The sequence below is a fragment of the Cyanistes caeruleus genome, chromosome Z (assembly GCF_971803275.1).
Source record: "Cyanistes caeruleus chromosome Z, bCyaCae1.hap1.1, whole genome shotgun sequence".
NCBI lineage: Eukaryota > Metazoa > Chordata > Aves > Passeriformes > Paridae > Cyanistes > Cyanistes caeruleus.
The window spans coordinates 13595729-13884086 of NC_141732.1; the positions used below are offsets into that span (position 1 = coordinate 13595729).

The 288358-nt window shown below is 43.6% G+C and overlaps 5 protein-coding genes, 3 long non-coding RNA genes and 1 pseudogene across 13 annotated transcripts; 6 read left to right on the forward strand and 3 right to left on the reverse strand.

Annotated features, from left to right (window-relative positions):
* The first annotated feature begins 13366 nt into the window (after positions 1–13366).
* Positions 13367–32519, forward strand: LOC111941267 (E3 ubiquitin-protein ligase BRE1A). Of its 6 annotated transcripts, none has more exons than XR_015280782.1 (22): positions 13766–13904; positions 16658–16710; positions 17251–17421; positions 17547–17714; positions 17829–17976; positions 18142–18324; positions 19557–19675; positions 20495–20641; positions 20832–20909; positions 21226–21345; positions 22420–22599; positions 22795–22930; positions 23588–23709; positions 24020–24411; positions 24992–25109; positions 26392–26541; positions 27488–27700; positions 29000–29125; positions 30002–30142; positions 30476–30577; positions 30790–32177; positions 32248–32519. XR_015280782.1 is itself a non-coding variant. In XM_086868706.1 (22 exons), the coding sequence occupies exons 4-22, from the start codon at positions 17293–17295 to the stop codon at positions 30964–30966; spliced, it is 2949 nt and encodes a 982-aa protein (XP_086724832.1). In that variant the 5' UTR covers positions 13810–13904; positions 15960–16009; positions 16658–16710; positions 17251–17292; the 3' UTR covers positions 30967–32519. The 6 variants fall into 6 exon arrangements, 5 of the variants coding, with proteins under 5 accessions (XP_086724833.1, XP_086724830.1, XP_086724832.1 ...); XM_086868706.1 differs by adding an exon at positions 15960–16009 and having other exon boundaries at positions 13810–13904; positions 30790–32519; XM_086868708.1 differs by lacking the exon at positions 13766–13904 and adding exons at positions 14122–14240; positions 15960–16009 and having other exon boundaries at positions 30790–32519.
* Positions 32520–95007: 62488 nt separating this feature from the next.
* On the reverse strand, positions 95008–101615 carry LOC147648123 (syncytin-A-like; annotated as a pseudogene).
* A 111-nt stretch (positions 101616–101726) lies between these two features.
* LOC147648124 (uncharacterized) lies at positions 101727–122391 on the forward strand. The gene is made up of 9 exons (XM_086869778.1): positions 101727–102088; positions 102163–102628; positions 113581–113676; positions 114613–114791; positions 115699–115762; positions 115967–116837; positions 117227–117439; positions 117715–117962; positions 120468–122391. The coding sequence occupies exons 1-9, from the start codon at positions 101727–101729 to the stop codon at positions 121905–121907; spliced, it is 3939 nt and encodes a 1312-aa protein (XP_086725904.1). The 3' UTR covers positions 121908–122391.
* Positions 122392–125156: 2765 nt separating this feature from the next.
* On the forward strand, positions 125157–127854 carry LOC111943583 (E3 ubiquitin-protein ligase BRE1A-like). Its single transcript, XM_023946529.2, has 2 exons — positions 125157–125562; positions 127484–127854. The coding sequence occupies exons 1-2, from the start codon at positions 125374–125376 to the stop codon at positions 127718–127720; spliced, it is 426 nt and encodes a 141-aa protein (XP_023802297.2). The 5' UTR covers positions 125157–125373; the 3' UTR covers positions 127721–127854.
* Positions 127855–128938: 1084 nt separating this feature from the next.
* On the forward strand, positions 128939–130784 carry LOC147648125 (uncharacterized). Its single transcript, XR_015280785.1, has 3 exons — positions 128939–129083; positions 129428–129542; positions 129912–130784. It is a non-coding gene; the product is annotated as an uncharacterized LOC147648125 (long non-coding RNA).
* An 8857-nt stretch (positions 130785–139641) lies between these two features.
* Positions 139642–141958, forward strand: LOC147648126 (uncharacterized). Its single transcript, XR_015280786.1, has 2 exons — positions 139642–140567; positions 140938–141958. It is a non-coding gene; the product is annotated as an uncharacterized LOC147648126 (long non-coding RNA).
* Positions 141959–158884: 16926 nt separating this feature from the next.
* LOC111944026 (uncharacterized) lies at positions 158885–217864 on the reverse strand. Its single transcript, XM_086868710.1, has 53 exons — positions 217693–217864; positions 216292–216370; positions 213329–213467; positions 211904–212078; positions 209576–209757; positions 207614–207760; positions 206406–206498; positions 204990–205114; positions 203561–203690; positions 200694–200861; positions 198945–199133; positions 197247–197751; positions 196375–196491; positions 195309–195535; positions 194482–194661; positions 193062–193238; positions 192427–192572; positions 190056–190110; positions 188744–188869; positions 186274–186409; positions 184805–184975; positions 180098–180172; positions 179150–179212; positions 178846–178908; positions 178220–178288; positions 176208–176270; positions 174904–175086; positions 173028–173090; positions 171039–171251; positions 170844–170906; positions 169941–170306; positions 169741–169803; positions 168889–169203; positions 168689–168751; positions 167885–168151; positions 167739–167801; positions 166989–167201; positions 166789–166851; positions 166142–166252; positions 165942–166004; positions 165141–165404; positions 164941–165003; positions 164242–164403; positions 164042–164104; positions 163241–163504; positions 163041–163103; positions 162237–162503; positions 162091–162153; positions 161343–161555; positions 161143–161205; positions 160290–160604; positions 160090–160152; positions 158885–159552 (listed from the first exon to the last, which is right to left on the reverse strand). Exons 2-53 carry the CDS (start codon positions 216336–216338, stop codon positions 159080–159082), a joined length of 8013 nt encoding a protein of 2670 aa, XP_086724836.1. The 5' UTR covers positions 216339–216370; positions 217693–217864; the 3' UTR covers positions 158885–159079.
* An 8139-nt stretch (positions 217865–226003) lies between these two features.
* Positions 226004–228621, forward strand: LOC147648127 (uncharacterized). The gene is made up of 2 exons (XM_086869779.1): positions 226004–226436; positions 226477–228621. Exon 2 carries the CDS (start codon positions 227581–227583, stop codon positions 228619–228621), a length of 1041 nt encoding a protein of 346 aa, XP_086725905.1. The 5' UTR covers positions 226004–226436; positions 226477–227580.
* A 40921-nt stretch (positions 228622–269542) lies between these two features.
* On the reverse strand, positions 269543–273846 carry LOC147648128 (uncharacterized). The gene is made up of 3 exons (XR_015280680.1): positions 270803–273846; positions 270382–270544; positions 269543–270029 (listed from the first exon to the last, which is right to left on the reverse strand). It is a non-coding gene; the product is annotated as an uncharacterized LOC147648128 (long non-coding RNA).
* Between the last annotated feature and the right edge of the window lie 14512 nt (positions 273847–288358).

A 288358-nucleotide genomic window follows, 5' to 3' on the forward strand; every position in this document is an offset into this window, starting at 1 on the left:
CTTTTTTTGTTATCCCCACAATGATGAATTCTGTTAAAAATTCACCTGTGCCTACAGAGTTGTGAACGTATGAATGGGGGGAGAGAGAAGGAAACAGATGCAGTGATGGCATCTAACACTGCAAATGTTATGGCTTGTTGTTCTTTTACGACTGTGAAGAATAAAGTACAGGTGTGGTGGTGCGTTTTTATTGTTCACTGTTTGTTTATGCCAATGGTTGCCCCCGAATATGTTTCCCCCCTGAAACAGAGTGGTTTCTTCTTAAGTTCTCCCCACCTTTTTCCTGTGTCACTCACCCCAAGACCCTTCCCTAATTTCCAGAAGGATCCATGTCAATCCCTCTCTTGTCCAATCACCCCAAGTTCCTGGATGCCCGTCATTGCAAACCCTGCCTTTTGTTCTAGACCCTTCCCTGTCCATCTCCTTACCTTCGAGGCCCCATTGGCCTATATACTGACCCTCTCCATCCCCTCATCCCTGTTGGCCTCTGTGTTGTAACCCCCTCCCCTTGTCCCTCCCTCTTGGGCTCACTATTGGTTGATGATTTGTACCTCCCCTTGCTCCTCCCATGTATATAAGTTACTGTAGCTCTGTCTCTTTAGTCTTTTGGTCCCTGACTCCTCTGGAGAATAGGCAGTCTGGATTTCACACCAAAAATCCCACCTTTTGTTTTCCTCTGGTCTTTGGTACTAGCCTATCTCTGCAAAGCATGGAGCATTGTGCCCTAGCCCACGACTCCTGAGCAAGCTGCATTCCAGTATGCCTTGCTTTCTGGGGGCATCCCACTCTTGTTGCAGTGGCCAGAGCTGGCTGGACAGAAAGGTCAGGTGCTGTGACATACAGGAATAGGGAAATAAAAAATTAGTGAGCGAAGGCCTTTGATGGCAAAACTGTAAATTTCCAGTTAGGACAGTCTATATAACAAGCAAAACGTAAAAGTGCACAAAATAACAACCAAACGATTGTGATTCAAGCCTCTGAAAGAAAAATGTTTAGTCATATTGATAAAAAGCACTCCTCTTTGAAGACACTCTTTACTATTGTTAAACTGCTGATTGTTTTATATTCAGCACTTGTGCCTGAGGAATATACACCCTCTTCCTCCCCTCCCCCACAACATATGAACCAGATTGTTTATCCTGCTTTGGAAGGAGTGGTAAATGGAATGCCCTGGTTATGGGGGGTCCTGGTGATCTGCTTGAGCCCTACAGGGAGAAAATGAGGTAAGTGCAGGTGCTGAAAAATAATCTGTGTTATGATTTGTAATGCCCTTGTTGGACAGAAAAGAAAGCAAGCAGCAGATTTCACACGTGCAGGAGGGTGTCTCTCCTGGCTTTTGTGTTTGCAAATACTTGCTGAACCTCATGTGCCCTAGTGGTTGTACATAAATTACTTTCTCAGTGCGAGCAGGAGAGAAGCCAGCCCAGGAACCGGTAGTGTACATCAGCATAGTTTCATGTTTTGCTGCATCACAGCACAACTGCAGATTTCCTCAACAGCCTTTGATTCTAAATGTCAGCGACTTTGGCTATTGGGTTGCTTAGGTGCTCCTCATTCCCTTCAGGAGAGCTGCCAGGTAGCACAAGGTAACCCGTAAAGCACAGGATTAATAGCAGTTACCTCAGTGGTGATGGTCTAAGAGGAGAGGGCTTTAGACAAGAAAAGCTGATCCCACCTCCACTCTCTGCCGTCCTTGCAAGACAGCGGACACCGAGGGCATTTCAGTGTGCCCAGTCCTCATCTCCTTGCCCGGATTTCAGACCAGAGAGATTCTGGCCACGCTTCTACCTCGGGCGAGGGCTCCCCTGGGTGGCACCAAACACGGAGCAGAAGTTGGCTGGCTTTTCCTCGTTCCCTTAAGAATTCCACTTAACCCAAGGGAAGGGCCGTTTCTCTAGGTCCGGCCAGGCTCTGGCTATTTGTCCTCCTGCTCGTCACCATGTACAGGCACATGGCCGGAGCAAGCACAGAAACATCTCCTCTATCCCTGGAGAGCTTCCACTTCCCTGCTGGCTCGGGTGCCGCAGCCACAGCAGCCAAGCCCAGCCCTGATAAGCAGCTGCGGCCGCTCATCAGCCATAACTTCGTGGCTCCCCCGTTCCCTTGCTCCCGCAGCCTTCGTGCACCTCCCTTTTTTCCCCCGCATGGGAAGGGGAAGCATCCCCCCGGGACAGCCCGATCCCAGCGGGAGATTCACCCGATCCGTGTGGCAGATTTACCCGATCCGCTGGGCAGTTCCTGCCTCCCTCCCGCACGCAGCTCCTCTCCCACCGCGATCCCGCTCTCGGCGTGTGTCTTACTTCTCTTCCGCGAATTTCTCTCCTCCCTCTCGGCCGCTGAGGGTGGGATTAAAGGCACCAAAGACCAAGCATGTGACCCCGCCAGCACACGGCTGCTCAAGGAAGGAGAGGAAGGGGAGATGGCCGGAGCGGGTCACCGCACACCGTGAAGGGGGCGGTTCCTGAAAGCAGGTTCAGGAGTAAATCCCGAGCCCCAGGAGACCGCCTGGGGCCGGGGCGGCTGCGCAGCCGGAGCTTCTCATTCTTTTCTCCTTCGGAAGCGCCGGGACAGCCGCAGGAGCAGCGCAGCTCCCCCAGCCCTCTCCAGCCACCGTGTCACTTCTGCTCGGTGTCCCCTCTGCCCGATGTCACTTCTGCCGGGTGTCCCCGCCAGCTCCCGCGCCTCTGGGGCACTGCCCTCCCCCTCTGGGACCTGCTGGATGCTCCGGACCCCTCGCCTCGCTCCCGAGAGGGGAGGATCACCGGGGCCCCGCAAACGCGAGCAGAAAGTGTCAGAGTCACCAGCAGGTTCTTAATGTGCGTGTCACCCGTGACAGGTAGAAGCTTTCGCTGTCTCAGTCTGCAGCGAGGTCTTCACAGGTGTATTGGCTGACGTAGGCAGGCTCATCAGCTAAAAAAAAAAAATAAAAATTATCAGGCTGTTCAGGATTCAAACATTTTATCAGACTGCCCCAAGACTGCCTCTGGTCGGTTCATTCCCCCTTCCCCCCTCCCTTCTTCCAGAGCTTTTTCCTGTGTTTCCCTTCACTTCTCTTATACACATTTACCCTTCAGCCTTGTGACCATAATATTTAATTAACTGGTTCCCTGAAAGATGCTTCAGGGAAAATTTGCTGTCTGTCATTGTAGGAGCTACTTGTGTTTGTGCCTGCAGCTCCAGAAAATGCAAGTCAGTGTATTTGGACTTAACTATTTTTAGGCTTGGACCTTTCTTACATCTCAGAAGAATCTCAGGGAAAGAAAAAAAACCTACCGAGAAAAAAAAAAATCCCTTAGGCCCTTTAAGTAAAACACCATGTTCTGTTGAGCACAGCTAGAATTTTGCTAGTGTCCAGTCCTGTAGTCAAAAGCTTCTAGAATGATGTATCTTCATAATTTTAACATAGCAATTTCTATTATTCTCTCTTATATGCATGATGAACAAAGGAAATCAGCTTTGCATACTTGTGATCCTTATTCTTCCTCCACGCAAAAGCTGTCCCACACCTAGGACTTCTTATTGCAGAGACAACATGGAAGAAGGAGGGAAAGACAGAGGAACAGTAATGCTCAAAATAAACAACACAATCAAGCACCACAGTTGGGTTCCTGTATGACTTCCTAGAAACAGGTTAGGCATGATGGAAGGTCCACCAGTTTATACTAAGATGCATGTTACTCTCTCAATAAAGAAATCATAGTTTCATAATTTTTTCAGATTATTTGCTTTTCCAAATTTGCTGACAACCTCTGCCTCTTTTTTTTGTTTTTAATGATAGTGATTTCTATTCTATCTTCCACTTAAATACTCTCATGCCTTCAATAGTTGATGCACTGGAAACACAGCAGATCCGAGAACAGAGCAGAGAAAAAAGGGAGTACAGAAAGTAGAAAAAAGATTCTACGCTCCTAGGAGGTCCGTTATTATGGTTTTCACAGAATACGTGTTGCAAAATTTTTAAAAACAAAAACAAAAAAATTTTTTTCCACTTCTGTGTCAGTGTGTGCATGGGAAAGTGACTATTGAGCTGCATCAGCAGAAGCACTTAGCACTCTGCACCCAGGATTACATTTTGGATGATGTTTTAGCAAGCAGAATTTATCACAAGGGGCAATTAAAAGAACAAAACAAAACAAAAAAAATCACCAAAAAACCAAAGAATGAGCCTGAAGGCCTTTTGGAATAAATATTTAGGTCATTGTAATTTTGTGTGATTTCTATGCAGTCTTCCCAGCTCCCTCTTTGCCCACTTGCATGTTTTTCAGGGAACACTTGACTTTCATCCTTAAACAATCATTTCTTTAAAACAGATTCTGTTAGACCCAAAAGACTGCAGGAAAGGAATCTCAAGCAAGGGATTGTGATTTTGGGGCTGTGACACAGAATGACAGTGGAATCCTGTCATTCCTGACTACTCATCCAGTCCTATCATGATGCTGTCTCCTGCTGTGCATGACCATAAAGGACACTGATATAGCTGAAAAATAAACTCTTTTTTCTGGTGGGTTATGTCTTAGTTGGGTCACTTTATCTCTTCAGCTCCCCACACCAAATGGGGAGCTGTCAGCACAGTTGGGAGGGGTCTGGAAAGCAGAGATGAACATCTGGGGACTCAACTGCTCCTGCAGTAACCTAACTTCCACCTGAAATGCTCAGAAGAAATAGTTACTTATGAAATTATTCGGCCTGTACAACAACAGGATAGAATTTAAAAACTATGATCAGAAAAAATCTTGGGATAAGAATTTATCCAGGTAGTGAAGGTTCAGCCCAACCATTCAGATCCCAGTATTTTCCATCGCCAAAGCACCTTTCCCCTCTGCCATCCACTATAACAGCTCTGATGGCACCGAGCATTTGTGCAGGGGAATGGGAATAATATTTTCTTTTGCCTTGCCTGAGATCAGGGACAGCTTCTGCTTTTCATAAGCATGAGTGTCAGGGGCAGGACAAGCCAGGCAGGTGGTGATAAGATACTTATACAATATGCAGGCAGGGCAGAAATTCATGGTCTTGGGGGGGCTGAACTGAGAAACCTGGTGTCTTCTGAGTTGTGTTATTTGTGCCCTATGTATCACTGTCAAATTATCTTCACACCTGCTTCAAGTGCTTTGTCCCCTCCAGATTCCTTGGCTTTCCTCCTACTGCCTCATGTTTTTTTACCAGAGGAAGGGCATGAGGGTATGCACACTCCAGTTGATTTTGAGCTGCTTGTGCTGATTATTCAGCCAACATATCAAACAAACAGTTCAGGGTGTGCTGAAGGTTCTGCTCAGCAGGATGGACATGCTCAGCTCTGCTCTGCAAGACATTGCCTGAAGTACACAACAGCAAACATTTGGAGCTTACCTCTTTCAGCTGTTTGCAATGAAATTAGAGAAATGTGTTCAACACTTGCTTGGGACAAGGAGGAAGATGTGAAAATACACATCTTCCTCCTTGGAAGGAAAAAAAAAAGAAGAGACATAGGGTGTGGGAAATGGAAAAACAGAAACTTCCACAGATGCTGAAGTGAATCTGCAGCCTTAGAAAGAATTTGGGTTAATGTAATGATCAAAGTACACAAACATTAAGTAGAAAAATTATAAACTTATGTTCCTATAGTTATAAGTAAGAATATGTCTTGAGTAAGTAAAAAATTATATTAAGTAAAATAGCATGAGGTTTGAGCTGTAATAATGTGACTTATAAAGTAGGCTAGGGATCTAGAAGCTATAATAGAGGTGTTTGTGTGAGTACGTGACCTGTCAGCTTATTGGCTAAGAGACAGTTGCAGTGCAGCAAAATTAAGCAAAGGTAGTAGGTTATTAAGTAGAAACAAGTTTCATGTTAACTGTCTGTTGAACCAAAATGTTCTTATATTGCTGTGTGCAGAAGAAACCCGTGACTACCTTGAGCTATGGCTGACCTGTTGCTCCTCTCTAAATCTCATGCCATCAAGACTGATATCTTACCTAGCTTACTTGAGCAATAAATCATCTTAAATAGCATGGTAGTCCCATGCCTCATTTTTCATCTTGACAATAGGGGAAAAAAGTTTAATAAGGCTGGTCTCCTTAGGAAGAAATCCAAAGCCATTGCATTCCAGCAGGAGGAATGAATAATATGCTTAGCATAACATATTGTGCCAGTATGTATGCAACCTGCAAAGGCTGTACCTCTTTGAAAAACACTGAGAAGTTCTGTAGTGACAGCACTATTCCTATACATACCAGGTGATACCAATTGGCTGGTTGTTCCTGTACTGTCCACTGCACAATGGATATGTTCTCCTCCTTGTAGGTATCTGCTGTTCACTTCAAAGACTAACTTGTAAAATAATTTTCTTCCCATGCTAAATATTTATAGGGGGAAAACTCCCAATTAATATTTCCTGCTTACATTCTGCTTTTGTAAGAAGCAGCAGACATTTCTGATGGCTATTTTGAATAGAAATACAATATTGAGGATAACCAACTTACATAGATTGGCCATGGCTTTCTCTTTTTTTTTTCTTCCAGACTCTATATTGATCACTGGGGACAAAAAGCGTTCAAAGTCCTTTGTGTTACTGGAGACATAATGAGCTTATATGTCAGGGTCACTGTGTTTTAGATAGCAATAGTCAGAGGAAACAGCTCCAGCAAGGATGGATTCATGCTGGCTTGGTTGTCTGTGAAAAGGCTGAAATATTTTAATCGCATTTTCATCCTGGTCTGTGCATTTGGTTTTGGTTCTTTTCAGGACTAACCACCTTTCATATGTTTTCCAAGTCTTCCCTCTATAGAGTCTCCTATATACAACCACAGCCAGACTTTTCAGGCTCTTACCAATAGCTAATTCATCTTGCAGATGAATTATTAAATACTGTTTCAATAATCTCTTCTACCCAAGCTGCAGACATCTGAAGATGACAAAAACACACTCACAGTAGTCCATTTCACTCCCCATCAGACACCTTTTTTCTATGCTTCTTTAGCTTCTCTGCTCAAACCAATGGAAAAGGCTTTTCCTAGCTAAAAGAACACCAGAGTGAGCCAACACAGAAATGTGTTAGATGATGGTGGAACTGCAGACATACTGCAAGCCTTGTGATACTCAGGAATGAATGTACCTTGGCTAGTTTAGTGGCATCTGCTCTGGTGATCCAGCCTCCTGCCCATCTTGCTCCAGAGTTCTCACTCTTGCAGACCACAGAGTATTGAGTATATGAAAGGGACAAACATTTGAATTTAGACATAAAGTCTAGTGGCTCTTCAGAATATCTGTTAAAATACATTGACTCTCAGTTACTCGCTGTCTTGCAATATAGAAGAATGGCCCAGAACAGTATACTTTTTTGCTAAAAATATATGCTGATGCTAAAAAAAGAGAATGAGGTGAAAAGGCAAACCAGAGGATTTCCAGACTGGGAGTCAGGAGTAATTATCCCCCAGGGACTGCTGGAAAACTTTTACTTTCTCTTGGAAAATGGAGTAAAGTTATTTTGTACGGTCACTGGGCACTTTTCACTAACAAATTCTGCATCTGTGTGAGAAGCACAGAGTGTTAGTAATTTCTCTGCTCTCTTTCACTGTAAATTTTAGGTGAGCACTTCTGGAACTAAAGGTCAGATGCTAGCACGAGAGAGATGGCCTGTCTAGGTGGAAAGTCTGAGTACCACTCATACAAGGTTTTAACTACATAAAGGCTCTCAGGAAAATTGTATCAAATTATGATTATTTTAAAGCTGCTTCAAATCTCTAAGGGGCAGCACTATTTGAAATTTAGGAGGTTTTAATTCAATTTAGATGAACTGTGTTTTGTTAACCTTTTTTCATTCTGCCTAATAATGGATGTAACATGGAGATTCAAGTACTTCACTCTTAGTTTGTATTTTTAATTCATTCAGATAAATTTTGTTTCAAAGTCTTAAGGTTTCGCAGGTCATAAAAGTCTGTGACTAATCCATGATCTAGAAGTAGAACCTGCTATGACAAGAGCTACATTGGCAAATATAAAGGTACAAGAGTTGATTGGAGTTTCTAGAATTGATTTTGCAAATTCTGTAATTTTCACTGCTGACTAATTAATATTTTCAAACACAGTTTGTTTTCTTTCTCTGGTCTCTAAATGCACCAGTAAAAAGCTTATCAGGATGCTGAAGAGCCTGTCTTTAAAATTCAAATGCATCTACTGCAATTAAATAAGTATGGATAGTAGTCATAGCTCAGTTTTAGGAAACTGGAAATAGCACTATTTCCAGGACCATTTGCAAACAGTATTCCTTAGAGTGCAGACAGCCAATTAAGGTGGTGTGGTGCCAGGGGAAAAAAAAAAAAAAAAAAAAAAAAAAAAAAAAAAAAAAAAAAGAGAGTGAGAGGGAAGAAAACAGTAGAACATGTGTTCAGTTTCTTGGGCTTTTCATTTCTCCTGATCACTAGGGCAGCTGGACAGTGAGGCACCAAGGCAGTCATTAATAATCCCTGCTGAGACTTCCCATCCTGGGTCTCTCACTGACTGGAATCTTTCATCCTGTCTTTTTTAGATTGCCTGCCAGGATGTTCTGGGTGTTAGTGGAGTAAGAGGGCTTCTTCAATTCACCTATATATTCTCCTTTTAGCATCAAGTTTTTCTCTGCAGGAGGAAGACCTGGCAAAAGAAGGAATATGACAAGTAAGTGAGAATTTTTGTACAGCAACTGAAACATTTCCATCCAAGTCTATTCTGGTCAGGTGACAATGGAATTTCTTTCCTATACCTGGGTGAAATATGATCAGTGTCTCTTTTCCCAGATGTATGTAGTAAGTATCCTACTAGGCTACTTAGATAAGAACAACTATCCAATTTAAATAATAATAACAACAACAACAATAAAAAAGTAAAAAGTAGTACAGTTTCTTTCAATGGAAAAGCAAGAACTCAGTTCAAGTGCATTGACTACAGTTTTATGTGTGTTCATTTTCTTTAGTCAGCTTGTCTGTTGACAGAATTATAACATCCTAAATAACATAAATGGCAATTGTTGGCTAGATCAAGGATGCTCTGGAGTGATACATTTCTGTGTCATCTGATGTACACTGCACTGTGTGGATATCATTATTACCTAGGGATACTTGATTTTAGCACAGTTCCAGTGTTAATTAATATGTACCTAGCACAGCACCCTGCAGCATCACCTTTCATTCCATTTCATGCCTGCAGCAATAACACAGGCTACTTCACAATACTTAAAAGGAAAACCAAAATTATCCTACTTTTACAGCACATCCTTAACCACAATGAGGTAAGGATAAAGTCATGCCAAGAGGAGAGAACACCAGAACAAACCTAAAGAACAGGATTTTGAGCAAGGACTGAACTTTGTGCTTCAAAATCTTCTTACTGCTTATCACGCTTTGGTAACAAGAAAATGCCTCTTGCACAAATTAGTCATTATGAAAGGAGTCTTTTAAGATACGGGTGTTTCTATTTTTGCTTCAAAACCTCAATGATCAACATAGCAGAGCAAGATAAAATCACCTTGTCTGTAGCCAGTATATGAGGAAATTAAGGGGGTTAGAAGCTCAATACAAACCCTCCATCCTATTTATTTATCTATCGTAATTTTTTTTAGGAAGAGAGCTACATTTCCTTTGAAGTCAAAGACCAGTTGTCTTGGGGTGACTTTACCTTTAAGATAGCTTCGGGAGCTGGGGGTAAGTTGAAGCTGCGAGAGGCTGATGGGAGTTTTTCCTCTGTTATTGGTCATTTCTGAGAATTGGCGGCGGTTTTAACCATTGAAAAGTGAGATAAACTTGTGAACACTACCTTAAAATGTAAAGCGAGGGTCCTCTCGTTCTCTTTAGTTTTCCAGCTTCTGACGAGGTAACATGTGGATGAGGAGGAGCCCGCCGATCCCGAGATCCTGGCTCTCCCCTGGAGACAAGATACTTCTCTGTAAGAGAGACAAAATGTATCGCTCCCAGGGATCTTTGAGTTAGATATGTTAAACTGTTCTGTTTCATTGGTGTTCCCCCCTGCTGTCCCACCCCGATACATGTATCTCAGGCTCCCCCCGCCCCTCTCCTCCCCTATAAATATCCCGGGTTTTCTCCTGTTCCGTGGATTAGCTGTTGCTGGCTCCCTTCACCAAAGCTCTGCCTGAATAAAGGTTTGTGCTTAGCGGAACGCTGGACCAGCTTTCTCGTCCCTGCTTCCTGTGTCACCTGCCCGCCGCCGCTGAGCTGAGCTGGAATCACTCGCCTGCCTGAAACTGCTCACACACACTTCGGCCCAGCCCTTTTCAGGGCTGCTTCTCTAAAGAAATAGCGGTGCTCCGGCTTTTCTGTCGCCGTTTCTGCTACTGAACTGAAACCTGACACCATGAACATCTGCAGCTTTCCAAGACTTTTAACTCTTTTACTACCTGGATGAAACTTACAGATTACTCTTTTTTTCCCAGAGACAGAGAAGGAAAAGAGAGAGAGAGAGATAACATGAAGAAGACATAATAAAACCATCAAAGATAGTGAAGAAGACAGTTAAGTTTTAGCTGGAGAAGAGAGAATAAGGAGATGCTTTTTAAGCTGAAATATTTTTCTGTAAAAACTATAGACATGGAAAACAGTGTTCTGAAAAATAAAGCTTCTTTAATTCATGACAGATTATATTGGGGAATGGAGTGTTCAAAGTGTGGATTTTGAGCAAAAGGTGGAGTAATTGTGATACAGTGAGGTGCTGGAACAGAGTGGAAGAAGTAACAGTTGAAGATCTGGGGCCTTGAGAGGCAAAGAGAAAACTTCCCTTTCCAGGGAAGCTCACAGAGACAGATGAAGAGAACTTTTGCCTTTGAAGAACTCATCCTTAAAATGACACCCCTTGAATCATGACCCAAGAACACACCTCCGAGTGGTGTGAAATGGGAGAACTGATGACAGATTTTTTCTGGGCAGCTGGCATCAGAGAAATAGAAAGCTATAACAGAAATAGTTTTCTTGTAAGAAACCACATAGATTAGCAGAAGAAGACTTCTGTTTCTCTACAGAGACTGATGAAAATACTCTAGCAAGAACTGTGACTGTTTTAAACAGTAAAGTTCCAAAGTTTTTTGTCTCTATGTTGTCATGTGAACAAGGGAATGGTGGGTAGTGGGGGAAAGAGGAGTTTTCTGGAAGTTTTATTCTAGTGTTCTTACTCTTGTAGTTCTGTTAATAAACTTTCTTTATTCCTTTTAAGTTTTAAGCCTGTTTTGCTCTTGTTCTAATCCACATCTTACAGCAAGAAATAAGTAAGTTTTCTAGTAAATTTTTTAGCTACTGCTTTAAAACCACAACATTTATTTGGTGCATTGGCCGAGAAACAAAATTAGCAAATCTAAACCACTGCACCAGTACAAATATATGACAGATCTAGTACTTTTATTTGGAAGTATGTTCAACTAATACACATTTTCTATTTTTTCCCTTACTTTTTCTTTCTGAGACTTTTCCATCCTTTACTTTACCTCTGTGATCTGGTCTAGTAGGTACTGAACAGATTTGCCAGCTGCCACAGGACATATTTAGGGCTGTGTTTGATACCTGCTCTCCTGTGGTGCCTGGCACTGCGTTATGACAAAGTAACTGCTCTGGTTCCAGTAAACAATCTAGGACATGAAAGGCTGATTTGTGTGCTGACACAAAAATGCACCTTTACCACAGAATTATTAATGGACAAGGGTTTGCTCCATTGAATTTGGAATCTGGTTATCTTTTTTAGGGCAGTTAGTCTGCTGTGAATGCTTTGGGTACTATTTTGCTTTTCTGTGTTGCCTGAAGATGTCACTTTTCCACCTTATTAACTTAGGCTGGCTACTTCTTTTTCCCTTGGGTCCATTTGTCCAGCCTCTTTCCTTGAGTGTGCAACCTGCAATCTCTTTCTTCATCTTCCACTGACAGCACCTGGAGCTGATTGGCCAAAGCTGTTCTGCTCCCCCATTTGGGATGAATCTGTGCTCTGCTATTTCCTCAGCAGTCTCCAGGCACACACATCTTGTCACAAAAGAGAGGACTTCCCCCTGCCCTCCAGGGCAGAGCCTTCTGCTCACCACGATCTCAGGTTCACCAGCAGATGTGAGAGAGATCAGCTCCCATACCATCTCCCATGTACCTTTCCTCTTGGAAGCAGCACAGTTCTGCTGGGTCAAAGATCCCTTTTGGTACTGTCCTGGGTGTCCCAAAGCTCTAAATTTACCTACATATGTGCAGGCACATCTGGGTAATATGTGAATAGTTCACAGTGCTATGTCTCTACCTCCCACCTTACCAAAGAGGATGCATTTCACACCCATGTCTTTGGCTTTCATAGCAAATTGACGGATGCTACAACTCTTAGAGCTTGAGGGAGAGACAATATTGAGGTTTTGTAGGTCCTTTTTTTTTTGGAATAGAGGCCTGGAATAGGTAATGGGTGATGCTCAGCACAATCCTGGTCACAATGCTGTGCATTTCTTGTTTACAGAAGGAGAATCATTCCAAGTGTCCTTTTGTGGATGCACCCGAGGACACCAACACTGAAAGCTCAAAATTGTCTCCTCTCTAGTCTGTTCCTTGCACGTGAAACAGAGAAATTAAGAATTAGGAATCATTTGTAAAATTGGTTTGCATAAAAGAAGGGGCTACAAAACCTGTGTGAAATACTGACTGTTCCCATAATAGCAGAAAGAGAATAGACTGTAGGATGAGGTAAGGAGCTGGAATACGTAAACAGGATACAAGCCTAAATGCACCACAGGATGAGGGGTTTCCTTGGATTCTTTTGGACCCCTAAGCCAGAGGAAATGGAAAGAGGGGGGTCAAAAGAACTGAAAGGAGCATGCACAAAGAGACAAGGTAAAAAGTTCAGCCGAAGGAAAAATTCTGACTTCAGCCCCAAAGACCCCCAGAAGACCACCAGTGACCAACAAGGAGCAGTGCGCAGCTCCAAATAGGCGTGGAACGAATTTTAATACTAGCGGGGACAGGCGGGGTTAGCAAATGAATATGTATTAGGCGTACTGTGTAATCCTACTTTGTAGAGAATAAAAAGGGAGAAACAAGTCTCCAAGGTGTGCATGCCTTTGGAGGAGATGTCCCCATGCACCTCAGCGCTGAATAAATTCATACCTACTCTTATAACTACTCTACGAGTTATAACTCTACGAGTTATCCTTTCTATTCTGCATATCACACGTCTTTTATTCAGTTTATCTCTTGGTTTTTGGTGGTATTCTTCACACCAGACATCCCTCTGCTTATGCTAAAAACATCTGTACATTCTTTCAAAGAAACACTCTGTTTCAGTCACTCAAATTCATAACCAAATGTAATTTGGTTTAGGAAAAGGCAGCCCTTCTTGTCATACTCCCGGTAGACTCTACGTAATTGCAAATTGCTGCAGGACTTTCTCTGCAGTTCCTCTGCACTAGCATTGGATTGCTAGCCTCCCCCACTTTCTTCACAAAAGTATCTCAAGTATTCCTCACAAAAATATTTCAGCTGTTAATACAGATGCATTTTTCCCTCGTCTACTGTGTTGTCTCTGCACAGCAATTCACAGAATTAATCTACAAAAAGCACCGAGGAAAGCAAAACATTCTCGCTACTGGAGGGGAGCAAGGGTGTGGCCTCTCTAGTGCCGAAGGCCCCGGCCCTGCTGCCACAGCGTGGCTGGCACAGAACATTTCGCTCAGGTTCGGCAGCTCCAGCGCCCTTTCCGCCGGTCCGGCCGAGACCCGGCTCCTGAGGCGCGCAGGGAGGCGGCTGCTCCGCCGGGGCCGCTTGTGGGCGGGGGCGACTCCGCCCGCGCCGCCATCTTTGCTGTGGGCGCGAGGGCAAAGCGGCGCCTCCATGATGGGTGAGGGCGAAAGGGTGACCGGAAGGGGCGGCCGGCGGAGGCCATTGCCGGCGGGACGGGGCGCGACGGCGGCGGCGAGGCGGTCTCGGCGGGTCTGTGAGGGGGGCCGGGGCCGGGGCGAGCCGGGGTGGGGGCGTGCGGAGGAAGGAGGGGTCGCGGGGGGCTGGAGACAGTGCACACCCAGGAAGGGAGGGACGGGCCCACGGCGCTGTGGGAAGATGCCGGGGGAAGGGGCAGGAGCCCCGCGGGATGTGGGAGAGCGGAGGAGGTGTGGGAACGGCTGGCGTGGGAAGCTAAATCACAGAATAGTTTGATTCTGTTTGATTTGGGTTGAGATCACCCAGTGCAACCCCCGTGCCAAGGCGGAGTCATCTGGATCAGGTGACAGAGGAAAACATCCAGGTGGATTTGAGATGTTTCCAGAGGGGGTGAGTCCGTGACGTCCGTGGGCAGCGGTTCCAGTGCTCTGCCACCATAAATGAAAAGAACTTCTCCCTCATGTTTAGGTGGAACTTGTTGTGTTTTAGTTTATGGCCACCGCTCCTCATCCTGTTGCTGGGTAGCACTGAAAGAGTCTGGACCACCCTATTGGCACTCACCTTGGAGATACCTGTGTGTATTAATGAGATTCCCTCAGTCTTCTCTAGACTAACCAGGCCCAGATATCACAGTCTCTCCTTATAAGACAGATGCTCCAGAGCCCTCATCATCTTTGTGGCTGCCACTCGACCCTCTCCAGCAGCTCCTTTTCTTTGTACTGAGGAGTCCAGAACAGGACACAGCAACCCAGCCATGCCTTGCTAGGGCCAGGCAGAGCACGGATTGGCAGTTTTCCCCTGTCTCCTTCCATGCTTAAGATATTCTTGCTGAACCTGACCTGAAGGCATGGAAAAGTCCCCATTAGGCTTGTGGATGTAACGTTGCTTGACTGGAGTTCCTGCTGGGGAGTATGAACTCAAATAGCAGCTTTAAAATCTGCACAGTGCTTATATTTCTGTTGTTCTGTGTCTGTTCATAAATACAGGTTTATATGTGTGTAGTGTAGTTTATGTAGTGTAGAGTGAACATCTGGTGGTGGCAGATGTAGTAAAGATTCTGGATGTAGTTGTAAAATGGTAGTAAGTGAGAAAAAGTCAAATTTGAGTTTCAGTCTATAGGGCTTGTCATCTGAAATCCATCTTTTCTTTAAGCAAATTCAGGGTAAGTAAAATTTTGTTCGTTAGCAGAGTAGATGAGCTGTTCTGTGTCAAAAAGGAAATAAATCTGACATTCAGAGAAATGTACATTCATGCTTAGAGCTCTTTGCCTTTTCCATCTGTGAGCAGCAGAAAGGATTGTCAGCCACTAGAAGAGGCTGCCCAGGGAGGTGGTGGAGTCCCTGTCCCTGGCTGGATTTGTCATTCAGTGCCATGGAGTGGCTGACAAAACAGTGTTGGTTCATAGGCTGGACTCAATCTCAGAGGTTTTTCCCATTCTAAATGATTTTGTGAAAGAGAGGGTCTGTGGTCATAGAAAGTTAATGAGCTGGGGTCTGGTGTACAGTGTGTGAGGAGGTGGTGAGAGGGGAGCTGGGGCTGAGGAGGGTGGTGCCAGGAGGCAGTGGAAGGGGTATTTTGTCCGTGGACAAGAAGTGTGAAAAGCAGTGGACAGTGGTGGCTTGCTGGAGTGACATGGGACACATGAGATGTTTCTAGTGACAGCTGTTCCCTTCCAATGCTCCTGGAATTCCAGCTAAAGTCAGTGCTGCTGCTGAGAGAAGTAAAATGGTTCTGTGGCAGTTGTCTTTGTTTTTTAATTTGAGATGTAATTTAATGTTTTTCTTAAAAGATATCTCACGGGATCCCTGTATGTGCTGTTTCAGTAGCTCACTTAGAAATAATCTTTTTTCTATTTTGCATATGATGTAGGGGAATTCCAAGATGAGATGCTTGTGAAATGCTGAGGTTTGACAAAGCAGTGTACCAGCTTCATCTTCAAAATGCAATGGCATTGTTGCTTTCAGTAGAACTGCTCTATCAAAGCAGATAAGAAGGTTCAGTTTGTAACTCTTAGTTTGACTGTAAATGCCATTATAGGCTTAGATGGAACAAGTCAGGTTTTACTAGTGTGATCTGCACTTCATTCATTTCTGGTTTCATTCAGTCTAGAGGCTGGCACAGCATCAGTGACTGTGGCAGAAGAATGCAGCCCACGTCTGGTAAAGATCTGATTGGTTCCATTTTCCATCTCCAGCCAATCCATTTGTGTTTGAAACCCTTTGAGGATATACTTGTAATTTTGCTCTATATTATTTTAGGGAACTACAGGAAATTCTTTTCAGACATGAGAAAAGCCTGTCTTAATGTTGAGGGTGGTCAAGTACTGGAGAGGCTGCCCAGAGCCATGACTGAGTTTCTGTTCCTGGAGATGCTCAGGCTGCCTGGACAGGGCCCTTGGCAGCCTCCTTTGGTTTGCCTTGTGCAGGAGCACAGGGCAGGTGAACTCCAGTCCTCCCTTGCAGCCTCAGCTGGTCTGTGATTCTCTATTAGTCCAGAGCTTTTCAGACTGCATTGAGTTAGGAATGAGTTCTCTTCAAGCATGTCTGCATCTCTCCTGGTTCACAGGAAAACTCTTAGAATGGGTCTTTATGAGCCTTGGCTCCAAGTTGCTTTTCAGTTCCATAGGATTTGTGAGCTCTTTAAGCACAGGGCTCATTTATTCCCAGGTATTGCTGCCCTCAGCTTGGACTGGCTTTGTGTGTAGATTGAATAAGAACAGTTTGGTTGTTGCGCAGTGAACTGGTGCCACAAACACACCATCTCGGTTGTCTGCTAAAGTCTAACCTGGTTCATTTTTGTTAATGCAGAAAAGCAACGACTGAACCCTGGGTGAAGATTTCTTTGCAAAGAGCATGATAAGGTACAGTGCTTCCATTTTAACATTATAGAGCAGTAGATATTTTCCCCATTAACTTAGTGCTTGCAGTGCTGATCCTGTTGGTGTCTTTTACATATTAATGTTGGACCAGCATGTGTGAGTCAGCACAGGCTGGCACAAACTCCCAGTTAGAACACAAGGTGTAGATTTGTTTCCATTACCTTGCTACTTGTGGGATCCCCAAAGCAACACTTGGACAGAGGTGCAGTATGAGCATATATATGCAGTATATATGCCCTATGTGGGCACCCTTAAACTCAGCCCATGCCAGAGGATCACTGTCTTATCAAGGGTTATTCCCAGCTGCAATGTCACTTGAGTGATTTACAGTCCTCCTTACCAGTCTTCCACTTTTAATCCATTCCTCCCAAAAGATATTTTTCAAAATCTTTTGACTTCCATGATCTGCTCTGTTCTGGGCGTATTGTTACCTTGATGGGTCAGCATGTTAAAAACCCCAAACAAATTGACCACGTGGATGTGTATTTGGCATCTCTTTTAATAGTGTTCTTTAATGTTCAGGAAGAACTCGGAGAAGGTGAGAGTCTGTACACTTCAGCCACCATGTCTGGAATTGGTAATAAACGGGCAGCTGGAGAGCCTGGCCCTTCTGCACCTCCAGAGAAAAAGGCAGGGGTCGAAGATTCAGGCACCACTGTGGAGACCATTAAACTTGGTGGTGTTTCATCAACGGTATGTCTTCCTTGAATACCCCCACTGCATCTTTTGTTGTTTTTCATCTGGAGGCAAAAATGCCTCTGGGGTCAGGATGAGCCCTTCTGAGACCTGGCCTGTGTGTCCCGTGTGCCTGTGCCCAGGAGGAGCTGGACATCCGGACCCTGCAGACCAAGAACCGGAAGCTCGCAGAGATGCTCGACCAGCGCCAGGCCATCGAAGATGAGCTGCGGGAGCACATTGAGAAGCTGGAGTGTCGGCAAGCAACCGATGATGCCTCTCTGCTGATCATCAACCGATACTGGAATCAGGTTGGTAACAGCTTTTGTTACTTTATATACACTGTTGTCTTGTCTCTGCTGTACCACTGCACTTCCTTTGCTCACATCCATTCTTTCTCTTGCATTGCCTGTCCCATCATTCAGTTTGATGAAAATATCCGCATCATCCTTAAACGCTTCGACCTGGACCAAGGTCTTGGAGACTTTTTGTCTGAAAGAAAAGCACTGGTGGTGCCAGAACCTGAACCAGATTCTGACAGTAATCAGGAGCGCAAAGATGAGAGAGAACGAGGTGAGGCACCTGTCTGGGGACAGTGGGAAGGATGGATTTCTGCTATGGACAATGCTGAGGTCCGTTTCAAAAGGCAGATGAAGACTTTTATTGTGATTGTAAAGATTGATGATATATGTACCTTCGAGAACACATTTACTTCTTTTCACCTCTTTATGTTTCCAGGGGAAGGACTGGAGCCAGCATTCTCCTTCCTGGCCACTCTAGCCAGCAGTACCAGTGAAGAGATAGAATCTCAGCTGCAGGAGCGTGTGGAGTCCTCCCGCCGAGCTGTTGCCCAGATTGTGACAATGTATGACAAGCTGCAGGAGAAGGTGAACGTGCTGTCTCACAAGCTGAATAGTGGAGGTATGACCAGTGGCAGGTATTCAAGAATGCTTATCTGCAACCTCTCCCTCCTTAGACCTCATCCTGCATTGTAGACATTAAGGTCTAGTCCTTCTCATGTGCATTTGTTTTCCAAAATGAATTTGTTTGGCTTTCCAAACTCTCGTTACCAAAACCTCTACTAAAGGACCATGTGCCAGAAGTGTATTGTAGCTACCTCTGTACTTGAATGCTGAGCATGTTGGGCTCTGCTCAGCATGTTGGGCTAAGAAGCAGCTGTTTCTGCCAGTATTGTGTTCACGTGCCTGAGAAGTCAGAGAGCACAGTTGAACCTTATCAGCCAGCTGTCCTCAGCCACCACATAAAAGGCTTCATGCTTACAAGTAAAAGTGAAATCAGCATTGCGAACTGATGGTGGGCTCCTTCTCCTTTGCAGTTTAGTAGAAGGTGTAGGAATAACCAACGGCTCAGTTTTCCTGAGTCCTGAGCAACATCTACTGGCGTGCTGTGCTTAGCGTAGCTGTCAGTTTTGAACAAGCAGAGTTCTGCAGAGCGAGCCAAATGACCAGCTTCTAAAAATTAATGTAGCATATTCACTTTACACTCTGATGACTATTGAAAAAACTTGATTAGCTAAGGTTAGCATTTTAATCTTTTGAACGAAACTTTGGGTGGAATATCAACTCATGCTTGGTGTGCCTTCTGTGTGCTCTGACCAAGTCTGGCATTGCTGTAGGGAGGTGTTGCTGTGCATGGCTAGCAGTCATAAACTGTAGTAGTTTTGACACTGGTGCCATGTGAGCCTGTCCTCAGGTGCTCTAGTTTCCCCTGTCACCTCGGTGCTGTGGTTGGTGCCTGGTGTCATGGTGTGTTGGCCTGGTGTATCATCCCTGGCCACCTGTTGCAGCAGGTTTATGCATGAATTTGGGCAGCATTTGGGTGTCCCTGGGTTCCATGCTCTGGGTTGCTGGTACAGACAAAGCTGAAGTGATCTCCGGTGTGAGGGGATGGTCCCCATGCCAGGATTGTGCAGCACTGTTAAACTGCAGAGCCTTTTGCTTAGGGGTGCAAGTCAAAGCTCTCTGTGGATGGAGATCAGGCCTTCAGGAAAGCATCTGTGGGAGAGGTAGGGTAAACTGAAGTTAACCCAGTAATCTCCTTTTCGGTTTTCTTATTTGTTTCTTTGCTGTTCAGGAATTAAAATCAGTGCTCCTTGATTTCCATTAATTTCCTTTTATTTGTGTACCTTTCAGATATTTCACTGATGGAAGAAGCAGTAGTGGAGTTGAATTCCTACCTGTCACATGAGAATGGAAGGCTGCAGGAACTGGTTGATGTTCTTCAGGAGAAGCACAGAGTCATGTCTCAGGAGGTATAAAGAGGAGAAAGAAAGAAATCTGCTTTGGGATTCTGCTTAGCTAGATTTGATGTTACTATAGTTTGGAAAGCAGCTTACTTCCTTGGAGAGGCACAGGAGCAACATGGTTTGAAGGTTACGAAAAGGGTTGTTGTGGAGAGCTGGACATAGATTTTCTGTATAAATCAGATTGATTTGCTTCTTACATGACTGAAGGAAAGGAAATAAGTCAGTGAGTTGAATGGATTTAACTTCAAAAGAAAAGGGGAGAGCAGAGGATCTGGGGGAAAATGGTGCTGTGGTGGCTGTGTAGACACCTGGAACAGTCTAGCTGGCATCCCTGTCAGTCTGACAGTTGGTTTCTCCGTTTTTTGACAGTGGAATGATATCAGTTACAAGATGATCCCACTTACTAAGGGATTCACATTATTAGCAGGATTTGTTTGAGAGATTCCAGTTCATTTAAAAATTGTGTTAATGCTGGTCTTGCGCAGTGTTAGACCTCTGAACACTTAGGTACTCTGTAGAGTAAATGGACGTAGGGATTGAAAAGATTAAAATCTAAAAAGCTTTTGAATAAGCTGAGGTGGCTATCTCTGTATTCTGCCAGCTATTAGCACCTTCCTGCTCTTTCTCCATTTTCAGTTTTGTCTTATTTTTGTTGCCGTCTTGGGATTTGGCCAGTGTAAAATTAAGGACAGTTCATGGAATAGTCTGTCAACCACAGCAAAAGATGAAAAGTGCATGGTGGATAAGAGAAAAATGACTCCTGAGCAGCCTCAGGGAAAGCTGATTCTACGTAATATGTTGGCTGAAGCACTCCTTTGATTGCAGTTCTCCAAGCTGCAAGAGAGGGTGGAGACAGCAGAATCCCGGGTGTCTGTCCTAGAGACAATGATTGAGGACCTTCAGTGGGATATTGACAAGATCCGCAAGAGGGAGCAGAGGCTCAACCGCCACCTGGCCGACGTCCTGGAACGAGTAAGCTCTGCCTTGCTGGCCAGGAAACCTGGGAGGTGGGGCTGGTCTTGGATGGGTGTGTGACATCCTCTCTAGGACTTGGCTGGGAGAGCTGAGAATCTGCAGTGTATCTTCTTTGGTCTTGGATCTGCTGCATCACTCTTGTCAGTATTTCACTGGGTCATGAGGAAATCTCTTTCATTTTTTGCAGGTAAATTCCAAAGGCTACAAGGTGTATGGAGCTGGGAGCAGCCTCTATGGGGGAACAATCACCATTAATGCCCGCAAGGTAAGGTCAGCTTGACTGTGGGCAAAGGAAAGAATAAAGACAAGGAGAACAAGGGCCACAATTTGAGCAGAATTTAGATATTTAATTTAGATAATTTTAGATCCTGTGATGCAAAGCTGGGTGACTCTGGGCAAGCCATTTTGTCTGTGTACGAGTTTCCTGCTCATGAAACATCTGGTGTAAATAGACTCTGTTTCACTTGGTCACATTACCTGACTGCTCGTCTGTAATTGCTGTTACTGCATGAACAGATAATTCATTAGGACACTCAGGAGAAACATTAACAGTGGGATTTACAAGCTGTTTATCCCAACAGTTTGAGGAGATGAATGCAGAGCTGGAAGAGAATAAAGAGCTTGCTGGGAATCGCCTTAATGAATTGGAGGAACTACGTCAGGATCTTAAGGAAGTAACAACACAAAATGAAAAGCTCGAGGTGAGACATCTCTAGCTATGTGAGGATGAAGGTGTTCTGAATTGCCCTCAGCTTTGCAGTGCTGTATCTGCAGGAAAGCACATTAGCAGTACCTGTTCTGAACCTGTTCTTTAGCTGTGTTACACTTTGCTCCAGTGTACAATTCAGCAAGTCTGTCTGTGGCTCTACTTGCTGTTCAGTGTGTTACACTGTGTGGCCACCATTGGAAATTGTGATGGTTTCCTGCCTGTGTCCCAGTTTTTTAGTCCTTTTTGACCATATCTGGTTAAACCTGTTTTCACATCTTTACAAGTAATGATCGCTCTTCCACCTTGCCCATGCCCTGTGCAAGTGGAACCAGAGAACAGAAACTCTGGAAACTAAGATGTTTTCTTAGTAGTCAGTGCCAATTATAAGAAGTGTCTGTCTAGAGAACCTAAATTTCAGAGATCTGATGGTGGGAACTGTCTTGAGGTAGCTCTGAATTCTGTTTATCCACATGAATTTGTTTAGAGAGAAACAGTGTTTAGATTACAATTTTTTCCTTTTCCCCCTAATTACTTCTAAGCTGAATGCATGTATATATGTGTATGTTCTCTGCTGCTAGTCACAATCATTTGCTAACTTTTTTTTCTAGGAATTCAGTTCTGTACCTTTGGGGTTTTTTTTAATTTCTCTTTCTGTCAGTCATTATGTCTTACTGGAAGAAGGCTAACATAATGCCTACTTCCGTGTGCATTTTCATTGTTCTCTCATACTTTTCTATGGGTCCATCTTTATTGATCTGGGTGATTACAATTTTTTATGTTTTCCAAGTTCATATTTTTGAGAGAAGCCATTTTAGGACCCAAGAGTCAAAAACTTGCATGATGTGGTTGTGCAAGAGAAGCAGCCTAGTGCATGCAGAGACCACAGAGACTTTTTAAAATCGATACTGAAGCATATCACTTGGACCTACTTCACAGCAGTGCTGTTGAAGTTCTACTTTTGTCTTTGCTTGTGGCAGCGTGAGTCACTGTTCTCCTGTCTTGAGACAGAGACCAAAGGCAAGGGGATAATATTCCTTTTTGTGGCCTTTTCTTGTGTCACAACTAGGTTGAGCTGCGACGAGCAGTGGAAGAGGCTGTGAAGGAGACCCCGGAATATCGCTGCATGCAGTCCCAGTTTTCTGTTTTGTATAACGAGAGTCTCCAGCTGAAGGTGCACCTTGACGAGGCCCGCACACTGCTCCACAGCACCCGTGCCACACACCAGCGCCAGGTTGAACTGATTGAGGTAACACCTCTGCTTCGTCAGCCTGGGAACTTTGTCGTGCCACTGATCGTCACTGCTGGATCTGTGTGCCTCTGCGGGTGCTCAGGAAATTTATGTTTCTGGCAATAATTCAGGCTCATGAGGTACCTTATATTGATGAGGTGAGAGATACTCAAGGTTCAAAGCACCAAGTTCTGCTTCCTTTTTGTTCCTCAGAGGGATGAGGTCAGCCTTCACAAGAAGCTACGCACTGAGGTGATTCAGCTGGAGGACACCCTGGCACAAGTCCGCAAAGAATATGAAATGTTGAGGATAGAGTTTGAACAGACACTTGCTGCCAATGAGCAAGCAGGTATGTTGTTGTGCTGTGCCTAAAGACAAACACCACCTGCCCACCAATGCCCATTAGGGGCTGCAGTGCACTAGAACACCTGGCTTGATTCTTTGTTACTGTTAAATACTTTTTCTGGCAGATCTCTTCATCTCAAAAAACAAAGCGCTTCACCTGTTTTATTGGGAGGCCAGTTCCATGTTGTCTGACTACCTTCTTGATGCTGCATAATAGATAGACTTTGCTAACATTTTGGTTTATGACAGGATATTTTACATTATTAAAAATTACTTGTGGGGGGAGGATTCATTTCCAAGTAAGGATAAGCTAGATAGCAAAGCAGTAATTCTTAAGTTTTATCAGAGGAAATAAATTACTTCTGAAGTAGCATTTAAATCAGATTTCTATTGTAACATGACAGGTTTCCCATGGGATCATGGGTATAAAAATAATGTTAAGTGGGAACTTAGGACTGTGAATTTGCAAGGATTTACGGTTGCGTATAAAACTGGCGTGACTTTTTTTCTGCAGGTATTGTCTGCTGTTCTGTTGTGTTGCAGAATGATAACAATCTTATTTTGTCCTTTGCCATTGTCACCTTGTTTTCCATTTTCGTGAAAGTCTCCAAGAAGGTGGACAAAAGTGGGGTTTGTTACAGAGGTATTTCTGTTTTTGCAGGCCCAATTAATCGGGAGATGCGTCACCTCATCAGCAGCCTCCAGAATCACAACCACCAGCTGAAGGGAGAGGTGTTGAGATACAAGCGCAAACTGAGAGAGGCCCAATCTGACCTGAGCAAGGTAACACAGCAGGAATGCCAGAAAAGAGGGGAAAGTGCTTAGGAGAAGGGGGAGCGCTGTCACCCTTGCCAGCAATATCAGCCTTTCTGATACACTGTTCAGGATGCAGTGAAATTTTCTGTGGAGCTCTGCACTTCGCTGCTGCCTTTGACCAAATGAATGCTCTTCCTTCGTAGCTATGTTGTGTTCCATGAAAAGAGGCATGGAAGCATAGGTCTGGGAAGACAAAGGAGAAGGGGGTAAAGAAGACTCCTGGCTAAGAACTTTAACATTTGTTTTCTTGGTCATCTCTCTTGCTGTTTCATGCCAGATCCGCTCTCGCAGTGGCAGCGCTCTCCTCCAGACCCAGTCCAGCACTGAAGACACAAAGGAGGAACCTGCAGAGGTCAAGCAGGAGCCTGATGATCCTTCTGCCCAAGTGTCTGTTCCCAAGGCTGCTTCTGAAGATGTTCATGAAATGAAGGCCAGACGAGACGAAGAGGAACGGGAGCGGGAGAGACGAGAAAGGGAGAGGGAACGAGAGAAGGAGAAAGAGAGAGAACGAGAAAAAGAGAAAGAGAAGGAAAAGGAACGAGAGCGGGAAAAGCAGAAGCAGAAGGAATCAGAGAAGGAGAGAGAGTTGAAAGAGAAGGAGAAAGGGAAGCATGAAGAGGGAAGAAAGAAGGAGGCTGAAGTGATCAAGCAGCTGAAGGCTGAGCTCAAGTAAGAGTTGTTGTCTCTCCTTTTCCTGTGGGAGCAGTGCCCAAGCCTGGGGTGTTTGCATGTTCTTGTTGTTACGGGATCGGCATCATTGAAGTTTGGAGCCAAGAGAGTCTCTTGACACCCTCTGTATCTGATTGTGATGTGGTCAGTGTAGAAGTGTTTTTCCTACAATAGCCTAGAGCATGAGTTACCAAACCAGATACTTCACGGTATCAGATACTTCATGGTGTAGGACAATTAATGTTTATTTGTTGCTGTCATAACAATAGCATAGAAATTCACACAGGAGTGTTCCCACTCCTTGATGGTTCCCAAAGCAGAGGTGGATAGGTTGTAGCTTATTGTTAGGACACATATTTCATCTCCACCTCACTTAATGCCTTTCAACCTATGTGCCTGAATATGTTTCTTTTCCAGTCTGTACTCAACTGCTGTTTTATGTTACCAGCATAAGATGAGCAAAGGATGACTCCATATCCATGTGGGCGATGGAAAGAATATTGCCAGGCTCTCAGGCTGGCTGTGTAACAGTGTGGCTTTGCTGCTGTGTTCTCACAGTGGTCTGTCTCCCTTTCTCCAGGAAGGCCCAGGAGAGCCAGAAGGAGATGAAACTGTTGCTAGATATGTACCGATCAGCCCCCAAAGAGCAGAGAGACAAAGTGCAGCTGATGGCAGCTGAGAAGAAGGCAAAAGCTGAGGTATTTCTAGTTACTTTTCCTTTTTACTTTTTGCTTAAACTTTTTTTTCAGATACTCTGCAGCAGAACTGTGTTGTTTCTCTCCTCAGATCTGAAGATTGTTTTTCTTCTCAGCTTTGTCACTTAGAGATTGAAATGGTCTGGAATAAACGGACTGGTTGCTAGTGCAGGCACACACACACACAACAATCTCTAGGTTCATAAGTACTGACCCATTTGCAGATCCCTTAAGTACCAGCATGTCCCTCTGTTTGGGACCCCTGTGGTTCCAAGCCCCTCTTACCTTCTTCACAAGCAGGTCTCACCTGTAGGCAGCACTTACTCTGTGTAGCCCACATACATGGGGTAAAGAGTTAGGTTACGTGGGGATACTTAAGAAAATGTGTAATAAAAAGAAGATAGAACAGGACAGGCTGTGATGATCATGTGCAAGGCTGAGCCAGACAAATGTGTACTGACTGCCCATATTTTCCATGGGACTGGCCCCTTTTATACCCTTCTCTGTCTAACCCCAGTTTATTCATCCTTGATCTCCATTTCCCTGCATCTTCTGGATTTGAACAGCTCTTGATTTCCACAGCCCTCCCAGTTCAGGAACCATTCCTGTTTTACAGTGTCATCAGTTACAAAGTCCAGGCTGATCTTCCTGGAAGTGATTCCTGTGGTTTCTTGATAACCTATCAGCTGTTGTGACTGGAGTGGTTTTCTTCCTCTCTTTGTCTCTGTGTTTGTGTTGTCAGGTTTGTGTCTCTGTATATTTTGTTTCTGGTTTTCTCCTTCTCCCACCTCAGATAACCTTGATACATTTTCACACTCTGATGTGCTTTCATTATTTAGTGTGACTGACCAGGTTTCGTTCTCATCACTGCCTCCCTTTGCATTTGTCTGATAAGTCTATGTCTCTATATGTTTTATTTTACCACCTCCTTTTCTTATGATCTCCTTCTTGTATGGAAAAAGGTTCTTGACCAGATGCCCTTAAATGAGCAGTTGCTCTCTGACCACATATCCATTCATGTTCTATTGCAGGAGACTGATGTTCCTACTCTGATAAAAGATGCTGTGAAATTTTCAAAGGTGTGGAAGTCAAGGTCGTGGGCTTACAGCCCATCTCAGTGGCACATCTGCCTGTAATACTCTGTCAAAATGGCATGGTTTTTTTTTTTTTTGCCATGCTTTGAAGGCAGTCCTGAGTGTTTCAGAGAATTTTGAGGAAAACAGGCTCTTAACAATGCTCAGGGCACATCCTAATATTTTCTGCCATTTCTGCTTGGTTCTTGTAGCTTGAAGAACTGCGGCAGAAGGTGAAAGAATTGGAAGAAAAAGAACGAAAGGAGAGTAAAAAGATGGCTGATGAGGATGCCCTCCGCAAGATCCGAGCAGTGGAGGAACAGATTGAATATTTACAGAAGAAACTTGCTATGGCTAAGCAGGTGAGAAGTTTCTGATGAGTTCTCTTTTGTCTGGAAGAAGCTGCCTTCAGCTTCTTAACTGTGAAGAAGCTGCCTTCAGGTTACCTCCGGGAAGAGAGAAGGAATTTATATCTGGATGGGCCAGAGATGGGAGTTTGGTCCTTGTTTACCAAAACGAAAGAAAACAAGCAAAAGAACCACCAACAAATTAACCCACTCCACCCTCAGCTCTGGGGTATTACAGGCAGGCCATGGTGGGAAATGTTTAATAACAATTAACATGAAATAAACAATTAAAAATGTGGCCTTGTTGAAGCACACAGAGGAGAATTGGCTTTATCAGCCATTAGGGGAAGAGATTACAATTCCTTTTTAAGAGTTACTATCTCCTCAGTTCATCTAGTGAATATGTTTGCATAGAACTAATACATACCTTCTCCTAAAAAGGGCTTAATGCAATGAAAGAGCAGGACCACCTCAGCAGGGTAAGAGGGAAGCCAATGAATTGATGTGTATGTTTTTAGAATTCAGATTCTTACAGAACAGACCTGCTCTTGTCAATACCTTGTCAACGCTGAAGTGTCCAAAGTGAGTTTAAGGGGCTTGGCAGCCTGTTAGTTGGAAACTGTCAAGCTGTCCACATGTAGAGTTTTTGGCCTGCTGTATCTGACAGCTGTTCAGCTGCTGGGAATTGGGAGTTGGTTTCTTCCCAGCTCTGGCAATGACTGTGTCATAACTGATTCTGCCAGACAAGCAACAGGTTTCTTATCTCTGCACCTTCAAATCCAGAGTATCTCTGCTGTGGCACAGACTTGTAGGGAGTACGTGGTTGTTGGGATGATGGTGTTCCCTGACACCAAGAATCTTCCTTCATCTTCACTAGGTTTGGTGTCTCTGAATATAATGTTCAGGCTCACTGTAGGGGGTCCAGGGCACAGTTTGGCCAGAGCCTGTGATTCTTTTGCAGGAGGAGGAGGCCCTGCTGTCAGAAATGGATGTGACAGGCCAAGCCTTTGAAGACATGCAAGAACAGAACATCCGCCTGATGCAGCAGCTGAGGGAGAAGGATGATGCCAACTTTAAGCTGATGTCAGAACGTATCAAGTCCAACCAGATCCATAAGCTGCTGAAAGAGGAAAAGGAGGAGCTGGCTGACCAGGTTCTGACACTGAAAACACAGGTAGTAATGAAAAACAAGAGAGGACAAGAGAGCTGGTGGAGAAGGTGGAAGTGTTGTGGGTTATCTGTTTTAGGCAGCTGCACACAGGCGTTTGCTCACTCTGCCACTGAGGGAAAGGGGAAAGAATCAGAAAGGACAAAATGAGAAAACAGGTGAGATGAAATAAAAGCAGTTTAACAGTTAAAGCAAAGATGTCCATACAAGCAAAACAAAAAATTAATTAATTGATTACTTCCTGTGGCAGGCAGGAGTTGAGCCATCTCCAGGAAGGCAGGGCTTCATCATGCCTTATTATTATTTAGTAAACACTGCAGCTCTGAACATCCTCCCATTTCCTCCTTTCCCCCAGCTGTTACTGCTGAGCACAGCATTGTAGGGTACAGAACACCCCTTGGGTCAGCTGGATCAGCTGTCCTGGTTGTGTAGCATCCCAGCTTCTTGGGCACCCTCAGCCAACCTGCTGGTGAGCAGCGGGAGACACAGAAGGTCCTGGGGGCCTCAGCACAGGAAAGACACATGGACCTCTGGAGGGAGTCCAGAGGAGCCTGTAAAGATGATTAGAAGAAATGAGCACCTCTGTTACAAGAACACGCTGAGAGAGCTGGCCTTGTTCAGCATGGAGAAGACAAGTCTCAGGAGAGAATTCACTGCAACCTTCCAGTACCTGAAGGGGGCTTAGAAAAGGAGGGAGAGGAACTTTTTATATGAGCATATGATAGGAGAAAAAGCAGTGGTTTTAAACTGAAAGAGGGCAGGCTTAGATTAGATGCTAGGAAGAAATTCTTTCCTCAGAGGGTGGTGCTTCACTAGAAGCGCTGCTAGAGGTTGCCCAAAGATGTTGTGGATGTGGCATCCTTGGAAGTGTTCAAGGGCAGGCTTGAATGGGGCTTTGACAAATGTGGCCTAGTGGGAGTTATCCCAGGGAGGCTGGGACTAGGTGATCTTTAAGGTCCCTTCCAATCCAGGCCATTCTATGACTCTCTATTCTGTCATCCTTGGAACCACTCTGGAGCTGTTCACTGTCTTGCAGCAAGTCTTTAAGCCACTGTCCAAAAATTAAGACATCTTTGTTGCAAATATTTGACTGCTAAGTTTTAAAGTGTTGACCAGAGAGATCTGGCTAGGGCTCTTTGGATACAGGCACAGCTGTTCAGGGAGGAAAAGGCAAGCTGAAGGTGTGCTCCTTGGTGATGGGGAAGCAGGGGTGGTTTTAGGGTTGAGTAGCAGCTTGAGTGACAGCTCTGAAGACCCACAGAACATGCATTCATTCCCTCTGTTCCTTCTGTCTCCCTTTCCAAGGTGGATGCCCAGCTGCAGGTTGTACGGAAGCTGGAGGAGAAGGAACACTTACTGCAGAACAGTATTGGAACAGGAGAGAAGGAGTTGGGTCTGCGAACACAGGCCCTGGAAATGAATAAACGCAAGGTGAGCAATGCCTTTGTTTCCTCTTGGTTTGTGTGGTGGAGCTGCTGCCTTGTGGGAGTCATAGAAGGCTCTGAGCTCTCATTGGCATTACAGAACCTGGTATTCCCTGGTTTTGGATGAGTATATCAGAGGCTGAGGAGTCCTGCAGAGAACTATGATTTAAGTACTACAGACTGATATTTTCCTTTGGTAAGGAGAAGCAGGACATACGTGTTTCTGTGAAACCTATGGTGAAGAAAGAGACAGCAGCTAGATGAAGTTAACTGGGGTCAAAGCTTTTGTAGGAAAGACGGGATAAGCAAAAGGAGAATAGAGCTGGGAAATGGGAACACTTCTAACAAATGCCTAATGAAAAAAGTAGATGTGTTACCAGTAGAATAAGACTAAGTCTTATGGTTGATGCTGCCTTTGTTGTTAAGTTTTAGTAGAAATATAGAAATTACATTAAAATAGGGAGAAAGGAAAGCAGGAATATCACTGTGAAGAGAAGCTGGGGAGAATTCAGCAGTCACCTGTGCTTAATATGACAATTCATGGTATTAAGGGCATTTGGTTATCAAGTTAGCAGAGAACTAGTGAAGAGAGAAGATTGTTAGAAATCTCACAGTTCTGTCTAGTTCAGCTGTAGAACTGCCTCTAAACAATTTAATAGAGAAAATGTGGAAACTGGCAGACTGAAAATACATTAAGATTTGGATGATCATTAGTGTTTTTCCAAGTGATGTGCTTTGCAGTGTGCCAAGGTTGGGCTCTGCCCAAAGGAATCTTGAAGCTAAATGATTAGAACTTGTTAAGAGTAAAGTAATAACAAGGGTCTAGAAATCATGAGAGCTGTTTTTCTGTGTTTGGTCCTTCTATACTGGTTTTCTTTCTCAGGCTATGGATGCAGCACAGCTTGCAGATGATCTGAAGGCCCAGCTAGAGCTGGCTCAGAAGAAGTTACATGATTTTCAGGAGGAGATTGTGGAAAACAGAGTAACTAGAGAGAAAGAGATGTTCAACTTCAAAAGGGCTGAGGTATATATCCTATGCACAATCCTTCAAGGTCTGTCTGCTTTAGTGTCCTTCTCCTTGTACACTGAGCTTGCAGAGGGTTTCAGCTTAACTGCTCTTGGTGTCCAGTTTCACTTTATCTTTGGCTTCATCAGGTCTTGGCTCTTTCAGATTTTGTCTGCTGACAAGTCTGATAACTGGCAATACTTGTGGCATCAGATGATCATGTTGTCGCTTGGATTATAGGGGATGAAACTGTGGGTGGCATTACTTACCCAGGTGACATTCTCTTTGGTCCCTGAGAAGCTGTGATAGAAAATGTACTGCTCCTTCATTTGGTCTCCTGTTTTTATGCAGGAAGATATTTCTAGGTTGCGCAGGAAGCTGGAGACCACAAAGAAGCCTGACATGGTTCCCAATTGTGATGAGATCCTGATGGAGGAAATCAAGGATTACAAGGTGAGTATCTGTGTCTGTCAGGTTCCCTTTTCACTTTAGGCAGAAGGTGTGTAGGCACACTTTCAATATCTGATATCTCTTATCTGTACTTTGGCACTGAAGAAAAAACATTGTCCTTCTGAGAAATGGAAGCACCTTCACCTTGAGACATCTCTGAGCACAGCAGCTGGGCTGCAGGGCCCCTCACAGCTCTGTTTGTGTGTGTGTTTCAGGCCCGCCTGACGTGCCCGTGCTGCAACATGCGTAAGAAGGACGCGGTGCTCACCAAGTGCTTCCACGTCTTCTGCTTCGAGTGCGTGAAGACGCGCTATGACACCCGGCAGCGCAAGTGCCCCAAGTGCAACGCTGCCTTTGGGGCCAATGACTTCCACAGGATCTACATTGGCTGAGGCTCTCACAGAGCCTCTGCTTGTGTGAGCTGCCTCCCTCCCTCTGTCAGCTTCTGCCACCTGAGTTGTAGTGTCTTCTGGAGGTGCGTTCAGGGTCTCAAAAGAAATGCACTCTGGATCTTGCTTCCTTTCTTGGCCCTGTCCCTTTGGTCTTGCCCTCAGTTTTTGTGTGTTCTTTGTGCCTGGGAGGATATTTCCTATCTGTCACTTTCATACTGCCAGGGTGGGAATCTGCAACTGAGGTGCTGCCTTGGTGGGATGGAAGCTGAGCTGCAGCAGAGATTAGTGAGAGTTTTATGTGAGGGCTCTGCTTTGGATGCTAATTAAATCCTATCAAGGGATGGCTCTGCTCCTGGGAGGGAAGAGTTTCCCAAGTAGCAGACCAAATAGAAGCCAAGGAACTGAATCTGTAGACTGAGCAGAGCAGCTCCTTGTGTACCTGTGTATCTTCCTGAGTCAGGGCAAGAACTCCTGAGGGCTGGTGCACTAGGAAACATCCTCCCTAGCCTCTAACAAACACATCTAAATATGTAGAAGAGGAGAAAGGGAGAGATCTTGGAGACCCTTAGAAAACAGCATGTCACTGATGAGCTCTGGTTAATGTATTTAACCTTCCCCTAGGCTGAGGCATTGCTGCCATTGTCCTCAGAAAAGGACTTCTAGCAGCTCCTTTGCTTCAACTTTACCACAAATATTAATCTTGTTATGCACACATTCTTATTAAAGCTGTTGTTTGGCTTATTTTTCTGTTTCTCTTGCCTCTGGTACTATCTGTCTGTTCTCCCATCCCTTGTCCAGTTCTTGGAAACATTTCTCACAAGCTTGAAACTTCTAGAGTAGAGACAATTAATTCCTTCTTCCTCTGCTTTCAAAATATGCTCAACTAGAACAACTTTTGTCTCTTTGGCTCTATCCCCGGTACCTTATTCCTGACACAACAGGAGGGCCAGGATTCTGCATTATTTCTGCAGTCATTTTGCCATGGCTGCTGGAAATTTTGGTAGGGATGTGGTGTGGCTTAGAATCTCAGTGCTCCCTGTACTTGGAGGCTGCATTTGAAGTCTGCTCCTAAAATCAAAATGGGAAGTTGTTGCCTTTCCACATTTCTTCCTAGGGTGTAGTGTTTTCTCCATAAACTTAATGTGCATGGAAAGTGCACCTGTCAGAGGCTTGTCTCTTGGGTGTCCATCCCATGAAGCATGGAATCTCTGGCCTTCCTCCATCCCCTCCCTGCAGAACATAACAGATCTCAGATGTTAGATGTTATATGGTGGCTAACAGATGGCCTGGAGGCCTCGAATTTATAGATAACTAATTAGAACTCGATGGGTCTAGACTAGGAGAAAAACATCCTTAGTGGAAAAGCGTTGTAAAGCTTGGAGATTTAAATTCGATCAATGCCAGCCAATCCCCAGCAGGCATGGAGGTAGGCAGCTATGGGCCAGTGAGCTGGGTAGTAACCAAATTCAGCCAATTGGAATCACCCATACAGGTTTTTGAAAACCATATAAAAAGGAACTTCACTCAATAAAAATTTGCTGTTGCCACATGAACTATGGAGTGTTGTGTCATATCCATCTCAACTGCGACAAACACAAAGTGGCTCTTACACTATTCATTATTATCCTGGTGAAAACATTCAGAATATATGAATAAAGCCTTGTAAATTATGAGAAATCCTGAAAAGTGAGAAGGAACACAGCATCCTGCTTTCCAAGGGGAACTTGGGATGCTGAGGATTTCTGCAAGTGCTGTGACGAGGTGTAAGAGCTGTTAGAAGGAGTGAGAGTAGAAGCCTTTTGCCTTTCACTGAAAGTTGCTCCTGGTTCTGACAGCAAGTTGTCTAAAGAATGGTCTGTTAATGCTGCTGGTGGATTTTGGGGTACAAATGCTTGTTCATCACAACCAGGACTTGGTTTATGAACAAACTGTCTGCATCTTCAAACAGCTTTGCTACAGCAGCAAAAGTTCTTTTCCAGCAGTGAACAGCAATTTGAACTGAACAGCCCCAGCAGAGCTGCAAAGCCACTCTGTCCTTCCCCACTCGCTCTTGTATCACCTTTCTACTGAAGTTGAGCTTTGTGTGCACACTGCTCAGGTTGGCTTCCCTCAGGTCATGGCAGGAAATGGATACTTCAAACAATCTGCTTGAGTTTCACAAAGGAGTTTTGGAAACTCCTCTCTTATAAAGAAAAAAGTCTTGGTTTTGTTTTAAAATAATAGCTTATTTCAAGCTCATTTTGGAAGTGACTAAGTTTCTCTTGGTGGATAGAATTTAAACACTGAGAAACCGAAGATTTTAGATTATCTGTTTTCCAGAATGTACAGAAAGAATTCTACTTTATCAGGCTAGAAGTATTGGGTTAAAAGTAAGGGGTGACAACCTTTATCAAAAGGTTCTCTAAATTCAGTGTCTGATGTGCTGAGGCCTGAGCAGCAGGCCTGAGTGAGAGCTGACTTACAGGATGAATCTTGAACATTGTGTCCTTAATTCCATCAGTATCTAGTGAAAAATAGATTACAAAAAAGGTTATTCTAGCTCTGTATAACCTTTTACCCTGCAGCCTCCAGGGGCAAGGGCTTTGTGGGAGCAGGGGCCATCACAGCCTGTGATCTGGAAATAGACCCAGAAAAATGAGCAGATCCTGCTGGCTTCTGCTACTGCTGATCCTAGCAGCAACTCCTCTGGGGAGTTCTTCCAGGGAACTTCAAACAAAGGGCTTCCATCATTATAGTGGTTGTGAGAACTTGTTGATTCCCAGTTCTCCTGGATTTTGGACCATTTCAGCACCTGTGTCAGTGGCCCTTCCTTCACCCCCAGCCTGCAGCAGTTACAGTCACTGTTGCCTCCCCCTTATTCCAGCTCATTTGCCAAAGCACTGCCAAAGGCAGCAGAGTTGGCTCAGGATCCCTGTTGGCTTCTGGTCTCCAGGATGACATTTAGAGGGACACTTAGAGTGCTTCCTAAAGAGCTGCCCATGGGATGGGCGTGGATTTGTCCTCCCTGGATGGCTCCTACTTTGAGTTCTACACACAGCAGAGTCCCGGAGTGTTCTCAGCAGGCTTTTGCAGTTCTTAGCCAACATGTGGCTCTGCTGCCATCCCAAATCTGCGCTTTCCTTTCCCAGCCTGAGCAAAAGTGGGGCATATGCTGGGCATGGCTGGAGATTTTCATGACCAAAATCCTCCAGCATCATCGCATTTACATCTGCCCATTGCTTTGGATAGCACAAATCACAAACCACCCATCTCAGCTGATAAATGTCATTTCTTGCAGATTGCTGCAGCTGCACAGCTGATCTACAAATATACAAGAATCGATTTAATTTGAAAAATGTAATTTATTACAAATTGCTACACCCACACTGATAATACATAACTATACAAATCTCAGTTAAGGTTAAAAAATAGAATTTACTATATTAGTACAGCAATGCTATGTAAAAATATACAAATACCAACTTCAGTTAACAAAATGTAATTTAATTCCAACCTCTACGACAACTCACTACACACAAGCATCAATTAGGTGTTTAACAACCTAATTTATTACATATTACTACAAGCTTAACGCCTCAGAATACAAAAATATGCATTCCCTCTCTAAATAAGTGTACCAACACTACAGTTGATAGAATTATACAACTATACCACTCCATATATGTTCAAATAGAACTAAATACATATATATACATAAATATATAGACATGTATAACTATAACAATCTTCAGATGCAAGTATAGATTAAATAGTACATATTACATACAATATATACATAAACAGATATATAAAACAAACCTATCTATAAATATAAAAATACCACTGTGCCAAGCTAAATATCCATACAAATGCATCCATACAAATACACAGCTGTACATATGGATACATATGTAAATATAATTACATACAAAAATATGTCAATATACATATAAAGATAGACATACCTACCTATGTAAATGCCAATATACCTATTTGAAGAGCCAAATAACTATAATTGCATCAATAGAAATAGATATTTGCACAAATGTATACATATGAAATAGAATTCAATGCTGATATAACAACATACATGAATACTTAGATACCTATAGACACATATATGTAATCACAAATATATATGTATATATGCATACATATATACATAGAATACATCCATAAATATAACAACATACATACAGAAATATTACTATACAAATAGCAACATACGTATTTAATTATCACTCTCTATGTTCAAGTCCACGCATTTTTACACAGAACTCTAAGCAGAAGGATTCCAGCGCCCCATCTTCAGAGCCTCTCCCTCCCTCGGTCTCTTCTTCCCGTGCAGAGCAGCTCTCCTGGACAGGGACAGCAGATGCGAAGTCTGGTAATCAAAGGGAACACTGAGTCAGTATCGGGACCTTTCCCTTTGCAGCATCCACACTTCCAGCAGGGAAGCGAAAACCTCAGAGCCTCCCCAGGAGGGCTGAAAGAACAAGCAGGCCGAGCGGGCCAGCGTGTGGCGAGCGCAGGCACGGCAGGACTGTCCTGCATCCCCCGGCAGGCCGGCACAGCCCCGGGCCCTGCCGGCACAGCTGCCTTGCCCAAGGACAGCCCCTGTGCCGGCCGGGACAGCTGCACTGAGCAGCCCCAGCACGGGTAAGTCCCACTCCTGCCCAGCCGGGCAGTGCCCACGGCCAAAGCCCACACCACCCCCTGCGCCCACAGCTCCCACCCCGCCTCACCGGCTCTGGGTGGCTGCCCGCTGAGGAAGGCGGGCAGCGACCGGTCCGTGGGGAGCCGCTGGAAGCGACTGCGCTCTCCCGCCGCCGGCCGCTGCCTGTTGGCTGCAGTTCGGCGCTCGATGCGGAGCTCCTGCTCGGGGCGGTCGCGGCGAAATCTGCTGTTTCTGTAGTGCAGCCAGCCCCCAGCATCGCCCGGCACAGCCGCGCCGGCCCGGCCCGGCACCTTGCGGAAGCCGTAGCGATAGAGCTGGCGCACGAAGCTGAGGAACCGCGTGGCTCTGAAGGTGTGCGGGGCTGGCCCCTGGTCGCCGCCCGGGCTGAGCAGCTCCCGCTCGAAGAGGGAGCGGTCAATGAGCAGCCCCTGGGCCTGGCTGTCCCAGCGCACAGAGAGGATGCGGGGGCTGTTCACCAGGCGCCACAGCTTGGCGGGGAAGGTGCTGGCGTTGAGCCCGGCGGGGAGCGGCAGCTCCGCCATGGCGCCGATCGACGACTGTTTGCTACAACGCGCCCAGCACGGGCCGGGCTCGGAGGGGACGAGCGCGGCAGAATCGGAGCTGCGGGCACAGCGCGGCGGCTCCTGGGGCTGGCCTGGCATGGCACGGCAGGGCGCGGGGCAAAGCCTTTGTTTCTCTGGCTGCAGCCATCCTCCTGCCTTTGCTTTGCAGCACAACCCCAAACCGCCGTGGCAAGGAAAAGAAAAAAAAGCTGCTTCCCAGGCAGTCAGCCTCCAGCAGCTATTGATGCATGGGGTTATTCCTCCCCAGGTACAAGACTTCTCATTTCCTTTTGTTCAACTTCATCAGATTCACCTCAGGCCAATTCTTTCGCCTTCCAAGGTCCCTCTAAGTGGCACAAGCATTTGGTGTATCAGCTGCTCCTGCCAGGAAACTTGGTGAGGATAAAGTGCTCCAACCTGGCCAATAATGAAGACATGAGGGAGTATCTGCCCCAGTATCAGACCCTGGGGTCAGAGCACTAATGACTTGCCTCCAGTTCTACTTTGTGCCACTTAAGACAATCACCAACCACCCATCCATTTTTCCGTCTTCCTCCCTGGGCATTTTGACAGTTTCTATTTACGGATGTTGTAGGATATAGTCTCAGAGGCTTGGGTTGAGAGGGATGACGGGTTTGTCTTTACAAACAAGCAGTGGGTCTGCTAATAAGATGCAACTGTCACTGAGAGACAACAGAAACAATAGGATTCCATTGAAAGATGAAAGGCACTGAAAGAACAAAGAACACCATGAATTCCACAAGAGCTCAAAATTAAGAAAGGATTATGCGGGGGGGGGGAGGGGGGGGGGGGAGGGGGGGGGGGGGGGGAAGGTATTCCAGGTATCAGGCGTTCCAGGAAGTCTGTACCTCTCAAGTACCTCAGCCTATGGGGAAAGAGAGAAGGGACAAGTGGCCGGGAATTAGAATAAAAAGGAGACTACACCCTCCAAAATAGAGAGAGACTCCAGGGGAATGCCTCTCCCTTTATTTGAATACAGTAAAAGGACTCCTCTGTCTCCATTTTGGACATAAACCTCTGATGTTTGTGGATTAATTTTCCTGACAATTTTTGGGGGCTCGGTCCGGGATATTTCCACCGTCCGGGGTGGCGGGCAGCGAGCGGAGCTGAAGGCGCGCCTCACCCAGTTTCGGTGATCAGCTCCCCTTGGTGGCGGCCAGCACCGGGCGATCGATTGGGTTCCTGAGACTGTCCAGGAGACAGATGAGTGGCAGACCAGGGGAGTCTGTGAAGAGTCCACAGGGAAGGACCACTGAAAATCTTACCGGTGAGTAAAATGGGATCTTCAGGGAGCAAGCCTGGGAGGGCACCCATGGAGGGTTGCAAGGGTACAGCTGGGAAGGGGTCCCGGTGTTATAAATTTGTATTGTGATATTGGCTTTTGCAGATGAATATTATATGTTAAATACTTTTTAGCTATGTATGTACTTTTTTCTTGCTAACAAGTCTTAAGCTTAAAAGAATTTCCTAGGTACAGGGCAAGGAAACCCCAGAGGGCAAGGTCAGTGGGGCCCAAGCTACTTATCAGGAGAACAACAGAGCCCAAACTGTTATCAGCAGAAGATATGAAGCCCAGCTGCCCTCAAAGGAAGGATGAGAGGGCCAGACTGTTATCAACACTGACCATTTGCAAAAGAAAGGAAACCAAACTCCAAAATAATGCTGACCAGCTAGAATAATGATGACCAGCAAAAAAATGCTGAAAATAAAACTGTGCAAAAGCATGTTTTAAGAAGGTGGAACCAGGGAGGAGACATGCTTTGAATATGCTTTAAACCATCATAGCAGGAGGGAATAAAAAGAGTGTTCCCAAGATACCAGGTGTGTTCCTGGCAACCCACCAGGGCACCTGACCGTTTTAACCTTTTGCTTTATTTCTTTTGTCTCCTAATTGTCTTTTTGTTTATATTAAATTCTTTTTATAATTTATTATTAAGTGAATCTTGTTTTTAATACCGGCAAAAGGGATGACGATTCCACAATACCCCCGGAGAGTCCCTTGGGGAGAATGCTGAGATCTTGGGACTGATTATGCATTCACCCAGAAGTCACTATAGAGATAGTGGTAAAATATTGTTATTATGTATGGCCAGAGTATAAGTTGCCGAATGGACTTATATGGCCATCTTATGGAACAGATAGAATTCATTTGTGTCGAATTCTGTGGAGGTATCTTGGGGAGAATTGGAAAGGATGGATTTAAAGGGAATGTGGATTGATATGGTTTAAACAAGCAACAGGAGAAATATATGTGTTAAGAAAAAAAAGGAGAAGAGGAAAAAGGGGGTGAAGAGGAAAACGGTGAAGACTGGGATGTTTTTCAGCACCTTCCTCCGTCTTGTCCTCCGGTGTTACCAGCTGACCCAGGGCCAGCTGCAGATGCCCTGTATCCTCACCTTCCAGGGCAAATGGATCAGGGAAATGCTGTTCCTACAGCTCCACCTGAAAATAACAATGGGGTGGGGTGGGGGGGAAGCAGCATATCATATCACCCCCTAGGACTAGAAGAGGAACTCAGTTTAGAGCATCAGAAGCCCCCTGGACCCAAGAGAGAGGGATCCATCAAATGCCACTCCGCCAAGTCCCTTTGGGAGGTCAAGGGGGAGGATTTGGGTTTGTAGTTGTACCACTTACTACCCAGGATATAAGAGGATTGAAAAAAGAATTACCACCATACTTGGATGATCCCATAGGGGTGGGGGAAAAGATAGAAGAATATTTGGGAAATGCAGATTATACCTGGAAAGATTAGGATTTTCTTTAGGGTATTTTGTCTGGGCCATCAGAGAAACAAATGATTTTGCAAAAAGCTCGGCAGCTGTGGGAAGATGAACATCCACAGGCAGTGGGCGGGGCTGGACCTAATGTACCTACAGTGGATGATGCCATCCCACAGGTGGACCCCCAGTGGGATCCAAATAACCAGGCCAGCCTGGCTTGCCTCTGTGATTACCCTGCTTATTTGATTAGGGCAATCAAATCAGCAGCTCCTAGAACTAACAACATTGCTAAGGCTATGTCGTTAGAACAGGAGAAACATGAAAGCCCCTCTCATTGGTTAGAGAGGATTAGGGATGCCTTGCGGAAGCATGGGGGGATGGACCCTGAAGGACCAGCCTTTGACACATTGTTGAAAGTACAATTTGTTACTAAGGCTTAGCCTGACATAAAGAAAGGAGTACAAAAAGATCAAGAGTGGCAGAACAAGCCTCTAGAGGAATTGGTGAGAAAAACACAGCAAATATATGTAAGAAGGGATGAAGAAAAAGTAAAACCTAAGGCAAAGATGATGGCAGAGTTTTTGCAGCCCCAAAAGAATAAACCACAAGGTCCAAGAGGTCCCCCGGGGCAGAGGGGACGGGGTCGGCCACAAGGAGTTGTCCAGGGCATTCCCCTCTCGACAGGGGAGAACCAACCGGCTGGGGAGGAACCAGTGTGCCATCTGCAGGAAAGAAGGGCATTGGAAAAGGGAATGCCCACAGAAAGAGCTGGACCCACAAGAGGAAGAAGTCCAGAGAATAATGGAAATAGATTGTTTGGGATGTCAGGGGCTTCCATTATACCAGGGACCCACCACTCAGGAGACCTTGATAACTTTTAAGGTGGGTCCGGATCGAGAGGCGGTATGTTTTCTAGTAGACACAGGTGCCTCTCGATCCACCTTGAATTTTATACCAAAAGGGGGGAAACTGTCAAAAAGATCATTCAAGGAGTAAGCAGAAAAGATGAGCGAGTGCATTTTATTCAACCGCCGTTAATAGATGTGGGGGACAAGTCTGAAATGCATGAGTTCCTGTTTGTTTCTAATTGTGATTGTAATTTACTGGGGAGAGATTTGGCAAAGATGGCAAAAATGGGAATGCAAATCAGTATTATAAAAAATGACACTGAGTCCAGCACTGTAATATCTTTGTGTAAAATGTCTGAGAGAGCTTATGCTGAAATAGATCCGGAAGTGTGGGCAGCCCCGGGGAAATATGGAAAATTAGACATAGAGCCTCTCCAAATTACTTTGAAGCAACCAGGACAAGTTGTGTCAAAAAAACAAGACCCTCTTTCAAGGGAGGGAAGGAAGGGGTTACAGCCTATCATTGAGTCCCTGCTAAAGGCAGGTCTGTTGGAACCGTGCATGTCTCCTTATAACACCCCTATCCTGCCAGTTAAGAAACCAGATGGAACCTACAGAATGGTGCAAGATTTAAGAATAATAAATAAAATTGTCAAATCAAGGCATCCCACAGTTCCGGATCCCTATACAATCCTGAACCAGGTTCCCTCCTCACATCAGTGCTATTCAGTACTGGATTTAAAGGATGCTTTCTGGGGGTGTCCGATTACAGAAGAGAGTAAACAGTATTTTGCCTTTGAGTGGGAACAAGAGGAAGGAGGTAAAATGGTAAAACAGCAATTGACCTGGACAGTCCTCCCACAGGGTTATACAGAGTCACCTGTTTTGTTTAGACAAGCTTTGCAAAAAATACTAAGAGAGTTTACCCCACCCTCAGGGGTTAGGCTGTTGCAGTATGTAGATGATCTGCTGTTGTCAGGGGAACAGGAGGAGATGGTTGAAAGAGCTACTGTGAAACTGCTTAATTTTCTTGCTAAAAAAGGACTTAGAGTGTCTGAAAAGAAAGCACAGTTGGTAGAGAAACAGGTCAAATATTTGGGGCATATTTTAACTGGAGAGTTACGGTGTATTGATTCAGAGAGAATACAAGGAATTCTACAAGTACCATTACCCCAAACTAAAAGGGAATTACGGCAGTTTTTAGGGTTGGTGGTCTTAAAAACGAGATTCACTTAATAAATTATAAAAAGAATTTAATATAAACAAAAGACAATTAGGAGACAAAAGAAATAAAGCAAAGGGTTAAAATGGCTGGGTGCCCTGGTGGGTTACCAGGAACACACCTGGTATCTCAGGAGTGTCCTTTTTATCCCATCCTTGCTGTGAGAGGTTAATGCATATTCAAGCATGTCCCCTCCCTGGTTCCACCTTCTTGGATCTTGTTCTTTTCTGCTGGTCAGCATAATTTTTGCTGGTCATTATTATTCTAGCTGGTCAGTATTATTTTGGAGTTTTTGGTTTCCTTTCTGCTGCAGATGGTCACTTGTTGATAAGAGTCCAGGCCCCTTATACTTCCTCAGAGAGCAGATGGGCTTCATATCTTTCCCCCTTGACAACGTCCTGGTGCCGGCTTTTTGGTAACAGTTTGCTCTCCATTTCCTGCTGCTGATAACAGTTTGGGCCCCAGTGTCCTTCCCTCTGAGGTTTCCTTGCCTTGTACCTAGGAAATTCTTTTAAACTTAAGACTTGTTAGCATAGCTAAAAACTATTTATTATATAATATTCATCTGCGAAAGCCAATATCACAATACAAATTTATAACAAACCCCTCCTCTTCTTTTTTTTATAAATCATTTGGCTTGAGCAATAATTCTTGTTTTCTAGCTTCTAGCACTTGTTCATTTTTATTTTTTTTTTTTTAATTTTTTTTTTTTTTTTTTTGTACCATTTCAGATGTAGCCGATTTTGAGTCTGTAGGCATTACTACTATTTGCATGCCTTGCACTACTTTGGTGATTAGCCAAATTAAACAGGGGATTAAACAAGGAAGAAATATTAAACCAGCTGTAGCACTGCTACAAGGAGAAGAAACTTAGCTTCTTCTACTACTCTATCCCCAATGTATTATCCCACCAGTTAGTGGTCATTACGGATTTTCATTTTTGGACTGGCACATGGGCCATTTTTCTGATTTCTTTGGCGATATCTAGAACGGCATTTTTATTGTCATTGAAAACAACAATCTTATGTATTAATTTTCTCACAGAACACCCCTTCTTTTAGCCAATAAATAGTCTAAAGCCAGCTTATTTTGATATATTGCCGCTGTGGCTTTCATCACTGACTGGCTATTAATTCTATAGCTCCAGCTGTTTCACTGGTTATGATTTCTACAACAACTTGGAGTTTCATAATGCAAAAATTGGGGTTCGATATCTCCAACTTCCATCTTGTGCCCAAGAATGTTTCTAATATGTGTTCAGGGGCTATTTCTCATCTCCCCATTTTTGAGGTACTCAAACTATTCCCTTTTATTTCTTTTTACGACCTCAAAAACCAACACCCCCAACTAATTTCTGTCTCGTCCTGACAAAAAGAAAAATCCTAGCTGAATCATTCTCAGAGTACAATTCCCCTTCCATTGCGAAGGGAGCTTTGGGTATGCCCTTTTCTCACATATCCCAAAATAAGACATCTGGTGCTTTCTAATAGTCATTTTTCTGTTGATTTATATTTCCCCAAAATTTGGCTATTTCCAGAGTAAGGATTTTTCCCTGTACTATTACACTGGAAGAATCTGGTTCTATTACTATGTACACAATTTTTTCTTTTACTTTCCTTTGGGTCTAATACCGAGTTGGTTTCTCTGGAACTTGCTATGTACAAGTTTTATTACCAGCTTTATGCTTTTTACTAGGAGTATTTCTCACTTCATGAAGAAGTTTTCTCCATTTAATTGCTGTTTGAGCTTTGCTTACATGTCCTGACGTGAGGTTAATACAGGTCTAGGTTACTGTGTTGGCTTTATCTTTTCACTTACCATTTGCTCTCTTACCAAATCTTGGTGATTTCTCCTGGCAACAACTGTGAAGAAAATCCATCTTTTTCTCTTTTTTGGGCAGTTGTTTTCTAATCTGTTACTACTTGTTCCTAGATTTTCTGTGGTCTAATATTTTCCCTTTTATGCATACAGGTACTTAATTTGGATGGGTTATAACAGTGATTATTGATACTGGTGTGGGTAATAAGAAAGAAACCCCGGTGTCATTCCATGTAAAGCTTTTGATAGCATTTGTAACATGGCTTTGCTGGTGTCCCAAAAGGGAGAAGGATAAGTGACAGAAGAAGGAATAATAGGGGTCCAGTATGGCTTACACCCCCACCCATCCTGCCTATGAGGTTGCAGCTCACAGCAGGTGTTTTATATTCTTCTCGGTGGCAAGTTGTAGTGGTCAGTCTGGTCTTGCCCCCTATTTCCTTGTCACTTCCTCTTTTGTAATTTCCAAGCAAATTTCTTTTGACACCTTTTAACAGCAGTTTCCCACCGTTCCTCAGGTACTTCTCACTCAATATGCACTAGTAATTTCTCATCTGTAAAAAAGTTATCATTTAAGTTATTCTTAATAGATTTGACACCTAACACTTCCTGCAATGAGAGGCTTAACTTTGTGGACCACAATACCTATTATTCTCTAATTTAAACACTTATATTTAATCCAGATAGCATGTCCCGTATTGGGATGACTTAGACAAGGTATATGATGTGGCACTGATGGAAGCTGTGGTTCTCCCCTCTCCTTTATACAAATCACAGGCAAAAGTAAAAATATACGAGGATTTCCCAACCAAAACAGCCCCAGTCCTCCTGTTTGCAGTGGGAGTTTTCCTCCCCAAGGTGGATATCGAAAGTGTCCCAGAACTTGTCCGGGCAGGACTTGAAACTACTGATACAGGCTTGGTCTTACTTCCCAGTTAGGCTTGATTCTTAGCTCATTCCTTGGATCATTTGGATTGTTTCAGTTCATTACCGCCGGTCTCTGCTCAAGAGTACATTTGGTATCACTTGGTTTGGGTATTACAGTCCAGTCCTCAGCTCTTTTGATCTTACTGGTGTGAATCCAACTTCACTCTTTGGTCCAGATTGCAGCTTCTCTGCCTTAATTATCAGTAGTACCTGAAAACAATTCCTTAATAACACAGGGAGAATGAAAACATCACATCTAAGTTTTCCATCACCGAAATTTAACTGTTAACATAGGAGCCAATCTCTTTCTGCATGTTCAAATTAGTTAAACAAGAAAGGCTAGGTTAGTTTTGACTTCAAATAAATTACATTCATTACCTTTTTTACCTTTTGGTTACTATTTACTTGTTTAGCTTCACAAACTTCTTTTATCTGTTTCTTAGAACAAACCCCTTCCTTTTAACAACAAGAGTAAAAGAAAGAAAGAGAAGAAAAAAATAAGAAAGAAAAAAAAAAGGATCCTATTTCAAGAAATTAAACACCTTGATGAGGTTTTCAGAACCTAACGAGCAAGATTACTTTTGCTTTGGTCTATCATCCACCGGTCTGTTTCCCGGCCTTTGTTCCGTTCCTTTCCCATTGACAGCAGTTTTTCAGGCTACCTCTCTCCCCCACCCCTGCTGCCGCAGCTCTGGGCCAAGCAGGCTGTTTCAGCCGCTCGCTCTGCAGGGGCCCACTTGCGTCCTTGCCAGTCACTTGCGTGCTGACCCTGGGGCAAAGCTCGTGTCCCCTCTTTCCCTGCTGTGCCGTCCCTTCACACAAAGGACTGGCATGTTCAAACACACTCGGCTCCCACCACAGCCAGGGGGCAGAGCCCGGAGTCCACAGTGCTCTGGTCTGGGGCTCCTCTGCTGGGCCAGCTCGCTCTTCAGCAGCAAACCTCACCCAGCACCGCTGCCGGGCTGGCGAGCACTGCCGGCACCCCGCACCCCTGGAGACCCCGGCACAGACACGGCGGGTCCTGCTCCAGCAGCGCCACTCACGAACCACGCTCTGTACCCTTCACATCGGGTGGGAGAGGACCGGGAGCCGCCACATCGGGCCCTGCTGTTCGCCACTCACAGGAACCAGGTCCTGCTACAGCCGCTTTACATAAAAGCAATAAAACAACACCTAAACCTAGCAGCTCCTAACCCAGCGCTCCAGATGCTCCTAACATCTCCTATTTCGGGCACAATTCTCATCTCTAATTGCGCTTGAAAATTTTTCTCCCCACAAGCCAGTGCTCACTCTTCAGAGCCAACAAGACACTTCTCGCTCTCTTTCTAAAAATCTTTACAACTCTAATGAAAGGAAACGCAAACCTCTCTTTTTCTCTCTGCCACTATTATCTCGCCACTCTTTACACCACATCCCTCCAGAATCTCCACTGCACAAACTACTTTGCTTCAGAATCAACAACAAATTCTAACACCTCCTTTTGGGGACGCTCCCCAAAGCCATCAAAGGCGCCAGACACAGAGACCAGTCAGCTAGCTAGCTCCTTTTACCAACTAAAACAAACTTGCAATTTCTATTTCTTCTGCCTTGAACAGATCTTCAGTCAAGCTAGAAATGAAGACACAGACTTCATTCTTCTCTAAGTTTTCTTCTACAGGTACAAAGGAGTCTATCCTCACACAGCTGCTTAATGTGAATAATCTCTAGTGTAACTTTTCTCATGACAAGATATGATCAGGTCTTTTATTCTTACAGGCATTTAGATACACTGACAAGTTTCTGACAATACCTTTATGTTTCAACAGTACTTGCAGCTTATATACTATGAACCATCTTACAATTGTTTTCAAACTCTTCTTTCACAAAATAAGACTCATCTCTAAATTAACACATGTACTTATTAAAATAGACCAAGTTTAGAGTCTCCACAATTCTCTTCTTAATTCGAAACACCAACAATCTTAATTTTAATCTTTTAACTGGGTCCACTTCTGCTTTTGTAATAAGCACAGCTGCAAAACAACACAAGCACTCCTAGAGACGTGTGCACTCTCTTGGCAAATTCAAAAGAACAAGAAATCATGGCAGTTCTGAGCCTGATCTTCAGCTAAACACACCATCACAATAACTCCTTAGCAATCATCAGAGAGATGATCAGCATTTCATATTGTGAAAAGAGACAAAATAATTTTCAGCAGCAGTAAAAAGATTTACAACAATCCACAGGATTTTGCTTTTAGGCCGGCACCAGGTTCTGCTGTTAAGAATCATGGGCTGTGCCCATCAGCACGGGACACAAACAACATTAGGGTTAACAGCTCTAACACTTATTGACAACCTGATAAGTTTTCACCTCAAGAAGTGACTACTATGCAAATTACTGTAACTTGCCTTTAAAATTAAAATCAACCACAAAATTCTACAATATTCACTAAAGTAAAGAAATTGGAAGGCATACTAAGAAATGGGTTTGTTTCTCTACAAAATAAATATTGCAGTCACTCAAGAAAAAACAAACAGAGCTCACTTCTTTTTCCACTTTTCCCAGGATGCATGCTCTTCCTGAAATCTCAAATTTTAAGCACCGACACAGCTTACTGCTGCAGAAGCCCACAGCACCATCATACATGGAATTCTCTCAGAACTCGGTAAAAACAAAGGCTTGCAACTTGCAGCTCCCTTGGTTTGGAGCTGATACCATACGCCAGTACTGCTCCATATCTCACTCACACATCTGGCTAAGAAAAAGCTCTCTGAGACAGTTTGACACCAGTCCTTACTCCCGAAATCACAGAACTTAATGTGCGGGGTCTCATAAGACCCCGGAATAGAAAACCTGGGTCCCAGAGGGACTCACCCAGCTCTCTCACCATTGGGCATGTTCCCGGCCTGTTGCACAGCTTCAGGAGGTTCCAGGAGTCACTGAGAGCTCCTCTGATCCCCCTGTGCCTGGAGCAGGGAACCCGAACCAGCATCTGTGGTTCAATCCAGCCTGCCTGCAGCCGCCTAAACACAGCTCTGCGGCTTGAGAGCTCCAAATAAGTTTAAACAATCCAGGGGCACCAAGACATAGAAGGCCCCTGCCCTCACTTTACTCAAAAGGGATGGGCTGAACTCATCCCCTTAGGGCACCCTCCGTGCCCTGATCTTATCAGGGTCTGGCCGGACTCACAGTCGGTCGGAGCTCCGGGAGTTCCCTTGCACTCCTGAGGCTGACCCGCCCCTCCGCCCCAATAGCTCGGCAGGGAGTAGCCCTGGGAGCATGATCTCCCAGGAAAACCTTTCACCGCCATCACAGCGGGGCAAAGAAAACTTCTAAAAAAACCAAAAAAACCAAAAAACAAACAACTTCAAATGCTGAATCACATACCAGCTCACCAAAGCGACCCCTCCCCCGCAAGCAGCTCTTGTTGCCCAGGGGGGAGGAAAGGCACGGAGGGACCATCACCACTAAAGATAACCTTGGCTCTGCTCTGAGAGCAGAGCTGCTATCCCGCTGAGAACAGATTTGATACAACACCCCTGCAGCTCCTGTGCTACAAGCCCCAGTTCTGGTTTGCCCCCCCCGGGGCTCCAAGACAGGAGCTCGCAGGGAGGAAGCGAATCCCTCCATGTGTCCCCACCGTGATCCAGTCCCTGTGGAAGCATTGACCCTTGTTCACTCTTACTCCAGCACAGCACAGAAAACCTTTCCTCTTTAACAACACAATACAATTGCTCACCCTCACTCCAGCACAGCACAGAAAACCTTTCCTCTTTAACAACACAATTCAAAAAAAAAACCAAAAAACAAAAACCCACAAACTTCAATGCAACAATCACACCTATTTACGCATTCTCACATCTGTTCATTCAACTCCACCCAGTCACAGCAAGACAATAAGGTGCTCTTTATTTCCCTTGTTAATATCCGCCCACGGGCGCTGTAATATGTCAAATATCCCAAGTTTCTTGGATTATTCCTCAATTTGGCAGTTTTAAGTCCAAATTTCTTGAATTTAATCCTCAACTTGACAAAGTTTTAGAGAATCCACATTTTACTCTGTTTTCCCAGTGGATTGTGCCAGGAAAACCTTGGGCTCCCTTTCCCGAGGGGCTCACCCCTCCCCTGAAACCCAGTCCCAGTAACCCTGGGGGTATCTTGCAACCCCCGCTTCCCGCTCCCCCAAAGATTACTTACAATCCGTCTTCTTCTTTGGGCCTTCGTGCACAAGAATTATGGAGCAAAAATACCACGGTTTTATGGAGCCTTTTTCCCCTTTCCTTTGCTTTATTCCTCTCCTTCTTGTCCTCGGGTTTTTGACCTGCAGCCGCTGGTCCACGCTAGGAGAAACAGAATGGGATCTGCTGAACTCAGCAGGGGCGTGCCTGTTTCCCCGTTCTGGATCTCCGGTGGTCCTAGAGGTGAGGTGCTTATCCCGGACGAGCCCCCAAAAATTCTTAAAAACGAGATTCACTTAATAAATTATAAAAAGAATTTAATATAAACAAAAGACAATTAGGAGACAAAAGAAATAAAGCAAAGGGTTAAAACGGCCGGGTGCCCTGGTGGGTTACCAGGAACACACCTGGTATCTCAGGAGTGTCCTTTTTATCCCATCCTTGTTGTGAGAGGTTAATGCATATTCAAGCATGTCCCCTCCCTGGTTCCACCTTCTTGGATCATGTTCTTTTCTGCTAGTCAGCATAATTTTTGCTGGTCATTATTATTCTAGCTGGTCAGTATTATTTTGGAGTTTTTGGTTTCCTTTCTGCTGCAGATGGTCACTTGTTGATAAGAGTCCAGGCCCCTTATACTTCCTCAGAGAGCAGATGGGCTTCATATCTTTCCCCCTTGACAACGTCCTGGTGCCGGCTTTTTGGTAACAGTTTGCTCTCCATTTCCTGCTGCTGATAACAGTTTGGGCCCCAGTGTCCTTCCCTCTGAGGTTTCCTTGCCTTGTACCTAGGAAATTCTTTTAAACTTAAGACTTGTTAGCATAGCTAAAAACTATTTATTATATAATATTCATCTGCGAAAGCCAGTATCACAATACAAATTTATAACAGTGGGATACTGCCGAGTGTGGATAGAAGACTTTTCTGTTGTAGCCAGACCTTTATATGGCTTTTTAACACAAGACAGTCCTAATGTTGTGGTACGGACACCAGGAGAGCAAAGCTTTAAAAAGTTAAAAGACAAATTGATTAATGCCCTAGTCCTAGCTCTTCCAGATACAGAAAAGGAATTTGAATTATATATGAATGTTAAACAGGGTCATGCAAAAGGAATTTTAGTTCAGGAGCATGGGGGAACACAGAGACCTGTTGCCTATTTTTCAAAACTGTTAGATCCGGTGGCCAGAGGCTGGCCCCATTGTCTGCAGAACTGCGCAGCCACAGCTCTGATGGTGGCTGAGGCCCGAAAGCTGACAAGGGGGGGTTATCTGATTGTTAAAGTTTCACACCAGATTAAAGCGTTGTTAACTGAGAGAGCCTCTAAGTGGATGACCAGCTCTTGGCTGTTGCAATATGAGTATTGCTTATTAAAACAGGAGGATTTAGAATTTAAAAGTGAGGAAGGTTTTAACCCAGCCTCCTGTTTGAATGGCCCTGAGGAGGGGAGCCAAGGCAAATTCCATGATTGTATTCAAGTAATAGATCTACAGACTAGGGCAAAGAATGATTTGCGAGACATCGTATGGACTGAGGGGGAAAACGTGTTTATTGATGGGTCTTCAAGGGTGATAGAAGGAAGATGATTTACAAGATACTCTGTCATGAATGGAAAGCAATTAAAGGAAGGGGGGAGGTTACCAGCCACCTGGTCAGCTCAGATGGCCGAGCTGTATGCGCTTGTGAGAGCCTGCAAGTTATACAGAGACAAGACAGTAAATGTTTTTACTGATTCTAAATATACATATGGTGTGATACACACATTTGGGAAACTGTGGGAAGAGAGAGGTTTATTAACCTGCAGAGGAAAAACGTTGGCTCATAAGAACTTAATCTCCCACCTATTAGAAGTGGTGAATTTACCAAAAGAAGTAGCAATAACACACATCAAGGGACACCAGGCAGGTGATTTATGTGATAAACAGGCCAGGAGACCAGCTCCTTTTAAAAAGGCCTTTATTAAGCAGGACAGCTCTGGGGTGGGGGCCTGAGGGGTCGCGCACACCGCCACTGCTCCCACTGGACACCGCAGTAGAGGAGGATCCACGCAGCTTTGTCACTAGGGCAGAGCTGGGCCTTCCTTCCTCTCGGGAGTCCACGGGAAGACTCGTTCTTTAGGGCTTGTAGTCTAGGGTGTCATCCCAGTCGAGTCTCCTCGAGGTTATGTCGGCCTCTGGAAAGAAGTCAGGGGACTCCTCTGGGTCTTCCTTGTTAGATGGTGCTGGTTTTATTCCTTCCCTTTTGCGTGGCTCGTTGTTTCAGGTTTTTTTCCAGTCTGGGTGCGCCCCGTAAGTCTCTGGTCTCTCTCGTTTGCATAAAAGTCCTTATGTCATCCTCCTCCTCAGGACGGCACAGCAACCCGGGGCAGGGATACAATGTTGGCATGTGGGAGTCTAGGAGCAGTGGGGGCAGTGCCTGGCTGAACACAGAACAAGAAACACGGGGTACAGCAACTTGGGAGAGGGGGCAGGGCCTGGCTGAACAAGGAACAAGAAATGTAGGGTACAGCAATTTGCGACAGGGGTACAAGGGGAAGTAAACCTGGGACAGGGGTACAAGGTAAGTAAGGGGTTTACAAACAGCAACTGTAACATATTATTCTTAACAATTTAAATATCTTTTGGTAATAGTATGTCAGTAAACAGGGTGGCCAGAAGTGTTCCCAGCTGTTTCAGCAACTACAGGGTCAGTTATTAAAGTATTTTTGGAACAAATAATTCCGAGCTATGGGATGGTGGAAGCAATAGACTCAGATAGAGGAACTCATTTTACCAGAAAAATTCTTAAAGGAGTAATGACTGCTTTAGGGATACAATGGAACCTCCACACTCCCTGGCATCCCCAAAGCTCAGGCCGGGTTGAAAGGATGAATGGGGAAATAAAAAAACATCTTCTGAAGCTGTTGATAGAAACGAAAATGCCATTGCTGCGGCTCTTACCACTGGCTTTAGCAAGAATAAGGGCCAGACCCAGGGAAGATATTCAACTAATTCATTTTGAATTAATGTTTGGAATTCCTTATCCTTGTAATTCTCAGCCTGGGGCAGGGGCAGAGATAAGTGATGTATATCTAAAACAGTATGTGGCTAGGATAGTGTCTCTTGTGAAATCTCTTCGACAGGAAGCTCAGCTGACACAGACCCTGCCTTTGGACTTTGCTGTGCATAATATCCAACCAGGAGACTGGGTCCTAGTTAAAGAGTGGAAAGAAGCACCCCTGGTGGCTAAGTGGCGTGGACCTTTCCAGGTGTTGCTGACCACAGAAACAGCCGTCAAGACAGCTGAACACGGGTGGACAGATCACACTCGAGTCAAGGTCTCTAAAGCTCCAGAGGTTTGGACATCTCAGCTGGAGGAGAAGGATGGGAAGCTGCGACTGACACTCCGCAGGAGTGGACTGGAGCAGTAGCCGTGCGTCGACATCGGGGGAAGCCCTGAGTGCCTACCCACAGACTGCCTGCTGAAACAGTCTGCATGGACATCCCTACTCTCAAATCTCCAGACACTGGGAGCCAATCCATGCTGTCATTGCTTTCTTTGTGCTAAGCTGTTTCTGTGCCTTCACTTGCCACAGGTGGTGTAGAAGACAACGTGAAATTGAAAATTAGAAATTAGATTATAACACTGTTAGAATGTTTCTCTTAATAATTTTACCTTTATATTTTCAGTTAAGTTGGGGTCTAAAGTGGGAAAATAATTTTTTAACCTTAGGAGAAGAAGTAGCAAAGACCTTTAACCTTAGAAACTGTTGAGTCTGCGGAGGGCCAGGGGGATCTGAAAACTGGCCATGGGTGGCCAGCCCAGTCGAGCCTAAATGGTGGATTAGCACCCTGAGTGAAGTCCATAATGGAACAGGATTTTGGGACAAAGAAGGAAGTCCATGGCAGCTTCATTCTTCTGAAAGAGGCATATATTGCCTAAGCAGAACAGGAAGCACATATGTGGGAAAGAGCGTTTGTGACTGGACTTTAGGTTTAGATTGTTGGACCCCCAACTGCCCTCCTTATGACTGTTCCAGATATAGAGGCAGATGGAATCAAATGCATGTTAAGCTCACTAATGGTAGCTGGGTAAGGTGTTCCTTCCATAATTACCAAAAAGATTTTGAAGGCTGTAAAGCAGTGGGGAAGGATAAGTTTTTTTACCTTTTATTTTTAAGCTGCCCCCGGGATAATTCCACAAGTCAGACACATGTTGTCCGAGACTATCAGTGGAAATGGCAACACTGGAATGGAACTCGAAGCCTTTTCAGTAAGTTCTGGTCCAGATCTAATAAAATAGATCTGGGATGTGATTGCAAGTGGAAACCTCATGTAGGAGCTTGGAAATGTAAATATTGTGATTCTTATGGCGAGGCAACTATTGTGGGTGGACCCCTAGGCCCTGGAAGCAAGCTGTATTTTGACCCACCAGTTGATGATAAAAATTGGAAAGGTCCCTTTGCTAATGGGACCTGGGCTCTAAAGGGGCATTACTGAATTTGTGGCCAAAATGCTTACTGCAGGCTAACTCCAAACTGGTCAAGGATTTGTTATGTGGGGTATATTATACCATTCTTCTTCCTGCTACCACAAGTTCAGGAAAATCAGTTAGGAATCAAAGTATATGATGATCTAATTAGAGAGAAACGGTCAATTGATACATCCCTGGTTGGAAGGAGCATCCAAAAGTGAGGCAAAAATGAATGGCCACCTGAATGAATCATACAACACTATGGACCAGCTACCTGGAACCCAAATGAATTAATATCAGGTGCCAGAGAACCCATTTATAATTTAAATTGGATAATTAGGTTGCAAGCTGTCTTTGAAATAATCAACCAGACAGCTACAGCTCTTGACCTTCTTGCTGACCAGTCTACTCAGTCCTTTGTCCTTTGTCTTTCTCCTGAGTTTCTCCTCACAAAATAAACCTGCAAATTGCAAACCAGAAGAAAGACCTCCCCTGCTTCTTTGCTCGATCCATGGAATCGAGTTCAAAATAAGGCTGGAAACTCTAATCCTGGTCAAGACTCAACCAGAAGTTCTAGCCCAGACCCCTCCTGGCACTGAGACAGAGAGGAGAAGAAAAACTATCTGAGCTAGCCAAGAATCTCTAGCTTGGGTGTGGCCATAGAACTGGCTAGGTGAGCTTGTTTGAGAACAACACGGCAACTACCTCAAGTCTGCTCGGACCACTCACAGACACCAATGTGGTGGACGGCAAATGGTGTTTATTAAGGGGTGATTCAGCTTTTTATATTTTCCAGCTCGGCGTGTCATTTCCCCCTGCTTAGGTCACTGCCACCTGCAGCTGGCATTATAACTATCAGTATAACTGGCATAACCATAAACATGAACGGGGGGTGGGGAGGAAGGACCCTGCCTCCTCATACAGCGTGCCATCTTTCAGTTGGTCACTCTTAACTTTTTCCCTCTTCCCACACCTGGGTCAGTGGATAACTGACTTAAAAATAAAAATCAAAAGTATACACATGCCTTGTTTACTAGGACAAAGAGAACAAAAGAGAAATCTACTTCTTTGTTCCTGGACATTAATGAGATTTAATGGAAATACTGCACAGAATGAAATATAATTTGGACTAGATTTTAAACCAGCCCTGGAATTCTCATCCTTAATAGTTTTAGCAAAGTGTCTCTATACTACAGGTACTTTAGAAAATAATTTGAAATAAATTCTATGGAACAGTGCTGTTGTAAAAAAAACTACTACTCTCTTAAGCTTACCCTTTCTTCACACAGATGAATGTTCTTTGAATCTGCTAAAGCAAAATAATAATAATAATAATAATAATAATAATAATAATAATAATAATAACCACATAAATATAACAATATTGAATATAAATATTAAAGTATTGTTAATCTGTTATTTGTAGATATATAGTATATTTATATAGTTGTATTTATATGTCTATAAAGTTAAAGACCTGTGTCATTAAAATTACATATATGTCTTTAGATTTATACACTTATAATCATGTGCATAGTTATATTTATAGATATGAATAGTTTTATTTTTTATATGGATAGTTACATATATATGTATATTTATAAATGTGCATAGTTACATACTTAAAGCTATATAAATTAGTATCTGTATAGTATTAGTATACACTATTAGTATCTGTACAGATATAGACTACTTTTTAACCTCTTTCCCTCTCTCCCTCTCTCCCTTCTTGCTTTTCCCCCTGTGCCCCTTCTGTCCTCCTGTGCTGGGTCCAAGCTGGGGCCGGGCCAGGTGGAGCAGCAGTTCCAGCCCCGGCTGTCCCTGGAGCGGTGGGAGCTGCCGGTGGCCCCAGGCACTGTCCCCTGAGGAGCTGCTGAGGGACGGTGAGACTGAGGGGGCCGAGGAGGCGGTGACGCTGAAGGGACGGGCTGCTGGATGAGCTGCTGGGGCACTGAGGGCTGTGGGGGAGCAGAGGGCAATGGTGGCACTCAGGTGACAGGGTGACTCAAACCCCCAAGAGTGGCCCAGCTAGCTCAGTGATGAGGTTTCTCTTCACTCTGGTTTCGAGCCAGCATATGTTTGTTGGGTTCACTGATTTTCTTCAGGAATTCAAATCTATCAAGCGAGCAAAGAAATCAGGGGTGGACTCTCTCCCTGGGTTACATTCCACAGTTTATTTCTGTGAAGGGGAATCCAAAGGGCGAAAGACAAAGAATTTGGGGTTGGGGCGTTTCTTTTAACAGGGTTTTTCAGAGGGAGGGAACGTCAAAGAGAGAACCGATTATTTTTCTCAGCTAGTACATTTTATAAACTTTCTACAAATCAAGGTTACACATGCTAAGATAAGAAATAACAGACACCAACTTCTTCAAATGCCCACAAAGGTGCAGGAGTATACTCCACGGAGGGGCAGAGGGGGAGAGAGGGGGGAGTCATGGTTTGCTGGCAACACAGGAGGGAAAGAAAGGGAAGGTAAGAATACCCTCTCAACTTCCGTAGTTCAGAGGCCTTCTGGGACAGGAAAAACAGAGTTACAAGTTTCATGCTCTAGAGAGAAGGGTCTCTCTGCTATCACCTACTGACATAAACTAACTTAACAACATTCTAACAACTTTACAACAACATCTCCCCCTATTTTTTTCCCAATGAAGGAAGGGAACTCGGTTTTACTTCTTCAAACCAAAGGGAAGGGGTTTGGGGTGTGCTAGGATTTGGGAATTCCACAGCACTTATCTGAGGTGCAGGAGAAATTAACTTTGTGGTGGTGGTAACACACCAGCATTGCAAAACAGAAAACATAATCAGAACAACAACAACAATTGCAAAAAACCCTAAAACAGTCCAAAATCTAAAGACAGAAACAAGGAACAAAAAACTTTAACAGAATTCATCAATAAACAGACTCAACTGAGAAAAGTCAGGGTAGAATGGAGAATCTGGATTTCCTTCTCCACCCAAATACCTGTTTGTTCTTTGAACTTCTGCCACTGAAATATCGGGGTGTCTTGTGGGATGTTTTCCAATGTACGGTTTGACCCACGTCTGTGGGACCCACCACAAACCCAGGGGTGTTGATACACAGGCGTATCCTCTTCCTCATGTCACTAATTTGTAAGGACCTTCAATTCTTCCACTCTCAGGGTCTCTCATCAACACTGGTGGATGCTCCTTGTGATAAGCAGAGGCCCTTTTGTTCGTCTAAACATGTAGATACAATGCTTTGCAAAACTATGCTTTGTGGAATCAGGCTGAAGTTCAAGGTTGCTACTGACGCTTGCATAAATCACTAACGGCCTTACAAGCTTTCTTGAATTCCAGAAAGTCACCAAAGATAAGCCTTAACAGAAAACAGTGAAGAAAGGTCAAAAGGATAAGATTGAGAAAGACCTATGATCTTCATCCCGCGACCACCAGAAGGCAGAAAAAAGACCCCCTAGTAACTGGAGGCACATGCACAGAGACGCCCGAGAAAGGACAGGTAACCTGGAAGCCGGGTTAAAAGGGGGAGTACGGAAACCAGCGGTGCGGCAGTTTCCTGGAGCGGGATCTCTCCTGCTCCCCTGTTGCCCAGCGCTGATCTATTGCTTATTGCTTGCTTGCTGTAATTAATAAAACTTTTTTCTGATTGAACCATATCACTCTCTTGAGTGAATTCATAACACTCCTTGAGCCTGTGTTTGCCATGAGGGGAGAAATGCTTAACCACTGGGGGGATTTTGATCTTCCATAGAACAGTTTAAAAAACTGAGAGTGAACAGGGCTTTGCATAATCTTTCCTGTGGTGTTAACTTTACTTTGTCTTTCCATTGATTTTTCAACACTCTTTTGAGTGACTGGTGTACTCTCTCTAGTATTGCTTGACCTGTTGGACAGTGTGGGATTCCTGTCTTGTGTCTCACTCCCCATTCCTGCAAAAATTCCTTAAACACTTTGGAAATATATGCTGGTCCATTATCTGTTTTAATTTCTTTAGGGATTCCTAGCACAGAAAAAGCTTGCAACAGGTGCTTTGTGGCATGCACACCTTTTTCTCCTGCGTAGGCCGAGGCAAAAATTGCTCCAGAGAAGGTGTCAATAGATACATGTACATATTTTACCTGTCCAAATTCAGCAATGTGTGTTACATCAGTTTGCCATACTTCACAGCTTTCAAGTCCCCTTGGATTGACTCCAGCACCCAGGGATGGCAGAGCTGTGTGCTGACAGTGGGGACATGTGGCCACAATGGCTTTGGCTTGATCTCGTTTCAGATTAAACTGTTGAATCAAACCTGGTACATTCTGATGAAACATCTCATGGCTTAATTTTGCCTGTTGAAACAGGTCAGGGAGTCTGGCCAGCCCAACAGGGGCAGCAGCCAGGGAATCTGTCATTCAGATCATCATCAAGCTCGTCATTCCCTTCTGCTATGAAACCAGGTAATTCCATGTGCGACCGGGTATGCATAACAAAATATGGATGTTCTCGATGGGACACTGCATAAATCAATTTTGAGAGCAATTCAAACAAAGTTCTGTTTGAGATCTCCTTGAGGACTGCATTTTCTGCTCTGGAAACCATTCCTGCTACATAAGCTGCATCAGTGACCAAATTGAATGGTTCTGAAAACTTCTCATATGCTCTAACTACTGCTGCGTCTGAGGATCCTTCCAGGTCATTATTGATCTTCGGGATGCTCCAGAAGCATCAGTAAAAACAGTCAAAGCCTCAAGGGGCTCCTGACTCCTCTTACTTTTTGGTACCAAGTTAAATTTTGAATTAAACAATTTGTGAGCAAGGGCATGAACTGAAATCTGCCCAGTAAAATTTTCCAGAGCAATTTGCAGGGACTCTTGATACCTCAAGAGATGCTCAAACATTTCCCTGGTGTTCTTCACTGAGGAGGTATCTTCCTCAGAGAGGCTAAGGGGCAAATGTATACATGAAAAATTAAACCAGCAAGTTCTCTCAGTCTCAGCCTGGCCTTTCCAGCCAGCTGGGCCATCAGTTCCTGTGGCCTTGTAATATTTTTGGACCCATGGTGACTGAGAAAGACACACTCTATAATTATCAAATGGTCTTTCTGGTCCTTGTCCCGCTGAAAAATCAACCCCTGAAGGTGTGGCAATTTCCCCATTACAATAAATTTGAAAGGCAGCTCTGGATGGCATCTATGTGCCTGTCTCTTCTCCATCATGCTGCTTACCTTCTCTAAAGCATCCCTGGCTTCTGGAGTCAGAGTCCTTGGAGCACTCAGCTCATTTCCCCCTTTCAATAAATTGAAAAGGGGCTAGGTCATCAGTGGCAATGCCTAGCCAAGACCTAACCCAATTCAATGTTCTACACAGAGAGTGCAAATCTGCTCAGGTTTTGGGATTGCTGTTAAAAGCCAATTTTTGAGGAACAATTGTTTTTGCAGTGATTTCCAGACCTAGGTATTTACAAGGCGGCATCTTTTGTACCTTTTCCTCCTGAAGGGTGAGTCTTGCAGTTGTTAAAACTTCAGTCACCCAGTCCAGTGTGGACTGGAGCAATTTCTCTTGTGGGCCACACACTAGCACATCATCTGTATAATGTGGGATGATGACTTCCCCCACCTCAGCTTGTACAGAGGATAACAAGGTGCCAACATACCACTGACAAATCACAGGTGAATTTTTCATCCCTCGAGGGAGGGATTTCCAATGAAACTTTCTCACTGGGGTTTCTCTGTTGAGGGAAGGCACAGAAAAAGCAAACCTGGGGGCATCTATGGTGTCTAGAGGAATTTTGAAAACGCAGTCTTTGATGTCAATCACAGCCAATTCCCAATCTTGAGGAAGCATGGCAGGGGATGGCATCCCTGGTTGAAGAGGTCCCATGTCCACAATGACTTTGTTAATTTCTCTCAGATCATGAACCAATCTCCACTTGTCTTTCCCCGGCTTTTTAATGACAAACACAGGAGAGTTCCAAGGGCTGAAAATAGGTTCAATATTGCCTTGGTCCAATTGCTCATCCACTAACTCATTTAGCGCCTTTAATTTGTCTTTACTCAGCGGCCACTGGGGTATCAAAATTGGGGAATCTGTGGTCCATTCTAGTTTCTGGGTCTGGCGCTTCTCAGTGGCTGTAATCAAAAATCCCAAGGTGTTTTCGGAATTTCAGTGCGGACTCCCCATTGGGACATGACATTTCTTCCCCATAGGGGAACCTGGAAATCAGTGACAATGGGGCGAATAGATGCTATTTGCCCATCAGGTCCTCTAATCTGAATGGGTTCCTTCGATATCTTGGCCAATTGGGCTCCCCCTATACCTTGGATGTGGCTAACCATCTGTTGCAGTTCCCATTGTGGTGGCCATTTCCTTTCAAGGATAACAGTCACATCTGCTCCTGTGTCTATCATGCCTGTCATTCCCATGCCTTCACTACCTTTTTTCAAATGGCATGAGATGATGGGTTTTTTTTCTCCCACTGCTTGAGCCCAGTAGATCTGAGGTGCTACATCGTCTACTAGGATCCCTGATGGAATGGGAATAGCTTGAGCAATCACCTGCCCTTGTGCCAGGTAGAATGGTGGGTTGATGCACCGTGCCAGAAGGATGAGTGCATCTAAGTCAGCTGAAAGAGTGACAGGAGAAATTTCAATCTCTGGGGGTGTGTTTTTTGTGTCCCCAATAACAAGAAACTTACAATTCAGGTCGGGGGTCAGTTTTTCTCTCAGTGGGTCAATGGAAACAACTGTCCAGTGGCGAGACCTGAAAAAATGATCTTTCATAGTAAACAATTTGAGAGGTAATTTTGGCTTCCAAACCTCACAACCCTTGGTGTCATATTGGTGGCAGAAGTCGGTCCGATGAGAAATATCACATTTAAGAGTGTTATCACATTCAATTTTCCCTCCCCCTGTGACTTCTATTCCACTTGTGTCTCTGCGCGGAATAGACTCGCTCTGTGTACCTAGTTTTTTTGGTTCTGAGGACCCCCTCCCTTTTCCCAGTTTCCCTGCCCTTGCTTGTTAGGATATGGCACTTGGCAGAACTTTGCAAAATGTCCTGGCTGTCCACACCGATGACAGGTGAACGGTCCCTTCGGCTTGGCTGGCAATGGCAGAGTAGGTACAGTTGTGGCTGCAATCCTTCCCGGGGTTCTTTGGGAATCCTCAGTCTTTGGCATTGAAGTGCTGATTACATCTGTACACATCTCGATTAAAGTTGTCAAGGTCGGTGGTGGATCCTTTGGCAGCACCCGAATCAGTGCTTTACAGGCTTCATTTGCATTCACTCGAGCCATTTCCAACAGCAAGTCAGAGTGCAGGGTGGTATTCTGCACTTGTCTTTCAATCTGTACCTTTAACCTATTCACAAAATCTATGCATCTTTCATCAGAATGTTGTTTAACTTGAGCATAGGGAACAACAGATTCAGAAAGAGGAATATTGAAAAATGCTTTCTCTGCAGCCTTCTGTATTTTCTCTCTAACTCCTTTTGGCAAATTTTGGGCCTGGTCAATAGGTTCGCTCCAATCACCTTCGCCACATAAATGATTCATGGTAATTATTTTACCCCTTTCATCTAAAGCCTCAAAATCACTGCTCAGTAGTTCTCCCAAAAGGGTTTTCAACAATCTTTTCCAAGCCCCTTCCCAGAGCAAATATTCTCCTGGGGATAGAAGGCAGGAAAACAAATCCTTCAAATCATGTGGGACCAACTGATTGGAGGAGAGGGTTGCTTTTAAAAGACTTTTAAAAAATTGGCTTTCCTTTTCAAACTCCTTTGCTGCTTTGCATAATTCCATTTTCAATCAAAATGACATTGCATTCCATTCTGGTAATGTTCCTCCCCTCCCATAAGTTACAGGCGCTGCAAAGAACGGAGGCCTCTGCTCCTGGTTTCTCCCTTCACCCCCTCCATTCTCCACACTGGGCGGACCGGAGGGAGTGGCCTGGGAGCCAGCAGCAGAGAGAGGGCAGGCGGGGTTGCAGGGGGGTTAGGAGGGGTCAGGGGTGGGGTTACTTGGGAGGAAGACATCCCTGGGAGGTGGGGCTGAGGCAGAGGAGGGAGGGTCTGGAGGACCAGGAGTGGGGAGGTCTTTAGGGAGGAAAGGGTTGAAGTGGGACAAAGGGATTGTGGGAAGAAGGAGCGACAGGTGCTTTGACCATGTGCTCACCACCATTTTGGAACCCCTGGGCCCTTTGTGTAACACTTGGGGGGAGGCCCACCATGTGGTCTCCTCCATTTTATGCATCCAAAGGACTGCCAGGTACAAAAGGAGAGGGATATTGAATACGAAGAGGGGTAGGAGAGGGAGCTGGGATGGGTTTTAGGGAAAGGTCTCCAACAGCTTGGCCAGAGCTACTGGAACAGGGGTGCTGAGAGAACTCTCCCAGGTTAGGGTGATAAGGTTGAGGTAAAGAAACAGGGTTATCAGGGTTAGGACTGGGTAAGCTTTTCTCCTTTTCTTCTTTTTCAGTAAGGGTTAGTCTAATTAAAACAAACAAATGGATTACTTTCTCTGCTGAACTATCTCCAGCATTCACAGATTCAGTCAATTTTGTCCCCACTCTGTTCCAAAAGGAAACAGAAGTTACATCTGCAGGAGACACTTGAGGAAAGTTAAAAAAAAAACCCAATTCACTATTTTTTTCACTTTTTTCTTAGAAAACGGTTTATCTCCAATTTGCAAAATGCCAATCCCTTGATTAAAAATCCGCCTTTGTGCTACAGACAATCTTGCACCCATCTCTGTGATCTCACCTGTCCGTCGCAGCTATTTCACCAACGGCTCCAAACTGCTCTGCATCCAGAAGTTTCACCTGGGATGGGACTCTTCTCTCACCCACTCCCTCTTCACCACTTACCCCCTTTTGGGGAATTCAGTCTTCTGAATGCTTGTGCCTTTGTCTTGCTCTCGAAAGCAGCCTCCGGGTGCTTAAGGTGTGGTGAGTATATAAGGAGTTTGTTCATAAAAACAAGAAAATAAAGAGTTACGCAAGGTATTGGGAATTGAAAAGTTCCAAGCAGAACTGGCAGAAAACCCAAGGACATACTGTTGTTGAGCTTGTACAATCATTATCTTAGCCAAATATGGAGCTTGAAGCATAATTTGTGTATCCAATATTTTAGCCAAAAATGGAGCTTAGTTGCAGGTCAAGGGCGATGCTGTGAGGAAGAGGAGTATCTTCCTCCTCACGACCACCGAAGAGCAAAACACAACCACCTAGCAACAAGTCGTACAGAAGCAGAGGCAACCCGGATGATGCAGAAACCAGATCTGAAGAGACTATAAGGACTCTGAAGTTCGGGGAGGGAGCTGCGAGCCGTTGGTGGAGCGGTGACTCCCCCGGCCACCCAGCACTGTTTTGCTTGCTGCCGCTTGCTAAAATAAATTCAATTATTTTTATTCAACAAGGATTTTGATTTTTAATATAACCCATAACAAGGGGTTCTTGCTTTTCTCCCTGTAATAAATGGAATTGATTCATGCTAACTAAATTGTAACTGTTAGTAGAGTTACTATTAGAAATGATCAAGAATCAGTGTTACAAAGCAGATGTTTGAATGAGCATACCCCTTTGCAGATGTTACATGTCAAAATTAAGGTACAGGATGTAGTTTAGAAGATAAATGGCGTCTCAAGACCAAAACGGCCTTGAGATGGACAAAAATTAGAATGAATCTAGGCATTGGCCCTAAAGATTAGAAAATATAAGGCTAATTAGTAGACTAACATAATATAACGCTTCTTACGCACGCACAAACCTGTAAGGTTATCCAAAGGACAATGAGGAAGAGGAGAAGCCTTTGCAAAATGACCCCCAAAAAGAAGACTAAAGACCCCCTAACAACAAGTGAGGCATGCACTGTGAACAAAAGTGACATAAGGTCAGAAAAATCGGAAATAGGAGAAAACTTATGGCAAACATTAATGAATATGTATAACCATACCGTATATAAGTTTAGCTAGAAGTGCTTTGTTTTGTACATGAGGTGGGGTGAGAAGCTCCCCCCTTACCCTGGTCGGTTTTGCTTATGCCTTAACAATTTGTAACCACCGGACAATTATATCTACATATATATAGAAATATATATCTGAATATATTTACTGAATTGTATCTTTCTTACTAAATTGTATTCTTTTACTAATTTGTATTTTTTGTTATTTTGTTTCCAATTTATTTAAGTATTTTATCAATTAATTAGATTGATTGTTTGGAAATTTTTAAGTCATTTATAACAATTTGGTGCCGAAACCTGAGAACTCCAATCTAGGGGAAGAACGGCTAATAATGGGAAGGAGCTCCCCACCAATCTTTTAAGATGGTCCCATGCTCCCTTGGAAATAGGAGTTCCAATTAGGAACATTTATGCTTAAAGCATAAGCAAAAGAAGCTAGCTGTAGCAAGGGCGCAGAAGAGCTCCTGAAGGAGTGCCGGCCAGAGATAAAGGTGCCTGGAAAAATGTCTTGTGCAGAAGAACCACATGGGAAAACGGACTGTGTGAGTACCACAGGGTTGGGCAGGGGGGGCAGCTGTGCTCCTGTGTGTATGTGTGGAGTGTCTGAGATGGCGGCTGGGCAGTCTCGACCCCCGAAGCAAGTGGAGACCTCAGACATACTGAGTTTTTGGCTCTCTGTGAGGAGACTGGCCAGGAAGGGAGGGAAGTGAAAGAGTGAAAAGATCGAGTGAAAATCCTTGGGAAGGATGGGAGGGAGAGTCCCAGTCTTAAAACTTAAAGCAAAGTCTTTGGGGAGGAGGGAGCGATCTGATCTCTGAGTGAAGTAACTCAGGAGGAGAGTGATTGAGTCAGGTTCAGTTTTCTTTGGAAGAAAAAGAGAATAGTAGGAAATTTAAGTATGTAGTTAAGAGGGATTGTGAAGGGAAGTAGCCAGAAAGAGTCAAAGAGGGGAAAGAAGAACGAGAGAGAATTAAGTGGGAGGCAAATAGTTGGCAAAAAGAACAGAATGATATTAAAGGAGGGGAAGATTGAACCACAGAGTGCGTGAGGGTAATCAAGATTCTCTTGGTACTGGAGATTTCTTGGTTGGTTGCTGCCAGAAATGGGTTCAAGGGAGAGTAAGTCCTTGAACCCAGGGGCTGTGAATTATAAGGGGAATTCGCAAGAGCCCAGGATATCTGAGAACTGTGAGGGGGTTTTTCAGGGGGGGAGCATTCCTCAGGACAGTCCACTGGGGATGATGTTAAGATTTTGGGATACATGGGAATCCCAGAGAGGAAAATGTAAACAGAAAATGATTAATTACTGCATGGTTAAATGGACAAAAGAAATGATCCGAAAAGATAATTTATATTGGCCTAAGTGCAGATCATTTGAAGATTGGATTTGTCAAGCTTTAAATCAGTATGTAAATTCAAAAGAGCCTTTTAATCAGGAGTGATTATGCTGCCCTGTGGCTTCCCTGGGGGAAGGATGAAGTGATTACTAGGAAACAGGGAAGCGAGGATTCTTTGTTGTATCCTTTGCAAACTAAAGGGCAAGTAGCAAAAAAAGATAGACAGGAACCATGAGATCCGATAGATCATCTCCCACCCCCTGACAGGCAACCTGATCAGCCCATTCAGCCCCAAGCCCCCAAAATTCGTCCTGTAAATGCAAATGCACCCCCATTCAGGAAGAGCCAGTAGCACACAGAACTAGAAGTAGAGGGGAACGGGGGAGAAGAAAGGGACGAGGGAGACAGGGAGACAGAAAGGAAAGGTTGGTTATACCCCCTTAGGGAAGTTCCAATGGCAAATCCAGGGCTAGAGCAGGGACCTATTGGTTATGTGACTGTTCCTCTGAATACAGGGGATGTCAGAGAATTCAAGAAGGAGATGGGCAAGTTGTTAGAGGATCCTATTGGAGTGGCAGGGAGATTAGATCAGTTCTTGGGGCCAAACATATACACCTGGGTAGAACTGCAGTCTATCAGGAATCTTGTTTACCATGGAAGAAAGAGAGATGATTAGGCATTCTGGAATGTGAGTTTGGGATAGGGAGCATCAGGGGCCAGACCGGGGAGACCAGAAATGGCCTGTGCAAAATCCCAACTGGAATAATCAGGAGCCGAGAGATAGACAGAATATGAGTGATCTTTGGTGGATGATTATCAGAGGAATCCGAGAGGCAATGGCTAGGGGACATATAGGGAAAGCTTTGAATGAACATCAAAGAAAGGATGAATCCCTGGCAGACTGGTTGGAGAGACTGAGAAAAGACCTGCAATTATATCCAGGCATAGACCTTGATACCGCAGCAGGGCAGGTCCTTTTGAAGACTCAATTTGTAGCTAAGTCCTGGGGGGACATTAGGAAGAAGCTGGAGAAATTAGAAGATTGGCAAGAGAGGGGGCTTCAGGAATTGTTAAGGGAAGCACAGAAAGTGTATCTGAGAAGGGATGAGAAAAAGCAAAAGATGAAAGCACGGATTTTGATAGCAGCAGTTAAAGAAACACAGGCAACTATGGAAACAGGGAAGCTCACAGAAAAGTTTAAACAGAAAAAAGTGGGTTCCACCTCTGGAGATACAAGACCTGCATGTTTTTCTTGTCACCAAAAAGGACACTTGCAAAATTCCTGTCCTGCCTCAGGGGGTACAGGACCTACCTGTTTTTATTGTCACAAAAAGGGACATCTGAAGAAATCCTCCAAAAAGAGACAACAGGATGAAAAAAATGTTTCCAGAGGACTAGGGAAGTCAGGGGCTCCATCTCCATTTAGTGAGGACTGAAACATCAGAACAGCCCTTGGTAAAATTAAAAATTGTTCCTCATAGTGAAGAAATTACATTTTTAGTTGATACAGGAGCTTCTAGGTCTACAGTAAAAAAATTACCACAGGGATGTGAATTAATTCGTGAACACATCCCGATCATTGGTGTTAAAGGAGAAGCTTTTCAAATTCCTGTAATTAAGAATGTGCAAATAGAAACAGATAAAAAATTTGAGTTGAATGATTTGTTGTTGATACCTGAGGCTGATAATAATTTATTAGGAAGGGATCCAATAATAGCCTTAGGGATTAAAACAAAACCTCATGAAGGAAAACTTAGAGTTTATTCTTTAACTGAGGAAGATAAATTGGAGATTAGTGACACTGTGTGGTATCCTGGTGAAATACGAGAACTGGACATTCAGCCCATCAGAATTAAAGTACAGAACCAAATTCCAATTCAAGTAAAACAATACCCAATATAATTAGAAAGTCAGAAAGGATTGACACTGGTAATTGAGAATCTAGTTAATCAAGGGGTTTTAGAACCTTGTATGTCACCACATAATACCCCTATTCTGCCGGTAAAGAAGCCTGATGGTAGTTGCCGACTAGTTCAGGATCTCAGAACAGTAAATCAAAGAACCATCACACACTTGCTGGTAGTCACCAATCCATACACATTATTAAGTCAAATACCCCCTAATTACACCTGGTATAGTGTAGTAGACTTAAAGGATGCCTTTTGGACTTGTCCTTTGGACGAGGGCAGTAGGGATTATTTTGCTTTTGAATGGGAAGACCCTGACACAGGCAGGAGAGAGCAGTTAAGGTGGGCTGTATTACCCCAAGGTTATACTGAATCACCTAATCTTTTTGGGAGGGCATTAGAAAATATTTTAAAATCCTTTGAAATGCCCAAAGGAATTAAGTTATTACAGTATGTTGATGATTTGCTAGTAGCAGGAGAAACAGAAGAAGAAACCAGAAAGGGTACTATGGAAGCTTTTAAATTTTGGGGAAAAAATGAGCTGAAGATATCCAAGTCAAAATTGCAATTTGTGGAATCAGAAGTACGGTATTTAGGTCATTGGATTTGTAAGGGGAAGAAAAAACTAGACCCTGAAAGGGTTTCAGGGATACTAAACATGGGACCCCCAATGTCTAAAAGAGAAATAAGACAGTTCCTGGGTCTTTTGGGGTACTGTAGGCAGTGGATAGAAGGGTTTAGTGGAAAAGTGAAATTTCTATATGAAAAATTAACCACAAGTCACTTGAAATGGACTAAAAAAGACCAGGAAAGCTTTGAGCAAGTTAAAGAAGCACTATTGCAGGCCCCTGTACTAAGCCTTCCCAATTTAGATGAGCCTTTTCAATTATTTGTTAATACAGCCAATCAAACAGCTTATGGAGTATTGACCCAAGATTGGGCAGGAAGCCGAAAACCTGTGGGATATTACTCCAAGTTATTAGATCCAGTTAGTAAGGGCTGGCCAACATGCTTACAAGCTCTGGTAGCAACTGCTATGTTAGTGGAAGAAGCCCAAAAGGTAACCTTTGGAGCACCGCTAGAAGTATACACCCCCCAAGTATTAGGGAAATACTTGCTCAGAAAGCTGAAAAATGGTTGACTGATAGCCAAATATTAAAATATGAGGCTATTTTGATAACTTTCCCAGAACTGGAACTAAAAGTGACAAATGTACAAAGCCCTGCTCAGTTTCTATATGGAGACCCAGGGGAAGGATTAATACACAGCTGCGTAGAAGTTATAGAATTACAAACAAAAATATGCCCAGACTTAAGAGAACAAGAATTACAAACGGGATAAATTGTTTATAGACGGATCATCTTGAATAATAGACGGAAGAAGAAAATCTGGGTATGCCATAATTAGTGGAATAAAACTGGAGTAAAAGAATCCAGTCCTCTTAGCCTGTCCTGGTCAGCACAAGCCTGTGAGCTCTATGGACAATTACATGCATTGCAGTTATTAAGAGATTGGGAAGGGACTGTTTATTCAGACTCGAAATATACCTTTGGAGTAGTGCATACTTTTGGAAAAATCTGGAAAGAAAGAGGACTTATAAATACTCAGGGGAAGGAATTAATACATCAAGGATTAATAGTTCAGATACTCGAAACTTTGAAAGGTCCAAAAAAGATAGCAGTAGTTCATGTAAAAGGCCACCAGAGGGGGAGAGACATTAAGACACGGGGAAATAATTTAGTTGATGAAAAGGCAAAGAAAGCATCCCTAAAGGAGAACAAAAGTGTAATTATGACTTTTCAGGAAGTAGAAATACAAAATGAAACACCATGTTTTTCTGAGGCAGAAGTAGAAGCTATAAAGAGACTGGGAGCCACCCTTAAGGAAGGAAAATGGACTCTTCCTGATGGTAGGAATATGATAACAAAGTCTCTGGCCTGACAGATCTTTGACAACTTACATCGACAAACTCACTGGGGAACAAGACCACTTTGTGATCAATTCCTAAAATTTTATGGGTGTATTGGAATATTTGAGATTGGAAAACAAGTTACTCGGGAATGTATAACTTGCCAAAAGTGAATAAAAGGGTGTTAAAGAGTCCTTTTTCTGGAGGCTGTCAGACGGACTACAGGCCTTTTGGAAAGATTCAAGTGTATTTTACTGAACTACCTAGAGTGGGCTGATGGAAATATTTATTAGTTATAGTAGATCAATTAACTCAGTGGGTGGAAGCATATCCTGCAGCTTGAGCTACAGCTCAAACAGTAGCAAAAATTTTGTTGGAACATATTATCCCAAGATTTGGATTAGTACAAGTTGATTCAGATTGATTCAGATCAGGGTACTCACTTCACTTCAGGGGTAGTCAAAAGTTTAAGTCAGGTGTTAGGAATTATTTGTGAATATCATACCCCATGGCATCCTGAGAGCTCATGATGAGTTGAAAGGATGAATCCAACTATAAAACAGCAACTAACTAAATTAATGATAGAAACCAAATTGCTGTGAACCAAGTGTCTTCCTTTATCTCTGTTAAATATTAGAACCAAGCCCTGAAGTAATCTTCCCTTTGCCCCCCGAAGTAATCCTGGCTAGCTCTGTCGAGGGGGGGGGTCAGGGAGATTCCTCACGACCAAAAAAAAGACCAAAAAGGGCTGCTCCTCCCTCCGGGATAACGGAGGCTGGCTTCCAGGGGGAGAAGAGACCGAGGATCTCTTTCTTGGACTCTTTCAAACCTCGGGAGGGGGGCGGGGAGACATATAACACCAACCAATGGGATAACATTCCAGGGACAGGGAGGGGAGGGGAAAAACACGTCACAGCTGCAGGGAGGGTTTACGCAGAACTAAGTAACTCCCAGAAATATGCACTACCACAAAGCCCCACTCTGAAACAGGGATTTCACCGTATGAGATGTTATATGGATTGCCTTATCCTCAAGGCATGATGATGAATCCTTCACTAGTCAGGGACAAAACCATCCAGGGATATAGTACAACCATTGCCAGAAATTTGAGAGAGTTGAGAGAAAAAGGCATTTTAGCTCAGACAACTCCCCTCGACTTTCCAATACATTCTATTCAACTGGGACAATATGTGTTGATAAAATGCTGGGAAGGGGAAAGTCTAGAACCTCAGTGGGAAGGACCATTTCTTGTTCTTTTAACCACAGAAACCGCAGTTCAAACAGCAGAAAAAGACTGGACTCATGCTTCATGGGCAAAAGGACCTATAACAAATAAAAACTGGAAAATTATTTTGACACCAGGAGACCTAAAAGTAAAATTGAAAAAGAGTTAAAACAAATTTAATCATTTTACTAAAGTCTGAAAAGAAAACAGCCTAAAATGAACTTGTAACTGATCAACACATGGCTGAGGAGAGTTCTTGGTGCCCACAGGCCATAGGTCATATGAAAAATTGTTTTTGACTATGGATTTCACGTAATCCTGCAATACGCTCAGTATATTGCCATACACATGTAGAAAGAATAACACAACCCCAGGATATCCAAGATATCCTTAGTACAGAAAGATCCCACAGAGAGTGGTTTCTTTATTTCAACGGGGTCGTAGCAAACATGGTCATCTGTGTGCCCCTTATTGTATAGCAAAATGTGAGTGGTGTGAAGTGATAAGAATTAGAAGGATAAGACAACAACATCAGTATAGGACAGCTGTACCCTGGGATCAAGGAGATGTAGCTTTTGTAATCAATTGTATGCAATGTTTTAGCAGAGTGGAGAGGGACTTTAGACTGAGCAATTTGGCTTCAGCACAAGTTAGCATTAAAACTTGCAGCAATTTATAATAGAAGATCAAGCACAAAGAGCATTTTTTTATTTAGCTTACTACGCAGAACGAATAGTGGCTTTAAGGACACTACAAGAGCAACAAAGAGTAATAGAAGTGAGATGTGGATACAATAAGATTTCTTCTAATAATTAATCAGTAAAGAGTTTGTGCTTTATGATTGCAACTAACTTTAACCTATTAGACAAAATAGGCATTCTGGATTGGCTGCTGACAGGAGCTCCATTAAATCTTGAAGCAGAACAACGCAGGTGGGAAAGAATCTGATGCTTTTTGGATCTGTGGGAACAACTGAGATAGATTGAAAATCTTCTAAGACACCCTCAGAGAGTAACATTAATAGATTTTGTCAGTGAATTACAACTCCATAGAAAGAAACTCATAACATCTATTACCAAAAACATACAAGAACAAATAACACTATGGAGTTGTACTAAGCATGGTTTAGAGTGTCGCCCATGGATTCATGTTGTTTGTAATAATTGCCTTGATTCATGGTGGAGAGCAAATGAAATCAGAGCAAATGAAAGAGAAAGACAATTGATATGCTCAGCTTGTTTACATCGTGTGTATCATCAGTTAACTTTAGGAAAGTTTTTTAGTGATTTTCTAGGATTATCTTTGAGACACAAGGATGGATCTCTGGATGCAGCCCTTCGATTAATAGAGAATTTGGACCAATGAATCCTTGCTGTATTAGCTTTTGAATGGGTAAAAGAGAGAACAATTCATAATATTATAAACAAGAGCATCATAATTAACAGCTGCTGTGGAGAAGAGATTTGTGTACCGCACGACAGACACATTTCTGATAAAAACTGGCATCATGAGTGTGCCTATTGCTGGCAATGAAGGCGTAACAATCACCCCAGCATCCAGCAAAGAAGATAACCTGACCAATTGGGTTGTAAATTGAAGTTGTAGTTGGCACATCTCTAGCACTTTGATAATTTAGTAAATTTGGTTTATACAGGTAAGTTTTGGCTTTAAAAGGAAATTAATAAATAGCAGGCTAGCTCAAAGGAAGAGAAAAGTCAATGTTGCAAAATCTGTGCTATTCTTGAAACACACCATTAAAATGTCTCACATGAATACAATGAGACCAAAGGTCCTAGTGAAATGGAACATGTCAATGGCTAGATCCCAGGACTTAAACTTTGCTACCAAGAAGACTGGCACCTCGGCCCTTGGCTGCAACCCAAGGGGTCTTGAGGAAGGTAGAAAGTTAAGACTCCGGAGGATTACTTTCACTGTGTTTATTATGATACCTTTGGTGATGGGCCAAAGCTGTAAAACTGAATGGGAAGCAGCACAAGGGCCAGCCACAAGAAAGCAAACTATGCAAAAATGAAGTATCAGTAATTCCAACCCATGTGACAAATGCAATCACTCTAAGTGGATCAAAGATAAGATGGAGTCTGTGTTTGTAGCAGATCCATATGTTAATGTGGCCTGTTACAATCACAGGAATTTTCTGGACACCCATGTTAAGAACAGGAAAATGTACTGGGTAGGGAAAAATCTGGGATTTAATGGACAAGCTCCATATCCTCATAATGATCAAATTTGTCCTAAATATGAGAAATTATTTTGTTTTGAGAAAGATGAAAATGGGAATGAGCCAAATATAAATACAGCATTAAAAGAGAAAAAAGAAATAGAGAAAAGTGAAAAAGAAATGTGTAAAAGATTCCAGAGAAAGAATCAGAAGAATTAAATCAATTGTATAAACAATTAAAACAGCAATATAGCGACTGGGATTTGCCAACTACAGCTAAAATTCTTTCTGTAGATCTGATGCAAGAGACTGCTACAGAACTAGGAATATCCAAATGCTGGGTTTGTGGGGGGTCTCAGAATGGCTGAGAGGTGGCCATGGAGAGGCGAGAGTCTAGCTCCAGAGCAATTTTTAAAGTGGAATCATACTCAAGATATTAAAATGACCTGGAGGATGGATTTTGAGTCACCAAGTAATTGGGACAGTTTGTGTAACTCGAGAAGGAAAGAAATACAATGAAGTGGTAAGATATACCCCTTGTACATCTACCCTGGTAGCAAATTCAGATAACAATACAAAAACCTGGCAAACAAAAACTCCTGCTGGATACTGGGGAATAATAAAAGAAACTAATTGTGAGTGGGATAACAATATTGATTTGTGTTGGTATAAAAGTCCTGGAGCTAACCCTTACCGATCCATAAGTAACCTAAAATTTTATTTGGAACAACCAGGTACAACAAGTAACAAACGGAAAGCCCCTGATGGGATATATTGGATTTGTGGACAAAGAGCATAGAGTGAATTACCCCAAAAGTGGAAAGGAACTTGTACCTCAGGAATTATACAACCTTCCTTCTTTGTTATACCGAGGTCCAGGAGTAATATGTTAGGAACACCACTTTATGAAACACTAAAAAGGAATAAAAGGGACTTGAACTTCGACTTTCTAAAGGCAGGGGGAAACCAAAAATGGGGTGAAGATGAATGGCCTGCAGAGAGAATAATAGCATATTATGACCCAGCCTCTTGGGATGAAGATGGATCTTGAGGATACAGAACCCCAATCTATCTATTGAACCAGTTAATAAGGCTACAAGTCGTAGTTGAAGTAGTTTCAAACCATACCTCTGAAATTGCTGGCTAGGCAGCATTCGCAAATGCGAGCATTTGTATATCAAAATAGAATTGCTCAGGACTATCTGTTAGCTGAAGAAGGAGGAGTTTGTGGAAGGTTTAATGAATCTGAATGTTGTGTGGAAATAGATGATCATGGGGAAGCCGTTACTAAAATTGTTGAGGAAATTAAAAGAGTAGCACATGTACCAGTCCAGAAATGGAATTCCATTCTGAAGAATGACTGGTGGGATACCCTTTTTGGAGGCACTTGGTGGAAAAAGGTAGGATTTATGATATTGTGTTCTACACTAGGATTATTTGTTTTATCTTGTATCTGATTCCATACTTTATTAGACTTATTCATTCAGTAATCCAAGGAATGCAAGTTACAGCCATACCCACTCATCCAGAATCAGCAGAAAGAGGGAAACCAAACTCTTTGATGATATTAAAGGCAAATTCTACAGGCACTCAAAAGAAAGGTAAAAAAAGGTTAACTGAACAAAAAGAAACTATAATAGCTCAGGAGATGTTAACCAAATTTGAAAGAGAGAGTTAAAAGCTTGATGCAGCAAGACAAATGTTAGAAAAATTAGAAATGGAAATCAGAACAAACGGAACAGAATTAAGAATATAAAAAAGTACTAAAATTGAGAAGCATGAATCAATGTAATCAATAAGAGAAATGGGGGATTGTAATAAATGGAACTGATTCATGCTAACTAAGTTGTAACTGTTAGTAGAGTTATTATTAGAAACGATTAAGAATTAGTGTTATAAAGCAGATGTACTGAAGTAATCCTCCCTTTGCCCCCCGAAGTAATCCTGGCTACCTCTGTCGGGGGGGGGAGGGTCAGGGAGGTTCTTCACGACCAAGAAAAAGACCAAAAAGGGCTGCTCCTCCCTCCGGGGTAACGGAGGATGTTTATTTCTGGCTGGCTTCCAGGGGGGAGAAGAGGCCGGGTATCTCATTCCCAGACTCTTTCAAAGCTCGGGACAGGGGCAGGGCAACATATAACACCAACCAATGGGATAACATTCCAGGGACAGGGAGGGGAGGGGAAAAACACGTCACAGCTGCAGGGAGGGTTTACACAGAACTGAGTAATTCCCAGAAATCTGCATTACCACAATGTACCCCTTTTCAAATGTTACATGTCAAAATTAAGGTACAGGATGTAGTTTAGAAGATAAATGGTGTCTCAGGAACAAAAAGGCCTTGAGATGGACCAAAATTAGAATGAACCTAGGCATTGGGCCTAAAGACTAGAAAATATAAGGCTAATTAGTAGACTAACATAACACAATGCTTAGTATGCATGCACAAGCCTGAAAGGTTATCCAAAGGACAATGAGGAAGAGGAGAAGCCTTTGCCAAAAGACCACCAAAAGAAGACTGAAGACCCCCTAACAAGTGAGGCATGCACCGTGAAAAAACGTGATGTAAAGTCAGAAAAATCGGAAATAGGAGGAAACTTATGGCAAACATTAATGAATATGTATAAGTATACAAGTTTAGCTTAAAGTACTAACTTCAAGCTAAAGTATACAAGTTTACATGTATACAGTATACAAGTTTACAGTATACAAGTTTAGCTTGAAGTACTTTGTTTTGTATGTGAGGTGGGGTGAGAAGCCGCGCCCCCCCCCCCCCCCCCCCCCCGGTCGGTTTTGCTTATGCCTTAACCATTTGTAACCACAGGCCAATTATATTCACACACCCATACACATAGAAATTTATATCTGAATATATCTACTTAATTGTATCTTTCTTACTAAATTGTGTTCTTTTACTAAATTGTATTTTTTATTATTTTGTATCCAATTTATTAAAGTATTTTATCAATTAATTAGATTGATTGTTTGGAAATTTCAAAGTCATTTATAACAGGTAGTAGTAAGTGATTGGATAAAGAATGTTGCAGTGCAGCGTGCAGGTGTTGGGTCATTGGGTCACTAAGAAAAATAATTTACTTGGCATTTGTTAGTTGGGTAAATGGACATATAAGAAACCTTGAAGATCTTTGTTAGCCATTTTACACCTTTCTGTATCTTAGTGCACGTAGCTCCTTGTACCTTGTATGCATGTAATGCAGATAAAAGAATAAAGAACCAAGTCTGAACAAGAGAAAACTGACTCTCTCTCATCAATCTCAGTCCAAGGGGGGAAAAAGAACCCAACCACAAGTGTCCCATCAGGACAGAGGCTCAATCCGCAATAAAAGGGGACTTTGTTCCAGCTTTTCCCTTGGACCAGCGTGCAGCAAGCACACCTGGGCCTCATTCAGGTCTCTGTGTGGGCTGGCAGTCAGCTTCTGTTGCGAATTTAAAGCTTTTACTCTGCTTTCCACAGCAAATAACGGACCTCACCCAGCTGCACCAAACCCCAAATTTCACTCTAAAAATAACCATTTGCATTTTCCTCCATTCAAGCCCTGAAGAAAACAAACTCCACTTGCGTGAGCTGGCGGCATGGTGTCCTCCAAGACCGTTCATGAGTAGGACAATATTCCAGCGGAAGACCGGCAAACCCAAAGTTCACTGATGCTTAGGAAGCTTTGCAAAACCTTCCCACCTGTGGTGGTGTTGCACCCTCCTGAGCTCCTGGAGCCCTCACTCACCTCAGGCACAGTTTGGACAGGAAGGGGATGGCTCAGTTTGTGCAATGTGGGGACAGGAGGAGGGAAGACTTTGCACACACTGTCACGAGGGCAGGGCTGTTTTCATTTATGGTGCCATGCGGTAGTACATAATCTTTGATTTCATGTGAGTGAGGGAGGTGCTGAAGGGCAAAAATTCCCTGTGGTAAGGACATCTGTGTGTGCCCTTGTTTCTGATACTTAGTTACAAGATCTAGAAAAACATTGAATTTCATATAACATGAAATTCATGAACATGTTTTCATAGTGATACATGAAAACAAATGTTAAAGTTAGATGAAAAAAGCTAAAAGTGTAAGTGTGTAGATTAGAAAGTTTTTTAAATCACTGGGTGAAAAGGTTAGTTTAGAGAACAGGAGACAAGATGGAGGGTTTAGGGTGTTGTCCCTTCTTCTTTCTTCTTCATGTTCTTCTCCTAGAGGTTTTTGGGTAATAGTAAGTGATTGGATAGAAAATGCCACAGTGCATCACAGAGGTGATGGGTCATTGGATCATTAAGAAAAATAATATATGTGTCTACTGTTAATTGGGTAAAAATAGGTATAAAGATAAAAGAACTGCGTATTTCGGGGCCATTTTGTGCATCAGTCACGAAGTGTGCCACAAGGCCTTGTTTGTACCATCAGAAGAAAGAAATGTACCAAATTGCAAAGATTAACCTTGTAACCAGGCTGGAGAGATCTGTCAAGTTTTGTGATCACCTGTTAATAAACACGAGAAACAAGATTCTAGTGAGCTCGGGAGTTTTATTCGAATAATAAGGACTGAGATAAGTGGGACTCCTCACGAGGGAGGATCCCAGAAGAATTCAGCCCAAAGGAGGCTGAGAGACGAGAGAAAAGTTATATCCACAAAGAATTCAGCCTAAAGGAGGCAAGGAGAGAGAAATTACAGGAAAGTGCAATCTATCTTTCCTGGAAGGTGTTCAGCTTTTAACAGACTAGTTTTGCTGAAGATGAGCCTAGGCAGTGGTGAGTTAGAGCATTTTATCAAACTCCCAGAATATCTTCACATCTGTTTGGACACAAGTTCTCTTTTTTTTTTTTTTCACTGCAAATGATTTCTCCTGCCCTGCTGCCTCCCGCTTGGAGTTCTATGCACAGCAGAGTCCCAGAGTTTTCTCAGCAGGCCTCAGCAGCGAGCTCTTAGCCAACGTGTGGCTCTGCTGCCATCCCAAATCTGCGCTTTCCTTGCCCAGCCTGAGCGCAAGTGGGGCATGTGCTGGGCTTGGCTGGAGATTTTCATGGCCAAAATCCTCCAGCGTCATCGCATTTACATCTGCCCATTGCTTTGGATAGCACAAATCACAAACCACCCATCTCAGCTGATAAATGACATTTCTTGCAGATTGATGCAGCCGCACAGCTGATCCACAAATACACATGAATCAATTTCAGTTGAAAAATGTCATTTATTACAAATTGCTACACCTGCGCTGACAATACAGAACTATAAAAATCTCAATTAAGTTTAAAAAAGTAATTTATTATATTAGCACAACAATGCCACGTAAAAATATACAAATACCAACTTCAGTTAGCAAAAACTTAACTTATTGCTAACCTCTACAAGTCACTATAGACAAAGATCAATGAAGTGTTTATCAACTTAATTTATTACAGATTACTACAAGCTTACAGCCCATATAGAAATATGAAAATATCAGTATCTCCCTCTAAATAACCCTGTACTAAGAATTCAATAGATAGAATTATACAACTATACCACTTCATACATGTTTAAATAGAACTAAATACCTCTATATATTCATATATAACAATCTACAGATGGAAATACAGATTAAATATTACATATTTCATACAATATATATACATATAGATATATAAAACAAAACTATTTGAAAATATAGAAATGTCTCTGTCCCAACCTAAATATCCATACAACTGCATCAGTACAAATATACACCTATACATCTGGATACACATGTAAAAAGAATTATATTTAGAAATAGATCAATGTACATACAAAAATAGATGTATCTAACTATATAAATACAAATAAACTTATTTAAACAGCCATATACCTGTGGGAAGCTAGGGCCCAGTGCTCGGAAGATATCGGGATGAAACGGAAAGATGGTCACCCCCCTCCTCCACAATGTATGGTAATTGCCCCTTAATTAGCCAATAGCACCTAGCTGTGATGAAAGCAGATGGGAGTAACACTGTGAACCTAGGTTATAAAGTGTCAAATTCTTCAGCAATAAACGCTATTTCTGCCATCCATCACATTGGTGTTGTGTGCAGATGGACCAAGTGGCCTGAGCATGGTCACCGTGCTGCTCCTGAACCAGGGTGTCTGCCTCGCATAAGGCAGCATATACCTACAACCACATCAATAGAAATAGGTACCTACACAACTCTATACACAGGAAATAGAACTAACGAGAGTTATAACACCAAACTTGTATACTTAGGTGCATGTATGACCATATATGCAATTACAAACATATATGTACATATATACACACATATATACATGTCATACATCCATAAATATAACAACAGACATATAGAAATATTCCTATACAAATAGCAACACACATATGTAAATATTCACGTAATTATCACTGTCTATGTGCAAGGCCATACATCTCTAAACAGAGCTATAACCAGAGGGATCCCAGCTGCCCCATCTTCAAAGCCTCTCCCTCAGTCTTTTCCTCCCATGCAGAGCAGCTCTCCTGGACAGGGACAGCAGATGGGACATCTGAGAGGCAAAGGGAACACCGAGTCAGTACTGGGACCTTTCCCTTGGCAGCACCTGCCCTTCCAGCAGGGAAGGGAAAAATCTCAGAGCCTCCCCAGCAGGGCTGAAAGAACAAGCAGGCCGAGCGGGCCAGCGTGTGGCGAGCGCAGGCGCGGCGGGACTGTCCTGCATCCCCCGGCAGGCCGGCACAGCTCCCGGGCCCTGCCGGCACAGCTGCCTTGCCCAAGGACAGCCCCTGTGCCGGCCGGGGCAGCAGCGCTGAGCAGCCCCAGCACGGGCAGGGGCCGCTCCTGCCCAGCCGGGCAGCGTCCACGGCCAAAGCCCACACCACCCTCAGCCCTGCCCGGCCTCACCGGCCCTGTGGCCTCACCCAGGCTCTTGGGGTGGCAGCAGCAGTTCCCTGTTCACTGCTCTTGCTCCTGGCCTTCAGCTTCTCCCTGCTGGCTCCTGGCAGTGTCTGGCTGCCCTCAAGGTCTTCAGGTCAGCTGTGGCAAAAGTGGAGGCTCTGGAATTGGTTCTGAGAGGAATGATGAGCTTGTCTTTACAAACAAGCTGTGGGTCAGTTGATAAGATGTAGCTATCAGTGAGAGACGACAGAAACAATGGGATGGATTCCAGTAGAAGATCAAAGAGGCACTGAAAGAACACTATGAATTCCATAAAAGTTAAGAAGGGATTATGCATTGGCAGCAGCGTCCACGGCCAAAGCCCACACCACCCTCAGCCCTGCCCGGCCTCACCGGCCCTGTGGCCTCACCCAGGCTCTTGGGGTGGCAGCAGCAGTTCCCTGTTCACTGCTCTTGCTCCTGGCCTTCAGCTTCTCCCTGCTGGCTCCTGGCAGTGTCTGGCTGCCCTCAAGGTCTTCAGGTCAGCTGTGGCAAAAGTGGAGGCTCTGGAATTGGTTCTGAGAGGAATGATGAGCTTGTCTTTACAAACAAGCTGTGGGTCAGTTGATAAGATGTAGCTATCAGTGAGAGACGACAGAAACAATGGGATGGATTCCAGTAGAAGATCAAAGAGGCACTGAAAGAACACTATGAATTCCATAAAAGTTAAGAAGGGATTATGCATTGGGGGTGGGGGGGGAAGGTACCCCAGGTGTCAGGCGTTCTGGGAAGTACCTCTCAAGTACCTCAGCCTATGGGGAAAGAGAGAAGGGACAAGCGGCCGGGAATTAGGATAAAAAGGAGGCTGCGCCCTCCAAAAATTTGAGAGACCCCAGGGGAATGCCCCATGGCCTCTCCCTTTATTCGAATAAAGAAAAAGGACTCCTCTGTCTCCTTTTTGGACATAAACCTCTGGTGTTCGTGGATTAATTTTCCTGACAATTTTTGGGGGCTCGGTCCGGGATATTTCCACCGTCCGGGGCGGCAGGCAGTGAGCGGAGCTGAAGGCGCGCCTCACCCAGTTTCGGTGATCAGCTCCCCTTGGTGGCGGCCAGCACCGGGCGATCGATTGGGTTCCCGAGACTGTCCAGGAGACAGATGGGAGGCGGACCAGGGGGGTCCGTGAAGAGTCCACAGGGAAGGACCACTGAAAACCTCACCAGTGAGTAAAATGGGATCTTCGGGGAGCAAGCCTGGGAGGGCACCCAGGGAGGGTAGCACAGGCAAGCCTGGGAGGGCACCCAGGGAGGGTAGCACAGGCTAAACAGAGCACCCATGGAGGGTTGCAAGGATACAGCTGGGACGGGTCTCGGCAAAAGGGATGACGATCCCACAATACCCCCGGAGAGTCCCTTGGGGAGAATGCTGAGATCTTGGGACAGATTATGCATTCACACAGAGGTAACTATGGAGATGATGGTAAAATATTGTTATTATGTATGGCCAGAGTATAAGATGCCAAATGGACTTGTATGGCCACCTTAGAAAACAGAATTAATTTGTGTTGAGTCTGTGAAGGTATCTAGAGGAGAATTGAGAAAAAAAATGGATTAAAAGGGAATGTAGATTGATATGGTTTAAACAAGCAACAGGAGAAATCTATGTGTTAAAAAAAAAAAAAAAAAAAAAAAAAGGAGAAGAGGAAAAACGGGGGGTGGGGAAGAAGAAAACAGTGAAGATTAAAATGTTTTTCCGCACCTTCCCCCGTCTTGTCCTCCGGTGGTACCAGCTGACCTAAGGCCAGCTGCAGGTCCCTGTATCCTCACCTTCCAGGGCAAAGGGATCAGGGAAATGCTGTTCCTACAGCTCCACCTGAGAACAACAGTGGTGTAGGGGGAAGGGAGCAGCATATCATATCAATGCCTGGAACTAGAAGGGATCTCGAGAATCCACGCCCGGGGTGGGGGGGCAATAAAGGAAGTCAAGAAAGAGTCTTTGGCAGCAGGAGATGGATGGATTGTGTTTGTGTGCTGGAACAGAATTGGTTAATGAAGAGTGTGGAGAGACATGGTTGAAGCAGGGACCAGGAGTGGAGGTGCAGGACCAGGAGCACTGGCTGGGGGCCTGTGAGGCTGCTGGGACTCAGCACTGGGCAGTGCCTGACCCCACCGGCCCTGGACAGGGGCAGCAGCAGCTGCCGGCCCTTTGAGGCTGCGGGACACCCTGGCCGCCTGTGGTGCTGCCGGCCGTGCCCGCCGGGAGCACTGGAGCGGGGAGGAGCTGTTTGGACAATGTGGCAGAACAGGGACTGGCTCTGGTATTCAGTGTGTGATAAACAGAGTGAGCACAAGGAGGAAAGGCGAAGGTGATGGCCTTTTTCAGGCCAGAGAAAGAAAAACCGCAAGATCCAAGGGGTCCCCCGGGACAGAGGGGACGAGATCGGCCACAAGGAAGTGGCAGAGGCTTTTTCTCCCCAGCAAGGGAGACCCAAGCCAAACAGTGGCTGGGAAAGGATCAGTGTGCTGTCTGCAGGGCATAGGACACTGAGAACGGCAATGTCTGCAAAAAAAAAAAAAAAGCCAAGAACAGCTAGACTGCCGAGAAAGTCCAGAAGATAAGAGAAATGGATTGTTAAGAGTGTCAAAGGCTCTCATTATATCCACCAACCTAGAGCCGTTGTCAACTTTTAAAGTGGGTCTGGATCAAGGAGAGGTGTGTGTCTTAGTAAAAACAAAGACCTCTCGATTCACCTTAATTTTTATCCCCGAGGGGGAAAATTGTCTAAAGAATTTTTTAATCGTTCAAAGGAGTTGTGAGAATTGTAGTTTCTTCTGTGGGCTCAGAAGTTTAACCATCTTTCTTTGAAAGAATTGTAAAAATTGTAGTAAATTAATTTGGAGATTTAATTAATTTGTCTACATGAAGTTTTGTGCAGAATGGCTCCAGTTTGGAGGGGACCACACCCCTCTGCTTTTTGTATGTTTTGTTGTAAAAAGCCAGAATTGGCAAGTTTCAGTTATGAAGCCAATGCTGTAAGTCATACCTTGTGGGGAACATCCCCACCAGTCTGTGGTGTGTTGTAGCCCTAAAGCAAATTCTGTAACTGCAACCTTGTAAAAATAGTGTCCTATAGAAAGCCTGAGTATTTGTGATGCACTTCCTCTGTGGAAATTATGAGAAAACTTTAAAGGAAAGTATTTTGTTTCTTTCCTTAATAAAAGTTTTAAATGTTAAAAGTTATAAAATGTTATAAATATTAGAGTTTCCTTAATGGAAGTTAATTTGTTAGTCATCTCCCTAAGCCTAAGATGGACTTAATGCAAAAATTAAGATAAGAAGTGGTTAATTACTAAAAAGAAAAAAAGGAATAAATAAAGAAATGTAATGTAATTGGCTTGAAGCAGTGTCATTACTTGCTGCTGAACTAAATCATGTTTATACAAAGTCACGCAAAAGAAATTTTAATTCAAGAGCATGGGAGAACACAGAGACTTGTTGCCTATTTTTCTAAAATGTTAGACCCAGTAGCCAGAATCTGGCCCCATTGTCTGCAGAACTGCGCAGCCACAGCTCTGATGGTGGCTGAGGCCCGAAAGCTGACAAGGGGGGGTTATCTGATTGTTAAAGTTTCACACCAGATTAAAGCGTTGTTAACTGAGAGAGCCTCTAAGTGGATGACCAGCTCTCAGTTGCTAAGATATGAATCTTGTCTATTAGAACAAGAAAATTTAGAATTTAAAAACAAGGAAAGTTTTAACCCAGCCTCCTGTTTGAATGGCCCTGAAGAAGGGAGCCAAGGCAAATTCCATGATTGTATTCAAGTAATAGATCTACAAACTAGGGCAAGGAATAATCTGAGAGACATCCCGCGGCCTGAGGGGGAAAACGTGTTTATTGATGGGTCTTCAAAGGTGATAGAAAGAAGACGATTTACAGGATACTCTGTTGTGAGTGGAAAGCAATTAAAGGAAGGGGGGAGGTTACCAGCCACCTGGTCAGCTCAGACGGCCGAGCTGTATGCCCTCGTGAGAGCTTGTGAGTTATACCAAGACAAGACAGTAAATGTTTTTACTGATTCTAAATATGCATATGGTGTGATACATGCATTTGGGAAACTGTGGGAAGAGAGAGGTTTATTAACCTGCAGAGGAAAAACGTTGGCTCATGAGAACTTAATCTCCCACCTATTGGAGGTGGTGAATTTACCAAAAAAAAAAAAAAAGAGGTAGCAATAATACACATCAAGGGACACCAGGCAGGGTGCTCGGAAGAGGCAGTAAGAAATAGACTAGCTGATGAAGAAGCTCGGAAAGCTGCATTGTTGCCAGAAATCTCTAAGTTACTTCCCTTGCTCCCAGTAACTGCCCCCTTGCCAGAGAAGCTGTCTTTTCCACCAGAAAAACTTGACATAGTTAAAAAGAGTGGGGCAGAAGAAAGAGGGGGTAATTGGTTTACAAGAGATGATAAGCAGTGGATACCGAAAGCTTTAGCCTCCCAACTGCTAAAACAGCTACACGAAGGGAGTCATTGGGGCTCCCGAGGGATAGCAGAAGCCTTCCTCAAAATGTATGCTGCTGTGGGTCTTTTTGTTCTGGCAAAACGAGCTGTTGACGGTTGTTTGATTTGTGCTAAGACAAATAACAAAGTTATAAAGAAACTGGCCAGGGGCGGGAGGCCTTGGGCTGTACGTCCCTTCCAGAGGTGCCAAGTAGATTTTACTGAGATGCCCCGGGTGAAGAGATTTTTTGGTAATAGTATGTCTGTTATGAGTAGCCAGAAGTGTTCCCAGGTGTTTCCGTAACTACAGGGTCAATTATTAAAGTATTTTTTTTTAAAAACAAGATCAAGTCGAGTTGAAAAAAAAAAAATGAATGGAAAAATAAAGAAGCATCTTCTAAAGCTGGTGATAGAAACTGATATGCCATGGGTGTGGCTCTTGACACTAGCTTTAGCAAGAGTAAGGGCCAGACCGAAGAGAAATATTCAACTATCTCCCTTTGAACTGAAGTTTAGAATTCCTTATCTTTGTAATTCTCGGCCTGAGTCAGGAGTAGAGTTAAAGTGATGTATATTTAGAACAATTTGTGGCCTGGATACTGTGTCTTGTGAAATTTATTCGACGGGAAACTCTGCTGGCACAGACCCTGCCTTTGGACAAGTGAAAACCAGGAGACTGAGTCCTAATTAAAGAGTGGAAAGAAGCACCACTGGTGGCTAAGTGGCGTAGACCTTTCCAGCTGTTGCTGACCACAGAAACAGCCGTCAAGAGAGCTGAACACGAGTCAAGGTCTCTGAGGCCCCAGAGGTTTGGACATCTCAGCTGGAGGAGAAGGATGGGAAGCCGCGACTGACACTCTGCAGGAGTGGACTGGAGCAGTAGCCGTGTGTCGACATCGGGGGAAGCCCTGAGTGCCTACCCACAGACTGCCTGCTGAAATAGTCTGCATGGACATCCCTACTCTCAAATCCCCAGACACTGGGAGCCAATCCATGCTGTCATTGCTTTCTTTGTGCTAAGCTGTTTCTGTGCCTTCACTTGCCACAGGTGGTGTAGAAGACAATGTGAAATTGAAAATTAGAAATTAGATTATAACACTGTTAGAATGTTTCTCTTAATAATTTTACCTTTATATTTTCAGTTAAGTTGGACTCTAAAGTGAGAAAATAAGTTTTTTTACTTTAAGAGAACAAGTAGCAAAGACCTTTAACCTTAAAAACTGTTGGGTCTGTAGAGGGCCAGGGGGATCTGAAAGCTGGCCATGGGTGGCCAGCCCAGTCGAGCCTAAATGGTGGGTTAGCACCTTGAGTGAAGTCAATAATAGAACTGGATTTTGAGACAAAGAAAGAAGTCCATGGCAGCTTCATTCTTCTGAAAGAGGCATTTATTGCTTAGTACGCACGCACAAACCTGAAAGGTTATCCAAAGGACAACGAGGAAGAGGAGAAGTCTTCACCAAAAGACCATTAAAAGAAGACTGAGAACCCCCTAACAACACGTGAAGCATGTGCTGTGAAGAATGGTGACATAAAATCTGAAAAATCAGAAATAGGAGGAAACTTACAGGAAACATTAATGAATATGTATAAGCATACAGTGTATAAGTTTAGCTGGAAGTGCTTTGTTTTGTATGTGAGGCAGGGTGGGAAGCCTCCGTACCCCAGTCAGTTATGTATGTGAGGTGGGGTAACAAGCCCTCCCCATACCCTGGGTTATTTTTTGCTTATGCTTTAATCATACTTAATTACTGGAAAATTATATATATATAAATTGTAATTTTTTACTAAATTGTATTCTTTTACTGAACTGTGTTCTTTTATACCAAATTACTATTCAATTTACTAAATTGTATTAATTTTTAATTAAACTGTTATTAACTCAGGGGATCTAGTTGTCAAAATTCTAATTTCATTTATTACAATTTGATTAGTAAAAAAGAAGGAATTTATTCTATAATCAAATTACAATCATAAAAAGGAAACCAAAAGCAAAAATCAGTTCGGTGCTGTGCCAGGCGAACAGCACCAGGTGAGACAGGAGAAGGCTATCTGCAGCACTTCCCCACCATGCTTCACAAACTGCAACTGTCCCAAGGTGCTTTTTGTATGTTTTCAGGCTCTTCAGGGGTCCTTTGGAATACACTGCTTGCAGACAAATATTCATGCTGTTTTGGGCATATATGTTTGTTGAGGGTTAGGTGTCCTTTTTTTTTCGTTTTGTCCTTCTGGCCTGCCCAGGGAATTTTTACCCATTATGTGCTGGGACAACCTAACTACCGGTACTTAGGGGTGCTCACAACGGACAATGAGTGGCCGGGCCCAGGTGGGGAAAGGGGCAGAAAAGGAGGGTGGGGACAGTTTTTGGGCTGTTTTTTTCTTCGGTTTCGGGGAAGGACGTTGGTGTGCTGGGTCGCGGAGCTGCTGCGGTGGAGAGAAGGGAATTTTTGCTATCATCCAGATGGAGCTGCTGCTTCTTCTCCTTCTCCCCTCTTTGTTGGTGGCCTCGCACCCCCTGTCCTGCCGGGACATGTGGCAGTGCCAGCCACCGCCGCAGAGCTGCTGATACACCTCATCCACCGGCCCAGGATCTCAGCTCATCCCTGCTGTTTCCAGCTGACTGTTCCTCGGAGCCCTGCAGGAGCACCGGGACTGACTGCCCGAGGGGTTTGTGAAAACAAAGCCTGTCCTCCATCCCATGTCAGCTGAGAAGGCTGTCCCGGGGTCCCTGTTTCTGTTTTCTTGTTATTGCTGTAGTTATTGTTTGTTTGTTTGCCTGGTTATACTAGTAAAGAACTGTTATTCCTATCCCCAGATCTCTGCCTGAAAGCCCCTTGATTTCAAATTTATAATAATTTGGAGGGAGGGGGTCTACATTCTTTCATCCCAAGGGAGGCTCCTGCTCTCCCTAGCAGACACCTGTCTTCTAGAACCAAGACAGATTTTGGCGCCCAACGTGGGGCACTGAGAGAAAAGGGCATAAAAGGAATAACAGTTTCTAAATAACCTAACTTTTGTGTGCTGGATTTAGAAACCTTGTTAGGTAGAACCATGTTGTTTAGCTTACCCAGGTTCGGGGGGCATGTGGTCACAGCTATATTTCTCCCATTTGCTGCACCTTACTTAAATATGGGTCCTATAACTAAGGCTACTGTGGCTATTATCCAGCTTGTTTTGTGGATTGATAAGGTGAGGAATTCATGGATGTTTAACGTCCTCTGGACGGCGGGCTCATGGATTCAGAGCTGTCACACACTAACTGGATGGTTTTTGGGGTTACTTTAATAATGGTACCTACTGGGAGAAAAAGACAGCTGGGGAAATTTTCTCCCAACCTTTCACCCAGTTCCTTGGGCCTACCCCACCAGTTTTCAAAGGGTTATAATCTTCTCTGAATGCTAATGACATCACACAGTGGCTGGTGTTGCTGATAGGCCTGTTCTAGTTAGCCTTCAGAGACAAAGGGAAAGAGGCAGGGGATGCTGCTCCAGAGCCTGGCACAGCCCCAGAGACAGGGAGTGCTACCCCAGAGCCTGGCACAGCCCCAGAGACAGGGGGTGCTGCCCCAGAGCCTGGCACAGCCCCCGAGACAGGGGGTGCTGCACCAGAGCCTGCCCCTGCCCCACAGCCCACCTCAGGAATGAACCATCCAGAGTGGGTGGGGGTTCTGGTCAAGGAGATACGTGAGATGAGCCAGAAGATAGAGTGCATTTCCTCAGCTGCTGGGAAACCCTCCCCCTGCCTCGAAGAGGGAGAGTCTGATGGTGCTGCAGTGGAACCCACAGATGTTACAACCGTCCAGGTTCCAGCTGAACCACAAGGGCAGTCACATCCAGCAGCTGTTGCTCCTGTGGAAACGGGGAAGTCTAAGATGAAATCACAGCACCCTGTTTATGGATGCTAAATCTGAACCAGAGTGCCTGTAGTTATTACAGGCCACATAGCTCTCAGGCCTGACTGAGAGCTAGCCTGAGAAATTCATGGGAGGATTTCAAAACAATCCTCAGGGACACAAAACAGCCTTGCAGGTGCTGTTTGTCTGTCCTTTGTTTTCCTTGCAAGAGAAAGTCAGAGGGTGGTGAGCCCCACTGACCAATGATGGTGATGTAGCACTTTGTTAACTAATAAGAGTTTCTTTTCTGTACTTTCCATGTATCTGTCTATAAGACAGGGCTGAAGCAATAAACTAAGGAATTCTCGTGTTGTGACTCCCTTGAGAGTCCAGTGTCGTTCTTTCTAGCCGTTCCCAATCGGAACGACATCTGGTGACCCCGACGTGATGTGCAGCCGACCCCTGAGGTCTGGTAACCCGACGTGATGTGCAGCCGACCCTTCGAGGTCAGAAAGCAACCAACGTGACTTCTGCTAATCCCCTGAGGGTAAGCAGTGAGCGGGAAAAAGCCAGCCCTTCCCCCTAGAGGGGTAAGTGGAATTCTCCCGGGCTTTCCTAGGGGAAGCTGGTTCTGGAAACCAACAGGATAGTGGAGCCCTGCCGGTGAGCGGGCTTGGAACGGCCTATCTTGGTGAAGCAGAGCTCAAAATCCCAGGTCTGAGCCGATAGCGTGTGCATAATTGCATTCGTGGAGCCGCCAAGATCAAGTCCTCATAATGGGGAACTGTACTTCAGCTGATGAACAGCTTGCCTACCTTGCATGGCAGGATGCCCTGCCCCGCATGGGACTCAGTGTTTCTGAAGATGCCATGCGCGCTTTATTTCAGTGGGTGAAAGAGCAAGGTTTTGATATAACTATGGACAATGCCTTTGATCTCGAGATTTGGCTGTCGATAGAGAACCATTTATGGTCGGAATTCATTAACGGAGATATCAGCGTGTGTAGCCTAGCAGCCACCTGGGGAGTGCTTTTTAAAGCGCTGAAACGGAACCAGTCTGAGGACAGTGAAACCGGGATGAGAAACTTTACTGCCGAAAGTTCCTCCGTTGTACAAGATAAGAGACCGGGAGATGAAACCGTGAGTGAGCTACGTAGTACTATTTTAACTCTGCCCAGACCCTTGGAGGACTTTGGCGGCGAGCGAGAGCAATCTGCGGCCCAGAGATCTCCCTCTCCAGAGAGGTTTGAGCTGCCGCCATCCGCGGAGCTGGGCGCGCGGGTTTTGCCAGCAGAGGGGCCTCTCTTCAGCCCCCCCCGCGCCCGGCGCGCGGGGCGCCGCCGAGGAGTCCGAGCGCGGGTCCGGAATGCCGCGGGGAGCCGCCGAGGAGTCCGAGCGTGAGTCCAGAATGCCGCGGGCCGCCGCCACCGGGGGGCCCGGCCGGACAGACCCCCCCGTGTACCAACACGGCGGGGCGCACGGCTCCCCATGGCAGAGAAGCGGCGGGGGGAAGGAGAGCAACAACCTCGCTCCCCCTGCGCCTGCCCGCTGCCACCGGCCGCGAGAACCCCAAAAAAGCCGAGCTCAAGTCCAGATCTGGGGCCAGGGCCAGGCCCGTGGCTGGCATCGCCCCCCCCGTGTCCGGAGTATCAGCGAAAGAGCGGCAGGGGAGGGGCCGGCGAACCTCACTCGCCCCGCGCGTGCGCGAGACACGCTCGAGCGGAGAGAGGAGGGGGGCGAGCCTCGCTCCCCCCGCCCTTGCCGTGCTGCGCTCCCGATCACTAGCAGCGGCCCCCCCGCACCCATAAAGGTGGCGGGGGGGAGAGAAAGACAGCGGCAGGCCAATCCGCCAGGACCTTCCGCACCGACCCGAGGAGATGCCTCAATGAGTTCGTCAACTCCAGCGACCTGAGCCAAGCCAAAGTCCTGCAACCCCTGCGGGACCCAAATTTACTCACTTTGTACCTTTTAAGTCTTGTGTTTACAGAGCTGACAACCAGCCGCGAGGAGATGGTAACTTCAAATTCCCTGAACCTTCCTGAAATTCATGAACTACTGTTCAAACCCGGCGAACAACAACAGCAACCATATAAACTTTATAAATCCCTCAAAAATCCCTCAATTATATTTGAAGAAAAAATCCAATAAAAAAAAAAAAAAAAGAAAAAGCGGGATAAGAAGAGGGGATCAAAGCAGCATAAATTGCATTGTGCATTGTTTTTGTCACTTTGGTGTTCTTTCAAACTACTCTATTGACAAGTTAGACTGTCAGTTTGAACAGACTAACAATGTTTTGTATGGTGTGAAATAGTTGTACTGAGGTCAGCCATCAAGTCCTTGCAAAGAAAACAATTCTTAAACACCAAACACCAAAAACATAGACCAACATTCTAAATCAGCATCCATTCCAATTTCTAGTAAAAGAAACCTCTTGTGCTGTGTTTGTTCCTTTTCCTGCAGGGGCCCAACAGGAAATTACAAACACGGTGCATTTTTATTTTTTTTCCTAAGCGAAAAAGGTGAATTATGGATGCTAAATCTGAACCAGAGTGCCTGTAGTTATTACAGGCCACATAGCTCTCAGGCCTGACTGAAGGCTAGCCTGAGAAATTCATGGGAGGATTTCAAAACAATCCTCAGGGACACAAAACAGCCTTGCAGGTGCTGTTTGTCTGTCCCTTGTTTTCCTTGCAAGAGAAAGTCAGAGGGTGGTGAGCCCCACTGACCAATGATGGTGATGTAGCACTTTGTTAACCAATAAGAGTTTCTTTTCTGTACTTTCCACGTATCTGTCTATAAGACAGGGCTGAAGCAATAAACTAAGGAATTCTCGTGTTGTGACTCCCTTGAGAGTCCAGTGTCGTTCTTTCTAGCTGTTCCCAATCGGAACGACACCCTGTTGATAAGGATAAGAAAGGAGGGTCCTCACAACCCACAGGGGAGCCAGAAGTTGAAATCATTACTGAGTCTCTGACATATGACAGTCTCCGTAAATTACAAAAAGACATTGTGAGGCGGGGGATTGAGCCTTATACAACCTGGTTACTTCGGGTCTGGGACCTTATCGGTACAGGCGTGCAGCTGGATGGTGGTAAGGCAAGGAATATGGGACCCTTGACCCAGGACTCAGGTGTGAATCAGATATTCGTCAGGGAGCAAGGGCCCCTTTCCCTCTGGGAGCGGCTTTTAATGAGTGTAAGAGAGAGGTTTGTCCACAGAGAGAGAATGGAAGAGCACTATCATAGAAGGGAATGGAAAACCATTGAGGAAGGGATCCAACAGCTGAGAGAAGTGGCAATATTAGAGGTCCTTTTTGGGAGGGGTGGACAACATGATAATGACCCCGACAAAGTCAGGTGCACTGGGCAGATGTTGTGGAGTCTGGCAAATCTAGGGCCACGTGACTACACCACCTATATTGCAACGATTAATGCCGATAACAGCCGAGAGACGGTGGGTTCTGTCACCACCAGGCTTAGACATTTTGCCAGTATGGTCCATGGCCCACATCAGGCTAAGATTTCTGCTGTGATTAAGGAACTCAAAGAGGAGATGAGGGAAATGAGGGAAGAGATGAGGAAGAGCAGTTCCCATATGGCACCAGTGCGGGTCACAAGCCCAAAACTCCAAGCCCCATGTCCCCCGCTAGAGAGAGAGGGTACACCTCACGAGCTGAGCTGTGGTTCTTTCTACGTGACCATGGGGAAGACATGGGAAAGTGGGATGGGAAACCCACTTCTGCCCTGGCAGCTCGAGTGCATCAACTCAGGCAGGGAACCATTAACCAGAAAGGTTCCACTAAAGTGAAGGTAGCCTCAACCTCCCGTGACCAAACTGCCAGATATTACAGAAAAGAGGATGATCCCCTTGAAGGAACCTCTAGCATGTATGCCCAGGGAGGAGAGGATGACCAGTGCTAGAGGGGCCCTGCCTCTAGCCAGGAAGAGGCACGGGAAAACCGGGTCTTTTGGACGGTGTGGATCCGATGGCCTGGCACATCAGAGCCACAAAAATATGAAGCTTTAGTTGATACTGGTGCACAGTGTACCCTAATGCCATCAGGACATGTGAGGGCAGAACCTGTTTCCATTGCTGGGGCGACAGGTGGATCGCAGCAATTGACTCTGTTGGAAGCCGAGGTGAGCCTGACTGGGAAGGAGTGGCAGAAACATCCCATTGTGACTGGCCCAGAGGCCCCATGTATTCTGGGCATGGACTTCCTTAGAAATGGCTATTACAAAGACCCAAAGAGACTCAGATGGGCTTTTGGAATAGCTGCTGTGGAGGCAGAGGACATTAAGCAATTGAACATCTTGCCTGGACTATCAGAGAACCCAACTGCAGTAGGACTCCTGAAGGTGGAAGAACAGCAAGTACCAATTGCCACCTCGATGGTGCACCGCCGACAGTATAAGACAAATCGAGATGCTGTGATCCCCATCCACAAGATGATCAGAGAGCTGGAGAGCCAAGGGGTGGTCAGCAAAACCAACTCACCCTTCAACAGCCCCATCTGGCCTGTGCGCAAGTCTGACAGAGAATGGAGATTGACTGTGGACTATCGTGCATTAAATGAAGTGACTCCACTGCTGATCACTGCCATGCCAGACATGCTGGAGCTCCAGTATGAGCTGGAGTCCAAAGCAGTGAAGTGGTACGCCACAATTGACATTGCCAATGCATTTTTCTCCATTCCCCTGGCAGCAGAATGCAGGCCTCAGTTTGCCTTCACGTGGAGGGGAGTGCAGTACACCTGGAACCGACTGCCCCAGGGGTGGAAGCACAGACCCACCATCTGCCATAGACTGATCCAGGCTGCCCTGGAAAAGGGTGAGGCTCCAGAACATCTACAGTACATTGATGACATCATTGTGTGGGGGAACACAGCAGTGGAAGTATTTGAGAAAGGAGAAAAGATCATCCAGATTCTGCTACAAGTCGGCTTTGCCATCAAGAAGAACAAAGTCAAAGGGCCTGCTCGAGAGATCCAGTTCCTGGGAGTAAAGTGGCAAGACGGACGCGTCAGATTCCCACTGAGGTCATCAATAAGATCACTGCAATGTCTCCACCCAGCAGCAAGAAGGAAACGCAAGCTTTCCTAGGTGCCATAGATTTTTGGAGGATGCACATTCCTGAGTACAGCCAGATCGTGAGCCCTCTCTACCTGGTTACCTGAAAAAAGAATGATTTCCACTGGGGCCCTGAACAGCAGCAAGCCTCTGCTCAGATCAAACAGGAGATTGCTCATGCAGTAGCCCTTGGCCCAGTCAGAACCGGACCAGATGTGAAGAACATGCTCTACTCTGCAGCCAGGAACAATGGCTTGTCCTGGAGCCTTTGGCAGAAAGTGCCTGGGGAGACTCGAGGCTGACCACTGGGATTCTGGAGCCAAAGTTACAGTGGGTCCAAAGCCAACTAGACTCCCACAGAGAAGGAAATCTTAGCTGCCTATGAAGGAGTTCAAGCTGCCTCAGAAGTGATTGGCACAGAAGCACAACTCCTCCTGGCACCCTGACTACCAGTGCTGGGGTGGATGTTTAAAGCAAAGGTTCCTGCTACCCACCACGCCACCGACGCTACATGGAGCAAGTGAATCACCCTCATCACACAGCGCGCCCGTATTGGAAACCCAAATCGCCCTGAGATTTTGAAGATAATTACAAACTGGCCAGAAGGTGAAAACTTTGGTCTCACTGATGAAGAGGAGCAGGAACAAGTGACACGAGCTGAAGAAGCTCCACCGTACAACCAACTGCCAGCAAAAGAAACACACTATGCTCTGTTCACTGATGGTTCCTGTCGCATCGTAGGGATGAACCGGAAATGGAAAGCAGCCATATGGAGCCCCACACGACAGGTCGCAGAGGCCACTGTAGGAGAAGGTGGATCAAGCCAACTTGCTGAACTCAAAGCTGTTCAACTGGCCCTGGACATTGCTGAAAGAGAGAAGTGGCCAAAGCTCTACCTCTACACGGATTCATGGATGGTAGCCAATGCTCTGTGGGGATGGCTGGAAAGGTGGAAAAGGGCCAACTGGCAACGCAGAGGAAAGCCAATCTGGGCTGCTGATGAGTGGAAAGACGTCGCCACCAGGGTAGAGAAACTGTCTGTGAGGGTCCGTCATGTAGATGCCCATGTCTCCAAGAGCAGGGCTAATGAAGAGCACCAAAACAATGAGCAGGTGGATCAGGCTGCAAAGATAGAGGTGTCAAAGATAGAATTAGATTGGCAACACAAGGGAGAGTTGTTCCTAGCTCGATGGGCCCATGATGCCTCAGGTCATCAGGGGAGAGATGCCATCTATAAGTGGGCATGAGACCGAGGGGTGGATCTAACCATGGACAGTATTTCCCAGGTTATCTATGACTGTGAGACGTGTGCCATGATCAAGCAGGCCAAGCGGTTGAAGCTGCTATGGTACTGTGGGCGTTGGTCCAAATATAGGTATGGGGAAGCCTGGCAGATTGACTGCATTACACTGCCCCAAACCCGCTGTTATAAATGCAATGGCAAAATAAGGTCAATAAAAAGCAATTTATTACAAAACAATTTAAGCATCTGCAACGAAAGAGAAAAACCACAATAAATAGATCAGCGCAGTGCTGGGTGGACAGGGGTCTATACCCAAAGGTATAGGTGTTCCCAAATCCACGCTGTATGAGCTGCAGTCCGGGGTTCTTATAGGGGTTTTGTGCCCTGAGGCCAAAACTCCGAGCAGTCACTGTTCAACAAAGCATCTTGATAGTTGGTTGAATGGATTTCCTGGAACCGGCGAACTGAATCAATAGACAGTGGGGCAGAGTCTCCTCATATGTAAAAAGGTCTTGGGTGTTCCTTGATTTCATCCTGGTTTGGGCCATCAGGACGGAGTGGTTGGCTCCGGTGTTGGAGCCGAAGAATATCTTGGCTGGGCTTTTTTCTTTGTCTAGTTTGATTGCTCCCCAACTGTAGCTTGCAAGGCGGGGTGTTCAGGTCTGGTGATGAGTATCTTGTCCGGGCTTGTTTCTTTGTCCAGCCTGATGGCCCGTGTCCTGCTTATTCTTTTAGGTTGATGGGCGCCGGCTAGGATCGTTATCCCGGTGCCGGCTAGAATTGTTATCTCTAAAATGGATGTTTGCGGCTGGACCTAGGGAGGAATCCTTGGCCACACTATATTTTATATTCTCTCATGTTATTATAACTACAGATATATTTATTTAGGTCTTTACGAATTTTTATTCATAACTACATTTATTACACCGCCAAGGCAAGTGCTACGTGCTCACGATGGTAAAAGCCACCACTGGATGGTTGGAAACCTACCCTGTGCCTCATGCCACTGCCCAGAACACCATCCTGGGACTTGAAAAGCAGGTCCTTTGGAGGCACGGCACCCCTGAGAGGATTGAGTCAGACAATGGGACTCATTTCAAGAACAGCCTTATAAACACCTGGGCTAGGGAACATGGCATTGAGTGGGTGTACCATATCCCCTACCATGCACCTGCTGCTGGAAAAGTTGAACGGTGCAATGGCCTGCTTAAAACCAGCTTGAAGGCACCGGGTGGGGGAACTTTCAAGAACTGGGAAATTAATTTAGCAAAAGCCACATGGTTGGTGAACACCCGAGGTTCCACTAACCGAGCAGGCCCTGCCCAATCTGAGCCCTTTAGAATGATAGATGGAAATAAGGTTCCAGTGGTACATATGAGAGGTATGCTGGGAAAAACTGTTTGGGTTAATTCTGCCTCCAGCAAAGACAGTCCAATCCGTGGGGTTGTCTTTGCTCAAGGACCAGGTTGCACTTGGTGGGTGATGCAAAAAGATGGAGAGACCCGGTGTATACCCCAAGGGTACCTGGTTTTAGGGTGAACTACCCATGACACTGTGCTTGTATCTGTATCTGCATGTACATATGTATATAGTTAAAGTAGTGTGTGTTTGTGTATAATTTAAAGGTTTAATATTTGATGTAACATTTTGGTATGGGAAAAAATTCGGGGTGGATAGTGTTGAGGGGTAGGTGTCCTTTTTTTTTTTGTTTTGTCCTTCTGGCCTGCCCGGGGAATTTTTACCCATTATGTGCTGGGACAACCTAACTACCGGTACTTAGGGGTGCTCACAACGGACAATGAGTGGCCGGGCCCAGGTGGGGAAAGGGGACAGAAAAGGAGGGTGGGGACAGTTTTTGGGCTGGTTTTTTCTTCGGTTTCGGGGAAGGACGTTGGTGTGCTGGGTCGCGGAGCTGCTGCGGTAGAGAGAAGGGAATTTCGCCATCACCCAGACGGAGCGGCTGATTCTTCTCCTTCTCCCCTCTTTGTTGGTGGCCTCGCACCCCCTGTCCTGCCGGGACGTGTGGCAGTGCCAGCCACCGCCGCAGAGCTGCTGATACACCTCATCCACCGGCCCAGGATCTCAGCTCATCCCTGCTGTTTCCAGCTGACTGTTCCTCGGAGCCCTGCAGGAGCACCGGGACTGACTGCCCGAGGGGTTTGTGAAAACAAAGCCTGTCCTCCATCCCATGTCAGCTGAGAAGGCTGTCCCGGGGTCCCTGTTTCTGTTTTCTTGTTATTGCTGTAGTTATTGTTTGTTTGTTTGCCTGGTTATACTAGTAAAGAACTGTTATTCCTATCCCCAGATCTCTGCCTGAAAGCCCCCTTGATTTCAAATTTATAATAATTTGGAGGGAGGGGATCTACATTCTTTCATCCCAAGGGAGGCTCCTGCTCTCCCTAGCAGACACCTGTCTTCTAGAACCAAGACAATGTTGTAATTTTGACAAATTCGGCACGAGAAAATGCAGCACTCAATATGAATGATCAGCAAGTCTCATTTATTGGTAACTCTAAAACCACTTATATAGCATCAATAATTAGGCTCATACATAGTGCAAAAGCAAGCTCATTATTGGATATTTCATTTAAGGTCAACTCCACCTAATTCTACATTCCTATGATCGCTCATCTATGCTGAATTCACATTCTTCTGATCACAGCATCCTGTTCTCAGTTAACAGTTATCATTAAGGCCTTCCTGACTTTGAAACATCTCACACCAACTGTACTCTATTGTCTAATTCTCTCCCAGCTAACTGCTGCATGGGAATATGACCTTTGCTCTCTAGCCATTCCTCTATAATTCCCCTGTTTTCTTTTTGTACTAACAAAACTGTAGAAGTAGCCTTCTTTACCATGTTTTGCAAGCATTGCAGTATGCAAGGAATAAACAGTAACACAATCACAATGATCATATAACAACAATTGCCATTTGTGCCAAATTTTTTAACCATCCTGTGAGACCTAGGGATTGAAACCATTCCTCTAATGGATTTGTTTCCATGGTTAATTTTTTCATATTGCTCTGTAGTTGTTGAAGACGAGCATGAATAGACATTGAATGTTCAGAAAGATTCATGCAACAAATCCCATCAAAGTCTTCACAGCCATGGCCCTGTGCTAATAGCAAAAAATCAATAGCAGCTCTATTCTGCAATACAGCATGCCTAACACTGTCCATATCCAAAAGCAAATAAGACAAAACCTTTGATGTAATATTAAACTGCTTTCCTGTCCAGCATGCCAGTCGTCGTAACTGTGTTAAGGCTTGAGCACTAGATACTCCAGGTGTAAAAATAGATGACACAATCACTGTAGGACGTTCCCAAAGCTCAACCTGATCAACCTGATCTTTGCATTCAGGCCCTAATTGGAACACACTTCTTTTTGTTCGTAACCTGGTTCTATTGACTCCTAATAGTTGCTGTATAGTGAGTGTAAACAATCTCAATTTTCCAAAATAACAAGGCCCTCCGTAAATGTTTGCTGGCAGTCCTTGCCATGCACAATCTCCACAAATTAGAAAAATACCAGGTGGTAATTGTAAAGTTGTACTGCTTGAATTTACTTTGTGAGACCAATTGCCACAGTATGCATCATTATTTTGCAAATATAGCAAATTCTGTGGAGAAACATTTGTACCATTTGGCCCATGAGACTTCTTTGCATAATTGCTACTAGCCCAATTGAGAAAAGTTAAACAATAATTGCTAGGGGCTGAACCTAACGGTCTTAACTCTTGTGGTTCTGACCCAGTAACATTTAAACCTGTAGCAATGTACCAGTTCTGAGCACCAATGGAATTTGCTGGAATTAAACCTGTGTCACAGATATTGATCCTGAATTTACCTGATGGAATTTCACATAATGTTTTGTTTGCTTCCTTGGGTGTTTTCCAATTCTTTGTCCAGTTTTTAAACATTGTGGCATTGAGTGAATCATCTAAAGGTGCGCCCACTAAACAAGTTCAAAAAGGATCCGAAGGGGTAGCCATTGAAAGGCAAAAATTATCCTGTCCAGTTTGATTAGCCCATGTTACCCGCATATTTTGTCTTTCATCCATGTCAATCAAAAACCCTTAATTTCCCTTTATCATGGTAAACCACAACAACAACCTGATCAGAGATAGTCCCTTAAGGACTTAAAAAGGATTGCAGCAGTTCAGCCAGCATCTTGGCTGGATCCCATGTGAGATCTTGCTTCCCTTTTCTTTTACCCCTCTGCCTCGCCAATCGATTCGGTTGCTTCGAACCACGAGGTGTTACATCTTCTCGGCAGCAGGGATAACTTTCAGGGAAAGACCCTTCCTCTTGAGACTGCCATTTTAAGAATTGCTCCCAATTTTTATTTTTTACCCCTGGAATATCACACCCGATTTGTGTAAGTGTCTTACGACAACGTATTGTGGTTATTTCAGTAATATATGGTAATGGGGTATTAGGATGATAACAATAATTTTCTGGATTTATCCCAAAAGCAAAAATCTCCCACCATCTATCAGATCCTTTTTCAGATTGTCCTGTTTGCACACCTTCCTGTAATGCAATCTCAGTCAAATTTCTTTCAAAGTTGTAACACTCTGTACAAATCCCTCTTGGGGATCTACCCCACTTAGAATGTATCCACCACTTTTCTTTACACACTTTACAAATGTAACATACAAAAGGATAACATTCACAATTTGGTACTGTACACAAGATTTTCATGTGAGAGTTCATCAGATCCCATCTCTATGTTGATGGTAGAGAGCGAGAAGTATCTGCTAAATTTTCTGGATCAGCTGAAGGTAAATCCCTGGGATCAGCAGGTTTAGTCCATCGGCTCGGCACCCAGACAGGCCCTGTGGGGGTAGACACACAAAGATAACCATGTCCCAAATAGAGTACCTTGCTAGGACCTCCCCACAGACCTGTTTTTGGATCCTTATAGCGAACCCATATTGGACTTTGGGTTTTCTCTGCTTCAGGTGCACTATGACGTACTGCTGCAGGCAAATCACTGTTTCCAAAAACACACAGAAAATTTAAAACAAATAAGCAACTCAATAATCATTCTTGTGGATCTTTGATCTCCCTAAATTTGTTCAGATATTACTTTAAAGTACCATTAGCTCGTTCTACTATTGCCTGACTTGTGGGGGAATGAGGAATCCCTGTTATGTGATTCCCCATGATTGCATCACCTGCTTAATTCTACTACTACAATAAGCAGGCCCATTGTCTGTTTTAATGGAACGTGGAACTCCCATGACTGCAAAACAACTTACTAAATGTCGCTCAACATTCCGTGCTTTCTCACCAGATTGAGCTGTAGCCCAGATGTAATGACTATAAGTATCAATGGTGACATGTACATACTTAACTCTCCCAAACTCTGCAACATGAATAATATCCATTTGCCACAACTCATTAGCCTGTAATCCTCTAGGGTTTACCCCAAGACCCAATCCACTGCCTTGATTGTGAAAACTACAAATGGGACATGCTTTGACAACAGCCCGAGCCTCCTCCAAAGGTATCTGAAACTCCCGATGGAGACCTTTTGCATTTTGATGAAAGATGGCATGAGCTTCTGTAGCTAATGTCTGTGGTGTGACAGGACTATTTTGTGTCAATGAAACCAATCGGTCTGCCCTAGCATTTCCTTCTCCTAAGCCCACATCCCATTTGTGGCTACGAATATGGATAATAGCAAAGGCAGCAGTTCTCAACTTTACTGCTCTTTGAAGCTGCAAAAACAGTTCATATAAATGAGGGTTTTTTACTTCCTTAATGTCTGCATTTTCAATACATTCACTCACTCCTGCAACATATAAAGAATCAGTTACCACATTAACAGGACCCTTAAACTGCACCAAAACCCAAACAACAGTGACTAATTCCAGAGTTTGTAATGTGTCCTCCTTTTGAGCTGGAATAATATGATGATTCCATTGTTCTTGTGAATCTTGCCATGTAGCAGCAGCTGTACGAGATTTCTTTCCAGCATCAGTGAACACAGTTGATGCCCCTGGTAATGGCACAAATGATCGTTTGGGCTTTTCAATCCAATTCTGCTGACCTATCCATCGTAGTGGTATTCGAGGCACCTCCTCAGTACTGACTACACTGCTGTTGTCAAGCAATGCTTCTTGCAATGTGGAACTGTGAATTAAATACCAGTCTAAAGTGTCCTTTTTTATTGGTATCTGAATTACAGCTGGATCTGCACCCATAATTTGCCACAATCGCTTCCGCCCTTGTTTTATCAAATTCGCTAAAATTTCAATTTTTTGAATTAAGGTATGTCTCTGTTGTAGTGGTGGTAACAACCACTCTAATACCCATATTTCCCCCATTTTCTTTTGTTGCTGTGTTAAGGCACTGATGAGATGTTGAGGTCCAAACCATACAGTAAGGTTAATGTCCAAGTCTGGATCTCGCCTACGAACAACACCTGCCTGGATAATTTTATTGAGAGCTTCTTATTGTTCACTGGTTACCTCTATAGGTGCTGTAGGATCAGTACCTTTTAACAAAGGTTGTAAGGATTGTAAAAGTTCATTAGGAATACCTACAACAGGTTTAAGCCATTGTAAATCCTCTAGCAATCACTGAGCATCATGAACAGTATGAAGTGACATGTTCAATGACAGTTTCTGAGGGGCAACATACTGCTCTGTTAAAGTCCACCCGAGATATTTCCATGGGGATGACTGCTGTATTTTCTCAGGTGCAACAACCAGTCCATTCTGAAGTAGTTGTGTTTGAATGTCCTTAACTTGTTTATCTGCAAAAGGTTGTGACTGAGCAAAAAGAATATCATCCATATAGTGATAAATAATAGTTGTAGGCCATCGAACATGTAGTGGCTGCAAAGCATTATCAGCATAAAGCTGGCACAAGGTAGGAGAATTACACATACTCTGTGGTAAAACTGTCCATTCAAATCTCTTGTCTGGTTCTGCTCAATTTAATGAAGGCAAGGTAAAAGCAAATCTGCAAGTATCCTGTTCATGCAGTGAGATAGTGAAAAAACAGTCCTTTAAATCAATTATTAACAAGGGCCAATCTTTTGGTAACATTGCAGGATTGGGCAAACCAGGTTGTAGTGCCCCCATTGGCTCCATTTGTTCATTTACTGCACGTAAGTCATGCAGCAATCGATATTTCCCAGATTTCTTTTTAATAACAAAAATAGGAGTATTCCAAGGGCTTGTTGACAACTTTAAATGTCCTTGTTGATATTGTTCCAGCACTAATTGATGAGCTTGTTGCACCTTTCCCTTTTTAAAGGCCACTGTTCAACCCACACTGCTTGCTGAATTATCCATCTAAGTGGGAGTGGGAAAGTCCAAACAATGGCCTCTATTCTAAAGGGTGCTCATTGGTCAAAATAACACCAAGTTGTGACAAAATATCTCGTCCAATTAGACATTGAACCTTGTCTGGTAATGGAACAATTGACAAAACAGAATTGATGACCTTCCCATCTAATTGAATCTGGATTTGTGGAGACCTTTTTGCTAAAGTTAAGCCTCCCACCCCTGTAACAGTAACCATACTAGGCAACAAAGGCCATTCCTGGGGCCAATATTGTGGAGCAACAATACTTGAGTCTGCCCCAGTATCCAATAGTCCTAATTGGTGGGATTCTCCATTATAATTGAGAACAACTTTTCGCTTGGGTTGAGTGTTTAAGTCCAGAGTAAGCAATGTAAGTCCTCCTGTAGAACCAAATCCACTCGTACACTGTGATTGATTTTTCAATGGTGTCAATTGATGGGTATATTGTGGCAGTGGCACCAATTGTGCAATTCGCTGTCCCTTATCAATTCTAGCTGGTGATGCCAGTGTATATGCCATGATACATATTTCACCAGAATAGTCCACATCAATTACTCCAGGTAAAATAAACAGTCCCATTAGACTAGCAGATGAACGTCCCAACACTATTGAACCCATAGCTTTTCCATTTATTACCACTGGTCCAATAATTCCCGTGGGAATCTTGTAGGGCTGTGTGTCAACAAATCCACAGTCACTGAGGCTGCCAGGTCCAGACCGAGGCTCCCTGCTGTGGCAGGCTGGAGGGAAGTTGCACTCATATTCCAGCAGTTGCTATTTGTGTTGTGGCGTGGTGGCTTCTTGTGCTGGCTTTCCCGTTTCCCGATCTTCGGTGGCAGACATTATCTGCATGGGTATTGGACCGACACTGATTGCACCAAACAGATGGTACAGTACATTCCTTCCGAATATGTCCAAGGTTGCCACAGCGAAAACATTTGAATCGGGAGGCTGGAATCCTGCCATTGTTAGTTGTAGCCGCTTGTAGGGGTGCAAGAGCTGCTAAAACCTGACTCTGATTAGATGCAGCCTGCTTTTCTAACCCTTGCCTTAGTTCTTTAATTGCTTGGACTAACATTGCCTGTGAACCCACTGGTATGGATGCTAGCTTTGGAACAGGCTGCAGGGAGCTGCAGAAACTGCAGGCCTCTCAGTCCTGCCTGAGAAGCTAGCCTGGGAATTCAAAGGAGGATTTCAAAACAATCCTCAGAGACAGAAAACAACTGCCAGGTGCTGTTTATCTGTCCTCTTGTTCTCCTTGCAGGAGGGAGTCAGGGGAGTTGTGTGCCCCTGACCAATGATGGTGATGTAGCACTTTGTTAACCAATAAGAGTTTCTTTTCTGTACTTTCCACGTATCTGTCTATAAGACAGGCCTGAAGCAATAAACTAAGGAATTCTCGTGTTGAGACTCCCTTGAGGGTCCGTGTCGTTCTTTCTAGCCGTTCCCAATCGGAACGACATCTGGTGACCCCGACGTGATGTTGAACCGACCCCCGAGGTCCGGTAACCCGACGTGAAGTGCAGCCGACCCTTCGAGGTCAGAAAGCAACCGATGTGACTTCTGCTAATCCCCTGAGGGTAAGCAGCGAGCGGGAAAAAGCCAGCCCTTCCCCCTAGAGGGGTAAGTGGAATTCTCCCGGGCTTTCCTAGAGGAAGCTGGTTCTGGAAACCAACGGGATAGTGGAACCTGCCTGTGAGTGGGTTTGGAACAGCCTATCTTGGTGAAGCAGAGCTCAAAATCCCAGGTCTGAGCCGATAGCGTGTGCATAATTGCATTTGCGGAGCCGCCAAGATGAAGTCCTCATAATGGGGAACTGTACTTCAGCTGATGAACAGCTTGCCTACCTTGCATGGCAGGATGCCCTGCCCCGCATGGGACTCAGTGTTTCTGAAGATGCCATGCGTGCTTTATTTCAGTGGGTGAAAGAGCAAGGTTTTGATATAACTATGGACAATGCCTTTGATCTCGAACTTTGGCTGTCGATAGAAGACCATTTATGGTCGGAATTCATTAACGGAGATATTAGCGTGTGTAGCCTGGCAGCCACCTGGGGAGTGCTTTTTAAAGCGCTGAAACAGAGCCAGTCTGAGGACAGTGAAACCGGGATGAGAAACTTAGATGCCGAAAGTTCCTCCGTTGTACAAGATAAGAGACCGGGAGATGAAACCGTGGATGAGCTGCATAGTGCTTTTTCGGCTCTGCCCAGACCCTTGGAGGACTTTGGCGGCGAGCGAGAGCAATCTGCGGCCCGAAAATCTCCCTCTCCAGGGGGGTTTGAGCGCCCGCCATCCGCGGAGCTCGGCGCGCGGGCTTTGCCAGCAGAGGGGCCTCTCTTCAGCCCCCCCCGCACCCGGCGCCGCCGAGGGGTCCGAGCGCGGGTCCAGAACAGTGCAGGCTGTCGCCGCCGGGGGGCCTGGGCGGCCAGACCCCCCGTGTACCAACGTGGCGGGGCGCGCGGCTCCCCCCGGTAGAGAAGCGGCGTGGGGAGGGAGAGCAACAACCTGGCTCCCCCTGCGCCTGCCTGCCTCCACCGGCCGCAAGAACCCCGAAAAAGCCGAGCCCAAGCCCAGATCGGAGGCCGGGGCCAGGCCCGTGGCTGGCATCGCCCCCCCCCGCGTGTCCGAAGCACCGGCGAGAAAGCGCGGTGGGGGGGGCCGGCGGCTTCGCTCGCCCCGCGCGTGCACGAGACGGCTCGCCCTCACGCTCCCCCCGCACTCCAGCGGGGAGGCGTGGAGAGAGGAGAACGAACCGTGCTCCGCACACATCCGAGTTCTACCAGCGCCCCCCTGCCCCCGCAGCCATAAAGGTGGCGGGGGAAGGACGGAGAGCAGCAGGGCACTCCGCCGGGACCTTCCGCACCAACCCAAAGAAATACCTCGACGAGTCCGTCAACTCCAGCGACCCGAGCCAAGCAAAAGTCCTGCAGTCCCTGCGGGACCCAAATTTACTCACTTTGTACCTTTTAAGTCTTGTGTTTACAGAGCTGACAACCAGCCGCGAGAAGATGGTAACTTCAAATTCCCTGAACCTTCCTGAAATTCATGAACTACTGTTCAAACCCGACGAACAGCAACAGCAACCATGTAAACTTTATAAATCCCTCAAAAACCCCTCAACTATATTTGAAGAGAAAATCCAGTGGAAAAAAAACCAAAAAAAACCAAAAAAAAACCCGGGATAAGAAGAGGGGATCAAAGCAGCATAAATTGCATTGTGCATTGTTTTTAGCACTTTAGTATTCTTTTAAACTACTCTGTTGACATGTTAGACTGCCAATTCGAACAGACTAACAGTGTTGTATATAGTGTGTGTATTAATTCACTGAATTCGAAATATTAGACTCAACCATCAAGTCCTTGCAAGGAAAACGAATCTTAAATACCAAAACATAAGCCAAAATTCTAAATTAATTCTACATCAGCATCCATTCAAAGTTCTTGTGAAGAAACTTCTTGAGCTGTGTTTGTTCTCTATCCTACAAGGGCCCAGTAGGATATAACGAACACTGCTTTTTATTTTTTCTAACAGAAAGGGTGAGTTATGGATGCTAGCTTTGGAACAGGCTGAAGGGAGCTGCAGAAACTGCAGGCCTCTCAGTCCTGCCTGAGAAGCTAGCCTGGGAATTCAAAGGAGGATTTCAAAACAATCCTCAGAGACAGAAAACAACTGCCAGGTGCTGTTTATCTGTCCTCTTGTTCTCCTTGCAGGAGGGAGTCAGGGGAGTTGTGTGCCCCTGACCAATGATGGTGATGTAGCACTTTGTTAACCAATAAGAGTTTCTTTTCTGTACTTTCCACGTATCTGTCTATAAGACAGGCCTGAAGCAATAAACCAGGGAATTCTCGTGTTGAGACTCCCTTGAGGGTCCGTGTCGTTCTTTCTAGCCGTTCCCAATCGGAACGACACACTGGTATATTAGACATCCTCTCTAATGCCTCCTCAATAGTCCAATTAGCATTTAGGGAATTTAAAATTGACTTGGTTGCTGGATTACAATTTTGTAAGGCACATTGTTTTAATAAGGCTCCCCTCATATATTCAGGAACACCTGCCCGCTCTATAGCTGAAGCCGCTTTATCAAGAAATGCTCCAAATAGCTCATCTCGCCCCTGTTTAATACCCATATAAGATGGAATACCTCCTGGCTCCTTAATCCGATCAAACGCAGCTCGTGCCAACCGCATTCCTTCTCTCAACTTATGGTCCCAAAATAGCTTGTGCTTCCACTTGACTATATGCTCCTAATCCCATAAATTCTTCCAAAGTTAATCCATGCAGTGGATCACCTGCCTGTCTTTGCACATTTACACTTTCTTGACAATAAGCTTGCCAATGTGCGTTAAACAACAACTGCTGATGCTGACTAAGAATCAATTTCATAATACTCCTGCAATCTGTAGGCAACAAAATCTGTGTACCCCACAAATAATCTATCATCTGTCTAAATGGTTCACTGGTCACTCCAGACTGAATGACTAGATCGCAACTGTGATAACCATTTCCAATCTAAAGCTGTAATTTGAGCTTGTATTCCTCCCCCTTGCATCGGTGCAAAGGTTATGGGACATGCTACTTCCAATACAGCGTCTGTCATTTCCTGATCTCCTTCTTGCAAAATATTCTGTGCCAACGTAGTCCATGTCTCCCTTCTTCCCCGTGCAATAGCCCCACCTAACTCACGCCCTACCCCAGGGACAGATTTATTTCCCATAGGGGAGGATGGTAATGGTGCCGAAGGCTCCGTTCCAGAATCAAGGTTAGTAGGTGAAGGAATTTGAGATGGCACAAAAGGATTAGCAACTGCAGCAGGGGTCAGTGACTGCGTGGGGGGGGTCAAGATTACTGTGTTCGTGGCAGGTGGCAATGGACACTCATTAATTCCCCCTAATAATCTATTTTTTGACATAGCTGCAGATGCCTTTGTGGCAGCTGCCTGATCAGCCTGGTACTGCAAAAGAACATCATGAACTGTCCACCACAGTTTTCCCAATTTTATAGCAGTTTTATCATCATCTAAAACAGCTTCCCACAATTTTTCTCCAATTTTTCGCCACTCACTTAATTCATGGACTGTATGTGGATTCTGAAAACAACCCTGAGCATACCCATAAGCAAGAAGTCCAGGAAGCTCCTTGCGCAAATCAAAATCTTTAATCTGTCGCTTTTCTAAAAAGCAGGTAAATAAATCATATGCTGCTTGCCTTTCCATCTTACCGTCAGCGCTCGCTGTTGCAGCCCCTACAAGGTTTCGGCAGCACATTACAGCCAGGACTCTCCTCTGAGGTCACTGTTGCTGTGTGATCAGGACTCCCCTGTGAGGTTGCCTGGAACGCAGCACAGCTGTTGCGTTTCGCCGTCCTTGCTGCAGAGGACCCGTCCCCTGTCGCCAACTCCCTTGATTCCCTCCGACTCCTATTTAAAGTTCCAAGGGTCCCAAAGGTCCCTATTCAGGCGCCATTTGATGAGTTTGGCACGAGAAAATGCCGAAAATGCACTCAATATGAATGATCAGCAAGTCTCATTTATTGGTAACTCTAAAAACACTTATATAGCATCAATAATTAGGCTCATACATAGTGCAAAAGCAAGCTCATTATTGGATATTTCATTTAAGGTCAGCTCCACCTAATTCTACATTCCTGTGATCGCTCATCTATGCTGAATTCACATTCTTCTGATCACAGCATCCTGTTCTCAGTTAACAGTTATCACTAAGGTGTTTCTGACTTTGCAACATCTCACACCAGCTGTACTCCATTGTCTAACTCTTTCCCAGCTAACTGCTGAATGGGAATATGACCTTTGCTCTCTAGCCATTCCTCAACATAATTTCATCAGGTTTCCTGGAAATACACTTCTTGCAGATAAATATTTATGAGTGCATGTCGTTATAATCTTATTGGACAGAGGTTTCTTGGAGATACGCCCCTTGCAGATAAATATTCATGTTGGCCTTGCTGCATATCACTATAATCTCATCAGGGCAGGTTTCCTGGAAATATGCTAGGATTCTTGTCAGACAAGATTATAACTTTAGCATGAATTTATTCATGTCATGTATCAGAGTCACCTTTCTTTAAATAAAGAATTTAATAAATTTCTTAATTAATTAATTAATTAACAAATCACCCCCTTTCTTTATTAATTAATTAATTTGTGCTTTTAGGATAAATTTTGATACAGTTCACTTATTTCATAATCACTATTTACAATGAATAATTTTTTATAAGATTGGTTATTTAAGTATTCGATTCTTTTGTTTGGGTGCTTAATTATACATCAATGCAAGTTCCTATTGTATCCTGAGCTGTATTTTGGCTGTGCAGTAGCTTAATGCTACTTGTAAAATAGTTGTGTCTAAGCTTCAAATCTGGCCTGAGCTTCAGCAGCTCTGCTGTCTTTATTTTCTTTCAATTCCGTTATTTTAGATATTTTGGATGTTCTCTTGGATTGGCCAGTTTTTATTGTCGCTAACTCAGGATCAATGGGCATTGCTGCTATTTGCATGCTTTAGACAACAGAATGGATTAATCAGATAAAACATGGTATGAGACAAGGCAGAAATAATAGCCCCATTATTTTACATAATATTAAAAAGCTTAATTTTTTCCACCAATCTTCCCCCAGACAATTCCCCCCAAACAACTGATCCCACCAAGAAGCTTGAAGGATAGAATTCCATTTTTGAACCGGTACATGTGCCACTTTCTTAATTTCTGCTGCAAGGTTTCTTACGATTTCTCCATAGTCATCTCTTTCTACACAGCATTCAGATTCATTGAACTTTCTGCAGACTACCCATTCTTCTGCTATCAAGTTGTCCAAAGAAATTCAGTTCTGATACACAAATGCTTGCATTTGTGAATGCTGTTTAGCTGATAACTTGAGAGCATCAGAGGTATGATTTGATACAATTTCTACTGTGGCTTGAAGTCTTATTAGTCAGTTTAATAGGTAAATTGGGGTCCTGTATCCCCAGCTCCTGTCTTAAGCTCAAGTTGCTGGGCTATTGCCAAGCTATTATCCTCTCTGCAGGCCACTCATCTTGTCCCCACTTCTGATTCCCTCCTGCTTTTGGAAACTCAAGATTCAGCTCTCTTTTTTCTCTGCCTAGGGTCTCATATAGGGGTGCTCCTAATAGTTTACTTTTGGACTTTGGTGGCATAAAGGAGGGTCAAATCATTCCCAGAGTGCAGGATCCTTTCCACCTGCAGGGTAATTCACTGTATGCTTTTCTCCCACATATCCAGTTTATTCCATCAGGTGCTTTCCATTGGTCATTTACAGTTTCTGGTTTATCCTAGTAATTCTTTAAGCTTTTTAAGGATTGGTAAGGATTAGCTCCAGGACTTTTGTGACAACATAATTTGATCTGATCATTCCAATCACATTTTTTTTTATTTTTTTTGACTCCAGTATCCAGTGGGGGTTTCTGGTTGCCAGGCTTTGGTATTGTTATTTGAATTCACTGTTAAAGTGAATATGCAAGGAGTATATCCTACTACTTCAGTATATCTTTTTCCTTCCCTGCTGATGCCAGTCATATCACACTGATACAAACTGTTCCAATTATTTGATGATCTAAAACCCACCCTTCAGGTCGTTTTAATGTTCTGGAAATTTAGGTATGATTCCATTTTAGAAGTTGCTCTGGAGCTCAGTTCTCCTTTCCATGGCCATTTCTCAGCTGATTTAAGCCCTCCACAAATACAGCAATTAGATAATCCTAATTCTGTAGCAGTCTCTTGTATTAGATCTACAAAAAGGTTCTTGTTTGAGGTAGGTAGGTTCCAATTACCATACTGTTGTTCTAACTCTTCATATTATTCATTTAATGTTTTTAGCTGTTCTTGTTCTATTTCTTTTTTTGCCTCTGCCTTTTGTTTCTCTGATTCTTGAGCTATCTGTTTTAATTACTTTCTGGATCTATTCCTTCTCCATCTCTTGCAGAACAGAAAGTTTTGCCGTATCGTAAGCAAATTCGGTCATCATTACTGTCGAGAAGATTAGTTATTATGGGCTCATTGCTGAGAGAAACTATTCTACCGTATTTCAGATTTTCTCCAACCCAATACATTTTCCTTCCCATAGTACCCATTTTTAGTTGGCTGTGATGATAGGATATTGCACTAATTTGGGAATGTGCCATAAACATTGATTCCATTCTCCCTCCGATCCATACTGGATGGTTACATTTGTTACAAGTGGGAACAATAGGCTCTAATCCAGCAGCTCGTTTGTGTAATGCATGGGCCAGTATTTTCTTACTTTCTGGTGTAGATTGCACCTCTAACCACTGATTTTTAGGTTTCGCTCTTGGGTCATGGCAGGTTACTCTTGTTTTCATTTGGCACATTTTATACCGAGTGTGGTTATGCTCACACTCCCCTATTTTGCTGCCAATTTTGCAGTCATAGTGTGTGCGATATGCCAGGGTTTCTGTGACCCTTTGTTTTTCCAGGGTGTTTTTCAACACTGCCTACAGTCTTGGGTTGAGCTTTGCTTCTCAATGCTGGGTTAACTCCTGGAGAGCAGACTGATAGTTCTGCCCATTATCAGACTCAGAACCTCTAGGGTTCCCCACACGTGTACTCCTCTGCCTCTGCCTATGCCCACAGGGTAGCAGTCTGCGGCCAGGGAGTTCATCTTCTTGGCAGCAGGGGTATCCTTCAGGGGATCCATGGCTGGAATGAGCTGCTTATTTTCTCTTAAAGGCATCTCACCCTGATATTTTGACTGCATCAGCATCACAGGGTACATTGTTTGTTTGCCAACACTCAGTTATAAGCACTTGTGCCTTTGACCTCAGTTGGTTTTGACATACATCTCACAGGTTTTTTATTCCCAGCCCAATCTTGTGTTAATACTCCATGAGCAGTATGGTTGTTAACATCAACAAACAGTTGAAACTGCCTCTTTACATCAGGAAGGCTTAATAATGGAGCTGTTGTAAGAGCTTCCTTTGATTCTTTAAATCCTCTTTCATCTTGCTCTGTCCATTTTATTCTTTCAGTAGTCAATTTTTCATACAAGAATTTTACTTTCTTGCTATACTTTTCAATACACTGCCTGCAATACCCTAGAAGTCCCAATAGTTCTCTAACTTTCTGTCTGCGGGGGTGGTAATGCAACAATCCCAGCTACTCTTTCAGGGTCTATTTTCTTTTTCCCTTTTGTAATCCAGTGCCCTAGGTACTTTACTTCTGGTTCAGTAAACTGTAACTTTGATTTTGATACTTTTAACCCTTTTTCTCCTAAGAAATTTAACAATGCTATTGTATTTGTTCTTACTTCTTCCTTTTTACCAGCTATTAGCAAGTCATCAACATACTGCTAGAGCTTGATTCCTTCTGTCAGCACAAACTGACTTAGTAGCTGCTCCAGTGCTTGTCCAGATGAATTGGGAGAACTGACAAACCCCTGGCTAAGTACTGTCCATCTAAGCCGTTGTTTCCTTTTTGTGTTGGGGTCCTCCCATTGAAAGGCAAAGTAATCTTGACTGTTTTTTGCTAGTGGACAAGTCCAGAAGGCATCTTTCTGATCTAACACGCTATACCAGGTGTCTTGCTGAGAAATCTGATTTTAAAGGGTGTTTGGGTTTGCAACCACTGGAAAACATGTTTTTGTCCTTTGGTTGACTGCTCTCAGATCTTGAACTAACCTATAGGTTCCGTCAGTTTTCCGTACTGGTAAGATGGGGGTGTTGTGCCTTGACATGCAAGGTTCCAAAGTCCCCCTTTTTATTAATTCATCAATTACAGGTTTTAACCCTTTTCTTCCTTCTGTAGAAATAGGATATTGTTTGACCCTAATTGGGTCTTCTGGTCTTTGTATTTCAATGGAAATAGGTTCCATTTCTAATTTTCCGACTTCTCCTTGTGCATGATAGACTTGAGGATTGATTTTACTCTCATCCTCTTGAGTTAGTCTGTACAGGTTTACTAAGAGATTTTTTTTCTTGCACTATCAAGTTTATTCCTAGAGTTACAATCAGATCTCTCCCTAATAAATGATAATCTGCTTCTTCAACTAGTAATAAATCTCCTAAACAGAACTTAGTTTCTGATCCTATTTCTACATCTCTAATAACTGGGACCTTAAAGGGTTCTCCTTTTGCCCCTACTACTACTACCATGGTATTTTTACTCTTTATGCATCCTTTTGGCAATTTCTGGACAGTACTTTGTTCAGCCTCTGTATCAATCAGAAAAGATACTCCCTCTTTATGGGGTCCTATTTTTAATTTTATCAAGGGCTCAGGTGGTGGTTTGGACCCCAAAATAAAAAGCCCCTGACCCCCCTAGTCCTCTTGAAAGATCTTTTCATCTTGCATTCTTTTTCTACAGTTTTTTTTCAGACATCATTTCTTTCTGCAGTAATAGCACTCAGGACATCTGAGGTGTCCCTTTTTGTGGGACAGACTGCTTCTTCTGGTTCTGCACTGATCTTACTAGACTCTGAGGTCGCTCTTGCTTTTGAACTTCCCTGACAGCTGCAACTAATACTTTTGCTTGAACCTTCTGTTTTCCCTCATCTCTGCTTACATAAATCTTCTGTGCTTCTCTCAATAATTCCTGTAGTCCCCTCTCTTGCCAGTTTTCCAACTTTTCAAGTTTCTTTGGTATATCCTCCCAGGATTTTGCTACAAATTGTGTTTTTAACAACGCTTCTCCTACTGGAGAATTAGGGTCTAACCCCAAATATATGTGTAGGCTTTTCGGTAACCTTTTAAGCCAATCTATAGGAGATTGATCTTTTTTCTGACATTCTTTGAATGCTTTGCTAATGTTTTTCCCCCAAGGGACAGCTTCTCAGACTCCTTGTATTATCGTATCTCTTAAATCTGTCATGTTTCGAGGACCGCCCTCTGTCTGAGCATCCCACCCCGATCTTTGGTTTGGCCACTTTTGATTTCCAGGTATCCCTTGTGGATTTCTCCCATTCTCTCATTCCTGCCTGTCTTACCTCAGTAGTAAACAATGTCCTTAGTATAGCCTGTATATCATCCCACTTGTACATATTGGGTCCCAGAAACTGGTCTAACCTGTCTGACACCCCCAGGGGGTCATCCATCAGCTTACCCATCTCCTTTTTGAAGTCTCAGACATCCCCAGTATGCTAAGGGGGACATTAACATACCCAATTACCCCTAGGCTGTCGGTACTTCTCTCAGTGGAAAAAGATTACGCCCCTTTTCTTTGTCCTTATCACTTTCATTATTCTCATCGATTTTTTCTCTTACTTTTCTCCTTGTCCTCCTTGGAGAGGGAGAACAAGTGACCCTGAGCAGGGGAGCCGTTGGTCTCGTGTTCTGTCCAGGCTGAGGCAGAGGTTGGGTCGGCTGAATGATTTGAGGCTGAGACACCAGATATCGGGGAGGAAGATTATTTAGCAGATCCGAAGCCTCATCTTTGGTCTCAGCTGGGTTTTCGGTCCTAACAGTGAATAGCTTAGCTGCTGATCTTATCCATATCTTTGCATAGTCTCTCTCCTCCTGATTTGAGGGTTCTTTACTATTTACATACGTATCTAGAGCTTGACAGACCCAGCCTTCGAAAGACCTGAACATGGGCCATATCAAATGGCTTCTAATCTCTTTCCACCCCCAGGCTTTCATGCAATAGTGAACTGCCTTCTCTTTAGATTTCCCTTCTTTTGAGGGCCAGTTTTCCCGATTTTTTAACAAAAACCCCAGTGGGCTATCTGGTGGAATTTCTGAGATTTCCCTTTTCCTTTCTCCTGAGGACGTTTCTTGAAATCCTCTCTGGGTTTTTTTTTTCTTTCCCATTTTATTAAATGTTTTGGTGTAATTCTCAATCCCTACCCCCGCTCAGTGCCCAAATCATTAGAAAGATCCCGAGAAAAGAGGAAAAAAAACCCCAACCAAACCAAACAAAACAAAAAACCAAAAAATAAACCAAAACCAAGACCCGCACTTCTAAGGGGGGGGCGTGGTTTTGCAATCACACTGTAGTTTCCATTGCGCTTTGCTCAGTCACGCGTACTGGTTTTCAACTGACTGGTACTCACTGTGCCGGATCAGCTCAGTTTCCATCTTTTGCCGATCTCCTCCAGCCAGTGGGTGACCGACCCACGGAGATTTGATCGGAAATGTGCTCCCTTTTTATTTTCTCTCCTTCTCTCCCCTGGACTTCTGGTCCTAGGCTAAAAAGGATTTACCTGCCCCTCTACCCTGAGTTCCTGGAAGCGTATCTTTCCTTTTTAACCCCTCCCGTGACCAATGTCCAAACTCCTTCTTCCCGAAATTTGGATTTTACATACGCAATGAGCCTTTTCAAAACCGCTTCCCCCTTTCACCGACCTAATCCCTCGCGGGATGTAGGAACTGTGGTTCGTTGGGGTCCACTCTCGCTCCGTGACTCTTGTCACATCTCATTCATATGCTCAGTCACACCTACTCAAACAGCAGTACTTACGGTCTCTTTCCCGTGTGGGTCTCTGTGCACGAAGAATTATGAGTAGAATATACCGCGGTTCCAAGGACCCTCTTTGGATCCTCTGTGGGCCCTCTGGGAGCACAAGCTTGTTTTCTCTCTTTTGCTTATGGCTTTTACTTTTAATTCAATATTCGAGTGCAACGGGGTTGTTGGTCTCCCACACCATCAGGCCGCTGAAATAGCAGGGCGCCCCCTGATTGGAGAGGGAGAGTCACAAAACCCGAAGTTGCATCACGTCGGTGTCACCAATCTGTTATAAATGAGTAGCAAATTTAACTAGTAAAAAGAAGAAATTTATTCTATAATCAAATTACAATCATGAAAAGGAAACCATAAGCAAAAATCAGTTTGGTGCTGTGCCAGGCGAACAGCACCAGGTGAGACAGGGAGAAGGCTATCTGCAGCACTTCCCCACCATGCTTCACAAACTGCAACTGTCCCAAGGTGCTTTTTGTATGTTTTCAGGCTCTTCAGGGGTCCTTTGGAATACACTGCTTGCAGACAAATATTCATGCTGTTTTGGGCGTATATGTTGTAATTTCATCAGGTTTCTTGGAAATACACTTCTTGCAGATGAATATTTATGAGTGCATGTCGTTATAATCTTATTGGACGAAGGTTTCTTGGAGATATGCCCCTTGCAGATGAATATTCATGTTGGCCTTGCTGCATGTCACTATAATCTCATCAGGGCAGGTTTTCTGGAAATATGCTAGGATTCTTGTCAGACAAGATTATAACTTTAGCACAAATTTATTCATGCTACGTATCACACATTTATAACATTACTCACTCAAGACTGTGCTAAATCTCTGGTTTTAGAGAAAAACAATAGAGACACAAAGGAAAAGAGAAATCAGGGGGGGTTATATTTAGAAGGGGTCTTAGGTATTAGGTGTTTGGGAATTCTGCACGTCTCAAGTAGCTCAGCCAATGGGGAAAGAGAGAGGGAAATGCGGCTGGGAAAACAGGATAAAAAGGATATTATGTCCCCTAAAAATTCCTCATGGACTCTCCCTTTATTTGAATAAAATTGCAGGACTCCTCTGTCTCCTTTTTTGGATATGAACCTCTGGTGCTTATGGATTAATTTTCCTGACACTTCCCTGTTTTGGCTGGAGTTGCAAGAGTTCTGACTTCCAAGCAGACAGGCCAAATAGGAGAAGGGGAAATGATGAAAAAGAGCTATTTGAAGACATTCTTTTGGACAAACTCCAGCCCCTCAGTGTTCCTCTCGAAACTGAGGGGCCCAGAACTGGGCACAGCATTTGAGGTGTGGCCTCTCTAGTGCCAAATGCAGGGGATAACCACTGCCCTGGCCCGGCTGCCACACTGTGGCTGGCACAGAATGTTTCGCTCCCATTCAGCAGCTCCAACGCCCTTTCCACCCGGTCCGGCCGAGACCTGGCTCCAGAGGCGGGCAGGGAGGTGACTGTTCCGCCAGGGCTGCTTGTGGGCGGGGGCGACTCCGCCCACGCCGCCATCTTTGCTGTGGTTACAGCCATTGGCGGCGTCGGGCGAGGGCAAAGTGCTGGTGGAGGCCATTGCCGGCGGGATGGGGCGCGATGGCAGCAGAGGCAGTGAGGAAGTCGTGGCGGTGGGGGGAAGGTGGGGTGAGCCAGGAGGGGGCCGTGTGGACGAAGGAGGGTCACGGGGGCCTGGAGACAGTGCACACCCAGGAAGGGAGGGACAGGCCCACGGTGTGTGGTGAGCTGTGGGAAGATGAAGGGGGCAGGGGCAGGAGCCCCGCGGGATGTGGGAGAGCGGAGGAGGTGTGGAAGTGTCTGGCGTGTGTGGGAAGCTGAATCACAGAATAGTTTGGGTTGATGTTGCATTCTGTTTGTTAATTCTATTTGATTTGATGGTATGTTCCTGTTATCCCCCTGTTACTGTCAGATAGTGGTTTTGCCCAGTTGTCAATTTAGTAAACCCCTCCCGTTGTTCCTGAATCTTCCCTGCTTATCACCCTCAGCCTGCCCCTAGCCGTTGTCCGTCATTGTTAATCCTGCCCTTTGTTCCAGCATTTTCCATGCCCTTCATCCCCTACTCGAGGCCCCATTGGTGTTGTGACCACTGCCCCACCCATGTTTTCCTCTCATTGGTCCCAGGTGTTGTAAACCCCTCCTTCGTCTCCTCCCAGGTTGTGTCCTGATTGGTTTTTCAGTTTGTACCCTCCCCTCTTTAAATTTGGAAGCACAGAGCTGTTCGGGGCTCAGTTGCTCTCCTCTCTTACCATCCCAGTCCTTTCCCCTGTCATTGTTCCCTTTACCCTTCAATAAAACCTGTTCCTGGGAAGACAAAGAGACTCTGAGCCTCCTCCATCCCTTTACTGAGACCCGCGACGCCTGGGATCTACAGAGCCCGAGTGCAGGGAGCTCTGGAGGTTCGGCACGTGGACTGTCGTTCCTGTGTCGTTCCCCACTCTTGGCGCTGCCATTAGCCAAGTTGTCCAGGGCTAGCCCGAGGCTTGGAAAGGTGTAGAGCGCAGCGTCAGCTGGCGCCCAACGTGGGGCCTCTCTCCTGTGGATTGAAGACCCCCGGAGGAGTCTATCAGATTGTGGAATATCAAAGACTTTTGGGCGGCAGCTACCCCGGTGGGAAGCAGACCCATTTTTGTTGGGTGGCGCTCCCGGGGATCGAGGCAGCAACCCTCAGCGTGCAGAGGATCGCCTCGGGGTCGCAGACACCTCCTACAGCTGTTGTCCGGACCTGGTGAGTTCCCCAGAGGGGGAAAAAGGTGTGTGGGCTTCCCCAGGGGGGGGAAGGTGGTGCAGGTCCAGACCCTTATTTTCTGTTCTTTTCTGTTGTCCTTTGCTGTTAGGAGGTGGTGGGACTGCTGAGCCGGGGGTGTAGAGATGGGTGCACGCATGTCGGCTCAGCAGAGGGGGATTTTTCACCAAGTTGTGGGTGTCCTTGAGGGTGGGGGTAAAAAGTTTTCCCGAGGGTGGGTAAAAAGACTGGTGTGTTGGCTGTTCCTGCATTACCCCCAAGTGTCCCCTGAAAATATAAGCTCAATTTTGTTTTGGAATTCAGTTGGAACCAAATTAACATTATTAGTTAATCAGGGGCACAAGACAGCTGCAAAATTGATTCCACTTTTTGTTTTGATTCACTCGGCTCTAATTGAAAAAGGGGAAGTGCAGGGACAGCCACCACAGTCTTCCCCAGTTTCCCCAGTTTCCCAGTCCCCGTGTGCCTCAACCCCTGACCCTAAGTTGGGGGAGACCTGCGGAGCAGCCTGTGCTACACAGGGCTCCAACAGTGGCAGCAGTCTCCCTGGCTCCCCACGTCTCCCTCAGAACCCTTGCCCTGGCAGCCCTGGCCAAGCTGCCAGAGCCCCTATCCATCCCCCTGCTTCCCCAGTTGCTAATCCCAAGTTAAGTGCTTCCCAGGTTGTTGAGCCCCAGTTAAATAAAGTTGTGAACCCCCAGTTTTTACCCCAGAACCTGTGTCCCCCAGTATCCTATTGTTCCCATATGTTCCCTTATTCCTTCCCCGAGCCCCAAAATGGCCCCCAGAGGGCACAAGATGGCGGGGACCGCATGGTCAGCCCCCCCTCTTGTGCTTCTTCTTCCCACAATCCCTTTCTTCCCCCCGTGACCAACCCCTTCCTCCCTAGCTCCTCCCTTTCCTCCTACCCTGACCCCTCCTACTTCCCCTCGAGAGATTCCTCCTCCTCTGGGGTGTGTCCAATCAACTCCACACCCCCAAACCCCGCCTCTTCCTGCTGTTGCTCCTCCCTCACACCCTCCTCCTCAGGTAGTCCTCCAGCCCCGCCCCTTCCGGCTCCTGGTTCCCACGCCCCTCCTTCCGGTTCCCACGCTCCTCCTTCCGGTTCCCACGCTCCTCCTTCCGGTTCCCATGCCCCTATATCTGGTTCCCACACTTTGAAAACCAGAAGTGACAGGCCTGAGGACCAGAACCTGGAACAGGTAGTGATTCCCTTTGCCGCACCGGTCAGTTTTCGTGGAAGGGGGGGGAGGTACCGAGAATGGGAAGCCTTCTCCTTCCAGACTAAGAGGGAGCTGTGTAAAGCACAGAAGGAGTTTGGGAGAAGAAGCGAATATTTTAAGGGTTTACTAAAAGCTACCTTCTCCACGAATGAAATGGTCCCTCATGACCTAAAAGAATTATTTTCCTGCCTCCTTTCCCCAGCTGAATTCAAGCTGTGGAAACAGGGGTGGAAGAGGTCATTAGAGGCCATCCTTCCAGAGCTGTTGCACAGCGAAGAAGCCGCGGTTGACGCAGATGAAAACCCTCTTACCCTAGATCACCTGTGCGGCGAAGGGAATTGGGCAAAGCCAGAAGAACAGGCCAGGGTGTTACCCCGGCCTGTACTGATCAAAATTGCGGAGGCCGCAGAAAAAGCATTTAACACTTTACCCGAGGAGGAACCCCAGATTAACTTTTTGAACATCAAACAACTCCCTAATGAACCATTTACCAAGTTTGTGGACAGGCTGCAAACTCAGGTGGAAAAACAGGTAGAGAAAGCGGAGCTGCAGGAACAGTTTGTGTTAGAAGCAGCTAAAGCCAACGCGAATGAAGCCTGCAAGCAGGTGATCTTCAGCCTGCCTCTCTACCCGCCTCCGACGCTGGACATCCTCATTGAAGCCTGCACCAAGAAAGTTCCAATGGTGGGGGTGTCCAAAGCCATACCACTGCCAGCGCCAAGGAGGATGCCTACTGCAGCCGTGACCCAGCAACCGACGGGCCAGTTTCCACCACCACCTGCACGGCCGTTACAGTGTTACCGCTGTGGGCAGCTGGGTCACATAGCAAGAGACTGTCCAGCTGCCCACCCTTGCCAAGGACATTTGGGAAGCAATTTGGGAGGAGGGGCTAAAGAGGGGGTAATAAAAAAAAAAAACTAGGAGCGCAGCGCGAACCTGCCCCGCGTGAAGCGAGAAATGGGGCAGGTCTCGCAGGGGAGGGGGAATCACAGAATCGGACATGGCCTATATACCGGACGCGACACTTGGTTACTGTTCGTGACATCTTCTTTCAGTCCCAGCGCTGGACGGTAGTTGCTGTGGACCCACTGGAGGGGACAACGATGAGTTTAGGACACGCCAGTAAGTACATTGCCATCGGGGACACCAAGCACACTCCCCCAGAGATTGAGATTTCTCCGATCACCTTCCCAGGTGGTCCGGAGAACCTCATTCTCCTGGCGCGCTGCACTCACCCACCATACTTCCTCCCTAAAGGCCAGATCATCGCCCAGTTTATCCCCATTCCCGAGGGTATCCCAGTAGACGACCACGCACCAGGCGTCTACTGGGCAGAAGTAGTGGGTGAGGATAAACCCATCATAGACTGCAGCGTCAAGCAGGGTGCAGAATCCTTACAGATGAAAGGTCTGCTTGACACAGGAGCAGATGTGACGATCATCCCCGAAAGGAGATGGCCGTCACATTGGGAATTGCAACCCGTGGCAGGGAAGATACAGGGTATAGGGGGTACCCAATTGGCTTGGATTTCAAAGAGTGTGGTACAAATTGCGGGGCCGGATGGGCAATTGGCAAACTTACGCCCATTCGTTGTGGATTATCAGGTTCCCTTGTGGGGGAGGGATCTCATGTCTCAATGGGGGGTGAAGATTGAAATCCCGAAAACCCCTCGGGATTTTTAGAAGCGGCCACTGTGGAGCGCCCTTTCCAGAAGTTAGATTGGACCACTAACAAAGCGGTCTGGATTGATCAGTGGCCGCTCAGGAAAGATAAATTGAAGGCGCTCAACGAACTCGTGGAGGAGCAGTTAGCGAAGGGTAATATAGTCGAGACCACCAGCCCTTGGAACTCCCCGGTATTTGTAATCCGTAAGCCGGGGAAAGACAAGTGGCGGCTCCTTCACGATCTTCGTGAAATCAACAAGATCATTGTAGACATGGGACCTCTTCAACCAGGGATGCCTTCCCCAACCATGCTCCCTCGAAATTGGCAATTGGCAGTAGTTGACATTAAAGATTGCTTTTTCCAAATTCCCCTGCACCCTGACGATGCTCCACGGTTTGCCTTCTCGGTGCCCACCCTTAACCGAGAAGCCCCAATGAGGAGATTCCACTGGCGAGTGTTGCCGCAAGGCATGAAAAATTCACCTACCATTTGCCAGTGGTACATCTCCTCATTGCTGTCTCCTGTACGCGCCAAAATGGGGGAGGTCATCATCCACCACTATATGGATGATGTCCTACTGTGCGCCCCCCATGACAATCTACTTACTCGAGCGCTTGACCTGGTGGTTGAAGTTTTGATCTCTGCAGGATTTCAACTCCAGGAGGACAAGGTTCAAAGGATGCCACCCTGGAGGTATCTGGGTCTGCAGATCGCTGAGAGGACCATTGTGCCTCAAAAATTGGCCATAAACAGTGATCCAAAAACTCTGGCAGACCTCCATTCCCTGTGTGGGACTTTGAACTGGGTCAGGCCTTGGCTGGGCCTCACTACTGAAGACCTAGCCCCCCTCTTTGTCCTATTGAAGGGGGAGAAGGAGCTGAGTTCTCCTAGGTCCCTGACCCCAGAGGCGAAGAAAGCCCTCGAGAGAGTGCAGGAAGCCCTGATGGAGAGGCAGGCACACAGGTATGAGCCAGCCCTGCCATTTGAGTTTATTGTATTAGGGAAATTGCCACACCTGTGTGGGCTGATATTCCAGTGGGACCGAGGCTCTAAGGACCCTCTCTTAATCATAGAATGGGTTTTCTTGAGCCACCAGAGGTCCAAAAGTGTCACCAGGCCACAGGAACTGATGGCTCAGCTCATCAGGAAAGCTCGAGCAAGGCTTCGGGAGATGGCTGGGTGCGATTTTTCATGTATACGGGTGCCAGTCAGCTTGTCTCGGGACAAAGCGTCCCCAGACAAGCTGACTAAAGAAATGTTTAACCAATTATTGCAGGAGAATGAGACTCTCCAGATTGCTTTAGATAGTTACAGTGGACAAGTTTCAGTCCACGCCCCTGCACACAAATTTTTCAATGCAAAATTTAATTTGCTTCCAAGAGAAATTAGGAGCCGAAGACCCCTCAAAGCTGTGACTGTTTTTACACACGCATCTGGAGCATCCCACAAGTCAGTGATGACTTGGAGGGATCCTCAGACTCAGCAGCGGGAAACGGATATTAAGTATGTGGAGGGATCTCCACAGGTTGCTGAGTTAGATGCTGTCGTCAGGGCTTTTGAGAGGTTTTCTGAACCATTCAATTTAGTAACTGATTCGGCATATGTTGCAGGGGTTGTAGCAAGAGCTGAGAACGCAGCTCTCAAGGAGGTGTCTAATCCCCAGCTATTTGAGCTGCTTTCGAAACTGATTTATACCGTTTCTCACCGAAAGCAGCCCTTTTTCGTCATGCATGTGAGATCGCACACAGAGCTCCCTGGCCCAGTAGCTGAGGGAAACGAAAGAGCAGATTCCCTCGCTGCCCCTGTTAGAATGGCTCAGCTCCCTGATGTTTTCCAGCAAGCCAAGTTGAGCCATCAGATGTTCCACCAGAATGTGCCTGGACTGGTCCGCCAATTCCGCCTGAGGCGAGACCAGGCCAGGGCCATTGTGGCCACATGCCCACACTGCCAGTCCACCACAATGCCGTCCCTGGGATCGGGGGTTAACCCTAGAGGCCTTGGGAGCTGCGAGGTGTGGCAGATGGATGTCACCCATGTCCCCGAATTTGGTAGGTTCAGATATGTTCACCTCTCCATCGACACCTTCTCAAGTGCAGTCTACGCCTCTGCCCACACAGGAGAGAAAGCCGAGCATGTCTGTAAACATCTCATGCAGGCTTTCTCTGTGTTGGGGGTCCCCAGAGAGATCAAAACAGATAATGGCCCAGCATATGCCTCCAGGAAACTGGAGGATTTCCTGCAAGAGTGGGGAGTGGAACATAAAAGAGGCATCCCACACTCTCCCACAGGCCAAGCAATCGCTGAGCGAGCCCATCAGTCGCTCAAACGCGTCCTGACCCATCAAAGAGAGACCATGAAGGGCTGCACCCCACAGGACCGGCTGTGCAAAGCTCTTTTTACTATCAATTTCCTAAATTGTTCAGATAATGATTTAAACCCTCCAGTGGCCCGGCACTTTATATCAACCAGCAACTACCAGTTGCAACACCGCCCTCCAGTGCTGGTTCGAGACCCAGAGACCCAGAAGATCATGGGTCCCTTTGAGCTGGTGACCTGGGGGCGAGGTTATGCCTGCATTTCCTCGCCCCAGGGGCTAAGGTGGATCCCGCAGAGGTGGGTGAAGCCTTATGCCCCCAAACATCCAACCAGGCCACCAGACAGCCCAGAGAAAGAAGCCACGTCCGAATAGGCCACCACCCCCCCCGACCCCCCAGAGAAGAGGAGGAGGAAACCTCGAGTCCCTTTCTTTATGTTAACCCGCATTTCCTAGTATGCTAAACCAAGCGTATGGTTTTGTTTTTTTTTAGAGGGAGCCATCCTGGATATGACAGCCCTGAGCATCACCCCAACTATCGTACTCCTGATGCTGCTGGTGACCCGGACAGCAATGTGGATCGTGCCTCAGCCCAAACAGAATGTTTGGGTCACGCTGGCAAAGTCCCTGCAGCGTGACGAATTGTGCCTGTCCACTGGAGCGACAGGGAATCCAATGGCCACTTGCCTGGTGGGGATCCCTCTCAAACCGGAAGAATTTCCCGATGCCTTAACCACCCTAGTTAGAGATGCCAATCAGGGGAAGCCGGCTCATCGTGTTGTTCGTTCCGTTCCATCATACAAAATAAAAAGGCCTGTCCAGAAACCCCTCCTCCTCTGGAGAGACTGGCAGGACAAACTCGAGCGAGCAACCGAAGAGCCGCAGGAATTCGACTTACTAGACTCTTCCCTGGCATCGTTTTGTGTTCATTTCAAATACCGCCCCTCTGACCCAGCCCCATATCCCCAGGTAATTCAGGTAAATAAGCAGTTCCAAGCTGCCAAGTGGTGCAACACCATCGCGCACGTCAAAATGCCCTCAACCCTTGACCCTTCCCCTCGTAAGCTGCCTAAGGGTCTATTTTTAATTTGCGGAGATCGGGCATGGGCAGGCATCCCCTCTCACCTTCTCGGAGGGCCGTGCACATTAGGCCGGTTGTCCTTGTTTTCCCCCAACACGACCCAAATTGACAATTGGTCCACAAGAAATAATTTGACTATCAAGAAACGCAGCCTGGATGATTTAGATCCAGACTGCGATTCCGAAATTTTTCATTGGAGTAAGCTAAAATGGGTGGCAGTGTCAGTGTTTTTACCTTGGGTAGCCGCTGCCAAAGCCCTGGGTGAATTAGGACGTTTTGAGTGTTGGGTAGTAAAGCAAGCTAATTTAACGTCAACCGCGCTGAGCGACCTCCTCGAAGACGAGGAGACAACCAGGCGAGCCACCCTACAGAATCGTGCAGCCATCGATTTCCTGTTGCTCCTGCATGACCATGACTGCAGGGAGTTTGAAGGACTCTGTTGCATGAACCTTACCACCAAGAGCCCCAGCGTCCGCCAGACCATCGCGGAGATGCGAGGCATGATCCAGCAAATCAAGCAAGAGTCCAATGACTGGGTCACCAACCTCTTTTCAGGATGGGGACTGTCCGGATGGCTTCTCTCAATTATTAAGACTGTGTTGTGGGTTGTTTTTGTTATTTTTATGATCTTAATCGCGTTTGCAGTGCTGCGAAGATGTCTAGTCCAATCCATTCTTCACCTTCTGTCTCCCCCACCTCAAGTTAATAATGTTAATTTGAACCCACTTCCCTCCTCCTCACCTCCACCTTCTCTTGCTCCTGAATGGTTTGTTGTACCCACTGCTCCCCCTGACCCTGCAACATCCTCTTTCTAAAAAAGAAAGGGGGAGATGTTGCATTCTGTTTGTTAATTCTGTTTGATTTCATAGTATGTTCCTGTTATCCCCCTGTTACTGTCAGATAGTGGTTTTGCCCAGTTGTCAATTTAGTAAACCCCTCCCGTTGTTCCTGAATCTTCCCTGCTTATCACCCTCAGCCTGCCCCTAGCCCTTGTCATTGTTAATCCTGCCCTTTGTTCCAGCATTTTCCATGCCCTTCATCCCCTACTCGAGGCCCCATTGGTGTTGTGACCACTGCCCCACCCATGTTTTCCTCTCATTGGTCCCAGGTGTTGTAAACCCCTCCTTCGTCTCCTCCCAGGTTGTGTCCTGATTGGTTTTTCAGTTTGTACCCTCCCCTCTTTAAATTTGGAAGCACAGAGCTGTTCGGGGCTCAGTTGCTCTCCTCTCTTACCATCCCAGTCCTTTCCCCTGTCATTGTTCCCTTTACCCTTCAATAAAACCTGTTCCTGGGAAGACAAAGAGACTCTGAGCCTCCTCCATCCCTTTACTGAGACCCGCGACGCCTGGGATCTACAGAGCCCGAGTGCAGGGAGCTCTGGAGGTTCGGCACGTGGACTGTCGTTCCTGTGTCGTTCCCCACTCTTGGCGCTGCCATTAGCCAAGTTGTCCAGGGCTAGCCCGAGGCTTGGAAAGGTGTAGAGCGCAGCGTCAGGTTGAGATCACTCAGTGCAAGCTCCCTGCCAAGGCAGTCCCACCTGGATCAGGTGACAGAGGAACACATACAGGTGGGTTTAGGAAGTCTCCAAATGGGGAACTCTACGCTCTCCCTGGTGTCATGAAAATCCACAAACGGCAGAGGCTTATGTCCAAAAAAGAGACAGAGAAGTCCCTGCAACTTTATTCAAATAAAGGGAGAGTCCATCGGGGCACATTCCCACATGGTTTTCTCTCTCGAGGTTTTGAGGGCGCACCCTCCTTTTATCCTGAACTCTTGGCCGCATGTTGCTTCTTCCTTTCCCCACTGGCTGAGACACTAGGGAAGGTACAGCCTTCCCAAACCGCCTACCCCGTATTCCCCCTTGAACCTCCTGTTTTACCCCAAAGTTCCAAAGTTCAGGCTTGTGCAGACCCTTGTCTCTCAGGAGCCAAGCTGACGGCCCGGTAACAAACCTGCTGCCCAAAATTAGTAGAGACCTTAAGACCTGTTTCAAAGAAGTTAACACCCATACCTTCACCCATCCAGTTAAAGTTATTAGCACACATCTTTCTACTCAATCTCTCCTCATTTCTCAATTTGTCTTTACAAATCCTAGTTATTACTAACCCTTTTTCACAACCTGGAACATTTGAAACACCCACTCCCAACTTTTCCAGGTCTGGTCTCCACACCAGGTGTGGCAAATAAATACAGAGAATGAAGTAGACAATGACAGTTCATATTTGCCCATTAATCGCTAGAGGTCTTTGTCAGTGGCTACTGATAGCTGGGGTCTCACATCATTTTCTTCCCGCTGAGAAGTCCAAATCTCTGGGGCTTTTGAGACCTTGACTTGAGTGTGATGGGCCCACTCGTGTTCAGCCGTTTGGGCTGCTGTCTCTGCGGTCCTGGTTGGATGTTAGGAGCAGCAAAAGTCCCAAGGCAGCGTCTGTGCTAACTGGGCTTCCTGTTGTGGAAAATGGAGTCTACTCTAGAATTTTTAAAAGTTTAATGAGGGGATAAAAAGGGACAATATCCAGCTCTGGGATGTTTCTGGCTGTTGGCCAAAGAACACACTGGCAGATTAAGATAGCATTATCCATATACTGTTACATTATTGAGGTGCATGCATATCCATGTATTTCATACATTATTGGAACATTCTGATGAGCTTTTTGATGTTTCAGGAACTCTTTTGTTTGATTTTACACTCTGACTTACCTGCATGACATCCTGCGGGTTAAGTTCATGTATTTTATTTCTTCTTGTGTTTCCATCCAGTTGTTTCACACTCCCTGAGAAGGAGTTAACAAATTCTTCTATAATTCTTCTCTGGTGCCCTGGTTTGTGTCACTGTTATCTTGTCACTTAAAGAGGTGGCTCAGCAGATGTGGGGGAAACAAGCATAATTGCCTTACAGCATTTTCTTATTTATGTAAGAGCATTTTAACATCTCGTGTTTTGCTAAGGGCTATGATAGAATGCATTCATCACACCACTATTTCTACCAGCTATATGGTGGCAAATGAATAGATTTTGTTATACTAATAAGCAACCAGAAGGAGTTACAAATTGTACCATATCCGAATACTTATGATCAATAAGAACATGTAAAAGCTAATACATAAATGCAAAAGCCAGTATTATATGGTCCTTTTCAACACTGTCAAAGAGATTTCATGAGACACGGTATCCTGGCCACACAGTGGTTTAAATATACGTCTCCCCCTCCCTGCCACATTGAAAATTAACAAGGTAAGAATCCCAAACAGCTCAAAGGGGAATAATTGAATATTCCCTTGAGTTTGGCTCTTATTCTTGCCAAAGCTAATGGCAAAAGCCGTACCCATGGCATCTTGGTTTCTGTCAGCAGCTTCAAAGGGTGTTTCTTTATTCCTCCATTCATCCTTTCTACTCTGTTTGAATTCTCAGGATGCCAGGGGCTAAGGAGGTCCCATTGAATTCTCAAAGCAGCCATCCTCCCTTCAAGGATCCACCTGTGAAAACGAGTTCCCCCTCCTGAGTCCACTGTCTTCACAATCCCACATTTAGAAATCATTTGTTAACTGATCAAATAGTTGCTGAAGCGGCTAGAAACTCCTCTGGCCACCTTGCCAGCCAGCATACCACTACCAGAGGATATTGAAGCCCTCTCACCCAGGGTATCTCAGCAGAATATGCCCGACATCCCTGGGAAAGACTTAGAGCCCAAAATCATTTCCCTGCCTCACAGTCTCCCTTGTAGTCTGGCTATTTAGCCAGGCACCTCTCAACAGCTCATTTTAGTAAAACAAAAAGACTCAAAGGCAATACATGTTGAAGAAGGTCTCTGCCAATCCTCTAGAGACATGCTCTACCTTGTCAATGCTGAAATGGCCAAAGTGAGTTTAAGGGGCTTGGCAGCCTGTTAGTTGGAAACTGTCAAGCTGTCCACATGTAGAGTTTTTGGCCTGCTGTATCAGTGGTGTAACAGTGGCCAGCTGTTCAGCTGCTGGGAATTGGGAGTTGGTTTCTTCCCAGCTCTGGCAATGACTGTGTCATAACTGATTCTGCCAGACAAGCAACAGGTGACTATCTTTTCTCTGCACCTTCAAATCCAGAGTATCTCTGCTGTGGCACAGACTTGTAGGGAGTACGTGGTTGTTGGGATGATGGTGTTCCCTGACACCAAGAATCTTCCTTCATCTTCACTAGGTTTGGTGTCTCTGAATATAATGTTCAGGCTCACTGTAGGGGGTCCAGGGCACAGTTTGGCCAGAGCCTGTGATTCTTTTGCAGGAGGAGGAGGCCCTGCTGTCAGAAATGGATGTGACAGGCCAAGCCTTTGAAGACATGCAAGAACAGAACATCCGCCTGATGCAGCAGCTGAGGGAGAAGGATGATGCCAACTTTAAGCTGATGTCAGAACGTATCAAGTCCAACCATATCCATAAGCTGCTGAAAGAGGAAAAGGAGGAGCTGGCTGACCAGGTTCTGACACTGAAAACACAGGTAGTAATGAAAAACAAGAGAGGACAAGAGAGCTGGTGGAGAAGGTGGAAGTGTTGTGGGTTATCTGTTTTAGGCAGCTGCACACAGGCGTTTGCTCACTCTGCCACTGAGGGAAAGGGGAAAGAATCAGAAAGGACAAAATGAGAAAACAGGTGAGATGAAATAAAAGCAGTTTAACAGTTAAAGCAAAGATGTCCATACAAGCAAAACAAAAAATTAATTAATTGATTACTTCCTGTGGCAGGCAGGAGTTGAGCCATCTTCAGGAAGGCAGGGCTTCATCATGCTTTATTATTATTTAGTAAACAGTGCAGCTCTGAACAGCCTCCCATTTCCTCCTTTCCCACAGCTGTTACTGCTGAGCACAGCATTGTAGGGTACAGAACACCCCTTGGGTCAGCTGGATCAGCTGTCCTGGCTGTGTAGCATCCCAGCTTCTTGGGCACCCTCAGCCAACCTGCTGGTGAGCAGCGGGAGACACAGAAAGTCCTGATGCTGTGTAAGTTCTGCTCAGCAAAAACTGAAACAGTGCTGTGTTACTGACAGTGTTTTGCTCCAAAATGCAGAATAGAGCAGCGTGTGAGCTGCTCTGAAGAGAATTAACTATCCTCACCAAAATGAGCCCAGGATGGAATGTTCCTCTCACCAGCCTAGGAACACATCAGGCTTCAAAGGGGCCTGTCTTTGTAAGAAGCTGAGACTGCTGTATGAGCATTAAAATGTCCTACGGGTTCACTGCTATGGAGAACAGATGGGTGAGGAAAAGTGTGAAGTCCTTTTCCTGTTGTAATGCTACTTCTACCTGTATATTCTGTCTTTACTTGTATATATCGGTAACAAGCAGGAGGAGTTGGAAACCGTGGTTCAGTCTGAACTGCCTTAGACACGGGCACAGACTGGCAGGAGAAGTCACTGAGAACACTGGAACAGAGAAAGATTCTGGTGGATGGACGTGCTGGACATAACCAGCAGCTCATGCTGGTAGCCCAGAAAGCCAACTGTGTCCTGGGCTGCATCCAAAGCAGCATGGGAAGCAGGCTGAGGGAGGAGATTCTGCCCCTCTACTCTGCCCTCATGAGACCCGAGCTGCAGGGCTGCATGCAGCTCTGGGGGCCTCAGCACGGGCAAGACACATGGACCTGTTGGAGGGAGTCCAGAGGAGCCTGTAAAGATGATTAGAAGAAATGGGCACCTCTGTTACAAGAACATGCTGAGAGAGCTGGCCTTGTTCAGCATAGAGAAGACAAGTCTCAGGGGAGAATTCACTGCAACCTTCCAGTACCTGAAGGGGGCTTAGAAAAGGAGGGAGAGGAACTTTTTATGAGCCTATGATGACAGGACAAGAGGCAGTGGTTTTAAACTGAAGGAGGGCAGGCTTAGATTAGATGTTAGGAAGAAATTCTTTCCTCGGAAAGGAAGAAAAGGAAGAAAGAGGGTGGTGCTTCACTAGAAGCACTGCTAGAAGTTGCCCGAAGATGTTGTAGATGTGACATCCTTGGAAGTGTTCGAGGGCAGGCTTGGATGAGACAAATGTGGCCTAGTGGGAGTTATCCCAGGGAGGCTGGGACTAGGTGATCTTTAAGGTCCCTTCCAATCCAGGCCATTCTATGACTCTCTATTCTGTCATCCTTGGAACCACTCTGGAGCTGTTCACTGTCTTGCAGCAAGTCTTTAAGCCACTGTCCAAAAATTAAGACATCTTTGTTGCAAATATTTGACTGCTAAGTTTTAAAGTGTTGACCAGAGAGATCTGGCTAGGGCTCTTTGGATACAGGCACAGCTGTTCAGGGAGGAAAAGGCAAGCTGAAGGTGTGCTCCTTGGTGATGGGGAAGCAGGGGTGGTTTTAGCCTGCAGCTTGAGTGACAGCTCTGAAGACCCAACCAGAGCATTCCCTCTGTTCCTTCTGTCTCCCTTTCCAAGGTGGATGCCCAGCTGCAGGTTGTACGGAAGCTGGAGGAGAAGGAACACTTACTGCAGAAGAGTATTGGAACAGGAGAGAAGGAATTGGGTCTGCGAACACAGGCCCTGGAAATGAACAAATGCAAAGTGAGCAATGCCTTTGTTTTCTCTTGGTGGAGCTGCTGCCTTGTGGGAGTCATAGAAGGCTCTGAGCTCTCATTGGCATTACAGAACCTGATACTCCCTGGTTTTGGATGAGTATATCAGAAGCTGAGGAGTCCTGCAGAGAACTATATTTTCCTTTGGTAAGGAGAAGCAGGACATACGTGTTTCTGTGAAACCTATGGTGAAGAAAGAGACAGCAGCCAGATGAAGTTAACTGGGGTCAAAGCATTTGTAGGAAAGATGTGATAAGCAAAAGGAAAATAGAGCTGGGGAATGGGAACACTTCTAACAAATGCCTAAGATGAAAAAAGTAGATGAGTTACCAGTAAAGTAAGACTTAAGTCTTAGGGCTGATGCCATAACCTGGCACAACCTCCACGAGCCCTGCCATCCACACTTCTCCAGAGGCTCTGACACCGAGTCCTCTGCTGCGGCAAGAGAGCTGGGAACAGCCCTGAGCTGGTGGGAGTTGTGTCACCAACCTGCGTGTCCCAATTTGGTTCATAGCTTACCCTTCTGCTTCAGCCATTGCAGTGAGGATTGATGTCTCTGTCAGCCCAGAGAAAGAACAAGGCTGGGCTTCTTTGCGAGAGCTGGGACTATGTTTCAAGCTCTCATGGGTGCCATTTGCACCATGAGTGCTGAGACTTTATCAAAATATTTCAATGTTTTGAAACACAGTTTTGAGAACTTGGAAGGATCCCTGTTCTTGAAAGAGCAGGTTTCAAATTCCCAAGTGAGAGTGTGCCTTTCAGGCCATCTTTAACAGGCTTTGCTAGAAGGACAGTTACTTCCAAAGGGAAGGACGCAGGGAGGCCAATATTGACTCAGAGTTGCCTTTGTTTCCCAGATATCTGTGTGATCTTCCTTGCCAGAAGGGCTGCCCTGCGTTGGAAAAGGAAACTGAGGGAGAGCCTGTGAGCACCAGGCAGGTGGAATCCCTCTCTTTATGCATAGATTTATAAAATGTATAGTTATATTTATATATACATACCTTTACATTTATAGAGTTGCATTTATACATCTATTTATATATATTTATAGATCTGTATAGACAAATGTTTATATTTAGTTTGGATGTGATAGAATTGTACTTAAAAACATGTAGTTACATTTATAGATTAGCAGAGTACGTTTATATATGTGTAGAGTAATATTTATACATATAGAAAGTTATATTTATAAATTTGTATAGATATGTAGTTAGAGCTATATTGATGTTTAGATGGATAGACTGATGAATGTGTAGGCCTAGGCTTCATATTTACATCTTTCTCCCTCAGCTATTTTTTTCACCTCTTGTTTTTCCCGCTGTGCCCCTTCTGTCCCCCTGTCCTGCTGGGTCCGAGCTGGGGCCGGGCCAGGTGGAGCAGCAGTTCCAGCCCCGGCTGTCCCTGGAGCGGTGGGAGCTGCCGGTGGCCCCTGGCACTGTCCCCTGAGGAGCTGCTGAGGGACGGTGAGACTGAGGGGGCTGAGGAGGCGGTGACGCTGAAGGGACGGTGACCTTGAGCTGCTGGGGGCACTGGGGGCTGTTGGGGAGCAGAGGGCAATGGTGGCACTGAGGTGACAGGGAAGTGGCACGGGCTGAGGGGGTGCCAGCTCTGAGGGGACAGAACAGGTCAGAAGGGACTGAGTGGGATGAGAGGCCTGTGAGAGGCCGAAGAAACTGAAGGGGGGGCTGGGGCTTTGCCGAGAGGACGGCGGGGCTGAGGAGATGGAGGGGGCCAGCAGGGAGCAGGGAGGGGTCAGGGACTCTGCCAGGCCTCGGAACCAATTCCAGAGCCTCTGCTTTTGCCACAGCTGTCCTGAAGACCTTGAGGCCAGCCAGACACTGCCAGGAGCCAGCAGGGAGAAGCTGAAGGCCAGGAGCGAGAGCAGTGAACAGGGAGCTGCTGCTGCCACCCCGAGAGCCTGGGTGAGGCCACAGGGCCAGTGAGGCCGGGCAGGGCTGAGGGTGGCGTGGGCTTTGGCCGTGGGCGCTGCCCGGCTGGGCAGGAGCGGCCCCTGCCCGTGCTGGGGCCGCTCAGCGCTGCTGCCCCGGCCGGCACAGGGGCTGTCCTTGGGCAAGGCAGCTGTGCCGGCAGGGCCCGGGAGCTGTGCCGGCCTGCCGGGGGATGCAGGACAGTCCCGCCGCGACTGCGCTCGCCACACGCTGGCCCGCTCGGTCTGCTTGTTCTTCCCAACCCTCCTGGGGAGGCTCTGAGATTTTCGCTTCCCTGCTGGAAGGGCAGGTGCTGCCAAGGGAAAGGTCCCAGTACTGACTCGGTGTTCCCTTTGCCTCCAGGATGTCCCAGCTGCTGTCCCTGTCCAGGAGAGCGGCTCTGCACGGGAGGAAAACACCGAGGGAGAGCCTGAGAGCATCAGCAGCTGCAATCCCTCCTGATTTAATTCTGGTTACAGACGTGTAGATTTAGACTTCGATAGTTACAAATATAGGGATATTTACATATGTAGACAGATATTTGTATAGGTATATTTGTGTATGTGCATCTAGTTACATTTATAGATGCATGTTTTTATGTATATATGTACATGTATATATACACACACATATACGTGTGTAGTTATATGTATGTGTATCTAATGTTCTGTTTACATCCTTTTGTTATGTTCACATATGTGTGCAGTTGTACAGCTATATAATTCTATTGATGGAATCATATGGATTTTTGTTGCTACACTGATACTTGTATGTTTATAGATGGGATTCCTATGTATATGTTTCTGTGTATCTTGTTATATGTAATTTGTAACACTTAATACATATTTTCACTGTACGTTGTTATGATTGTTTATTTACTTAGTTATATTTAAATACATATGGAATTATATAGTTTTTGAAATTACACTAATTTCATTCTGAACCTGGAGTTAGTTAGAGAGGGGTATTGATATTTCTGTATTTGTACATAGGCTGTACTGTTATAGTACTATGTAATAAATTAAATTGTTAAACCTCAGTTCTTATTTGCTTACAGTGAGTGACTGTGCAGGGTTACAATAAATTAATTTTTTAACTGAAGTTGATATCTGTATATATTTGCATAGCATGATTGTAACAATAAATTAGTTTCTTAAAATGTAATTGATATTTGTATATTTATATGTTGGCAGCACGGGTCTAGCAATTTAAAATAAATTTCATTTTTAAACTTAAGTTGCTTTTGTCTACTTGAACATTAGTAGTTTGGTGTCGCAATGTATTAGGAAATGCAGAAGCACAACACAGACTCTCTTGGCTTTGGTTGCAAAAGAGAGCAAGTTTGAGTCTTCCAGATCTTCTTTTATAGACAGTTCCAAGAAGGTCCGAAAGGTAAAACTCTGACTGGTCATTAAACTAATACATCACCATCACTGGACAATTGGGACATTTGCAAGTAAACAACAAGGATCCAAACAAGACCTGCAAATATTGTTTTCCTTCTCTAAGGACTGTTTGGATTCCTCCTTACGGCCAGGCCAGAGTGAGAACAAGTTTCACACTGGCTCAAGCTAATGCCTGAAGCCTAAAAATCTCTTATTTGACTATAGTTAGGTCCCGTAGTGTGGGTGTAACAATCTGCAAGAAATTCAGTGTTTCAACTGAAAGAAATGTAGATTTGTGCTATCTAGAGCAATGAGCCAGATGTAAACGTGATGATGCTGGAGGATTTTGGCCATGAAAATCTCCAGCCATCACCAGCGCATGCCCCACTTGTGCTCAGGCTGGGCAAGGAAAGCGCAGATTTGGGATGGCAGCAGAGCCACACGTTGGCTAAGAGCTCGCTCCTGAGGTCTGCTGAGTAAACTTGGTATTGTGGTTTGACACTGGCCCAACACTAGGCACCCACCAGAGTTGCTCGCTCACCCTCCCCTGCCACAGCTGGGCAAAGGAGGGCAAAGGGAAAAAAATGTTAACAAAGGCTTCATGAGTGAGATAAGGACCGGGAGAAATATTTCAAGGGCAAAACAAGCTTGATTTTAGTTGCAAAGTGAATTTATTACTAACAGAATCAGAGGGGGATAATGAGAAGTAAAATAAGCCCTTAAAAGACCTTCTTCCCCCAGCCCCTCCCTCCTTCCCACGGACAGTGCAGGGAGACAGGGCACGGGGATTTTGGTCAGTTCATCACCGAGATCATCTTCCACTGCTCTGGGAGAGGAGTCCTTCCCCTGGGCTCCCTCCCAGGGGAGACAGTTCTCCATGAACTTCTCTGGTGTGGGTCCACTCTCACAGGCAGCACCTGCTGCAAACATGAGTTCCTCCCACAGGCAGATAGTCCTTTCAAAACTGCTGTGGCATGGGTCACTCTTCCCACAGGGTGCAGTCCTCCAAGGACAAGCTGCTCCAGCCTGGAAGCAAGGACCCTCGCTCTCCACTGGGTCTTCCGCCATATCACAGCCTCCTCCAGGCATCCATCTGCTCTGGCATGGGCACCTCTCTCATGGGCTGACTGTGGATCTCTGCATCCCCCGTGGATCCATGGGCTACAGGGGCATGGCTGCTTCACCACGGTCTTTACCACAGCCATGCAGGGGAACCTCAGCTCCAGTGCCTGGAGCACCTCCTGCCCGTCCTTCTCCATTGACCTTGGTGTCTCCATGTTGCTTCCCTCACATGTTCTCCCCTCCTCCTCTTCTCTGCCTGGAGGCAAAACCCATGATTTTGTTCCAATTTTTTTCTTAAATATGTGGCCACAGAGGCGTTACCAACCCCTCTCATTGTCCCAGTTTTGGTCAGCAGCATGTCCATCTTCAGAGCCATCAGCCATTGGCTCAGTCAGACACAGTGGAAGCTTCCAGCAGCTTCTCACAGGAGCCATAGTTGTGGTCCCCCTGCTACCTAAAAGCAGGCCTTGCAAAACCAGTATGCTCTGAGACTCCAATGAGCGTAGAACTCCAACTAGGAGCCACCTGGGGAGGACAAATCCACCCCCATCCCACAGGCAGCCCTTTAAGAAGTGCTCCAAGTGTCCCTCTGAATGTCATCCTGGAGACCAGAAGCCAACAGGGATCCTTGCTACCTTTGGCAGCACTTTGGCAACTGAGCTGGAGCAAGGGGAAGGGAAAGTGACTACGACTGCTGCAGGCTGGGGGTGAAGGAAGGGCCATGGACACAGGTGCTGAAATGGTCCAAAATCCAGAAGGATGCTGGAGAACTGGGAATCAGCAAGTTCTCACAAGTGCTAAAATGATTTTTGTGTAAGGTTCCCTGAAGTAACTCCCAGGGAAGCTGATGCTGTAATAAGTAGTACCAGAAGGCACAAACACTCCTAGTGCTAGGAGATGGTCTATATCACCTACAGGCAATGGCTTAAGAAAAGATCAAGTATGCATTTCATATAATCTATTTATTATAGTATATATACTAAAATATAGAATGTGTTGTGTTATAGATGATAAATTACTTATACGATAAATACGTATTTCTATATATTTTGATAAATATTTTCATTTCATATAGATTTGATATACTTCTCCAACTTGGGAGCTGAAGATGTACTACTGTCCAAAACCTTCTGCCCACTGGTGTGTACATGCACACCCACCCACTGTCCTTGCTCTTCTCACCATCTCAGGGCTGCTGTTTGCACAGAATTGGGATGAATTTAACTCAACAGACCCACAGGTGGGGTGTCCAGCTTGTCATGAACACCGATGTGGCAAGGCACAGCACAGCTCTCAAATCACTTATATTTATCTCATGTAGTTTCATTCCTGCTGGGCACTGAGGAACTCTTAAAAGCACCAAAGATACAGAAAAGAGGTGCAGAAAATTGGCACCTTGCCACTCCTGGTATCCTCATGGAGGAAAATGTGTTGGTTTTTTTAAAGTCGTAACTTTCCAAAATCTAGGAAAGCTGCTTAGCATCAGTAGTTGAGTTGTGAATGGTTTTCTTGACTTGGCAAAATGGGGGTGTTAACTGTTACTGGAAAACTGCTCAGACTAATCATTGAGTCTTCACAGAAGTATAGTGAATGTCATCTATTTGTATCTTTAGCACATTTTTATAGGGTCTGACAGGGTATGTGGGCTTAGCATACTGTTATTGGTTAATACATACTGTTTTACATTCTTTTCCCAGTACACAATGCCATTGTTTTTCTTTATTCTCGCTGGTCCAGGAGAGTTTCAAGGACATTGAATTTGTTATTGAATAATATTGTCACCTGGATTGAAAGCTGGCTTGTGCAGACAGGCTTTTACTAAAATATCATGGCCTTGTTCTGCTAAAATATTCTCTACCAACTGTGGACTCCACCCTTGCTTTAAATCACCTGCCCTGACATGCAGACAAAAGCAGCACCACCAGCAGAAGCTCCATCAGTCACTTTTCTCAAAAAGCTGCCTTAAATTTGCGAGAGAAAAAGAAAACATGTCAGACACTGGAGATTAATGACAAGACTCTGAGAAACATTTACAAAGCAATAGGCAGCAGCTTCTCTGGGATACGCTTTGTGCTCCAAGGCAGCCAGGCTCTTTGCTCCATGGGCTCTGAAGAACTGCAAGCAGGGAGGCAGCTTCGGGCACCTCAGCCCCTCGGCATCAGTGGCCTTCTCGGTCTGGACGGCTGCCTGCGGGCAAATGCAGGATGCTGGACTTGTGCTCTTGGCCCTAGCCCAGCCTTGCAGAGCTAATCCTGTTCGCTGTCTGATATGTGCTAAAGAGGGACTTGTTTGTTTCCAGCTCCACACAGCATTGATTTGCACCACAAAATACTGAAGAACTAAGGCCTGAACAACAGGCCCTGAGCCACAGCTGCTCTCTAGATGACCATTCCAACCAAATATTCTATGTATTGGCTCCTTAACCAAGTAGTACTATCAACATGATCTATGCATCCATTCATTGGTGAAACACATCTTCACCTTTCAGCATTAAGAAACTGGACAAGGCCACACCTGGCCTTGGTTCCTCCTTGAGTCCAGGCCAGGCTCAGGGATAAAACCAAGAGGAGAATGAAATCAGATGTCCCACGCCAGAAGCTCTGTCAGATCGCTCGTTCAGCACTATCAAACCCAAGCTACTCTGCCAGTGCAGTCAGAAGCCTTGTGGCCAGCAAAGGTGGAGGCACTGCACGATTTCCCAGTTCCCAGCTGTGGCTCTCCAGGGCTTGGCTGGGACAGCTTCCTCCAGCTGATGTGTGGATCTGGATGAAGAGGAAAGGATTTTTCTTAATCACTAGAGGCAACCTTTTGTAAAAATGATGAGGTGCATTGGTTAGCTTATCCTTTTATGGGGATTTTTTGCACTCTTGTATGACAGTAAATAACACTATTCCTTCAGCTGGTGTCTGCATCTATGTCTCTGACCCTCCCCGTGACCGAAACACACAGCCAGCTCAGCACAACATCTGCCTCTCTCTGCCAGCCCATTTCTTGGAAAACACCCCTGATCACCATTTCCACAAATGAAATTCCCATTTTGCAAATTTTGTGCAAGCAGGTGAGCAAAGTAGCCACTCCCAGCTCTGGGTTCCTCTGGAAACCAACTGCTCTCAGCAAGTTCACAGGCAATACAAAACTGTCAGGAACAGCTGATACACCAAATGCTTGTGCCATTCAGAGGGACCTTGGTGGGCTAAAGAATTGGCCTGAGGGAAATCTGATTAAGTTCAACAAAGGGAAATGAGAAGTCCTGTACCTGGGACATGCATCAATAATATTGTATGCATCAATAGCTGCTGGAGGCTGACTGTCTGGGAAGCAGATTTTTTTTTTCTTCTTGCCACAGTGGTTTTGGGTTGTGCCGCAAAGCAAAGACAGGAGGATGGATGCAGCCAGAGAAACAAAGGCTTTGCCCCGCGCCCTGCCGGGCCGTGTCCGGCCAGCCCCCGGAGCCGCCGCGCTGTACCTGCAGCCCTGGCCCTGCCGCGCTTGTCCCCGCCAAGTCTGGCCCAAGCCGGGGCCGCGCCAGGCGTGTGGGGGGCCAAGTGCCCCCCCTCAGGCCCCGTGCCGCTGGCGCAGCCGCGGCCATTGCGCCACGGTCGTTGCGGCGACAGTCGGAGGCAGATTGGTGCCATGGCGGAGCTGCCACTGCCTGCCGGACTCAATGCCAACACCTTCCCCGCCAAGCTGTGGCGCCTGGTGAACAGTCCCCGCGTCCACTCTGTGTGCTGGGACAGTCAGGCCCAGGGGTTGCTCATCAACCGCTTCCTCTTCGAGCCGGAGCTGCTCAGCCCGGGCGGCGCCCACGGAGGGAGCGGCGAGGGGGCGGGGGCGGCCCCGGACTCCTTCAAAGCCATGCACTTTGGCAGTTCCGTGCTCCAGCTCAACCTTTACGGCTTCCAAAAGGTGCCAGCATGGCTTGGCTCAGCTGTGCCGGGCGATGCTGGGGCTTGGCTCCACTTTATGAATCTATGAATCCCAACTTCTGCCACGACCGTCCCGAGCTCCTGCTCCGTATCAAACGCCTGACCAGGGCCAACAGGCAGCGGCTGGCGGCAGGGCTGGAGGTGCGTAGCCGCCAGCCCAGCCGTCTCCAGCGGCTCCCCACGGACCGGTCGCTGCCCGCCTTCCTCAGCGGGCAGCCACCCAGAGCCGGTGAGGCGGGGTGGGAGCTGTGGGTGCAGGGGGTGGTGTGGGCTTTGGCCGTGGGCGCTGCCCGGCTGGGCAGGAGCGGGACTTACCCGTGCGGGGGTTGCTCAGTGCAGCTGCCCCGGCCGGCACAGGGGCTGTCCTTGGGCAAGGCTGCTGTGCCGGCAGGGCCCGGGAGCTGTGCCGGCCTGCCAGGGGCTGCGGGACAGTTCCGGTGCACCTGCGTTTGCCACACGCTGGCCCGCTCGACCGGCAGCCGGCCCAGCCCTGTGCCGTGGCTGGTGCTGCTCATTGGGCGGCCCTGGGACGCTCGGGGAGGTCTCCGTGAGTGCGTGTGAGCCGAGGGCTTGGTCGTGCTCAGGCCCAGTGGGAGGGAGCCTCCTGTCCCATTTGGAGTAGAGGGGAGAAGAGCTGGCAGTTGGGTTTCTGGCAGCTGCCTCCTGCCAAGGGTTGAATGGATAGGGGAGAGCTCAGTAGACAGGGAGCTGGCTTTTGCAAAGTGATGCGCGAAAGATAGTCTGGGAATAAAATCCATAGACCCGTGTGTGTAGAGCAGGTATTTGTTTATTTCAGTGCTGGAGGTGAAGAGGATTTCTCCTCCTAATTCATCCACCTTTGTCAATTGCTGTGGTATATTTAGTAATTATTGCTTGCTGTTACTATGTCATTATAACATACGGAACTAATATACACAGTATATTATACACTCTGAAACTAATTTATATATTATAATCTCATGGCTATAGATAGTTCTTTTTCACTGTGCTTGCACCTCTCCAATTTGGGGGTCGTTGGGGGTCTTTGACGAAGGCTTCCAAAGTCATCTTTGCATCTGAACTTTTCAACTTTGTTTTCAGAGCATGCACAGTTACGGTGTTCCTAGGTCTGTCTGGTCCTAACTGGTCTAATTTCTTCATTTTGTGGCTAATTGGCTTGATGTTTGCTAATTTTTCATTAGTACTATACTTACCTATCTCTGAAACTGAAAACCTGGTGAGATTTTCATTTTTTTTCCCCGTGTCTCCAGCACTGAGCTACTAGTTAACCATATACTAGCCACTACAGAAATAGTATAGAAAAACATTTATATCAGGTTAAATAGATACATGAAGTTATGATTCAGGTTATATTGATATCTGGTGATACAAATATATCAGGTTATATTGATACTTTATAACTCAACCTATATAAGCAGCTTGTAACTTTGACTTAAGTTCTATAGGCATCAAACCCCCCAAGACATGTGGTGATATTTTTCTTTCTCACTCTGTTTTGGGAGGAGGTGAGCTTTTGTCTTCCCTGACAAAAGCACAGTTGCTGCCAAGGGAAACACACCTGAGGACCAGTAGTGACCCAGCCTTCCCTTTGCTTCCTTTCTTCTTCCCTCACTTCTGCACAGCTCCTTCGTGCCAGAAGCGCAGTGCTGCCTCACCTGAGGATTCAGAGCTGCCTCCAGGCCCTTCTGGACAAGTCCAGATCCTCAAGAGCGTGAGGCTTCCCCAGCAAGTGCCAAGAAAGTGTTTGCCACATCTGGACTTGGGGTTTCATCAGGCGAGCCAGGCACACACAAATTTCAATTCCAGCCAGAGCTCATGATTCCACCATTTCCTGCGCACCATCGAAGCACTTCTGCGGCCTCTCCAGAGAACAGCAGCTGCATTTCTCCAGAGCAGCACTTGCCAGCCAACATCCCATCAGGTACGGAATGTGTTTCTCCCCTGGCTTTTCAGAAAGATCACAAAAAGTGACTGAAGTATTTTGCCGCGGTGCTCTGTCATGTGTACATTTGACTGTGAGAATCAGGTAGCAAGCGTCAAGGGTACTAGGAAGCAGGATCATGAATATCAAAACAATCTCTGTCTGCTTTTCCCGTCCTTGCTGCAGATTTGGAGGGTGTTCTGGGCATTTTCCAGACAGCCTCTGTGTAGAGGTCAAGGGCGAGGCAAAGAACATTTATCCACAACTGGTTGGTGTCAGGTGAACTCCCATTTTTCTTTGAACTAAGTCAAACTAGGACTCTGATAGGATATTGCAGAGTTTACAGATTGTCTTTTGTTGAGATGAAATACAAGGGATGGGACCACCGTGCTTTGAGATGATTTATTGCTTAAGTAGCCCAATAAGGTATCAGTCCCGAGGCGTGAGATTTACAGGCAACAAGTCAACCATAGCTCAAGGAAGTTACGAGTTTCTTCTCCACATGGCAAAATACAACTTTTTAGTCCAGTAGACAGTTGACACGAAGTTTGTTTTCACTTATTAACCTATCACCTTTACTTGATTTTGCCACACTGCGTCTGTCTTTTAACCAGTAAGCTAACGGGTCACGTATTCACACACACTTCTGTTATAGTTTCTAGGTCTCTAACTTACTTTATAAATCACACTATTACACTTTATACCTCAAACTATTTTACTTAATATAATTTCTTACTTACTCTAGGCGTATTCTTACTTGCAACTGTAAGAACATAGGTTTATAATTTCTCTACCCGATGTCTGTATACTTTCATCACTACATCAATCCAGGCTTTTTCTAAGGCTGCAGATTTTCGATTTCCAACAGTCTCTCCCGTAAATAATGTTATTAAATTTCAGTGCACGCTGTGAGTCCCCAGAACAGTTGCAGCTGCAGACCATGGCCTCACCTACATGGTTGCTCTTTAGAATAAACTCGCAGTTTAAGTTTAGCATGTGTGTCTGCACCTCTGGCCTCTTCCTGGGTGAATGCACTTTCTGTGGTCTCTTGTGCTGAGAAACTCAAGCAGCCAAATCCCAAAGCTGCTGGGAAGATGCAAAAGGCTGTGATCGAAGGTGATTATGTCTGTGTGTATGTCTCTATCGGTTTCACAAGCCATACTTTAATCTATGTACACGTCAATTAGGATAATACTTTTTAAGGGGAAGAGCTCACTCTTCCAATTCCCTGGGAAGTTTTTAATACTTTTCTGGAATTGAGGTTGCTGTGCGCTTCCTGTGATGTTTGATCCAAGGCAGCAATAAAGCTGTGCGTCCCAAAGCCTCATTTTGGAGCCTCACCGATGTTTTTGGATTCCTCCAGCAGCCAAGGGCACTTCAGTCCCCAGTGCTCCAGCTGGCAGTGCTGGTTATGCAGCATGGACAGCCCCAAGCTGGGTATGGAGTACTGCTGGGGAAGAGGAATTGCCACCGCTGGGTCTGGACCTTGTTCTGGAGACACTGGAGGAGATGCTTTCACCATCTCTGCCTGAAAGGTCTCCCTCTGCTCAGGTAACTCCATTGGACAGGGATGAAAGGGGATGGACTGAGAGCTTCTGAATGGTGTTGCATGGCTGAGAAGCAAAAGCTTCTTGAATTCAGCTGTGAATGGACAGGGAAGGATTTGCTTGGTAAAGCAAGATTTGCTAAGGAAGAGGGAATGAAAAGGGGGGATACCCCTTAGGTGAGGATGAGAGGTGTTTGCCAGGTTTGGATGCTCCTTTTTCTGGGAAGAATCCCTCATGCAGGGGCATTTGTGGGGAGGATGTGGAAGCTTTGTGGGTTCTAACAGGCTTTGTTTGATGGGAAAGAAGAGAAGGGCGTTTGGAGAATTGCCACTGAAGGCAGAGTGGGAGGGGCATGCGAGAGGTGCCAGCAGCAGATGCGGGCTCTGCCTCTCTTGGGCTGGAAGGCCAAGGCAAAGCAAGGGCTGGGCTGCAGCTGCTCCTGCAGCTTCTGCTGCTGTGTGAGCCCTGCTGTGCGTGTAGGCATTCTCAGAGCTGTGTGTGGCGATGGGCTGGAGCTGCAGCTGTCTTGCTGCCCCCCTTGGCTGCCTTTTTCATCTCTTGTTTTTCCCGCTGTGCCCCTTCTGTCCCCCTGTCCTGCTGGGTCCGAGCTGGGGCTGGGCCAGGTGGAGCAGCAGTTCCAGCCCCGGCTGTCCCTGGAGCGGTGGAAGCTGCCGGTGGCCCCGGGCACTGTCCCCTGAGGAGCTGCTGAGGGACGGTGAGACTGAGGGGGCTGAGGAGGCGGTGACGCTGAAGGGACGGTGACCTTGAGCTGCTGGGGGCACTGAGGGCTGTGGGGGAGCAGAGGGCAATGGTGGCACTGAGGTGACAGGAAGTGGAACGGGCTGAGGGGGTGCCAGCTCTGAGCGGACAGAACAGGTCAGAAGGGACTGAGGGGGGTGAGAGAACTGTGAGAGGCCGAAGAAACTGAAGGGGGGGCTGGGGGTTTGCCGAGAGGACGGCGGGGCTGAGGGGATGGAGGGGCCAGCAGGGAGCAGAGAGGGGTCAGGGACTGCAGCTCTGCCAGGCCTCGGAACCAATTCCAGAGCCTCCACTTTTGCCACGGCTGTCCTGAAGACCTTGAGGGCAGCCAGACACTGCCAGGAGCCAGCAGGGAGAAGCTGAAGGCCAGGAGCAAGAGCAGTGAACAGGGAACTGCTGCTGCCACCCCGAGAGCCTGGGTGAGGCCACAGGGCCAGTGAGGCCAGGCAGGGCTGAGGGTGGCGTGGGCTTTGGCCGTGGGCGCTGCCCGGCTGGGCAGGAGCGGCTCCTGCCCGTGCTGGGGCTGCTCAGCGCTGCTGCCCCGGCCGGCACAGGGGCTGTCCTTGGGCAAGGCAGCTGTGCCGGCAGGGCCCGGGAGCTGTGCCGGCCTGCCGGGGGATGCAGGACAGTCCCGCCGCGCCTGCGCTCGCCACACGCTGGCCCGCTCGGCCTGCTTGCTCTTCCCAGCGCTCCTGGGGAGGCTCTGAGGTTTTCGCTTCCCTGCTGGAAGGGCAGGTGCTGCCAAGGGAAAGGTCCCAGTACTGACTCGGTGTTCCCTTTGCCTCTCAGATGTCCCAGCTGCTGTCCCTGTCCAGGAGAGCTGCTCTGCATGGGAGGAAAAGACTGAGGGAGAGGCTTTGAAGATGGGGCGGCTGGGATCCCTCTGGTTATAGCTCTGTTTAGAGATGTATGGCCTTGCACATAGACAGTGATAATTACGTGAATATTTACATATGTGTGTTGCTATTTGTATAGGAATGTTTCTGTACGTCTGTTGTTATATCTATGGATGTATGGTATGTATATATATGTACATATATGTTTGTAATTACATATATGGTCATATATGTAGCTAAGTATACAAGTTTGGTGTTATAACTCTCTTTAGTTCTATTTCCTGTGTATAGAGTTGTGTAGGTACCTATTTCTATTAATGTGGTTGTAGGTATATGGCTGTTTAAATAGGTTTATTGGTATTTATATAGGAAGATACATCTATTTTTATATGTACATTTATCTATTTCTAAATATAATTCTTTTTACATGTGTATCCAGATGTATAGGTGTATATTTGCACTGATGCAGTTGTATGGATATTTAGATTGGGACAGTGACATTTGTATATTTTCAAATAGTTTTGTTTTATATATGTATATGTATATATATTGCATGAAATATGTAACATTTAATCTGTATTTCCATCTGTAGATTGTTGTATATATATAGAGAGGTATTTAGTTCTATTTAAACATGTATGAAGTGGTATAATTGTATAATTCTATCTGTCGAATTCTTAGTACCCTTAGTAGGGTTATTTAGAGGGAGACACTGATTTTTTTGTATTTCTATGGGCTATAAGCTTGTGGTAATCTGTAATAAATTAAGTTGATAAACACCTCGTTGATCTTTGTCTATAGTGACTTGTAGAGGTTAGCAATAAGTTTTTGCTAACTGAAGTTGGTATTTATATATTTTTATGTGGCATTGTTGTGCTAATATAATAAATTACTTTTTTAAACTTAATTGAGATTTTTATAGTTCTGTATTTTCAGCGCAGGTGTAGCAATTTGTAATAAATGACATTTTTCAACTGAAATTGATTTATGTGTATTTGTGGATCAGCTGTGCGGCTGCATCAATCTGCAAGAAATGTCATTTATCAGCTGAGATGGGTGGTTTGTGATTTGTGCTATCCAAAGCAATGGGCAGATGTAAATGCGATGATGCTGGAGGATTTTGGCCACGAAAATCTCCAGCCACGCCCAGCACATGCCCCACTTGCGCTCAGGCTGGGCAAGGAAAGCGCAGATTTGGGATGGCAGCAGAGCCACACGTTGGCTAAGAGCTCGCTGCTGAGGCCTGCTGAGAAAACTCTGGGACTCTGCTGTGCGTAGAACTCCAAGCGGGAGGCAGCGGGGCAGGAGAAATCATTTACAATGAAAAAAAAAAAAAAAAGAGAAATTGTGTCCAAACAGATGTGAAGATACTCTGGGAGTTTGATAAAATGCTCTAACTCACCACTGCCTAGGCTCATCTTCAGCAAAACTAGTCTGTTAAAAGCTGAACACCTTCCAGGAAAGATAGATTGCACTTTCCCCTTCACTTGCCGTGCTGTGTGAGTGGAAGATGTCCTTACCACAGGGAATTTTTGCCCTTCAGCACCTCCCTCACTCACATGAAATCAAAGATTACGTACTACCGCGTGGCACCATAAACGAAAACAGCCCTGCCCTCGTGACGGTGTGTGCAAAGTCTTCCCTCCTCCTGTCCCCACATTGCACAAACTGAGCCATCCCCTTCCTGTCCAAACTGTGCCTGAGGTGAGTGAGGGCTCCAGGAGCTCAGGAGGGTGCAACACCACCACAGGTGGGAAGGTTTTGCAAAGCTTCCTAAGCATCAGTGAACTTTGGGTTTGCTGGTCTTCCGCTGGAATATTGTCCTACTCATGAACGGTCTTGGAGGACACCGTGCCGCCAGCTCACGCAAGCGGAGTTTGTTTTCTTCAGGGCTTGAATGGAGGAAAATGCAAATGGTTATTTTTAGAGTGAAATTTGGGGTTTGGTGCAGCTGGGTGAGGTCCGTTATTTGCTGTGGAAAGTAGAGTAAAAGCTTTAAATTCGCAACAGAAGCTGACTGCCAGCCCACACAGAGACCTGAATGAGGCCCAGGTGTGCTTGCTGCACGCTGGCCCAAGGGAAAAGCTGGAACAAAGTCCCCTTTTATTGTGGATTGAGCCTCTGTCCTGATGGGACACTTGTGGTTGGGTTCTTTTTCCCCCTTGGACTGAGATTGATGAGAGAGAGGCAGTTTTCTCTTGTTCGGACTTGGTTCTTTATTCTTCTTTTCTCTGCATTACATGCATACAAGGTACAAGGAGCTACGTGCACTAAGATACAGAAAGGTGTAAAATGGCTAACAAAGATCTTCAAGGTTTCTTATATGTCCATTTACCCAACTAACAAATGCCAAGTAAATTATTTTTCTTAGTGACCCAATGACCCAACACCTGCACGCTGCACTGCGGCATTCTTTATCCAATCACTTACTACTACCCAAAAACCGCTAGAAGAAAAAGATGAAGAAGGAAGAAGAAGGAAAAGGAGACAACGCCCTAATTCCGCCATCTTGCCTCTTATTTCTTAAACTAGCTTAAACCTTGAAGTTTAATTTTCTCACCCAGTGACTTAAGAAAACTTTCTAATTTACAAATTTGCACTCCTAGTTTTTCTGTTGAACTGTAACAATTGTTTTAATGGTGTTATATGAAATGCAGTGCTTTCTTGTATGTCAGAGCCAGGTATCAAAGGTAAGGGCACACACTCTGTGCCTCTGACTCCAACAAGCCTCTATGTACTGCTGTCTCCGGGGCTGTTTGTTGTAAGACACGGTAATGCAGGCAGAAACTGTGGCTATGTGAGTTTCCAACAGCAACCTGCTCCTCCAGAGTGAGGGACCAGGCCAGCCCGAAAGCCTGAAAGGTGTTCTGGGTACTGCAGAAGGCTGTCCTTGTGCAGGGTTGGCATTCAAAGGGGACCTTCACACCTTGTGATGCTGACAAAGGGCAGCTGGCAGCCTTCCACAAAACACTTCTTTTGTCCAGCTCTTTGAAATGCTCCAGCCAACAACAATTCCTGCTACTCACACCAGCCCTTTCCAAGCAGGAGGAGTTTTGTATAGGCAGCCTGACAGTTCTCTTAGGCAAGAGACCAAAATACTCAGCTGAGTGTTACCAACTCTCTGTCAGAAGCAGCATCCTCAGTCCCTTATCTCTTCTTGTCTCAGACATGGAGGAAATGGCAGGACATCACTGATCCTGGAAGGGAAAGCAGAAGGAGGAAAGGCAGTAGCCGTCCCTGGGGCCTTGGGAGCAGCGAGCGCCATCCAAAATTGGACCTCTGCTGGGTTGTGGAGATAAGAGTGACCAACTCAGCAATGCTCTGTGTGAGACCGGAGCCATCTGTGAATATGAGCATGGAAATATGACCTTGTAAAACAAAGAAAAAGGTGTCCTTGGATATTTGCCAAAGCTTGGGCAGGGTCTGAGCCACCTGATCTAGTGGAAGGTGTCCCTGCCCATGGCAGAGGGGCTGGATCTAGAGGGTCTTGAATGTGCCTTCCAACTCAAGCTTCCTCTCTGAGTCTGAATTACAAACCCATAATGACAAAGAGAACACAGCCAACTTGGGTCCCTCCACCACATTATTGGAGGTTTCTGTAGTCACTTGTTGGAGACTAGTTTGTATCTGGAGAGATTTTCATGGTCCTGCAGTTTTTATTTGTGACTTTCCCTGGTTCAGTGCCCCAAAAGATGCCAGGACAGGTTATTTGCACAATAACCAAGGACAGAGCTGGTTAAGCTGCCTGCGAATCTGATGGCAGAAGTGTATTCATGTTACTGCAGTGTTTCCCCTGTACAGGTGATATTTGGTTTTCATCCTGAACACGCAATGTTCATGTACAATGCTTATATATGCATAAATACTGGCTTTAAGTCCTTGTTCCCTCTTCACACGGGGATATGTAATCCGTCAGAAATTTAACAAGGAGCCATATTAGGTTTGGGCTTGATGGTATGGGTTGTTTAAAGTGTGCAATGAGTAACGGTGTCTCTAACAAACACCACTCCTGTTAATTCAGGTTTGTCCTTTCTCAACCCAATTGCATAGAAATCACTTATTTACAGCAGACACTAAGTGAAATTCCTTGATATAACTGAGAATTGTCAATTCAGGCTGATTAAAGGGGGAGTTTCCTGTTATTGAGAAAAGACAATCCAGATAACCTTTTTGCTGTACATCTTGGAGGAGGCTGTGCAGTTAAGAATGAAAAGACATTTCTTTTAAGAAGTATCTTGAAAGAGCTTTTTGTATTATCAGAAGCAGCTACACTGATATTGACCTCCACAATTAAAAATGCACAACCATTCATGTGTCTTAATCTGGCCACAATTCAGAGCTACAACTCCAAAATCTCATAAAATATGTTGCTATACTGTAAACAATGAAGGAGAGCAGGAATACCAACATTTCACATCAGTCTTTCGTGTTGGAAAGACCATTTAATTTATGCTCCCTTAGCTGTCAGCCTAAACTCTGCTGTGCAAACCTTAGGTCTATGCTGGACCTTATAAATTTCTTTAGCAACAACTTAGGTGCAAAGTTGGTATAAAACCCTTGAGGCATCACCCTGATTTAGGGTGACAGAACTTCACTGTTCCAGCACAGAATTTACTTTACTTGCTCCTGCAGGTCATTTGCACAGTGGAAGTGAAATCAGTGCTGTGCTATCTGGATGTGGTGGGACTTCACACCCATCCTGATAGACAACAGGGACATGTATTTGTTTCTATTATACCATTACATCTAAGTCTCTGCTTTGAGAGTGTTATAAATACACTAGAAAAAGATATATAAGGAAAGGTTTTTATTAATTATAGCAAGCTAGCAATAAGCAAAAGTCGGCGCTGGGTGGCAGGGAGGAGGAGAAACCTCTTCCCCACGGAGCTGCCGCGCTTCCCGCTTCCGTGTTTGTCCTTTTATTCGTTTCGGCCTCCTGGTGATATGGCTTTCTTCCGGCGTTTCTGAGCATGCGTCTCTGGTCATTAGATGATCCTTTTCTACTCTCTTGTGGTCGTAGAAGGGAGGCTTCAAGTCTTCCTCACTCCTGTTCCATTGACCTTTTCTCACTGTTTCTCTCCCCAAGTTTATCTTGTCCTAGTGTTCCAGGAATTTCTGCTAGGCTGTTATTAATTATGCCAGCTTTAGCAAGTTAGTGGCCTTCAACCCCTTTCTCAACTTTATATCTAAAGTACAATTTCGCAAAGCATTTTATCATATCTATATATTTAGGTGAACAAAAGAGTTTCTATCTATCACAAACCCCCCTTTTTCTATTTTTTACTTTTGTTCGCTGTCGGAGAAGGGAGACGCAGACACCAGGTGGTCGTCAAGCAAATCCCCTTTATTGATCATTACACTCGTGTTTAAATACATGATTTAATTAGCTCATACATATTGCAAAAGTATAGCTCATCATTGGTTATTCTGCTATCTATGTTACTGCAGTACATAGCTATGTGCCTCTGCATTCTTGCGGTTACCAGACCGTCCCTGGTTCTTCTTTCTCGTTCTGTCTACCACATTCTTGTTCTCCTCCCCATATCTCAAGGGCAATCCGTCCTTGAGACTGCCTCTGCACTAGTGGTGTTTTATCTCTAGCAAGTTTGTACAGTCATGGCCTTTCTCGCTTAACCATTCTGCCACAAAAGTCTCCACAGTTCACTGAATCTTTGTAGTTCTTTTTTACTTAATTCTAAATAATCTTCTGTTTCTTCTCCCTTTAAAGCTTTATATTTGGCATGTATTAACATAAAGTGTGCTGCTTCTAGTCTGTTTTTTACGATATTAATAATTTTATTGAGAATGCAAGGGCCTAAAGTAAGTATTAAAACTAGTAAAATTAAGGGCCCCATTATGGTGGATAATAAAGTAGTTAACCAGGGGGAATAATTAAACCAAGATTCATACCAGTTCTGTTGCATTTCTTGTTCTTTTTTTTTTTTTTTTTTTCCAGTCCTTCCTGTAATTTAGCCATGGTTTCTCTTACTATTCCACTTTTATTTACATATACACAACATTCTTCTTTAAGGGCAGCACAAAGGCCTCCTTGTCGTAAAAATAATCGATTTAATCCTTTTCTATTTTGTAAGGCCACTTCAGCCAGTGAGTCTAGGGAGTCTGTGAGATCTTTTATAGATTTATCAATTCTTCTTAAATCTTCATCTACTGAAATTCTAAGCTCTTTGAGCCCCTGGTGCTGATTTACTAAGGATGCTACACTTGTTCCTAATCCAGCTCCTCCTATGCCTAGCAATACAGCTACTGTTAGTACTGTGAGGGGTTCTCGCCTTACTAAATGATGTTCTGGGTTTTGATATTGTGTATACACATATTCTTTAGAATGATAAATAATTCTGGGAACTATTATGACCTGTATGCAGAATTCATAAGTTTCATTAAAGGTTGTTATAGAAACACATGGAGTTACTCTTAAAGTGTTACAAACTCATTTAGTATTAGGTGCTGGAATCAGCCACTGAGCTGGCTTGTGAGGGTCATTAATCAATATTTTTGTTTTGGCATAAGTAATTCTTATTTAGGGGCACATTTCTCACACATTTCCCTTTTACTTATCTGGGTTTTGTACTTTCCATCCCATGGAAATTGTCTCGCAGCTCTAATATTTACAGTAAAATTCTCCGGGATAATTACAATACCCTCTGCCTGGATTAGAAGTTGGGCACATGTATAGTACTTTATGACCAGGTGGGAAATAATTAATACCCTTCCACTTAATGAGAGAGTCTAGTGTAACTTGAAAGCTAGGGGCTCCAGAGGTAATTTGTGATTGAATAATAACCTGGTCTTCCCATCGAATTAAGGACTAATTAAAGGGTTCATGTGTCTTACCTGTACAAATGTTAAATGTGCTAATTAAATTATAAATATTACTGACCTTTTTAATGAGCATTGGCTTCCCTTGCTATAATAGAGGCTTTTCTTTTGTAAAATACTAATTTGGGCTTCTCATAAATTATTTTGCTGGGTTGTCTTTTTCCCATTCTTATGGCATTTCCAGGACCATGACCTTTTGGTCTCATGTATATTGGAGTGTTTCCCTCCACAGTTTATTACTCCTCTGCCTCTCCCGTCGTCGACCCGGTTGCCTCGGGCCACGGGGTGTACCATCTTCTCGGCAGCAAGAGTATTCTTCAGGAGGGAGATTACTCCTTTTTTTATTCTTTCTTTGTATATATTTTTCCCAATTTCTATGTTTTACTAAAGGGGTATCACACCTCAATTCCTGGAGCCTCCGTCTGCACAACCCAGCTACTATATTTACTACAAAAGGTGCAGGTTCGTTTGGATGGTAACAATAATACGAGGAATTGACTCCTTTTGAGTAAGTGGCCCACCACTTTGCTGATCCTTTTTCAAATTCCCCTGCCTGTGTTTTGGTTCTTAAGGCCCAATCAGTGAGTCTTCTCTGGGTAATGTAGCAAAATCTACACACCCCTCTCGGTGGGTAGCCTCTATGACAGTGGGTCCACCAATGTTCTTCACATACTATACATTTAAAAGAAACAAAAGGGTAACAATTCTGGCATACAGCACAACCTATTTTAACATTTCTATTATATATTTCTTCACTACTAGATGGGGGTATCTTATATTCTATATAAAAGCCTTTATGGAGTTTACTATTCATAAGTCTCTAAGCAAGATGTCTTTTTTTTTTTTTTTTTTTTTTTTATTTTTTTTTTTTTTTTTTTTTTCCCATAATATTTTAAGTCTCAGGTCCCTAGCCGGGCTAACCACTTTCCAGTTATTAGTTTGTTTTTTGTGGTTCCACAGGTCCCTTAATTCGACTTGCATGTGTCCATCCTTTCTCTGCGGTTCGGATTGCAGAATCAGTTGTTAGTAAGACTTGATACAGTCTTTCCCACTTCGGTGTTAGGGGATTCTCTTTCCAACTTCTTATCAACACCCAATCTCTGGGTTGTACCTGATGTAATATAAAATCTAATGGTGGTCTTTGAGCTAGCATTCCTTTTTCCTATAATGCCTTCTTATACTTCATTAATTTTATTAAGTACTTATTGATATATTGGTCACTCACATTTGGATGTGTTTGAACTTCTTCTATATTATAAGGCATTATCTATATATAATATAGATATATATAATATATATCTATATATATGTATGTATCTATATATAAGGGATTATCAAAGCATTTTCTTTTCGAGGTTTCTTTTTCTTTCCCTTCCCTTCCCCCAAATTCTCTGTCAACCTAAATATAAAAGCCTCGGGATTCACTACCCAGATCTCTGAATAAGCACTTTCCTCTGGGTTAAAGGGAATCTTTGTTCTTACCCATGAATTTAACTTTTGTTTAACCCAATCTTCAGTTGATCCAAATACAGGCTAAAATACATTCCTTGAAATTTCCTTTCGTCCCCATACTTCTACACAATAATGAATCATTTTTGCCTTATCCTTATTTTCTGTTCCGGGGAAATGCTCCCAATTCTCTAATATAAAACCCAACGGACTATCTCTAGGTACCGGTGGGAGTTTAATGGATACAGGGTGCTTGCTCTTCCCCTGTCCCATTCTTCCAGAGTGCCTTCAATCACACAGCCGCTTTCGCTTCCCCTGGTTTGTGGCCCACGCCCTCGCGGGCCAATGGGAACCGCACTACTTGAGGGTCCGCTCTCGCTTGGGGAATCTGGCTGCCAGTCCCCCTCTCACACACACACCACCCGCCACACTCTGGGACCCTGACCCCGACCGAACGGCTCTCGTAATACTCACGCGTCCTGTGTCTTCGTCTGGACACTGTGCACAGATTTTAAGGGGTCGACCGGTCTCCCTTTTGCTTATTGCTTAGATTTTTAGGTTCGTCGGTGCAACTGAGGCAGAAACCGGTCCTCCGGACCGCTAAATATTAAAGCGGGGGCGCCCACCGATGGTACCGAGAATCTGTCCTGCAGATTGCATCCGAGTCACGGCACCAAATTTGTTATAAACACACTAGAAAAAGATATATAAGGAAAGGTTTTTATTAATTATAGCAAGCTAGCAATAAGCAAAAGTCGGCGCCGGGCGGCAGGGAGGAGGAGGAGAAACCTCTTCCCCACGGAGCTGCCGCGCTTCCCGCTTCCGTGTTTGTCCTTTTATTCGTTTCGGCCTCCTGGTGATGTGGCTTTCTTCCGGCGTTTCTGAGCATGCATCTCTGGTCATTAGATGATCTTTTTCTGCCCTCTTGTGGTCGTAGAAGGGAGGCTTCAAGTCTTCCTCACTCCTGTTCCACTGACCTTTTCTCACTGTTTCTCTCCCCAAGTTTATCTTGTCCTAGTGTTCCAGGAATTTCTGCTAGGCTGTTATTAATTATGCCAGCTTTAGCAAGTTAGTGGCCTTCAACCCCTTTCTCAACTTTATATCTAAAGTACAATTTCGCAAAGCATTTTATCATATCTATATATTTAGGCGAACAAAAGAGTTTCTATCTATCACAGAGAGCAAAAGGAAAATGTTACTTTAAGAAGTCACCTTTGCCTGGATTTTTTGACATGAGGACAAACTGGTCTGCTGGCAGGAGCAACACTGTCCCTGTGGGTACACACCCCTGCAAAGGCTGAGCAGACTGCTGTCACAGGGGCTGTATCTGCAGGATGAAAACCCACCGTGCCATTAATTCGAGGCAAACTAAACACAAGTGATATAGCTCTTGATCCTCAGCAAGGACTTGTCATGGCAGAGATGTTATTGACAGAGTCAACTCTTGTTTACAAGTGTTGTTAAATTGTCAGACAAATCAACCACCCTTCCCTCTATTGTCCTTCTTGGTGTCTGGCTGTTAAGGAAAGGAAGAGTCCTTCAGGGTAAACAGAGACTTTCCAATGGGTAGAAATGGCCTCCTTTCTTTTGTTTCCCAGCAACAAGAGAGGGGCTTGTCTTCAATCTCTGTGTCAGCAGAGAAATTATGCTTGCCCATCATGCCTAGCATCTGAGCAACCTGGATTTTTATTGGTATAAAACCCAGAGTGACCTGACCTTCTGCAGGAATATGGAGATAAGAGTCAAAAGGGATTCTTGGAATGTTGTAGTAAGCAGATAGTGGTATTAAACATATATAGATAAAAAGGCATAAAAGCTCATAAGAGCATATAGAACTGATGCAAACCTAATTATAAACGAGTATTTTGTTGCAATAAACAATGAGGATTGCAGAAAAAAAGGAAAATAAGTTTCTGGTGGGAGGAATACTGGTTTTAAAGGGAGGACCAGCTCTTGAGGTTTGATTTGTTCCCTCTTTCAGATTACATGGAAGTCATGGTGTTCCAGAGTAGAATCTGGTGCCAAAAGTTTGAGAACAGATCACCAGAGTATTTTATCTGTATCTAGGAAGAAGCCCTGCAGAGTTACTCTTTGGCTTTGAAAGTAGAGGCCTTGATTTTACCTAGAATTTTGATCTCTTGTTTTTTTTGAGGAAAAAAAGAAAACAACAAACTACTTGAAGTCTGCACTGAGGTGAAGTGTATCACAGAGGGCTAAGAGCTCACCAAGGCAAGATACCCTCATGTAATTTAAACTGTTCTTTCCCTAGTAACAATATTTCCAATTACATATTGATTTAACATGCACCTGATTTAGCAAAGTCAGATTCTCTTTTCTTCTTCTGGCCATTCACATATCACTGAAAAAAGGTGAGGCTATGTTATTCTCAGCTAGATGTTAAATTCTTTCGAAGTTAAAACTGAATTCAAGTCAGGTTCATTGACACTGTAACTTCCATACTTCTAAAATCCAGTATCCTTTTATGTTTGTCTGGAGATTTGAGCCTGTTCCTTGTCAAGAAGAAAAGACTGCATATGGGACTAATCCTTTTTTTAATATGAAACAGATTTCAACAGAAAAGGGGAAAAAAAGGCCTTTGAACGTGTCTTTTCTTAAAAGAAAGGTGGCTGCTGCAGCAAATACTTATCAGGACAAAAAGGCATGGGATGTCATTTTTTATGTTATTGTGTGCATGAAATACTGTTATTAAGCTTCTGTTTTCAAGACCATAAAAATACACAGTACAATGTGAATCTTTATTTAATAATAGTGCAACTTCTGCTGGATTCTAAGAGCCCTGTTTAATTACTTTAATGTTTTGATCATTCCTGTGGATGTTCAAAAGCCATTAACCATAGCAGATACTTGGTCTTGAAGGAATACTTTTTACTAACTTTTTTCCTATCTTAAAACTCACTGGGTTTAGTTAGTATCAAGAGTTAGAAAGCTAAAGCATGTGGCAAAGGGCTATCTATTGTAGCAAACATGTATGTTTTCAGAAAATGTCATTTAACTAAAATCAGAATTTCCAAGGACTCTAACCTCTCCATCTCTCCCTTTCCCCTTCCCTTTCCCCTTCCCTTTCCCTTTCCCTTTCCCTTTCCCTTTCCCTTTCCCTTTCCCTTTCCCTTTCCCTTTCCCTTTCCCTTTCCCTTTCCCTTTCCCTTTCCCTTTCCCTTTCCCTTTCCCTTTCCCTTTCCCTTTCCCTTTCCCTTTCCCTTTCCCTTTCCCTTTCCCTTTCCCTTTCCCTTTCCCTTTCCCTTTCCCTTTCCCTTTCCCTTTCCCTTTCCCTTTCCCTTTCCCTTTCCTCTTTGTTTTTATCTTTCCCTTTCCTCTTTGTTTTTATCTTTTCCCTCCCCCTTTCCCATTCTCTCTTCACTCCTATTGTCTCTTACTTTCACAGGTAGAGTTTTTTATAATCTCTCCCCTTCAAGGTGATTTACCACCTCTTCATCAACTCTGCCAGATACTGTTTGAAGGTGTTGTCTCTGTTTTCTGAGAGGCCTCCAGCTCTACACCATCCTTCCCCTGCAGATACTCTTGCTTGGTGGCAGAGGCTGTCACAGCACTGCCAACAACTGCGAAGCCGGAGCTGCAGAATTTTTCATTGCTGGCCTGAAAGTGCTACCCCTGGAGTGGAAATAGCAGTAGGAGCTCATGCTCTGCCTCCCTGTGCTGACAAATCCCTGGAATCTCTCCTGCTGTGCTCTGTGGCAGCTCTACCACAGGAGACAGAGGATGTGATAAATCCTCAGGGAACCTTGGGCTTGGCTCTGGGCAGCAGGACCTTCCCTGGGCCAATGGTCGATTCTGCAGACAGGTATCGCCATGCTTCTCAAAACACTCCTTGCTTTTTGGGGGAAATCTCTTCAGCTTTAGTCATTTAAGATTCTGAAAGAGGCCAAAGACTCAACTCTCTTTTCCTGATAAAGCAGAAGATGGGCAGTTCTTCAGCCCATGGAATTAAAAATAAATCCTTTTGACCTAAGTAGCCTCCAAGCACATATTTTGTGAGGGAATTTCTTTTCCACACATGGTGCACTTTCATTTTTCACTGCTAACAAAATCCCAGTGTTTGATGCAAACAGCCCTAGGATATGTTCCTGAATAACTCATAAAAGAGCTCAGAATCAGCCTATTGAGAAAAGCGAAGTGTTTTCTAATATAACATATTAGTTTGAGTTTTGAATGTTTTGCATTTGCAACTGAGGCCCTGTAAGCAATTCTAATTGTTGTCACTAGGTGAGGTACTTATGTACAAAAAATTAAGTTTTCCATGGCATTTCCTAATGGACAATGGTCATAAAAACGGATGGTTGGTTGGAGAGTGTATTATTATGATGTGGTATGTTCAAGGGATCACACACACACACACACACACAGAGTACAACATCTCTTCTTTATACTTTTCTTTTATAAATAGTTCTAAGAATTTATAATTTTAGCATAAAAGGCCAAAGATTCGATGGTAAACACCTGTCTATCCTCCTGCACCTCCATTCTGGCCATCCAGGGCCATAGGGTGCTACTGTAAAAGATATTTTTCAGTCAACAGTAGCAGACACAGGCTCCAAGGCACCAACCTGCCCTCTTTGTGTGTCATCAGCAATAGAAATTAGTTTCTTCCAGTTCCCAAATGTCAAAAATTATTTTAATTTTGCATGCAAAATATGATGACTCTTGCTGATAGTAACATTTCACAGGGCCAAAGATGATTAAGATTTCTGAGGTTTTACAAAACAGAGGTGCAAATGTCAGAGAAAGCATAGTAAGGATGAAGATTTAACCACCCTGAAAAAACCCTCTCTTGCTGAAGTATCCATAGAATCACAGCTTAATCCAGAGTCCACTGATACCACCTTACCATGACAATGAGCCATCCTGGAAATGCAGAGCATGTCAGCCCCAATTCTGGTTGTATTACACATTTATATGCATAACTGTGGAGACGTTTATATGCATAACTGTCTCCAAAATCTGCAGCAGCACAAGAAAAGGTCACAGCAAAGACCATTCTGAAGATGTCTTGGGGGATACTCCACAGCTGTTCCAAGTGCACGGGAAAAGCAGGTTCTCCCAGCACCGCAGGTTGACGAGTCCCACATCCCCTCATCCTCATGCTGTCACTGTCCTGGATCTTTTGTGCCCTAAGCCCAAGAAATGCGACACTTTGGTGCTACCAGTGACATGATTTCTGCTTTGGCCAGACACTGCAGTGTCTCCAGACTCCCCTGGGCTCTGTCCAGCCCCAGCCACTCCAGCCCTGGGGCTGCTCTCTCACAAGCAGGAGAGCACAGGCTGCTTTGGTGCAGCTTCTCTTGAGCTCACATTGCCAGGAGTTGTTTTGTGTGGGGTGAAACCCCACAGCTTCAGTAGACTGGAGAGGAGTGCAGGGACAGCCCAGGGACAGAGACCAGCCAGGGCACAGGTCACTGCAGGGTCCCCCAGCTTCATCAGGTTTGGAGACAACAGAAAACCCAGAAAAACTGCAGAACTGGGAACCAAGGGGATAAAAAGGAGCTTGTGGGCAGATTTTGGGGAGGAAAGCTATGAAAACAAACTTGGGTGGACCCAAAGCCAGGTAGGAAGGGGTTACCAACATTAGTGTGTTCCTCCTCCCAAGGAAGAGGAGGAAACCCCCACCAATACCATCACAAACCTGCCAGCAAGAGACTCAGGACACTCATGGCTCCCTGTGAGCCCCAGGCTGCAGCTGCAAGCTGTGGGACCTGAGAAAGCGTTTGAAGGGCCAGGACAGAGCAGAGAGGTGCTGAGGGTGTGTCTTTGTTTGAGAGACAAGTGTCTGCTAGGTGCAGGAGCCTCCCTTGGAATAAAAAACGTAAACTCCGTCACTCCAAATTATTATAATTTTGAAATTAAAGGGCTCTCAGGCAGAAATTTGGGGATAGGAATAACAGTTCTTTACTAGTATGTATAACAAGGCAAACAAACAACAACAACTACAGCGTTAACAACAAAATAGAACCAGGGAAACTGTGACAGCCTTCTCAGCTGAGACAGGAAAGGATTGAGGAGAGGCTTTGCTTCACAAACTCCTTGCAGGCACTCCATCCCAGTGCCCCTGCAGGACTTGGAAGAACACCCAGAAGGAACAGCAGGAATGAGTAGAAATCTTGGGCTGGTGGATGAGGTGTATCACTATCTCCACGGTGGTGGTGGGTATGGCAGCATGTCCCAGCAGGACAGGGAGTGTGGGGCCCACAGAAGAAGAAAGAGAAAAAAGACAAGCAGAAGCAGAAGCAGAAGCAGAACAAGAAGAACTAGATGAAGAAGAACTAGATAAGAAGAAGAGCAAGAAGAAGCAGAACAAGAAGATTAAGTATGAGAAGAACAAGAAAAACAAAAATAAGGAGAAGAAGAAGAACAAGAAGAAAAAGAACAAGAAGATAAGAAAAGGAGGAGAAGAAGGAGACGAAGGAGATGAAGATGAAGACCAAGAAAAAGAACAAAAAGAACAACAAGAAAAAGAACAAGAACAAGAACAACAACACAAACATGAAGAACAACAAGAACAAGAAGAAGAACAAGAAGAACAAAAGAAGAAGAATAAGAAGAAAACAAGAAGAAAAAGAACAACAAGAAGAACAAGAAGAACAAGAACAAGAAGAACAAGAAGAACAAGAAGAACAAGATGTAGAAGAAGAAGAAGAAGAAGAAGAAGAAGAAGAAGAAGAAGAAGAAGAAGAAGAAGGTGAATGAGAAGAAGCAGAAGAGTAAATAGAGCAAGAAGAAGAAGAAGAAAACAAGAAGAACAAGAAGAACAAGAAGAAGAAGAATAGGAACTAGAAGATGAAGATGATGAAGATGAATGAGAAGCAGAAAAGCAAAAAGAGCAAGAAGAAGAAGAAGAACAAGAACAAGAAGAAGAACAAGAAGAAGAAAAAGAAGAAGAAAAAGAACAACAACAGAGAACAATAAGAACCAGGAGAACACGAAAACAAGAACAAGAAGAACAAGAGCACCAGCTCTGTGTTGAAGCCCTGAAGCCAAAGAAGTAAGCCAGCTTGCAGTTGTACCCCCCTATCTTTTTACCTGTCCCCCTTCCCCCCTTGGCCTGGCCAAACTCTTTTCTAGTACCCAGTAAGTACCAGCAGTCAGGTTTCCCATTGCTAACTGGGAAAATTCTATAGGTGAGATGGAACAAATGGAAGGACACCTAACCCCCAACAGGGTGTTTCTGTACTGAGTTCTCACTGCACTACTGTGGCTCTACAGCATGTATTCAACTCCCAATTGTGTGACTGGCACAAATACTCCAGGGGGAACACCATCACTGTGTGTCATTACAGTTCCTGCATATACTCATAGCCCAAATGCATGACATTTTATCAGGCACTTCCTTTTTCTTTTTGATATTAATGGATTTAAAGGGTTTTATGGAGTTTTTTTATTTAGACATTTTATAATAAACATACTGAAGTAAGAGGTTGGCACTAAATTTTGACGCAATACCATAATTTTAGAATGCATTCCCAAATGAAGTTAATTAATATAGATTATTTTCTACTCTCATTTTGTGCTGAAATTTGACTTGCACTCCATTTACTGCAAAATAAGAAATTTTCCAAGCATTCTTAACATTTATCACCATTTACCAATCTTTGTCTTTTAACCTAATCTCTTTGAGACCAAAATATATAATCCTTCTGAACCAAAACCAGTAATTTAATTTTCTGCATTTTAAATCACATCACATCTAAATTCCAAATAAAACACGTCTGAGCTTCGTGCATCTTCTTCTGACTGCACCCTCACCTCCAGGAACCTGACCTATGCAAAGGCATCCTGTAAACATCATTTAGTACACCATCATGGCTGGTTTGTGGAGTTGCAGGCTGGTGGGAGGAGCATAACACTTGTACACACATCATTGTCAACTGTTCATGGCAACCTCAAACTCAAGCTTAACATTTCCTTGTCCCAGTAGTTGAGCAGCAATATTAATTTGGCTGCCACAAATCTAGAAATTGTTTAAACCAACATAGAATGTGTAATTATCAAATAAGCACCCGTATCATTATTCAGGTGATTATAAACAGAAAATTATGTCCTATAGGAACTGGAAATGTGTAGGCTGTGCAGTGGAGAACACTGGATATTCAGATGGCAGAGGCACTAGAAATATGCAAAAAGTGCTGCTTTCAGTCTTATGTATCTCCATGTTACCTCAAATTTATGGACAAGAAGCACTTTCCTCCTATTTACAGCACAGCTGAGTGTGCAACCTTTCATACAATGCAAGAACATGACTCTGTCAAGGGAATATTTGAATGGTTCACAAATCTGAAGAACAAATTGGCCAAATTTTCCTTTATCTCTTTCATCTCAATATTATTACTCTTTTGTAAGAAGACTGGCATTTTCTCTCCCTTCTCAGTAACCAGGCTCTTTTCTCTATTCATATCCATGGAATGGCTCCTCACATTCAGAAATTGCCTAATCTAAACCACTACGCAGAGGAATCCTGTTTGAGAGTGTGGGGAGATGGGTTTGGGAAGTAGAAGTTAATTAATTTTTCTCCATGGGGCAGCTTCTGTTCCTAACAGCAGCCAAGCTTCTCTCCAACCTGATGCCTCTGATGATTGCAGCAAAACAATTTATAGCAGACAGAAGACACTGATACTTCTAGGGACATGGCTTTCTCCAGTGCCAGTTATGAGTGGGAGTCAGAATAAAAACTCCATAAATCACAACTCAACTGGAAGATTGCCTTCTTTATCTCTCTGCCAATAAGCTCTACAATCACTTCTGAAGTGTCAGTTGTTTGTTAAGGATGGGAAGTTCTTTTTAATGACTGTTTCTTAATGTGGTTTGGAATTGGATAAAGGTCTCCTTCATTCACAAACTCCAGACCAAACTGCCATTGGAATGTGGCCCACTGGGCAGTTTTTGCCCAGCTATGGTACTTTTAGATAAGAAATCAAGGGCAATGGTATTTGCAGTCAAAACCCAATAAAGCATGGGACAGCCAAAACATCCTGTGGAGATACAGGCCTCCAGCTGTTACTAGAAATCAATAGAGTTCCTGTCAAGGAACTGTAGGTGCATCACTAAGTGCAATCTCTTTGACTGTCTTGCTCAACTGAAAAAGCAGAAAGATCAGCAAGGGTGCTCCCAAAGGCTGGTCACATTTTTATTTTGCTGCTCTGGCTTATGTTTGCAACTGAATGTGTGTCTGCAGTTGAAGTGATGAGAGAAAAGAAAAAAGAAAAAAAAAAAAAGAGGAAAGAAAGAAGAGGCTCATGGCAGGGCCATGACATTCCACAAGAGGAATCACTGGTGTACATTTCATGGACCCCCTCTCAATCCTATTAACGTATGGTAGTCTTGGTTTAAAATAGGCATGTATGAAACAACTTTGAGAGGAAGAAACTAAAATGGCTTGTGGATGTTTTTTTACAAATGACGAAAACTACCCTAAAGATGTTGTTTTATGATATTTTAGTACACTACATAAAAATTAACAGCTGCAATAAAAAGTGTTTTGGTATAATACAAATTAGAAACACAGAAATGTGAAGATATGAATGCACATTTTCTAAAAATGTGAAATTATGGACAAAAAAATCACGTACAATAAACTACAACAAAAGGTAGGTACAACTGTACTTTAATTAGCTCTTTCTACATTGTTGGAGTTTTTCCCATTTGAAGAGAAGGTATGATATTGGTTATGAAAATGGACATGACCAGGACTCCAATAATTAAATTCCCTGATTTCTCCTGGTGCTGGATGAGACATCCTGGCTGGAAGATCTGACTGAAGGCAAAGAACTGGTTCTGTGTGGTCAGAAATGGAAGGATGTGTTGACTGAAGACCCAGTACCAGTTCTGTTCTCTGTAAAACTGGAGGGCATGTTGACTGAAGACACGGTAAAAGTTCTATTTTGTGTCATGCGTGAGGATGCATCCATTGATGACCCAGTATCGGTTGTGGTTGGTATTAGGTTGATGAATGTATCCAGTGATGACCCAATGCCTCTTCTGCTGGGTGTCACATTGGATGTGTTGGCTGAAGACACACGGTAAGGTCTGCTGGGTATCACATGGGAGGATATGTCCATTGATGACCCAACACCTGTACTGCCTGGTGTCACACTGGAGGGTATGTTGGTTTCAGACAAACTGTAGATTCTGCTAGGTACCACACAGTGGGGTATGTTGGTTTCAGAGATGCTATAAATTCTGTAGGGTGTCACACTAGAGGTTGTGTCGGATTCAGACACCACGTACGTTCGTTGTCTAGGTGCTCCCCAGTGTGCTGGAATTATAATGAAGAATAAAAAACATATCAGGAGAGAATCTACTTTCATTGGAAACACCTCACACAAAGGTACCTATGTGAAGTACTTATAAGTGATTGCTTCTTGTTTTAAGTGCTTATTTGAAACACACGGCACCTGGAGAGAAATGTTAATCTTTAATAAAGAATTGACATAAGCACATATATGCCACTTTAGGAAGGTTTGGAAAACAATAACACTTTATGCAAATTGAAACAAATACTTACAGACATCTTTTACCCCCCCTCATCTTTAGAATTGTTTGAGTGTGTTTTTTTCATCAAGCAAAGAAACTTATTCTAGCCTCCCTGACAGAAATTTTAATTCCTGTGCTAGCTTTCACCATGCCCTTTCTCCTCTGACAAAAGCCGCAGAAGATTTCCATTAGCACCTGTTGTATTACTCCATTATATAAATACTGCTGTATTTGCCTACAGAATCCGTACAGCATGAAGGGAAATGCTGGCTGGGAATCCACATCCATGAGACTTTAACTGCACTGAAATCAGACTCACCAGCTGGAGCAGGACCACGAGGTGTACTGGTTCCATGGGGTAAGAATGGAAGCTTAAAAGAATCTGTTCAGAGAAGGTAAATTTACTTCAGAGACGGTAAGTTTTAAGAACAAGGACATGCAGAGAACTGAAACGGATCTGGTTGCAAGGAAAGGCTGTGTCACTTCAAGACACAGTGTAGGTTCTGTAGGGTGACGCACCAGAGGTTGTGTCCATTCCAGACACAGTGTAGGTTCTGTAGGGTGTCACACCAGAGGTTGTGTCTGTTCCAGACATAGTGTAGGTTCTGTAGGGTGTCACACCAGAGGTTGTGTCCGTTCCTGACACAGTGTAGCTTCTGTAGGGTGATGCACCAGAGGTTGTGTCCGTTCCAGACACAGTGTAGGTTCTGCAGGGTGACGCACCAGAGGTTGTGTCCGTTCCAGACACAGTGTAGGTTCTGTAGGGTGTCACACCAGAGGTTGTGTCGGATTCAGACACCACGTACGTTCGTTGTCTAGGTGCTCCCCAGTGTGCTGGAATTATAATGAAGAATAAAAAACATATCAGGAGACAATCTACTTTCATTGGAAACACCTCACACAAAGGTATCTATATGAAGTACTTATAAGTGATTGCTTCTTGTTTTAAATGCTTATTTGAAACACACGGCACCTGGAGAGAAATGTTAATCTTTAATAAAGAATTGACATAAGCACATATATGCCACTTTAGGAAGGTTTGGAAAACAATAACACTTTATGCAAAGTGAAACAAATACTTACAGACATCTTTTACCCCCCCCTCATCTTTAGAATTGTTTGAGTGTGTTTTTTTCATCAAGCAAAGAAACTTATTCTAGCCTCCCTGACAAAAATTTTAATTCCTGTGCTAGCTTTCACCATGCCCTTTCTCCACTGACAAAAGTCGCAGAAGATTTCCGTTAGCACCTGTTGTATTACTCCATTATATAAATACTGCTGTATTTGCCTACAGAATCCATACAGCATGAAGGAAATGCAGGGTTGGAAATCCACATCCATGAGACTTTAACTGCACTGAAATCAGACTCACCAGCTGGAGCAGGACCAAGAGGTGTACTGGTTCCATGGGGTAAGAATGGAAGCTTAAAAGAATCTGTTCAGAGAAGGTAAATTTACTTCAGAGACGGTAAGTTTTAAGAACAAGGACATGCAGAGAACTGAAACGGATCTGGTTGCAAGGAAAGGCTGTGTCACTTCAAGACACAGTGTAGGTTCTGTAGGGTGACGCACCAGAGGTTGTGTCCGTTCCAGACACAGTGTAGGTTCTGTAGGATGTCACACCAGAGGTTGTGTCCGTTCCAGACACAGTGTAGGTTCTGTAGGGTGTCACACCAGAGGTTGTGTCCGTTCCAGACATAGTGTAGGTTCTGTAGGGTGTCACACCAGAGGTTGTGTCGGATTCAGACACCACGTACGTTCGTTGTCTAGGTGCTCCCCAGTGTGCTGGAATTATAATGAAGAATAAAAAACATCAGGAGAGAATCTACTTTCAGTGGAAACACCTCTCACAAAGGTACCTATGTGAAGTACTTATAAGTGATTGCTTCCTGTTTTAAGTGCTTATTTGAAACACACGGCACCTGGAGAGAAATGTTAATCTTTAATAAAGATTTGACATAAGCACATATATGCCACTTTAGGAAGGTTTGGAAAACAATAACACTTTATGCAAAGTGAAACAAATACTTACAGACATCTTTTACCCCCCCTCATCTTTAGAATTGTTTGAGTGTGTTTTTTTCATCAAGCAAAGAAACTTATTCTAGCCTCCCTGACAGAAATTTTAATTCCTGTGCTAGCTTTCACCATGCCCTTTCTCCTCTGACAAAAGCCGCAGAAGATTTCCGTTAGCACCTGTTGTATTACTCCATTATATAAATACTGCTGTATTTGCCTACAGAATCCGTACAGCATGAAGGGAAATGCTGGCTGGGAATCCACATCCATGAGACTTTAACTGCACTGAAATCAGACTCACCAGCTGGAGCAGGACCACGAGGTGTACTGGTTCCATGGGGTAAGAATGGAAGCTTAAAAGAATCTGTTCAGAGAAGGTAAATTTACTTCAGAGACGGTAAGTTTTAAGAACAAGGACATGCAGAGAACTGAAACGGATCTGGTTGCAAGGAAAGACTGTGTCCGTTCCAGACACAGTGTAGGTTCTGTAGGGTGACGCACCAGAGGTTGTGTCCGTTCCAGACACAGTGTAGGTTCTGTAGGGTGTCACACCAGAGGTTGTGTCCATTCCAGACATAGTGTAGGTTCTGTAGGGTGTCACACCAGAGGTTGTGTCCGTTCCAGACACAGTGTAGGTTCTGTAGGGTGTCACACCAGAGGTTGTGTCGGATTCAGACACCACGTACGTTCGTTGTCTAGGTGCTCCCCAGTGTGCTGGAATTATAATGAAGAATAAAAAACATATCAGGAGACAATCTACTTTCATTAGAAACACCTCACACAAAGGTATCTATGTGAAGTACTTATAAGTGATTGCTTCTTGTTTTAAATGCTTATTTGAAACACAGGGCACCTGGAGAGAAATGTTAATCTTTAATAAAGAATTGACATAAGCACATATATGCCACTTTAGGAAGGTTTGGAAAACAATAACACTTTATGCAAAGTTAAACAAATACTTACAGACATCTTTTACCCCCCCTCATCTTTAGAATTGTTTGAGTGTGTTTTTTTCATCAAGCAAAGAAACTTATTCTAGCCTCCCTGACAGAAATATTAATTCCTGTGCTAGCTTTCACCATGCCCTTTCTCCACTGACAAAAGCCGCAGAAGATTTCCGTTAGCACCTGTTGTATTACTCCATTATATAAATACTGCTGTATTTGCCTACAGAATCTGTACAGCATGAAGGGAAATGCTGGCTGGGAATCCACATCCATGAGACTTTAACTGCACTGAAATCAGACTCACCAGATGGAGCAGGACCAAGAGGTGTACTGGTTCCATGGGGTAAGAATGGAATCTTAAAAGAATCTGTTCAGAGAAGGTAAATTTACTTCAGAGACGGTAAGTTTTAAGAACAAGGACATGCAGAGAACTGAAACGGATCTGGTTGCAAGGAAAGGCTGTGTCACTTCAAGACACAGTGTAGGTTCTGTAGGGTGACGCACCAGAGGTTGTGTCCGTTCCAGACACAGTGTAGGTTCTGTAGGGTGTCACACCAGAGGTTGTGTCCATTCCAGACATAGTGTAGGTTCTGTAGGGTGACGCACCAGAGGTTGTGTCCGTTCCAGACACAGTGTAGGTTTCGCAGGGTGACGCACCAGAGGTTGTGTCCGTTCCAGACACAGTGTAGGTTCTGTAGGGTGTCACACCAGAGGTTGTGTCGGATTCAGACACCACGTACGTTCGTTGTCTAGGTGCTCCCCAGTGTGCTGGAATTATAATGAAGAATAAAAAACATATCAGGAGACAATCTACTTTCATTGGAAACACCTCTCACAAAGGTACCTATGTGAAGTACTTATAAGTGATTGCTTCTTGTTTTAAGTGGTTATTTGAAACACACAGCACCTGGAGAGAAATGTTAATCTTTAATAAAGAATTGACATAAGCACATATATGCCACTTTAGGAAGGTTTGGAAAACAATAACACTTTATGCAAAGTGAAACAAATACTTACAGACATCCTTTACCCCCCCTCATCTTTAGAATTGTTTGAGTGTGTTTTTTTCATCAAGCAAAGAAACTTATTCTAGCCTCCCTGACAGAAATATTAATTCCTGTGCTAGCTTTCACCATGCCCTTTCTCCTCTGACAAAAGTCGCAGAAGATTTCCATTAGCACCTGTTGTATTACTCCATTATATAAATACTGCTGTATTTGCCTACAGAATCCATACAGCATGAAGGGAAATGCTGGCTGGGAATCCACATCCATGAGACTTTAACTGCACTGAAATCAGACTCACCAGCTGGAGCAGGACCACGAGGTGTACTGGTTCCATGGGGTAAGAATGGAAGCCAAAAAGAATCTGTTCAGAGAAGGTAAATTTACTTCAGAGACGGTAAGTTTTAAGAACAAGGACATGCAGAGAACAGAAACGGATCTGGTTGCAAGGAAAGGCTGTGTCACTTCAAGACACAGTGTAGGTTCTGTAGGGTGACGCACCAGAGGTTGTGTCCGTTCCAGACATAGTGTAGGTTCTGTAGGGTGTCACACCAGAGGTTGTGTCCGTTCCAGACATAGTGTAGGTTCTGTAGGGTGTCACACCAGAGGTTGTGTCGGATTCAGACACCACGTACGTTCGTTGTCTAGGTGCTCCCCAGTGTGCTGGAATTATAATGAAGAATAAAAAACATATCAGGAGAGAATCTACTTTCATTGGAAACACCTCTCACAAAGGTACCTATGTGAAGTACTTATAAGTGATTGCTTCTTGTTTTAAGTGCTTATTTGAAACACACGGCACCTGGAGAGAAATGTTAATCTTTAATAAAGAATTGACATAAGCACATATATGCCACTTTAGGAAGGTTTGGAAAACAATAACACTTTATGCAAAGTGAAACAAATATTTACAGACATCTTTTACCCCCCCTCATCTTTAGAATTGTTTGAGTGTGTTTTTTTCATCAAGCAAAGAAACTTATTCTAGCCTCCCTGACAAAAATTTTAATTCCTGTGCTAGCTTTCACCATGCCCTTTCTCCTCTGACAAAAGCCGCAGAAGATTTCCGTTAGCACCTGTTGTATTACTCCATTATATAAATACTGCTGTATTTGCCTACAGAATCCGTACAGCATGAAGGGAAATGCTGGCTGGGAATCCACATCCATGAGACTTTAACTGCACTGAAATCAGACTCACCAGCTGGAGCAGGACCACGAGGTGTACTGGTTCCATGGGGTAAGAATGGAAGCTTAAAAGAATCTGTTCAGAGAAGGTAAATTTACTTCAGAGACGGCAAGTTTTAAGAACAAGGACATGCAGAGAACTGAAACGGATCTGGTTGCAAGGAAAGGCTGTGTCCGTTCCAGACACAGTGTAGGTTCTGTAGGGTGACGCACCAGAGGTTGTGTCCGTTCCAGACACAGTGTAGGTTCTGTAGGGTGTCACACCAGAGGTTGTGTCCGTTCCAGACATAGTGTAGGTTCTGTAGGGTGTCACACCAGAGGTTGTGTCCGTTCCAGACACAGTGTAGGTTTCGCAGGGTGACGCACCAGAGGTTGTGTCCGTTCCAGACACAGTGTAGGTTCTGTAGGGTGTCACACCAGAGGTTGTGTCGGATTCAGACACCACGTACGTTCGTTGTCTAGGTGCTCCCCAGTGTGCTGGAATTATAATGAAGAATAAAAAACATATCAGGAGACAATCTACTTTCATTGGAAACACCTCTCACAAAGGTACCTATGTGAAGTACTTATAAGTGATTGCTTCTTGTTTTAAGTGGTTATTTGAAACACACAGCACCTGGAGAGAAATGTTAATCTTTAATAAAGAATTGACATAAGCACATATATGCCACTTTAGGAAGGTTTGGAAAACAATAACACTTTATGCAAAGTGAAACAAATACTTACAGACATCCTTTACCCCCCCTCATCTTTAGAATTGTTTGAGTGTGTTTTTTTCATCAAGCAAAGAAACTTATTCTAGCCTCCCTGACAGAAATTTTAATTCCTGTGCTAGCTTTCACCATGCCCTTTCTCCTCTGACAAAAGTCGCAGAAGATTTCCGTTAGCACCTGTTGTATTACTCCATTATATAAATACTGCTGTATTTGCCTACAGAATCCATACAGCATGAAGGGAAATGCTGGCTGGGAATCCACATCCATGAGACTTTAACTGCACTGAAATCAGACTCACCAGCTGGAGCAGGACCACGAGGTGTACTGGTTCCATGGGGTAAGAATGGAAGCTTAAAAGAATCTGTTCAGAGAAGGTAAATTTACTTCAGAGACGGTAAGTTTTAAGAACAAGGACATGCAGAGAACAGAAACGGATCTGGTTGCAAGGAAAGGCTGTGTCACTTCAAGACACAGTGTAGGTTCTGTAGGGTGACGCACCAGAGGTTGTGTCCGTTCCAGACACAGTGTAGGTTCTGTAGGGTGTCACACCAGAGGTTGTGTCGGATTCAGACACCACGTACGTTCGTTGTCTAGGTGCTCCCCAGTGTGCTGGAATTATAATGAAGAATAAAAAACATATCAGGAGAGAATCTACTTTCATTGGAAACACCTCTCACAAAGGTACCTATGTGAAGTACTTATAAGTGATTGCTTCTTGTTTTAAGTGCTTATTTGAAACACACGGCACCTGGAGAGAAATGTTAATCTTTAATAAAGAATTGACATAAGCACATATATGCCACTTTAGGAAGGTTTGGAAAACAATAACACTTTATGCAAAGTGAAACAAATACTTACAGACATCTTTTACCCCCCCTCATCTTTAGAATTGTTTGAGTGTGTTTTTTTCATCAAGCAAAGAAACTTATTCTAGCCTCCCTGACAAAAAATTTAATTCCCGTGCTAGCTTTCACCATGCCCTTTCTCCTCTGACAAAAGCCGCAGAAGATTTCCGTTAGCACCTGTTGTATTACTCCATTATATAAATACTGCTGTATTTGCCTACAGAATCCGTACAGCATGAAGGAAATGCTGGCTGGGAATCCACATCCATGAGACTTTAACTGCACTGAAATCAGACTCACCAGCTGGAGCAGGACCACGAGGTGTACTGGTTCCATGGGGTAAGAATGGAAGCAGAAAAGAATCTGTTCAGAGAAGGTAAATTTACTTCAGAGACGGTAAGTTTTAAGAACAAGGACATGCAGAGAACTGAAACGGATCTGGTTGCAAGGAAAGGCTGTGTCCGTTCCAGACACAGTGTAGGTTCTGTAGGGTGACGCACCAGAGGTTGTGTCCATTCCAGACACAGTGTAGGTTCTGTAGGGTGTCACACCAGAGGTTGTGTCTGTTCCAGACATAGTGTAGGTTCTGTAGGGTGTCACACCAGAGGTTGTGTCCGTTCCAGACATAGTGTAGGTTCTGTAGGGTGTCACACCAGAGGTTGTGTCGGATTCAGACACCACGTACGTTCGTTGTCTAGGTGCTCCCCAGTGTGCTGGAATTATAATGAAGAATAAAAAACATATCAGGAGACAATCTACTTTCATTGGAAACACCTCTCACAAAGGTACCTATGTGAAGTACTTATAAGTGATTGCTTCTTGTTTTAAGTGCTTATTTGAAACACACGGCACCTGGAGAGAAATGTTAATCTTTAATAAAGAATTGACATAAGCACATATATGCCACTTTAGGAAGGTTTGGAAAACAATAACACTTTATGCAAAGTGAAACAAATACTTACAGACATCTTTTACCCCCCCTCATCTTTAGAATTGTTTGAGTGTGTTTTTTTCATCAAGCAAAGAAACTTATTCTAGCCTCCCTGACAAAAAATTTAATTCCCGTGCTAGCTTTCACCATGCCCTTTCTCCTCTGACAAAAGCCGCAGAAGATTTCCGTTAGCACCTGTTGTATTACTCCATTATATAAATACTGCTGTATTTGCCTACAGAATCCGTACAGCATGAAGGGAAATGCTGGCTGGGAATCCACATCCAAGAGACTTTAACTGCACTGAAATCAGACTCACCAGCTGGAGCAGGACCACGAGGTGTACTGGTTCCATGGGGTAAGAATGGAAGCTTAAAAGAATCTGTTCAGAGAAGGTAAATTTACTTCAGAGACGGTAAGTTTTAAGAACAAGGACATGCAGAGAACTGAAACGGATCTGGTTGCAAGGAAAGGCTGTGTCCGTTCCAGACACAGTGTAGGTTCTGTAGGGTGACGCACCAGAGGTTGTGTCCATTCCAGACACAGTGTAGGTTCTGTAGGGTGTCACACCAGAGGTTGTGTCTGTTCCAGACATAGTGTAGGTTCTGTAGGGTGTCACACCAGAGGTTGTGTCCGTTCCAGACATAGTGTAGGTTCTGTAGGGTGTCACACCAGAGGTTGTGTCGGATTCAGACACCACGTACGTTCGTTGTCTAGGTGCTCCCCAGTGTGCTGGAATTATAATGAAGAATAAAAAACATATCAGGAGACAATCTACTTTCATTGGAAACACCTCTCACAAAGGTACCTATGTGAAGTACTTATAAGTGATTGCTTCTTGTTTTAAGTGCTTATTTGAAACACACGGCACCTGGAGAGAAATGTTAATCTTTAATAAAGAATTGACATAAGCACATATATGCCACTTTAGGAAGGTTTGGAAAACAATAACACTTTATGCAAAGTGAAACAAATACTTACAGACATCTTTTACCCCCCCTCATCTTTAGAATTGTTTGAGTGTGTTTTTTTCATCAAGCAAAGAAACTTATTCTTGCCTCCCTGACAAAAATTTTAATTCCTGTGCTAGCTTTCACCATGCCCTTTCTCCACTGACAAAAGCCGCAGAAGATTTCCGTTAGCACCTGTTGTATTACTCCATTATATAAATACTGCTGTATTTGCCTACAGAATCCGTACAGCATGAAGGGAAATGCTGGCTGGGAATCCACATCCATGAGACTTTAACTGCACTGAAATCAGACTCACCAGCTGGAGCAGGACCACGAGGTGTACTGGTTCCATGGGGTAAGAATGGAAGCTTAAAAGAATCTGTTCAGAGAAGGTAAATTTACTTCAGAGACGGTAAGTTTTAAGAACAAGAACATGCAGAGAACTGAAACGGATCTGGTTGCAAGGAAAGGCTGTGTCACTTCAAGACACAGTGTAGGTTCTGTAGGGTGACGCACCAGAGGTTGTGTCCGTTCCAGACATAGTGTAGGTTCTGTAGGGTGTCACACCAGAGGTTGTGTCCGTTCCAGACACAGTGTAGGTTCTGTAGGGTGTCACACCAGAGGTTGTGTCTGTTCCAGACACAGTGTAGGTTCTGTAGGGTGTCACACCAGAGGTTGTGTCCGTTCCAGACATAGTGTAGGTTCTGTAGGGTGTCACACCAGAGGTTGTGTCCGTTCCAGACACAGTGTAGGTTCTGTAGGGTGTCACACCAGAGGTTGTGTCGGATTCAGACACCACGTACGTTCGTTGTCTAGGTGCTCCCCAGTGTGCTGGAATTATAATGAAGAATAAAAAACATATCAGGAGAGAATCTACTTTCATTGGAAACACCTCTCACAAAGGTACCTATGTGAAGTACTTATTAGTGATTGCTTCTTGTTTTAAGTGCTTATTTGAAACACACGGCACCTGGAGAGAAATGTTAATCTTTAATAAAGAATTGACATAAGCACATATATGCCACTTTAGGAAGGTTTGGAAAACAATAACACTTTATGCAAAGTGAAACAAATACTTACAGACATCTTTTACCCCCCCTCATCTTTAGAATTGTTTGAGTGTGTTTTTTTCATCAAGCAAAGAAACTTATTCTAGCCTCCCCGACAAAAATTTTAATTCCTGTGCTAGCTTTCACCATGCCCTTTCTCCTCTGACAAAAGTCACAGAAGATTTCCGTTAGCACCTGTTGTATTACTCCATTATATAAATACTGCTGTATTTGCCTACAGAATCCGTACAGCATGAAGGGAAATGCTGGCTGGGAATCCACATCCATGAGACTTTAACTGCACTGAAATCAGACTCACCAGCTGGAGCAGGACCACGAGGTGTACTGGTTCCATGGGGTAAGAATGGAAGCTTAAAAGAATCTGTTCAGAGAAGGTAAATTTACTTCAGAGACGGTAAGTTTTAAGAACAAGAACATGCAGAGAACTGAAACGGATCTGGTTGCAAGGAAAGGCTGTGTCACTTCAAGACACAGTGTAGGTTCTGTAGGGTGACGCACCAGAGGTTGTGTCCGTTCCAGACATAGTGTAGGTTCTGTAGGGTGTCACACCAGAGGTTGTGTCCGTTCCAGACACAGTGTAGGTTCTGTAGGGTGTCACACCAGAGGTTGTGTCTGTTCCAGACACAGTGTAGGTTCTGTAGGGTGTCACACCAGAGGTTGTGTCCATTCCAGACACAGTGTAGGTTCTGTAGGGCGTCACACCAGAGGTTGTGTCCATTCCAGACATAGTGTAGGTTCTGTAGGGTGTCACACCAGAGGTTGTGTCCGTTCCAGACACAGTGTAGGTTCTGTAGGGTGTCACACCAGAGGTTGTGTCGGATTCAGACACCACGTACGTTCGTTGTCTAGGTGCTCCCCAGTGTGCTGGAATTATAATGAAGAATAAAAAACATATCAGGAGAGAATCTACTTTCATTGGAAACACCTCTCACAAAGGTACCTATGTGAAGTACTTATAAGTGATTGCTTCTTGTTTTAAGTGCTTATTTGAAACACACGGCACCTGGAGAGAAATGTTAATCTTTAATAAAGAATTGACATAAGCACATATATGCCACTTTAGGAAGGTTTGGAAAACAATAACACTTTATGCAAATTGAAACAAATACTTACAGACATCTTTTACCCCCCCTCATCTTTAGAATTGTTTGAGTGTGTTTTTTTCATCAAGCAAAGAAACTTATTCTAGCCTCCCTGACAGAAATTTTAATTCCTGTGCTAGCTTTCACCATGCCCTTTCTCCTCTGACAAAAGTCGCAGAAGATTTCCGTTAGCACCTGTTGTATTACTCCATTATATAAATACTGCTGTATTTGCCTACAGAATCCGTACAGCATGAAGGGAAATGCTGGCTGGGAATCCACATCCAAGAGACTTTAACTGCACTGAAATCAGACTCACCAGCTGGAGCAGGACCACGAGGTGTACTGGTTCCATGGGGTAAGAATGGAAGCCAAAAAGAATCTGTTCAGAGAAGGTAAATTTACTTCAGAGACGGTAAGTTTTAAGAACAAGGATATGCAGAGAACTGAAACAGATCTGGTTGCAAGGAAAGGCTGTGTCACTTCAAGAGACAGTGTAGGTTCTGTGACGCACCAGAGGTTGTGTCCATTCCAGACACAGTGTAGGTTCTGTAGGGTGTCACACCAGAGGTTGTGTCCGTTCCAGACATAGTGTAGGTTCTGTAGGGTGTCACACCAGAGGTTGTGTCCGTTCCAGACATAGTGTAGGTTCTGTAGGGTGACGCACCAGAGGTTGTGTCGGATTCAGACACCATGTATGTTCGCTGTCTAGGCTCTCCCCAGTGGGCTGGAAGAAATAAACAAGAGAAAATCCAAATCAGGATAGAATCTATATTTGGTGCAAACACCTCTCACACATGTATGCCTGTGAAGTGCATATAATTGTTTGCTTCATGTGCTTATTTTCAATGAAAGTCACCTGAATATATGTATTAATCTGAAATTCACATAGGTCATTACAGGTATCATGCCCTAGGAAGCGCTGGAAATTAATAGCACATTGATGCTCTGCAAATACTTCCAGATATCTTTTACCCCTCATAATTATATTTCCTATTGTTTGTTTTTTAAATCAAGTAGATAAACATATGCAGTAGTCTCCCTGACAAAAAACTTGGTTTCTGTGCTAACTTTCTCTTCTGAAAAATGTCTCAGAAGATTTCTGTTAGCACCAGTTTTGTTTCTCCTTTATATAAATATTGTTGTATTTCCATACAGAATCCATGCAGCATGAAGGGATATGCTGACTTTGAACCCACATCCAAGTGATTTTAATTGCTTGATAAGCAGGAGCAGGACCACGAGGTGGTACAAGGTGAAGTCGAAAAGAGTCTGTTCAGAGAAATTAAATTTTAAAATACATGGATATATGCGGAAGTGAAATTGCTATGATTGCAGACATATGTTATTAGAGAGTCTTTAATATTATGAAACAGAAAGAATTGAAAAAGGGTTTAGTAAAAGAAAAATATATTAAAACATAATTGTAATAAAAACCAAAAGAAGACACCCATCCACCCATCCATCAGTACTGTCAAAAACCAAAGATATGTCAATGAAGCAATTTACCAGACCCAAACTAAAACCAAACATACCCAAGCAAATCATGGCCAAAAGAAAAAAACATTTCAGGTACTCATTTTAATGTCTGTGTTAGCTTTTACCATCACCCTTCCCTTCTGAAAAAATTCTCAGAAAATTTCTGTTAGCACTGGTTTTATTGCTCCATTTTCTTTATATTTATCTATTTTTATATTTGCCTGCAGGAGCTGTGCAGCATGAAGGGAGGTGGTGGCTCTGAACCCGCATCCAAGTGACTTTAATTGCTTAAAATCAGACTTAACATCAGGAGCAGGACCACAAGGTGTACTGGTCCCTTGGGGTACAAAGTGAAGCAGAAAAGAGTCTTCATAGAAAGTAAATTTACTTCAGAGAAGGTCAAATTTAAAATAGAAGGAAATGCACAGAACAGAAATTATTATGTTTACAAGGAAAGGCTATGTTGGTTCCGGACAGAGTATGGGTTCTGTAGGATGACACACCGGGGGGCACGTCGGTTCCAGACACAGTGTAGGTTCTGTAGGGTGTCACACTAGAGACTGTGTCAGATTCAGACACAGTGTTAGTTCTGTGGCGTATCAGATTGGAGGATAGATCAGTTTCAGGTTGAAGCAGCTGGAAATCTTGGCTATAACTCTGGTCAAGCTGACTTTCAGTTGATTAAAATCAGGTAAGAACTGCAAATACTCCAGTAAAGAAGTATTTTATGGGAGACATCACAGCTTGGTGTATTCAGCATTATAGACACTTCCAGCTTAGTAAACATTGTCAATGCATCCTTCTGGTTTTGCCCGTACTGATATCTCCATTCTTGTATATCTGTGATCATCTCAATAGTTTAGAAATTCTCTTTTGTGAACTTTATTTGCTTAGCTGTTCTTAGCCAGCCATGCTGTTAACAGAAGGGCAAAGGCTGCAGCAGTAGCTTTTTTTTTCTTTTTTTCACAGTAGCTGTGTTGGTTTTGCATGGTGAGGAGGTGAGGAAGGTGAGGAGCAGACTCACCATCAGGAGCAGGGCCATGAGGTGTCCTGGTTCCTTGAGGTACAAAGTGAAGCTGAAAATATTCTGTACAGAGAAAGTAAATTTACTTCAGAGAATATAAATTTTAAAACCAAGGAAAGGCAGAGAACTGAAATGGTTGTGGTTTCAAGGAAAGGCTATTACAAAAATGTTAATTGCATACAACAGAAAGAGGGAAAAGAAAAAAATAGGAAAAAACCAAACTAAAAGAAGCAATTAAAAAAAATCAGAAACCAAACAGTCACCACTAACACTGTTACTTGCCAATACCAAAAACTCCAACTAACCAGCTAAACAATCAAACCCAAGATAAAACCAAACATACCAAAGCAAATAGGGACTAATAGAAAAAAAAATTGTAATAGTTATTTTAATCCCTGTCTTAGTTTTCAGTATCCTGAAATATTTATCTTCTGAAATGAGTCTCAGAACATTTCTGATTGTACTTATTTTATTGCTCCATTATCTTTACAATTAAATATTTTTGTATTTAGATACAGAAGCTGTGCAACATGATAGTAGATTCTGACTATGAACCCACGTTCGGGTGAGTAAAATTGCTTAAAAAGCAGAATTACCATCAGGAGCAGGACCATGAGGTGTACTGCTTCCTTGGGGTACAGAGAAAATCTGGAAAGATTCTGTACAGAGAAAGTAAGCTTACTATAGAGAAGGGAGATTTTTATAAACCAAGGAAATGCACCAAACTGAAATGGTTGAAAGGAAAGGCTGTTACAAAAATGTTAATGATTTGTAGCAGAAAGATAATAAATGCTATTATTAGGAAAAAAAAAAAGTAGAAACAGAAAAGAATGAAATAAAAAATAAATGAAAAAATTAAAACCAAACACCATACATCATGCACAAAACCAAAAAAACACAACCAAACAACTAAGCTCCTACTGAAAACATAAAATTTCCAAGAAAATTAGAACAAAAAAACCCCCACAAAAACCAAAAGCAAAAAACAAAAAAATTACAGTATTAATTTCAATCCCTCTGTTAGGTTCCACCATCCCCTTTCTCTTCTTTAGAAGGTCTCACATTTCTGTTAAGAACAGTGTTGTTTCTTCATTAGATTTAATGATGAAACAATACATTTAAGTATTGTTGTATTTGCCTTAGAAGCTGTGCCATATGAAGGAAGATGCTGGCTAGAAGCATTCTTCCAAGTCACTCTAATTGCTTGAAAAGCAGAATTACTATCAGGAGCAGGAGAAGGAGCAGGAGTAGGAGAAGATGTACTGGCTGCTTGGGAAGGCTGAAAAGTAACTGTTTAGAGAATATAAATTTTGAAAACCAAGTAAATACTACTGTAATTTAAAAAAAAAAAAAAGGTAAAAACCCCACAGAACTGAAAGGGTTATGTTTGCGAGGAAATGCAATTATAAAATGTTAATGGTTTATAACAGAAACAAAGGAAAAGGGCTTTGGTTAAAAAAACCAAAAAAATCCAGGCAAGACAACAGGCAAGAAATTAAGAGTAGTAATAAATAATTATAAAAAAAATAAATAAACAGCCACCCATGCAACAGAACCACTCCCCAAACCAAAAAATTCCAACCAACCAAGCAACTAAACCTAAACAAAAAACAAAATAATTTCTAAGTAAATTAAGGACCAATAGAATAAACCCCAACCCATTCCAGGAGTATTTTTAATTCCTGTGTTAGCTTTCACCATCCCCTTTCTCATCTGAAAAATGTCTTCAAACATTTCTGTTTGCATTAATTGTATTGCTCTGTTATTTTTACAATTAAGTGTTGTTACATTTGACTACAGGATCTGTACTGCATGAAGGGAGATGCTGTCTAGAAACCCACATCCAAGTGATATGATTACTTGAATGCAGACTTACCAGCAGGAGCAGGAGCAGGAGCAGGAGCAGGAGCAGGAGCAGGAGCAGGAGCAGGAGCAGGAGCAGGAGCAGGAGCAGGGGCAGGAGCAGGAACAGGAGCAGGAGCAGGAGCAGGAGCAGGAGCAGGAGCAGGAGCAGAAGGTGTAATGGCTGCTTGGGGTGAAACACGACGCTGAAAAATATCTGTTCAGTGAAAATAAGTTTTATAAAGTAAGGAAATGCACAGAACAGAAATGGCAATGTTTGCAAGGAAAGGCTATTACAAAATGCTTATGGTTTATAATATAAAGAAAGGAAAAAACCTTGTTTAAACAAATCAAAGAAAGAAAAGTAGTAATAAAAGAAAAAGAAACCCAAAACCAAACACACCCATCCACCACCACCACTCCCCAAAAACTAAAAAAATATCCAAGCAACCAAGCATCCAGACCCAAACTAAAACAAATAAAAACCACAAGGAAATAGGGACTAATAGAAAAACACATTACAGTAGTAATTTTAATCCCTGTGTTAGCTTTCACCAGCCTCTTTTTCTACTGAAACAAATCTACACATTTCTGTTAGTACTAGTTTAATTCCTCCGTTATGTTTCTAATTAAATACTGCTGTATTTGCCTTAAAGGCTGTGCAGCATGGTAGGAGATGCTGGCTAAGAACCCACATCGGAGTGACTATTATTGCTTGAAAAGCAGACTTAGCATCAGGAGGAGGAAGAGGAGTAGAAAGTGTAACAGCTGCTTGGGGTGCAACGCTAACCCGAAAAATATCTGTTCAGAGACAGTAAGTTTACTTCAGAGAAGGAAAATTTTAAAAAGCAAGCAAATGCACAGAACTGAAACGGTTATGTTTGCAAAGAGAGATGATTACAAAAATGTTATTGGTTTAGAACATAATGAAAGGAAGAAGGCTTAGCGAAAAACAAAAGAAAGTACTAAAAAAATAAAAAATGGTATTAAAGAAATCAAAAAATCAAAAACCCACTACTACTACTCTGCAAAACCACAAAAATCCAAGAAGCAACCTAACCCCTAAAAACTAAAACAAAAAATCCCAATTAGCCACTAATAGAAAAAAAAATTATAGGAGTAATTTAAATCCCTCTGTTAGCTTTCACCATTCACTTTCTCTTCTGAAAAATGTCACAGAATATTTCTATATATTTCTGTTAGCATGAGTTTTAATGCTCCATTATGTTTACAAATAAATATTGCTGTATTTGTATGCAGAAGCTGCGTAGCATGAAGGGAGCTGCTGGCTTGGAACCCACATCCAAGTGACTTTAATTGCTTGAAAAGCAGACTCACCAACAGGAGCAGGACCATGAGGTGCAGCAGCTCCTTTAGGCACAAAGAGAGGCTGAAAAGAGTCTGTTCAGGGAAAGTAAACTTGCTTCAGAGAAAGTAAATTTAAAATAACAAAGAAATGCACAGAATTGAAATGGTTATGTTTTCAAGGAAAGGCTATTACAAAATGAAGCAAGGAAAGGAAGGGAAGGAAGAGAGGGAGGGGAGGGAAGGGGAGGGAAGGGGCGAAAAGAAGGGTGGAAGGAAGGGCAGGAGGGCGGAAGGAAGGAAGGGCGGAAGGAAGGGCGGAAGGAAGTGGCGAAAGGAAGGAAGGGCAGAAGGAAGGGCGGGCAGAAGGAAGGAAGTGGCAGAAGGAAGGAAGGGCAGAAGGGCGGAAGGAAGGGCGGAAGGAAGGGCGGAAGGAATTGCGGAAGGAAGGGCGGAAGGGTGGAAGGGCGGAAGGAAGGGCGGAAGGAAGGAAGGAAGTGCGGAAGGAAGGAAGGGCGGAAGGAAGGAAGTGCGGAAGGAAGTGCGGAAGGAAGTAAGTGAGGAAGTGAGGAAGGAAGGAAGGAAGTGAGGAAGGAAGGAAGGAAGTGGCGGAAGGAAGGAAGTGGCGGAAGGAAGTGGCGGAAGGAAGGAAGGAAGGAAGGAAGTGGCGGAAGGAAGGAAGGAAGGAAGGAAGGAAGGAAGGAAGGAAGGAAGGAAGGAAGGAAGGAAGGAAGGAAGGAAGGAAGGAAGGAAGGAAGGAAGGAAGGAAGGAAGGAAGGAAGGAAGGAAGGAAGGAAGGAAGGAAGGAAGGAAGGAAGGAAGGAAGGAAGGAAGGAAGGAAGGAAGGAAGGAAGGAAGGAAGGAAGGAAGGAAGGAAGGAAGTGGCGGAAGGAAGGAAGTGGCGGAAGGAAGTGGCGGAAGGAAGTGGCGGAAGGAAGTGGCGGAAGGAAGGAAGTGGCGGAAGGAAGGAAGTGGCGGAAGGAAGGAAGGAAGTGGCGGAAGGAAGGAAGGAAGGAAGGAAGTGGCGGAAGGAAGGAAGTGGCGGAAGGAAGGAAGTGGCGGAAGGAAGGAAGGAAGGAAGGAAGGAAGGAAGGAAGGAAGGAAGGAAGGAAGGAAGGAAGGAAGGAAGGAAGGAAGGAAGGAAGGAAGGAAGGAAGGAAGGAAGGAAGGAAGGAAGGAAGGAAGGAAGGAAGGAAGGAAGGAAGGAAGGAAGGAAGGAAGGAAGGAAGGAAGGAAGGAAGGAAGGAAGGAAGGAAGGAAGGAAGGAAGGGAGGGAGGGAGGGAGGGAGGGAGGGAGGGAGGGAGGGAGGGAGGGAGGGAGGGAGGGAGGGAGGGAGGGAGGGAGGGAGGGAGGGAGGAAGGGAGGAAGGGAGGAAGGGAGGAAGGAAGGAAGGAAGGAAGGAAGGAAGGAAGGAAGGAAGGAAGGAAGGAAGGAAGGAAGGAAGGAAGGAAGGAAGGAAGGAAGGAAGGAAGGAAGGAAGGAAGGAAGGAAGGAAGGAAGGAAGGAAGGAAGGAAGGAAGGAAGGAAGGAAGGAAGGAAGGAAGGAAGGAAGGAAGGAAGGAAGGAAGGAAGGAAGGAAGGAAGGAAGGAAGGAAGGAAGGAAGGAAGGAAGGAAGGAAGGAAAGGAGGAAGGGAGGAAGTCACGGAAGGGAGGAAGGGAGGAAGGGAGGAAGGGAGGAATTAAAATTGTAACAAAAGAACGAAATAAAAAATGACACATCCACCTAATCTTGGTACTCCACAAAATAAAAACATCCAATCAACCTAGCAACCAAACCCTAATTAAAACCTAAAATATCCAAGCAAATAGGGACAAATGGATAAAAATAATATTTTAATTTTTAATTCCTGTGTTATCTTTTACCATCCCCTTCCTTTTCTGTAAAAATGTCTCAGAGTGGCTTTGTTAACACTAGTTTTATTGTTCTGTTAGGTTTATATGTAAGTGTTGTTGTATTTGCCTATTGAAGCCATGCAGCATGATGGGAAGTGCTGGGAAGGACCCACATCCAAATGACTCTAATTGTTTGAAAGGCAGACTTACCATCACTGTCACGAGCATGAGCAGGAGGTGTTTTTGCTAGTTGGTGTCCAATACGGCCCCAAAAAGATTCTATGCAGAGCAAGTAATTTTAAAATTAAAAAGATTTTAGATTTTAAAACACAAGAAAATGCACAGCACTGAAATATTTGTGGTTGCAAATAAAGGCCATTAAAAAAATAATATTGTTTTATTTTTAGAAAGAAAAAAAAAGATATTTGGTAAAAAGAAGCAATGAAAGAATGAATTTAAAACAGGAAAAATAAAAAACCTTACAAAAACCCTCATAAACCAAACTCACACACACACACTCCGCATTACCACTCCCCAGAATCAAAAGAATCCAACCAAACAACCAAACCCAAACTTAAATCAATTAAATCCAGGTAAATAGATGAATAGGAAAAAAATAATACAGTAGTAACTTTAATCCCTATGTTAGCTTTCACCATCTACTTTCTTTTCTGTGAAAAGTCACACAACGTTTCTGCTAGCACCAGTTTTTCTCCTTCATAACGTTTGCAATTAAGTATTATTGTGCTTGTCTACAGAGGCATTTCAGCATGAAGGCAGATGTTGACTCTAAAGCCACATCCAAGTGACTATAATTGCTTGAAAGGCAGAATTACCATCATGAGCATGAGCAGGAGGTGGACGAGCTGCTTGTGGTAAAACAGGAAGCCAAAAAGAGTCTGTTCAGAGAAAGTAAATTTACTTTAGAGAAAGTAAATTTTAAAAAACATGGCAATGCACAGAACTGAAATGGTTATGGTTGCAAGAAACGGCTATTTCAAAATGTTAGCAGTAGTTTTATAGCTCCATTAGGGTTACATTTAAGTGTTGTACTTGTCTGCAGAAGCTCTGCAGCATGGTGGGAGGTGCTGGGTAGGAACCCACATCCAAGTGACTCTAATTGCTTGAAAAGAGACTTACCATCAGGAGCAGGAGCAGGACATGTACTGTCTTCTTTCGGTTGAATCCGAAGCCAAAAGGAGTCTGTTCAGAGAAAGTAAATTTACTTCAGTAAATTACTTCAGTCTTAGGTTATAAGTGATATATATATATGTGAGACATAATCAAACAGTAAGTACTCTATAAGTACTCTATATAGTAACTCTATATCTTTGTAAGCTGTTAAGATAAAGGCACTATTCTTTATTGTCCTCATGACTCATTCCTGATAACTTCTTCCACGGGTCTATCTCCGCTAATGGGCCATTAAGGCCTCACTGCATGACTCATAAAATTACATCATCCCATTGTGAGATGCTCTGCCCAAGGGGGAGAGCCAAGCATCCTACCTGGATATAATCTGAGGTTTGGAACACCAGAGCAGCCTTGCCAACTGTTTTTCCAGAGGACAAGAGCTACATAACCACCACTAGACCTTCAGGGGAAAAGCAGACACTTCTACAGGATGCCCCCTTCAGCAGAACCACATGTATCACTCAACAGGACTACAGCCACCATTTAATTGGACTGCTACCACTACCCAACCTGACAACACCAACCTAACCAACAGAGTGCCAGGTCGCATCCTGACTCTTGCTTGTTTAACCCAGTGTTTTCTGCCTTTATTTTAATTTCCCTATTAAACTGTAGTTCTGACATGGAATCTCCCACTGTCTGTTTTCAGAATCTCCAACTGTCTGTTTTCAAACTAGTACAAAACACATGGAACGGCTACTTGGGTTTCAAAGTGAAGGCAAAAACATTCTGTCACTAGAAAGAAAATTTACTTGAAAGAAAATAAATTTTAAAAAACAAGGAAATGCAATAAGCACTGCTGTATTTGCCTACAGAAGCTATGCAGCATGAAGGTAGGTGGTGGCTCTGAACCCACATCCAAGTGGGATCTAATTGCTTGAAAAGCAGACTCACCATCATGAGGAGGAGCAGGAGCAGCAAAAGGAGGTTTACCCGCTGCATGAAGTGGACCAAGAGGCCGAAAATTACCTGTTCAGAGAAAGCAAATTTTAAAAAAGAAGAAAAGGCAGAGAATAGAAATGGCTATGTTTACAAGGAAAGGCTATAAGAAAAATGTTAATGGACTCAAAAAGAAAGAAAGGAAGAAATTCGGAGAGGAGAGGAGGGGAGGGGAGAGGAGGGGAGGGGAGGGGAAGGAAGGAAGGGCGGAAGGAAGGGCGGAAGGAAGGGCGGAAGGGCGGAAGGGCGGAAGGGCGGAAGGGCGGAAGGAAGGGCGGAAGGAAGGAAGGGCGGAAGGAAGGAAGGAAGGGCGGAAGGAAGGAAGGGCGGAAGGAAGGGCGGAAGGAAGAAAGGGCGGAAGGAAGGAAGGAAGGGCGGAAGGAAGGAAGGAAGGAAGGGCGGAAGGAAGGAAGGGCGGAAGGGCGGAAGGAAGGGCGGAAGGAAGGGCGGAAGGAAGGGCGGAAGGAAGGGCGGAAGGAATGAAGGGCGGAAGGAAGGGCGGAAGGATAGGCGGAAGGAAGGGCGGAAGGAAGGGCGGAAGGAAGGGCGGAAGGGAGGAAGGAAGGGCAAAAGGGCGGAAGGGCGGAAGGAAGGGCGGAAGGAAGGGCGGAAGGAAGGGCGGAAGGAAGGGCGGAAGGAAGGAAGGGCGGAAAGAAGGGCGGAAGGAAGGGCGGAAGGAAGGGCGGAAGGGCGGAAGGAAGGGCGGAAGGAAGGGCGGAAGGAAGGAAGGAAGGGCGGAAGGAAGGAAGGGCGGAAGGAAGGAAGGGCGGAAGGGCGGAAGGAAGGAAGGGCGGAAGGAAGGAAGGGCGGAAGGGCGGAAGGAAGGGCGGAAGGAAGGGCGGAAGGAAGGGCGGAAGGAAGGAAGGAAGGAAGGGCGGAAGGAAGGGCGGAAGGAAGGAAGGAAGGAAGGAAGGAAGGAAGGAAGGAAGGAAGGAAGGAAGGAAGGAAGGAAGGAAGGAAGGAAGGAAGGAAGGAAGGAAGGAAGGAAGGAAGGAAGGAAGGAAGGAAGGAAGGAAGGAAGGAAGGAAGGAAGGAAGGAAGGAAGGAAGGAAGGAAGGAAGGAAGGAAGGAAGGAAGGAAGGAAGGAAGGAAGGAAGGAAGGAAGGAAGGAAGGAAGGAAGGAAGGAAGGAAGGAAGGAAGTGGCGGAAGGAAGGAAGGAAGTGGCGGAAGGAAGGAAGGAAGGAAGGAAGGAAGGAAGGAAGGAAGGAAGGAAGGAAGGAAGGAAGGAAGGAAGGAAGTGGCGGAAGGAAGGAAGGAAGGAAGGAAGTGGCGGAAGGAAGGAAGTGGCGGAAGGAAGGAAGTGGCGGAAGGAAGGAAGGAAGTGGCGGAAGGAAGGAAGGAAGTGGCGGAAGGAAGGAAGGAAGTGGCGGAAGGAAGGAAGGAAGTGGCGGAAGGAAGGAAGGAAGTGGCGGAAGGAAGGAAGGAAGTGGCGGAAGGAAGGAAGGAAGGAAGGAAGGAAGGAAGGAAGGAAGGAAGGAAGGAAGGAAGGAAGGAAGGAAGGAAGGAAGGAAGGAAGGAAGGAAGGAAGGAAGTGGCGGAAGGAAGGAAGGAAGTGGCGGAAGGAAGGAAGGAAGTGGCGGAAGGAAGGAAGGAAGTGGCGGAAGGAAGGAAGGAAGTGGCGGAAGGAAGGAAGGAAGTGGCGGAAGGAAGGAAGTGGCGGAAGGAAGTGGCGGAAGGAAGTGGCGGAAGGAAGGAAGGAAGGAAGGAAGGAAGGAAGGAAGGAAGGAAGGAAGGAAGGAAGGAAGGAAGGAAGGAAGGAAGGAAGGAAGGAAGGAAGGAAGGAAGGAAGGAAGGAAGGAAGGAAGGAAGGAAGGAAGGAAGGAAGGAAGGAAGGAAGGAAGGAAGGAAGGAAGGAAGGAAGGAAGGAAGGAAGGAAGGAAGGAAGGAAGGAAGGAAGGAAGGAAGGAAGGAAGGGTGGAAGGAAGGGCGGAAGGAAGGAAGGGCGGAAGGAAGGAAGGGCGGAAGGAAGGGCGGAAGGAAGGGCGGAAGGAAGGAAGGAAGGGCGGAAGGAAGGAAGGGCGGAAGGAAGGAAGGAAGGAAGGAAGGAAGGAAGGAAGGAAGGAAGGAAGGAAGGGCGGAAGGAAGGGCGGAAGGGCGGAAGGAAGGGCGGAAGGAAGGGCGGAAGGAAGGGCGGAAGGAAGGAAGGGCGGAAGGAAGGAAGGGCGGAAGGAAGGAAGGGCGGAAGGAAGGAAGGAAGGGCGGAAGGAAGGAAGGGCGGAAGGGCGGAAGGAAGGAAGGGCGGAAGGAAGGAAGGGCGGAAGGAAGGAAGGAAGGAAGGAAGGAAGGAAGGAAGGAAGGAAGGAAGGAAGGGCAGAAGGAAGGAAGGAAGGAAGGAAGGAAGGAAGGGCGGAAGGAAGGAAGGAAGGGCGGAAGGAAGGAAGGGCGGAAGGAAGGGCGGAAGGAAGGGCGGAAGGAAGGAAGGAAGGAAGGAAGGAAGGAAGGAAGGAAGGAAGGAAGGAAGGAAGGAAGGAAGGAAGGAAGGAAGGAAGGAAGGAAGGAAGGAAGGAAGGAAGGAAGGAAGGAAGGAAGGAAGGAAGGAAGGAAGGAAGGAAGGAAGGAAGGAAGGAAGGAAGGAAGGAAGGAAGGAAGGAAGGAAGGAAGGAAGGAAGGAAGGAAGGAAGGAAGGAAGGAAGGAAGGAAGGAAGGAAGGGCGGAAGGAAGGAAGGAAGGGCGGAAGGAAGGAAGGAAGGGCGGAAGGAAGGAAGGGCGGAAGGAAGGAAGGGCGGAAGGAAGGAAGGGCGGAAGGAAGGAAGGGCGGAAGGAAGGAAGGGCGGAAGGAAGGAAGGAAGGGCGGAAGGAAGGAAGGGCGGAAGGAAGGAAGGGCGGAAGGAAGGAAGGGCGGAAGGAAGGAAGGGCGGAAGGAAGGAAGGGCGGAAGGAAGGAAGGAAGGAAGGAAGGAAGGAAGGAAGGAAGGAAGGAAGGAAGGAAGGAAGGAAGGAAGGAAGGAAGGAAGGAAGGAAGGAAGGAAGGAAGGAAGGAAGGAAGGAAGGAAGGAAGGAAGGAAGGAAGGAAGGAAGGAAGGAAGGAAGGGAGGAAGGAAGGGAGGAAGGGAGGGAGGAAGGGAGGAAGGAAGGGAGGAAGGGAGGAAGGGAGGGAGGAAGGAAGGAAGGGAGGGAGGAAGGAAGGAAGGGAGGGAGGAAGGAAGGAAGGAAGGAAGGAAGGAAGGAAGGAAGGAAGGAAGGAAGGAAGGAAGGAAGGAAGGAAGGAAGGAAGGAAGGAAGGAAGGAAGGAAGGAAGGAAGGAAGGAAGGAAGGAAGGAAGGAAGGAAGGAAGGAAGGAAGGAAGGAAGGAAGGAAGGAAGGAAGGAAGGAAGGAAGGAAGGAAGGAAGGAAGGAAGGAAGGAAGGAAGGAAGGAAGGAAGGAAGGAAGGAAGGAAGGAAGGAAGGAAGGAAGGAAGGAAGGGAGGAAGGAAGGGAGGAAGGAAGGGAGGAAGGGAGGGAGGAAGGGAGGAAGGAAGGGAGGAAGGAAGGAAGGGAGGGAGGAAGGAAGGAAGGGAGGGAGGAAGGAAGGAAGGGAGGGAGGAAGGAAGGAAGGAAGGAAGGAAGGAAGGAAGGAAGGAAGGAAGGAAGGAAGGAAGGAAGGAAGGAAGGAAGGAAGGAAGGAAGGAAGGAAGGAAGGAAGGAAGGAAGGAAGGAAGGAAGGAAGGAAGGAAGGAAGGAAGGAAGGAAGGAAGGAAGGAAGGAAGGAAGGAAGGAAGGAAGGAAGGAAGGAAGGAAGGAAGGAAGGAAGGAAGGAAGGAAGGAAGGAAGGAAGGAAGGAAGGAAGGAAGGAAGGAAGGAAGGAAGGAAGGAAGGAAGGAAGGAAGGAAGGAAGGAAGGAAGGAAGGAAGGAAGGAAGGAAGGAAGGAAGGAGGGAAGGAAGGAAGGAAGGAGGGAAGGGCGGAAGGAAGGAAGGGCGGAAGGAAGGGCGGAAGGAAGGAAGGGCGGAAGGAAGGGCGGAAGGAAGGGCGGAAGGAAGGAAGGGCGGAAGGAAGGAAGGGCGGAAGGAAGGGCGGAAGGGCGGAAGGAAGGGCGGAAGGGCGGAAGGAAGGGCGGAAGGAAGGGCGGAAGGAAGGGCGGAAGGAAGGAAGGAAGGAAGGAAGGAAGGAAGGAAGGAAGGAAGGAAGGAAGGAAGGAAGGAAGGAAGGAAGGAAGGAAGGAAGGAAGGAAGGAAGGAAGGAAGGAAGGAAGGAAGGAAGGAAGGAAGGAAGGAAGGAAGGAAGGAAGGAAGGAAGGAAGGAAGGAAGGAAGGAAGGAAGGAAGGAAGGAAGGAAGAATCCAGGCAAGAAAACAGGCAAGAAATTAAGAGTAGTAATAAATAATTATAAAAAAAATAAATAAAAAGCCACCCATGCAACAGAACCACTCCCCAGACCAAAAAATTCCAACCAACCAAGCAACTAAACCTAAACAAAAAACAAAATAATTTCTAAGTAAATTAAGGACCAATAGAATAAACCCCAACCCATTCCAGGAGTATTTTTAATTCCTGTGTTAGCTTTCACCATCCCCTTTCTCATCTGAAAAATGTCTTCAAACATTTCTGTTTGCATTAATTGTATTGCTCTGTTATTTTTACAAATGAGTGTTGTTACATTTGACTACAGAATCTGTACTGCATGAACGGAGATGCTGTCTAGAAACCCACATCCAAGTGATATGATTACTTGAATGCAGACTTACCAGCAGGAGCAGGAGCAGGAGCAGGAGCAGGAGCAGGAGCAGGAGCAGGAGCAGGAGCAGGAGCAGGAGCAGGAGCAGGAACAGGAGCAGGAGCAGGAACAGGAGCAGGAGCAGGAGCAGGAGCAGAAGGTGTAATGGCTGCTTGGGGTGAAACACGACGCTGAAAAATATCTGTTCAGTGAAAATAAGTTTTATAAAGTAAGGAAATGCACAGAACAGAAATGGCAATGTTTGCAAGGAAAGGCTATTACAAAATGCTTATGGTTTATAATATAAAGAAAGGAAAAAACCTTGTTTAAACAAATCAAAGAAAGAAAAGTAGTAATAAAAGAAAAAGAAACCCAAAACCAAACACACCCATCCACCACCACCACTCCCCAAAAACTAAAAAAATATCCAAGCAACCAAGCATCCAGACCCAAACTAAAACAAATAAAAACCACAAGGAAATAGGGACTAATAGAAAAACACATTACAGTAGTAATTTTAATCCCTGTGTTAGCTTTCACCAGCCTCTTTTTCTACTGAAACAAATCTACACATTTCTGTTAGTACTAGTTTAATTCCTCCGTTATGTTTCTAATTAAATACTGCTGTATTTGCCTTAAAGGCTGTGCAGCATGGTAGGAGATGCTGGCTAAGAACCCACATCGGAGTGACTTTAATTGCTTGAAAAGCAGACTTAGCATCAGGAGGAGGACCATGAGGTGCAGCAGCTCCTTTAGGCACAAAGAGAGGCTGAAAAGAGTCTGTTCAGGGAAAGTAAACTTGCTTCAGAGAAAGTAAATTTTAAATAACAAAGAAATGCACAGAATTGAAATGGTTATGTGTTCAAGGAAAGGCTATTACAAAATGGAGCAAGGAAAGGAAGGGAAGGAAGAGAGGGAGGGGAGGGAAGGGGAGGGAAGGGGCGGAAGGAAGGGCGGAAGGAAGAGCGGGAGGGCGGAAGGAAGGAAGGGCGGAAGGAAGGAAGGGCGGAAGGAAGGAAGGAAGTGGCGGAAGGAAGTGGCGGAAGGAAGTGGCGGAAGGAAGGGCGGAAGGAAGTGGCGGAGGGAGGGAGGGAGGGAGGGAGGGAGGGAGGGAGGGAGGGAGGGAGGGAGGGAGGGAGGGAGGGAGGGATATCAGTATTAAAGAAATTAAACAAAAAATAAAACCACCGACCCTCCGCTACCACTCCCAAAATCTAAATAATCCAAGCAACAACATCCAAATTAAATAATTCCCCAATCAGATAATGTCCAATTCAAAAGACATGCAGTAGTAATTTCAGTTCTTGTGTTTGCTTTTATCACCTCCTTTCTCTTCTAAAAAATGTCTCTGAATGTTTCTGTTCACACTACTTTTATTGCTCCATTATGCTAGCAATTAGGTATTGCTGTATTTGCCTACAGAAGCTGTGCAGCATGAAGGGAGATGCTGTCTCAGAACTCACATACAAGTGACTCTAATTGCTAGAAAAGCAGACTTACCTTTAGAAGGAGGAGCAGGAGGTGTAACAGCTGCTTCAGGTTTAATGTGAACCCCTGAAGATTCTCTTCCTGTTGTTAATGCTTCATGTCTGGCAGATGCCAGTGAGTAGAGCTCCATAAAACTTTTAAGCACATTCTTTAAATAATAGTAAAAGGAATCATTAGTGCCAGGCAAGCTCTACTTAAATGCCAAATAGGAGACATCCAAATTTTTTACAAAAGGCGCAATATTTTTTAACGGAGACATCAAATAGTGTTTGTAAGCCAGGCAGAATTTCAGTCCCAGGACTTAAATATTAGAAAGGTCTAACACTGGATTTTGCCTTTATTCCCAAATCTTGAATATTAATATCAGTTAAGAAAAGGACATAACTCCACATTCTAGTTTAGAACATGCTTTGATGAGATATTTTCAAGCGTGCAGTGCAGCAATGAATTCTTGATAAAATTTTTCATTTTATTTCATTACAAGACTCAGTGCAGGTTCCATTTCTGTTCCCAAAAAAATTACAACACAATTTCAGGCTAATGTTAGCACTTCCAAAATTAGTCAATTTACTAATCTTTCCAATCCTCAGCAAAAATAATTAACTTGAGTGTAACAGAAGAAAGACTATAAACCTAAAAAGCTCAAAAAACAAGTAATCTGATTGCAATATAACTGGAAAAATGTAACTGTTCCCATGTATGTAGTGGAAGAATGTCCCAATTTTGTTATACTGATTGGATTGATGGTAAAGCTAGCAGGACAAGAGAGCACAAATGATTTGGCAGTACTGGAAACTTTATGTTTACCTTAAGTATTCTCAACTAACCCTTGAAATGATTGGTCTTTACAATGGTTAATCACATTTTATTTGTTAATTTTTCTCTTCAGATTATATGAAATTGGTCTTTTGAATGTAAATCTGTGGTATAAACAAAAATCAGCTTAGTACCACAACAGGAATTTACAAAGATTTTTTCATCTTTCCTTTCCTTGGTTTCACACTGCTGATTTTCAGAATAGATATTAACAGAGCTAAAGTCAATCTAGTTATTTCATTGTGGTGTCTAGGAAACATTAGTGGCAAATTAACCAGTATGACATCTTTTCTCATCAGAAGGAATCTCCAAAATGTCTTGGTCCTGTGGCTCTAGTCCTAAAAGAAGATTCTTGCCAATTATAAGGCCTTTAATTGAAATGTGCTTGTCAAAGACTAAGGCATTTCTAGATGATGTGCCTGCAAACAGCTTCACTACTTTTAATGACAAGTGTCCCTCAAGTGATTCTTAACTGCTTGCCTCATCCAAGACTGCAGGATTTCCCTCAATACAGTTTGGCATAGAGTAAAATTAAAATCCACTAGGTGACCTCTGGCTATAAAAGGCAAATTCTGTAATAAAACCTCAAAAATGTGCTTGGAAAGGAATCAAACAGAAACTAGAGACAAGGGCAGAGGAGAGAGAGGGGGGAAAAGGGGGAAAGAGAGATGGGGAAAGGGATAAAGAGGAAAAGGGAAGGAGAAAAGGGAGTTTGCAGTGACACAGACTGTGAGCCATTAGTGCTGTTTTTATATGTCCTGGGTTACCAAGTGTACCTGATGCTGCCAGGTGAACAAGAACTTTACAATTCTGCCCCTCCAGTGAGCTCCCCAGCATGTACTGTACTATGTTAGTTATACCACAAGCACTTTGTGCAAATATGAAATGCAACTTTTTGCATTTCTGATTCTCTTCTGGAAAGAAACAGGGAACAGGGTGCCCTGCAGATGCTTCTGCAATCATTGTGAGGTCAAAAATGATTGTGAGTTGGGATGGAGGGTAAAGAAAAAAAACAACAAAATGCAGCATCCACTAGCAAATTAGAAAAGCAGGATTTTAAACCTGGTGATTGCCACAATGCCTCCTTTGAAAAGATGCCACTGGTGGGACCTTTTGTACAGCTCTAAAATCATCACAGTACTGGGGAAATATTTGAAACTCTACCCTTTGGCAGTAAAGTTCATCTGTGCTAATTAAGCTTCATGGGAATCTCAAGGCATGACATATTTCCATATTTTAGTGTGGACATATGATAATGCACACATGATTTATATCTTTATCACATTGAAATGCATGTGTGCATGCAAGAGGGCGACAGTGAGAAAATCCCAGCTTAGAATCTGCCTTTCTTGGGTGTCAGTCATGTGTATATTAAGGGGAAAAAGAGAGGAGGATAGAGGGATATTAACTTTCAGGTATATACACTTTTGTTCATGTTTGTATTCCCATCAGTTATTTAATGCTGTAAAATTAAGAGGTGCCATCATCTCTGAAATACCATATGCAAGTGTATACATGGAAATTGTCTTCCAGCTGTTGACTGCAATAGTTTTGAAGCTTTTTGCTCTCCACATGCTCAGAGCAGTCTGTCTGTGTGTTCTATCTCAGATGCAAAAATTGAAAGAAAATTTTAAAAAATTAAACAGGACTGGTTTTAGGCTCTAACCTGGAATGCTGTAGCCTCTGGCCTGCCCCTCCTTGCTTCCTCTGAAAGGGTCTCAAGCTTCAGGCTGGGGAGTAGCGGTTGGGTAGTGGCTGCTGCAGCACCTGATGCCGTGGCCTGATCTTTGATCTAAAAGGAAAAAAAAAACCAGCATCACTGGTAATTTGCCTTCAGTCACACCAGCTGGCATGAACTGGGTCTCCTTGAGCTCCTTGAGTGGACTTGCATTGATTGCTGCACCTAATTCATGAATAAAGTACAACTGATTGAATTTTCATTGCAAATAAGTCTCTAATTCGCAGTTCTGGGAGAGGATGCTGCCAAAAAATAAAAAATAAAAGCACCTTGCCCTGGCCTGAAAAGAGAAAGACCAAAGATAAGACATGTGTGTATTATTGTAAAAACACAGCACTTGCTGCATGACATCCACTTCCAAAGTTTGAAAGAAATCATTATGAAGATGGTGGTGGCACAAAGGAAATGTTCTACGAGTACAGTTCGCTGTAGGTGAAACACATGGTTTAGGTTCTGTCACTTTCCATAAACATTAAAGAGACTTGAAAAAGATATCTGAAATGAAATTAACAACAGTTTTGGTGAATGCAGAAACTAAAATAGAGATTTCCATGTTGCTAGGAATTAAAGGTGTAGTAAGGGAAATTGATACTCCAAGGTAATGAAAATACATCTTTTGCTCTGTGTTGCTCTAGATTAAAAGCAGTTATAAACCCATCTGCCATTAGAGATGTAATTGGAAATAGTTGTTTCTCCTAAATAGTTAATATATACAGCTTAGTTGGACCTTCAAATAGTCCTATACGAGGGTACAAAAACTCGAGATTATTATTAAATTTAAAATATCCTAAAAAAAAATACCATGGAAGCTTCTGATCACAAATTATGACTTCCAGTCTTTTCCTATTTATGATGTTTCAGAGGTTAAAGCAGGAGAAACAAAGCCATGTGTCTTACGGCCATCACGTATGTGACCTCATTATTCAGTAGACGATTAACTCCACAACAATTGCTGATTTTTTGTGTGTTCCTTTAGTCTTCACTTGGCAACCGGAAATAGTGCTCAGTGAGGGAAGGAAAGTGAATTTTGTCATAACTTTTACATTTAGAACAACTTGTTTGTGTACTACAAACTTACATTTTATTTCACTGTGTTTTTTTAAGATGGAAGAAGTTGAAGGGGGAAACTTCAACTCTGAGGAAAGGAAGTTGCTTTACAACAACTTCTCACCTGAGAATAAGCAGTTCTAAGGCTTTGGCATGTTTGGAAACACAAAGAGGGAATACTTCAAATTCTTACCGCATTCAGGGTGGCATCAACAGCTTTCATATGATTAATCATCAACTCTTTGTCTCTATTATAAAAGAAAAATAAAACAAAAAACTAAATAAGAACAATGGAGTAACTTTATAGAACTGAAGCTCTACCAATGTAGAAATTAATCTTCTGCTATTTCATGACTGTCATGTCTAAATGATGTCATGTCTAATGTCATGTCTAAAAGGATTGTTGATAATTCAAACTTAGGATTTTCTCTCTTATTCATATCTCTAATGTAAACCCTAAAAATAGTTCATGTGCCCCTATTTGGTGCATTTCCATACAAAAGGTGCTTCCGTTGAGGATAAGCAATTAAAATAGATGAAATTATAGGCCTATTAATGAACAACTATCATGGCTTGGATATAGAGTCATAAAAAGACTCTTGCAGGATTGTATTATATTCTTGTACTGGAAAACACTGACAGATTCTGTTTATTTCATCTGCTTTGCTTATATGTTCCAAAGGGAGGAGAAAACCCTATTTCTTGTGAAGAGTAGCTAAAATAATGAAGGGAAGGGCAGATTTCTTTATTGCTATTCAGCTGCAATGTACAGGTGTTGGGGGTTAGGTGACGTTTTAGTTCTGGCTCACCTGTGGAATTTTTACCTATTATTTTCAGGGAAAACCTGGCTGCAGGTACTTGGGGGGTGCTTGAGAAAACACAAAGATTTCGGCTGGGCCCAGGGGGGGAAGGGAGCAGGAAAAGGGGAGGGCAGGGACAGGTTGGCAGGCTTTCTCCAGCTTCAGAGAAGGACACTTTTTTGCTGGAGCTGTTGCCACGGAAGAGGGGAATTTGCCATCACCCAGACAGAGCTGCTGCTTCTTCTCCTTCTCCCCTCTTTGTTGGTGGCCTCACACCCCCTGTCCTGCCGGGACGTGTGGCAGTGCCAGCCACCGCTGCAGAGCTGCTGATCCACCTCATCCACCAGTCCAGGATCTCAGCTCATCCCTTCTGTTCCATCTAAGTGTTCCTCGGAGCCCTGCAGGAGCACCGGGACTGACTGCCCGAGGGGTTTGTGAAGCAAAGCCTCTCCATCCTATCCTGTCTCAGCCAAGAAGGCTGTCATGGTTCTATTTTGTTGTTAATGCTGTAGTTGTTGTTTGTTTGCCTGGTTATACTAGTAAAGAACTGTTATTCCTATCCCCAGATCTCTGCCTGAGAGCCCCATGATTTCAAAATTATAATAATTCAGTGGGAGGGGGGTCTACATTTTCATTCCAAGGGAGGCTCCTGCCCTGCCTAGCAGACACATGTCTTCCAAAACTGAGACAACAGGAAAAAAATGCCAGTTTTAAAGACATGTCACATTAAAATAACCTTTTCTGGATATATGTATGGCCAGAAGGAATGATCTTTACTAAAATGACCAAAATAGATTAGAGCAGGATGAGAAGGGCAAGCTTTTTAGAACAAATCCTTCTGCAGGTCACACCTGCTTTGATGAAATCATACCAAATAACATTTCTCATTTTAATTAGCTTGTTAAACATTTCATTGAGGACTATATCAATTACATTATTTCCCTGGCGCATAAAACCCTTAAATCTTCTCAGATGTTGTTCTTCAGAGGTTAAATGATCCCAGGTACAATGGGAAATTTTAATTAAATTTTTTTTAGATCCTAGCCATGGAACAACAATATTCATAATGCATACTTCATACTTTGATAAGTATTGGAAAACAAAGTCTGCAAAGATCTAATTTTTTATCTGACCATATGGCTGTAAGAATAAGATAGTAATAAGCTTCTTCAAGTCAAGGGGGCTCCTTTGGACTACCAATATTTTCAAGACCAGTGCCTGAGCCTTTCCTTCCACTCCAGGTTATGATGTAAATGGTGTGGGGGTTAGGTCTAAATCCAAAACTCCCTGAAATCAGCTGGAAGATCTATCTTGTCCCACAGGAAAAGCTAGGTCCAAAATGGGATTCAGTCCCTTTGGCAGCTAAGACTTGTCTCCTAGCTGATGCTTCTATATTTACTATAAATCAATTGTCTACAAAAAGATGGCATGGAAACACAGAGAACATACAATCATTTCTGAAATAAACACAACTTTAAGGATCTGCCAAAGAGATGCTGTCAGATCAGTTAGATAGCACAGCTATTTTGTTTGCCAGTTATTTCAGCACCCAGAATTTGGAGCACTAGTATGTCATAACTATAAAATGTATGACCTCGTATTCTGAACTGACGCTTTTGTTTTAAGAAGACTATACCTGAATTTTTTAAAAAAGAGATAGATGTACTTTTATCCTCTAGCCTTACACTGGCCAGGTCTAAAACCCTGCCCATGGAATTAGGAATTGAATTTTTATTCACTTTAAGGGGCATCCCCAGGGCTCACTTTGCTGCCTGTTGGAGGGCACGTTCTGCCTCCTGGAGAGTCTCATGCAGCCACTGCCGGTCCTGCTCTATGTCTTTCAGGAGACTCTTCTGGTGATTCAGGACTTGGTCTCTTCTCTTCAGCTCCTCTGTGGCATCATGGAGGCTCTGTCAGCAGTCAGAGAGCAGAGCTACTTATCAGCCCAAATAAACTTCACTTTATGCCATTGGCTACTAACCAATGTGGAAGACAAATTGATTGTAAAGTAGATTTGGACCACTGCATACAAACATTTTATGAATTTCCCAGCAAAAGCATTACTGACTCGGAACCCCACCTCCTGCCCCCCTGTTTTTAGTATATTTTAGTATATTGCTATGTACTGTGTAATGTGTTTTAGAAAACAAAATTATTGTAGGGAAAAAAACCCCAAAACAAGCTCCCATTGAAGACTTTTTCTTACATCTTTAAGAATAAAACATCCATAGCTTAAAAAAAAAATAAAAGCCATTGTTTTCTCAGTAGCCTAAAAGTCCAGCAGACTACGCAGTGTCTGTGTATTTATTCCTGTTATTTTATTTACACAAAGACTGCACTATTTGATTTATTTAACAAAAGGTAAAACTCTGGTGACTGTTCCAGAAGAATAATCTTACCATCAGAGACGCCTTTGAGACTTGGTTTCTATCTGGGTCTGCACGTGTGTGCAATTCTAGTCTATCACTTAACTCCTGAAGCCGTTGCTGGTGTTCTTGTAAAAGCAATCTTGCCTCATGCTCACGCTGCAAAGCTTTATCCAGTTCGTCATGTATATTGTCTTGGGTGATTATTTTCTGGAAAGAGAAAGAAGTTGTGTCTTACTCTGTAACTATATTCAGCGGTTTCCCTACCTGACTTCCTGTGTTCCATTTGCAAACATACCAAATTTTAAAATAAACACATGCCTAGGATTAGTATTGAGGTTTTTTAACATGAAGGCAGATCACTGAACAATAAAATGGCAGACCAGATAATTACTGTGTTTTTTTATAAAGAACATTCATGTAAAGTCTTGACATTCATTATTCAGATTTGCACCCTAGGATGCAACATTTCAATATTTAGGAGGAAAAATATGCAGATCAATGCACAAAATTTTAATGGATAGCTTGTTAATCCTTGTAAACACCTTTGCGGACTGTTTTTCTCCTCGAAAAACTGTTCCAGAAAGAAGAAATAATTCTTTAAGGAAACTCATCTTCTGCACTTTGACTACAATCTAAAATGTGACAATTTTCATCTAACTGTCCCAAAACACTAAGGGAATAAAACCTGTTAAGAACAAAACTGAAGATGAATAGATATTTTTAAGTAAAAAAAGAAAATAAATAAATCCCATTTTACTAGCTAGGAACAGGAAGGACAATGGATCCTTCCATCATGTAGCAGATATTCTCTGCTTAGAAGTGTTTGGATTGGGACACACTGACAGGTTCTACCAACTAGGCTTCAGGGTGGGGAACCCACAGTGTTTCAGTAAGTCAAGCAGCAACAGCAAAAGACTCAGGGGAATTTTGTGCATTTTTGCTACTGAGAATATCTAAAAAGGCTTTTTTTCCCCCTGCCATAAAGTTACTTCTTCAGGGAAACAGGCCCACCAAAATCAGTATCTTATTTATCATAACATTCATCAACATCCACACAGAGTTTAACCTGCTATATTTATATTTCATGAACATTCTTACTGAATACTCTCATTTCAGCTGACTTTATTCTGTTGAAGTAAAATTTTCTTTTAGGATACCTAAATCATATCAACATTTGCAAAAAATGTGAGAACCTGGATTGCTGAAGACCAAACTGTAACTTATACAAGATACTCCCTTCTACAAATCTAAAGGAAACTCCAGCGGTAAAGGGGTATTTCTCAATACAACTGACTTCTAGTTTAGTGACATTTACAAGGCAAGTTTTCGGGAAAATTCTGTTAAAAGTAAATCAATTTTATGCTTGTTTTCCAAAAGAACACAAATAAAAAAATATGTAGAAAGGAGAATCTCTTTTGAGCAAGAGAGTCTACAGATCAGATATACTTACATTTTGAAGTGCATTTAACTGCTCTTGAAGTCTGTGGGCTTTTTCAGCATCCTTCTGCATCTCATTGAAAGTCCATTTGAATTCTGCAAGCTGTAGGTGCAGTGAGTGGGACTCTACCTCTGCTGTATGAAGCCTTCGTGATAATTTAAATACTTCTTGCTGCAAGATTGCTATGTTTCTCTGTCAGCAAGCAAAAACAAGTTGATGGGCTATAAAATCTGCTATTTTAACAATAAAACAAATCACAGTTAAGACCCAAGAAAATTAAGACAAAACTATAATTTTTCCCTCCATCTCTAAAAGACATACACAAGGGCAAAAGTTTGAACCTGTCACCTACCAAGGGTTACTGCAAATTCTGTTTACAAGGAAGTACTATTTTCACCTAAAGTCTACTAAAAAGATTATGAGAGAAAGAGTTTATCCTTTCATTTTGGTTAAAGGTAAGGTTATCTTTACTGAAAGAAAGGTTGGTAAACATGAGAATATAGAAAACATTAATAAAAAGCAACATGGACATTTACATCAAGACAAAAGCAAATTTGTACCTATAAAGCTAATACAGTTCTGATAGAACTTGGAAAAAAAAAAAAGTCTTTTACTGTGATACACTAAACCTCCACCAAAAATTCTTTTTCAATAAAAGAAAATACCTATTCACACCCTAATGTGTGACAAATCAACTTCTGAGAGTCCATATAGTGTCCATATAGTGCTACTTCATTTTCATGGACTCATCACCAGCAAAATGAAGGGTCCTATCAAGGGAGCTTCACTGTTACTGTAAAACTTCTGTTTCTGTGAAGGAGGACTGTAAATCTGCTTACTGTGCTGGGCAGTCTGTCATAAAATCCAGCTTCCAGGGCCTGGGCATTCACTCTGTGAAGTCCACAAGCCAGCCTCTGTATCAGGGAGTCCCTCTCCAGGTAAGCTCTGCAACCACAAGGTTTCCCTTGAACTGTCTCCATCAATACGCTCAGATTGTCCATCAGTTTTGAAAAGGAGTTCCTGGCTGCACTGATAAGTGAGTGTCCAGAAAGCCAGGAGTTTGGATCTTTAAGAAACAACGACAAAAAGGAAACATCAAGCACGTTATTAGTTTCAGTTTCTTGTAATATCTGGTTCTTCTTCATTTATACAGGAAGGAACCTGTGAATGTTCTGAAACACTGAATACTGTGAATATTGAAACATGGCTCAAACTTTGCTTTTTAAGGATATGAATTCAGTTTATTTGAAACAGCACGATCAAAGAAGAAAGTGCCTAAACCTGAATCTAAACACATTTGATTCAATGTCAACTTTTACAGCAATTTAGCATTTAGCCTTTTGGAAAATGCATCACCTTGTTTTTGTCCTGCTATTTTCCTTTATTCATATAATTTTTCCCCCTTCTAATACCCTTTTTTCTGTGACAAAAATGAGGGGACTCTAAAACTACAGGTTAATAAAGAACCAGGGATAGCAGCAATGCAGATAAACCAAGGGAACCTGTTTCTGTTCTCACTGCAAATAAACTCCACAAACACTCTCCAGCTTTCTGCTTCCATGGCTTCATATACTGAAAAATACCCTACCAGGCATTAAAGAAAATGAATCTGTTCCAACAGTACATGAGATGTGATCATTCAGAGAATGTAGAAGAGGGTTATTATTTTACCCTGAAATAAAGTTACTCCTTCTGGGAAACAGCCCCACTAAAATTTGTGTTGACTAGCTCAGGATATAACCTCTAGTCAAAGGTATCTATCATAATATTCAGAAATATCTCTTTAGAGCTATGATCCAGAATAATTTAGATAAAATCCTAAAACTGGAAATGATGTGACCACCCTGACTTCTTTATTTTTTTATTTAATAAATTTCTGCTACAACAATAAACTCTTAGAATTACCTGGTGTGCTGAGAATGTCATGCAGTTCAGAGAGGGAACTGACTATTGCAGCATAGAGGTTAGAGCTAGTCAACCAATCAAGTGCTTCAATACAGTCAACTCCTTCCTCTTCAAAACCTGTGAAACAGAATTGCAGCTAGCAGGATAACTGAAACATTAGGATATGGCACACTGCTATCTCAAGCTCTTTCAGAAGTTAACCAAAAATAACCATATAAACCACAAATTAATCAGGACAATTTAGACCATATTAATCATGCTCCCAGAGCTACTGAAAAAAAATGTAGAGGAATCGTCTAATTTGAAAAACATTTTTGATACCATTAATCCTTAGAGGGGGAAGCATCAACTGGTCTGGCAACAGAAGGGGACAAGTAGACATAATCTCTAAAGACAATTTCAAAATCCTATGCTAATATTTCACCTGAATCAGGAATCATTTTTTGTGGGTTTTTAGTAGGAAATATATATTAAAAATTATTAAAAAAAGAAAAGGAAATACCTTTAAAAAAAAAAACCAAAAAACAAAAAGCAAGGTGATGGTTAATAATTTAGGAACATTGCAAGATAATTACCACAGAGAAGATGCTATAGCACCTGGTTCTGAAATCCATAACACAAATATCAAGGATATCAGACAATGTTGAGTTGATGTGTATAATTGCAATTTTACTTGCAACACTTAACAGACTAGGCATTTCCTCTTAGAGTGAAATACATTTGTCAAGAAACATAAAAAACATAAATCCATAAATAATATTTTTCAAAATTTCATTAAATGTGTCTTTATGCCCAACAATAATAATAATATTGCTCTTTGTTATTCCCTAACCATGTAGTTTGATGTATCACTTTAAGAACATTCCACTTACGTGCCCCATGATGCCTGCCTCTGGATTCTCCCACACAAACTTGAATTCCAAGGCTTCCTCTTGAGCCATCTGTCCAGACAAAAAAGGAGCAAGAATTTTGGGCCAGAGCTCTAAGCCTGTTGGAGGCCAGAACTGCTATCACAGCTCTTCGGAACACATAAAGCAGGTGTTTGGCTCTTCTCTGCCTCAGCCTTGCTTCATCTTGATTGTTTTCCACGTTAGTAGGGAGAGCATTAAGGAGGGTCCTGATCTCCTGGTTCACTAATTCACGGAGGTTCACCTGGTCCTGGAGAAGGTCTCTTTGGAAAGACATAGCACACTGTCTGCCATAGAGAGGACACAGGGCCCCTGACAGCAGTGCACAGGCTGCCAGCAGAGATGAGTGGTCCTTGTAAACATTCGATAATGTATTTCTCACAGAACTGTTTTCTTGGGCCAGTTTCTCGCACATTTGTTCAAGGCCATACAGTTTTTGCCTGTTTTTCTGTGACGTTTCTTCGCATTCCTGTGACAGAAACAAACCAAACAAAAATGGAAGAAATTTTAACTAGAGGGTTTTTATTGAGACAAGAGGTAAAAGAAAACTGTTAATTTTGCCATTCAAATGATGCATTTAAGGAGCAAAAATTGTTAGTAATGATGTTGATGAAAGTATCTCTTCTAGTAAACAATTACAGAATCAGATGTATGAAGCCAAATCAATGGTATGAGGGAAATTTGCACGATCATCAACTGCAAATGGACTCCTGATTTCTGACAACAATCCACCAATACTGTGACAGCTCACAGAAGGTCCAACACCACCTGTGTGCCCACAGTACAGTTTTATGAGTTGACTTAACAACAGTAATAACATTCTCCAATTTCAGAGAGAACACTGATCGACAAAGCCTGAAGCCAGTGTGAGAGGAAAGAGGTAAGGAAGGCTGGAACATGAAACTAGACAGATTAAATTTTTCAGCACGCAAAGACTTTCAGTCCTGAAATGTGCATCAAATACAGCATTATTCTGACAAAGTAAGTTTCAGTAACTCACAATAAAAAGGGGCATCTATTTCCTTTATTCACAATGTTTTAATTGAAACAGGTGTGAAGGAATGTGATGTTAAAGACAGTAAACAGTGGTTGTGGAATAACAGGGAACATTTTGGATTGCAAATAATTCATCTAACAAGCAGTGACAGTTTTACACTTTTAAATCACTTCTCACTGTAGTATCAGTAAAATAGAATCACCTAACACTGTTGAAATCTACCACTGTTCTTAGGAGCAGTACATATATAATTAAATTAATCCCCAGGTGACACCACATTATTGTTACTCTATACAATCTTAGCAAATAGTGATACTGAAAAAGTAGCTGCTGCCCTCTCTCTGTAATTCTTAAAACAAGCAAATTTGATCTTAACAGCTTTACTATTCTCAGAAAAAAAAAAAAAATAAAGATTGTAGACCAAATCAGGCTTTTGAATTGGGGCTGTAGACCAAATTCTCTTCAGAATGCTTCAACAAAGTAATTTATTTCTTATTGTAAGTGATGTTAATAGTAGCACAATGATGGGTTGATTTGTTGCTTGGTGTTTTTATTTTACTTTAAAAATATACTAAAATTCCCAAATGACCTTAAACTGCAAAGGGGCTTAAACTACTGAAATAATCCATTAAATGTTTAAAGAAAAAAAGTTCACAGCACCATACCTGTGCTCTTGCATGAACTTCTGCAAGGAGATTTGAGTACTGCTGCTCAAGATATTGTTTTTCTTTCTGCAAGCAATGTGCCTGTGCTTTTAACTGCTCAGACATTTTCTCCAAAGCATCCTCCTGGTTCTGCTGAAGGTCATTCATAGTGTCAGTCTTGTGCTTGCAAATATATTCTAGGTGAGATATCTGTGTGACAAGCATTTAAGAAGAAAGTGTTATTTACCTTTCCACTTTAAGTTTTAAAGCACAGAGTATTCCAGCATAAAATCTAAACTATTATTTCTTCAATATTTCTATTAAAACTAAGTAAAACCCTTTCATGGCAGATTAATTACTTGGTTCTCAAAGCAAAACTGAAATATATTTTGAAACAAAGTACTTTATTTGGTTTTGGTTTTGCCATCCTTATACCACCTTGCAAATGTTTGCCATCCTCTTTGTAGGAAACCTCAGCTGGACACGTCATACATTTTTTTTAAACAGTTGTATTAAACTTTAGTGAATTAGTAAATTATCCACGTATATCCTTTAGAAGTTTGTGATGACACAATTATTGCAAACAATAATTTAAAAAGGGCCTTCAATTTTTTTTGTGTGCGTGTTGAAAAGGCATTCCAGATTATTAAGTTTTAAAACCATTTCAGGGGATTCTAGCATAGAGAAAGCTTTCCTTACAAGCAGTTCAGAAGTTTATAATGTATTTTCAACAAGCATGAAGAGATTTACTCCTGTGGTTTAACACTGCACCTCCTAAACTAAATGGAGGAATGAACCAAGGCAACAATGCTCTCCAAATGCACACACCTGCAATTTGTTACTAGAAAATATCAGCAAGACTCTTCCCTATAGATCACACAGATCTGTAGAAAAAAAGTTTTGTACAACACAAAAAATTTAAAACCCCAGAAAAGCTGCTAAGTACTTGAGAAGAGCCCTAGAGACCTCACAATCAGTCTCAATAACAATACTTAGTTAAAAAGCAAGCAACAGTAAGACAGAAGCCCCACAAACACTGACAACAATATTCAACCCCTTCCCTTTCCTTCTACTTTAAAAGAGAAATAAACCAGAACACAAAGTGAAATTCTAAAGATTGACATAGCTTAGTCTCTGGAGCCAGCTGACTTCTTTAAAAAGGGATTTTTCCCTTCCTAAAACCACAAGGATTTCTGGAGAGAAAGGCCATGTAAGCTCACTTGCATTAAAATCACTCAGAAAAGTACAACTCTTCCTTCACACAAATACTGACATATTTTATAATAGGTATTTCTATTGTGTTTCTGAATAAAAGTGTCATAATCCAAAAGTTACAATGAAACAAAAAAATCCCGCACTGGCATTCTTTCAAACAAACACGTAATTTAAAGATGGTATTCCTGGTAAAAGTGTATTTTGCCTCTGGAATGTGGGAAAATAAAGACTTGCTTTATGATGGTAAATGACTACATTCTGTGAATTTCTTCATCAGTAAGATGGATTATCTTTTAATTAGCTCCCTGTGGCTAGTCCTTTCAGAATGCTGTGCACAGAAAGTGGAGCTGAGAGACTTGAGGCACACTCCAGTCACATCTAAATGCCCACAGCAACTGCATCAAACTGAGCAGTGGACAAGTCACAGTTAATGGTATTCATTTGTTAATGCCCAAATCCTTGTGGAGGATGAATATCAGTCCTTTTTAATGAGACTGCAGTATGAACAAATGTCACTGAACTCAGAAGAGGCAGCTGGTGACTCGGGACACTCACCCTCTCATTTGCCTTGTGGAAATTCAAGATCAGGGCTTCAACATTCTCATACAAGAGTACACAAAACTCTGTCCAAGGTAATCTTTCCAGGGGAACGTTTGGCTGTTTGGCAAGCACATGGCTATCTGCCATTCTCTGGTATAAGTTTAGGAGGATGGGCAGCTTGCTCTGGAACACAAAGAAAAATTAATTGCTGTATCTGGGCAATGTTAAAATCAAAAGAGATGCATTATATGTGTAGCAGCAGTGCTGGATGCAGCTGAAAACAAGCCTGCAAAGTTCATTCTCACAGCTTTACAAAATTCCTCAATTACTTTCTAATACTTGCAGTCCTAATAGTGCATAGTATAGCAGCAGAGTAAGAAAACATGTCACAAAATTTATCTAATTAGATACAGTATGTAAATAAAGTATGCGAATAAATCCCAGTCCTGCCGGGGCCACAACCATAACTTGGCACAAATAAAAGTTTCCATGCTCTTAATGGATTCAATTCATTCAGCCATGTTAATACTTTCAGGTGCATTCAAACTGTGCCTCAACACCTTCACAGCACACAGAAAATTGTCCAGTTGGCTTGGCAGCACAACCCACTCTAAATTATTCTGAAAATTTGCTTTGCATGGATTATATATGATTAAATAGCTGGCCAAAATAGGCCTACAGCTCCAGCTGTCCAATTCCACAAGCCATACCTCATTTATGTACAGTGAATTTAATCAGTAATGTAATAAATTGATTCAGGTTATAAATAAATTTTAGCAACAACAGCATGCAGTAGAAATACAATTCCTCATACATTTAGTACATACAAGCAACTTAGAAACTTTGATTAAGATAATAGAAAGCTGTATCTCAAATGCCATGAAGACAAAGGACATAAACCACTCTATTAGTACAGTAAGAAATCAATATAAGATTATCAGACTGGAGTGGAAAGAACATATTCAGGGGGCATAAAAGTGGTATAAAATATGAAAAAACACTGTATAGGTCAGGAAAGTAGGAAGGGAAAATGAAGGGAACACCCTGACATTTTCACACCATTTTCACGTGAGTATAGCAAAAACCAACAGCAATATATTAAATGTTTTCTGTGCTTAGTTTCTGCTACAGTCTTCTGCTTTTTCATTTTGGGAAGCAAAATCAAAACTGTTTCAATGGAGTAAACAGGATCACATACAGGCACTTCTGCTTCCCAAACGAATACAAATACCTTTCAGAAAAATACAAAACCATCCAAGGCAATAAATATCTAACCTTATAAGGGATCCACTACTACAACTCTTCCAAATAATAAATATATAAATAAAATATAAATAAATAGATATAAATAAAATGTTTTTATTACCTGCTCAGGACAGTCCTGTGGTTTGAAATCCTTTGAGTAAAACAATTAAAACAACCAGCTCTATGAATATGACAGTGAGACAATATTTTTCTTTTTTTTTGCCTTTCAGTGGCATAACATTAATTCACTGCTAAATACTGTTTATTAAATACTGTTTCCATTACCAGAAATTGTGATCATGAACAGAATTATGTCCTGAATTCTTGTCATGTGTAACATGCATTTTATCAAGGAATAAAAATAAAAAGGATAACTCTTAAAACACAACAACAACTACCAAACACTTACGGTTTCTAGTAGAACGTTTTCACCTTGTAATTTTGTTTTGTAGTTATAAATAGCAATCATTACTGTCTGTAGTTAGGGAAGACAGTTGCTTTTGTCTCTCTACCTTTCTCTTCCTTTTGTGCCTGATGAAATTACTTTTTCAGGCTAACTGTAAATGTATTAAAATGTCTTTTAATATATTAATGCTTGTATGGAAGAAGTTGTTATTCTCCCAGAAAGAAAAAGGAAGATTCTGATTTTATTTTTCTTCTGTTTATAAATTACAGGTCTGCCTGGGCAGTGGATAACATTAAGACAAAGTGTGGAATAACTCCATCAACTGAAGAAAAGACACCCACAAATCTGAAGACCCTCTGATGCAGGTCTTTGCTCCTATCAATAGGGAACAGACCACATTTACCTTCCATGCTCAGAGCTTTGACAGAAAAAGAGAAGTTTCCAAGCCACTACCAAAAAAACGTTTATATTACTAAGAGTAGAAATGGAGCAAATGTTACCACACAATGATGGGAGAGAATTTCTAGATATACTAAGATCTTTCCATTTTCGCTGCTGCTATGCAAAGAAAAAAAAAAAAGGCAAAATTTTTTTTCAAAGTGTACTTTGGTAAAGTAGAAAGGCCCAAAGTGTTAATATAAGAGGAGAAAGATTTCGGAAAACAATCCAGTGAAATACATCCAATGTGCCAAATCCACAGCAAAGCAAGCAAACAAACAAAACAACAATAAAAAATCCCCTCTGATGTGCTACCTTCAAACCAACAACTTTCAAGCAAATTTTATAGCCAAATATTTGCACTAAAACCAAAAGGATGTATGAAATAGAAATAAACATTTCTACAATGGTAGCTAATGAAACCTGACAAAAAAGTTTGGGTGGAAAGACAGAATATTCTTCACATTAAATCATATTCCATATCTACAAAATGCCTTCTTAATTAGGAATGCCAATACACCCTACCTATACTTTTAAAATAACAGTTTGCTGAAAACAACTCTTGAACTAAATAGATGCATATCACTTAAAAAACATTTTCAAATTAACTTCTCCAAGGCATTGATTACATTTATTCATGTACTAAATTTTAAAAAAGATAACATAATAACAAACAGGATAAGAGAATGGCAGAGCTCTTCCACAGCTCATCATGGAAAAATGCAGCAAATCCTCAGCACAGTAAATATTTTGACAGTATGCTTAAAAAAACCTTTTTTTTTTTTTCCCTTACCTCTGGGCCTTCATGCAGGCTGAAGCTGGTTGCAGCATTCACTAATCTCCCAGAGGGCTCTTCAGTTTCGTTCCTATCCTTAGCCCCCTCTCTGCATTGCACATTTAAGGATGAAGGTTGTCTTTGTAAACTGGAATGTTTGCACAATAAGACACTTTAACCAAAATTACTTTTCTCAAATGAACTACATTCTTTTAAAGGACAATCAATGAATATGGCAGATACTACATTAGCATGTCGCATGGCTTCTGAAGTTGCCTGACTTTTTTAGGTGAATGAAGAAATTTCTATTCCTTCTAAGAAAGACTTTTCAAGTGGTTATGTTTTCAGTTTCCAAGCCTCATGTCATGAAATTCAATTGATTATTTGGATATGGCCTTGAAATTTTATATAACAAACAGAATTCTTCATAGTTTAATTATGACAATAGCTCTCCTCAGAGAGACCATGTCACCTCTTGCATCATCAACCCTGATTTCATGTACAGTTCTTGCTCCTAAGGTTTCCACATGCTCTGGTTTGATTTCTAAAGCAGACTACCCAGAATTTTAATCTGACTGTGTCAGTCAGGAAAACAGATACACAAGAGCCTGGCATGACTAAACAGGCAGCTGATGAGAAAACTACGAGGCCAGACAACAGCACAAAGGAGACAGAAACAGAGACAGGAATCCAAGAATTTAAAAAGATTGCCTGAGTATTTAGGCATGGTGTCAGGCAAGCCAAACGCTTGCTTAAAATTGATATTTGCATAGGATGACAAAGGCTTTTAAAGCTCAAGTTTGAAGTATCTTACTAAAAACATCTGCATAACCATGAATCTTGAATGAGTTGCTCAGGCCGCAAACTTTCTTTCTTGTAGGAAAACCAGCTTCTTTCATTCTCCACTACTCATCGTGTAACTCAACATGAACACCTGTGTATACAGACCCATACAATTCTAGGCTGAAAGAGAGGTCACCCAAGTTCTGTTACCACACACAGAGCAGACTGTGCTGGGCAGGAAACATATCCCAGGTGATTTCCTCTGAGTCTTAAGAGATTCAACTGGCTTGCTGAAGTGGAAAACAATGTTTGCATAATAATACAAGTGTATTTAGAAAAGCCATCTTTTCTAGACCTGCTGGATGTGTTTCCCTAAGCTCACCCCAACCACTGCTGGAGGCTGGACTCTATCATAACTATGATTTTCAAAATTTTTGGTTTGACAAATAATCTGTGACAGGCCAGTTATCATCTGTACACATTCACAATACTTTGGTTACCGATATGGGACTGTTATTAATGGACTGCCAGGTTCTGACCCTTTGGCTTGGTTTGGCAGATTGCACTAGATTTTCTGCTGACTGAAAACTGCAGGGAATGTAAACTATGAGTTGTACTCAAGCTGTTTACTGCCATTTTATGATGGCTTTAGAAGGAAACTTACTCTTTTTTTCCTCTTTCCTGTGCATTTTCTGACTCTCTGAAATCTTTCTGTGCTACCACTATAAAAGCTTCTCTCCTGCCGCCTTGCTCTTCATTCAGAGCATCTTCAAGTTCTTGAATTCTTAACTACCAAGTGATAAGAAAGCAGTTAAAGGAAGTTAGAAAAGACTATCATGGTCTTTAATGCTGTTCACTGTTCTGTTCTGCTTTTTACAGGTGAATATATTCTATTAATTCTATATGGAATTAGAAAGCACTGAACATATGTGAAAATGTATTACTTCATACAGCTCAAAACAGAGAGAAATAGATATATTGACCAAAATTGTTGTCCTTTAGTTGTCCTTTCGTGGTGTTTGGATTTTCCTGTTTTCAATTATTTATATTACTGACGTTTTCCAGGAAATCCTATCTTTTTAAGCAGACTCATGAAAGGGTGGGATTAACAGTAAAAGCTACACTTACACTCAAAAAAAAGCTCATGTGGAGCTTGTTCATCATAAAAAATTAAGAAAACCTTACCAGCTCTTAACCATAAAAGAAAAATCTCTACCTTCAGGTAATGTTAGCCTTCCAATTCCTTTGTATGTTATGAAAGCAGAGAGTGAATCAAGAAAACTAAGTCATCCCTACTTATTTAATCATCACTTCAAGAAATCTAAGTACCTGTACTTAGAGAAGGTCATAAGAAAATAACTGACTGAAAAAGTGGCAATGTGTTTTTGTGTTCCTCAGAAAACAAGAAAAGAAAAGATGAAATTCCTGTTTGTTTTCTCATTTAGTTTTTCAAAAATCCAGTGTGAAGACTTTGTCAGTCAGTACGAGATCAGTCAGCAATCATCTTACAGGCTTTTCACACTTGCTTTTTAAAATAAACTAATTTATTGAATGGCTCAAACCCTGTGTGATACAGTTTAATAACACAATAATTTAATATTCAAGTATATATATTACATTTTTTTTAAAATTTGAACTTCTCTGGAAACTACAGACATAGTAGCTTTGAAACTGAAAGGTACTCTGAATACATTTGGAACTGCAGTCTCAGGATGCATTAATATCTCACACCTAGAGAAGCTGGATGTATGCACTATATCTCCAAAAATATGTAAGTCCATTCCAAAGATATAGGACTTGATATTTTAACAGTTGTGAAACATTTCCTTTCCCCTTACTGCTTTAATGCTACTTTGAATTCTCAAACATAAGAATGTGACGTTTTATTTTAGTATTTATTCTATTAACTTGATAGTTGCCTGAAAAAAAGGATCTTTTACAACTTTGACACTCATTGCAAAAAATCTACTCAGTGTTTTCATTGAAGTAAGGAAGTCAACATTTTTGGAAGATAGTACTTTTACTAGTTCATCTTCTGTGTTACTGTAAATTTCTACCAAATATTTAATAAAAAGTTTACCTGCATGATTTCTGTCGTGTATTTACATTCTATATGTGCTAGTCTCGCTGCTTCAGCATTTTCCTCCAGTTTCTTTGTTTTCACTGTAGCTGCCTAAAAGCACATTTTGAAAATATTTAAGTTCAGAAAGATGATAACATCATGCAAAGAAAACTTCATTTGTTCAGTTTATCAGGTCTCCATAAACCAAACCGTGGTATCTGAACTACTTGCACTTTGGAACTGTGGAAATTCATATCAGTAAATAAATAAAAGAAAAAAAAAATACATATCCAGAATATTAGAACAGTATTTTCTGTTTAACTAAAAAAATTGATGTAGGATTATGTTCTTGCTGCGTTTTTAATAATCACAGATACCTACCTCCATATAATGACCTGGACATAGAATTTAAATTGAAAAACTGCTTTCAGCAAAAGCAGTAACTACAGAGCTGCTGTAATAGAAATCTACATGCAATTTTAACTACACTGTTTTCTATTAAAAAAATCTTTTCACTTAGATTGATGACTGTTTTGAAAAAGACAATACACCCCAAGATGACTCCTGCCTTCAAGTGATGCAACAAAGATCAAGAAAAAGACATTAATATTAAAAGTCATTTAAGACACTTAAGGCTGCATAGATACAAGTGAAGTAATTGATTTTGCACAGCTAAAGCAAAGTAGAAAGTATGTGAGACTGCATCCTGACTCTGAGCACTTCAGTAAGGAAACATTAACAAAAAAATATATAAAAATTTTAAAATACGAGCTGTTGGCAATACATTTAAACTCTGTGTAACCTCACACATTCACAAAAGAAAATAATTGAGAAACAGAGACTTGTGGAAGGCCTACTAAAGAGAAAGTCAGCAACAGCACAGGCTTACCATATCTGCTCCACAACATCAGCCAAAAGGCATAAGCTTTGCCTCCTCCCACAAGATTTAACTGCTTAACATACTTAATTAAAAAATAAACATAACATGCACAAATACTCCCTCTATACCTCTATACTGCTAAGAGCATTTTCCCAGTGACATAAACCTCTTCCCATCTGCTGCTCAAACACCAGTTTTTATCTTTTCTACAAAACTGATGCTCCACATTTTTGTTAATCAAATACAAGGTACTCATAGCCCAACTCAGAGGTTCCACCCATCAGAAATTAAACTGATTCGTTGTTCCCATGCTTGCTGAGACTTCTAGCATCAGGGAAAGCTTTACCTCCAGTTCCTTGATGAGCCTCTCCTGACGTTTTTCCTTGAAATCCAGACGATTGGCCTGGAGCTTCAGCATCTGGCTGCAGCCATGGTGCTCTACCTCTATATCCCTCAACTTCCTGAGCATGTTTTTCAGGACAGTATTCGTTTCCTAAAGATAAATAGGTAAATGAATAAATAAATACATCAAGAGGTACTTTTTCTAAGATAAAGTACTATCTTTACTAAAACAGTAGAGAGTTCAACAGAGTAGTGGAGACTGCATCAGGGGAAGGTTTTAGAATTTTAAAATCTGAGACACCAGCACATGTCAGCAAAGTGTTTACCCAACAGCAGACATGCTTTTAATTCACCACCAAGAAATCTGTGTTGGCCCAAAAATCACTGTGAACATGACCTTCTGTGGCAACACTAAAATCAGAGCCAAATCACCACCAGAAATCTTTACCCAAAAGAGTATGGCCCTCCCGATCTCTTCTGTCTCCCAGCTCAGTGGCAATGACAGGAACAGGGTAAATTTGGTGAAATGATGCATGGGGACAAAAGTTCATTTTTTTTCTGAATGAAATTGCTAAAACTTCAAAACAGATCTTTTTAGAAACAGTTACTCATACAGACGAAATAATTTTAATGTCTGCTATTCTGAAAGGGATTTTCTTCTGTCTAGAAACTGAATTATTTAAAAAACTTTTGAAATACAAAGTCCTCAGTAGAATAAAACAAGCTGGTCCCCACTTCAATTTATGCCTACAGAAACTGAACTAAGCTACAGGTTGGGCGAATTATTGACATTACTGGGCTCTGCAGCTCTGTGAAGTCAATGATAGAAAATGCCCATGCTCCATATGAATTTGTACTAAATGTAAGCTAATCCTCTAGCTTTGCATGTCCAGCAAGACAGGTTTCTCCCCTTTGGAATGCTAAATAAATAAATAAATAAATAAATAAATAAACAAGTGAAAATTAACCATTTCTACAGAAATATACACCTGAAAAGATACAGAAATACATATTTTTACAGGTTTATCTTCCAGGTATTAACAAAAGTAAACTGGGAAATGTGAAATAAGTAACAGATATTTTGCTGTGAAATACTGCAAAAAAATTAAAAATATTTTATACTGGAAATGTAATTAACATTAATAAACTAAAATTTTCACAGCTATATCAAGGTTGTTAAACAAGTCAGCATGAGCTGCAGGTTTTCAGAGTTTTGAAGAATTTCTGAACTTTTCAGGGTGGCATGACTGTTTAGTACTATCCCCATAGCCACCTGCAAATATTTGCACATGGCTAGGCAGGTTTTTTGTTTGTTTGTTTGTTTTTTAAACTGTGTGTAAATGACACAATCTCTCAAGTGCTCTAATGAAAAAAACATGAAGGGATATATTTCCTGCCTAACCAGGAGGTGATGCTATTGCCCTTCCTTATCGAACTCCAACACCTATCCCGGACCAGGATATGCCCAACAGAGCTCACCATGAACCTGTCACAGAGAAGAGAGGGTGGCTTTTCCGGTGTGCCCCAGAGACACTTTTCAATACTGACTCCACTCCAAAGCCTACCTCAGCACTTTCACAGCCAAGTTCGGAATTAGGCAGTTTTTCCAGCCAGGACTTGCCTACATGCTCAGAATCCCACTTCTCTGCACGTATTAAGACCACAATTAAATCTCCTTAGCTTTCATTTTACAACTCTGAATAATTAAAGGAGATTTAAACCAGGCACGTAAATACACAATAGAAAAGACTGCAACACATTCAAAGTCATATTAACACATTCCATTAAAGCCCCAAACCATCATTACACACAAACTGTAATTTCATAAAGCTGTAATCTTCAGAACTATTCTGTAGTATTTATCTATTTGGGGAATTTTTTTCCCCTAAACCAGAAAACCTCAACCACACACTTTGCACCAAAAAACTTTGAGACAGCATCTCATGGGACTTTCCATCTATCATACCTGACAAGACCTTTCTGTTTTCATTTTTTCTTCAATAAGGAATTCCATCTCAGCAAGGTATACTCTGCGGATGTTATCCCTCTCCACTGCAAATCTTTGTTGTTCCTCCTCCCACTGCCACTGAGCACTTTGAAACATTTTCTCAGTCTCTGCTGCTTTCTGCTGATGTTTGTCGTTGAGTACTGTTGTTTACCAAAAAAAAAAAAAAAAAAAAAAAAGTGAAAGAGTAAAAGAAAGATAAATAGTGCTGCAAATGAGCATATTCAGAAAAGAAGGTATAATTAACATAACTTTTTCTGTGTATTGTTATATTGATATCCTGTGAAACGCTTGAACATTAACACCTCCAGTTTCACTACAGAGAAACAATCACATTTTGTGTTCCTGTAGCATGTTTCACACAAGGACATAGAAATGATTTGGAGATTTTTATCAATTAAAGCCCTTCTCCTTTTGGAAAGGAATAAAAATTAAACTCTTTCAAGTGGGGCCTCTACAGCATGGGGAAATTAATTGCATTTTTCTGCAACATTTGGCTAGCTTATTTCCAAATATCTATGTGATACTTTAGTTTATTCCAATTTATTTCAAGCTCAGTTTAAGTACCAATAAAGACACCTGCTGCATGAAAAAGACTCTAGGACAATGTAAGACAGGTTGGACTAATGAGAAAAGGCTTAGCTTTTCTGGGGAAATTTACTGCTGCTCAAGAGATATAAACCTTCAGCCCAGGAACTGGGCTCTCGCAGTTTTACTAGAAACTTTGCTTCCTTTCACAAACTGCCTTTTGGGTCAAAATATTTTGTATTAGATTTTTATGTTACTGAGTAAAACTAGCTATTGTGGCATTTATGTGATCACCATTTTCTAATAGATTTTTACTTCAAATTCATCCCAGTCTTCTGAAATTTCTTCCTAGCTGGAGAAGGGTGAAACAACCAGAAGAGCCATGTTGGGATAACAGAGTAAATCAGTGGACATGATGATGGGGAAGACCTGTCAGATGTCAGGAAGTCAAGCCTCAAGAAGAACAGCAGAAAAACAGTTTGGAGAACACAGGGCACAAGTGAGGTACCCTGTCCAAGGATGTAAGTTGGGATGTATCAAAAGCATCACATGAGGTGAGCAAGGCTCCAAGAGATCAAGAAAAAGAAGCAGTAAGTTAAAAACTGAAAAAGAAATGAGAAGCAACAACACCTGGACTATTTGGCTTCTTTGACATTTGTCACAATAAAACCAGAAACAGAAAAAAGCCCAAAAAACAAAAACCAAACCAAACAACAACAAAAAAAAGGAAAAACAGTTTAAGAAATTCAAACCAGCCATAAGATTTCTGTAATTTGTGTGTTCTCCAAATGAAAGGGCAGATTTCTTATTATCTTTAGAAAACAATCTGACAGTATAAGTGCAAGTTTCAGAGTCTCCTTTCATCCTTGTAAGTTTACAAACTCCAGGAGTGCTCCAGTCTTTTCAGTGAAAACCAAAGGCTCACTAATACATCTCCTGTACTACATTTAAAGAGTATTATATTTACGTAGGTAACAAAAAATAATCTCCTCAGCTTTTAAGTATGAGAAATCCTCTCTGATTGAGAAAGATTAAGAATATTTGAGTCTCTAAATGTAAAACTAGTAGGGGAAAAAACCATCTAGGTAAAACCCTTCCTTTCCACATACTGCTGTCGTAACACATGTTACTTTTATAAAAAGTAAAGATGACGTGAAGAGGCCAGATATGATCAACGAAAAACTAGAAATATTTGAAAAGATGAAAGAAAAAAGCAGTACAACAAGAACTCCTGGAGAAAAAAAAAAAGTGATTTTTTGTAAAAAATGTAAACAAATAAACAAGACTAGATTTTTTTTATTTTTCCCACTGAAATGTAAAAAGAAGAACTGCTGGACATAGTGATAAGCAGGATGTGGAGAGAGACACCTTAATTACAATTCTGCACACGCTGAGGGAAAGCATAACAGAAGGTAAGGAGTGAGAGAAAAAAAGGGATCAAGATATTTAGCAGGCTATATTTAAGTCATATTCGTATTAATTCATATCAGCAAGGGTTTAGAGCTTAGAAAAGCAAATGAGTAAGACATGGAAAAACAAGAGACATCTTATAAGTATATATATATATATGTATGTATGTATATATGTATATACATGTGTATATATATATATATATATGTGTATATATATAAATATCTATATAATGTAATATATACTTATATATATAATTAACCAGAAAATTTTGTCCAATCTCTGCTTGTTATAATTACTTGGGGCTGATGTAGCCTCTGGTGCATAGTTTATTTTTTTTTTTTAATTTACCTTGCAGTTCCAAAAGTTTGGCTTTTACATCACATAGCTCATCCTCTGCAGAATACATCTGTATATGAGCCTCTTTTTTAGCAAATGATATTTCACTCTCCAGACCTTGGCGAAGAGTCTCTCCTCTCTCAAGTTCCAACCTTAATTTCATTATCTCTTTTTCATAGCCAGATATCTAGAAAATAAATATTTTGGAAATTGCATTCACAGCTGCCATCTTATCCCTGAATTATGTCTGAATTTGAAATACAGTCTTAAAACTGCACATTTTAAATACCATTTTTTTTTAATGCAAACTGGTTCTGCTCCAAGATAAATTTCATGTACTTTAAACATACCCCTCTGCTTTTTCCAAACATACTCTGCCTTAAGAAAATAAAAGTTATAAATATATTCCACAGGCAGTTTTCTGGTAGCTGTAATTAACAACTATAAGAACAGTGGTGTTGGGATACTAGACTATTGAACACCTTGTAACTCACTACATAAATACAAACTTCAGTCCAATGATGTTCAGCAGTCAAGCAGACAAAATGACAAAACAAAGAAAACGCTTCAAAAAGGCTTCTTGTCCAGTGGAAGAAAGATAGTCTAGTCACTGCTGTCCAAAACTGGATTCAGGAAACCACATTCAAGCCATTTGAACACAAGAAGTTGGAAAGTAAAGCATACATTTCTTCAGAACATCTACAAATCAGCAGCATGCTTATTAACAGGATTCATGGGAAATAATTTAACCCCATTACAAAGGTTTTCCCTGATGCTCTTGTGGCAAACTATTACCTAAATGAAGTAGCAGTGGGAAAATACTTCATTAAAACTTTCTTTAGTTTGAACTATTATTACTGTTCCAAGTAGCAATTCTGCTTTTAGAAGTTTGTTAGGGGCAGCTGGTGCGGGTGCTCATTCATCTGTTGTTGATTAAATACAGCCATTAAACCAAGTTTGTTTCTCCATATCCATTGATTTAGAGATTCCTACTTCTTACACAGTGACTTGCTCTTGTTGTGCTTCCATTGCTCCATCAATGGTGGGGTGATCGTGTAAAATGGATCCCTGGAATTACTGCATTTAAAACACTCAAACAAACCATGTCATGCATTGAGAATTCCAAAACTGGGGGTGCAAAATATTCTTCTGCATGACTTTGCTCTTGTGTAGTGCTCAAGTTTCTTACACACACCTTCAAGTATTACCAATGACACTAAAAGTGATATCAGTTCCTACGGACAGGCATGAGAGGTCTGTGTAGTGCTACTTCTTTGTTATTTTCCAACTTTGTTATCTTCCAACTAGTAACTGTGATTTTGATTCACCTGACAAGATGATTACTTCAAGGAAACAAACTGCATTTGAGAAAACAAATTCCATTTATTCCTAGGGTAAAATAAAGCAAACAAACAAACAAACAAAAAGAGTCCTTACCTCTTGATTGCGTTGACTGGTTAATTCCAAATTTTTTTTCTCAAGGTTATGGAGTTTCCTTCTCAAATCTTCAACAGTGTCCATTTCTGACGGCTTTCTATCCTGAGGTAACTGGAACTCTTGTATATCATTACCTGAGCTGAAATACGTGTTTTCAAAAAAACAAACAAAAAAAAATTAGTATTCCTTAGAAGTTTAAATGCTTCTTTACTTCAATTACCCAGTCGTGGGCCTAAAGATTTAAATATTCACATAAGTAAAATAACTTTGTGCAGTTTTCATCTTACTACTGCTCTTTGAAGAAAGTATTGTATAGAATAGCTTATTGTGCAAGACTTGAGAGATGTGACAACAGGAACTTAAAAGATAGATGCACTTTGGATTAACAAAGTTGATTTAAGAGTAACAAGCTCATTATTATTTTTCAGACTCTTTATTTTTGATAATGAACTTCCATAATTTTTGATAATTGACTTCCGGGAGTCTTAAAAATGTCATTCCAATCATTTAAGTTAAAACAATTGTCAAGCTTTTTGTCTCCACAGTGAGTCCCCTTTTTTAACATAAGTTACCATCTCAAAACCATCCCTGTCATTAAACAAACTCTCTTTTACACACTTTGTCTTCAGAGATACATACATTCAAACTACAGACATGCAACTGATCAGAAGCACAACACAAATATGTATGTCCATCAGAAATTGTTCCACAAGGTACTGTGTTCTTAACACATTTTATATGTTTAATAAATGCAGAAGATAAGAATCATTAAACCTGCATTCACTGCAAGAAAACCACAAACCCATTATTTGTTTTCAGTACTTACTACCAGAGCCATACCCAGAGCAACCAGCATGACTCAAAGAGCAAGACACCAGCAACAATTAAAATCACTTTATTTAATGCAACTCAGGTCCTGCAACAAAAAGGTTTGGAAATAACTAGAACATCTGTAAGCTAAATAAAATGTTGCTTGTGGACATCATGTAAGTTTGAGAGACCATTTTTTCTCTCTGTCTGGGGAAAACACAGAAGAAATAAATGCAAATAAATTTGTTCAGAGATGATGAATGAAGTATCTGTCTCAACTCAGGATAGCTAAAAAGCCAGAGAGCACCAAGGGGGAAAAACAAAACCCAAACTGAAAACTAGGGAAGACCTGGTCCAAGAAACAAGGGTTATGGAAAGGGTAACCATTTATTTGGTCTGCAGGCAGCAGGGGAGTCATTTGGCTTCTTTAAACCTGGTGAGATTTAGTGTTATTTTCATGGAGACTACATGGAATGGAAACAAGAGAAAAACTAGTTTCAGTAAAAACCTTTAAGGCTTTAATTAAATTACATTAGTTTGTATAGCAGTCAGAGTTAAAGAAATCTGTTTCTTTCAGCTCTTCTATTAAATATCCACCAACAAAAAATCATAATGGAAACACCTCCACATTAAAACTTACTCAGAGGAGAAACTAACTATGCAATTACCTATTCTGCTTAACTGAACTGGGGCAGGGCTGGGGGAGAGAGGGAAACAGAGAAAACCACAAAACCAAACCATGCACAAATTATATGACACCACAAACATTAGCAAATCACGGATCCTATGGAAATGAAAAATGTGTATCAGAGTATTAAAACAGAGAACATTAAGTACTAGCAAGAGAGCATGAGACACATTTTTGAAATATCATTTTATGCACAGCTTCTGAACTCACAATGCAATTGGTGGAAACTTATATATATATATAAGAAAACCACAATTTTTTTTCTTAGTATAGAACCAATAACATCCAAACCAACAAAAACAAACAAAACAAACAAAGAAAAATAAACACCCAGTCAGCCAGTGAGTGAACTGTGAACTATTACTATGTTAACCAGTTCATTTTGGGTCTACTTAAACATTAGTCTACTTAAACATTTCAAATAAAATAGAAACTAGCCTTAAGAATGTTTTTTCCTATGATACTTTCTTTAATTGTCACAGCATGGCCAGCAAATGCAGTACTTTATGAAAGCTTCCTATTACCACTTGTAGGAGATGTTTCCTTCCATCTTCATGTAACAACTAGAAGAGCTACAACCATAAACCTCTCAGAAGACTCAATCAAAGACAAAACACAGAATCCCTGGAAAGTTTCAAAGCATGCACAAATTGCAAAATTTAAAAAAATTCAGAGAATGTTTTCTACTTCCATTTTCATGTATTACTAGTTCATCAGCCCTTGACTTTGAACAAAAAGATGTTTTTTACCAACTACAGCTTTCACCTATGACATCATTTTTAGCGGGATTTTAAGAATCTTCAAGACAGCATATGAGTAGTTGAAATAGCTCTTGAGTTCTACATCGCAGAAGGTATTCTGTAGCTCAGAGCCTAAATTCTCAGTGTTCACTTCCCAAGTGCACTGGTTACAGTCATCACTGACCATTGCAGAAAAGCAGCTTTTCACTAGCTTCAATTCCACAGTTGGCAGAAAATGCAGAGTAATTTTGCAATAGAGAGAAATGCTCTTTCACTTACTACCTAGCAGTGTAATTTTGCTAAACTTTTGCAGTTGAAGGAACAGACTGCAGTCTGATTTTCTAACCTAAGTCTGTATTTGTGGATTTGCTGTTCCCATATAGCTGGCAGTTTTGTACAGACTAAAGAGTGACAAATAGTGCCAAAGATCAAACCTAAATCTTATCAAGTTATAAAACACAGGGGTCGTGGTAAGTCTTAAAGCCAACCTCTACCACTTCAGTTAATGTGGAAAAAATGTGGAAAACTCTCTTGTGCTTCCTGGGTAGTGTTCCTACATGCTGGCAGAAACTACCTCCTGATGACTCTATGACAGCTTGCATATATCACACCATATCTGGTTCTTCCACAGCCTGAAATGCATCATTTCAGGCATCTAGAAAATAAATAAGCCACAAAAGCAGGAATTAAACTGCTACACTTAAAAATCCAGAACTGCACCTCACCTATTAGCTTTCCTGGAAGAGATGTTGTCTGAAGAGGGTGAACTCATGGTGGCCAAAATGCAGTTTATAAGTCTATAAACTGTGGAGAATTAAGAACATAGTTAATCATACATACTTTCACTTGACGAGCTTCAAAGATTAGTCTCTTCAATATCATAAAACCATTAAAGCCTCCAGCAGAGACATGCTTTACTTTATTTGTCAACCTACTAAAATATTTGTTAACCACTCATGAACAGTTACACAGCAGTGTTACTACCATGTCATGTGAGCAATTACCACAACTGCATTTTGACGCCAGCTTCAGAAAACAGAATTGTACTGCTACTCCTCTAAGCCTGAATATTGTAGAGAAGCAAATACATATATAGTAGAATGTCCACTGTCAGAGTTTCCAGAACACAAATAAAAAAATGTTACGTAGCATAGATCGAGCTACGTTCTCCTAATCAGATTACAAAGTCTGCTTCTCTTCAAAACAATTCTAAGGGAGATAAATGAAGGTACTATGATTTTTTAAGTAAATCACATATAAACGGCTACCTCTCTAACAGAACACTTGCTATGTTAAAGGCTTCTAAGTCACAAATTGCAAAGAATTTTTGCATTAGGATGTAGCCCTGAGAACTAATAAATTAACTTTTCATAACACCATTCTTTTTATTATTGTAATTTACACCAAAATCTCATAATGAACAGAAAAAAACCAAAACAAAGTAGTTTCATAACACAAAATGTTTCCTGTCACATCATTCTGAAGCGTTAAAACTTACTTAAATTACTCTGAAGTCACATAGAGGAAAAGAAAAAAGCTAGATCTGAAGAGTGTCATCTGGGAATACTAAATATTTTGAATATGAAATACTCCTCTGTTAAAATACATATCAATAGCTTACTAGCACACAAAGGGATAAATTCAAAAACATACTATTTCACTTAGGAAAAAAAAAATCAATGCCATGGAACAGCTTGTGGGAGCCCCAAAAGTAAACAAAACAGCAGAGGAGGTTTTTGCTTGGGGAATCATGTTTGATTAAAAATTTGTGTCAGTTTCTTCTTGCAAACTTCTGAATATATGCTGAATACTTCAGAATAGGCCATTGATTTAGAATAGATACAAGGAAGAAGTTCTCCTCAGTGAGGGTGGTGAGGCCCTGGCACAGGTTGCCCAGAGTAGCTGTTACATCCCTGGAAGTGTCCAAGATCAGGCTGGACAGGTCTTGGAGCAGCAACCTGGGATAGTGGAAGGGGCAACAAGACGACATTTGAAGGTCCTATGACATTTGAAGGTAATAGAGACCACTCAAGAATAAATCTAACTGTGACCTTAAGGTGCACTAAATTAAAATGGGCAAATCCTGGAGCAAGTAACAACTTTGCAGTGAAACTACAGAAACTCACCGGACAGTCTGCCGCCGATGCTGGGAGCTGTCCCGACGGAACTTCTCCTCCAGCATGACGAGCTGGGATGGACCGTCGGAGGGCAGTGGCTCCTGGCACCGCAGGAATTCGAGTCCTGGGACGAACGCAGAGCCCAAGGCAGGCGTGCAGGAATTCCGCAGTTGCTGTGGATGCACACAGTGATGCCACAATGCCCCAAACGCAGTGCGGAGCTCTGCCAGGGCTCCCACCACTCTCTTTGGCCTCCCAGATTCGTTTTAAGACTTAAGGTCTCCCGACAGTAAAATAAGTGCAGGAAATTAAAAGGACTGACTGACACAAAAGCTAGGGATGCGTGTATCCTCAGGGCAGTGCACTCTTTGCCCAGGTTATAGAGAGGAACAAGCAGCTGGAAAGTTCTGAATGTCTGTGGACAGAATTCCAAGCAGAGGCCTCTCTGGACCGCAGGAGCATATTTACCTCAATGAGGAAGGAGCTAGGGTTAGGGAAAGGTTCTTGTGAAACCTCTCAAGCCAAGAGATTTAGAGCCCCAGGTATGAGTATGTATGTCAACTCAATAAAATCCACCTTGCAGAATCCTGGAAAAGCACTTTCTCCTTCTCTAAGCACTTCTGTACTTTGTGTAGCTCCAGTTTTCAAGTTCCTGTTAAATTCTCTCTCTGCACAATTAGCATGCAGATGATTTAACTCTTTGCTGGCACAAGCCGTGGTATCCTGAGCTTCTTTCAGGTTTTGTCTTACAGCACATCGGATGTCTATCCATCAGGATACCTGGGATATATCCTTCAAGACTGAAGGTTTTAATTGCAAGAGATAAAAACTCCGTAACATTTCACACTCTCTGGGATAGGTCTCAAAACTTTATTTCTCATTTGTGACCTGATCTCTGTAAAAGGCTTTCAGCTGTAGTTTTGCTAATCCTGTGTCATGTTGTTATTTCAAATATATTGTGACAAATGAAATAAGGGGAGATGGAGGGTGTGTTGGGTGTTGGGTTTTTTCAATATTATTTCCAAGAGATTTTAATGCACAAAGTTGTGATTTTAAAACAAATAAAATAATAAAGTAGAGAGTACGATAACAAACTAACTCCATGGACAAATCACAGAAAAGTGAGGTTTAAGTCTGGATATCTGAAATAAAGATTGAGTTATAAAATGCAGACTCATCTTTTGTGAAGTTGTCAGCTCCCATCCATGGCCAGATGCTCTCTATGTGTCTTCTTTTAGAGTTTCATGTAAGACTTGGCTTTTATCTGCTTCTTCACTGGAGTGCAATTCTAGTTTTCTGTTTGACGCCTGTAGCTGTTGCTCCTGTTCATTCAAAAGTGATTGTGCCTGATGCTTCCAATATAACTCATTACTTAATCCTCCTACACTGTCAAACCTCTCATGGGTGATGAATTTTTGCTGAGGCATATGTAATTGTTCTTGCAGACTCTGGACTTTGTCCGCTTCTTTTTTTCATCTCACTGAAATTCCATTTGAATTCTGCAAGTTGTAGGTGTGGTGAGTGGTGTTCCATCTGTGCTGCATGAAGCCTTTCTGTATATTCAAATATTGGCTTCTGCAAGGACGCTTTTTTTTTCATACTGGACAGTCTGTCACACAATCCACACTCCAGATTAGGAGCCTTTCTCCATATCAGTGGTACACTTGCTGTGGACTAGTGGAACTGCCTTCGTTATTACATTCAGCTTGTCCATGATTTCTGAAAAGGAGCTTCTGTCTGCACCTACTTGGAAGTGTCTACAAAGCCAAGACATTGGCTTGTTAACAACATTCTGCAGTTCAGTCATGGAACTGATTATTGCAGCATGGAAATTAACTAGGAAACCAGCTGAGTGCTTCAAAGCAATCAATTTCTTCCTCTTCACAAACCGGCAGATCATGCCTATGTTTGGATTTTCCGACATACATTCAGTGCCTTCTCTTAAGCCCTTTGTCCATGTGAAAAGGGAACAAGAAGACTGGGCTAAAGCATTAAGCCTTTTAGCTGCCAAAACTGCAATCACTGCTCCTCGGAACACATAAACCGGCCCTTTGGGTCTTCGTTTCCTCAGCCTTGCTTCATCTTGATTGTTTTCCTCATCAGCAGCGAGAGCAACAATTAGGCACTTGATTTTCTGTTTCACTAATTCATGGATGTTGACCTGGTCCTGGAGAGTCTCTTTGGGAAGACAAGCACACAGCTTGAGAGGACACAGCCATACCACATTCCTTTTTGCCCACTCCTATTCATTGCATTTTCTAAGTCCTTTTCTAATTGTCTGCTAATGTCCTGGAGATCACCCCAGGTTCGTAAGTAAGAATTAGAAGCTTATGGAAGTTTTCTGTACATGAAGTAAAAAATGTTGCTGTTAAGCACAGGTGCAAATAAGGAAGAGTAAAATAAAGAGAACTGCACAGCCACTGTTACATACAAAATATGTGAGATTTTGTTTCTACAACAAGACCCTGCTACTGGGGATTTGGAAGTCAGCAGACCTGTTTGTGGTAGCTCACCATTACTCTGGAGTCCAGCAATCACATGCCCTGACTATCACACTGAATATATCCTTCAGAAAGAAATCGTGCAAAAAAACCCCCACCTTCTTCCAGAAGCCACTCTGAATTCTGCAGGAATAATAATAATTTGTTTTGTTCTGAAGATTTGTTTTGTTCTGGAAGAAAAATCCTCATGAATGCATGGTAGTAATAAATTGGACAAATTTGGACTGATCCTAGGAAGCTGGGTTTTGAAGCATTCAGCAGTTTACTCTCCTTCCATTATCTCCTGAGGCATGGATAGTGCAAAATTAAAGACAGGAGGCAAATTAGGACAGAGAGATTGGAGATTTTGGGGTTGTTACACCAAGCAGAAAATGCTGGAGAGGCTTTAGCCTTAAATCCTGCTGCTGAGAGCAAAACCTCTTACTTAACTGTTATTCTCCATTGCTTTTAGGGATTAAACCTATGTTTCAGTCAAGGATTTTAGAGACATTTAACCCTGAATTCAATCTCTCTGGTGCATGTACAGAAAGGAGTTGTTTTCCTATCTAAAGAACATGCCCTGCCTGCTAGCCTGATGTCGTCACTGTCACAGGTGCTGGTATGGGAATAGATGCCTTTAGGTTTGATCTCATCAGCCAGATTTTCAGCTGCAAAAAGGCAGTGTGGTGGTTTTTAGCACTAGCTAAAAATCACCAGAGTACTTACTAATTTTTTGCTATATAGAAAAAATTTTTTATTTGCTATTTTTGACATATAGATTAGGAGAAGTGCAAAACAGGCTTAAAACTTAAAAGAAATAAAGAAACTTTATTAATAAGATAAAAAATCAGAATAAAACTTCCAGAGACCTTTTCTCCCCCCTACTTAACCTTTTTTTTTTTCTCAACTGACACTGTAGAGACAAAACCTGGGATGTTAAAGCAGTACCAACTATACAATAGTCTTTCCATCAGTTTTTGTAGGGAGAGGAATTTTTTCTTGCCATTCTATGGAGAGCTCTCTAAAAGAAACAGTTTCCTTGTGGCTTTTCATTTCCATGACTGCCATCCACCTGGGCAAAAACTGCCATCATGCCTTCTTCCCATTTTCACGCCACTCAGAGATGTGTTCATGGGCCATGAATTCAAGGGGAATTATTTTAATGATGAGTTATTCAAAGGCAAAGGTTCTCTTCATTTGTCTTTGTGATCATCTCTGGGAACAGAGGTTTTCTTCTCTCCCTTGGGGAAAAGGGTCTTCATCAACTCTCACTTCTCTCTCTCTCTCTCTGTTCAAGCATCTCATGGGATCACAGTTACTCCACCACATGCTTAGCTTTATCAATGGATACCTTTGCTCAGATCTACAGTTTGAATACTTCATTCCCCCCAATACCCTTTCATGCATGAAAGGAGTTATTTTTCAGAACATTATTGTTCATCTCCACAGCCCTACCAAAAGAATATTTCAGCTTATTAAAATCTCCTCATTCTCTTTCCATCTGAGACTTGACTCTTTCTTTTACTGACCTTGATGTTTCATGTTATCTTTTATGTGTCAAGCTCCCACTTCCCTCTCTCTGGAGAGTGGATTAAGTCTGCAGGTCTCATCTGTGTAGTGAAAGGGTTAAATCTGGTGCAAGCTGCACAGGCTTTCATGGTGTTGGATTTCAGGTGTCTCTCTCAGCCCAGCAGCCACAGCAGGGGAGCAGATGGTTTTTGGCTTGGAGCCATTTGTGCAGGCCATGGTGGGGCGAGAGGGTATTTGCGAGATGTCAGCAGCTGTGGCCCAGACCAGCCTAGGGCTGGGGGCCCCCCTGGGAAGGCCTTCAGCCACCCTGCTGGAATGGGACTCAGAAGGCTTCTCAGGAGGGGCTGCAGCAGAGCCTGGACTGGCCTGGGGAAACCCCATAATCTCTATCTCCCACCTGGGAACTGCTGTCCATCCTCTGCCAGGCTGCACAGGGTACAGGGGAGCAGGCCAGCCACACCAGAGCTCTGATACCTTTCAAGACCAGAAACAAAGAGACAAGAAATTCCTGGGCTTGGGTTTAAAAGGTGGTATTCACCAAGTTGATCTTACTTTTCAGTGGTCCAAAATGCTCTCAGTTCTCAAAAATGGCCAGCTATTGGCCTGATCTCAAGCACAGAAGAAACTCCCAGCAGCCACTCTCAGAGAAATCACTTCCATGGATATTTCTCACATTTTTCCTAAATGCCAAACTACTACAGGCAGCTTAAACATCACTGTCCACTGCTGAAATTCAAGAAGCCATTTTTTTAAGGCATAAGCAAATGGTGTAAGTTTTTTGTTAGAAAAGAATTAATCTCTCTCTGACTTGAGATATGTATCTCCTGAAGGATACAAGTATATCTCTAAGAAACATGAGTGTTTCTAATACATGACCCTCTGCTTTCTTGCCTTCCTTGTCCAGAGTCCCGTGCAGCTGATTTTATTTTGGGTATAACCAGATGCTTTTTCATCCCTTTTCTTAGTCTTGTAGTTTTGCTCTGAGCGTCTCAGGGGAATAAGATACTCCACTTTGTTCCCCAAAATGTTCCACCTGGTCCTGCACAACTACAGGTGAGCCTGCTTTGGGGTGATGCCTGAACTCCTCCCACCATGACCATCCAGGTCCATCAGGAGCTTGCTGCACCAAAAGCCAGCCTCCAGCAGTGCCTGAATCAGGTTCCTGAGGACCAGCTCTCCTGATTCCAAAGAGCTGGGATAAGGGGCTCAAAGGCCACCCACAAGGTCTGGGGCCACTGGAGAATCCTTCAGAGCAAATCTGCCTGGAGCTGCCAGGACTGAGCCTTGCAGGTGACACAGGGACTGAGAGCACCTGGAATAGAGCCCAGGGAAGCACTGCAACTGTAATCCTCCTCTGCAGTAAGGACGACTTCTGCCTCTCCTCAGCTGCCATCGGCGTGACATCAGCACTGCTGCCCTCTGCTGAGCAGAAAAATAATGAAAACCTTCCCTGAACAAACGATCCCTTGCAAAGGCAGGCAAGAGCATTCTGATGACTCATTTGGTCTCCAGGCCTCTATATGTACTGGGAGCTGTCTGTGCCAGGGCTGGAGGATGGACATTGAACTTCCTGCCACAATTACAAAAACTGCAACAGCTTCAGCAAACGCATCAAAATTCTTGACTGTGGTTCTGCCTGGGTCAATCCCCATTCATTGTCATTACCGACCATCTGAGTCCACCAATAACCCCTGCCTTCCACAGTTTTCAGCAGGACAGAAGAGTGAAGCTGACCTGATATTCTTTGTTCACAATTGGGCCACACACTCTGGTTAGACTTGTGGGCTGATATTTCTCACCCAGCAGGGCCTGTGGCTGGACAAGAGAGCAAACCAGAAAAGTCAGAGATACAGATGAGAAAGAAAAAAGCTAAAAGTGACATTTGAAATAAGCACTCATGCAATAACAAAATGGATTACACACCCACAGCTTCAAATTTCTGCAGGAGGGAAGAAAGGAAAACATGAGTGCCAAGAGCAAGAGGGGTTGTTCTCACCCAGCTCATCATAAGGCTCAGACCTCCATCTTGTGGGTGCTACCCACCCACAGTGGCCACTGACCAAGGGGCACTTGCTGATGGCCTTCAGTTTCACTCAAGGAAGAACCAAGGCTAGGTGTGGCCTTGTCTGGTTTCCTCATGCCAAAATGTAAAGATGTGTTTCACCAATGAATGGATGTATATATCCTGTTGATAGTACTACTTGGTTAAGGAACAGATACATAGAACATTTGGTTGGAAGAGTCATCTAGAGAGCAGCTGTGGCTCAGGGCCTGTTACTCAGGTCTCAGTCAGAACCTGTTGTTCTTCAGTATTCAGGCTTTAGTCCTTCAGTATTTTGTGGTGCAAATCAATGCTGTGTGGAGCTGGAAACAAGCAAGTCCCTCTTTAGCACATTTCAGACAGGGAACAGGATTAGCACTGAAAGGCCAGGCTAGGACTAAGAGCACAAGTCCATCACCCTGCATTTGCCCACAGGAAGCTGTCCAGACCAAGAAGGCCACTCCTGCCCAGGTGCTGAAGTGCCCAAAGCTGCCTCCCCGCTTGCAGCTCTGCAGAGCCCATGGAGCTTGGGGTCCTGGGCAGCCAGGGCAGCCCAGCTGCCTTGGAGCACAAGGAGTGTCCCAGAGAAGCTGCCGCCCTTTGCTTTGTAAATGTTTCTCAGAGTCTTGCCATTAATCCACAGCATCTGACATGTTTTCCTTTACTCTCGCAAATTTAAGGCAGCTTTTTGAGAAAAGTTACTGATGTAGCTCCTACTGGTGGTGATGCCTTTGTCTGCAAAGTAAGGGCAGGTGAGTTGAACCAAGGATGGAGTCCACAACTGACACCCCCATTTTGCCAAGTCAAGAAAACCATTCAGAATTGGGCTACTGATGCTGAGCAGCTTTCCTAGTTTTTGGAAAGTTATGACCTTAAAAAACCCAACACATTTTCCTCCATGAGGATACCAGCAGCAGCATGATGCCAATTTTCTGCACCTCTTTCTGTATCTTTGGTGCTTTTAAGAGTTCCTCAGTGCCCAGCAGGAATGAAACTACATGAGATAAATGTAAGTGATTTGAGAGCTGTGCTATGCCTTGCCACATCAGTGTTCATGACAAGCTGGACACCCCACCTGTGGGTCTGTTGAGTTAAATTCATCCCAATTCTGTGCAAACAGCAGCCCTGAGATGGTGAGAAGAGCAAGGACAGTGGGTGGGTGTGCATGTACACACCCGTGTGCTTACTGCTGTGTAGACAGAAAGTTTTGGACAGTGGTACATTTTCACTCTCCCAAGTTGGAATAATATTTCAAATATATATTAAGTTAAAATAGATATAAAAATTAAAATCTGTCTATTAATACATATGTATTAAATTTAATGTGTATTATATATCCTGTATATTAATATAACGTAATTATTATATATCCTGTATATTAATATAACATAATTAATATAATTAAAATCATATAATACAAAAAAGATATAAGAGATATATGTGACCATTTTTGAAGCCATTGCTTGTTGAGCATATAAATCATCCCCTACTGTTTGTATATTTCTGCTTTCTGATACTGTTGACCACAGCACCAGCTCCCATGGGAGTTCCTTCACAAAAAAGGGTTCCATCATTTCAGTGCTTGTGAGAACTTGTTGATTGACAGTTCTCCAGCATCCTGGATTTTGGACCATTTCAGCACTTGTGTCCATGGCCCTTCCTTCACCTGCTGCTTAACTGCCTGCAGCAGTTAAAAAAAACCTTAGCTAAACTGCCTGCAGCAGTTACAGTCACTGTTGCCTACCCCTTGCTCCAGCTCATTTGACGAAGTGCTGCCAAAGGCAGCAGAGTTGGCTCAGGATTCCTGTTGGCTTCTGGTCTCCAGGATGACATTCAGAGGGACACTTGAAGAGCTTCCTAAAGAGCTGTCTGTGAGATGGGGGTGGATTTGTCCTCCCTGCATGGCTCCTGCTTGGAGTTCTACACCCATCAGAATCCCAGAGTTTTCTCAGCAGGTCTGTGCAGCGAGTTCTTAGCCAACATGTGGCTCTGCTGCCATCCCAAATCTGCGCTTTCCTTGCCCAGCCTGAGTGCAAGTGGGGCATGTGCTGGGCATGGCTGGAGATTTTCATGGCCAAAATCCTCCAGCATTTACATCTGCCCATTGCTTTGGATAGCACAAATCACAAACCACCCATCTCAGCTGATAAATGTCATTTCTTGCAGATTGCTATACCCGTGTGTCATAGTTTTAAACTAATAACTAAGAAAATTACTTATTTCTTGCTGTGAGATATGGATTAGAACAAGAGCAAAACAGGCATAAAACTTAAAAGGAAAAAAAAAGAAAGTTTATTGACAAACTACAATAATAAGAACACCAGAATAAACTTACAGAAAAAACCCTTTTCATCCCCTATCTACCCACTATTCCCTTGTTCACATGACAACAGAGACAAAAACTTTGGAACTTTGGTGGTTAAAACAGTCCCAGTTCTTGCTACAGTCTTTTCACCAGTCTTTGTAGAGAAATAGAAGTTTCTTCCTGTTAATTTATGGAGTTTCTCACAAAAAAACTATTTTTGTTATAGTTTTCCATTGTCCTAATGTTAGCTGCCCAGAGCTGCTGTTATCAGAGCCCACTCCTCCCATTTTCACATCACTCTGAGGTGTGATGAGTCTAGGGATGGCATTTTAAGGATAAGTTATTCAAAGGCAAAAAAGTCTTCTTCATCTGTTTTTGTGAGCTTCACCAGAAAACAGTTTTCTCATTGCCTCTCAAGGCTTCAAATCTCCCAACAGTTTTCTCATTGCCTCTCAAGGCTTCAAATCTCCCAACACTTCACTATACCATAATTATTCTACTTTTTACTCAAATTTACACTTTGAACACTTTATTCCTCCCTACATACTGTATCATGAATTAAAGGAGTTCTTTTCAGAACTTCATTGTCCATCTCCATAGTTTTAACATAAATATATTTCAGTTTAATTAAAGCATCTTCTTAATTCTCTACCTTTCCTGAAGCTTCTTTTCTTTCCTGTCACTGGTAGTTTATAAAGTCTCTTTTCATGTTGATCACTCTCTTTTTCTCTCTCTGGATAAAAAGATTAATCCGCAAGTCTCATCTGGGTAATGAAAGAGTTAACATCTTGCCCAAGCTTTTGTAGGTAGTATTCTGGCCTCGGCTGGTGCAGGAACTGGAGCCGTCTGCGATGGAAAGTTCTTCATGGCTGCTCTGGAGAGTGTAGTCGCTGCCCCAGCCCGCTGGAGGTCCAGAGCCTCTTTCCTTCTTCACTCAGCAGTTTCTAGTGAATTTAGCTACAGCAAAACCTGCAGCCGAGCCATAAATTGGCCTGGCCCAGCCAGAGCCCGGGGAAAGCCTTCCGCAGGCCCCATCTGCCGGCCGGGAGCCGCTGGGCCCAGCCCAGTCCCTGCCCGGCAGGGAATGGGAGGCCGGGAGCTCTGCCACCCTTCACAGCCAGGAAACAAAGAGCCCACAAGAGCTCTGGTTTTACACTTTTAGGTAGGGTTCACAAGTTGATCCCACTTTTCAATGGCCTAAACTGCTGTCAATTCTCAGCAATGACCGATAATTGGTCAGGAGAAAAGACTCCAGGCAGTTCCCAGGAACTTCAACTTCCTTAAAGGTAAAGTAACTCCATGACACCGTGCTGACAACATAAAACTACACAGGTCTCAGTTATAGTTTAAAAAAGTAGCTAATTTGATTGTTACACCACACTATTAAAAGACATACAAATATCAACTTCTGTTAACAGAAACTAGTTTAATGCAAACCTCTACAACCACTCACTACACTCAATAACACTGAAGATTAACAACTTAAATTATTGCGTATTCTGACAACCATACAGCCTATATATAAATACAAAAATATCAGTATGTCTCTATTAGAGAGGCAAAGGGAACACAGGGTCAGTATTGGGACCTTTCCCTTGGCAGCACCTGCACTTCCAGCAGGGAAGCAAAAATCTCAGAGCCTCCCCAGGAGGGTTGGGAAGAACAAGCAGGCCAAGCAGGCCAGCGTGTGGCGAGCGCAGTCGCAGCGGGACTGTCCTGCATCCCCCGGCAGGCCGGCACAGCTCCCGGGCCCTGCCGGCACAGCTGCCTTGCCCAAGGACAGCCCCTGTGCCGGCCGGGGCAGCAGCGCTGAGCAGCCCCAGCACGGGCAGGGGCCGCTCCTGCCCAGCCGGGCAGCGCCCACGGCCAAAGCCCACGCCACCCTCAGCCCTGCCCGGCCTCACCGGCCCTGTGGCCTCACCCAGGCTCTCGAGGTGGCAGCAGCAACTCCCTGTTCACTGCTCTTGCTCCTGGCCTTCAGCTTCTCCCTGCTGGCTCCTGGCAGTGTCTGGCTGCCCTCAAGGTCTTCAGGACAGCCGTGGCAAAAGCAGAGGCTCTGGAATTGGTTCCGAGGCCTGGCAGAGCTGCACTCCCTGACCCCTCTCTGCTCCCTGCTGGCCCCCTCCATCCCCTCAGCCCCGCCGTCCTCTTGGCAAACTCCCAGCCCCCCCTTCAGTTTCTTCGGCCTCTCACAGGCCTCTCATCCCACTCAGTCCCTTCTGACCCGCTCTGTCCCCTCAGAGCTGGCACCCCCTCAGCCCGTGCCACTTCCTGTCACCTCAGTGCCACCATCGCCCTCTGCTCCCCCACAGCCCTCAGTGCCCCCAGCAGCTCAAGGTCACCGTCCCTTCAGCGTCACCGCCTCCTCGGCCCCCTCAGTCTCACCGTCCCTCAGCAGCTCCTCTAGGGACAGTGCCTGGGGCCACCGGCAGCTCCCACCGCTCCAGGGACAGCCGGGGCTGGAACTGCTGCTCCACCTGGCCCGGCCCCAGCTCGGACCCAGCACAGGAACAGGGGACAGAGGGGGCACAGGGGGAAAAACAAGAGGTGAAAAAGGCAGCCAGCGGGGGGAAAGAGATTAAAATGCAGCCTAGGCCTATAAAAACATCAATCTTTTAGTTTAAATATCTTTATCCCACTTACTATATAACTATGCATATTATAAATAAAACTGTCTATATTTATCTATATATATAAATGTAACTCCACACATATATATGTAGCTATGCACATCTATAAATGTAACTACATATATATAACTATATCACATCCATAACTATATATATATATATATATATATATATATATATATATACTTCTAACTATGCAGATTTAGAAATATAACTACAGAACTGTAACTATATATGTAGCTTAATGGATATATAAACAGAACTAAAGACATCTCTAAACGTATCTAAAAACAGAGGGACTCCACCTGCCTGGTGGTCACAGGCTCTCCCTCAGTCTCTTCTTCCTACACAGGGCAGCCCTCCTGGAAAGGTAGATCACATGGATATCTGGGAAGCAAAGGCAACTCTCAGTCAATATTGGCCTCCATGCATCTTTCCCTCTGGAAGTAACTGTCCTTCTATCAGACTTTGTTCAAGATGGCCTGAAAGGCAAACTCTCACTTGAGAATTTGAAGCCTGCTCTTTAAAGAGCAGGTATCAGTCCAAGTTTCCAAAACTGTGTAAAGCACTGAAGTATCTGAATAAAGTCTCAGCACCCAAAGTGCAAATGGCACCCACAAGAGCTTGAAACACAGACAGTCCCAGCTCCCACAAAGAAGCCCAGCCTTGTTCTTTCTCTGGGCTGACGCAGAGACAGAGACTGTGCTCAGTCCTCACTGCAATGGCTGAAGCAGAAGGGTAAGCTGTGAACCAAATTGGGACATGCAGGTTGGTGACACAACTCCCACCAGCTCAGGTTTATTCCCAGCTCTCTTGCCACAGCAGAGGACTCGGTGTCAGAGCCTCTGGAAAAGCATGGAGGGGCAGGGCTCGGGGAGGTTGTGCCAGTGGTCAATTTGAACTGAAGGCACCAGGGAGCACCAACTCTGCAGACACAAACTCAACTCTTCTGATTTCCCTTCCTGTCAGAGGCAGGCTCAGAGCAGCCATCTCACATCTCTGTAAACCGCTGTGGGCTCACTCCTTACCAGGAGCACCTTGGGCTCCTGGGAACTGTTCCTACAACTCCTGGTGCCAGGCAAAGCTTCCTCTGCTGCAGCCTTGTTCACAGGCTCCCTCCTGAAGACTCAGGGACAACATTAATATTGCCCTTGAAAGGAAAACAAAAAGAAAGAAACCATTCTCACCAGTTACACAAAACACCTTGTTCAACAACTCTGTGGATCACACACTTAGTCACTTGACCCTAACAAGGAGTCTGGGCCCCAAAGGTCTTCAACAGTCAAAAACATTGACTTCTCAAACATGGTCTGTTGCACTATTGGGAATGGCGAGAAGCACGACATGGACTCTCTTGTGAGTTGAACAGAAGAGCGAGGTTTATTACTTCAGATCTTCTTTTATAGACTGATACGTGAAAGTACAGAAAGGTAAAATGCTTATTGGTTAGTGAACTAACACATTACTATCACTGGTCAGTGGGGGTACACTACCCTTTGACCTTCTCTTGCAAGAAAACAAGAAACTGACAAACAACACCTGCAAGGCTGTCTTCTATCTCTGAGGATTGTTTTAATTCCTCCTTATGATTTCCTAGGCCAGTTTCTCAGGTGAGACTGAGAAAGTTATGCGGCCTGCTTTTCCATAAGCACTGTGTTCCCTGCTTTTGCTCATATTTAGTATCCATAATGGTCCAAGAGCTGTCAAAGTTGACACTGTTGGACGTGAGATGACACTGAACACAGGGGTGGGCGCTAAGGATGGAGTCCTGCCAGCTCCTGGCACAGGGATGTGCTCCTCCCACCACAGCCCTAAGCAGAACAGTCTCATGCAGGCTGCAGCTTTGCAGGGACTGCCTGGGAACACACATCTCTTCCCACAAGGTGACTGAGCTCTGGAACATGGAGAGCAAGACTGGCTAGTTTGCCCAGCTGAGGATTTCCCAGCTGGAAACTGGACTGCAGGCACCAGGTTACTGAGAGGACAAGACAGCTGCAGCTCCAGCCCATCCCCATACACAGCTCTGGGAACGCCTACACGCACAGCAGGGCTCACACAGCAGCAGAAGCTGCAGGAGCAGCTGCAGCCCAGCCCTTGCTTTGCCTTGGCCTTCCAGCCCAAGAGAGGCAGAGCCCACATCTGCTGCTGGCACCTCTCGCATGCCCCTCCCACTCTGCCTTCAGTGGCAATTCTCCAAATGCTCTTCTCTTTCCCAGCAAACAAAGCCTGTTAGAACCTACAAAGCTTCTACTTCCTCCCCACAAATGCCCCTGCATGAGGGATTCTTCCCAGGAAAAGGAGCATCCAAACCTGGCAAACACCTCTTGTCCTACTTAAGGGGTATCCCCCTTTTCATTCCCTCTTCCTTAGAAAATCTTGCTTTTCCAAGATAATCCTTCCCTGTCCATTCACAGCTGAATTCAAGAAGCCTCTGCTTCTCAGCCATGCAACACCATTCAGAAGCTCTCAGTCCAGCCCCTTTCATTCCTATCCGATGGAGTTACCTGAGCAGAGGGAGACCTTTCAGGCAGCCATCTCGTGATCTCCTTTGTTGCTCCGATTGGGAACGGCTTTAAAGAACGACAATGGACTCTCAAGGGAGTCACAACACGAGAATTCCTAGTTTATTGCTTCAGCTCTGTCTTATAGACAGATACGTGGAAAGTACAGAAAGGAAACTCTTATTGGTTAACAAAGTACTACATCATCATCATTGGTCAGGGGCACTTTGCCCCCCCTGACTCTCTCCTGCAAGGAGAAACAACAGGCTGCAAAACAACACCTGCAAGGCTGTTTAGTATCTCTGAGAATTGTTTTAATTCTTTCTCATGAATTTCTCAGGCTAGTTTTCAGTCAGGCCTGAGAGCTATGTGGCCTGTAATAACTACAGGCACTCTGGTTCAGATTTAGCATCTATACTCCTGAATAATTTTCTCAACACCAAGGCCCAGATCCACTGGTGGCAATTCCTCTTCCCCAGGTACATTCTGTGCCCAGCTGGAGGCTGCCGATGCTGCACAGCCAGCACTGCCAGCTGGAGCACTGGGGGCTGAAATGCCCGGGGTGGCTGCAAGAATCCAAACACATTGGTCAGGCTCCGGAATGTGGTTTTGGGATGCAGAGCTCTACTGCTGCCTTGGATCAAACATCACAAGGAGTGCATAGCCAACCCAATTCCAGAAAAGTATTCAGCTTCCCAGGGCATTTGAAAGAGTGAGCACTTCCTCCTAAAAAGTATTTCTCCTAACTGATGTGTAGATATACTAAAGTATGGATTGTAAAATTAATCTATACACACATTAACCATTTATAATCAGAGCTCTTTCTATCTCCCCATCAGCTTTTGGATTTGTCTGCTTCTGAGTTTCTCACCACAACAGACCACAGAAAGTGGGTTCACCCAGGAAGAGATCAGATCTGCAGACACGCATGCTAAAATCAAAGTGTGATTGTGCTGTAAAAAGCAACCTTGTGGGTGAGGCCGTGTCCTGCACTGCAACTGTTCTGGGGATACACAGAGTTTGTTGAAATTTGATAGCATTATTTGATGGAGAGACAATCTGTAAAGTCTGCAATATCCTGTCAGGGTCCTAGTCTGGCCTCATTCAAAGAAAGATGGGAGTTCACCTGACACTGACCAGTTGTAGACAAATGGTTTTCACCTTGGCCTTTCAACTCTACAGAGAGGCTGTCTGGAAAATTTCCAGAACACCCTCCAAATCTGCAGCAAGGACAGGAAAACCAGACAGAGATTGTTTTTGCTTTCACAGTTCCACTTCCTAGTACAGTTCACGCTTTCTACCTAATTCGCACCTCTCTTCATGACTTCACTGAAAAGCAAGTAGAGAAATTCCTTCCCTGCCTGCTCGGTTGCTGGCTGGCAAGTGCTGCTCTCTCAAAGGGCCCTGCAAGCAGTTTCAGGGTCAGTATGAAGCTTGCGGAGATTAAATTTGTGGATGAGTTCTCTTGATGGTTCCACTGGCCCCAACAAATCCAGAGGTGGCACAGACTTTCTTGGCAGGTGCTGGGGTAGCCTCAGAGTCCTAAGCACCTGCACTTTGCCTGGAAGGGCCTGGAGTCAGCTCTGAATCCTCAGGTGAGGCAGCACTGTGATTCTGGCATGAGGGAGCTGTGCAGCAGTGAGGGAAGAAGAAAGGAAGCAAGGGGAAGGCTGGGTCACTACTGGTCCTCAGTGTGTTTCCATTGGCAGCAACGGTACTTCTGTCAGGGACGACAAAAGCTCCTATCCTCCCAAGAGAGGCGAGAAAGAAAGAAATTCCCACTTGTTTTGGGGCTTTGCAAGAGCCAGTTCCTTGTCTATTGAGCTCTCTCCTATCTGTTCAACAATCTGGGAAGTGTCCTGCTGCCATTCCTTCGCAGGAGGCAGCTGCCAGAAACCCAACTGCCAGCTCTTCTCCCCTCTGCTCCAAATGGGACAGGAGGCTCCCTCCCGCTGGGCCTGAGCACGACCAAGCCCTCGGCTCACACGCACTCACGGAGACCTCCCCGAGCGTCCCAGGGCCGCCCAATGAGCAGCGCCAGCCACGGCACAGGGCTGGGCTGGCTGCCGGTCGAGCGGGCCAGCGTGTGGCAAACGCAGGTGCACCGGAACTGTCCCGCAGCCCCTGGCAGGCCGGCACAGCTCCCGGGCCCTGCCGGCACAGCAGCCTTGCCCAAGGACAGCCCCTGTGCCGGCAGGGATTCCTACAGAGATGACAAAGCAGCATATGCCTCTACAGGTACCAAGAGATGTACCTAATTATCCATAGATGTAGATGACGTGAAAGAGCAGCCTCTAGAATGAAAATCTTATCTCGAAACATGTCAATATAAACATCTAAAAACTGAACTAGAGAGAGAGAGGGGTTACAGCTGCCCCTTCTTCACAGCCTCTCGCTCAGCCACTTCACAGAGCCTTCCTCCTGCAGAAGTTTAGCACATGGACATGAAGGAAGCCAAGGGCTGCAGAGCCCTTGCAGAACTGCCATGGAGCTCATGCCAAGCCCTGCCCAGCAGCAGCCCTTGCCAGCCCTTACCAGCGCCTTGGGATGACTTAGGGCAATGTGGAGAGAAAGGTGTGCAGCAAAGCTTGTGCTATAATTTCTAAAGACCCCTGTCTCTCTGTTACCACTGTCCGCCCAGCAGCAGCCAGGGAGACAGGGGAGATAGTTTAGCTTGTCAAAGAAGAACCTAAAAACGAGGCTCTTTCCCTTTACTGAGATGGTACTTACAGCTTTATTTCTTGGCACCCTCCAGAGTGAGGTTGCAGGAGGAAAAGAGCAAGAGGTATCGATAAGCAGTCCTTTTTGAAGACAGGGGAAAGGGGTGAGGGAATTCACACAACCAATACGGGGAACTGGGGAGAACAAGATAAGGGAAAGAAACTTACAATTCTACATTTTTCGGGGTACATTTTTTGGGTCATATCGTTTTTCCTAACTGCATTACAATATCTCACCCTATATTATTATACAAAATTTTTTGAAGGGTTATGAGATCATTTTGATACAGGTCACGAGTTTGTCCACCACTCGTGATTGATGGGCCGGTTAAGTTGTTTCTGATCCTCTAGCTCTATGTATTTGATCTCTCAGATAGTAGAGACTAATTTCTTGAGAGCTTTTAAAACTAAACAACGGACAATCCCAAATGCTAGCACGATTAAAACAGAACAACAAAAAACAACAAGATTGTTTTGATTATCGAGGTCCACCATCCTGTGATTCCCCAGCCTTTGAACAGCTCACTTAAACCGGTCCTCAGCTTCTGGCTTCACTTGTCTGATCAAGTTCTTAATATCTCGGAGGGCTCCGTGGACGTTGGGAGCTTTTGAGGACAGGTTTAGGCAGCAAAGTCCTTCAAATTCCTGGCATTTGTGTCCATGCAGCAGCAGAAGAAAATCTATGGCAGCCCGATTTTGGAGTGTGGCCTGTCTGGTAATCTCTTCATCTTCAAGGAGGGAGCTGAGGGTGACTGATGTTAAGTTGGCCTGTTTAATCACCCAGCACTCAAGCTGTCCTAATTCATCTAGTGCCTTGGCAGCTGCAACCCATGGAAGAAATACGGATGCAGCAACCCTTTTTGATTTTGCCCAATGAAATACATCCGAATCACAATTTGAGTCTAAAATATCAGTGCTTCATTTGTGGATTTCAGGAGTCGAATTGTCTGTCCTAGTCCATCTAATAATTTGAGTTTGTTTGGGTGCAAACAGGGACAGCCTCCCAGAAGTGCAAGGCCCCTCTCAAAGGCGAGATGGGACTCCTGCCCATGCTTTATCTCCACATATTGGAAATATACCTTTAGGGAGGATTCTTGGATGTGAACGGCGAGGATTGTCCTCTAAGACCTGACTTAGCGCACCATACCATTGTTTTGCTTTGTATTCTTTTCAGTACTGGATTATGTGGTTGCATAGTTTTGTATCTGGCAGTGAATTGTAAATAAAGTGAACACAAAAGGGTGCAGGGGAAGAACCTAAAAGCTCTAATTCTTGGGGCTCTTTATTAGCTCTGGGCAGTACTGGTAACCACTTTTCTATAGGATTTTTCACTGCCACAGCTCACAGTTTACTGTTTTCATGGGGCTGGTCACTGTGTGTTTTAGGAATTGTATTAAACTTGGGATCACTAAAGCTGGCTGTAAAATCTTCAGCCTGCAGGGGGATTCCTACCAGACAGGTGGACATAGGATCTTTTTCTGCTGCAGTGGACAGGCAGATATTGTCTTGTTGAAGTGTGTGTGCCAGGGTTACCCAGATGTTCTGTCGTGGCTGAGGGACGATCCAGGCAGTGGTCAGGCTGCTCAGAGTGAGCAGGAGGATAGCTGAGGTAGGGCTCATCATGGGTTTGAGTGTAAGTTTTTTCTGAAAGGAAAGAAACAAATATTTTTAAAACATATTCACAGTCAATGTAAGCAGGTCAGAGAATAGCCAGAGGTTAGGAAGGTTTCTTCTTTTTTTTCCCGGTGGCGTCTTCTTTTGGAAGCAACTGCCACTTGTCTCTCTTCTTCTTCTTCTGCGGCTGGGTTTTTGGGAACAAAAGACTTTACCCATTTCTGAGGAATCCATCTAGGGCCTGCAGGGGTGGACACACACACATAATCATGCCCCCAGGTGACAAGTTCATAGGGCCCCTTGGTTTGTCAAGTTTCAGGGTCCCTGATTAACACCGGTGGATGCTGTGACAATTTAAACTGATCACCACTGTTAAAATGCCGAGTTACAGGAGGATTCACATTCTCAAATGAACAGTTCAGGAAATTGATGGTAAACATAGCTTTGCAAAGCTTTTGCTGTGAAGACATCCACACTGTTCCACTACCTTGCCTGGCTAGGACTTGTTTGAGCGTCTGGTGTGTACGCTCGATTACAGCCTGACCTGTGGGGGAATGGGGGATGCCAGTTTTATGTTCCACTCCCCACTGCTGGACAAATTCCAGGAACTCCTTGGATTTATACGCTGGGCCATTATCTGTTTTAGTTTCCCTAGGGATCCCCAGCACTGAAAAGGCCTGTACTAAGTGTTGTTTGGCATGTACAGATTTTTCTCCTGCATGAGCAGAGGCATACACTGCTCCTGAGTATGTATCAATACTCACATGTACATACTTAAGGTGACCACAACTGGGAATGTGAGTGATATCTGTTTGCCACACCTCACAGCTTCTAAAGCCTCAGGGATTAACCCCAATGCCTAATGATGGCACTGCCTGGAGCTGGCAACTGGGCCAGGTGGCCACAACGGCTTTAGCCTGACCCCGTGTCAGCTGGAACTGACATATCAGTCCTGGCACATTTTGATTGTATTGCTGATGATTTATCTTTGCCTGTTGAAACACATCTGGAAGACGTGCCTTTTCAGCTGGGGCAGCAAGAGAATCAGCTCTCCGGTTTCCCTCAGAGATTTCACCTGGCAAATCGGAATGTGATCTTATATGCATCACATAGAAAGGATATTCTCTATTTGAAATCAAATAAATCAGTTTTGACGGCAATCTAAAGAGATGTTTGTTCTCAATGTCCTTGAGAACTGCCTGTTCTGTTCTGGACACCATTCCCACTACGTAGGCTGAGTCAGTAACCAAATTAATCAGTTCTGAAAACTTCTCAAAGGCTCTCACAGCCACAGCCAGTTCAGCTTTCTGGGGTGATCCTTCTACAAACTCAACATCAGCTTCCCAAAGCTGAGTCTGTGGATTTCTCGAAGTCATCACCGACTTGTGAGAGGTTCCTGATGCATCAGTGAACACTGTAAGAGCTTTGAGTGGCCTTCGGCTCCTTTTCTTACAAGGAATGAGGTGGAATTCCTCATGAAACAATTTGTGTGATGGTGCATGGACCAATATTTGCCCACTATAGCTGTCCAGAGCAAACTGAAGATTAGCATTGCTCTGCAGCAGGTGCTCAAACATCTCTTTGGCCAGGTTCTCAGGGGAGTGTTTGCCTTCTCCAGAGAGTCTGACTGGAAGGTGAATACACATAAGGTCACACCCTGCCAGTTCTCGCAGCCTTACCCTGGCTTTTTGGATCAACTGAGCCATCAGCTCTTGTGGCTTGGTGATAGTTTCGGGTCGTTGATGGGAGAGGAAGACCCACTCTGTTATTAAGAGTGGGTCTCTCTGCCCCTCAGCCCATTGGAATATCAACCCATGTAAGTGTGGTAATTTTCCCAGGATAATACATTTGAAAGGCAGCTCTGGTTTAAAACAATGTGCCTGTCTTTCTGTCAAGGCCCTTTGTGCTTTTTCAATTGCAGTTTTTGCTTCTGGAGTCAGTTCCCTGGGAGCCAGTAACTCTCTCTCCCCTTTCAATAAATTGAGCAGAGGGCTCAGGTGTTCATTAGTGAGACCTAGGCAGGGTCAGACCCAGTTTAGTGACCTGCATAGGGAATGGAGATCTGCTAGAGTTTTAGGATTGCTAATGATTTCCAATTTCTGTGGAACAGCAGTCCTTTTAGTGATCTCCAGGCCCAAGTATTTCCAAGGTGGCATCATTTGAACTTTGTCTTCCTGCAATTGGAATCCAGTAGAGGTTAAAACTTTAACCACTAGGTCAAGGGTGTCTTGCAGCATGTTGTTATTGGTACAGCACACTAACACACCATCCATGTAATGCAAAATGATGGCATCCCTTTTTTCAGCACGTACTGGGGACAGCAATGACCCCACATACCACTGGCAGATGAAGCAGCTCGCTTTCATCCCCTGAGGTAGTATTGTCCAGTGGTACCGTTTCACTGGGGCTTCTCAGTTAATTGTGGGAATGGAAAAGGCAAACTGTGGTGCATCCTCTGGGTGCAGGGGAATTTGGAAAAAACAGTCTTTAAAATCTAGCACTGCAAATAGCCAATTTTGTGGTAGCATAGTCGGGGATGGCATACCTTGTTGAAGAGACCCCATGTCCTCTATTTTTCAGTTTATATCTCTCAAATCCTGAAGGAGGCACCACTTATCTTTCCCTGACTTTTTTATTACAAATATTGGGGAATTCCCAGGGGCTGGTTGTTTCTACTATGTGTCCCTTGGCTAATTCATTTTCCACCAATTTTTCTAGCACCCCGAGTTTCTGTTTGCTGAGAGGCCACTTGCTGCGGCGACGGAAAGCCCGGAGCACCACGATTTCTCTAGAGAAGCAGCCCTGAAAAGGGCTGGGCCAAAGTGTGTGTGAGCAGTTTCAGGCAGTCAAGTGATTCCAGCTCAGCTCAGCGGCGGCGGGCAGGTGACACGGGAAGCAGGGACGAAAAAGCTGGTCCAGTGTTCCGCTAAGCACAAACCTTTATTCAGGCAGAGCTTTGGTGAAGGGAGCCAGCAACAGCTAATCCACGGAACAGGGGAAAACCCAGGATATTTATAGGGGAGGAGAGGGCAGGGGGAGCCTGAGATACATGTATTGGGGTGGGACAGCAGGGGGGAACACCAATGAAACAGAACAGTTTAACATATCTAACTCAAAGATCCCTGGGAGCGATACATTGTGTCTCTCTTACAGAGAAGTATCTTGTCTCCAGGGGAGAGCCAGGATCTCGGGCTTGGCGGGCTCCTCCACACCCACAGCTCCCCCTTCTTTACTTATTAAAAAGGCATCTCCTAGAGACTTAGCTAATAGCTTCTTAAAACATGAAAACATACTTAGGAAGATAATAACAATTAGGAAAACCCAAAAATTGTTTTTGAGGAGGGAGGCAACCCATCCTTTGAGTCCTTAGGTCCCAAAAAGGTCCTCAAGCCACTGGGGGCTCCTTTTCAATCTGGAGTTCCTGGACCACGTGTTGGAGTCTCTGGACGTGGGTGTGGATGCCTTCACGGGGGCTGGAGAGGTCAAAGCAGCACAGTCCGTTAAATTCCTCAGAGCAGTGTCCATGGGCCAGGAGCAAAAGATCTAGAGGGTTGGTGGCGCTGCCCATGGACAAGCACACGCATTCTTGTTGGAGCGTCTTTGTGAGGGTGATCCACATGTTCTCCTGGGGCTGTGCTACTAGCCAGGCATCCACAGCTGATGTTTTCAGGAGCATCCAGATAATCGGGAACATCAGGAACTCAAGGATGGTTTTGCTCTCCATTTTCTATAATAGGACATAAAAGACTAGCTCTGATTTTTGGAGGGGGGCGGGTTTATTTTCTTTTTTCCTTTTCTCTCCCATCTCCCCCCTCTTTAAAACAAACCAAACAATTATAAGCAAGGTTATTCTGTGTATTGGGGACACATGACCTGGCACCAGCACCAGCACAGAGGTACATTTTGGTGTAAACTGGCAATGTGGGCTAGGCAACGACAGCAAGAAGGGGAAGGGGGAGGGAGTTAAGAAGACTTGTGTACTGTCAGGGTGTCAGGCATGACATTGGAAGTCGTCTCTCATTGTGGCCCTGGTAGCAGGACAGTTTGGCCACTGTCTGGTTGTTGTTCTGGTGGCAGGTCAGTTCGGTGGACTCCAACAACGTCTCCGTTTCCAGGCTGCAGTGGGCTGCTGTTTTTCTGGACCTCAGGTGTGGGTGTCAGGAGACTTTGAAAGTTCTGAGTCTGGTGCAGGGTTTGTAGGGCCTAAATAAGATGTTCACTTTTTTCCCTGGGAGCCACTTAGGTCCTGATGGCGTGGACACACACGCATACCCTCTCCCCCAGGTAATCAGTGGGAAGGGTCCTGATGTCCGTTGTGATTCAGGATCCTTGATCAGCACTGGCAGCTTCTCTGTGAGTTTGGCATGAGTTGAATTAGAGAAGTGCCATATTACAGGGGGGTCAGGCTCTGTAGATGAGCAATTTAGAAAGTTCATGACATATAGAGCCTTACAGAGCCTCTCAATGGGGGAATGATTTCTGTTCCTCCCCGCTGGTGATCAAGGACTCTTTTCAGGTTTTGGTGGGTTCTCTCTACCATTGATTGCCCTGTGGGGGAATGAGGAATGCCCGTGGTGTGTTTCACCCCCCACTCATTGAAAAAGTCTCTTAATTTGTGAGAGGTGTAAGCAGGTCCATTGTCTGTTTTAATTTGTTCTGGGACTCCCAGGGTAGCAAAAGCAAGGAGAAAATGTCGGATGGTGTGCTTGGCATTTTCTCCTGCGTGGGCTGAGGCAAACACTGCACCAGAGAAGGTGTCTATGGAGACATGTACGTATTTGACTCTCCCGAAGGACGGGATGTGAGTGACATCGGTTTGCCATATCTGGCAGCTGTTAACTCCTCGGGGGTTAACCCCAGAGTTAATGACCGGTATTTGGAAAAACTGACAATTAGGACAGGTGGCAACTATTGCTCTAGCCTGGTCTCTGGGTAGTCTAAACATTCTCATCAGTGCAGGCATGTTTTGTGGAAGAACTGGTGGGACAGTTTCACGTGTGTGAAAATGTCAGGGACATTGGCTGCTCCAGCAGGCATGGCTAAGGCATCTGCCCTCCTGTTTCCTTCAGCAATAGCACCTGGGAGGTCAGTGTGCGCCCTCACATGCATGACATAGTAAGGTTGCTTTCTGTGGGAGTGTCATGGAGTTACTGTACCTTTAAGGGAGTTGGAGTTGCTGGGAAGTGCTTGGAGTCTTTTCTCCTGACCAATTATCGGTCATTGCTGGGAATTGACAGCAGTTTAGGCCATTGAAAAGTGGGATCAACTTGTGAACCCTACCTTAAAATGTAAAAGCAGAGCTCTCTGGGTTCTCTTTGTTTCCTGGCTGTGGAGGGTCCAGAGCTCCAGGCCTCCCGTCCCTGCCCAGGCCATGCGGCCGGGCGGGGATGGGGCCGGGCCTGCCCCGTCTCCAGGCCGGGAGATGGGGGGGCCTGGGGAAGGTTTTCCTCGGGCCCGGGCCGGGCCGAGCCGATCTCTGGCTCGGCTGCAGGTTTTGCTGTAACTAATTCACTAGAAACTGCCGAGTGAAGAAGGAGAGAGGCCCTGGACTTGCAGCGAGTTGGAGCAGCGACCACACGCTCCAGAGCAGCCATGAGGAACTTTCCATCACAGACGGCTCCAGCTCCTGTTCGGCAGAGATCTCCGAACCATCTACAAAAGCCTGGGCAAGATGTTAACTCTTTCATTACCCAGATGAGACTTGCGGATTAATCTTTTTATCCAGAGAGAGAAAAAGAGAGTGATCAACATGAAAAGAGACTTTATAAACTACCAGTGACAGGAAAGAAAAGAAGCTTCAGGAAAGGTAGAGAATTAAGAAGATGCTTTAATTAAGCTGAAATATCTCTCTGTTAAAACTATGGAGATGGACAATGAAGTCCTGAAAAGAACTCCTTTAATTCATGATACAGGATCTAGAGAGGAATAGTGTTCAAAGTGTAAATTTGAGTAAAGAGTAATTATAGTATAGTGAAGTGCTGGGAGATTTGAAGCCTTGAGAGGCAATGAGAAAACTGTTGGGAGATTTATAGCCTTGAGAGGCAATGAGAAAACTGTTTTCTGGTGAAGCTCACAGAAACAGATGGAGAAGACTTTTCTTTTTTTTTGCCCTTGAATAACTTATCCTTAAAAATGCTGTCTCTAGACTCATGGCCCATACGCACTTCAGAGTGATGTGAAAATGGGAGGAGTGAACTCTAATAATAGCAGCTCTGAGCAGCTAACATTAGGGCAATAGAAAACTATAACAAAAATAGTTTTCTTGTGAGAAACTCCATAAATTAACAGGAAGAAACTTCTATTTCTCTATTAAGACTGGTGAAAAGACTAGCAAGAATTGGGACTGTTTTAACCATCAAAGTTCCAGAGTTTTTGTCTCTGTTGTCATGTGAACGGGGAAGTGGTGGGTAGATAGGGGATGGAAAGGTTTTTCTGGAGGTTTATTCTGGTGTTCTTGTTGTTGTAGTTTGTCAATAAACTTTCTTTTTTTTTCCTTTTAAGTTGTATGCCTGTTTTGCTCTTGTTCTAATCCATATCTCACAGCAAGAAGTAAGTAATTTTCTTAGTTATTGGTTTAAAACCATGACAGGGAGATAAGATATACTAATTCAGAAAGCAATTTGTATAAATTTGGGTTAGAGACCTCTTTTAGAAATGCATGTTCTGCTCTCATAGCGATTCCAGCCACATAAGCCAAATCAGTCACCAGATTGAAAGGTTCTTGGAATTTTTCAAATGACTCATTTCTGACAATGGCTGCTAATTCAGCAATTTGTGGTGATCCCTCAACCACTTGGATATCAGACTCCCATTTCTGTGTCCTAGGGTCCTTTCAGGTCATGACTGACTTGTGGGATTTCCCCGAGCCATCTGTGAAAACCGTCACAGCTTTGAGTGGTGTTTTGCTCTGTAATGATTTGGGGACCAAATTAAATGTGGTTTTGAAAAGTCTGTGGCCAGGTGGGTGTATAGAAATTTGGCCTGAATAGCTATCAAGAGTGAACTGAAGGCTCTCATTGGTTTGGAGCAAAGGCTCCAAACTTCCAGTTGCCACTGGGAGGAGGATGCATATGAACTCACAGGCTGCAAGAGTGCGGAGACGAACTCTAGCTCTTTTAATGAGTTCAGCCATGATTTCCTGCAGAGTGGTAATGGTCTTAGTGGGCTGGTTATATGTAAAGATCTACTCGATAATAAGGAGTGGATCCTTCAATGCCACGTCCCATTGAAAAATGAGCGCGTGTAAGCGTGGGGCCTTACCCAGGATAACCAGTTGGAAGGGCAGGCTGGGCTCATAGCGGTGGGCTTGCCGCGAAGACAGGGCCTCCTGGACCTTGGTGATGGATTCCTGGGCCTTGGTGATGGATTCCCGTGCTCCCTCGTGAGGGAGCACGGTGAATTGAGGGCCTCACTGCCACGGAGCAGGTTGAAGAGGGGTGCAAGGACTTCCATCGTTACCCCAAGCAGAGGACGTATTCAGTTGATGGACCCGCAGAGCTGATGTAAGTCCCACAGGGTCTTGGGGTTGTCTCTGATGGTCAGCTGCTGCGGGGCGATGGTCCGCTCACGGATCCTGAGTCCTAGGTAGGTCCAAGGGCAGGTGTGCTTGATCTTGTCCTCACGGATCTCAAATCCAGCGTCCTCAATTGTCTGGATAGTTTTTTTGTAAAGTTCGGTGCAGATAGTCATCGTCAGCAGCACAAACCAGGATGTCATCCATGTGGTGGAGGATGACAGCATCTGGGAACAGGGTCCTCACAGGTGACAGAATGTGGGCCACGTACCATTGGCAGATGGTAGGAGAATTTTTCATCCCTTGGGGAAGGACTAGCCAATGGTATCTTTTTAAAGGTGCTTGTCTGTTTGGAGAGGCAACCAAGAATGCAAATCTGGGGGCGTCTCGAGGGTAGAGGGGTATGTTGAAAAAACAGTCCTTGATGTCAATGACAGCCAGCTTCCAATCCTGGGGGAGCATTGAAGGGGAGGACATGCCAGGCTGGAGGGGTCCCATATCTTCAATGACGTCATTGATCTTCCACAGGTCCTGAAGGAGTCTCCACCTGTCCTTGCCTGGTTTGTGTAGGACAAAGACAGGGGAGTTCCAAGGGCTATTGGACTCAGTGATGTGGCCCTTGGCAAGCTGCTCCTCCATGGGGGCTTCCAGTGCGCGCAGTTTGGTCTCAGACAGGGGCCACTGATCAACCTACACTGGATGGTGTTTCCAGGTGAGTTGGGGGATGGTAGGCGTGGCGCGCTTCTCAGTGACCCCCACTAAAAATCCCTGCTGGGAATCCACAGAGAAGCCCCTCACTGGGACAGGAGATCCCATCCCCACAGGGTGACTGGTGCCCTCACAACAAATGGCCTGATGGTTGCCATTTTTCCCTCAGGTCCTTTGATGACAATATTCTGTTTGTTCCTCATGGAAGCTGTCATCCCTCCAATTCCTGAAATCATGCTTGTCACAGGTTGTAATTCCCAATTGTCTGGCCACTCAGAGCAGGCAAAATGGTAACATCTGCTCCAGTGTCTAGCATTCCTGGGCGCTGAATCCTTTCCCCATAACAAAACAGGCTGCGGTCCACAATGGGTTTTCTGGAGCCCACAGCCTGAGTCCACATAGTGCTGGGGTTGAGGGGAACCTGATCTGGGCAGTCACTAGGAAGTAAAAAGGCCTGTGCCACGGGAGTCTATTCCTTTAAATAATAAGGAGGGTCTATGCAGGTCAGGGAGATGGAAATTTCATCTTCAGGGTATATAGTCTGAACCTCAGGAACAGTATGAATTTGTCCTGGAGAGTTGGTTGGATCCCCAGGTATTAAGATGTTGGAGGGACCGCCTGGTGGTCCACGTTTCCCTGTGGGGATTTTGTAAATACAGTCACCCTTCATATGTAAAGAGAGTCTAGTTACCAGTTGATGCCGAGTTCCCATCTGAAGCGCTCCACCTGCTGGGCTTGATATCAGGATCCCCGTGGAGGCAGGATGGTGGGTTTGGCAGGAGGGGTGGAGCGGTGCGGCATTTGATTCGATGTTGAAGCGTGGGGCCATTCTGTGCTCTGCCTGAAGTTTTCCGAACACCGGTTTGTCTGGGTAACTGTTGGTGGGCTGGTGGTTGTATAGAATGTCTCTCTGGACAGTCTTTGAAAAAATCTGCAGGCTCGCCACAATTAAAACAACAATTTCTATTGGGGTCTGCAGCATAAGCTCCAGATATCGCCTCTGCCACTCCTTTAGCCACTGCAAGTGCCACTGTATTCTCACTTGAGGCAGAGGAGTGTTTGGTGCAGGCTTCAACCATCTGATCTATGGTTGGTTCTGGGTCCAGTGGGAGGGCTCGCAAAACTGCTCTGCACTCCTGATTAGCATTGGCCATTGCTATTTTTACTAATAATAACTTTTGCATTTGAGGGCTTTCTATCTGCTTTTCAATGGCAACTTTTAACTTATCAATATACTTAATAAAAGACTCAGTTGCCCCTTGCTTAATATTGGTGAAGCACTGCGTTGGCACTTTATCATCAGGGGTGGTAAAAAGATATATTTTGGCAGCATTAGCTATGTCCTGTAAGGCTGCTTCAGGCAGATCCCGGGCCTGATCTCGGGGCTTTTGGAAATCTCCTTCTCCTACTAATTGCTCTAAAGTAAAATTAGGTCTGTTAGCATCTTTAGCATAAACATCTGTCAATTGCTTTAAATGTTTTTTCCACTGCCTCTCCCACAACATGTACTCTCCCACAACAGGGAGAGAAGGCAGTTCATAATATTTTTGATGTCATGCGGGACCATGACGTGGGCAGAGAAGGTGTTTAAAAAAATGTGAACCCCTGCCATGTTCCTCGGCAGCTTTACAAAGTTCCTGCAGTTCCCTATAGTGGACGGATTCCCATGCGGCCACTTGTGCCCCTGCCCTGTCTCTCCTCATTATTACTGGAAAGGCAAGTATTTTCAGGGACAGAGCTGAGTTCCCCGCTTGTGTGGCTTCCCTCTGCACCTCAGCCCAGTGGTCTTCATACTCCAGATTTGAATAAGAAGATTCACTGCTCTCATCTCGTAGTGGAGATGGGGGGTGCTTGGTGGCAGCGCCGGGGCGGCTCGGGTGCCTAGAGCTGGCCCTTTTGTGGCCGGGTGGGGAAGCTGAGATGGCCCCGCTCCGGCCGGAGCCGTCCCGACTTCCGGGGCACTGGGAACCTGCAGCGGGCGCGCCGCTGGGCGCGGGGCCCCAGAGCGAAGGGGCGGGACTGGGGGCTGCGACAGGGAGGGGTTTCCCGATGGATGGGGCGGGGCCTGACATGGTTACACCCAACGACGCAGTGGGGGGGGTGGAGGAACAGGACGCGGCAGGAAGAGAAGGGATGAAGGCGGCAAAGTGGCCATTTTGGGTGTTGAGGGCAGGAAAAGTGGGGTGGGAGTGGGACAAAATGGTGGGGCTGGCCACACTGCTGGCACCATCTGTGCTAACGCTAGGAACTGGAGGGGACACAACCGGGTGTGAGGACATGGGAGAGAGGTTAGAGGAAAGACCCAGAATGGTATGGCCAGTGCTGTCCTGGTAAGGGTAGAGAGACGATAGGGAGATGGCAGCAGCCCTGTGCCCGGGGGCAATGTCCACCCACCAACTGGCTCTCAGATAGGGAAGAGGGTTTAGGGACACTTGGAGAGGTTGACGGGGTTGGGGGGTTCAACTGGGGACCCAAAACTCCCTCTTCTTTTTTTCCCTCTTTTTCCAATGAGAAATAATACTTTGAAACACAGGAAAAAATTTTGCAACAGAAGAATCTCCCTTAGCTTGAACTGTATATAACTTTCTTCCCTCATTATCCCAAAAAATTCCTGATTTAGCAGAATCTGAATTAATCTTAAAATGTTTAAAAGCCCAATGAATAAATCTCTTTAAATCCCCTTTAGAAAACTTAAAATTTCCTGCTTTTAGGGTGCCCACAACTTGGATGTAAAAGTCCCTCTCAGGTGGGGTCAGCCTTGATGCAGAGGACTGATTTCCCCTCCTTTTTCACTCCCCGCCCAGCAGTAAAAGAGTAAAGAAAAAGAAAAAAGCCCGAAAAAAACCTTCACGGGATCGACTTACAATTTCTCCTCAGCAGATACCAGCAGGTGAACAAAAAGCTGCTGGGTGGGTGGTCACTCAGGGGCTTTTCTCCTTGCCCCAGATGGTCAGTGAGAGTCCCAGTCGCAGCCTCTTGGATCACCTCTTGCTAAAACGCAAGGAAGCTTCCTCGAGGGGCGGCGGCTCGAACAGCAGCGCGCCTCGCAGCTAAAACTGCAGGCGGACACTTCTTCAGGGCTCCTTCGAAGGCCCCACGTTGAGATACCACTTGCAACGGCGACAGAAAAGCTGGAGCACCGCGACTTCTCTAGAGAAGCAGCCCTGAAAAGGGCTGGGCCGAAGTGCGTGTGAGCAGCTTCGAGCAGTCGAGTGATTCCAGCTCGGCTCAGCGGCGGCGGGCAGGTGACACGGGAAGCAGGGACGAGAAAGCTGCTCCAGCGTTCCGCTAAGCACAAACCTTTATTCAGGCAGAGCTTTGGTGAAGGGAGCCAGCAACAGCTAATCCACGGAACAGGAGAAAACCTGGGATATTTATAGGGGAGGAGAGGGCAGGGGGAGCCTGAGATACATGTATTGGGGTGGGACAGCAGGGGGGAACACCAATGGGGAACAACAGTTTAACATATCTAACTCAAAGACCCCTGGAAGCGATACGTTGTTTCTCTCTTACAGAGAAGCATCTTGTCTCCAGGGGAGAGCCAGGATCTCGGGCTTGGCGGGCTCCTCCGCACCCACAGCCACTGGTTCACCAAAATTGGATCGTCATCTAGCCAAGTTAGCTTTTGGGTAGGATGCTCTGCAGTGGTTTCTTCTAAAAATCCTGAGGTTTCAGGAATTGTTAATTTCACTCCCCATTGGTACATGGTGTCTCTTCCCCACAGGGGGCACTTGTAATCAGTGACAAAAGGACGGACCTTAGCCAATCCACCCTCCGGGCCTTCAACCTGAACAATAGCTTCAGAAATTTTTGCCAGTTTCACCCCTCCAACACCCTGTATTTTGCCTGCCATGGGTTGCAGTTCCCAATGTGAAGGCCGCACTTTTTCAGGTGTGATAGTCACATCTGCCCCAGTGTCAGTCAACCTTTTTACATGGAGATGTTATGATTTGTGTGTCAGGTTACACCCCATAACGGGTTTGTCTTCCCCCACCACTTCCGCCCAGTATAGTCCTGGTGCTTTGTCATCTACTGGGACTTGTGTTGGAACAGGGATCACTTGGGCTATTATCTGTCCTTTGGCTACATAGAAGTGGTTGAGGACATCTAGCCAAGAGAGCAAGGTGTGTTAGGTCTCCCTTAATTGTCATGGGAGCCACCTCAATCTCTATTGGTGTGTGTGCTATGTCTCCAACAACAAAATACCTACTATCCAGTCCAGCCAGGTCTTGTGAATTGTCCTGCAAGTCCACTCCAATGACAGTCCAACGATTAGATCTGAAACAAAAAGCTTTAGCAGTTACAAGTCTGAATCACTTTTGCGGTTGCCAGATCTTATTAGGAAAGCGTTCCCCACAATTATGTTTCTCCAGTCTCTTACTGCGCTCCCTTTCCTCCCCTTTTCCCATTAAAATTGAGTCTTTTTCCTGTTTCAGGTCTGTCATATTTATGTTCTCACACCTGGCAGCATGGCGCTTTAAATTTGGTTTTTTGTTGATTGGCTATAGCTTCTTTCTGGTGTTTCCCTTGTTGCTGGTTTTGAGGACAGTTCCTTGCGAAATGTCCTAGCTTCTTGCACTGGAAGCAGATGATGTGCTGCAGCTGTTCTGGTGACATCTGTGGCTTGTTCATTCCTGGTGTTACAGCTGCTACATTCCTTGGGGTGAATGGTCCTGGTTTCTTGTCGTGTGCACTGTACAGATCTGCTTTCTTGGTGCATGCTGGGATCATATCTGCTATGGTGGGTGGAGGATGGATGGGCAGATTTAAAATCACTTTACAGCAGGCCTCGCTGGCATTTCTTTGTGCCATTTCTTTAATCAATTCTGCTTGTGCTGCTGGTTCTTGCACTTGCTGTTGTATCTGTAACCTTAGACAATCTACAAACTGCAAGAAACTCTCGGATGGGAGTTGATTAATATTACATAACTGACTTGGGTTTTGAGTGTAGGTATTTTATTGTAAGCCTTTTCTGCTGTTTCACAGATTTTATCTAAAATAGGTTTTGTTAGCACTTGAGCCTGATCTTCTGGCTTAACCCACCTCCCTTCCCCACACAGGTGTTCAAAAGTAATCTCATTATTTTCTGCATCTTTTGCATCCAGTATGCTTTGCTTGAGTTCATCTAGGAGGTCTTTTAATGACCTTTTCCATGAACTTTCCCAAAAATCAAATTCAGTGGGTGTTAGGAGGCACCTGAAGAAATCTTTGATTTCAGCAGGAATTAACTCTAGAGATTTTAAAGTAGCTTTAATCATTCTTTTTAATATTCCACTATTTTTGCCAAATTCATGTTGTATTTTACATATCTCTATATCATGGTAAGAGAAAGGCTGATATTGTCTGTGAGTTCTTTTTTTACCAGTAAATATCACAGATGCTGCTGTAGGTATATCCTTATCTTCCCCAGAGCCTGTATCTCTGGGGTCTCCCTGCCCAGCCTCACCCCCACTGGGCAATGGGGGCTTTGTCTCACCCCCAGGTCGGTGAAGGGACTTATCTGCACCCCCAGTGGGCCCAGGGGGCCTTGCTGGCCCCGGGTCAGTGGGGTGTCCCACCCACAGCCTCACAGGGGCTGGGCAGGCACACATCTCCCCTCCCTGGGGGCAGAGCCAGGACACCCCTTCTCCCGCGTCCCCCACGGGGGACACCACCTGCTATAATTTCTAAAGACCCCTGTCTCTCTGTTACCACTGTCCGCCCAGCAGCAGCCAGGGAGACAGGGGAGATAGTTTAGCTTGTCAAAGAAGAACCTAAAAACGAGGCTCTTTCCCTTTACTGAGATAGCAGTTACAGCTTTATTTCTTGGGACCCTACAGGGTGAGGTTGCAGGAGGGAAAGAGCAAGAGGTATCAATAAGCAGTCCTTTTTGAAGACAGGGGAAAGGGGTGGAGAGAATTCACACAACCAGTACGGGGAACTGGGGAGAACAAGATATGGGAAAGAAACTTAAAATTCTAGATTTTCGGTGGTACATTTTTTGGGTCATATCGTTTTTCCTAACTGCATTACAACAACCTGGGCCATCCATGCCTGTTCTTCTTGTCCTGACACAGCCTCCAGCGTTTCTCCAGTCTTCTCTAGTCTGTCATCCTCCTTTTCCTTTCCAGCTGGCAGGGAGGGAGGGAGGAACGAAGGTAAGGAGGAAGGTTGGTAGGGAGGAAGGAAGTCCAATTCCTTCACTGCCCATCTTAAATTTCAGGGAAAGCAATGGAAGAAGGTGCAGGCTTTATTACAGGGTTTGCAGTACAGAAAACCTTGGTTTCTGCTCCCAAATCCCATTAACTCTTTCTGCATTAACTCTTGTGCCATCAGTCCTATGAATAAGGCAGCACAAGCCCCAGCATAAGCCTTATGAGTGAGAAGGTTCTGGTTGGAAATGATCCAGCTACAGATACCTCTGCAAATCTGTGAGCAGTTCTGCACCACAGGTACCACAGAGAAAGCTGAGCTTTGCCTGTCAGGCACAGAGAATGCCGACAGAGCAGTGCTCGCCTGAAATCCATCAGTTCTCTCTACCCAGTGAGCCTTCCTGATCTGCTCTTCTTCCCAGCAAAGCCTGCCTTATCCCAAACACCACTTTGCAGGGACAGTCAGAGCTCTGTGGATGCTCACAGCACTCTCAGAGCAGATTCACAGAGGCAAAATAAAGCAACGCACTTGATGTTCCTTGGAGAGGTGCACTCATATGGAGGCACTGCTCCATTAAAGACTCTCCTTAGCTGACCAGCCCTGAAGAATTGCCCAATGGCTTTCTTGGGAGAACCCTTTTTCATTACAGGAAAATGAGAAAAATATCTGAGAGTGAAAAAGTAATTTTTTTCACAAGATAAAATGCAGCATAAAGGATAAAGCCATGATCTGGAAGGGTAAAAGAGCACTCAAACAGCATATGTAGCTCAGCCAGACATGTCTGGCAAATGGTCTCACTGCTGCCTCCAGCTCTGAAGTGAGCTGTCAGTTCTGGAGCTCAGTCCTTAGCAAAGGCAGGCGACTGGTCTGGGGTTGAGCCCAGAGCTGCAAAGATGCTCTGCTGCTGCTGCAGTGCTGCCAGTGCCAGCGTGTGTGTGAGGCAGAGCCCAAAACAGACTCACAGAGGGAGTGAAGCCCCAAATGTGCCAAAATGTACCAAAATGTGCCACCTCTTCAAAATCTGCAACACAAGAAGGGCAGCGGAAGTGGAAACTCTGGAAAAACAAGACAGGTGCAGTGAAGGAAACAACAAATGGAGTAGACAGAGGATGTGGTAAGAATGAATAAGGAGAGACTTGTGTTAAATCTTGAGAGAAAAAACTGGGGAGAAAGCAACAAAAAAGGCACATCTTGCTTATGATAGAAGGATACAGCCATAACTGAGGGCTGAAGATGTAGGAGCTGCTGGGGGTTTGTGATCTCCAGTGCAATCCATCCCATTTCTGTCTCTGAAAGCCCCGCAGTGCAAAGGGGACATTTCCTCTGTCCCTTGTGGGAGCTGCTTGACCAGTATCCTGGCAGAGGAAGAAATTCATGTGTCTCAGGTACTCAGATGACAACTCTGCTTCTGAAATCTACTTTCAGTGGGAAACTGCAGCAAGGAAGGCAAAAGATGTAGAAGGTCCCATCCCAACTGGGCATGAGGGTTATGAGAGATGACAAGGGGGTGGTGACACTGCCAGTTGCAATGAGCCTTTGGAGAAACTGTTCTGTTTCCTTCTGTTCTGACCACAGAGAGGAAAAAAGGAGTCAGTCAGAGTTCACCAGCTGAATTCAAAGGCCAAAGTTTGATTAGACTAAAGAAAAAGACATTGGTACTGCCTATTTGATTTACCTACCAGTTATCTGTGGCTAGTACACTCCCCGAGACAACAAACAAGTGATTCCCTTGGAGTCTGTCACAGAGCTCAGTTCCACCTGTTTTTTCTCCTGTTTGTGCAGGAAATGTCAGCTTGCTCAGCAGTTTGCATACAGAAAAACAAAACATCAAAGAAAATCCCACCAACAACAGATCCACCTGAGAGGGACTTGTCTGGGCCAAAGTGCTTGTAGGTTATCCACCTCTATTAACAAGTATGATTATGCCTAACTGGAAAATTACCTGTACATTAACATCCAGGCACTATTTATGCCAATTTACATTTTCTCCATGCTGGCCTTGGTTCAGCTAATTTCCCAAGGGTTGGCTGTAAACACTAACTTGCAAAAAACCACAATCTGTTTGACTGCAGCTCTGTCTCTTTTTATTGCCGTGTTTTCCTGTCTTCTCTTGATTTTTGATTTCAGGCTCAGCAGTATCACCTCCTGCCTGTGTTATCTCCTATCAGCAGCACTGGATTGGCTGCTGTGGCTAATCTACTTTCCAGCAGGTCCATCCTCACCCACTTATATTTCTCTGCTGCCTGCTGGCCTCAGCCTGTGCTTGGCTGCCTCAGGACTGTACCCAGCCTGTGCTCTAGGGACTGCTTTTCGCTGCAGCTCTTCCTGTCTCCAGTGCTGCTTCTGTGGAATTCACACTCCGGTTCTCTGACAAAGCCCTGCCATAGCCTCTGCACATTTGCCAGTGTTTTGCCTCGTTTCACACCTATCTCATGGAAGTCCCTGAATGGGATCCTCAAGCGTTTAAAGGTTTTGTTAGTAATGAAATTTGACTGAATTGATTAGCAATGTTACGAGTGTGCAATCACACTGTTGGCTTCATGTCAAGATAACTTGAAGCCTGCTGGCAAGCAAAAATTATGGAAGTTCTCAATGTTATCATAGGGCCCCAAAAAGAATTGGACTTGTTAGGCTCCACCAATACCTCAGGTGCATGGATAATGTTTGAGCTCCCAACAAAAAGCCACTCCAACAAAGTGATGAAACACTGGGCTACAGTTAACCTTATAGTTGATCTTACCACTAACACCAAAGGTAAAATCTTTTGTTCATGGTGCAATCTCACAGGACAGTTACCCAGGCAATTACCTAATGCAATATTCGTAATCTGTGGAGATAGAGCATGGAATAGAATAGAACTCCTGCTAGCCCACATGGAAAACCCTGTTACCTTGGGAAACTTACTTTGTTCCATCCAAATTTACACCAATTGCTGAATATAGCTGGTAAAATAAAAAACATCAAACGGTCAAAGCGAAGCCTGAATGAATTACAATGTGATGACGTTGGAGACCCAGACTTTTAGGGTAGTGGTATAGTATGGCTAACCTCTTTTTTTTAGTCCAGGAGAAGCTACTGCTAAAGGCTTATCAACTTTAAAAAGGCTAGCTTGTTGGACCAGGAAGGAACTGAATTTGACATCAACAAGTAAATTTTCAGCTGATGTAAGTAGTGTATGTCACGCCATATTGCAAAATCGAGCTGCAATTGATTTCTTGCTCTTAGCACAAGGACATGGTTGTGAGGAGTTTGAAGGTATGTGCTGTTTGAACCTTACTGACCATTCAGTTTCAATCCACAACAACTAAAACAGCTACAGAATAGGTTACATGTGTTGAAAGAAGATAGTAATCCCATTGGAAGCTGGTTAGCCAACTGGGGTATTACTGGATGGTTGAAGTCTCTTGTGCTGGAAGGGGGATGAATTTTGCTTATGGTAGTAATAGGGATAGTTGTTTTAAGCTGTATGTTATCTTGTATCCGTGAAAGTGTAGAATGAATCACATCCAAAGCCTGCCTTGTGGAAAAATAGAAAGGGGGAATTGTAGCGAATATTTTAGCAGAACAAGGACATGAAATTTTAGTAAAAGCCTGTCTACACAAGCCAGCTTTCAATCCAGGTGACAATATTAAAGGCAGTGTCCTTGAAACGCTCCTGGAGCAGTGAGAATAAAGAAAAACAATGGCATTGTGTATTGGAAAAGAATGTAAACCGATACGTATTAACCAATAGTAGCTTGCTACGGCCACGGACCCTGTTGGACCCTATAAAAATGTACTAAAGATAGAAAGGAGTTTCCTGGACCTTTGTTTTTTTCCAATTTTCTTGGATCTGTGCAAGCCTGCTCTGGACTGAACACCCAGCCAAACCCCGGGAGCTCATGCCTGTGGCACACCGGGGCCTGGGTCTCGGCACTTTTCCAGCGCCAGAGGGACTGATAAGAACCTGAGCAAGCCGAGCTACACCACATGAAAAAAGACTTTTCTTCCTAGACTTACCATCCCATCGAACAGCAAGAAGTTTTATTATTTAATATTACTCAATTTCTGTTAAATAAACAGCTTTTTCCACTTCTCTCCACGGAATTTTTTTTCCTTTTCCCGGACCCGTTGGTGGGGAGGAGCATTTCCCTATAGAGATCCCCATTTAGAGTTTTCCTTCCTGATTTGCCCTAAACTAGGACAAACTTATAACACTTTTAATTTTTCATTGTCTAAGTAAAATCTCCCCCCCCCCTTTTTTTTTGTTGACCATTGGATTTTCACCTCAAATATGATTTGTATTATTATTTTTATTGTCGTGAAAATGGTTTCTGAGGGACTTGTAGAGTTCACATGGCTCTGGTCAAAAGATTTTGACTCTCTGTAGTCAGTGAAGTAACCAGTGTATCTTTGGTGTAGACATGGCTGCTTCTTCAGGCTATTGTTCATAGGGTTCTGCAGCTGTGTTGCTGAGCGGGTTGAAGTTTGCAGGTTTTGAGTAAAGCTGACTCTGTTGTAAACTTGCAGTTGCTGTAATTCACTGAAACTCCTGCTCAGCTGCTGTTGCTGTTTCCAGCAGTGGTTGCCATGGCAACAGTGTTGTAGTAGCCGGCATGGGCAGCGGCCCCACGTGTGGACCCGTCTGCCCCCTGCGCTGGGTTGGGAATGGAGGGAAGGGACCACGCCTGCCTCTGCCCTGGTGGGTGGTCCCGCTGCCATCAGTGGGCATTGCAGAGGCGGCGTGGAGGCTGGAGGGAACACCCCTGATGAGGGCTGCAGCGATGGGTGCCCTAGCAAGGCTGGTGCATGCGCAGGCCCCGCAGATGGACGTGGGGGGGGGGTGGAGGTGGTGCAAAAGCCCATCTGCCGCGCCAGCAGCCTGCTGTGGGGACTGCTGTGCTGTCCCTTGTGGCGCAGGATAGCGGGACGCAGAGGATGTGAGGGGGCCAAAGGACACTATCGGCAGCAAAGGCCCTCCCGTGCCCACTCACAGCGGTGCTCGTGGTGCTGGTGAAGGCGCTGAGGAGGGCGCAGGTGGAGGTGGGTGATCCCCGTTCCCCTGCCACCTCTCTTTTGATGAAGCTTGTGAGCCCAACTCCGCGGGTGACAGATACTTGAACTCTCAGGGAGTGGGGTATTTCTGGGGCACAGACTGTTTCTGTCTGCAGCTAAAGGCCTCCGAGGGTCCGGGCAGAGCTGAGGGAGCGCTACACTGCTTGTCCTCAGTCCCATCCTCCAGTCTCTCATTGTATATAAAAGAGGCACCCTTGGCACCTGAATCCTCCATCCTGGCATCACTGTCCCCAGACTGGAACCACTCCAATGCTTTAAAGAGCACGCCCCAGGTGGCTGCCAGGCTGCACACACTGGTATCTCCTTCAGCTAACTCAGGCCATAGGCGGACTCCCACCGACAGCCAAACTTCAAGATCAAAGGCATTATTGACAGTCATACTAAAACCCTGCACTTTCACCCAGTGGAACAAAGCGCGCATAGCATCTTCAGAAATATCAAGTCCTGTGCGTGGTAAGGTGTTCTGCCACGCAGAGAAGACAAGTTGATCATCAGTTGAATTTTGGTTCTCCATTCTGAGAACCATCTATCTTGGCGGCCCACAAATGCAATTACGCAAACACAGTGGCTTAACCTGGAACTTTAAGTTCTAGCTTCTTCAAGATAAGCTGTTCTAGGCCCGCTCACTGGCAGGGCCCTACTGTCCCATGGTCTGAAAGACCAGCTCCCTCCAGGAGGGCACGGGAGATATTCGCTTACCCCTCTGTGGAGGAAGCAGGTGGCACGTCATCAGTCGGCTGCACCAAACATCGGGGGTCACCAGATGTCGCTTTATTGGGAACAGCGAGAAGAAGGACACAGACTCTCTTGGGAGTCGAACTGGAGAATTTCTCTCTTTTTTTATTACTTCAAATCTTCTTTTATAGATCGATATGTGAAAGTACAGAAAATAAAAATCCTATTAGTTAGGGAGCTAAAACATCACCATCATTGGTCAGTGGGGTACACCACCCCTTGACCTTCTCTTGCATGAAAACAAGAAACTGACAAACAGCACCTGCAAGGCTGTCTTTTATCTCTGAGGATTGCTTTAAGTCCTCCTTATGATTTCCCAGGCAACTTTCTCAGGCGAGACTGAGAAAGTTATGTGGCCTGTTATTCCACAGGCACTGTGCTCCCTGCTTAATAGTTAGCATCCATAAATATGTCTATATATATTTAGATATTTTGTATATATGTCAGTAGAAAAATTATTACTGAGAGGTGCTGTTTTCCTTAAAAAAAAAAACCCGGAACACTAAGGGTTGTACATGTGCAGAAAAAACCCTATGTAAATCCCTGGGGGAAGTTGCAGGCAGAATACAGACCAGGTTGAGGGCAGACATCACCTCATGCTAAACAATATGTGTTTTTGAGAACCTGCAACAGAAACACTAAAAGATAGATAGCAGTCTTTATTGTCTCCAGAGAATCTCATCTGAATAGAACGAATATAGGTTTTTGTAATACAGCCCTTCAATTAGCATTAAGAGTAGCACAGCATCCCAGTTCTCCATCCATTAAAAAGCACTTTCAGGATAATGGACTTTTCAGACTGCCAAAGACTTGGAGACAAAATGTTTCGCATCACACTGGAAGAAGTAATAGGCTCCAAAATCCAGACAATTTTATACTCAGGGGGAACAAATATCTGAAATTTCCCCAAATAGCAGGAATATATATTCTTGGCTATAATAACTAAGTTTGCTTGTGGAAATCCCAGTATTCTAATTTTGGAGAAGAAAGATCTCATATGGAATTTGCCAAGCAGACGTCTTGAGTCAGGCTCCTCATTTATACAATTCTCTCAGATCCCCCTTAGTGTGGTTCACAGACTAAGTGATTCAACTAAACAGATTATCTGTTAGCATAATAGAGATAAAAGCCTGGACTCCAATGTTTCCCTGATATTCACCTCCCTTATACCTGTAAATTTTCCTTTATTTTCTTTTCCTATCTTATCTTACAGGCAAAATGCTGTATGGGTATCACATGCACAAGAAAACATCCTTTTACAGTAATTTGTAGTCAGTAATTTCAGATCTACCTTGGGGAAGTTCAACATCAAAGGAAAAAAAGTGAAATTTAACTCTTTTCTTCTAGTAACCATGCAGCTGTACCATGGAAGACACTGACTCTTTAAGGTCTGAATATTTACTTAGGATTAAGTGATAGGCAGCTGTTCCCCACTGTAAATAAGGGTTAGACTAATTCCATTACTTTTAGTGTCTTTTTATGAAGTATTGAGTGAGGTAGCCTGCATAATTTTATTTCCTTTGTTGTTTTGAAATCAGCTCTATGGTAACAGCAAAGGCAGGCTGAGACAAAGTATTAGTCAAAGAGTGATGAATAAAGGAAAATACATTCCAATAACCATTCCCCCCTCCTGTTCTCTCTTTCCCTACCCATAGACTCCAAATGTAGCTTCTCAGATTAGAGAAATCTATCTCTGGTAAAAAAAGAATCACAGGAAAAAATAAATTAAAAAAAATAAATTTAAGCAACCTCTGGAAATTATCTCATCTTAACCTCCTTCTTGGAGCTGCCTTAATAGTGATGTTCAATTTGGTTTGGGAGCTCTCTTGTGACAGAGGTTACGCAATGGTCTTGGCACCAGTGCCTGGAAAACTACCTAATATGGATCTCCAGTAGATGGGAGCATGATATTCATTGCTCTTTCTCTCAAGCCTAACCCTTTTCAACATAAAATGGTCCTTAATTCCCTGATAGTCCTAAGAGAAAGGGCTTTAATCCAAAGGTGTGTATTTATGTACCCATCCCTACACCACATCCACTCAGCTGTACCATTTATGTCTGGTCTCAAGCCACAGTTATTTCAGTCCCCTGGGCTGAAAAATAGCATTTTTCCATGTCCTGATCAGCCAGTAATTAACTTCAGCTGTTCTGAGACCAAAGGAACTGACGCTACATCATCTTTTCAAGAAAAGACAACCAGATGATTTTGGGGAAAAAGGATTAAAGATTTTTGTGTTGCAATTATCTCACTGTTATCACATATTGTATCCAAAAACTGTCAAATACACAGAGTTATTAAAGAAGTTTTGGGCATCCTCTACAATGAAGTTTTCAATGGCCTGTTACAAAAAAGCAGCTCAGTTTGTGTCTCATCAAGTTTCACTTCAAACAGGGCTGATCAGAAGATTAAAAAAATCTCAAAGGAAAGCTATTATTCATATTTTACTCGCAATTTCCAACCTGTAGCATTCTGAATGGCTCAAATATGATTTTGCTTCATTATCTTGGCCATGGCACACCACAGAAGAAAATATTTCCACAAGGAAATCTGAAAATGGGAACACATGGATTCCACTGTGGGAAAGAGGAATAGAGGAAAGCACATTTTTCAGAAGTGATCAATTAAGACTTTGGCTGCAAAACTGCAATAACTCCATTTACATAAGAGTAGAAAGACTTGTTTTTTCCTTTTAAATATGTGAGTTGGACTACCAGTACAAGACACTTGAATTTGTGATCAGCACAGGATCCAGAATCATTAAAACATACCAACATTACACTGTTTTTGGAAAATTAAGTGTACTTTTGGTTCTCACCTAAAAAAACCTCACAAATAGTTCTTTCACCACCTTGAACCCTTCACAAAGATTACACTTCTTGGCTTCTCTTTGAAATAGTCTTTTAAAAGATACGTGTTTTGATTCAAGAAAAAGATGAAAAAGAGAATAAGTACTACGCAATTTCTTTTGGGAGGGGAAATGTAGGTGTTTTTTAATAGAATAATGCTAAAGCAGAGAGGAAAACTGCCAAATTCAACTGTGGGGAAAAATGTAAAGAAATAATTTGATAAATGCATACAAAAGATCTCATCTTTGCTGAAAGGAGCGATTAAAAATACTACTCTTCTAGCCAGATAAGGCCTTTCATTTACTTAAAATGAATTTTATAAAATATTATTAAATTAGGTTCATCTCAGCAATTCAATTCTTATGCAATATTAGTCTTGTTTTTAAATGGATAAAAACATTAATTTGTATCTCCAAAGACATAATTTAACCATCTGAAATGTGGCTTTAGTAATGCATTCACTGCACTTTCTCATTCACAAGCAGCTGCCTCTTAATGTGCAGCTATGTGCAGTCTAGCGAAGTAGAATGAATTTTTTTTAATATTTTTTTTTAATAGCTGAGTTAAAAGGACTTCTTTCACATAGTAATTAAAATTTGCCCATCTCCCAGTGCTCCCAGGTAAATAGGCTGAGACTTTTAAACCTGCCCAAAAGATACATAGATCCAATTCCCATCCATATAAATTTGATTTATCATTTAAAATACTTCCAATTTCTGTTAAAAACTTTTGAATTTAAGCCAAGCTGAATAAAATAATTTAATAAGAAACTAGTTTGATATTTCAGTAATAATATTTTCATACAGTTCACTAGACTTGCAGATAGCTTGTAAGTCTGAGTTATCACTTCTTTGAACTCGTTTTGAAGATGATATGGAAAACAACCCTAATTCCTAATGGTTATTAGTATCCTAACCAGAATTATAATATCTATTAATCCTTCATTAGCATATCACAGTTAAATTTAGAAAGTGATGAAGCTTTATCTGTCTCATCTTGTGCATTCAGTGGTGGACTTCAGACTGCAATAGAAGGATAACCTTTCTTAAAGAAAGATGTGCAGGTCTTTTTGTCAATTTCTGTTCTCTGAGGGCACAGACAATGTTCCTTTGCTCCTATCAGAAAGTGTGGGCGGCCCTCTTATTTCAGCAGAAATAAAAGTTTGAAGGTTTTTTGCTAACACCACATTATGGAATCTTTTCCATTAGTCTAACTACTACTTCAATCCATACTGTTTTAATTTGCTGCCACCATAAAGAAAAGTTATATCTAATATATATTTATCCCAATTCTGGGATTGCATTTCTTAGCAAAGTACCTCCTTATTGTATACTGGTAGAAGATTTGGTACCAGCAGCATGTCTTCTTTTAAAGATTGTGGATAGAAAGGACAAACAATTCAGAGAAGAAAGACGCTCCTGGTCTTTCAGTTCCCTCTATGCAAAGTTGCAGAAATTGATACAGTGCTAGTAGAAATGCGTTATTAATGCAGAAACTAATTTTTTTTTTTTTTTTTACCCAAAGTTCACCTTGAATTTGCATCTGTCAAGCTGTGAGCAATTAGATGCTGAGCTTAGTTGTAGTCAGGAATGAATTATCGAAATATAAAAACTTGTCTGAGAAAGTAAAACAGCTTTCATTCCATGGTTTAACAATCCTATACCAAGTAACTTCTACATAAGAGGATTTTTGAAAGCTGGCTTATGTTTTTCCTAGGTGCTTAGGGCTGGTTTGGTTTTTTCTCTAAAAGCTGGAAGATTTTAGCTTTCTTCTACCTCTATCTCCCCAACATTCTTTTCCCCATGCCATGCCAGCATCTCTGACAACACAAACACTTGTGTAGCATGCACTGGATCCAGTTATTCTCTAGAGGAATATATGAAATAAAAAAAAGGGAAAAAAAAAGGAAAGGAGGAGGCCATTCTTCAGAAAAAGAATGGTTTTGCACTGTTTGGGAATAAAATTCACACAGTTTTCTAGCCATGAGAGGGAACTGAGCTGTGAGAACACAATGCTGAGAGGAAGGTTATATCTGGACTTGTCTATGCTCTGCTTTCGATATTTGGTTCACCTCCTCTATTTAAAACAAACCACAAACATCCCAGTTATGTCTGTTTCTCAGCTCTCTCATGCAATCTTCTTTTGTGGAGCCTGTTATGTGTGAAGGGCCACCCCAGAGATCCGGCTCTCTGTTTCTTGAAGCAACTGTCAGACATAAGAATTGAACTGAGAGCACTATTCACCCTGTTCATGATAAAACTTGAAATAAGGGTTAAGCTTGGAAGAAATATGTCTTCACAACAGATCACCTGTTCAGTGACAGGTCTCTCAACTGCTCTTGGAAATTCTCTTGAGAAATAAGGACTATAGCCAACAAAAAAGCTTTTTGAAGAGAATGTGCTTCTTGTCTGCAGCAGCTTCAGAGTAATTTCCTGGGGGAATCTGCCATCCTCTTTCTGTGGCTGTGGTGTAGCTTTCCACAGGAGAGGATTTGGAGAGATGGATTGTGGTTTGGCTTGAAAATCAGACCTGATGCCAGCTGAACTGTACAATTCAATGTCTTCCCTTCCCTGAAACAGCTGTTAGTTTATTTGATTTGGGCCAGAACCACACACCAGAGATAAGCAGTGAGTTGTGAGGAGAGACAAATGAGGAGCTGAAGGGAGGAAGACACACTTGAAATACCTGAGACTTTGTTGTGAAAATGCTGTTAGTGCAAATAAGGATCCCTGTGCATTTCCTGCAAATCCACCCCATATGATACCCTGAGCAAGACTTAAAGTGACAGCCTCAAAAAACCATCAGCTTCACAGGGACCAAGTTCTGCTTTGCTGCTATAGCCCCTAGGAACATAGCAGTGATAGCAGTTTCCCAAAAGGCACAGGAGAATATGCCTTGGTCTGGTGGACCCCTGCTCCTTGTACCTTCTTTAGACCTTTCTTAACCCTCACTGAAGATCTCTCTTCTGAGAGGGAGAGAAGTAGTATAGGGGTGGAGATAAAGGACTGTCCTAGGGTGATTGTGATATTAAATTGTATCCCCATTCATCCAGCTAGCCCAGAAATAGGTTTTGTATCCTTAAAATTCCATCTGAGAGTAAAAGTGAGTGGAAAAGAAGCACCGAGTCTCTTATCAGAGACTGTACTTGCTCCCCTGCATCCCGGGACAGGGTTTTGACTACAGCACAGACAGACAACAAGACACAGATCGCCTTGGCTTTCCAACTAGCCAGAGCAAAGAGGTCTTCCCGGACTGTTTTCTTTCTCTTTCCTTGGAACAGATCGAACCTGCTCTGGACTGGGGACTCGGGGGAGCACCGGGAGCTTGCACCCGTGGACTACCAGGAGCCCAGCCTGGGCAGCGGCATTTTCCAGTGCCAGAGGGATTGAAAACAGAGCGGCGAGAGGTTTTGTAATTTGATATTGTTCATTCTTGTGTGGGTAGTGCTTTGCCTGTTAAATAAACAGGTTTTTTTCCACTTCTCTCGGAGAAATCTCTTCCCGAACCGATTGAGGGTGGGAGAAAGAAGACACGTGGGTTTGCTTCCCTGGCGCCCATCTGGTTTTCTCCCAGATTTGCCCTAAACCAGGACGAGGACCAAGAGTACAAGTTCTCCTTTAGGAGGCAAAAAGGACAAAGGTTGAAATGTAAGAGCTAAACAATTAAGCTGCTTAAATCCTCAGGATGCATGGCCTATAGTAGAAAAGTACTTCATGAAAATGTTTTTTTAATGGTGGAAGATTAATTCCACACCAGCATATTTTCTCATTCTGGGTCTGGGGGTCACTATAAAACATCAAAACCTCTATTAGCACAGAATTTCTAGCAGCTTACACCAGTTTTAGCGGGAAGATAGTCTAGCCTGAGGTTCCCTGCTTAACTCCCTGACTGTTTTCCAACAGGCAGAGGTGAACTAAAACTCTCTGCAATGGTTCCCTTTTAGGTTGGGAGGTCATTGCTCCTGGAGAGTCCCACTCGACATTCTCTGTAACCAAATGTTGAATTTTCTGACTGCTGTAAAATGCTGATTTTTCAAATTACACCATCATTCACTCTTTCAGGAAAAGGAACTGATGGTCAGTCCCAAACCTCAGTGTTCTCAGTGACAGCTAGATCATGTCTTTATCTGAAGACATCTCAGATGCTACTGGGAAATATTATTTTTGGAAATTCACTTTAATTGGCTGTACCAGCCTGGACAGTTGCCACAGCTGATTTTTTTGGGTGTGTTCTGTTTAGTTTAGTTTAGTTTAGTGTAGTTTAGTTTAGTTTAGTTTAGTTTAGTGTAGTTTAGTTTTGTTTTGTTTTGTTTTGTTTTGTTTTGTTTTGTTTTGTTTTGTTTCAGGGCTGGAGTTTGTTCACCTTTGAATGGAGAAGTCAGGGACTGGGAATTTATTCCCTGTTCTTTGGGGCTACAGCTTCACAGCAGAATCTCAGACAAACTTTTTGCATTTGGTGACCCAGGCTGGCAAAATGTGCAAGACTAGACAAAACCAGGATGTGTTCAAATGGAGTGGTGAAATACAAAGGCATGTGAAAAGAACACCTGACTGAATTACTGGGTGTAGGGAATTAAGAATATAATGAGAAAATGTGGTTGGTTTCTATTGTATAGTCAAATATTGAATATTGTGTCTGATTCTTATCTTCCCTCTCAGGAAAGGTAAAAGAGAAAAACAGTAGTAAAGGGTGTCAGGTATTGATTTCTGTTTAAGGAAATACTAGATTAATCCCTTCAGGCTGGAGGATGGTCAGCTGAAATGGGATATTAAAGGGGGTAAATGGGAGTGATTGCTCACTATGATAGTGTGAACAAAAAATCCAGGAGATGCCAGGTAAAATGACCACACATCAAGTCCAAAACAAACAAAAGGATGTATTTCATCACTGTATGGGTAGCCAGTCATTGTTTTGCATTCCTACATCCAGTTTCCAGGAATTATCTCAGTTCTGTTGGTGCAAGCAGAGCCATGCTGATGAGCAGCAGATGGGAGATGGCCCCTTTGTTTTCCTGTTACCAATTCTTCTAATACTTTGTGTGTCCCTTGCTATTACACCTGCCTGAATCCTGAAATTTTTCAACAGAGTTAAAAACTGAGTTTCAAATGGACAAATAGTCACGTATATAGAACAATTTAGTTTTGATTAAAGTGTCTTGAAATTGCATTAATCTGACAAACATGAAACATGACGATTAAATAATGAGCTCACCCTCTCTTTTCATTCAGAGGTCACTAGGGACTTTATTTTAATGATAAAATGGGTTTTCCTGCATTCTGCTAGAATGAAAGATCAGGTCATTCAGTGAATTAGACACTTCTCCAGAGTACATTTCGTTCTGGTAGGAGTTGAAAAATCATTTTAAACAATCAACCCAGGAGTTGGTCATTGACAGAACTTGACTGGAAGTGGTTCAGGACAAAAGCTGTGCTTCCATTAACAGGACAGAAATCTGCTCTCAGCATAAAGGATCAGATATGGAAAAGAAATATATGGTGATATAAAATTATACTGCCCCAGAAAAGCCTCTGTAGCTGTGGTCTCAGTCTGCATCTCGTAGCAACATGATAACTTTGGTTTCATGGGAGCACTAATTTATATTCTTGAGGGAAGGATGAAGCCAGAAACTCTAGCTGAGCACTATGAAAATGACCATTTCCTCCAGACTTAGAAACATTGTAATCCATGTCCTCCAGCTCACTGTTTTGTTTTTTTTTGCAAGGTGGTTCTACCTACTCTGTTTCTTTCAAGGATTAGTGGCTTTGTTTCTTCCTTACCTGGAAAATTAACAATTTAACCCCTTAAGTACTACATATATCTCTCCCTATTAACACTGATCCTTCTTTCTGTAGCCTACTAGGTGGAGTAATGAGCTAAACTCTATTAATGAAGCAATATAAACCCAGGGAAAGTACCCTTATAGTTGAAAAAACTCAGGAAGCACAGAACCAGATTTTCCAAGTGCCTCAGCTGCTCCTTTTACTCTTTCACTGTGTCAGCTTTACTGTGTCATGAATCTGGAAGAAGAAGCATGGCATAGCATGGGTTTAAATAATGCCAGAATTTCTCTTCCTTGCTCTCCTCCTTTCCAGTGTTCCTCACCAGAGAGGACGAAATTAGAACATGAATTGTGACTGGCAGGTATTATCACTTAGTGTCTCATAAAAGGAAGGATTCATGTGCCTAATTTCATTGCCTAAGGAAAGGGCAGATCAACCTCGTGCACACAATTTCCTTAGAGATACTGGAGAGCATCAGCTGAGGACAGATGCAACTTATTTCATCCTGAAGTCTGCACATGATCAGAAAAATCCCTTCCAGAGTTTGTTCAGATTTGTGCTGAGCGTGACTAACTTTGGTATGAATTGAATGACTCCCACCTTCAGGCTCCATCAGAAGGTAGGGTTGTTGGAACCTGCCTGGAGAGCAGGAAGAAAGAGGAAGGTATCTCTGGACTGAAAAAAGGAGTCATTTTTCCAGAATATGAATGTAAGCAGGATTCTTATTGCCCTCACTGCTTGGGATTGTCCACTGTTGAGGAATATCCACTGACTATACCGGGAGTCAAAGAAGGTAGGCTAAGATAATTATTTGCAGGTAGATAACTGAAAACAACTTAAATTACACTCTGATATTTCTGTCACTGATATATTATTTTCTTCAGAGAACTACTGCCATCACTGGTTTCAGAGCAAAACTCTTTTTAAAATCTCTTTATATGCTGCTTCTGGAAGGCCCTATAATGTTGTCACAGTGCCATGGTGCGCCACAGCACACAAAAATTAATCCTTTCTGTCTCCATAAACATGTGATAGTAGTTCAGTGGTACTTGGGACGGGAACCTGCAGCATATCTTTCTAATAAAAATATAACAGTTTTTAAAGCAAACAGATATTTGAAATAATTCAGGGCCAAGTTCAGTTTTTAGAATGTCTTCTTGTTTGACAGTGAAAATTTATTTTTCTTAGATTTTCTTTTCCTGGAAGTATAATACAGAAACATACACATTAAAGATGAGATAGACATATTCTGAGCATTTAGATACAGAATAAAATTCTCAGTTGAAAATGCCAGGCAGGTTTTCAACCTAAACTTGAAGAAAACAGCCTGTATCCAACATTCAATTAGAGCTACAGTCAACACTGAAACAAGGGAAGTCCAGACATAAAATAATTTGGTTTTGTTGTTACTCTAGTTATGTTCTGTCTTCTCTCCCAGGAACCAGGATAAGAAAAACAAGACAATTTACTAATGAGAGTCTTGTTAATATTATGGTACGATTTGAAGTATAAAATTATGTGTCTTGTGTGGGAACAAGCCATGATATCAAAGTCATTGATGGGACTAAATGGTTTAGAGTGTGATGTATGCTGGATATCCACCTCCTGGATTAGTCCTGCAAGATAACTAATAATATTTTATTCCTGCTAACAAAATAACAGATCTCTGACCCTCTGTGTGTTCCAATATCAACATCCAGCTGTGAGGTCCCCAGCATGGGAGGACATGGATCTGTCTGATTAGGTCCGAAGGAGTGCCACAAAAGTGATGAGAATGATGGAACATCTCTTGTACAAGGAATGTCTGAGACAGCTGGGGTTGTTCAGCCTGGACAAGACAAGGCTCCAAGGAGATCTTATTGCCACATTTCAGGACCTAAAGGCAGCTTATAAGAATCATGTGGACAGCCTCTTTAATAGGGCTTGTGCCAATAGGACAGGGGGTAATGCTTTTACATTAAAGAGGGGTAGATTCACACTAAATAGAAGGAAGAAATTGTTTATGAGGAGAGTGGTGGAACTCTGGCACAGGTTGCCCAAACAGCTGGTAGATGCCCCAGCCCCAAACAATTGATGTCGGACAGGACCCTGAGCAACCTAGTCTGGTGGAAGACGGCCCTACTTGTTGCAAGGATTTTGGACCAGATGGGCTTTGAAGATGCTTTTGAACCCCAAGCATTCTGTGATTCTATAAATGCCCTGTCTGATTGGAGGTGGTGATCTGGGATCAGCCACACAGTTGGCAGCAATCCCTTTTCTTTCTGTCTGGGATGAGTCTGTAAATACAAAGGGATATAATGAAATCTGAAGTATGAAGGAATACTGCAGTTTGTTTTTAAAGCTTTGGAACATTGTTACCCTTCACAAAAACACTGAATGAAGTATAATTCAACAAGCTTGTCACTTTTGGGATATTTTTCTCTTGGCTTTAGTAGATGTAATTCAGAAATGCAATAGTTTTTGGTAGGTTTTGGTCAGAACTGTGTCTAGACAACATATTTTACTACTCTGTCATGTAGCAAGCCTTTTGTCCTCATGATTGGTTCTCCCATCTTCCATGTTCTTTCAGATCAGCCAACCTTGGCCATTCTGTAATTCTGTGTCTCTGTGACTCCATGACAGAATAACCAACATAGCTACCGTAAATCTGTCTAGGGATTAGGACTGTATGGCCCTTTTGAAAGTGACTAAAATACCCTTTAGAATCCACCAGACATGAGATTGAGTTTTAACAGTCACTGCAACCGAAGAGCAAACCATGATGAGTTGCATTCAACCAGTAGACTTTGGCACCGGTTCAAAGTAATTTCATCCAATTATATTTAGATTAAGTTTTCATTTTGAAATACAGTGTTTAATCTAAACCAAAATTAGATTTCCCATTTAAATAGCTATTAGGAGCAAAACAGTTCAGTTGGCTGATTTTTTAATAGGCTTTTATGATAACAGAATTAGTTCTTCACTGTTACAGAATTTGCATTGAGATACATCCTTCAGCATCATGAAGGTGGTGATGGCAGTTTCTAAATAAACTATGTTTATGCAGGAATGGATCTAAATAAGTAATGCAAAACAGTAATTTCAAAATCTCATCTGGATATTCTGTGAGCTTCTGTTATAAAGATTGTGATAATGAGATCCTATAGCTGGAGATAAGCTTCATGAAATTTAGATGCAGATCCTTTAGGAATTTTGCTTTAAGAGCAATTTCAGGCAGGCATGGGTTTAGGGCTAAAGCTGGGATCCATCCCATGGAATAAGTGTTGAATAGGCTATTTTATCAATGAATAATTTCTGTAGAAATAATGACCATAGTAATATGGTATGTGGGGGTCAGGATCAATCTACTAAATTTGAATCTTTGAGGATAGAGGAATGCTGTATCACAAAACAAAGACGTGTTCTGTTGCACAAAATGCTATTAGCAAGCTGAAAAGGCTGCCTTGCCTTAAGACAAAACTTCTAATTGCCCTGATTAGGTGACAGGAGAAGTTAATGAAAAATGTTTTGAAAACATTGAAGGATAAGAATTATTGGTTATTTTCAGGAGACACAAGTGAGTTGGTGCATTTTTATGGACATTCCTTTCCAGAATATCATTCTTATGATATTCTTAGCTCTTAGTTGAGCTAGCACAGAGGGGCAGCAAATCCTTGTGGGAACAGTTTTTTGCCTCCTGTAACACATTTAGAGTCTTGGGCATCTTGTTAATATTGGTCTGTAATTCAGAAATTGATTTTGTAAAGGTCTGCTGATTAATTTATCAAAAAAAAAAATACTCTGAGGCAAATGCTATGTAGTAATATTTTAGAACAACACCCCCACTGAGAACTGAAATAGAGCACTAGTGTCTGAAGTGCATTTCTTAGGGATAATTCTCTTAGGCCCTGGGTTGTTGTAGTTTAAGGCCTTGCGTTCGGAAAATATCGGGATGTAATGGAAAGTTAGTAACACCCCTTCTCCACATAGTATGGTAATGACTCCTGCAATTAGCCAATAGCACCTAGCTGTGATGAAAGCAGATGGGAGTAACACAGTGACCCTAGGTTATAAAATGTTAAATTCCCCTGCAATAAACACCATATTCGCCATCCATCACATTGATGCTGTGGGTTATGGTCCGTGTAGCCGAGGAGGGCTACCGAGCTGGCCTCTATTCAGGGTGCTTGCCTTGCTTGAAAACCTACAAATGGTGACCGAAATCCGGGAAGAAAAGTGAGATTCAAACCTAGAAAGTGAGGGTTCCCTGGAATATAGAAAGCATCGGCCAGGACAGCTGGACTGAATTTCTGGTGGAGACATCCCTGCATCCTAATGAGGATGGAATCACTGATAAAGGTCAGATTGCAATTAAGTTGTAAACCTAATTCGCTTGCTATTGCAAGGCTTTGGTTTATTGAAGTCATAAATCAGCTTGTAAATTTTATCCACCCTAAGGTGTGGGACAGATGTACTAAAATCCTTGCTGAACAAATTTGGGGAGCGACAAGGAACTGTATGTTGGCTACCCTGAAATTTGGGGTCAGAACGACCACTCAGATTTCACAGCCCCCAGACAGGAGAGGCTCAGCTGAGCCGGGGGGGGGCCCTGGAGTCCCCTCGGTCCCCAAATCCTTATCTGCTCTCAGAGAAACAGCGAAGAGCAGAAGATTTTTGGAGAAAATTAACAGAAAAAGCCAGAGATGTGGCAAAAAAAAGTAAGAGGAAAACATCCCCCCAGAGACCTAAAGATGGCGCTGAGAAAAAAGTTACAAAGCGGGGAAAAAAATGTCTTTAACAAAGAACAAAGACTGGCCTTGAAAGATGGGCACAGGCAGGAAGTTGAGAGAGATAAGAAATGTGGAAAAGAAAGCTGGGGATGGGTACAGAATGATTGGAATGCAAAAGCAGTGGAAAGAAGGGGGGGCAAAAGGCAGAGCAGAGCCTGGAGTGAGCGGTGGAGGGAAAGGTGGGGTAAAAGGCGGAGTGGAGGGTGGAACGAAAGGTGTGGAGGGCCAGGAGGGAGGGAACAGCCCGCCCACAGGGGTGGTAGGTGGGGCCAGAGCCCAACAAAAAGGCATGGAAAATAGGAAGTGGCCAGCCAGTCAAACTCTGACTCTGATCAAGATAAGAGTGATGAAGGGTCAGAGCCCGAGTCCTCAGAAGAAAAAACAGTAAAGAATGTGAAGGGGGATGGGAGCAGAGCTGCAACAGCAGAGCAGGCAGTTCACCCCCCCTCCCCCCCCCCACTCCCTGTCTAAGAAGAAGAGATAATACCCAGTTTGTTATAAAGTCATGATTTATTGGGTTTTTAAAATGTGTTTATATACCCTTTTGGAGTTAATTTTGTGTTTTAAGTAATTATGAGTTCATGCAGTAGCAGTTTTTAGAGTTTTTTCTCAGATTCTAAACCAGCCCGGCATGGACGGTTTAGCAAAACACACACAGAGTAGCACACAGCAGCCAGAAATGCTGTCGCCATGGCAACCACTGATGAAACAAGTAACAGCAACTTCGATAAAACCGCGGAAAGCAAAGCAACAAAACAAAAGAGAAACAACAGAAGCTGGACATCTCGGAGAGGGATAAAAAAGGAGAGTTTTAAATGGACAATTCAAAAATTAGAAGCTTTGTAAATGATATTGTTTGTAATCAGAAAATTGTTGTAATCAAGATTGAGATTTAAAAATAAGTCTCTATTGAATGAAGTGCCTTCAAAAATAGATTAAAAAGTTTATAGATATTTTATAGTGAAATATATATAGATGTTGTATTTCTAATAATATCTGCTGGTTTTGTTTTTATAAAATGGCATGGAAAACGATGATATTTATGCATCCCAAGAAACTTAAAAGATTTTTGTTTTGTTTCAGTATTCTCAATACATGAAGCTTTTGAAAATGTTATCTTCTCTGTACATCTACTGATAATGTAATATTGTATAATATGGAGTGATCATCAAATATTGTTACTGTAGTTACAGTTAATTTTTGCAGGATGCATTTCTTTAAAGTTGAGTTGAAAGATCATATGACTTACCCTACAGAAAAAAGATTTAATGACAGGTTTCTTTCATTCTTAACCTTTCCTTTCATTTGAATAAGTGTATTGTGGATTTAGTTCAATACAGTTTTCAGTAATCTCAAAGTTATGTAAACTATGTATTACCCATTTGCTTGGTTTTTTGACAATTTTAATAAGAAAATTTTAATGTGAATCCTTTTGTTATATAAAACACATATAACTGCATATATATCAATTTGGATTTTGGATTTTAGTTTAAAAATCAGACTTGATGTTCCTGAAAAGTGCTACAAAAGCTAAATGACAACTTGCCAAATCCTGTGTTGTTGTGGTTTTTCTCTAGAAAAACTGCACTTTAAAACCTTAACGAATTTCAGCATATACTAGGCAAATTCTTGTTATGAATGAGTATTTTTAGTAACATTTGCAGTTCTTGTGGGTTATTCTCAAAGCTAGATGACATGGAATTGTGATGTATTTGTTACATTTTTATAATTTTTATAGTGAATCCATGTTACTGTTGACTTGAATGTTTTTAAGTTAAGTTGTATAACTTGGATATTCTTTTAAAGTTAAGTTTTGTTATTTCCTTTTGTCATAAATAATTATTATTAAGTTTAAATGTTGTTTAATTTAAATTGTTTTATGTTTTATTAGAGACACTTGTTTAAACTGCAAAGTATAGTTATTTTCCTAGAGATATGAAAACAGCTACAACTGAAACAGCTGTGATAAAACACTGATGAAGACCTGTTTGTGGACAAAAGTGAATGCAGTCTATGACACCTTTGACTTCATCAGGAGTTTTATGAGTTGTTGCAATCCTTGCAGTTTTGTTTGTTATAGCTTTTTTATTTTTTAGTGTTTCCAGAATTTTAAAATGTACCATTGCTGAAGATCAGCTGCCATGGTGAAAGCTTTAGATTAAACCAACTGTTAAATGATTTAATTAGTTTAATATTTAAGGTTTTTCATTATTTGCTTTGTACAAATGCATTTTAACAGTTTGCTGTGCTGTAAGCATTTCATAGCTGCTACTATTGAGAACCTTGTTCTAGAAATATGTTAAGAGGCATCTTTCCAGTTTAAAGCCTAGGTCCTGGCCAAGCCTTGACTTTACCTGGACAGAATGTTTGCCATCAGATCCAGATGTTTTCTGTACCAAATCAGTATTTGAGTCAGTTTTTTGACTCAGTAATTTGACCCTATTAATATGACAGCTGGATCAATTTTAAAGTGAACTTGGAGAATCATTTCCGGAGGTGATTATCCAATCCTTCACTGATGATTTTTTGTTTTTGTTTGTTTGTTAACCGTGAGATGTTGGTATAGTGTTTTAGTAATTAACAGTACTTTTATATTACATATGTTATTGATAATGTTTATGATTTAATTTATTTTTAACTGCTATAGGTATTTATTAATTGTGTATATGGTTTTGTGTTAATGTTGAACAAAAGTACATCTCATTTTTATTTTTTAAGAAAACAGGGGAAAATGATGTCCTAAAAGCATTTTGATTAGTGTAATTTATTAATTTCAAGGAGAGAAGTGCCTGTGTTTTGTTGGCAGGTTCAAAAAGGTCACCTGTCCATCTGACCAGACTGTCTGCCTCTGAACACATGAGATCCAGTGAACAGAGAAGTCACCACATAGCCTTGGTGCTCCAGACATGGATCAGAAATGGACCTGTCAGGACACAGTTGTGTCTAAACACTACACAGACAGTTGCCAACAGAACTTTTATTTTTTATTTTTTATTTTATTTATATTTTATTATTATTATGATGTTGTGTCCCTATCAATTTTTCAGGTATCCTTTGTTTTAAGATTTAGAAGGATCTGAAGAACAACTTGAACATCAAAGCCCTTAGTCACCGATCAGCTGCTGGCTGACATCACAGGAGCAGTGAACGTTCCAAGACTGAATTGTGTTAGAGGAATTTTATAGAAGATCTAAGAAGTGTAAAGACTCCATCTAACTGTATATAAAGCAAATTGTAGTTGTGTGTTTATTCTTTCAGCAAATTGTTTTTATGCTTAGACTACATATATACCAGAGCACGTGTGTTAAAAGTAGTTAGATAATAGTTTAAGATAAAGTGTCTAGCCAGTGTAGTAATTGTTATGTTAGTATAAAGTATAAGTATTTTCCCTTCAAGAAGTGGTGTAAGCATTTTTGAAAGTTCATTTAACGTTAAAGTTTTAGCTGTGAGTTTGTAAGCATGGTGTCATTTACATGGTAAACTGCTATTTGGGCTATTTGGCTATTTGAGGTGCGAAACAATAGTCCTGAGTAACAGGTGAGCACCACCAAAAGCAGACGAGTTTCTGCAAGTAACCGGGGGTCCGGCAAGCTGTATGCGTCCCAGTTTCAACTCCATAGGGCAAGAGTTTTAATAGTCTAGCCCTTGTATTTATACCCAAAGCTTTAACTCCTCTGTTGACTTCTGTGTATTAGCTGTTATCATCCCCAGGGTCCTTTACCACTCCAAAGAAGAAGTGAACCAGTACCTTGAGAGGGCAGGCCGCCTTCAGAAAAGAGAGCTGCTGACAGGACTGTCAATAGCAATGCTGCTCGGCTTGGGAGCGACTGGTACGGCCACTGGTGTCTCCGCCCTGGTAACCCAGAGTCAGAGTCTCTCTCAGCTACAGATGACTGTAGATGAAGATCTACAGAGAATTGAGAAATCCATATCCTTTCTAGAAAAGTCAGTCTCCTCACTCTCCGAGGTTGTTTTGCAGAACAGGCGAGGTCTCGACCTTCTCTTCATGCAGCAAGGAGGCCTCTGCATCGCCCTGAAAGAAGAGTGCTGCTTCTATGCAGGCCACACCGGAGTTGTGAGAGACACCATGGCTGAGCTACGAGACAGGCTGTCTCAAAGGAAGGCAGAGAGAGAAGCCCAGCAAAGCTGGTTCCAATCCTGGTTTGACCAATCTCCGTGGCTGACCATCCTGGTGTCTACCCTGATTGGGCCAGTTGTGATGATTTTACTTGTGTTAATTTTTGGACCATGTATTTTAAGTAAGCTTTGTTAAGAGCCAACTAGAAAAAGTTAACATTCTGTTTATAGAAAGGCAACAGATGCTTTAAAAATATACTTAGTCACTGCATGTGCCTCATATTTGCTAATGAAAACTATAGTATCTATTTTATAAGTTTTTAGCTTTTTTAGTTAAATATAGTGTATCCTATATTTTACTCAAATTTATATTATCTATTTTTAAGGCTAATACACCTTATATTTTAGCAAATTAGTTATTCATAAAGAGAGGGGAATATGTTGTAGTTTAAGGCCTTGCGTTCGGAAAATATCGGGATGTAATGGAAAGTTAGTAACACCCCTTCTCCACATAGTATGGTAATGACTCCTGCAATTAGCCAATAGCACCTAGCTGTGATGAAAGCAGATGGGAGTGACACAGTGACCCTAGGTTATAAAATAACCTGCAATAAACACCATATTCGCCATCCATCACATTGGTGCTATGGGTTATGATCTGTGTAGCTGAGGAGGGCTACCGAGCTGGCTTCTATTCAGGGTGCTTGCCTTGCTTGAAAACCTACACTGGGTGAATGGTTTATTCCAGCTGGGGGGCTCGAGACAGACACCTGTTCCCTGCTGAATCTGATGGACATATGCAGCCACTTGGAAGTGCGAGTGCTTTTCTCAGCAAGAGCTCTGGCTGAGTTTTGAATGTCACTGTTATATGTCTTCCCAATATAAGAAAAATATGTTTTCTCCATCTCTTTATTACATTTTTTGACTCTCTTATGCTCTCTTTTCCCATAAGAAATTAAATTGTCTTTTCTACAACATTCTTTTCTACTACAGCCAGTAACTCCATCTTTGAAAAGAGTCTCAGGGATGGAAAGCAGAGGAACAGATGAACTGTTTAAAAACTTTCATTCATATGTCCTTAGTAATAAAGTGCAAGGGGAAAGAAATTCAAAGGATGTGCAAGGCATAAGTAGAATGATTTATAAATAGGATTGTTTCTGCATTTTCTATGAGCTATCAATAGCTCTTTAATGGTCCATCCTCAAGTCCTGGGAGATGGTAGAAGGTGCATTGATGCCCACCTGGTGTTCTGATGGGGTCTCATGATAGAGAGAAGCATTTTTATTTTATTTTAGTTTCTCCAAGAACATATTCTTTTTCTTTCCCTTTTTGCATAAAACCCTTCTTGCAAAAAAAATACACGTTTAAAATATAGAAAGCATTTTAGTAACTTTCATTTGCCTTTCAACCAAATTCCAGGTGAAATTCTTCATAAAGGGGATGTGGATGTGCATAATTCAGGTGCCAGATCTTGCAAAACTGAAGAAAAATGTCTTTTAAATTTGCATGTAGGAGATGTGAGAGATCTAACAAGGTCAGCATCTGCCAGTCAGCTGATACAGGCTGAATTCTAACCTGACTCTGTGTGTTAACACAAACCCAAACTCATTTCAGAAAAAAATACATTCCTTTTTTTTTGAGTGCTATGATAATAGGTGCAGGTCACCTGTGAACACAGATAAGAATTTTCTTAATTTCCCAAAGTGGGAGTTGAACATAATTCTAGATTTAATAATTTTCATTACAAGTACACATAAATGGACTTTAAAAATTCAGAAATTTTGCCTTTGAAGCAGAATAATGAATGTTGCAGCACTATCTTGAATTTTGCAGTGCATCCTGTTTCTCTGGGTACGAATACCAAAGATAATTGCACTTCCTTCTTCTCAGAAGGTGAGAGGGAGGATTTTGTGTATCTGATATCTGGGTTATTTGATATTCTTTGATCCCAGTTCTGATGTATTGGTCATCTCACAACTCTTGCTGGGTTCCTGGCTTTTGTGTTTTGTGTGTACCTGTCAGAGAGTGGTGGAAAAAGTCCTGGTCCCTGCTTAGACCTCTATGGGCTGCTGCAGACACTTTGAAGGGAAGGAGGAATAATAGGTAGTTTGACATAGTGATCTGCTTTGTGATTTGATGCTTTTTTTGTCCTCCCCCCACCTTCCCCTTTATTTCTAACCTTGGATATTCTTGCTCTTAATGAGGTTATTATTGCATCTTTTAAAGAAACTTCTGAGCAGAATCTCAGGCCTTAAGTCCAATCAAGTGATTTATTTGAATTGCATAGCAGCAGGAAGAGCTCAAGATCAGTATTTCTGGGGAGGCACCCTGAAAAATAAAAATTCTGGGACAATTATACCCCTACAGTCTGAGCTTCCAAATGCTTATGTGGCTGTTCAGACCAATAATATTGGGGTCTGGGGTCTTTCTGTTGTTCATCATATCTCTTCGATGTCTCTGGGTGGTCTAGATTCTTATACTTATTTTATGTTAATATTAATGTTAATGTTAATGTTAATCTTCATCTTCATCTTCATCTTATCTTCATCTTATCTCTGGTGCTGTGTTTTCTGCTGACAGGTGGAACTTCCTTTTTTTTTCCAACCTCCAACCATCTCTTGGGTCACTCTTTCACGGAAGTAGATAAAGGCTCTGAAGTTCAAGATATCTGCATGAAAATTCACAGTTTACAACCTAAGGCTTCAGTGGGTTAAGTGATACACTGTTAATTCCAGACAGCTTCAGACCTGTACCCAATATTCTTTATCAGTATTCATTACAATCTTCTTGCTCTTCACCCATCTTGCTGACTATCTGGCTGGAACTCCTCTAGCTTGTCATGCCACTGAAAAAAATTTCACATCTTAAATGGCTTGTCATAGAGTGGGAAACACTTTGTGTCAGAATAAAAGCTTCATTACTTGTATGAGAGTCAGGGAACTAAATGCTTCTTTACCATTAACAAATGTGCTGGAGATAGGACAACAATAATTTATATTCCCACATGGAAATGCTGTGCAGCAAAGTTCTGCTAACGCCCTGTGAAAATGAGAGTATGGCTTTGATATGGCTGTTGGCACAATTGGTGGGATTTTCACAACATATTTAGGTTATGTGTATGTGATACCCTCTGCCCAAGGCCTGTGGCTGAGGTCTGTTCTGATTCTTACTTGCTTCTGTTGTCTTGTTTCTATGGTGTTTGTTTATTTGGTTGTTGTTGGTTTTGGTTTGCATCCATTTTACAGTGGGTTATGTACACATCTGAAGGAAGATGGAAGTTTCTGTCCTCTGCTATGCTCTGCATCTTTTATCTTCCCCCTGTGGATAGTTCATGCATGGAGATGGCTGGAGACAAAAAACAATCAGCATAGGTTCAGCTGTACAGAGAAAATACTCAGCTAACTGTATTCAAGTAAGTCCCATCCTAAGAAGTCTTCATGGTCTACTTCTCTGTAGAAAGCTTCCTGTCAAGCATTAGCTCTGTTGATAAAACCCCAAACCTTCTCCAGAAGGGATCCTATGGGCAAACAGGAAAACAAGGGCTGTGAAATACATATGTTAAAGTGAACTCTAGTTTGCATTTCAGGAACTCCGTCCTTTTTCAGTGAATGAAGCTGAAGGCTGTCTTGGGTTTGAAGACTCTCATTGACTGTGATAATTTCTGTCTGGAAGGATTTGTTTATTTTGGTATTCAAGAGATTGCCTTTCTTTGCTTTTCTGTGTGATGAGTATTGCAGAAATAAAATGCCCTACTCTGATCAAAGCTGTGTGCACCTCAAAACTTTTTGCTGAGCATGTTCACACATCATGTTGTATATTTTTTATTTGATTAAAAACAACAACCCCAAAAAACAAACAAACAAAAAAACAGAAAAAAAAAAGAAGACTTTCAGCAAAATCATTGCCAGATTGTGTGTAGAGGAGTAAAGTTATGTGCTTAGGAAGCCTATCTTTCTCTTTATCCATCTTCCTTCCTTTTTCCTCCTAAATCCCCATAAATTAAGTCACATGAAATGTCTGAAACAAAGCTGACAGACAGCTTGCTGGGGTCTGCCCCTTGCCTTTGAGGAATGAAGGGAAAGCAAGCACAGGGAATACTCTAATATCAGCCAAGACATTCTACAACCCCTGGAAGAAACAACCAGCTGGAGGCTAAAACTAAACCTAAAAAAGGCACAGATGGAGTTCTAAACAAAGCAACACTCTATTTGGGGGAGGATGGCAGGAGTTACTGCCCAGTGCTCCAATTTACTCTCTGTAAAGGGAAGTGGGAAGTAAGGAAGCACAAGACTCAGCAGATGGCTTATCTTTTTCCTCTTAGAGAGTAAAGGAACAGCTCTGACCAATGAGTAAATCACTCCTGGCTTTTTGTTGAGGTGGCCCAGCAATGCCCACCAGATTTAGCTGCAGCTCTTTGACTTCCCACTCAGAAACCTGTGGAGTTAGACCTGTCTCTGATGCTGAAGAAGAGGACATCATTAACCTCACCCAAAGCATTCCCTGTATGCTGAACTCCTTTTAAGCAGCTAAAAGCAACTAATGCCTCCAAACAAAGTGAATATGCTATTAAGCGAGACAGTGAACTAAGCTGTAGAGAGTTTTACCACCTCAACTTTATTCCTTTGATTCAGGTTTGAAGCAACAGTAGTGTTGCAGAAAGACACCTGATGCTTCCTGGTTCGAAAGCTGGGTCTGAACCAGCAGTGCTCAGGAGCCAGGAGGGGCATGCCTGTCCTTGGGGAACCAGGTCCAGCAGGGCCAGCAGGAATACAGATATCTTTCTCTTTATTCCTCTTTCCTGGCTCTCTCTCTCTTTCTTACTTTTTTCTTTCTGTGTGGTAGTGATGGAGTTAGATATTGCACATGAATATCTGACATGGAGATATCTATGCCTTCTACATCCTACAGATTTTAATGCCCCATGAATGCTCTCCTTTTGTAGAGGCCAAAAGTCATTGAAAATATTAATTTTGCTGTGAAAATAATGTTTAGAGATGATGATAGGAGAAAGTAGATCACTCTTGGTTCCATCATGACCTTTGACTTCCTATCGCAAGAAAGGGTATTAATGGCACAGTAGTACTTCAAGGGCTGAAAATATTAATGAGACAATCATAATAAACCCTGTTTTTGGCCTGCTGTATCTATAAAGAACTTCACTTCCTCACAGCATGTGTCCAAACTGTCTTTAGTGCTTATTCCAGTGAACTCAATGAGCTTCTCCATGAGACGAATCATTATTCCCACTTTTGAGATGAAGGGCAGTGGTCACAGCAAGAATGCAATTTTTCTGAAGGTAAAAAAAACCAAATAGAGGCTATAATCAAACTCAGCAATAGAAGACTGACCTTAATCCTCAGGACTGTTCTATATCTTGGAATCCACACTGCCTCTCAGATGCTTCTTTTGGTGTTTATATATGTCAAGGGGAAGGAATATGAGATAAGACAGGTGCTCTAAAAATGTGTGGCTGTACTTTTGTGTTTAAAATAATTCCCATGCAGCTCAGTATCTGCTTAGTGCTTTATACCCTGATGATTGATAAATCTCTTAGCACTAGAAAGAAGAAAATAAAAGCTTTTAGTGTTGCAGAAGGGTTTCACTTAAAAACTAGCAGTCCCATTGTCCTCACCCAATGGCCTTCACCATTTTTTCCTCCACTCCAGGTATTCATTTTTTCAAGAGCAAGAACACAGGAAACAAAAGTTGCAGTGATTCTTGCAAATATTATTTTTACAGAATCAAACCAGCAGTCTGGTTATCAGACATGCATGCAGAGGCTGCTGCAGCGATCTACAAGACATAGTAAAGGCAACCCATCACTTTTCTCCAGAGATGATAAACGCACAACTGATATTTCACGGTGAAAAATCTTCTGGCTTATTCTTTTGAACTGTGAAGCACAGGTATCTTTGCAGTAAATGAACACAATGAGTTTCTGTGACATGGTTACACCTGTTTGCCACCCTTGAAACTTCAGTTTGAACTGCTCCAAGTGCATTAGCAGAAAATTCAGGCCTTACCAGGGAACTTATTATATTAGGAACTGATTTAATTTTTAATCTGAGTCGCAGAAATGTCCCTTAGTGTCCTGATGCATTTAATACTTACTGCTTCAAGCAGGCAGGTCTCAGGTGGAGAGAAGAGTAATTCCTTTCTGCAGTCCATGTCTGCTGGAGTTATTTCTAACTCTAGTTAAAGTGGTGAGTTTCTTGCAGCTGCTTCACAAAAGGAAAAGTATGTGATGTGTGAATCAATTTGAATCAGGCCCAGGGGACTACAAAAGTGTATCTGTGCATAAAAGCTTGGCTTTCTCTTACTACTGTGTAACACAAATACACCTTCTTCATGTAATTTGCTCACTTGGAGCCAGAATAGAACCAAATACATTTTATTTGCTCTAGGGAGTGCTAGAACCACTTTTGAAACCAGCAGCAGCAAAAGAAATGTATTTGCCTCTCTGCTTCTGTGTATTGCCCTGGCTGGTTTAGGGGAATATGTGATTCAAGAGGCTGAAAGAATAAAGCCTCTGATTCTCCATCTTCTCTACCTTTATCCATGTTCCTCATTGCAATTTCCCCCTACTGTAGAAATCTAGTGAACTTCCTTATCCAGAAGGCTGAAGTTTCATCTTTGTTACCAATACAGCATAAACAAAGTTGATCTGGTTGTTTCCTTTCCCACCGCCATCAACAATTCAGTTATTTCAGATCATCCCTCCCCTTTGCCTTTACAAAGCCTGTCACCCCAGTTTCCTCCACCCTTGTAACCTCTTACTATTGCTTCTTTATTAAAACACACAAGAGATTATGAATTTTTCTGCACATTTTTATCATCCACATCCCTTCCAGAAATGCCAGCTGACAGAGACAAACAAAGCAACTTAACTGAAAAATGGAAAACTTCTGCCATTATTCTGTGATGTTGACTAGGAGCTACAAGATTTTATGTCATCCAATCAGCTTTTTTTATCCCTTCATTTTGGGTGCTTGGTGTTGGAATGAGGAAAGCAAAATGCTGTAATAGAGCAGCTGTGTGAGATTTATCCATATGTCTGTGGTCTTTTGCCACATTCCTCGATGGGCTGACTTTAATTTCTAAACTAGGTCTCTGAAGCAAGTGAAGGATAAGAGGATGAGAAAATGCATTTTCCCCTCTGTAGAAACTGATATGTGTAAGCATCAACAACACTAAGGAAATTATTTTCATATCTTACTTTAATAATTGATCTGCTCAGCTATTTCAGACCTCCTTGCAGGGTCACCACCCATGTCTGCTGTACTGATCCAGCCACCAGAAAACAGAGTTCATGTGGCCTCTGTGTGGAAAAAATGTTGTAAAAGGCTGCCCCTACCATGGCTTCTGCTGATCTCCTGTGCTTGGTCCTGCAGTCAAAGCCATCCCAGGAGCTGAACCTGAGTGTCAGCAAAAGGACTCCCTCCCAGAAATGACTTTTTGCCAACCTTGAGTTAGAAGCTTGTGCTTCATCCTAAGGAGAAAACCCTGCCCCATTGAGTCCATGTGTGCTGAAATCTAAGAGCCAAAAAATATTAGATCTAACACCTCCAGACTCTAGAGCTTCTACATTTGAAGACCATGTGTCTGGGGAAAGAGCAGCCAAATTCCTTCCTCTGCAGAACTTTTTGATTTTTGAATACTCTTTAGGGTATTAAGTATAAAAAATTAAAACACTTGGGAGTTTACCTTCCTTCTATCTTTTCCCCTCTTCACTGATTCATCTAGTTAAATTAATCTCTGTATTAGGAAGATATATTCCAGCCCACAGGACACAGAATCTGAGGTTTTTCCATCTCATTCACCCTAGAAAATTTCTCCTGGATCTCAGCTCTTATTAGGAACCCCATCTCCTTGTCTCTGTTTTCATGTGCTCAGGGATGCTGCAGGAGCTCAGAACCTCTGAAAACTGAACCAATATGATTTTGCAGAAGCTGTTCATTGTTTACATTATGTACTCATTTATACATTCTAAAACTACTGTTCACGCACTTGTGCATTACTTGATTGGTGCCCCTATCCTGTCTACACACTGAGTATGCACTCTGCAGGGCACAGGATTGTTTACAGGTGTTCAACCACCCTCTGTTATTTGGTTCTTGTGGTCTTGATTTCCTGCTTTTCAGCCTCTTCTGTCTTATTTTTGATCAGTTTGTGTCCCAGCAACCTTGACAAACTCCAGAGGATCTGACAGGAAATTCTACACACAGTATGCCTGGGGTACCCTATGGCCTAAGTTTTTCAGATGCTTTGCTACAGGATGCTGTTATAAATTTGTATTGTGATATTGGCTTTCACAGGTATTAAGATGAATATTATATATAAATACTTTTTATCTATGTATGTACTTTTTTATCTTGTTAACAAGTTTTAAGCTTAAAGGAATCTCCTAAGAACCAGCAAGAAAACCCCAGAGGGCAAGGACATTGGGGCCCAAGCTGTTGTCAGGAAGAGCAATAGAGCCCAAGTTATCTGAAGCCAAGATCAAGCCGTCGCAGCAGGGGGGAAACATATGAAGCCCAGCTGCCCTCAAAGGAAGGATGAGGGGCCCAGACTGTTATCAACACTGACCATTTGCAGAAGAAAGGAAACCAGACTCAAAATAATGTTGGTCAGCAAGAATAATGATGACCAGCCGAAATAATGCTGACCAGCAGAAAAACCCCCCATACAGAGCATGTTCTAAGAAGGCAGAACCAGGGAGGGGACATACTTTGAATATGCATTAAATCCTCACAGCAGGAGGGGATAAAAAGAGTGTTCCCAAGATACCAGGTATGTTCCTGGCAAGCCGCCAGGGCACCTGGCCGTTTTAACCCTTTGCTTTATTTCCTTTGTCTCCTAACTGTCTTTTTGTTTATATTAAACTTTTTATAATTTATTAAGTGAATCTCATTTTTAATAATGCCTTTTCTTCTCTTCTTGAACTTCTTGTGTATTAGCTGAAGCCACAAGTCTTATGAAAGTGATTATAGGAATGAAAATGCTACAAGGCAAACACATCCTTAATTTAAGAATATGTGTCTCTGTTTCAGAAGACAGATGTCTGTTAGGGAGGGCAGGAGCCTCCCTTGGAATGAAAGAGTGTAGACCCCCTCCCTCCAAAATACTATAATTCTGAAATCAAGGGGCTCTCGGGCAGAGATTTGGGGATAAGAATAACAGTTCTTTACTAGTATTTATAACAAGGTGAACAAACAAAAATAGCTACAGCATTAGCAAGAACACAGAACCAGGGACCCCATGACAGCTTTCTCGGCTGAGATGGGATGGAGGAGAGGCTTTGTTTTCACAAACCCCTCGGGCAGTCAGTCCCGGTGCTCCTGCAGGGCTCTGAGGAACAGCCGGCTGGAACAGCAGGGACGAGCTGAGATCCTGGGCCGGTGGATGACGTGGATCAGCAGCTCCGCGGCGGTGGCTGGCACTGCCACACGTCCTGGCAGGACAGGGGGTGCGAGGTCACCAATGAAGAGGGAAGAAGAAGAAGCAGCAGCTCCGTCTGGGTGATGGTGAAATTCTCTTCTCCCCACCGCAACAGCTCTGCACCCAAAGTGTCCTCTGAAACTGAAGAAAGCCTGCCAAACTGTCCCCACCCTCCTTTTTTCTGCCCCCTTTCACCCTGGGCCCAGCCGAACTCTTTATCTCTTGTCAAGCACCCACCAAGTACCCACAGTTAGGTTGTCCCCACAACTAATGGGTAAAAATTCCATAGGCAAGCCAGAACTAAAAAAAAAAAAAAAAAGACACCTAACCCCCAACAATATTTTATCAGGGGAACAGAAGAAGGTTATAAATCCCAGATGGGATTTACAACTCCACAGACTAGGAGAACAGTCTGTGGGAACAACAAGCACTCTCTGCATACAGCTGTGGCCTCTGAAAGCAACTTGCTGAATCCTGCAGAGCTCCTGCTGTGACAAGGTTTCTCCGTAAGGAAACACAAGCTGATTAAGCTCCTTCTGGGTTTTAAATCCTCACTTAAGAATAATTCCAGAATAATGTCTGAAATGGTGTTTTGAGTCTTGAAGCATCTTTCTTTTCCTGATCTCTCTTCAAGACAGATATTTGTGTTGAAAATGAATCGCTGAAAATAATGACCGGATCTGGGACTTCTCCTGAAGAAAGATGATGCCACTTCATTAATTGCTATGCGAAAAAACATGCTTGTTGTGCTGTGTGTGTGTGCACTGTTATCTCACACATCTGAGTGAGGCATATGCTTCTATATGTCTAGATCAAGTTTTTGTGCGTGCCATCTCGTAGGCTAATTGCTTTCTGTGTCCCTCGTATCTGGAAAAGATAGCTGGCATTATCCTTTGTAGGTTCAGACTTGGAGTACTGAATGTAAAAACCCTGTCTTTTTTGTTCTGTGAAAAATTTTGTCTTCCTTGGTTTTTCTGTGTGCTGGTGTATCATAAATGGTAATAACTGGAGAACAGGCAGGATTTTATTTTTTTTTTAAGATGAAGTTTTATTTACTCCACCCTAACCCTAACCCTAACCCTAACCCTAACCCTAACCCTAACCCTAACCCTAACCCTAACCCTAACCATAACACTAACCCTAACCCTAGCCCTAACCCTAGCCATTGTTGGAGCCCTCATATCCTTCTAGACCAGGAGCAAATGACACCTTGAACTCATGTTTTTTTGGTAGCAGCTGACTTGCAAACAAGAATGTGTAATGGACCTGAGTTCGAGGCCTGATATTCTGATGTGGTGCAGAGGAAACTTGGCTGTGACAGATGCTCAGTGAGGAGGAAGTAGGAAGAAAAATGGCACTCAGATAGGAAATTCTTCAAGGTTATTAAAAACAAGATTCACTTAATAAATTATAAAAAGAATTTAATATAAACAAAAGACAATTAGCAGACAAAAGAAATAAAGCAAAGGGTTAAAACGGCCAGGTGCCCTGGCGGGTTACCAGGAACACACCTGGTATCTCAGGAACACTCCTTTTATTCCATCCTTGCTGTGAGAGGTTAATGCATATTCAAGCATGTCCCCTCCCTGGTTCCACCTTCTTGGATCATGTTATTTTCTGCTGGTCAGCATAATTTTTGCTGGTTATCGTTCTTCTAGCTGGTCAGTATTATTTTGGAGTTTGGTTTCCTTTTTGCTGCAGATGGTCACTTGTTGATAACAGCCTGGGCCCCTCATCCTTCCCCTGAGGGCAGCTGGTCTTCGTATCTTCCGCTGATAACAGTTTGGGTTCTATTGTTCTCCTGATAACAGCTTGGGCCCCAGTGTCCTTGCCCTCTGGGGTTTCCTTGCCTTGTACCTAGGAAATTCTTTTAAACTTAAGACTTGTTAGCATAGCTAAAAAGTATTTACTATATAATATTCATCTGCGAAAGCCAATATCACAATACAAATTTATAACAAACCCCTCCTCTTCTTTTTTTTATAAATCATTTGGCTTGAGCAATAATTCTTGTTTTCTAGCTTCTAGCACTCGTTCGTTTTGGTTTTTTTTGTGCCGTTCTAGATGTCGTCCATTTTGAGTCTGTAGGCATTGCTACTATTTGCATGCCTTCCTCTACTTTGGTGATTAGCCAAATTAAACAGGGGATTAAACAAGGAAGAAATATTCTACTACTCTATCCCCGATATATTATCCCACCAGATAGTGGTCATTACTGATTTTCATTTTTGGACCGGCACATGGGCCATTTTTCTGATATCGTTGGCGATATCTAGAACGGCATTTTTATTGTCATTGAAAACAACAATCTTATGTATTAATTTTCTCACAGAACACCCCTTCTTTTAGCCAATAAATAGTCTAAAGCCAGCTTATTTTGATATATTGCCGCTGTGGCTTTCATCACTGACTGGCTATTAATTCTATAGCTCCAGCTGTTTCACTGGTTATGATTTCTACAACAACTTGGAGTTTCATAATGCAAAAATTGGGGTTTGATATCGCCAACTTCCATCTTGTGCCCAAGAATGTTTCTAATATGTGTTCAGGGGCTATTTCTCATCTCCCCATTTTTGAGGTGCTCAAACTATTCCCTTTTATTTCTTTTTAGGACCTCAAAAACCAACACCCCCAACTAATTTCTGTCTTGTCCTGACAAAAAGAAAAATCCTAGCTGAATCATTCTCAGAGTACAATTCCCCTTCCATTGCGAAGGGAGCTTTGGGTATGCCCTTTTCTCACATATCCCAAAATAAGACATCTGGTGCTTTCTAATAGTCATTTTTCTGTTGATTTATATTTCCCCAAAATTTGGCTATTTCCAGAGTAAGGATTTTTCCCTGTACTATTACACTGGAAGAATCTGGTTCTATTACTATGTACACAATTTTTTTTTCTTTTACTTTCCTTTGGGTCTAATACAGAGTTGGTTTCTCTGGAACTTGCTATGTACAAGTTTTATTACCAGCTTTATACTTTTTACCAGGAGTATTTCTCACTTCATGAAGAAGTTTTCTCCATGTAATTGCTGTTTGAGCTTTGCTTACATGTCCTGACGTGAGGTTAATACAGGTCTAGGTTACTGTGTTGGCTTTATCTTTTCACTTACCATTTGCTCTCTTACCAAATCTTGGTTATTTCTCCTGGCAACAACTGTGAAGAAAATCCATCTTTTTCTCTTTTTTTTTTGGGCAGTTGTTTTCTAATCTGTTACTACTTGTTCCTAGATTTTCTGTAGTCTAATATTTTCCCTTTATGCATACAGGTACTTAATTTGGATGGGTTATAGCAGTGATTATTGATACTGGTGTGGGTAATAAGAAAGAAACCCCGGTGTCATTCCATGTAAAGCTTTTGATAGCATTTGTAACATGGCTTTGCTGGTGTCCCAAAAGGGAGAAGGAAAAGTGACAGAAGAAGGAATAATAGGGGTCCAGTATGGCTTACACCCCCACCAATCCTGCCTATGAGGTTGCAGCTCACAGCAGGTGTTTATATTCTTCTCAGTGGCAAGTTGTAGTGGTCAGTCTGGTCTTGCCCCCTCTTTCCTTGTCACTTCCTCTTTTGTAATTTCCAAGCAAATTTCTTTTGACACCTTTTAACAGCAGTTTCCCACCATTCCTCAGGTACTTCCCACTCAACACGCACTAGTAATTTCCCATCTGTAAAAAAAGTTATCATTTAAGTTATTCTTAATAGATTTGACACCTAACACTTCCTGCAATGAGAGGCTTAACTTTGTGGACCACAATACCTATTATTCTCTAATTTAAACACTTATATTTAATCCAGATAGCATGTCCCGTATTGGGATGATTTAGACAAGGTATATGATGTGGCACTGATGGAAGTTGTGGTTCTCCCCCTTCCTTTATACAAATCACAGGCAAAAGTAAAAATATACGAGGATTTCCCAACCAAAACAGCCCCAGTCCTCCTGTTTGGAGTGGGAGTTTTCCTCCCCAAGGTGGATATCAAAGTGTCCCAGAACTTGTCCAGGCAGGACTTGAAACTACTGATACAGGCTTGGTCTTGCTTCCCAGTTAGGCGTGATTCTTAGCTCATTCCTTGGATCATTTGGATTGTTTCAGTTCGTTACCGCCGGTCTCTGCTCAAGAGTACATTTGGTATCACTGGGTTTGGGTGTTACAGTCCAGTCCTCAGGTCTTTTGATCTTACTGGTGTGAATCCAACTTCACTCTTTGGTCCAGATTGCAGCTTCTCTGCCTTAATTATCAGTAGTACCTGAAAACAATTTATTAATAACACAGGGAGAATGAAAACATCACATCAGAATTTTCCATCAGAGAAATTTAACAGTTAACATAGGAGCCAATCTCTTTCTGCGCGTTCAGATTAGTTAAACAAGAAAGGTTAGGTTAGTTTTGACTTCAAATAAATTACATTCATTACCTTTTTTACCTTTTGGTTACTATTTACTTGTTTAGCTTCACAAACTTCTTTTATCGGTTTCTTAGAACAAACCCCTTCCTTTTAACAACAAGAGTAAAAGAAAGAAAGAGAAGAAAAAAATAAGAGAGAAAAAAAAGATCCTATTTCAAGAAATTAAACACCTTGATGAGGTTTTCAGAACCTAACGAGCAAGATTACTTTTGCTTTGGTCTCATCATCCACCGGTCTGTTTCTCGGCCTTTGTTCCGTTCCTTTCCCATTGACAGCAGTTTTTCAGGCTACCTCTCTCCCCCACCCCTGCTGCCGCAGCTCTGGGCCGAGCAGGCTGTTTCAGCCGCTCGCTCTGCAGGGGCCCACTTGTGTCCTTGCCAGTCACTTGCGTGCTGACCCTGGGGCAAAGCTCGTGTCCCCTCTTTCCCTGCTGTGCCGTCCCTTCACACACAGGACTGGCATGTTCAAACACACTCAGCTCCCGCCACTGCCAAGGGGCAGAGCCCGGAGTCCACAGTGCTCTGGTCTGGGGCTCCTCTGCTGGGCCAGCTCGCTCTTCAGCAGCAAACCTCACCCAGCACCGCTGCCGGGCTGGCGAGCACTGCCGGCACCCCGCACCCCTGGAGACCCCGGCACAGACACGGCGGGTCCCGCTCCAGCAGCGCCACTCACGAACCGCGCTCTGCACCCTTCACATCGGATGGGAGAGGACCGGGAACCGCCACACCGGGCCCTGCTGTTCGCCACTCACAGGGACCGGGTCCTGCTGCAGCTGCTTTACATAAAAGCAATAAAACAACACCTAAACCTAGCAACTCTTAACCCAGCGCTCCAGATGCTCCTAACATCCCCTATTTCGGGCACAATTCTCATCTCTAATCGCTTGAAAGTTTTTTCTCCCCACAAGCCAGTGCTCACTCTTTGGAGCCAACAAGACACTCCTCGCTCTCTTTCTAAAAATCTTTACAACTCTAATGAAAGGAAACGCAAACCTCTCTCTCTTTTTCTCTCTGCCACTATCAACTCGCCACTCTTTACACCACATCCCTCCAGAATCTCTACTACACAAACTACTTTGCTTCAGAATCAGCAACGAATTCTAACACCTCCTTTTGGGGACCTTCCCCAAAGCCATCAAAGGTGCTAGACACAGAGACCAGTCAGCTAGCTAGCTCCTTTTACCAACTAAAACAAACATGCAATTTCTATTTCTACTGCTTTGAACAGATCTTCAGTCAAGCTAGAAATGAAGACACAGGCATCATTCTTCTCTAAGTTTTCTTCTACAGGTACAAAGGAGTCTATCCTCACACAGCTGCTTAATGTCAATAATCTCTAGTGTAACTTTTGTCATGACAAGATATGATCAGGTCTTTTATTCTTACAGGCATTTAGA

Coding starts and splice junctions, on each gene's coding strand:
- LOC111941267 (XM_086868707.1), top strand. CDS start 17,293: ATGTCTGGAATTGGTAATAAACGGGCAGCTGGAGAGCCTGGCCCTTCT. Junction 20,642..20,831: donor TGGCCGACGTCCTGGAACGA/GTAAGCTCTGCC, acceptor CATTTTTTGCAG/GTAAATTCCAAAGGCTACAA. Junction 21,346..22,419: donor CACAAAATGAAAAGCTCGAG/GTGAGACATCTC, acceptor TGTCACAACTAG/GTTGAGCTGCGACGAGCAGT.
- LOC147648124 (XM_086869778.1), top strand. CDS start 101,727: ATGAGAAACTTAGATGCCGAAAGTTCCTCCGTTGTACAAGATAAGAGA. Junction 115,763..115,966: donor GAGATTCCTCCTCCTCTGGG/GTGTGTCCAATC, acceptor GGTTCCCACACT/TTGAAAACCAGAAGTGACAG. Junction 116,838..117,226: donor GCCGTTACAGTGTTACCGCT/GTGGGCAGCTGG, acceptor TCACCTTCCCAG/GTGGTCCGGAGAACCTCATT.
- LOC111943583 (XM_023946529.2), top strand. CDS start 125,374: ATGGATGTGACAGGCCAAGCCTTTGAAGACATGCAAGAACAGAACATC. Junction 125,563..127,483: donor TTCTGACACTGAAAACACAG/GTAGTAATGAAA, acceptor TCCCTTTCCAAG/GTGGATGCCCAGCTGCAGGT.
- LOC111944026 (XM_086868710.1), bottom strand. CDS start 216,338: ATGAGTTCACCCTCTTCAGACAACATCTCTTCCAGGAAAGCTAATAG. Junction 196,492..197,246: donor AGGCAGGCATCATGGGGCAC/GTAAGTGGAATG, acceptor TCTGTTTCACAG/GTTTTGAAGAGGAAGGAGTT. Junction 195,536..196,374: donor TGACATTCTCAGCACACCAG/GTAATTCTAAGA, acceptor TGTTTCTTAAAG/ATCCAAACTCCTGGCTTTCT.
- LOC147648127 (XM_086869779.1), top strand. CDS start 227,581: ATGTCTCTATTAGAGAGGCAAAGGGAACACAGGGTCAGTATTGGGACC.